At 42.2% G+C, this 253,804-nt stretch overlaps 4 protein-coding genes across 7 annotated transcripts; 3 read left to right on the plus strand and 1 right to left on the minus strand.

The window, feature by feature from the left end:
- Positions 1 to 13,878: 13,878 nt before the first annotated feature.
- Positions 13,879 to 132,894, plus strand: KIFAP3 (kinesin associated protein 3; the record flags this gene model as incomplete). 4 transcript variants are annotated; one of them, XM_080699010.1, is made up of 20 exons in its annotated part: positions 13,879 to 13,958; positions 26,600 to 26,731; positions 29,181 to 29,335; positions 32,198 to 32,253; positions 32,724 to 32,865; positions 37,814 to 37,913; positions 39,419 to 39,552; positions 41,009 to 41,098; positions 47,184 to 47,362; positions 51,003 to 51,165; positions 67,326 to 67,426; positions 74,588 to 74,696; positions 75,846 to 75,958; positions 76,586 to 76,751; positions 77,466 to 77,591; positions 81,186 to 81,284; positions 84,716 to 84,801; positions 100,987 to 101,176; positions 107,315 to 107,414; positions 132,786 to 132,894. In XM_080699010.1, 20 exons carry the CDS (start codon positions 13,879 to 13,881, stop codon positions 132,892 to 132,894), a joined length of 2,430 nt encoding a protein of 809 aa, XP_080555136.1. The 4 variants fall into 4 exon arrangements, with proteins under 4 accessions (XP_080555136.1, XP_080555137.1, XP_080555138.1 ...); XM_080699011.1 differs by lacking the exon at positions 13,879 to 13,958 and adding an exon at positions 19,014 to 19,045; XM_080699012.1 differs by lacking the exons at positions 13,879 to 13,958; positions 132,786 to 132,894 and adding exons at positions 19,014 to 19,045; positions 128,702 to 128,747.
- A 22,848-nt stretch (positions 132,895 to 155,742) lies between these two features.
- On the plus strand, positions 155,743 to 178,041 carry SCYL3 (SCY1 like pseudokinase 3; the record flags this gene model as incomplete). The annotated part of the gene is made up of 13 exons (XM_080698789.1): positions 155,743 to 155,863; positions 158,469 to 158,682; positions 160,642 to 160,827; positions 162,471 to 162,584; positions 163,729 to 163,785; positions 165,473 to 165,575; positions 166,703 to 166,814; positions 169,378 to 169,455; positions 170,936 to 171,075; positions 172,339 to 172,523; positions 174,351 to 174,522; positions 177,003 to 177,601; positions 177,985 to 178,041. The coding sequence occupies exons 2-13, from the start codon at positions 158,518 to 158,520 to the stop codon at positions 178,039 to 178,041; spliced, it is 1,968 nt and encodes a 655-aa protein (XP_080554915.1). The 5' UTR covers positions 155,743 to 155,863; positions 158,469 to 158,517.
- Positions 178,042 to 178,130: 89 nt separating this feature from the next.
- On the minus strand, positions 178,131 to 213,893 carry FIRRM (FIGNL1 interacting regulator of recombination and mitosis; the record flags this gene model as incomplete). The annotated part of the gene is made up of 25 exons (XM_080698790.1): positions 178,131 to 178,274; positions 178,654 to 178,887; positions 179,994 to 180,116; positions 181,177 to 181,257; positions 181,837 to 181,941; positions 183,091 to 183,204; positions 185,029 to 185,124; positions 186,182 to 186,304; positions 188,645 to 188,830; positions 191,630 to 191,719; positions 193,118 to 193,169; positions 193,819 to 193,901; positions 194,395 to 194,581; positions 195,306 to 195,435; positions 195,699 to 195,847; positions 197,273 to 197,337; positions 199,728 to 199,808; positions 202,515 to 202,653; positions 204,031 to 204,115; positions 205,508 to 205,670; positions 206,392 to 206,532; positions 206,966 to 207,070; positions 208,907 to 208,995; positions 210,071 to 210,104; positions 213,774 to 213,893. 25 exons carry the CDS (start codon positions 213,891 to 213,893, stop codon positions 178,131 to 178,133), a joined length of 2,919 nt encoding a protein of 972 aa, XP_080554916.1.
- Positions 213,894 to 215,513: 1,620 nt separating this feature from the next.
- Positions 215,514 to 216,644, plus strand: METTL18 (methyltransferase 18, RPL3 N3(tau)-histidine; the record flags this gene model as incomplete). Its single annotated transcript, XM_080698251.1, has 1 exon — positions 215,514 to 216,644. One exon carries the CDS (start codon positions 215,514 to 215,516, stop codon positions 216,642 to 216,644), a length of 1,131 nt encoding a protein of 376 aa, XP_080554377.1.
- Between the last annotated feature and the right edge of the window lie 37,160 nt (positions 216,645 to 253,804).

The raw sequence follows: 253,804 nt of genomic DNA on the forward strand, positions 1-253,804 counted from the left end.
AAGCCAGCCAGCAGCCCGGCTGCACTGTGGCCAGGTCACAAATCCATCAACGGCCTCTGCTAGAAAAACAACTCCTGGGTTTATGCACCAGGCTAGTACCAAGATCACTGTGCAGAGAATCCATCCCTCCTCAAAACCAGAATGAACCTTGAAACCAACTGTCATAACCCAACACCAACAAGAATAATAATTTAGAAATATTTCTGGTTTCCTACCAAGATCCAGATATTGTGCTATCAGTGAGGATCAAACTGGTCTCAATCCCTTATCCTCAAGAAGTCTAGCGAGGGCAATAGGAAACACCCAGATAAGACACACCCGTGTAAGGATGTGTCTCCACGGTGATTGTTAGGAGCAGAGGCACACAGTGCGAGGAGAGCCTTTCAAAGGTGGGTAGGGTCTACTCAAACCGCTGCTCTGAGAAACTGACCAAGTTGGGATATTGGGGCGAGCAGCAGTTACTGAGCTAGAAGCATAACCGGAGAGAAAGCAAGCTCCTCCGTACAAAGTAAGTCTGGCCACCTTTGCTGGTTTTAAAGGTAGCCGCTGGCTTAGTGGCTGGTAGGACCAGGGTGAAGGGCTCTAGAGGACACAGTCTGTGAGGCCAGTGCCTTTTAATGCGTGCTCCTCCACAGAGCCTTGCTCCAGCCCCTTGCCCGACTCTCTCAGGCTCTTTCTCCTCCCTCACCCCTTGTAGACTGTGGCTTTGCTCTTGCAGTTAATCGAGCAAAGAGTTAAGAAGAGCATTCCCACAAGAGAGAATAGCTCAGGCAGAGAGCCCAGCAGTTAGGCAAGAAGCCACCACACAGAACTTTGCAGACCACGTGCCAGCATTCTGTCCTGTGTGCGTGGATGTTTGTACCCACTGAAGCTCCCCCTCCCCCAAGTCCTTTGCTACTATTCTACTGATATCTTATAAAGTGCGAAAAGTGAATCATGTCCTAATTCTGAAGCCGTAGACAGCCATGTGGGGTGTCTTAAGCTGAGGGAGGTGGGTGGAGATGAGGCTGACATCACCAGGCTCACATTCTGCAAAGATTGTTCTATGTACAATGTGGGGAACAGATGTAGCCCATAAAATGTTGAAAAGTTTGATTTGTAAGTCACCTTTCTATCCAAAATATTATTAGAATAGAGTCTCTGTCACTTCTTATGGAAGGAGGATGTAATAACTGCTTCTCAATGCATTCAAACATTTATTGTGCGCTGACTGTGTATGGCTTTCCGGGACCAGGGCTGTATCAGTGACAAAACAAAGACCTCCTCTTGTGGGGTTCACATCGCAGACAAAACAAAAATGGAAACGATATATTAGCTTTGTTAGAATCTAAGTGCCAAAGAAAAGGGGGGGGGAAGGATAGCAGGATGGGGAAAACAACACAACATGGTGTGAAAGGCCATCGGGAGAGCCCTCCTGGAGAAGCCATGTTGGAAGCAAAAATTTTAAAGAAGCCATGATGTCCACCTTGCCAGTGTCCAGCGAGAGGCCTTCAGGAAGAGAGGCTCATGAAAAGTCCCCAGGGGATGGCCTACTTGGTACAGCTGTGGAACAGCTGGGAGGCTGGTGTGTCTGGATCAGGAAAAACACAGGTTGAGGGACGAGGAGCTGAGCCTGGAGAAGCCGTAGGGCCCGCGGCGCCCAGGTCCTTGAGGGCCCGTGCGTGGACACAAGAGGCCCTGGGACTAGGGGCAGGAGTCACTGGGAGGTTCTGAGTTGAGGAGGGACGTGATCTGGCTTCCCTCGTAACAGGGTCACCCCTGTGCTGAGAACAGACCACAGGGAGACCAGGGGAGGAGGAGGAGGAGGACGAGGACCAATTGGGATGCTCCGCAGGGATGCAGGCGGGGGGGGGGGGTGGTGACAATCCGAGGATCATCTCTAGACTTGTGAATAGCAGCAGCATTGGAGAAGCCAGCAGACCATGGAGAAAGAGTTTCAAAACTTTGAGATGAAGTTATTTTAATGTGAAAACATGAATGCTCAGCCACCCTAGCAGTTGTGAAGTAGGAGAAAATTAGTTTTTTTTTTACATGAAGAAGGCACAAAATAAAACTTCTTGCACACCATGTCAGAAAACATGGTGCACAGAAATGAGACTATACACCAAGAGGAAGATAAGAGTTTAATTTTTTATTTTTATTTTTTTTGGGGGGTATGGGTATGGAACGCAGGGGTATTTGACCTCCGAACTACACCCCCTGCCCTGTTTTTTATTCTTTATTTTGAAGCAGGGTCTCACTGAGTGGCACAGGGCCTCACTAAGTAGATGAATCTGTCCACGAACTGCGATCCTCCCATCTCAGCCTCCCAAATGCTGGGATTACAAGTGTGCGCCACCACGCCCGGCTTTAATTTTGTATTTTTTATAGTTTTGGTACTGGGGATTGAACTCAACTCCCAAGCCTTTTTAATTTTTTCTAAACAGAGCCTCACTAAGTTCCTGAAGGTCTCCTTAAATTGTTGAGGCTGATTTTAAACCTGTGATCCTCCTGTCTCAGCCTCCCTAGTTCTGGGATGAGAGGTGTGTGCAGCAACCCAGCTGAGACAAAATTCTTACAGATTTGTTTAGATGAACAAAACAACCAAGTTATGTGCTTTCGTGCACTCATAATCAACAAATACACCTCATAAGTATAATTTCTCATTAAAATTTATCTGTTTGAATGTTATTGCCTGGAAAACAAATTAGCCAGTACGACAACCGCTCATATTTGTAAATTTTACAAGTACTCTATTGTATTTCATAAGACATAGAAACAAAGTCTAATGTTTGCGTGTTTAAATTCCTTTACACAAAATAAAAATTCTAAGAACAGTTATGAACACATACCATAATAAGCAGCCATCTGTTTACATATATCCTAAATCCACGTGGGAAAGTAAATCTGATACTGTTATGAGCTTTTTCAACTCATCACTTTATCTGGGTGAGTTCTATGATATAAAACAGTATCTATTCCATGCAACTGGGAGGAACGAGAGCATATTTTCCCCTTTTATAAATTTTCTTCAGCTTTCTTTCATCATCTGTTTGGAGAACAAAAAATTTAAGGCTGAGTTGGAATTCCATTAGTCAGCACTAAAAATACAAAATAGCAGACCATTGGAAAAAAAAAAAAACAAGCTTACATTTTGGAACTTAAAAGGCAGATGTAATTGTTCTAAAATGGATTGCATGGTATATAGCATTTTGAATCTACAGGCCCCAGGAAAATCCAGAATCCAACATAGAAAAAGAAAAACAAAAAATTCTCAGGTGCTGGTGGAAAGAAACCTTCATAATGGCAGGCCTGAGCATTTCTAGAAAATGGCCAGTCCCATCGGAAAGGCTCGAGGTGTCCAGGAGAGATGCCACAGACTCTGTATCACAGAGCGTGGGAACAGAGTGACGTACCAGAGATGGATCTGTGACGGCTACACTGAAAATCAAGGCTCAAAACGGAGTTATATATTGATTCCAGAGGAAGCCATAAGGTATACAAGATAAAGCTTTCTTTCTAAAAACATGGAACGGCTATGGTTTTGTTCATATACTCATAATGTTAAAATATGGAATATAAAATTCATGATATAACATCTTGAAAAACTCAAAGAAATGGGGATAGGAGAATTGGGGAGAAAAGTACTGTGGAGGTTCCCTCAACTAACAGAAAGGTTATCGGAAGAGCAGGTTCTAAGACAAACCTGCTTGAGATATCAGATATAAAGGGGGAGATGTTGAGAGCGATTGGCTTCATAGTGTGGAGTTCTGAGGGAGTTTATAGATATGCATGCTTGAATGATCAGAATATCGGTGGAAAGTAATCCCCCAAGACTACATGAGAGTAAAAGCTTTAGATAGAGAAAAATACCCAAGGATCCTGGGCACTCCAAAATTAAGAAATCAAAATATTAATATTTTTCAGACTTGAATAAATAATTTAATAAAATGAAATTTAAATTTTAAACTAATAAGATGGAATCTTACATTTTCTTTTATTGATGAATTATCAAAATAACTTACTGCTATAATAAGACAGGGGTCACTATAATGCCTGCTATAACTGTTTTATCAGATATAGGCACTGAGAAATAGTTATCATCGTGCAGGGATGAAAGTTCATGAATGCCTTCCTCCCTTTCCTAGATGTTAACTGATATATTCTAAAGATAATATGTGAGCTGGGCATGGTGGTGCACTCCGTAATCCTAGTACTTGGGAGGCTGAGCCAGGAGGATTGCAGGTTCAAGGCCAGTCACAGCAACTGCGACCCTATTTCAAAATAAAAAAAATAAAAAAATAGAGCTGAGAGTATGGGTATTAGGTAATGTCCCTGAGTTCAATCCCCAGGACCATATAATAATAATAATAATAATAATAATAATAATAATAATAATAATAATAATAATAGATTGATACAACTTTTTGCTACTTATATTAATAAGGAAGACATTCTTTTACCTCAAAGAGCATTGGCCGACACATCTGCTATTTGGAGATATAGACAAGGACATAACAAGCTGTCACACTGTAATAAAACCTATAACCTAGACAAGAACACGGGAGGAGCAGAGGAGAAGGACTCTATTTTAAGACTCTATTTTAAGAGTCGATTACTATTTTCCCAGAAGGGGTGGCATAGAAAAATGGGTTTGTATTATTTTCTTTTTAAAATTATTTTGGGGGTACTGAGAATGGAACCCAGGGGCATTCTACCCCCATGCTACACCCCCAGACCTTTTTTATTCTTTCTTTTTTGGGGGGAGGGTTGGTGGTACTGGGGTTCCTAGAAACCCTTCCACCTCAGAGCTACACTCCCAGACCTATTTTATATTTTTATTTGGAAACAGGGTCTCTTAAGCCAGCGCGGCTGGCTTCAAACCTACGCCATCCTCCTGTCTCCACCTCCCAAGCGTGGGAATGACAAGCCTGTACCACCACGCCCGGCTTTATTCTTTATTTTGAAACAGGGTCTCACAGAGTTGCAAAGGGCCTCACTAAGTAGCTGAGGCTGGCTGTGAACCCGGATCCTCCTGTCTCAGACCTCCAAGTACTGGGATTACACGCGTGCCCCACCATGCATGGGTTGGGTTTGAATTTTAAAGAAAGAGAAGAGAAAACACCTAGAGAGAGAACAAACCATGCAGCCTGATTTACAGAATAGAAAAAAATACATGGTGTTTCAGAAAGTGATAACAAGGTGGTGGGTGTGTTAGTTTGCTTGAGTCTCTATACAGTGTCTACATGATCAAGACATCACACCGAACCCCACAAACATACACAATTACTGTTTATAAATATGAATCAATCTATTCAAGAAAACAATTAGTCTTGTAAGACTTGAAAAGAGAGCATGTGGAAGGGAAAATTGAGAATAAGGCAACGAGGAGCCCAGAGGCGCTCAGTCCTCCGCTGGCTAACTGTGCAAATCCAGGGTCAGTGTGTTAGTTGAGTTTGCAGAGCCGGGGGGGGGGGGGTCTGTACAGTGACCAGTCAGTATCCTGACCCGTAAACACTGGATGGATCAACCAATTCAGATGCCAAATTCTGATGAATATCATCAGAAAATTTCCAGTTGGACTAAAGAAAAGAACTCCGGGTTATTTTTACCCACTATTTCATGTCTGCAAATCAGATTTAACTGTACGGGAATTTCACAAAACTCCCAATGAATCTGCCTGTGGGGCCCCCACGTGTGTAGGGGAGCGCGAAGAGAAATCGCATAGTGGCCCACTTAGCATGACTTAACCAGAACCAAAATCCTAACCTCCTTCCTGCCGCTAAAAATACAGATCTTCTCTATTCAGATGACTTCTGTCTAAAATCGCACAGTAAATTCCTTCCGTCTATCCTCATGACATCTCCATGTTGATGACTATTCCAGATGTGGCTGACCATGAGCTAATAGTGTGCGAAGTGTGAGGACAATGGAGAGGAGACTGAAGGTTAAGAAACGGAGTGTAGCAACACAGGAGACAGACTTTACCTTCTGCCTAGTGCTGGCCCCGAGGATACCCTTAGCAAAGAAATGCACGGTGTGTCATGTTCTGGAAGGTAATACACACTACGCAGATACTGTGTGTCGAGAATGCTGGAAGAAAATGAACAAAAAATTGATTCTTTCTCTTGAAGAGTGACACTCAACTAGAAAAGAGAGATGGTAAAAAGATAGTTTCAAGCCGGGCGTGGTGGCACAGGCTTGTAATCCTAGCATTCCAGAGGCGAGACCGGAGGATTGTGGTTCGTGGTCAGCCTCAGCTACTTAGTGAGGCCCTCCGCAACTTAGTGAGACCCTGTTTCAAAATAAGGAATAAAAAATAGGGCTGGGGATGTGGCACAGAGGTAGATGCCCCTGGGTTCCATTCCCAGTACCAAAAAAAAAAAAAAAAAAGATATTTTCAATATAAGGTGGAGTGTGCTCTGAGAAAACTGAAAGCAGGATCTCTGAACACTTCCTTGAACTCTGTCAAGAGGCTGAGGGAACACTCCATCAAGGGGCCGGTAAGAAAGCTGAGGTAAGTGGGAAGGGTAAGCTAGCCGAGGAAAACAGCACAAGCAATGTGAGGTATAAAACAGCACCCTGCACCTAGAGAACTATGCACAGGAATTGTGACGTGCACACACACACACACACACACACACAACACCTTAAATGCAGAGGGACCTAAATCATGTAGAAATTCAAAATACTGTTAGTTGTTGACAAACTGTTTTGTTATAATGCTATTGACAGTTATGTCTACAAAGTAATTCATGTGTGTACGTATGTATGTACAGACGGACGGACGGACGGATGGACAGATGGATGGATGGATGGATGGATGGATGGATGGATGGATGGGTACTGCAGATGGAGTCCAGAAACATACTACCTCCCAACTACAGCCCAGCAGTTTTTTAATTTTTGTTCTGAAACAGGATCTCGCTAAGTTGCTGAGAGCCCCACTGCTTCCTGAGGCTGTTCTGGAACCCGTGGCCCTCCTGTCTCAGCCTCTTGGTACTGCAATTACGGGCATGTGTCACCATGCTGGCTTCTACACATTTAAGGTAGACACTTCCGAAACTGAACTCTACATTTACCTAACTAAATGTAACTAACTAATCTAATAAGTGCTTTTCTAACCTAGTTAGTAGGGAGAACCCAGAAAAAGCAGCAAGTGGAGAGGTCAAATGGCAAAATTATTTTTGATTTCAAGAATCAGTATCAGTATAATCAGTATCTATCTGGGAAAGCTAATGTTATTATAGATCAAATTGTACTACAGAGCATCACCCTATTAAGAGACATTTAGAAGTAACGTTATAGGTTATAGGTTACTGTATTCAATAATTCCACAGGTAGTTGTAGCTCGGGGGGGGGGTCTAGGGATGGAACCCAGGGGCATTTGACCTCCGAGCTACATCCCCTACATCCCCTGCACTGCTTTTTATTCTTTATTTTGAAACCGGGTCTCCTGAGTTGCAGAGGGCCTCACTAAGTAGCTGAGGCTGTCCGCGAACCGCGATCCTCCAGGTCTCAGCCTCCCGAATGCTGGGATTACAAGCATGAGCCACCACGCCCGGCTTAGTTGTAGCTTTTTAAAGGAGTTTTCTTAGTTAAATGCAAAGCCTAAATTTATGGATAAATAAATACCACCTAAAATGGGAAGGAAAAAAATTAGACAAAAAGGATCAAACCACTGACTTCAGTGGGGAAAGAAAAGGAGATTTTTGAAAAGGAATAAAACAAATTGAACTTAAGTCAGTATGTATTTACTGAACACTCGTGGTACGTTAGGCACTGTTTCCAGAACTAGAAAAACAAAGTTAACTATCCAAATGGAGAGTCTAGCCAGGGAGGGAGTTATCTAAACAACGCGAGCTGTTTTTCAGGTGACTGCCGAGGAAGTTGCTTATGATTTCTAAGAAGTAACTTTGGGAAGAGCAGTCCCTTCCTGGTCCCCAAGGCCACCGAGTTGTGAAAGGAAGCACAAAACATAGTGCACAAACAACTATCTAAACTTGCAAAGCCAAAATGACTGACACAATAGGTCAGAGTCAGGAGGGAGTTTCTATCTGCTATAGCTCTTGAAAAGTAACTTAGCCGCATGAATTCAGGTATGTTGGTAGATGCTGAGAGGTAACAAGATAGTGTTGTTTTGATATTTGTTGTTGTCTTTCGTCTTACAGGAATCACAACATGACCAGGTTGAGTTTGGGGGGGGAGCCCTTAGTTTGTTGGGGAAAGTAGAGATCAAAATTATTGCGCTTTTGGAAACTTAGGCCAAATTATAGCATATGTGGTTATGATAATTTACCAAATCATGCCACTTTCATAGGTTGAAACAATAAATGTACTAAGTTTAGTTATTATATTCAGATATCAGCTTACTTAACTTTGACTTTCTGGCCCTGTAACTTTTCATTCTGAGCACATATTTAAAACAGACATGGTTTTGAGTCATACTTTATTAATGGGCTATGTTTCAAGTGGGTTTCCTCATGTGAGTAATGCTACTTTGTGCTTAATTCATGCAAAAGCTACTTAAAGCCCCTTGAACCTCAAGTGTACAGCTATGTCTTGGTATCACTCTCACGTGTGGCAAGAGAGGCAGAGCCACAGCATCTTATTTTTCTTTTCTCTTTCCTCCCACAAAGGAAGCCAACTGTGCTTCTTTAACACAAAGCGACAATGTTTGATACAGGTTTTTTTTTAATTACTTAACAGAATCAAACATGAGCATTAATAGGAAGCACATGCGCTGTTCCAAATAGCCTAGAAATGAAGCAAAGCAAGGCTCCCCCACGGGGGGCCAGGCTTCCTGGCCTGGCTGTGCACCTGTGAAATCAGAGAACAAGGGCGAGCGTAGGTGTGTGACCACTCCTGACCACGTGTGCTCGTCTGAGCATGTTGTGCAAGGCCGGCTCTGGCTGCAGCTCCCAGCAGCCTCAGGAATCAAGCCTGTACACGGAGCGAGACACACTCCAGGGTATTAACACTCCGCCATTTCCGAGAGCCCCCGTTCACACCCGCTCCAGAGAAAACACCAGGAAAGAGGGAGCCCCGAGCTGCTGAGAAACACGCGAAGCAACAAGGCAAAGCAGTTCCAAGTCTCATAAACATGGAACATGCTTCGAGAACAACCGTGTGTTTGTTCAGAAAGCGCCCACAGAGCAAGAGGGTAAATAAAACTCAGTACCTGTTAGATTTATAGGCAAATAACCATTATCTACTCTGTGTAGAGGAGTGAAGGCTAATTTTATACAGACCGCAAGAAGTCCAAAAGCACAAACTTAGCCTGCACCGTAAAAGCAGGAAGTTCAAAAGAAAAATAAGGAAATGGCTTATGGTGTTATCACCAACCTGGGGAATCCAAGAGAGTCTGAACTGGAACCAGATCCCATAAAGGGCCTGGCTTGAAAGGTCTTAGGTCTTGGGTGGTGGCCTTATTTCCTAGGCAGAGCACTGCTCCCCAAGATCTAAGTACTAATTGGTCTTCTATAGATTGCAGCAACTTAGTAAGTCAGAGTCTTTACAGTTCAGAGCTCACTGAATAAATTCCCGTAGAGCCTTCATGGCATATAATCAGTTTTTGAATCAGTTGGTTTCAGTCAGGTATTAGCAGCAGCCACGCACGCTACTAATGGAGCTTGGACTTCTAGGAACTTGAGCCTCAAAGCATTCAGCTAACTCGTGGTTCTAAGTTGCTTTGCAAAAGCCGAGCATCTGACTTTGGCTACGTTTAAAATATCTTTGCATTCAGTGGATTTTAAATTTAGGAGCGAAATCCCGGTTTTTCAGGTTCAAATTTCTTTTACTTTTTTTTTTTTTTAAAAAAGCAAACTTGGTTTCCTGGGTGGTACTGAAAAAATGAACAAGAAAGCGCATAAAGGTTTGTATAAAGTGCCCACAAATAAATTCCTTACACTAGGGCCTGGATTTACTTTGAGCAAGCCATACTTTGATGAGGCAAAAGTATCAAATACTCTGACATTTGTGGCTCTAATTTGAAAAGCATGCAACCTTAAAAACAGAATAAGCCAGGAATGGTGGCACATGCTTGTGATCCCAGGACTTGGGACCTGGGACAGGAGGACTGCAGGTTTGAGACAGCCTCAGCAACCTAGCAGCACCCTGGGTTTGACGACAACCTCTGTAATATACCGAGATTCTCAGCAACCTAACAAGACCCGCATCTCAGTTAATATGACTAATATTAAAAAGGCAAAAAGTAAGGATGCAAAGAAAAAGAGACGCTTATACACTGTTGGCAAAAACGTAAATTAGTGCAACCATTGTGGAAAAAAGTATGGAATTTCTTTAAAAACTTGAAAATGAGATCCAGCAATCCTACTGCTGGGTAGGCATCCAAAGGGAAAGAAACCAGGATGTCAAAGACGTATCTGCACTCTCGTGTCTATTTACAACAACCAAGATCTGGAATCAACTGGGACGTTCCTCCACAGCTAAAGGGATTTTGAAATTGTGGCATGTATACACAGTGGGATCTATAGAAATGAATTAAAACGTGTCATTTGCACCAACGTGGACTGAACTAGAGGACAATGTGTTAAGTGAAATTAAACAGGCACAGAAAGGAAGTCTACATGTTCTCATTCGTGGAGGCTAGAACTTTTGACCACATACCAATAGAAAGCAGACTACAGATCACTAGATGACAGGAAAAGCAGGGAGAAAGAGTGGGCACCAAAAGACAAGAGAAGGGAGTACTTCTACTCTTCCAAAGCACAGCAGGGGAGTATAGTCTAAAACAATTAACTATGCATTTCAAATAACTAGAGAAGGAGGATGTCAATGTTTGCAGCACATAGAACTGGCAATATCTAAAGAGATGAAAATGTCAGTCGCCTGATCGGCCTTACACGTTGTATAGATGTATTAGGTTATGATACCACATTAGCTTTCTTTCTTTCTTTTTCTTTTTCTTTTCTTTCTTTTTTTTTTTTTTTTTTTTTTTTGCATTGGCCTGACCAAAACACAACTTAGAGAAGGAAAGGCTTACTTGGCTCAGTTTCAGAGGCCCAGTCCACTGATGACTGACTCCAAGACAACCACAATGTCAGAGAGGGGCAGGGCGTGGTAGAAGAAAGCTGCTCAGAGAGAGGGAGAGAGACAGAGACAGACGGACAGAGACAGAGAGAAAGGCAGAGAGAGAGCGCCCCAGAGGTAGACATAGTCCCCAGGGCCATGCTCTCAGTGCCGTTCCTCCTCCAGGCACACCTTACCTGCCTAGCTACCACCCAGCCAGGTGCACATTCGATCCATAACCAACAGCAGACTTCCCCACCGGTGAGGTTAGAGCCCTGATTCAGTTATCTCCTGCTGAACATTCCTGCATTTCTAACACATGAGGATTTCTAGAGGCGCTCCATGTCTGAGCCACAACAAATACTGTACCCCATCAATAAATACAAATATATTAAATAAAAGTTTTAAAAGAGAGCCAGCTGTGGTGGCACAAGACTTAATCCTAATATTTGGGAGACCAAGACAGGAGGATCACAGGTTCAAGACCAGCATGTAGCAATTTAGTGAAACAGTGTTTCAGAAGACAAAATATAAGAGGCTGGAGATGTAGCTCAGAGATAGAATGGCCCTGGGTTCAATATACCCAATATCACAAAATAAATAAATTTTAAATTAAAAATAAATTTAAATATAACCTAGCATATGAATTATGCGAAATATACTTTATTTTATAAATAATATAGTACATTAAATATACTAGTGTATGAATAAATGCAAAATAATATATTAAAATAGAAATCAAAAGAATAAAAATTAACTGATAAAGAAATAAAGAGATGAAAATTTTAATAGAATGATAGTGAAAATAGATTAAAAATTGGGTTGTTTCCAATATGTAGTATTTCTGTGCTATAGTGCTATCTACACACAAGGAAGGAAGGAAGGGAGAGAGGAAGGAAAGAAAGAAAGATGGATTAAGAAAAGAAAGGGAGAGGGAGGTAGGAAAGGATTGGAGGAGAAAGAAGAAACAAGTAGGAAAGAGAAGGGAAAGGAAAATAAAAGTTAAAAATTCTTTTTGTGTGTGTGTGGTACTGGGGGTGGAACCCAGAGGCTTTCTACCTCCGGGCTATACGCCCAGACCTATTTTCTATTTTATTTGGAAACAGGGTCTCACTAAGTAGCTGAGGCTGGCTTCGAACCCGTGCGATCCTCCTGTCTCAGCCTCCCAAGTGCGGGGATTACAAGCGTGCGCCACCACGCCCGGCAAAAGTTAAAAATTCTGAAGTCAAACTTAAACTTACGACTTAATCTTGGCTCCACGCTTAAACTGGAATTATGTCACTCACTGGAAACATCATATTTTCGAACTAACGAGCACGGGTTTATTTGAAATCTACATGAAATGTATTCACCCAATTTCAAAGTTACCGTTGGCAACTGGCAGTTGCCAGAACCAGCCTGGAGTGACTGGCAGCTCTGGATCTGTTCCTGTGACCAGCGGCCACACCACAAGGCCTCGGTGCCGCACGTGCTACCTAAGGGGTGATGCGGGAGCATCCTCGGGCCGAACGCTTTCAAGCGACTTGCAAGGTGCGTGCCGACTGTGGTGCTGTGTTGCCGGGCTCTAAACATCTAATTGTGCTACGAGGCTGCAGAGGGCGTAGATGGAGGCGAATATGGCCTCGCTTTCATTCACCGCATCCCGCCCATGTCCTCTGACGACTCCTACTCTCACTGTGGTTTTGGCTGCTCCTTCAGCTCTGAGTTGTGCCTGGAGCAGTGATACGTGCGCAGCAACTGTGCATTGAGTCAAAGTGGGATTCACTTAATATCTCCACCTCACACGGAGTTTGTCATTGTGAGAGGTTACAGAATCAGAGTAACACACTGAAAGGAGATGGTGCGTCTTCCTTCCCAGGAACAAAAGTAACAGGTGAGAACAGCTCCAGGAAGAAAGAAAAGGTAGGCTTGGAATGTAGGTATGAGGAAAATATGGCCGAGACACCAAGTGTTTGTTCCCTGATGGGGTATTCTTAGTCTGTTAAGCCTTCACACTGAGATCTCTATCTTCCTCTTCTTATCACTCAGCCTCAGCGGAGCGCACTGCACAGGTGTCAGATGTCTACGGGCGCTATAGTCGCCTTCTTGTTGCTATAGACACGTAACAGCTCCACCCTCACAGTGCAGCTCTCTAAATTCAGCTTGCTTGCTTGTGTAGCTCTACTGGGTTTAGATGTAATTCTTCGCAGTAGGGACTGTGTTCATTTTTAAACACCTAAGTCTAAAGCAAGGTCTGCTGAGGGATTCTGCCTCACTGGACAGCGTCGGGTCCTCTTCCTCCGGGTGTAGCCTCGAATCTTCTCCTTCCTCACCAGGTCCTGCACACTTCTCCACAGGAACATCAATGGAAGCTTAATAGCTGCTGTGCTCTCTTACAAGCAATTTACACTTGAATGGATGTCTAAATCCACGTGTACACATTACATACAGGTGTGTGTTACCTAAACACACAACCCACGGCTGCTATTACAGCATTCACTCATTAACTGAATGTCTGGAAGGGTCGAGTTGGCACCACATCACTCAACTGTTTCTCAAAGTATTATTCAGCCTGTAGGGAATCGGAAAGAGGGGAACGCCCGGGGACTCACTGCTCACTACCCCAGGCCCACCCGCCCTGGCCTGACCCTGTGTAGGGAATCGGGAGGAGGGGAACGCCCGGGGACTCACTGCTCACTACCCCAGGCCCACCCGCCCTGGCCTGACCCTCAGCACCCACTGATGTCACAGTTGTCTGCTGACGTCACACTGGTCAACAGAGGTTCCTACTATCAAGGGGAGGATGTATCTTAAAGGGCCCTTTTAACTGAAATCTCCTTTGCATTAGGATGTGCTCCGTGAGCTCGGATTAACTTGGAGAGCAGGAAGATGACTGCGTTACTAGCCAGTGCCTATGGGTTCTTTGGACCACAGTGGCCATTTGATGATGTCCCGAAGGCAGTCACAAGGTAAGAAAGAATGTTCTAGAGCCTTTTGGAGCAAACCAGGATTCAAATTTAAATGTAGCATTTAAACTCAGACTATTTTAAAAATGTAATTCTTACATCTCTGTTTTCGATTTGCCATGTGGATAAAACAGAAAAACTAATACTGTTAAAAGTAATCATTTTCAAAATATGCCTTTTCATATATTAAAATTCTTCTATGGGTCCCCATGCCTGCAGAAAATATCTAAATATCATCAGACTCTCCCAAGCAGATTCTCCACGGTCATGACTCTGTGGGGTTTTCCCAATGTATTTTCCTTGGCCCCCTTTCACTCAGACCTAATTCTCTGTCTCACACGCCTCAGCTACTTAGGAACACAGTGGGTCTCCATGCATTCATGTCTTTACGTATACCACTGCCTTTCCCCAGAATATCTCTGCGTGCGCTGTTAAATCCCTACTTATTCTTTAAGAGTCTTCTTCTGAGCCTCTTCCCTCAAACGAGCAGATTCCTCAACATGCGAGGCCACGTCTGCTGAGGACCTGACGACTGGTTTCTGTGCTCCTTGAAGGCAGTAACTATATTTCCTTTGGCACTAGCTGCCGCTTATGAATGACTACTATGCCCAAGCACTGTGGTTGGAAATTCATGGTTTTATAGCTCCTCAATTATTCTTGTTGATGAAACAGAAACAAAATAATGCCCCAAAGGCAGAGTGTATGCAGTAGAAAAATAGAAAAGGCCCTTTCTATGCCTGGAGCTTAGAGCACTAAGAGAAGAGTTTTGCTTAATGGAAGAAACATATAGCTCCAAAGCCTTCCAGAAACCATCCTTTGGATGCGAGTGGATCGTTGGGAATATTGTATTTAAGTGGGCTCTGTCATGGGTGGTTTTACCATCTTTGTGCTCTTCTTTGCTGTTACAAAGCTGCGAGGCAGTATTACCTTTCTCTGCTATCATCTGCACCAGGCACTGCGCCCAGGCCTTGCACAGGCTTGGCAAGCGCTCCCTCACAGAGCCACATCTCCAGCCTTTCTGATCCTTTTATTTTGAGGCAGAGTCTTGCTAAGCTTCCCAGGTGGGGTTCAAACTTACTGTTCCCTTGCTTTGAACCCCCATGTAGCTGGGATTACAGGCATGCAGGGGTAGCACAGTATTTAAACATACAAACTTAAGGATGAAGTTGAAATATCAGCCTCTGGCATTTTTATGTAACTTTAAAGTCTGTAAGTCCCTTTCATTTCTACACTGTGATGAAGGAGAGCCATTTCTCTGGACTACTCTTGCTACGTAACTATAAAATTTTTAGATGCTACATAAAAAACAAATATTTTAAAATCTCTTAAAAGAGAAGAAAAAAAGACCATCTAGCAGTTTTAGAACATAAGGAATGACAGAGTAGTAAGTGCCTTGTTTTTTGTTTATTTATTTATTTATTTATTTGCGGTACTGGGGATGGAACCCAGGGGCATTGTACCTCTGAGCTACACCCCCAGCCCTGTTTTTTTATTATTTTTATTTTTAATTAGGGTCTCACTGAGTTGCAAAGGGTCTCACTGAGTAGCGGAGGCTGTCCTTAAACCTCAATCCTCCTGTCTCAGCCTCCCAAATGCTGGAATTACAAGTGTGCGCCACCATACCTGGCTTGTTTGTTTTATTTTTTAAAATATATTCCATGCTAGGTGCTAGAGAGACCAGGGGCCCAGAAAAATGAAGAGGAGCAGACTTCCCAAAAGACCTTGCAAAACCTTCTCCCTGTAGTCAGAGAACAAGGAGAGGAGCAAACTAACAAGATAAAACATTGAAACAATAACTTCATATTTCATCAAACACCACAGAAAGAGCTCTAATCTCCCTCCCATCTCTGCCAGAAAAAGTCCAGTGGAGAGCCCAGGTTTCTATTACCCTTCCCAGCAGAACTTTCACAGCTGTATGGTGCTAATAAAACCTACCACCATGGTGTTAGAGGAGACCAGGCCAGTAGCCAAAAGAGAGCACACCACTCCCCAGGGCTGTCAGAAGACTGGGAAGCAAGCTCAGCATCCCACAAGGCTAGATGGCACTCTCCTTTCCCACCTGCTAGAGCAGATTTAAATAAGACCCAGCATCTCATAATGTAACATCTCCCATTCAAAAAGTACGCATCATAACAAGAACCAGGAAAATCTCAACTTGAAACAATCAACAGATGTTAACACAAAGATGATACAGATGCTGGAATTATCTGACAAATACTTAAAGCTGCCGTCATGAAAATGCTTCCCTAAGACAAGATGAACATGCTTGAAGCAAATGAGAAACTAGCATCTCAGCAAAGGAAGAGAAGGGAGAAAGAAGCAAAGGGGGATGTTTACACCTGAAAAATACAGCATAAACTCAGTGGCGAGCTCAGGAGCAGAATGAGGAGTCCGATGAAAAATGAGTGAATTTGAAGACAACAACAGAAGTTACGCATTATGAACACACACAGAGAATATAATGGGGAAATATGAACGGGAACTCAAGTGTCTGTGGGTTTGCAGTGAATGGTCTAATACTGATGTCATCAGGAGAGAAGAGAGGGTGAGACCGATGCATGTTAAAGGGAATAGTAGCAAATTACATTCCCCAAATTTAGCAAAAGACATAAACTTACGATTCAAGAAGCCGATGGAATTCCAAACATGATGGGCTCACGGAAATCCACGATACCAGAGTCAAAAATTCAGAAAACCAAATCAAAGAAAAAACAAAACTTGAAAGTGACAAGAAAAGAAATGGCATTTGTGTCGAGGTGAAAATCAATTCAAAGGACAGTTTCTCATCAGAACTTCTGGAAGGCCAAAGCGGAGCGACGCTTTTTATAAGAGCAGAAAGAAAATAAATGCCAACTTGGAGTTCTGTACCTGGTAAGTTAATCCTTCTAGAATGAAGAGGAAATCAGTAAGTATTCAGATGAAGCAAACCTCAGAGAACCTGTCACTAGCAGCCCTGCACACAAAGAATGCCTGCAGGAAGTTCTCCATCCAGAAGAAAATAAAGAAAGAAAGAAACTTGGAACATTAAGAAGAAAAAAAAAACATGTCAAGCAGAAATTTGGGTAAATATGACCCATGTTCCTGCTCTTGAGTTTTTTAAATTGTCCCATGATTAAAGCCAAATGTATCACTGTCCAGTGTGGTTCTAAATGTATATAGAGAAATATTTAAAATAATTACATCAAACATGGGAGAGAGAGTAAAGACTTAAAGAGAGATAATATTTCTATACTTTACTCAGTTTTTTACTTCAGGAGAATGTAGATAGCAGTTGATTTTTGTGGTGACAGAATAATTGTGGATTATGATTGAGGAGGTGGTTACGGGAATTTACACACATGATAAAATGACAAATAACCATCACACCGGTATCAGTTCATTTGTGTACAATTTTTGCAACTTCCTGTGAATTTAAAAAGTTTTAAGACATGATCTGAAGAATGAACTGAGTTATAATTCAAAGAGCATTTTTCTGTCTTCTCTATTGTCTTCTATTGGTCTATATCCTTGTACCAAGCCATACTGGTTTGACTTCAAAGTTATGGTTGATCTTTTAATCATGATGGACTTAAAATTTTTCTTAAAAATTGTGTAACATATTCAAGATCAGCTGGATGTGATGGCACACACTTGTAATCCCAGTACTTGGAAGGGTGAGTGAGACAGGAAGATTGCAGGTTTGTAGACAGCCTCAACTACTTAGTGAGGCTCTGTGTAACTTAGACAAAATAGTTGCAAAAGAAAGAATAAAAATATGGCTGTGGGTGTAGCTCTGGTTACCCCTGGGCTCAATCCCTAGTACAGCAGAAAAAATCAAGGTCCTTTGTCTTTTTATAGAAAATACAGGCTCAGCTTTTCAATTACTAAAAAAAATAAGTCACTGGTATCGCATAGCATACACTGGAGGAAACTGACACGCTAACAGTGCCGACTCACCAATGTACACACACAACACACTTCTCTATTTCTCTAGTCCAACTTTAATTTCTCTTAGTAAAGTTTCACTTTTTTTTTTTTCCTGAACAGTTCTTGAACAATTTCTGGTAGCTTTTCCCCTATTAATTGCCTTCCGGTGATATTATAAGTGCTTTTATAGTTATCAAGTAATCTAGAGGTGAAACCTTGCCACATTTTAAATTGTTTTAAAATGAATCAATGAGGCTTAGATGCAACCGTTTATCGGTATTTGCAAAACAGTAGCTCCCTTTTCTCTATTACTAGCAACATTTTCTGTATAGAAGAGATTCCCCCTGTCAAAAGGAGGCAAATTATAGTCCCAAGTACTGGAACTGCAGGCGCGCGGCATCCCCGCTTTCTTTTAAGGATTTTTGGTGGATTGCAATTGTTCATAATAGTGAGGTTTACCGATTTCCAGCTTGGTGCAGCTAACATCTATTGTGTAGTTGAATCTGACTGTCTCCACAAGTGAGAGCTTCTTAGGGCCATCACTGGAGTGCCCTTCCCACAGTGCTCGACATGAAAAACCTCGCCTTACAGATTATTATTAGCCAAACTCTTGATTTATAACGAGGATTGGTTAATTAAAAGGTAAATGGGTTTCCCTTCTCTCCTCTCAAGCCTAGGAACTGAAATTTCAATTCTGCAGCCTGAAACAGCCCTTTCTATTCCCATCCTCCAGGGGGCAGTGTCTCGAGAGTCGCCCGCACCTAAACCCTCCCATGCTTCTGTGGGTGCGTCAGATCAGTCGCAGGGTCCGGCGCCGCAGACTGCGCCTGCGCACATCAGCGCGTCCCGGCGGGCGCATGCGCCTTGAGCAGGGTCGGCCCGGCGGGCGCATGCGCCTTGAGCAGGGTCGGCCCGGCAGGCGCATGCGTCTTGAGGAGGGCCAGCCGCGGAGGCTCGGGGCGGGTCTGGGCTGCGCAGTGTGTCTTGCCCGGGAGCTGTGGGAGGAGCTGGCGGCCTCACCGTGGTAACCGCAGCGCCGCCGCCCCGCCTTGCAGGCCTTGGGACTGTCATCGCCTAGGGGAGTGCGGGCACTGCGGCCCCGGAATACCCCGCGGCCTCTGCGACCCCAGCCTCCCGCGCTCCGCCGCCGCCATGCAGGGGGACGACGCCAGATACCTCAAAAGGTGACGGCCGCAGATCGCAGGTGCCCCCGGGTCGGCTGGGAGATGCCACCGGCCTGGCCGGCTCGGGAAAGGGGCGGCAGGCAGGGGAGATGTCTTGGAAAGAGGAGAGAAGGGTGATGGGAAAAAGAGCAGGGGTCCCTGCGGGTGCGAGGTCCCGAGCCCCTCCCCTGCTAGGCCCGCACCTCCACCTCGGGATGGTTTCTTGCACCACTATGTTTTGCTCCATGACATCATTCCAGGGGGAGATGAGGCCAGGTTAAGGCCATCTTCCTGGTTATCCTCCCACTCTCGAATTTTCCTTAATAATACACTCTAGGGGGGCTGGGAATGAAGTCTTCCAGCGCCCCAGCTCTCTGTCCTGTTTGCAGGAATTCCCAGCTAAGGGGTTTTAAAATGATGGAAAGAAAGGGGTGGCTTTTACATTATGGGAAGCCCCTTGAGATGTTGCCTTCCAGTCTGTTTCTGCTTCCTTTGACCAATCTACTCCCATACGATATAATTTTGTAGGACTTTCTTAATTATCAAGAAGTTGGCACGAAGCAGGCTATAATTTATTTGTAGTTATCTATTAATCCTTAAAGAAAATTGAAGCTTATTGGGATTCTTTGATTTCTTGTCAAAGATAATATCATCCTTGATGGAAAAAAAAATCAATCACTGGATCAAGAGTTAGCAGTGATTCAAGGGGGGGGGAACCCTTCATTTGTATTCTCCATTTTTAGTTAAATCTCTGTTACTGACTCATTAAATATCTTGCAGGGGCCACATGTATTCTTTTGGACACAATTTCCTCATCTGAAATGGGACACATATTTACCCTCTGAGAGATAGGACAAAATATGAAAATACTTTTAGGATAAAACATGCATATTAGGTAGTGATATTATTACAGATCATAATTTTATTTAGTACATTTTTCCTGGCTAGGCAAGGTTTTGATCATCACAGAAAGATCTTCAAAGATAATCCAAGCATTAGTGGACTCTTAAAAGGAATTCAAACAATTATAAAAAGTAACAAACTATACTACCTTTGCAAGACAAAGGGATATATTAATTTTATTAGATATAAATATATCTGAAACTACCAAGCTTTGCCACTTAAGATTTTTGAAAAGGAATCATAACAAATATATGGTTGGTATTTATGATCTTTGAGATTCTTGGTTAAATTTTTTCTTACATACGAATCTCATGATCATGTGTGGGTAGGGAGGAGAAGAGAGAAAACAGAGGTATGAGGAAGGAAACAGATCAAATAATATTACATGCATACGTGAGCATGTCACCATGAATTTCACTATCATGTATAATTATAATGCTCTAATAAAAACTTAATTTTCTGTGACAAAAGAAAATAAATTCTCTCTCAACTTTAAATAGAAGATTGCTTTGAAGTCCTGCTATTACCGTTTGCTGAATTTCATGTAACATAGTTGTGTCACAAGTAGTTTTTCTTAGGATTTATTGTACTAGTCTGGGCCCTTAAAATACTGATTTGTAATTCTCAACCTTTGTTCACTTTTTAAGCCATATATCTAGTATACAAAAAATGAAACTGAACCAGTTGCTAAAGTTTGAAATAGAATATGGTCAGAATATGGGAAGGTTGGAAAGTACACTTATCATTTTGTCTAATTTTGAAAAACTTTTTAAAAGTTTTGCCTGCCTTCAGATTAAAGGTGTACAATTGACACATTCATACAGGCCTGATAGAAAATGTTTTTGAATGTGGCAGGACTTTCTATTCTAATGTTAGTTCTTCCATAATGATTATATATATATATATATATATATATATATATCCATATATTAACTTTGTATTTGTTTTAACAAGAACTCAATATGTTTGTGATCTAATGAAGTCACTCCAGTTTTAACTTATTTCAGTGGTTTTATTGAAGCTGCTATCACAGTAATTTTTAGTCTCTTTATGTATACACATGCAGTTTTTATATATGTTTCACGCATAGTAGATTGAAGAAGCAGAATTTAGGAGTTCGTCTTGTTCAGCTACCAGTTAGTGTTTTGATTTGATAGCACTGAATAAATGCCAGATATGTAGTGTGTGCCCAGCACTGTTCTGGTCGCTGGTGAAACGGTTCAACACAGTTCATGTGACATATAGACAAGTAACAGGCAGTTACGTACAATGACTTTTCGTTTGCTTCCTCTTAGACTCTTTTAGAGCACCTGCCTTTTCATCTCGCTCTGCTCCCCGCATCCCGACAACCCGTATTTTAGCCTCACAGAGTAACTTCTTTTGGATCCTCACGTGTTTCAGTGTTTGGTTCCTATGCTCCCTTCCCTTTCTTTGGAACTTGCCTTGTTCTTTACCCAGCCGACTCCTCTTTCTGTTTTAGCTTAATGTCACTTTTCCCAGTAAGCTTTCCTGCGTCTCTTCCCACCCTACAGTCCAGGTGCCACATACCTATCAGGGTCTCAGGGTCCATCGTGCCTTGTTTCACCTTGGCACTGCTCCGGTACTGTTTTCTTCTGGTTAGGTACCATACCCCTTATTTCCCGTTGTATCTCCCACACTGAGCTTAGTGCCTGGAGCATCCCTTATGAAGCCAGAATGAGACTACAAAAAATACTGGGCAAATCATCTAGGACTCCTGAGCTGTCTGTAGTGAAGAGTCGGGGCTTTACTGCAAGCACATGAGGGGACCATTGAGAAATTTTGAGTGAGTGACACCCAATCACTCCCGGGATCCCACTGTGTAGAAGTAACTCAGATACAGGTGATGAAACAGATTCGGTGAATGGGGCGTACTTTTTCAACTGCCTTCATGACAGTTCTATTTTAGCAAGTACAAAGTTTAAACAGCATTATCAGAAGTAATATACTTATTTATCATATTTGTAAGTGATATCTGAAATACATATATGGCTTTGCATCACCTTTATTCACAGCATAATCATGAACCTGCATTGTAGCATGTATTTTTATAGCTGAATTTTTTTATATACTGGGGATTGAACTCAGGGGCATTCTACCTCTGAGTTACACCTCCAGCCCTTTTTTATTTTTTGTTTTGAAACAGGGTCTCACTGTGTTGTTGAGAGTCTGAATAAGTTGCTAAGGATGGTCTTGAACCTGTGTTCCTTCTGTCTCAGCCTCCCAAATACAGGGATGCTCCACCATGCCTGGCTCTGAACAATATTTTATTGCATGGGTATAGCACGTTTTATTTATCCATCTGTTGTACATTTGAGTTGTTTCTATCCATTGACTGTTAGGAATAAAGTTGCCCTGAACATTACCATTTTTCAAAATATCTGTTTTCAATGTTTTGGGATATACCTAGGCATGGAATTGCTGGGTAACTCTCTGTTCAACTTCTTGAGGAACCACAACTGTGTTTCCCACGGGCTGCATCTTTTTACGTCTCCATCAGCAATGTGTGGGAATTCCAGTTTTTCCACATTTTAACCAACACCAGTTATATTCTCTTTTGTTATTTTGGCTTATTTTATTTGTCTTATAATTATGGTCATTTGAGCTGGTATCTAGTGGCATCTTCTTTTGATTTTAATTTCCCCATTTACTAATGACATTGAGCTTCCTTTCATGAGCTTCTTAGCCATTTGCTTTTCTTGAGGAAAAAATTCCTTTTCTTTTTATGTATTCTGTATACTCTACCTTTATCAGGTACTTGATTTACAGATATTTTGTTTGACCCCCTGGGTTGTCTTTTCATTATCTTGATTTTTTTTTCTTCAGTACTAGGGACTGAAACCAGGAACATTCTACCTCCAAGCTACATCTCCAGCCCTATTATCATTTATTTTGAAACAGGGTCTCAATTGCAGAAGGCCTCAATAAATAGCTGAGGCTTGCTGTGAACCTACAGTCCTCTTATCTCAGCCTTCCAAGCACCAGAATCACAAGTGTGTGTCACCAAACCCAGCTGTTGGTATTCTTTCTTATCAGAAGATTTTTAATTTTGATGAAGTCCAATTTATTTCTTGTTAATCTTGCCTTTGATATCATTATTTCAGAAACTATTGCAAGTCCAAGTTCATGAAGGCTTATTTCATGTTTTCTTCTATAAATTTTATTTTTATCCATTTTGAGTTAATCATATATAGAGTTAATTGTTATATATAGAAATCCAGCTTTATTCTTTTACATGTGGATATCCAGTTTCCTAGCACCATTAAAAGTGATTGTTCTTTCTCTCCACCAACAGTTGAGTGTCCTTGTTGAAAATTAATTGATTATAGATACAGGGGTTAAAACTGGACTCTCAGTTCTGTTCTCCTGAGCTGAATGCATATCCTTGTGCTAGTACCCGCAGACTTTTCTTTTGTTTCTTGTGATAGTTCTCTTATTTAAAATCTCTTTTGTCTAACATTTGTGTAGCTGCTCCAGCTTTCTCTTGAATACTGTGTGCAGCATGTATTATTTCCATCCTTGTACTTTGAACCTACTCATGTCTTTGGGTCTGAAGCGAGTCTCTTGTAGACAGCATATACATGGGTTATTCCTTAATTCTTAATTATCAACTGTGCCAGTCATTGAATTTTTTTTTTTTTTTTTTGGAGGTACTGGGGATGGAACCCAGGGGTATTTGACCTCTGAGCTACACACCCAGCCCTATATTTTATTCTTTATTTTGAAACAGGGTCTCATTGAATTGCAAAGGTCCTCACTAAGTAGCTGAGGCTGTCCATGAACACAATCCTACTTTCTCAGCCTCTCAAATGTTGGGATGACAAGCCTGTGCCACCACACCTGGCTCAGTCATTGACTTTGAATTGAGAGTTTAATTCATTTAAATTTAAAGTGATTACTGATAAGTCATCTGCCATTTTGCTATTTTTTTATTTTTGAAACAGGATCCATCTCAGAGATGTAGCCTCTGGGTTCATTCCCTAGTAGCACTAAGTAAATAAATACATAAATACAGGGATGGTAGCTCAGAGGTAGAATGCCTCTGGATTCCACTCCCAATATCCCCTTCCCCAAAAAAGATTTTGTCTTATAATGTGTTAATTTCTCTGTCATTCTTAAAGTTATATATCTGGATTTAAAATTCCTGTTTGACAGATTTTTCATTCTGCATATAAATATGCCATCCTACTGCCTTCTGACCTCCATAGTTTTTGGTGAGGTGTTCGCTGTTGATCATACCAAAGCCTGCCTTCTTTGTGCTGAAGGACCACTTAGAGTCTGCACTTATCCTCATGTCTCTCTTCCTCTAACATGATAGTTCCCTCCTTTGTCATCAGCGGTTCAGTACTGGGATGGCTTTCTATCTCATCAGGAAGCAAATGACCTCTGCCTCATCGTTTAGATACTTTCTGTAGAGCGGTATCATGTGATTTTGGCTCTCGTCAGTTCTTTTAGTTCCTGTAGCTTTTTTTTTTTTTTTGGTGGTACTGGGGGTGGGACCCAGAGGCTTTCTTCCTCTGGGCTATACTCCCAGACCTATTTTATATTTTATTTGGAAACAGGGTCTCACTAAGTTGCTAAGCGCCTCACTAAGTAGCTGAGGCTGGCTTTGAACCTGCGCGATCCTCCTGTCTCAGCCTCCCAAGCGCGGGGATGACAAGCGTGCACCACCACGCCCGGCTCCTGTAGCTTCTGACTGCCATCTTGAACCTCCCTTCAGCTCTTTTAGAACCTGGGCAGTCTGGTTTAATATACGCCTCTATCTGTTTCTGACTGCCGTCTTGAACCTGCCTTCAGCTACCTTTTAGAACCTGGCAGTCTGGTTTAATATACGCCTCTGTTTCCTAATTCCTTGGTTTTGGTTTCTAACTGCTTTCACCCTTCGGAGCTTCTGTACGCCATACTGTCACTTCAGTTCTCACCTACCTGGACTTTGCTCCATGTACTACTGTCCCCGTGGTCCCGGTTTATTTGGCTTCAGTTTCCTCCTGTCGACCATGATTTCAAAATATTAAGTAAAAAGTCCCAGAAGTAAACACTCCGTGAATTTTGAGTTGTGCTGCCATGAGTGTGATGGCATTTCAAGCTGCCACGCGGCTGGGAGGACTCATCCCTGTGTCCTGCGTATCCAGTTTCCTGTGTCCCGCCTGCTAGTCACTCAGGAGGGTTATCAGATCAGCTTCCTAGGCGCTGCGCTCCAACCTTTATTTTACTTAATAACGCACAATGTGAGACTCTGGCAATTCGGATATGCCTTGGAGAAAATGCTTCCTTTAAGTGAAAAAGCGAATCTTCTCAGCAGGGGAAGACAAATATATGCTGATATTGCTAATAGCTATGGTGAGAACAAATCTATTCATGAAATTGTGAAAAAAAAGTGCTAGTTTTGCTGTTGCACCTCAAACTGCAAAGTTACCACCAAAGTCCATGCTAAGTGCTTAGTTAAATGGAAAAGGCATTAAATTACATAGGACTCGGTACCCTCGGTGTGTCATGCATTCTCTGGGAGTCAGGGGCACATCCCCTTCAGAGAACAGGGTACTTTCTGTATTTAATTTCTAATCCTGTGTCAAGACTTGATGGTTAATCATAATCCGAATATTGACCTTAGATCCTTCCCCTAGCTTCCATAAAGAATTCTGGCGAACGGATTATTTTTAAAAATTACATTGATAATGTGCATAGTCAAAACAGTATTCCTAAATGAAAGGAAAGCTTCAAGTTTCTTTTTGATGGAATTAAAAGAACTAAAGGCATTGTTGTATTTCTATTCTTTCTTACTAGGCTAAAAGACCACACTAGCCAGGTGTGACTTGCTGTGACTAGGAGTAGGAAATGTTGCTTGTTTCTGTTGTTGCACCTCCAGCCCTTTATGTTCATTCTTTTGAAACATGGTCTCACCAAATTGCTAGTCCTTGCTAAGTTGGTGAGGCTGGCCTTGAACCTGTAATCCTCCTCCATCAACCTTCAGGTACCAGGGTTACAGGAGTGTTCCCTGCAGTTTTGTTTTTTTTAACTAACACATATTAACTTTACAAGTCAGTGTACTAACTTGGCATTTATATACATGAACATATCTAGCCTCGATCCTGTCCACTTTTCTTTTTGCCCTCTCTTGCTCTCTCCTGTCTCCCCTCCTCATCCCCTTTCCTAATATAATTGAGGAGTAACTTTATTTAGATACTAATGCTATAATTTATATAATTATGGTAGATGATACATAATACATACTATATTATAATTTATATAATGTCTTCATGTCACTGTAATCCATTTAATAGATTAATTATTGAGTGGGTTGATTTTTTTAAAATATACATATAAACTACCTTTGGTGTTGAAGACTTGCATTAAATGGGGTCATTTTCTCTAAAGCCATAGTGTATAATTCACTTGCTTTTGGGCATGATTCTTTGGTTAAATATATTTTTCCAAGGTAGGACTATTGATACAGATATTTTCTACTGGCCCAGGAATTACATGTATGATACATAGTTGACAAATAAGAGTTATTTCTTATCTTAGGTCCACAGTAAATTTTGATTCAAAGGTATACATCAATCTAGTCGACATGTTTTAGAACTGGAAACTTAAAAGGAATGGATGTTTTATAAGTTTTTAATCCTGCTACCTTGTTTTTATTCTGTATTATAGGAAAGTTAAAGGAGGGAATATCGATGTACACCCATCAGAAAAAGCACTCATTGTTCAGTATGAAGTGGAAGCCACCATTCTTGGAGAAATGGGGGATCCTATGTTGGGCGAACGAAAGGAATGTCAAAAAATGTATGTTTTCTTCATTTGTGTGTGTGAAAGCAGTGAACCTTGTACAGACTATACAGCCCTTGCATTTCAGTCTTCCTAGAGGACAAGTGCCTAGAACATTCTTCCAGATGTACTTCATCTGAGTGAAAGAGGATGATATTAAATTATAAATACAGAGTATATTTATGCCAGAGAAAATAAGGTTTTCATTAACTACCAACTTGTAAAACCAATCATAAAAGATGTGTTCAGTGGGACTTTTTAGTTTAATCTCAGATACTTAGATTTTAAGGGATCCTGTGTTCTTCTTTTTTCCCTGGAATTGCAGGAAGTAGCATGACTTTCAGAAATTTCCATATGGGACACAGACCTTGAATTCTTCCCTTGAAAACTTAGTCCTCTGAACACGTCCGTATAAGATGAGACTTAGCTGACTCGAGGGTCGGTCCTGGGTCTCCCCGTATCCTTCATGCTTTCCTTGGACCTAAGCCCGCAGCAGCCTTCAAAGAGAAGCTGCCTAGTATCTCGTTGAGATCTCTAATAGATCTTTTCTTTGGATACAAGGCAGTCTAAATTACATTAATAATTATTAAGGGCAAGGGAATCCTCTAGAAAATACGGTGAATTGAAGAGAAATGCGTACGCGCACACAGTGTACTTCCAGCTCACACTTTTCCTGTGCTCTCCCACGTATTTCCCTTCCCGTCTGTGTTTCTGTGATTGCTTTATAGTTCAAGAACACATGAGAGTGCCTTGAGATCTCATTACTGAAATTCAAAGAAAAGCTAACGTCTTCTTTACATTTGGGGTCTCGTGTATCCACACTCCAGGGTTCCCCTATGGCACTGGAGATTGAACCTGGGCACACTCTGCCTTTGAGCTATCCCCCCAGTCCTTTTTATTTTTTGAAACAAGTTCTCACTAAATGACCATGCACTGACCTCAAACCTCCGATCCTCCTGCCTCAGCCCCCAAGTGGTGGGATTGGACTGTGTCCCTGCTTCTGGCTAGTTCTTAGTGTTAAGGTCGCAGTCACAGCCTCATCCAAGTAGAATTCAGGGAGAAGTCAACCAGGGCAGGTATATATTGGAGCTCTGCTTTCTGTTTAATTTTTCTGTAAACCTAAAACTGCTCTATAACGTTGAATAAAAATTTCAAAAATGTATGTTTATAGAGTTTCTATTGTGTCTCTTCTCAGAGTTAGTGAAACAGGATTTTTCATTTCTTTGTTAAAATTAATCATAAAAGATAGAGTTTTTCTCTAAATGGACCCCCCTTTCTATCTCTGTCTTTTGACATGTAGCCAAGACTATTCAAAAATATAATCAGCAATTTATAAAACTTAAAAGGTAGGGACTTTAAAAACCTCAATTATATTAAAGAAAAATTAAGATAAAGGACAGGTTCTTGCTAGGTTATCGCAAACATTAGGTGCCACTCTACAAATTTAAACAAAGGAAATTTATTCAAGGCTCCTCGGTGACTTGGAGACTCCCTGGAGAACAGGCGTTGGGGATGCCATGTGAGAGCTGGGGATCACAGCTAAGGCGCTGGGCTGGACCGCTTTCAGGAGAGAGCGTCCACAGCCAAGTGGTGGTTTTACATGCTAAGTTTATTCTGCTCCCTCTAAGAGCTCAATGTCTCCTTCCTCCAAAACCTTAGCCATCTTCACTAAATTATTGCATATACCAGGTGCTTGCCTGGTTTCCCTTGAGGGTGAGCCTTGCATGGGAGTGTCTGCAGAGCAGTCTGATGGCACCCATTTGGCTCTGTATCCTGAACCTACGTGTGTATCTTCATAGCTCCCCCTCTTGCCATGACTCCATGAAGGAGGCAATAAAGACCAGACCATTTTTTCCTGTTAGGCTCCCAGTGAATCCTCCGGGCTACATTTCAAAGGGAGGTTCTGGCTATTTAGTATTTTTGATGTACTAATCCAAGTATAAAATGTATTTATTTGTTCCACAGAATTCCTCATACAGTTTTAAAAATGCATCTTAGTTTTTTTCTTCTTCTTCCTTTTAAGTAATCACCACCAGAGCAACTGAATCTGAAAAAACATTGTGTCTTGTCCCTGAATGAAAAACAAGACAAGACAAAACAAAAGCCAGCTGTGGGCAAGGCCAAGGGAGTGAATCACTGTGGCAGCACGGCTCTTATATCCAATAATGATTAAAGACCTTCCATATTTTACATCAGAAATGCTGCTTTTAAATGGGGCTCTGATTTGGCTGCCCTGCCTATAGAGTCAGAAAAAGATTTATGTTAATTTTTATCTTATTTGTCCATTTTAGAGAAAATTATTGTCTTGTATTTTCTAAGCCTAATCGTATCCATTGCTTTGTTTTACTAAGATTCTATGGCCAGGAATATATAGACTCTATAATCTACAAATTATTTTCAAGTAGCAATTCTGAACCTACCATATACTTGTACAACATCTGAGTTGGAAGTTTGGATGTACTTGCAGCATTCGTCTCAAGAGTCTCAATGCCAACACAGATATAACTTCTCTGGCACGGAAAGTGGTTGAAGAATGTAAACTTATCCATCCCTCAAAACTCAACGAAGTAGAACAGCTGTTATACTATCTACAGAACCGCCGTGACTCATTGTCAGGAAAAGGTAAGTAAAAGAATTCTTGATTTTTTTTTTTTTAATGCAAAGCCAAAGTTGCTTGACTAGAATTTGTACTTTGGATATTGGGGGTGTTGGGTAAGGTCTTTTCACCAGTGCTATGAACAGCTAAGGGAATGATAGAATAAACAAACATACTAGATTCCTTCATGCCAGGTTTTAGGCTTCCATTGAAACTGTCTTGATTCTCTTTCATCGTTTGTGTGTTCATGTACACTGAAAAAAAGAAAACTCATATTGATTATAGAGTAATAAAAGGGAATTTAGGACAGAGAACCTATTTCTCTACCCCCACTAGACTTACATTTTTAAAATTCTTATTGATATTAAATTTGTAATTTGGATGGATTATTTGAGTATTTAAGTGCTAAAGATTATATATACACACATATATATATATATGTATACATTTACATATTTACATACGTGTATGTGTGTGTGTATGTGTGTGTATAGTGTTCTTTAGGATATATATATATATATAGTATTTAGGATACATAGTGTTCTTTAGAATATCCTAAAGATACAAATTTTATGAATCTTCCTTAGGAAAGAAAAAAAAAACCTTTCATTCCTCCACCTCTCCATTGCGGCCGTTCTCCTGTCCTCAGTTCCCTCTTAGAAGAACCATGCCATTAAGGCATTAGAGCTAAGGCAATGACGAATTACAGAGAACGTTTCAGATGCGCAGCCAACAGAAACACAGATCACCGAATGCTCAGTTCTCCCATTTCACAGTACTGACTAAGCTTACTTATCTTAAAACATTGTTGAGTTTTAACTATGTGCTCTTAAAATAACATTGGTGCCCAAATTTTGACTTTACTAAGTAGAAAAGTAAAGCTTTTGTTTGGAATTTTTACCGATTAGTCTACTTTCTTCACCCACAGCAAACTAAATGCCTGTGCGTAAGTGCACTCAGACGCGTTAGACCAGAATGTAGCACGCTGCGCACTCAGCGTCACCGGTGGGATGAATCCGTTGCCGGATATTTCACTTAGAAGCGAAACCTAGGCATTTTGAACTTGACTGTTTCTAATAGCAAAGCTAGCACGCAGTGTATGTTTCTTCATTAGTAATAAGTACTATCGAGGTAGGGAAATATCATTAAAAATTATTAAGTAAATATTATCTAAAAGAATATTCTTGTGAAGATGTCTATAAATGAGAAATAGCATCTTCAAATAAATTTAAAAGGAGCTAAGTGTATAATGTGGTTTTAAGATCCATGTGTACTTGTAGGTTTTAAAATATAGTTCAAATTGGTCTTTCCTAATGCCAAATTAATTTTGAAGGCATTTATAATAAAATACTTTCAAGCTAGTGAAAATTGTATCACTGAGTTTTCAGCACAAATCAGTATCCTTTACTCCCCTCCTACAAATTAAAGAAATGACAGAATTTTTCTTTTTTCTTTTTTTTTTTTTGGTGGTACTGGGGTTCCTGGAAACCCTTCTACCTCCGGGCTACACTCCCAGACCTATTTTATACATTTTATTTATTTGGAAACAAGGTCTCTTAAGCCCGCATGGCTGGCTTCGAACCTGCGCCATCCTCCTGTCTCCACCTCCCAAGCGCGGGGATTACAAGCGTGCACCACCACGCCCGGCCAGAATTTTTGTTATCATAAGTGGAAACAATAAATTCAAGTCAATATATTTTCTCTTTATGAATTAATAATTGAAGAGACATGAAATATTTTACTGTATTAAATGTAATGTTTTAAATTATTTGATTTTTTTCTTCTTTAAATTGGTATGTAATATTTTTAAGAGACATGAAATGCTATATTAAATGTAATGTTTTAATTATTTAACTTTTTCTTCTTTAAATTGGTATTCAATATTTTAAAGCCAGAAGCTTTGCCCTAAAAGTGACTGAAATAAATCAGTAATACTTATCATGCTAATCATTACCTTAAGTGATTGTTTTTCTTTTCTAATTAAAACCACTACCATAATAAAATATCTATTTAAGGCAAAATATACCAATTGAGTTTATATGACCTTATCTAGAATGCCTACTTTTCTCTGAAAATAAGGGCTCATTGTATTACATATAAATATACTTATTTGATATTTACACAGTTTGCTCTTTTTCTGGTTTATTTTAATGTAACATACATTGCTTTAGGCTTTTGTTAAGTTGCTAAGGGTCTCACTAAGTTGCGGGGGCTGACCTTGTACCTGGGATCATCTTGTCTCCGCCTCCCAAGTCCTGGGATGCAGACGTGTGCCACCATGAGCAGCTTCTGAAGTACTTGTGGTAGGTTTTTTTTGTTTTTGTTTTCAGAAAGTAAAATTATACATTCAGTTGGATAGTTCAGCATAATAAAGGCTTAAAGTTGTTTTCAGCACCATTGGATGCCTGTTCATGTGGGAGTTAACTATTATTTACCCCGGATTTCTTAATCTTTTCTTTTGTCAATATTTTTGTTTTATTTTACTCAGGTGTTTTTTTTTTTTTTTTATTACCCAGTGGCTTTTTTTGCCTTATTGGTTTATCTATTCCCACCTAAATTTGAATTAACAAGGGAAAAAAGAATACTTATCTTGCTTGTTTACAAGTCTAGCTGTATACCCAAAAAGTTAACCAAGGAGGAAGTTAAAATTGCTGCCCAACGTAACGTGGACATTAGTCATAGATCTGATCAGTTCATACATTCCTTGATATCATCACAAAAACAGATGGATAGGTTGTAGGTGAGCATTTTTATAGTTTGAAAAAGACAGATTTCATCATTTAATATTCCTCGTTTAATTAGAATTAAATTCAACTGCTGAAAATAAAATTTACCCCCAAGCCATGAAAACCTAAATCTCCGTATTAAAAAAAAAAATCTTTTTACAGAAAAAAAAGAAAAATCAAGCAAGCCTAAAGATCCACCTCCTTTTGAAGGAATGGAGGTAAGACTATGAGTTCTGGCCTAATAAAGGACTTACTATAAGATATTTTCTTTTACCATCAATAATGCATACAATCACATTAATTAGATGTGGAATTTTAAGGAATGAACTTAAAGGGATCTGAAAAAGTAGAAACTTGCATTATTGGTTGTGCCTCTTAGAAATAATTCTTACACTGTTAAAATAAGTGATAAAATATTTGAATATTTGCAAAGTTTTGAAACATTTAATCTCTTATAATAGATAAAATTAGTTTGTACTCCTAGACAAATTTTTGGGTTTATATACATTCCGTTGTGTCATGATTTATACTTTCGTTTTGGAATCTTAGTATCCAAAGGCTTAAAATACCTATCTACAAAAAGATGGATAATGTGAGTTCTTTGTTCATTGTTATAAGAAGTAGGGTCATTCTCTTGTGAGTCTGCTGAGCGCCACTGTTGAGAACTTCCTGCCCTCCTTTGTTCCAGGTTGATGAAGTGGCCAACATTAACGACATGGATGAGTACATCGAGTTGTTATATGAAGATATTCCTGACAAGGTCAGGGGTTCTGCTTTGATCCTGCAGCTTGCTCGAAATCCTGATAACTTGGAGGAGCTACTACTGAATGGTAATTTGTGTCTGTAAATAGCAAAAATGGGAAAATGTTTATAAAACATTACTACTTGAAGCTTGTATTCATATATTGAGTATTAGGTATATGTACACACACACAGAGCACAATTTCCAAGTCAGTATCTGTGTTCCGAATTCTAAATCTTTTGATGTTAACCTATTGTCTGTTTCTCTCTCTCTTTTACATGGCTTATCTTTTTCTGTCCTTTTACTTTACCATATTTATATCTTCAATCTCGAAGTATTTTCTGTCCTTTTACTTTACCATATTTATATCTTCAATCCCGAAGTATTTCTCTTGTATATAGAATAAGGTTGGGTCATGTTTTTCTTCTATTTTAATCCACTGGATTGTTAACTATTTAAGAGTAATATAATAAATCATAGGTGGAATTCACATCTAGCATTATATATTTGTTTTCTGTATGACCTTAACTCTTTCATTCTTCTCTTCCTCCATTTTTTCCATCTTTTGTGTTGGCTTTTTTCTACTTTACCATTTTAATTCTCTTGTCCTGTAACTGTGTGTACCTGAAATATTTTCTTTCTGATTGCCCTGGGATTACAGTTAACAGTTTTAAATAATTTTGTTCAAATTAATACCAGCTTTATTTAAACAGAGCATAAAAATTTGCTCCAATATACCTGTTTTCCTTCTAATTCCTTTGTACCATTATAGTCATACAAATAACATATATGTGTATGTTTGTATATATAAGTCAAGTTTATGAGTACAGTTAGATAATTGTTGCTATATGTTTTTTATGTCAGAAGAATACAATCTGAAATATATTGTCTTTTATATTTACCTCTATAGTTACTTTTACTGGTATACTATATTTCTTTATGTGGATTTAAGTTGCTGCGTAGTATTACTTGATTTCAACCTGATGGACTCCTTTTAGTATTTCTGGTAGGGAAGGTCAGCTAGTTATTTTGTTAATTTTGTTTACCTGGTAGTAACTTAATATTTCTGAAGGATAGTTTTGCTGGGTGTAGAATTCTTGAATGACAGGAATGCTTTAGCACTTTGAATGTGTTATCCTGCTGCCTTTGTTTCTCCTTGACCTCTAATGTGAAGTCAGCGTCGATCTTATTGAGGCTCCTGTGTACCTGGTAATTTGCTGCTTTCAGCATTCTCTCTGCCTTCATTTTTACCAGCTTGCCTATGATGTGTTGAATTAAGCATTTTTTATCTTTTAATCTATCTTACTTGGACTTTATCGAGCTTCTTGGAGGTGCAGATTAGTATTTTTCAACAAACAAAAAGATTTGGGTAATTTTTTTTTTTCTCGGTGGTACTGGGGTTCCTGGAAACCCTTCTACCTCCGAGCTATACTCCCAGACCTATTTTATATTTTTATTTGGAAACAGGGTCTCTTAAGCCAATGAGGCTGGCTTCGAACCAGTGCCATCCTCCTGTCTTTACCTCCCAAGCGCGGGGATTCCAAGCGTGTACCACCACACCCGGCCTGGCCATCTTTTATTAAATATTCAGTCTGACATTTTCCCTGCCTCTCTGCCTCCTACTATGTACGTTACTGTGCTTGGTGATGCTCCACAGGGCTTTGGAGTTCTGTCTATTATTTTATCCTTTTCTTTCTCCCTCAAACTGAATCATCCAAATTGACCTTTCATTAATTGATTCTTTTTCTTGTTTGTATTTACTGTTGACCTCTAGTGGATTTTTTATTCAGTTTTATTACTTCTCAACTACAGAATTTCTGTTTGGCTTCATTTTGTAATTTATATTTGATTAAACACTACTCTCCTGCCTGTCCATACTTTTTTTTAATGCTTACACATGGTTTCCTTTGTGTTTAGTAACTGACTTAAAATCTGCCTCGTGAGTCCAGCAGCCATGCCTCCTCAAGGACAGTCACTCCTCTTGGCGACTGTGCTTCCTTAGTCTGGGCCACATTGTTCTTTCTTTGCTTCATTGTTGTTGACATGCACCTTGTGACAGCACTGGAAATCAGATTCCCACTACCTCCAAAGCTTGTTTTTGATGTTTACTGAACTTTGTGTATTAATTCTGTAAAATCGTATCTTTCTCTTGTGGGGCCATTGAAGTCCTCTGAGTTAGCTTAGTGGTTAGCTAATGATTGGGAGGTTTCCTTGACTATGTGGCAGCTAAGTTTCTGAGTGCTAAGGGGCTCTCTGTGTGTGTTGGAGACACATCTTTAGTTCTTAAGCAAGTAGTCTATAAGACTTTGCCTTCCTGCTTCTACCTGGCCTCCAGTGCAGCCAGAGATGAGAGATTAGGGCCTCCTCAGGGCTTTTCCTAACATGTGTGCCCCACTACATCTGTGCATGGCCTTCTGGACTCTCAGGAGTGTGTTGAAGTTCTTTAAAGCCCCTGTGAAGATCTAATTTCCCATTTTTTTTTCTTTTTTAAGTTTTTTGGTAAGCCTTTTGTTAATCCTGGTTTTATTTCATTAATTAATTAATTTGTGTGTGTGTGTGTGTGTGTGTGTGTGTGTGTGTGTGTGTGTGTGTGTTTTGCCAGGGATGGAACCCAGGGGCATTCTACCTCAGAGCTGCATTCCTAGCCCTACTTTTTATTCTTTATTTTGAAATAGGGTCTCACTAAGTTGCGGAGGGCCTCACTAAGTAGCTGAGCTGTCTGCGAACCTGTGATCCTCCTGTCTCAGCCTCCCAAGTACTGGAATTACAAGTCTGCACCACCACACCTGGCTTAATTCTGGTTTTAGAAAACAAAACAAACTGGTTAGACTGCCTCAGGCAGTTGTGATGTTACCACCAGGAGTTTTTGACGAGAGTAAGCTCTGAGTCAAGAGGAAGACAGATGGTGAGAAAGGGGCTTTCTGGCCAGTGTCCAGAGAGGTCATCAGTGGCAGTGCTCTGGCATGGGGCTTTTGGGGCCTAAGGCCCTTTTGCCCCTTAACTTTTGTTGAATTGCTGGTTTTCCCAGATACCGTCATAGTTGTGATGCTATTGGTTTTTGAGGGTCTCACAGAGCTGCACAGAAGGGCTGGGGCCAGGGGATGTTGCTTCACCACCCAGCTCATTCTGACCAGGATTCAGCCATTTTTTCTTGAATAAGCACTCTGAATTGTTGAAAGCTTTTATTTAATTCCCGGAGTTTTGAAAAGTTAATTTTGACCCCTTGTCTAGGTTTCCTGTTTGCTTATAGAGAAGTGGACTTTTAGAGGTTCTTTGCCATTCTAGAAGGGTTTGCTCATAGAACTTAATTTTGTAAAAAGTGGGGGCTAAAGATATAAATTTACTTTCCTCCATGTTCAATATCCACTTATTCCACCCCAATTAGTGAATACCTTTACCTTCCTAAATATTTGAAATTCCTTTTTTTTTTTTTTTTTACTATATGCCTGCCTGTTTTATTGAATACATACTTCTTAAAATCTTATTCTTGAAAAGTTCTTAGTTGTGAGGTTCTGTTCCCGTCTTCCCGTGGGTCTGTTTCGGTCCTCTCTCCCTCTCTCTGTCTCTCTCTCTTCTCTCTCTCTCTCTCTCTCTCTCTCTCTCTCTCTCTCTCTCTCTCTCTCTGTCTCTGTCTCTCCCTCTCTCTCCCTTTCTCTGTCTCTGTCTCTGTCTCTGTCTCTCTGTCTCTGTCTCTCTCTCTCTGTCTCTCTCTCTGTCTCTCTCTCTGTCTCTCTCTCTGTCTCTCTCTCTCTGTCTCTCTCCCTCTCCCTCTCCCTGTCTCTGTCTCTGTCTCTCTGATCCCTTGGTATAGTTGATGAGTTCCATTCCAGTATAATGCTATTTGTTGTTGTTCTTTTGTATTTTTATTGTTTTGTTTTAGAATATTAAGAAAAATACTCCATTTGCTTTTCCTTGCCTTTAAAATTCGCTTTGTGGTTTTTACATGTTTTACATATCATGTTGAAATAATTTTATCATATTCTTTGGAAAATTATAATAAAATTTTGATTGTAATTGCATTCAATTTGGAGCTAAAGTTTTCATTTGTATTTATTCTGATGTTTTATAAACTTTATACTTTTGGCTTTTCTTGATAACCTATGTATAATTCCTTAGTGGTCAAAGGCTGTTGTGAATTATGGGATTAAACAAGTTAATTCTTATTTTATAATCTGAATATCCAGAAGGCTGAAGAAATTTTATTATTTAAAATTATTTCTTTTAAATAATAAATAAGTAATATTTATTATTTAAAATAATATATATTGATAATCAGTTCATGAAGTATAATATATCCTGAATATTTATTAAAGATTTTGGTTATGATTTCTATATTTTAATGTACAGATATTTTAATTTAGTAATTTTCAGAATTAATAAGCCAGGGAACAACTCTAATTTAAAACCATATCATTACTGTATGTTAATCAATTCATTAATTGTACCTTCCTCTAGATAAAAATCTAGCAGAGATGCTGATTAGCCTGCCCAGGGCGAAGTGTTGGAAAGATGCTTTGTTTTATTTATGTCTATCAGCATATGGTATTGTAATACTGGATTTGTGTTCCTGTGTATACATTTTATTTCGTTAATTTACTTTAATAGAGCTAGTGTTAGTCTGTCAAGCTGCTTCTTTTTTTTCTAGATTTATTCCAGGTTTTTTCCTTATATATTAGATCAAATGGTTAAAAAAAAAGAAACTTCTCAGTGCTAGGGAGTAAGATTCTGAGTAGAAATGGAAATTGATAAATGAATGGCCTTTTTAATATTTTATTGTCACCCATAATACATGTATATGTTACTTTATCTAAATCATATTTTGTTTACAATATAAACCTGAAGCTCCTCATGACATTTTTAAGTAAAAGGTATATTTTAGTTTTAAAGACAGCTTTCTGTATTGGAAAGACGCATCCTCCTTTCTTGTCCCAGTTCTATCTTAGCTTTGTTACTTATTAATTAATAGACATTTAAAACCAATCGCCCTTTATTCCAGAGGCAAGGCGAGTGATTGCTTGTGCATGTCTCCTTTTCAGAAACCGCTCTTGGTGCATTAGCCAGAGTCCTGCGAGAAGACTGGAAGCAGAGCGTTGAGTTAGCTACGAACATAATCTACATATTTTTTTGCTTTTCTAGGTAAGTGTGAGAGTTTTGAAACGCAGGCTGGTCTGCTTGTGCTGCGGGTATCCGCAGGCAGGTCCCTGCTCTGTGCCTGTCTCTGGGCTGGCCATTGTTCTGCCTCCGAGCGCTGTCCCTTCCCCTGCGCTGCCCCCAGGACTGCGCACGCCAGACCTCGGTAAATGGTGGTCTCTGGAAGCAGACGGTCTTGATTTGAATCCATGCTCTGCTATTTACTCACTGAAGGCTCTTGATTGCTTTATCTGCGCCTCCGTTTCCTCATGTATAAAACTTGGATAGCAGTAGCAAAACTTTCTTTAGTTAGTTTTTAGGACTAAATGATTAGGAATACTTAGAATAAAGTGTGTGACAGAGTAAGTTTACTCAGTAAATGTTAGATATGTACATGTGTGTGCAAATCAAGTATGTACATGTTATATTCCACATTTATTATTTATACAATTTAAAAATTTTAATGTTATTTTAATCAATTTTAACTTATTTATGAGATATAGTGTGACAGTTTAATACATGTATATAATGTGTAATGATCAAATCAGGGTAATTAACACTTCTGTCTCCTTAAAAGTTTATCCTTTTTTTGTTTTTGGAACCTTTGAATTCCTCTCTTCTAGACTTTGTAAAATACAGTGTAAGTTGTCAACGCATAGGTAGCCTGATGTTTTGGAGACCATTAGACTGTGTCCCCCGTGTACCTGTACTTTGGTACCTCTTATCCGGCCTTCCTCCCCCTCTCGTCAGCCCTTCCTCACCCAGCAACCACTGCTCTGCTCTTGGCTGCCATGAAATGAACCTCTCGAGTCTCCCCGTAGTGAGAGAGGTGATACGGTATTGCTCTCTGTGCTGGGCATATTTCACTTACCAAAATATCCTCCTGTTTCATCCACATTGGCACAAATTACAGGATTTTATTTTATGTTAAGGTTGAATGATATTCTTTTTATACACACTTATCCTTAAAAAAAGATGTTTGAGACATTATAAAAAGTTTCTAGCAAATTCCTAGGGAATTGTTTGCCACTTTCTAAAATTATGCTAACATTAGCAAATAAATATAAATAGCTAGATGAATTAATTGTCTAGGAAACATGTAAAACCTGATTAGTAAAACTTTTTTTTACTCATTTGTTCTCTGCTTACACAATAAATAAAATATATGTTTGATTGTTGCATTATTAGTTTGTATTAGGCAGTAGTCTGAAAATTTATTCTGAGAATATCTAAATAGCTAATATTATTTTGCTTAATTATAAACATTTATTTTCTAACATTTATTTCTTCTTTAAAACAGTTATATTGAAAGTAAGGGTACTATATTAAAATATATTTAAAATAGCCTTAAGTTTCAACTCCTCCTAGTATTTTATAGATATATTCATTTATTGAAACATGTATGTCAAATTTATTTTCCACATGGTTTGTGCCAGATTTTGCAAAAAATAAGTTTACTATATTAACAAAATATATTCCCTTAAATGTATATTAAAACCTCTTGTTTAAAGCTTTTCTCAATTTCATGGGCTTATCACTCACTACAAAATTGGAGCTTTGTGCATGAATATTATTGATCATGAATTGAAAAGACACGAGCTTTGGCAAGAAGAACTTTCCAAGAAGAAGAAAGCAGATATCCTTTGTGGTGCCTGTGGCCCTCCGGGGTCTGCTGCTGTAAGCCGGGGTGGACGGGATGGTTCTGTTCCTCTTTTACAATCTCACTAAGTGCACTCCTTGGAAACCATATAGGCTTGAGGTAGGATGAAGATTCAGAATATCACAATAAATAGAGTTTGGCATAAACTTTACATTTCACTCCAACTTTGACCAAGAGGTGGTGTGGAGAAGCCCGTGATGGTGCTGGGGCACTGAACGTAGGTGAGTCTTTAAGTGCCTGTGCCACTGCATCCACTCTGGGCCTGTGGCGCCGGGCTGGCTGCCTGCTTCTACCTATGTACTTCTGTCTGAGTACACTGAATGACTTGGATGGAATGGGAGTACCTTTTGATGGATTTAGCTTAAAGTTGTATTTACTGTTATACTTTGCAGGTAAGTGCACAAATACTATTCTTAAAAGTTACAGACTTGAAAGGCTTACATAAAGTCTATGAAAGGAATTTTAAAAATTATGTTTTGGCCTATGTTACCATATAAGAATATTTATTGCAGTTTCTCTAAAAAATGGTTAAGTAGTTTCTTCTTTAACAATGTTTTGCTTATTGGCTTAGCCCATTCTGTGGTTTGAAATTCTATTTATTATAAGATGTTCTTAGTGAACCAAAGTCCAATTTCAAATAGTTTCTACTCCTTGGTTTAACTCTCATATGCCGAAATAATAAAAAATAAGAATATTTTCTTGGGTAGTGTAATTCTCTTCTTATTTCAAGAGATTTATTATATTTCCTTTATAATTTAATTATTGTAGATCGAAGGCCCAGACTTATTTACATCTGTCCTAACATGACATATTTTAAAGACCAACAAGACATGCTGATAACCCAATCTTAATGCCTTTCAACCCAATTTTTATTGATATCATTTTAAAAATGAAAGTAACCTGTTGTGCAGAGCATCATACATTTTTTTAAAGCTCTCTTTTGTGGAAAAAGTTGTCCTTATTCTTTGGACTATTTTCAATTTGGCATCTGTAATCTGAAGAGAATGCTAAAGGGTTTAGGTTTAATCTTCACCTTTTGAATCTTTTCTGGCTATGTACTGAAGTGGAATCTAGTTTCTTAGTAGCTGAATCACTTGCTATGACTGAGTAATCTTTGCATGGACTCGCTTAATAATGTGCTGGAATTTACAGTCTTGGCACACTACCTCAGATCTGTGTGCACAGCTTCTAGGGCTTGAAGCATTTGGTGAAGTTCAGAGATTTCACCCAGGGACTCCAAGACAAAGCTTGAATCTTTGTCTGATATGTCCTATTATAGCACAATTATTATACAGAGAACAGTTTCGTTAAATAATGGGCTAGAAAAATAACTGGATGAAGTTGCATATAGGATGCAGTGATGCTGTGCTTAGTTTTCAGTAGGTTTTCTTTGCTTCAGTTACTGTATATGATCCTTAACTTATGTTTCCACTTGATGAAGACCTTGAAAACCAAACCTTGAGAAAGGATTATGAAAAAACTTTGAAAAAATACCAAGGGCTTGTGGTGAAACAGGAGCAACTCTTACGAGGTATGGGTTCCTAAGCATGACCAGAGCAGCGGTGTGCTTGCTCTAGATGTGTGTGTTCTGTTCCATTGCCATCATACTAGCAAGCTAACTCCAGAATAATGGAAAATTTTATAATTTTAACGTTCTTCAAGATCTGTCCTTAGTATGAGTAATAAAGCTTTAAATTTCACTCTACTATTTTCCTGATGTTAGCCCCTAAATGTATTTTAAGCCAGCGTATGACCTTTTCAGTGAGAATCTGTATCTTTCAAACTCTTATTTGTTTCTGAAAAGTAAACTATTTTATTACTTTCCTAGGATATTGGTGCATAAACTTTCAAAATATTTCTTGATTAATAGCAAATAATTCCTTGTTTCTAAGCTTTATTCAAAGATGTTAAGACTTCAATAGCATGCTTTTGCAGTCATTGATAAAGTGCAAAATCTTAAAATAACTAGTAGGAATGACATGGGTCTTTTAAGTATTCAGTTTCCGGTTTATACTTTATATTTTTAGTGTAGTTAACTTGAGTAATTTAGTACATGGAAATATTTTCTAACTTTCAAAATATTTTTATCCCCTTAAAAGCACTTTTGTGTGTGGTACTGGGGATGGAACCCAGGGGCTTTCTATCTCTGGGATATACTCCTAGACCTGTGTTTTGTATTTATTTGGAAACAGGGTCTCACTAAGTTTCTGAGAGCCTCACTAAGTAGCTGAGGCTGGCTTTGGACCTGAATGATCCTCCTGTTTCAGCCTCCCAAGTATTGGGATTACAAACCTCCGCCACCACGCCAGCACTTTTAACTATACTGAATTAAAAAAAAAAATTGAAGTTGAGTAATTTATCTCAGCCTGTGGAAGAAAATAGCAATTTTAAAAGTTAATTTTAAAATAGTTTAAAATAGCTATTATTTATGCCAGCATATAATCCCCCAAACACCAGATCTCAAAAAACCAATTGTTTCATGTCAGAGTTTCAAAACATTAAGTTGATTTTTATTTATTTATTTATTTATTTGTTTGTTTGTTTGTTTGTTTGTTTGTTGGCGGTACTAGGGATTGAACTCAGGGACATTCTACCTCCGAGCTATACCCCCAGCCTGGTTTTTTATTTTTTATTTTGAAACAGTCTTGCTAAGTTGCAAAGGGCCTCACTAAGTAGCAGAGGCTGGCTGCGAACCTACGATCCTCCTGTCTTAGCCTCCCAAGTACTGGAATTACAAGTACGCGCCACCACACCCTGCTTTTAAGTTGATTTTTTAACAGGTAAAACTTTAAGCTCTGTTCCCAACCAAATATTTTATTTATGCAGTTATTATATGCTTTCTTAGACAGTTTTATTAAGGTATAGTTGATGATAAACATAGTGCTAATGTGTATGGTTTGGTGTTACTTTAGTCCACCTTTGCTAGAGCTTTATGTAGATTGGACCATGTAGTATCTACTCCTTATCTGTCTTCTTTTGGTGAGTGTAAAGATTCATCGATGTCATTGCACTTTTCAGCATTTATTCCTTTTTATTATTTAATACAGAATGGTATTTCTGTGCATTGACTTGATAGTCATGTGGAATGCTTCCTAGTTTGGCCAATTGCAGTACTGCTGTGATCATTCCTCTATACGTCTTTGTGTAAACAGACAACCTTGTTTTCTCTTTGTTCAATGCTAGTGTTAGCATAGCTGGATCCTATGACAGGTGTATGTTTAACGTTTTAAGAAACTCCCTAATGGTTGTTTTTAGTAGCCATATGACGCTATGTTCTTACCATTGGCGTATGAGAGTTCTAGGCATTTTACATTGCCAAGGATTGGTGTGCTCAATCTGATTAATTCTAACTGATCTAAAATATATTCAGTGAGAAAAAATTAAAAATAAATTAAGTATTTGCATCGATGTTTTCGTATAGTTTTTGACTTGAATTTCCTTGCTAATTATGTTGAGCATCTCTTCATGTGCCAATCTGCTGTAACTTTGTTGAAATGCCTTTTCATATTTCTTGCTTACTTTTAATTGGATTGTTTTATATATATATTCTTTATTTATTTTGGTTACAGGCCTTTATCATATGTAATTTAAAAATTTTCTCTCAGTCTATAGCTTATCTTTTTACTCTTCTAACAACATATTTTAGAGCACAATATTTTTAATTTTTAATAACTACAAATGTATTTAGTGTTTTGTGGATTATGGTTTGGGTACTGTATCTAGGAAATCCTTTCTTAAGCAAAGGTTACAATGATTTTCTCTTGTGTTTCATTCTAGAAGTTTTATAGTTGCAGGGTTTGCAGTTAGGTCTGTAATGCATTTTGAGTTAATTTTGTATTTGATATGAGGAATGGATGACAGTTTTTTATTTTTGCATATGAATGTATAGCTATTTAAAAAAAACTATTTGTTTGAAAGACTATCCTTTGTCTACTGAATTGATTTGTGTCTGTGCCCAAATCATGTGTCCATGTATGTACATGCTTCCTTTTGATCATGTGTCCATGTGTGTACACGCTTCCTTTTGATCATGTGTCCATGTGTGTACACGCTTCCTTTTGATCATGTGTCCATGTGCGTACACGCTTCCTTTTGATCATGTGTCCATGTGCGTACACGCTTCCTTTTGATCATGTGTCCATGTGCGTACACGCTTCCTTTTGATCATGTGTCCATGTGCGTACACGCTTCCTTTTGATCATGTGTCCATGTGCGTACACGCTTCCTTTTGATCATGTGTCCATGTGCGTACACGCTTCCTTTTGATCATGTGTCCATGTGCGTACACGCTTCCTTTTGATCATGTGTCCATGTGCGTACACGCTTCCTTTTGATCATGTGTCCATGTGCGTACACGCTTCCTTTTGATCATGTGTCCATGTGCGTACACGCTTCCTTTTGATCATGTGTCCATGTGCGTACACGCTTCCTTTTGATCATGTGTCCATGTGCGTACACGCTTCCTTTTGATCATGTGTCCATGTGCGTACGCGCTTCCTTTTGATCATGTGTCCATGTGCGTACGCGCTTCCTTTTGATCATGTGTCCATGTGCGTACGCGCTTCCTTTTGATCATGTGTCCATGTGCGTACGCGCTTCCTTTTGATCATGTGTCCATGTGCGTACGCGCTTCCTTTTGATCATGTGTCCATGTGCGTACGCGCTTCCTTTTGATCATGTGTCCATGTGCGTACGCGCTTCCTTTTGATCATGTGTCCATGTGCGTACGCGCTTCCTTTTGATCATGTGTCCATGTGCGTACGCGCTTCCTTTTGATCATGTGTCCATGTGCGTACACGCTTCCTTTTGATCATGTGTCCATGTGCGTACACGCTTCCTTTTGATCATGTGTCCATGTGCGTACACGCTTCCTTTTGATCATGTGTCCATGTGCGTACACGCTTCCTTTTGATCATGTGTCCATGTGCGTACACGCTTCCTTTTGATCATGTGTCCATGTGCGTACACGCTTCCTTTTGATCATGTGTCCATGTGCGTACACGCTTCCTTTTGATCATGTGTCCATGTGCGTACACGCTTCCTTTTGATCATGTGTCCATGTGCGTACACGCTTCCTTTTGATCATGTGTCCATGTGCGTACACGCTTCCTTTTGATCATGTGTCCATGTGCGTACACGCTTCCTTTTGATCATGTGTCCATGTGCGTACACGCTTCCTTTTGATCATGTGTCCATGTGCGTACACGCTTCCTTTTGATCATGTGTCCATGTGCGTACACGCTTCCTTTTGATCATGTGTCCATGTGCGTACACGCTTCCTTTTGATCATGTGTCCATGTGTGTACACGCTTCCTTTTGCACGCCGTCCTATTCTCTCCATCGCTTCTGTTCATTGCCAGTAGCATAGTGTTTTATTATAATAAACTTTCACAGGTTATCTTAATATTAATTTTTCTACTCTAGAATAGTTTTTACTCTTTTGTTTCTGTATGAATTTTAGAATCAACTTGTCAGAGAAACTGACAGGTTTTTTATTAAAATTGCATTAAATTTATAGATCAATTGGGGGGAATTACTTTTTATAATATTTAATCTTGTGATTCTCCCAAAAGATGTACTTCTTTATTTACTTAGGTCTTTTGATTTCTGATGGTAATGCCATACTGTCAGTCTACAGATCTCATCCCTTGTCAGACTTAGCCCCAAGCATTCCATATTTCTTGTATTATAAGCATTCTTTTTAAGTAACTTGAATTTCTGATTGCAGTTTAGTAATATGTAAAATGCTATTCGTTTCATCTAGTATGGTTTCGTTGATTTTCTTCTCATGTTTTTCTATTTTAATGATTTCTCTTTTGACCTTTACTATTTCCTTTGACTTAGAGTTTAATTTGCTTCTTGTTTTAAGGCAGAAGCAGAGGTCTTTCACTAAGACGTCTCATCTGTAACACAGATATTCTGTGCTCTGAGTCTAAGCACCACTTTGACATCCCACGGGTTTTGATGTCTTCTTTTGGTTTGCATTCAATTCAGAGTTCTTTCCAGTTTTCCTTTTTATTTTTAATTTTTTGCCCATAGGCTATTTAAAAGGGAGTTACTTCACTTCCAATGAATTGAGTTTTTTCCAGAGGTCTTTGTGATACTGATATTTAACTTAATTCCGTTGTCATTCTAGAAAATGCTTTCTGTGGCTTGAATTCTTCTGAATTTATGCAGACTTCTTTAGTGGTCTGGAATATGGTCTCACCTAGTGAAATTGCAAATGATTGCACATTTTCTTCTGTTGAGTGGGATTTTCCATAAATGTCAGTGAGAGAAAGTTTACTGATAGTCATGTTCAAGCTTCTGTATTATATCCTAATGTTTTTTCTGTACTTTTGTATCATTGAGAAACTAATACTGAATTAACATTATAATTATAGATCTATCCAATTTTATCATTATTTTATTAGTTTTTTTTTTTTTGGTTTGTTTTTGGTTTTGTTTTGCGGTACTGGAGATGGAACCCAAGGGGCATTCTCCAAGCTACACCCCCAGCACTATTTTTTATTCCTTTTTTTTTTTTTTCTTTTTTGTGGTACTGGGGATGGAACCCAGGGGCCTTCTACCTCCAGTCTACACTCCCAGAGATAGTTTGGAAACAGGAGCTCTTAAGCCAGCTAAGGCTGACTTCAAACCTGCACGATCCTCCTGTCTCAGCCTCCCAAGTGCTGGGATTACAAGCATGTGCCACCATGCTTGGCTGTTTTTTTATTCTTTATTTTGAAACAGGGTCTCACTGAGTTGCAAAAGGCCTCACTAAGTAGCTGAGGCTGTCCACAAACCATGATCCTCCTGTCTCAGCCTCCCAAATGCTGGGATCACAAGTGTGCACCCCCACGCCCAGCATTTTATCAGTTTTTGCTCCATAGATTTTGAATCTTTGTTCTTGGGAACATAGAGACATAGAATTATAATGCACTTCATGAGTTATCTTAATTATCTTTATGAAGTGTTCTTCATCGTTCTTGGTAATATCTGGGGTCTGAACCTCCACTTTTCTTGTTTTACTAGAGCTCCCTGGCATTATTTTGGCTAGCATCAGTATAGAAATGAGTGGTCCATCAAATCACTTAAACTTGTCCTTATATTAAGAGTGTTTCTCACAAACAGCATGGAGTTGAGTCTTGAGCTGTGTGTGTACACGTCTGCGTGTGCATGCGTGTGGCTTTCCCATTCCTTTCCCCTACATTGTCTATTTTCTTTTGGATTAAAGAGTTTGTAAAATTTCATTTTATCTCTGTGATGGATCAGCTATAATTCTGTTTGTTTGTCTGTTTGTTTGTCCTCCGTCGTGCAGCATGTGTTGGTTATTTCTAGTGTTTTTAATAGACATTGTTGCATTATAGTCTTACATCATAATGTAGCTCCTAGTGATAGTGACATATGTAGACACTTGTTTTATTGGTTGCTTTAAGGTTTATATTATATGCTTTTAATCACAATGTCTATCTTGAAGTAGGCATTTTTAACTCATACATATCAAGTCAATAAATATCTTTTTATGAACCAATTACTAACCAGTTAAATTTTTCAAAACGATGTATTGCCTCCGTTGTCTTGAGGGCTGATTAGGTATGCCAGTCAGTTACCTGCCGTCTCCTTTGCTTTCCTAGTTGCTCTCTATTTGCTTCTGAACCTTGCTGAGGACACGCGAACAGAGCTGAAGATGCGGAACAAGAACATCGTGCACATGCTGGTGAAGGCTCTTGACCGGGACAACTTTGAGCTGCTCATTCTAGTCGTGTCATTCTTAAAGAAACTCAGCATTTTTATGGAGAATAAAAATGATATGGTAACTTACAAAACTCCTTTTTTAAAAATAGTATGTTTAGTCACTTTTGAGCTAGAATATTTTGATTAAGCATTTTATTTCCCTACTAAGGTAATTCTGAAGTTCTGAATGAAGGTTTTACAATAGCAATAACTCACTGAAATGGCTTATTAAGAAATATGCTTCAGCCGGGCGTGGTGGCCACGCTTGTAAGGCAGAGACAGGAGGATCGCACAGGTTCGAAGCCAGCCTTGCTGGCTTACGAGACCCTGTTTCCAAATAAAAATATAAAATGGGTCTGGGAGTGAGCCCGGAGGTAGTAGGGTTTCCAGGAACCCCAGTACCACCAAAAAAAAAAAAAAAAAGAAAAGAAATATGCTCCAGCCAGGCATGGTGGTGCACACTTGTAATCCCAGCGTTTGGGAGGCTGAGATAGGAGGATTTGGATTTACAGCCAGTCTTAGCTATTTAATGAAGTCCTCTGCAACTCAGTGAGACCCTGTCTCAAAATACAGTATAAAAAAATAGGGCTGGAGGTGTAGCTTGGAGGTAGAATACGCCTGAGTTCCATCCCCAGTACTGCAAAAAAAACCCTCAAAATTATTATGAAATTATTTTCTAGTGAGATCACAGAGTTGGAAGATAAAATATAAGTCATCTCATCAAACATTTTTATTGGGGAGGAAAATCTAAGGTTCAGAGTAGTTATTTATCCAAAGTTATGAGAAGTATTTGATAATAAGATTTTCACTACAGATGGCATGCATTTCATTTTTATTATGAAAAAATACATTCTATTTGGACATCAGGATTATTAGAATTTGACTTGACAATATAATAATTTACTGAATCTAGTCTTCTGATTTTGCAGATGAAGTATCAGGAAATCAGAGACATTAAATATATTACTTAAGGAAAAATTCTCTAGACACTCAGCTTCATCCCCTTTCTTTGTATGTTGAGCAAAAATTTAAGGCTTTATTTCTTTGTTTCTTTAAAGATATCTTAAATAAGATTAAAAATAGGCAATTTTTAAATGTTGGCTCACTGAAATGCTGAAAAATGTAGTTAACGCCAGAAATCAACTTGCTGGATTGTTGTTGGACTGTCACTATATGAAGTATACTACAAAATATTGTAAGTTCCGCGTTTTAGAAATACAGCTAGAGGGCACTGCATGTTGAGGCAAGCACTGACTTCAGCTCAAGGTTAAGTGTTTATCACCCAACACCTGACTGTGTGCGACTCTGTGCCACCTGATGAAGTCATGGCCCAAGCTTCACACTCCAAAGTGCAATGGAGACACTAATGACAAACTCCCCAGGTTACTTTATTTGTAACTTTTTCTATAACACATCGTATATACATACACTATTGCTTTTTCAAAGAAAAATATTACCTATTTAGGAAAAGCTGAAGTCTGTGAGAATTTTATTTTTTAAGAAAGTGGGAGAGCCAGGCATGGTGGCGCACGCTTGTAATTCTAGTGCCTGGGGGGCTGAGACAGGAGGGTCGCACAGGTTCCAAGCCAGCCTCAGCTACTTAGTGAGGCTCTCAGCAACTTAGGGAGACCCTGTTTCCAAATAAAGTATAAAATAGGTCTGGGACTATAGCCCAGAGGTAGAAAGCCCCTGGGTTCCACCCCTAGTACCCCCCCCCCAAAAAAAGTGGGAGGATGGGTGATCTATTTGTGAGGTTGTATTATTTATTTAATTTTTATTACTCTTTATGTGAACTAATACATATCTTGCTTTGTAGAAATGTGTTTCCGTTTAGTTTACTTAAATCTTTTAATTAGTGTCTTAAATGGGATCATTCTATTTCTTAGTGTTGATGTGGTTATGAGCATCAGTTGGCTGTATCCGTGTGGCCCTGTTCTAAACTCCATCTTCTGTTCTACTAATGTGTCTTCTGTCACTGATGCGTCTTTCTCTTGATTACTGGAGGTTTATTCTTGAAGTCATTACAAAGCCTTCGGTGTTGTTCTTTTTCAGAATTACGGTGGCTATTCTGTATTCTTTTCCTACCCATTACATTTTAGAACAGGCTTTGCTTTGGTTTTGGAAGTCTTTGGTAAATGGTTTTTACTCTAATGAGGAGCTCTAGAGAATAACTACAGTGAGACCGTGCAGTATGTATAGAAGTCTAACGGAAAAGGCACATGTTTGTCAGTTTAGCAGTTTCTTAAAAAATTGTGTTCATTCCTTGGCATGATGGGAAAGGATTAAGCAAGGCGAGGGCTCAGTTATCAATGTAATCTTTATGAGGCCAATGAAAGGTCACAGTAACTATGAAAGGGACAGTGTAAATACATGTCTTAGATCGTCAGTAAAAGAAAAACTAAAACTAGTCTATTTATAAATCTTTTGTTAGGATCCCAAAATATGAACTTAGGTAGGATTTCTCTCTTTTTTTAGACTTTTTTGCAGCAAAAAGACATGAGATGGGTTTTACAAAGTTTGATTACTACCTTCAAAAATCTGAATTTAGAGCTTTCATTACCAAGTGAACAATTGCTAATGCCCTCTGTAACTTCTCACTGTAACACAAGGTCTCTCCATGCAGTTGTATAATACATAGTAGGGGTCAGCAGACATTTTTAAATGGCCGGATGATCACTAGCTTAGGCTTTGTGCGTGATATGACCTCTGTCCTGGCTACTCGGCTCCACTCTACAGTGTGAGGGGAGCCGTGGGCAGTCTGTAAATTAATGAAGATGACTTTTTCAATACAGCTTTCTTGTGGGAGTGGAAATATGAATTTCATGTAATTTTCATGTGTCATGAAATAATCTTTGATTTCTTTTTTAACGATTTAAACATGTAACAGGCTGGGGGCATGTAGCTCAAGGATAAAGAGCAAAGAAGGGGCCTGAGACTTCTGTTCTGAAGCCAGGCCAGCTGGCCTTGGCTGGTGTCAAGGAACTTGGACTTCAGAAGTGTCCCATGCCCAAGTCCAGCCATGTCACCCCTTGGGCTTAAAATCATCAGGCGCACTCTGTCACTTTTAGAATGATAAACTCCTTAGCAGAGCATTAGCAGCCTCTCTGATCTACGTTCTCTTTATATTTCCCGTTCCCCAGCATGTACTCTATACTGCGTTCACACCAAAGGATTTCCAGTTCCTCAAACCAGCTCTCATTTCTAAATGCCTGTCCACTGGCTTTTTCTTCAGCCTGTATTTCTCTTGCCCCTCTTGACCAGAGAACAAATACTTGCTTATTTTTAAGATGCCTTTTGTAGTTCCAAGCCATCTTTTTTTCTAGGTAGGTTAGTAGCTCCTTTGTACAATGAATTTTTCTCACATTGTACTTTGGTTATTTGTTCTAGTTGCCCAGTACTTCTAGACTGAGGAACCCTTGGCAGCCAGGATGAGCTCTTGTTTGAGCTGGCAGAGGGCCCAGGGCACAGCAGGCGGAGTGTCCTGAGGACCCACTGTCATTTCCCTTGCAGTTAATGCGGTCAGATGAGGGGAGGAAGGGATAGCGTGGGAGCGTATATTCTCTCCTCAGAAGCGGGATTCCATGAAAGTTCATAGCTTGAAATGGGAACACATAAAATAGATAGATATTGGAGTAAAGACAAAGAAAATAATTATTTTTAATACTTTTGTCTTATTTTGTGATATAACCTCACTGTATTTTATTATTTTATATTCATAGGTGGAAATGGATATTGTTGAAAAACTGGTAAAAATGATACCTTGTGAGCATGAGGATCTGCTGAATATCACCCTCCGGCTTTTACTAAACCTGTCCTTTGACACAGGCTTGAGGAATAAGATGGTACAAGTTGGACTGCTTCCAAAGCTCACCGCACTCCTCGGTATGCTATGTAACTCCCTGGAAGACCATTCTCTTTGTAGGTCAAGATAGTCATCCAACCTTTGCTTCTCTTCCAAGGCCCTTGGTAAGGTTGTACTTCCTGTCCATTTAAATTTACACGTGGCATCAGACCTGGTGGCACATGCCTGTGATTCCAGTACTTGAGAGGCTGAGGCAGAAGGATTACAGGTGCAACTTAACAATATCCTCAGCAACTTATTGAAAAGTTGTTTCAAAATAAAAACTTAAAAAGAGAGTTTGGAGTGTAGCTCAAAGTAGAATGCCCCTGGGTTCAGTCACCAGTACCAAAATAAATAATTAATAAATAAATAACAAGGGCAAGAGACGTAGCACAGAGGTTTAATTCCCCTTGCATTCATTGATCAGTAAAACACACACACACACACACAAACGAAAGAAAGAGAAGGAAGGAAAAGGAGAAAGGAAATGTATCTGGAAGTGGCTCTTTTTTATATCAGGGTTATGAAGAGGGCTGTCATTTTGTGCAGAGTACCCTCTGTGTCAGGTTGCTTTAACAGAGCGCCGTGGGCTGGGCGGCTCATAGAAGCAGGCCTGTTTCTTACCATCTGGAGACTGGGAAGGCCAAAGAGCAGGCAGCAGAACACCTGGCTTGGCAACTGCCCGCTTCCTGGCTCCTGGAAAACTGTTTTGCTGTGTTCTCACGTAGCAGAAGGGGCAAGGGAGCTTTCTGGTGTCCCTTTGTTCTTTTTAATTGATAGTAAATATCGTACATATTTATGGTAATGTTCCTTGCGTGTATACAGTGTGTAATGTTCAAATCAGAGCAATCATATCTATCCCACCCACAGTTATTACTCTATCGTCAACTCTGAAGAGATGAACTCTTTTGAGTCGCACACGTGAGTGAGATCTTGTAGGACTTTTCTTTCTGAACCTGGCTTATTTCACTTAAGAATCTCCAGTTCCATCCACGTACCCACAAATGGCAGGATTTTGATCTTTTCTCTTGCTGAATAAAATTCTCTTGTGTGGACATAACGTGTTTTCTTTATCCATTATCACTTGATGGACACTCGGCGGTATCCATGTCTTAGCTATTGCAGATAGTGCTATAATAAATATGGGAATGCACAGGGCATGTCAACACACTGACTTTTTCCTGTGAATATATACCCAGTAGTGGCTTGCTGTATTATAGAGTTTTCATGTTTTGAAATACTTCTGTACTGTTTTCTATAAAGGCTGTACTAATTTACTATTGGTACCAAAAGTGTGTAAGCACTCTCTTGTCTCCACACTCTTGCCAGCACTTGTTCTGTGCCCTTTTGATACAACCACCATTCTGATTGGAATGAGATGCTATCTTATTATGGTTTCTCTTACACTCACCTGGTGACTAGTGACGCTGAGTAGTCTTACTATATTTGTCTTTGTGCATCTCTGTTTTGGAGAAATAGCTATTTAGGTCTGTTGCCCACTTCTAAATTGAGTCATTTGGGGTTTTGCTATTGAGATTTTATTTTTAATTCCTTAAAAGAATGTGCTTGATGATAGCGCCTTACCAGATGCACAGTTCGTTAAGCACTCCTCCGTGCCATAGATTGTCTCTTCTTGGCCGTGCAGCAGCTCTTTCGTTTGACTTAATCCCACTTGCCTCTCTTTTTGCTTTGTTCCCTGTGTCTTATCCAGAATGCCCTTTTCCATTCCAGTGTCCTGCAGCACTTCCCCGGTGGCCTCTAGGTTAAGGTCACAGGTCTTACCCTGGCCGCTCGTCCATTTTGAGTTGCCTCTTTAATGTGAGAGGCAGCATCCAGGTTCATTCTTCTGTAGGTTGCGCCACTGATTGAAGGGACTGTCCATTCCCAGTGTGTGTTCTTAGAACTGTACTGAAAATCAGTGTGCTGCAGATACGTGGGCTTACTTCTAGGCCCGGCTCTGTTCCATCGGTCTGTGTGTCTGCTTGTCTCTGTGCCAAGCTGTTTGCATCACTACGGTTTTGTGGGGTATTTTGAGGTCGGTCGTCTCATGCTTCCTGGTTTTTTGGTTTTTTTTTTTCTGTTAAGAATCATTTTGACTGACCAGTTTTCGTGGTTCTACATGTGATACCACATACCTGTTCACACATATTCTATAGTTTTCAGTGTCTACTAACTAACTCACTTTAAATTCGCAAAGATGTCTATATTAATTCTTATAGAAGAGGTCTGGTGGAGATGTATTCCCTCAGCTTTTGTTCGTTGGGTAGTATTTTTCCTCCATCATTTCTTTCTTTTTTATTGCTATTTAATAATTCCTTTAAAAAATTTGTATTGGTGCATTGTAGTCATACATCTTAATGGGGTACAAGATGGTGGAGACATACATGCACACATCACCCTGTTAGCCCTCACCCAGTTCCTGCCCCATTCCCTCCCTCCCGCCTCCTCATGTTTTAGATAATTTCCCTCTTCCCTTCTCCCAACCCCTCAGTTAGATGGCCTTATTTACTCATCTGTAGACTCTCCTTCTTTGTCTAGAGTTCCTCCTATGACCCACTTTCTCCCTAGCTTCTGTGCCTCAGGGAGAGCATCTGATTTTTTTATTTTTTGTGACTGACTAATCTCACTTAGCATAATGTCCTCCAGTTCCATCCATTTCCCTGAGCCCGTTGTCACTGCTGTGAGCGCTCCACTAGGTGGCAGCGTTCATCCAGGCCTGCCCTGAGTCCCCCTTGGTGAGCTTCAGGCTTCTGCCCAGGGCAACCCTACGCCGAAATGTGTCCCGGATTTGAAGTTGGTGAGTTCAGGATGGCCTGGGAGTGTGCAGAGAGGATAGTTCAACCCGCAAGCCTCTGCCGGGGCCTGGGTGAGCCCATCTTCATTTATGCCCGCTGGCCTCTGCGGAGGCCAGGAGGACTCTGCCTGGCCCTGGGGTCCCCATGGAGGGACCGGCGAGGGCCTAAGCACCACTCGCCTGCCCGTCCTCTTCCTCCAGGCATGACTGTGTCCTGCTGCCTGAGTGTGGAGACGAGGTGGAGAGAGAGGCTCGTGCCATGCCCACAGGACGGGGCTGCCCAGGCGCCGGCAGCCTGCTGAGAGCAGTGCAGCGCTGAGTCAGGACGTGGGCCCAGGCCCACACGGCTGTGGTCTGTATGCTGCGTGGTACCTGTGCCTGAGCCCTCGGCACCCCGTCACGGTACGGCTGGATCCAGTTCCCTTCCCTGGGGCCTTGCTCTTTACGTGGTACAGGACCAGTCCCGAGGCTCTGTCCGCCGGCACTGCCCAGGCAGTTGTTGGGACCCCTGGTGTTGAATTCACGAGCTTGGAACCGAGTCCCAAGGCGGAGTCCTGTGCTTACATCCCTATTGGGTGCCCAGCAAATGGAGCCTTCCCGTGCTGTGCTGTGCTGTGCTGTGCAAGACTGGCCACCAGGCCAGCAGTCTAGACGCTGCACCCCGGGCCAGCGCTGGCCCGAGGCAAGGGCCATGGGGCTTGGCCCAGTCGGGTTCACTGTGGCGGGCCTGCCTCAGTTCCCACAGCCAACGCCTGGACTTGCCCCCCTCAGGCAGGAGGTGTCCTCCATGCTGTGTGGCTGCACCAGGAGGCTGTGGTCCAGCGGCTCCAGCCTGCCTGCCTGCCTTGGGCGTCTTTTCTTACCCTTTCCACGTGGCCGCCGCAGCGCTTGGGGAGGCAGCTCTGTGACTGAATAGCTGCTCAAATCGGTGCTTCTGTGGGGAGGCCGCCGGGGTCTCGCAGCCTCCACCCGGCTCTGCTCTGGGGCTGTCCTCCCCCAATCCCATTCCCACGCACATCACGTCCAGCAGTAAGTCTCAGTGTCTGAACTGGGGGAATAGAAGGTCTTTTAAGATTACTTATTTTACAAAATGGTTTTTAAATTAATTTCCTGAACAGAGTTTAACATTCTGTTGAGAAACAGTGTATTATAGTGATTAAAGCCTTGTGTTTTGGAACTAGAGAGACTGTGTTAAGTGCTATATATGTGGATATTATTTTTATTCAAGTGTTTTGCAACTTGGAAGATAATTTATGATTCAAAACTATAAATATTATACTGTGCTCAAGGATTTTTTTCTTGCTAAATGGCCTCAGAACACTCCGTATTTTAAATTTTTATGCAGTTTTTCTGCTTCCCACACGCCACCCCGCCCCTTCCTGGCTGTCACTTCTCATTTTTTTACACCAGCAACCCTTGGTAGCAACAGTTTCTCTTTTCTGCAGTGATCTATTTCTAATCTCTTGTGGTCTCAGAGACCAACAACTGAACTTACTTGAATTGTATATTTTTAAAAAATGAATTCCAAATGAATGCCCTTAGGGTTCTCTTCCTTGTAATGTTCTTGAATTTTCTTAATAGAACTTGTAATATTTCTTTTTACTGTGAAGAAATCTATTTTGCTGGTTGTCACTCTTTGCTGTGTTCAAAGAAATTGTATTTAGTGTATAATTGATTTTCCAGTATAATACTGGTTAATGTGCATGTTACATGTGTAGAAAATTAAATCAACAAACAATAAATGAAACTTCTTCATTGAATATTTCAGTAATACATTTAATATGTCTGATGTTTGGCCATTATACTTATACAAAAGGCATAGTACATTTCTCTAGAGCAATGACTATTAAACATTTTAATCCCAATCCATAGTAAGAAATAATTTACATTGCAGCCCAACATTTACATGTATATGATATATATGTATTTATATATGTGTATAGCATTATACATTATATATTGTTTATGATATATTTATGATATTATATATATATATTTTGTTGTTGTTGTTGTTGTTTAGCCAGGCATGCATGGTGGCACATGCCTCTAATCCCAGTTTCTGGAAGACAGACGTGAGGGTTGCAAGTGTGAGACCAGTTTCAGCAACTTAATGACACCCTAAGCAACGAGACCCTGTCCCAGAAATAAAATAAGGCCGGGGTGTAGTTGATGGGTAGAACGCTCCTGCGGTCAGTCACCAGCGCCACACACACAAAGAGTAATTAAGCAAAGTTGTTGACAAAACAGCACTCCGCTGTTCTCTGTGCAGAGCGTGCCTTGTCTGCTCTTTCCCTTTTCGTGCTGAGTACGTCCTCATTAATTTTATGTCCTCGGATGGGTTCCGTGTCCAGCTACACAGCTTAGAACTAGAGGAAGTGATCAGACTTCTTTGCTTTCAAACCTTCAGAAATATTCTTCTTGGGACTTTAAGTTTTATTTTATTTTTTAATTGATGTTTAATGTGCTGGACAGTACATAATGTATTTTAGGGTTTTTTAATTTCTTGGCAAATGCCTAGAGTGAATCCATGAAATTGATAGTAAGAAAAACAGAAAAAATTCTCTATAAATAAAATACTTAAAACATTTGGAGTATATTTTCTGTTTTTTTCTTGACTGCAGTTATGGGGAAAGAATTAAAGAGCACGAGTGACCAGTTTGCTTTTTCAAGTTGACATAGGACTGTGGTTTAAAGAATTACCTCTTCTGTACCTAGAAATTACTTATTTTTAAGAGATGCAAAAATGTGAAAGAACTTTTTAATGTGTTGGGGTTTTTTGCTGCTTCAACTAGAAATGCTGTCGGTTTTAAGCACTTTTTAAAATTATTATTTGGGCACCTTATAATTGAAGACTTTTTATAGTCAATAGTAGATGATTTTAACTAGAGTGCAATGAATTGTGAATCTTGGGGCTCTAATAAATTCGTGCAATATGACGTTTATCCCCTTTGGTTCCCTGATCAAATTGATATTAATTTTTGAATATTATTTTTTAAATTTGCATGGAGAATAAACTGAAAATATATATAATTTTAAATGTTTGATAATTTGAGTAATTATTAACGGCAGAGAATTGTGCTGCAGCTCATCATTTTATAAGGAATTGATAGAAAAATTTAAATAATGATTTCTAATATTCCCTATCTTCATTTTTCCTGAAATTGTTCAGTTTAGGTATTAGTTTTTATCTTTTCCTAAGCATAAAGAAGGCATTATTTCTTGAGTGGATTTGTATTTTTAATTGGTTCAAAGAAATTTTATATTTAAATATTCCTTTATTTCTCTTTTCTTAACTATTGCTAAGTTATCTTAGCAATATTATCTTATCAATTATTATCTTACTTTTGGATATGTTATTTTCCTGGAATTTCATAAGGCTCCTGAGTTTATCTTGTTCAATATCAGTTATAAATCTTTGCAGTTTTATTAGCCCTGTCTTCTGACATATTGTTTCTCTGTGTGATAACTTTATGTTACCATCTGGGAGATGTATCATAGGCAGTGCTTTCAGCAAATGTGATTATATTCAGACCGAGTAAAGTCAGACTTAGAAAACTTGGCTTTACTTATCTAAATTTTAAACATGGTCTATTCGGGTTTCTTATGGTATTGAGTTAACTCTTCTAAAGTGTTTAAAGTTTTGGGGGCTCATCTAAAAATGTGATTATCAAAAAGATTCCCTTGTCAAAAATCCTTAAGCCGTTTGACTTTTATGTGTCTCAAGAACGCTTCCTTATGCCACGCTCTACTAGGCTGGGAGAGGGCAAGGAAACCCCCCGTCGTAGCATAGCGTGCTTCTCTACATTGTGACTGATAGGACTGCGAGTGTTTCAGATGTAACTTGAAAAGCCAGATCTCCTTAGACTTTTGTCTGATGCCCAGGCAAGTGTTTTGTGTCACCTCTCGGTGCTCTGGCTCGGGTGCTTCGCGCGGTAAAGATGGCTGGGCATTTAGATGCTCTTCTGAAGGGCCTGGCTCTTCAGGACTCAGGTCAAGGCAGAGGCAGTGTTTGACCGAGGGCGTACTCGGTGGTAAGGCCTTCAGAATGGTGACGGACCCTCCCTGCCTCCCTCGGGTGATCTGTTTACACTGGCTTTTATAAAAATCTTGTGAGTGATCTTGGCGTACATTTTAGACTGAATAATGTTCTGAGTTCACATCAACTTTATGATCTCTGCACCGCCCACCTACCACCACCACTACCACCCAGGCACTGGTCCATGACAATAAGGAAAATAAGGAGTTGAATCTGTTCATCCTCTTTTCTATTCCAGTGCCTCGGGCCGTGCCAGGTGCCTTGTGGGTTCTCTGTTTTGGTGGTGGTTGGAAGGGTGGATTTAGGAAGGAGACAGACAGCTGAAGAGCCAGCCCGGAGCACCCCTCCACCCTTTTTTAGCTGAGTGACACTGGACAGATCCTTGATCTCTACTGAGCCCTATATTCAGAAAATAAGAGAATAAAATAGGGCCTTTCTATAAGATTATCAGGATGAGAATCAGGTGAAGGAATTAATACATATATATGTTGTAACTAGAAACCCCCACAAATGTTAGTCACAATAACTTGGGAGAACAGGAGGGAAAGACCAGGGGAAGGGGGGACTGGTGGTTACAGAATGAGGACCAGGGACACAGAATAGTTTGTCACAGTTCTGAGTATTTCCAGCCTGGGTATAGAGGGTTGTTTTAAGCATTGAAATAGCACCTTAATTTCACTTGTGCAGCTTCCTTGAGTGAATTTTGCAGTTTGGGACAGAACTCTGCTACTGAAGTGGCATCAGCGTGGCCAGCCGACCAAGGCTTCGCCTAAAGCTGCCCCTGGTTACCGGTCTGTAATGAGCAGGTGCAGAAACACAGCATTTAGACACCTAGAGATGTTTCGCCAAATGAGATCAAGTCTCCTGAATTAAGTGGTCACAATTTGGGACCTTTATTTTGTACATCCTTTGCTTAATTTCATTTTTACTTACTTTACTAAAATATTGGCACTTAAAAATTGGGAGGGGAAAAAAACCCTGGCCTCCACCACAAGTATTGAGAAGCATTGTCCACGTAGGTAAAAGGAGAGGCTTAACCCTAGCCAGCTGTCTTAAAGGATTGAAGAGCCCATGTTGAATCCAGTATCATAAACTACACTTCCTTAAAATAGCCCCTTAGCTCATTTATAAGCAGAGATGAATGTTTTCTTATAAATCCAGGAGTCAGTATTGTTACAATAATACACTAATTACTAAGTACTTAAATGTTGATTCCAGCCGGGCGTGGTGGCGCAGGCTGTAATCCCTGCACTTGGGCAGCAGAGACAGGAGGATCACGTAGGTTCGAAGCCAGCCGCGCTGGCTTAAGAGACCCTGTTTCAAAAAAAAAAAAAAGTATAAAACTAGGTCTGGGAGTGTAGCCCGGACGTAGAAGGGCTAACAGGAACCCCAGTACCACCAAAAAAAAAAAAAAAAATCTTGATTCCAAGTCCCATTTATATAAACTTTGATTTTTCTAAGTTTAAGCGTTCTAATTTGCATGGCTGGTTTGTAGTATAGAAAATAACATTGTTAAAAAAAAAATGTGATTCCTAGATTCAGTAGCCTGTTTCACAGTTTCGTACGAATCATTTCAAAAGGGTATGCATTTTTTGTAGTAGTTATGTTAATGCATATTGTCTTTGTTGGAAGACAAATTAGAGTTTCTAAGATGTTCCAAAATGATGCAAATGTGTCTCTATTTTGTGAGTAGACCCAGAATTGGTTTTGAGAGCAAGAGTGTCACCTGATTTATTTCTGTCTAGATTACATTCAGGTAGTCTTTGCTTCAGAGCATTTTACAGGGCTGTAGACTGATTTCATCAGCATGTAGGGAATCAGTCCAGGTCAGGAGTTAAGTGATAAATGTTGAATTTTTTTTCCGGTTTAGACAAGTCTGATTTCCTTTATTGTTAGAGATTACCAGTACAGATACTGTTGGGCTCTAAACTTTGATCACATAGAAATTAAGGGTTATTTCCTGTGACCATTCTGTCATTCTTCCTTAAAAGAAAGTTAACAAAGTTGAATTCTGAACACCTTTGGAACTTTCTACCAAAAGTGGTAGGTTCACTTTTTCATTTTATGCTAATAAAACCTAATTTTTAATTCTCCAACAGCATCATAAAATGAAGATATAAAACTCATCTTTACTTCCTGAAAGAGCAATATTTTGCAAAAAGTATTTTCAGATTTAGTTATTAAAAACTGGAATGGTCAGAGTAATGTTTTCCAAGTAGAAGGTGTTTTCCATCTTAAAAGAAAAAACCAAAGTTACTTTTATGATGGCTTCTTTAAGGAACTCTAAAGTTGATTTTTAAAGAATAACTTGTTTAGGCCTGGTTATTACCAAACTGTTATGGAATTTCACACATCTGTTTCAGAACGCAGCTCCTCATAGACTACTGCGCTGTTTCTCAGTTTTAATAGGCCTCATTTATCCTATAAATAAACCTACATTTTCTTACCTGATCAAGTGGGCAAACAATAGGGTCAGATGTGGCAAACACTTTAACAGAAAGCACATGTTCCGCAGCCAGGGTGAGGCCGAGTCCTGTCAGCATTGCTTGAAGTTATTCGTGGTAGTAAAATTTATGCTTCCTCCTGGTTTCCCAATTAAATCAAGAAGCCTTTTTTCTTAAGATTCTTCTGTCACCAGCTGGTTCCAGTAGTGTGTGTGTGAATAGTGCCTGGGGTGTCTCCATTTGTGGATGGTAAGATTTAGTCAGCGCACGCTGAGCCAGCGGTGTGGGCCTCCAAGCCAGAAAACAGTCACTGTTAGGGGTTTATTTGGGTCCTTATCATTTGTACCACAAGTGCTTTCACTACAAATAGGTTGTAACATTGCTGAATATTATAAAGAATTCTATGAAGAAGGTAATAAAATACTGAAGACATGTTAAAAATAAGCTATGTAGCTCTATGAGCAGTTGAAAACTAAGCTCCATAGCTAAATATACAATGAAAAGTTTTATACAATGAAAAGAATGAAAATCCATCAGGAGTGTTGGCCATTAGAGCGCTCATTTAATGAATGGTATTGTTGTATAGAACTGTTTGGCTTAGTGAGAAATTTATAGTTTATTTCTCATTGTGTTAAATAATTGGGCACAAAAATCATCACAAAACTATTTGTTATATATTTACTTAACATTGTGATGTATAGATGCTTTCTTCTTTTCCTATTTAACTCTTGGTTAAAAAAAAATGTTGGTTTTTGTCTATTTGTCCCAAATCTTTGTGAGATTTGCCATTGACACTTTTTAATAAAACAGAAGACCATCTAGTCTTAAAAATTGAATTGTCCAAATTCCAGTTTAAACTAAAGCTACCTAAGTGTAAAGAGTATGCATCTTCATTTCTGCTCTTTTCCATTACATGGAAACATGTATCAAAGAACACATAACATTTGGCATATTTTAGTGTATTTTAACATAGACAATATTTTTATCAATAATTATTTCAGTTATCTGTTTTTATTGTTGCTGTTGTTTTGGTACTGGGAATGGAACCCAGGGGCTTTCTACCTCAGAGCTATATCCGCAGCTCTTATTTTATTTTTTGTTTGGAAACAGAGTCTCACCTAGGTTGCTTAAAGTCTTACTATGTTTCTGAGACTGTCCTTGGACCTGTGATCCTCCTCTCAGCCTCCCAAGTACTGGGATTACAGGTGTGTCCCATCGCGCCCAGCATGTAATTATCTTTTCAGTGGTGGCTTTAGCTTGTGGCGTTTTTATTATACTGTATTCATAGGGCTTTAAGGGCTCTAATGCTGTAGTAAACGTAAAGACATGAGTGATTTTTGAAGCATATGTATTCATACAGGCTCTCAGGGCAGTATGTCACCCTGGTTCTGCCCTATTCTGTTATAGGTATGTTCACATTGTCTTATCTCTGTGTGAAGCCTCTGTGACTTCAAAGAGTGTGCTCTGGTTTGAACAGAACACGGGGTGCAGAAGGGAATGCGAATCTGGCTAACAGCGTGGCCAGAACTTGTGTTCTCACCTGGTTTCCACAGAGTGCTGGGCTGGGTCTGCCTCAGAAGCGGAAATTTGCCTTTGAGTTCTGGTGATCAAAACTCATTTCTGTTTGACTGAACTATGAATGGAAAATCCCAAGTGTCTTACAAGATTAGTAGCTGAACGGTGCTTTTACTAATCACTTCAGAGATGAAAAAACTGAAGACATTTTAAAATACAAACCCATCAGCATGTGTTTTGCCCTTTAATTGGCAGAAAATCCATCATGAGCAGCCAAAGACCTGACTTTTTTTTCCCTTTCCTTCAGCTGCTCCAGCTGAACTACAGCTGTAAATTTCCCTAAAAAGAAAAAATAGGGGGCAGCGTTTCTTATAAACTCTTGAATGTACTTTATAAGTGTAATAATTCCCACAGAATCAGTGGCTGGAGTTAATGGCCACTCTGTTAAGGCTTCAGCAGCCCTGGGCCTGGGAATGGCCAAGAGGGGAGGGGATGGCTGCACCCATGCTAAGATAATTCAGTAACACTTTCAAATAATGATCCAGCTAATTAGCGGCGAATTCCGTGGAAATCCTATCGAAGTCCTTGTGACCTCTGCATTTAATAGCCAGTGAGTTCATCATGATTCATGTTTATTACCATAAATACCAAAGGAATCATAATAGCCAGGCCATTTTTTCCACTCTGCCCTTATTACTTGAACAGATTTGACTAATCCACCCCCAGTCATTAAGAACCTAGATCTCAGAACACTCAGTTGAATTTCCCTGCTCTGCTCAAGACTGAGCCTTTGGTGCCCTGCCAGCACACTGCTTGCGGCCTCCTGTTTTTCCTGGGGAGGCCATTAGGGAATAATTGGTGTCTCGAAGCTTAAAGGAGCCTTTTTGAAATGGCTGCCATTTGTAGGATTGGCTTCGTAGCCAGTTAGCTAGAGTTTATGGCTTCAAGTCATGAGGTCTTACAAGAAAATTATACCCTCCAACCCCCATTTCTCGTAGGAATTCATTTAGGGTATGTAATTTTTTTTTCTTGAGGTTTAGTTTTTTAAGAACTCAGATATCCTTTCCTTTCAGTAAATGAAGAAGACTATTTATTAGTTTATAATACAGGATAAGCTCTTAATTTTACTTGGGCCATTTAATCTCCCTAATGGCTGTTTATTGCCGTGTGATCTGCAGATTAGCCCTTAAGTAATAATCATAAATACTGGCTGCCAAAGGCTCTTCCTTGCTGTGCTCGGCGGGTTTGCAGACATCTTCCTGCCTCCAGATTCATTTAGTCCTGGGTTGTTCGTCCTTGTTCCGTCGCCGTCGCTGGCTGCCGTCATCACAGAGTGCACTTTAGCAAGCAGCTAATCATTTACGTGCTAGTTCATGGTATTGGATAAGATTCCTGTGGTTGTATGCTGGAGGCTTCATTCATATTTTCCAGTGCCTTAGAGGGGAAAGGTCTTATGTGATTTGTAACCGTAGGATATGAACTAGAATCATCAAGGTAACAAATCAGTAACAGAAATTTTAAGACATTTTGATAATTTTTGAAATGAAAGGGATAGTTGCAATTGGTATCTTTTTTATTTCCTACATAAGTACAAAGGGGGGAGCTAATTTTATGGGTATTTTTAAATGAGTTGTTTGAATTGCAAGAGAGCTTCTACCCACACAGAGTCGGGTCAATGGGCCTCGAGAAGGAGTGCAGCCCTCAGATCTGTTGTCACCTTTCCTCAAGAAAAAGATGTGTTTGGTGATGCCCTAGTTGGACCCCTGTTTCTTATGTTCGTTTGGGCTCTCCAGACATGAGAAAGCACCCGTGTCTGGCACGGTTTGCCAAGCACTGCTGTTCACGGGTAAAGGCAGCAGGTGTCTGTGAGCTTTGTCCTCGCTGTCCTCGGGCCTCCCTGTGTCCTTCCAGCTAGTGGTAGCCCGACAGGTGGGGTGTGGCCTCCACGCCCTCGGCCACTCTAGGAGCCAGGTGAAGCTCCGTGACGAGGAGGAGGCTTGGAAGCGGGGAAGAGTCATCATGTGGGTGCGGAGGGCAGGGTCTCCTTCTCAAGTTTGGTTCCATCAAGGCCTGTATGAAAAGGAGAGAAGGGTCAGCGTGGGCCGCCAGGATAGGGTCCGACTCGCTGAGCCCATATTTTAGGAATAGCAGCTTTCCAAGAAAATGACGGGGTAGAGAGGCCAGTGGCCAGTCACAGGCCCGGAGTTTACAAACTCTGAACCTGTCCAGCTCACCTCAGGGAAAGCACGGCTGCCGCGCAGACCTGCTTTACTTCTAACTACGGCTCTAGTCTAGAAAACCGCAAAGCAACACACATATTAGGAACCCATAATAGTACCGCTCTGTTGGTAAGACAGGAGAATATTCCTGTTGACGTAATAATGGTAACGGGACGTGTTGGATTGGCCCAGTTGTGTTGGGCTCTGTGCTCATTGCTTCACTAGGGTTCTCTTCCCTTACGCCTTGCCTAGCAGCCTGTAGAGCTTGGTGTAGTTGGTTTCCCATTTTTACGGGTGAAGAAACAGGCGCAGATTTTCAGTAGCACCTCCACGCGGCAGAGCTGGGCGTGTGCCCACATAGCCTTCCTCCAGAGCAGCCCACGCCACCACCAACAACTCCACCCCTGGAACACGTTCCCCAAGAAAGCCCTGGTCCCCTGCCTCTTGTTCCCTCCCCTGCCAGTCTCTTCACCTTCTCCCCAAGAGTCCCGAACCAGCAAGTCCTACAAGTCTCTCCAGGGCATCTCCTTCCTGTCCTGTGCCCTGAGAAGTGCTGGCAGCACACGCCAGCCTGGCCTCACGGGCCCCTCTCGCTCTGTCTCCTGGACACTTGAGAAAGCATGCATGAGCTTTGTGGTCAGACCGAGGTTCGAATCCCCGGTTCACCATGGTGTTGTCTGGAAAGAGTCAGAACCGTAGTGAATTTCACTGGCTCACCTGCCTCTTCACAGGTTGGCAGGGCTAACTTGGAAAGTGTGCCGAACGGAACGTGCAGTGGGTATAATGCCGTTGTTTAACTCTTTCTCTTCTCTCAGAGGGTTTTGATGCTGGACAGACTGCCCACAGCCAGTGTCCCTAGAGCTTCTGTTTCTTTCAACGCTTTAGCTTTCAGCAGACTTTTGGGTAGGCTGATCACTTTCGGGAGAGATTATGGTAAAGTGGGGACATGATTACTGTTTTGTTTTTTCAACAAAGAATTATGGTTAGAGAAGAATTAGGAAGGTAGGGAGAGGAAAGAGACAGCACCAAGTATAGAATTAGGACTGCTGCCGAATGGGTCCTCCTCTCTTTTGCAATTAGACATGTATTTTTGCTATTTAAAAGTGATAGAAATTATTCTTATATCTGAGAATTGTTTCTTACATGTTTTTATCCACTTACTAGAAATGATAACTTTAGGACTCATCTCCATGGTTTTTATTCTAACACATACCTTTTGTCCTGAGTTGACTCTTGGAAGCTATATATATATATATATATCATTAACTCTAGGACTGCCCTTGTTATCCTTTTAATGGATTATGTAACTCACAATGATTAGTCTTCATTTCCTCACACTTTACATGAATCTTGCACTACTTATGGACATCAATTTTTAGAATTTTTTATTGACACAGCAATAGACTCTCCTGGAATACAGCAGCTTCTTATCTCATTTCTATTTCCACATTGAATTTGAATGTTTGAAGATTTACTTTGATGTCAAATAATCTTTTATGTTGGTTATTTTATTTCTTGGTTTCTTTTACCATTTGTATGACTTGGAACCTTACTTTTTAGTGAATCCCTTACATAAGGAAATTTCTTTTTATTATATTTTTTTAATTAAGTAGGACTGCAACTTCCCCAGAGATAAATGAAAGTGGTGACAGAGACTAGCCTTTAAAAGATGAGGGTTTGTGTGAAGACTCCATTCAGAAATATTTCATGTGCTGGGCATGGTGGCGCACGCTTGTAATCCCCGCGCTTGGGAGGCTGAGGAGGATCCCACGTGTTCTAACCCAGCCTCAGCTACTGAGTGAGGCTCTCAGCAACTTAGTGACACCCTGTTTCCAAATAAAATATAAAATAGGTCTGGGAGTGTAGCCCGGAGGTAGAAAGCCTCTGGGTTCCACCCCCAGTACAAAAAAAAAAAAAAATTTCATGTTATTTCAGTTCCTACAAAAGAAAAACATGATGAAGAAGCTAAATCCTGTGTAGTATTTGACCAAAACCTAAGCCTCCCTTCTTGAAGAATAAATTTGGATTTTCAGTTTTCACTTGCACATCATGAAAATCTGTGTGGACATGTTTTTCTGTGGCAAATGTGCTTTATAATACCAATAAATATAAATGAATGCTTTCAACAATGTAAAACGTGATTGATTAAAATATGACACTAAAATCTGCTAATCTTACATTCAGACCACTCTGGTCTCAAGAGCAAGCTGTTGGGGTAGGTAACAAGTACTTGTCTCTAGTTTTACTTGGAGGAATGTCACAATTTTTGCATTATACTCTCCTTCAAATAAAATTCTTACCCCAAACAATTGGGATAAACATATTTTCTATACCCATTGGCTTACTAGTCTTCACCTTAAGATTTTAGAGCATTTCACTTTCTCATATTATGTCTTAACCTTAAATTTAGGAAAGCATGCTACCATTGAGCTACAAATCTAACTGAGAATAATCTTACCTCAAGTTCTGGGACATTCCTTAGACTCTACTACTTCAGTTATACTTTTCGTGTTTTGCAGTCATACATTTTATTTTTATGTTAAGCATACTGTTATGCTTTCATCATTTGGGTGACTTTTCTACTTTCTTATGGAGAGCAACGATAAGCACTTCGTTGCTCACTATTTCGTATACAGTCCCAGTGTCACAGAGTTCTGTTAATCACACATTTTGATAAAGCAGAGAGGGTGGTGAGGCCAGTGACCCGTCCACTCTGTGATGGCTACAGAAAAAGATCGATGTGTAGGATTGTGGTGTTTTTGTGTGTTTTATTTTTCAAAAAAATATATCTTCTAAAATAGACATTCTGTCTTGAAAATTAGTAATGTTTTACAGATAACATGAGTGCTCTAAATTTTAGATTTGAACTAGGAAGCTCAAAATATTTTTCAGTTTAAGATTATATAAGAATTTCATTTAGAGAGCGAGGCATAGTGGAGCACATTTATAATCCCAGATACTTAGGAGTTTGAGGCAAAAGGACTGATTTCAAGGCCAGCCTGAGCAATTTAGCAAGACCCTGCCTCAAAATAAAACGGGCTGAGACTATAGCTCAGTGATAGGTACAGGTTGAGTCCCCAGTACTGAAAAAAAAAATTTAGTTCATTAATTTGATTATGTATAATACGTGTTTGTATATGTGTGTATACACACATGTATATCTTACTATATCCATGATTCTTTTTATTCTCAGGCAACGAAAACTACAAACAAATAGCAATGTGTGTGCTTTATCATATAAGCATGGATGACCGCTTTAAATCAATGTTTGCGTACACTGACTGTATACCACAGGTAAGTGGTTTAAGTGTTTTAAAAATATTTAAGAAATATATATATATCCTTAGTCTCATCTCTTGATTTGTTAGAGCATTTTTTCTTAAAAATTCTATTTATAATATAAATTTGTCATAGAAAATTCACAAAGTACCAAAGTGAGGCTAGAGATGTAGCTAGCTACTAGAGCTCTTGCCTGACATGCACAAGGCCCTGGGCTCAAGTTCCAGCACTGCAAAAACGAAAAGGAAAGAAGAGAAAAGAAAGCACAGAACTGTATACAAAAGAAAATCACTTTCTGATATCCCAAGCCTAGGGATAACTATTTAACATTTTGATGTACTTTCTTCTACATATTGAAAAAAATAATAAAATATTGGTATTATATGTGGCATATGTAATTTTTATATATTGCTTTATTTAATAGGTCATACATAAAGTCTGCTATTGAACAATTTTCAAAAATTATTTCTAAGTTGTATAATATTCTTTTTCATGACCACAATTTCAATGTTGCTAAATTATAATTTCGGATTTTTCCAATTTGTCACATAAAACTTATGTAAGCAAATGAAAATAACATGAAATAAACATCATGCTCATAAATGCTTATCCTCATCTCTTAAATTTTTGTTAAGCCCCTAAAACAGAATAGCTAAGTTCAAATGTGTAATACTTACGTCTTTGACGCGTTTTGACCCGGTTACCTTCAGGAAGGCTTAGTGTCTATTTCCAGGTGGCACTTCACTTTAAGAACGGTGGTCATTGTTGTTATCTACAGTGTGGTGTTTCAGTACTTCAGTTTATTTGCATTTCCATGAACATTGGTGACATGGAACATTTTCGTCTGCTTATTATTTATATTGTGTTACATCATTCATTCGGCTTTTTTGTTGGCATGTTAATATTTTATTATTGACAAAATCAATGTGTGTAATAACTATTTTAACTCTGTCATATTATGAATTTTCCCAAGCTTACCACTTGCTTTTTAATTTTTTTATATGGTAAGTTTTAAATGCTTTGCAATTAAATTCTCTGATAGGAAAATACTTCATTAAAATTCTTTTGTTTTTATAGTACTTTTCTCAAGAAAAGTTCTCCTGTGATTCAGTTGCTTGACATAATTTCATACGTTACGTCTGTTAGGCTTGAATGCAGTTAGAAATTCCATATATATGTGAGAATACTCTTAGGATATTTACATTCATGGGCTCACTAGTGTGTTGTTAACCATCAGTAAGCCAGGCTCCACTAACCTGAACCTGTGATTACTGCAGCACTGTTTGGGCTTCTTTTTAATACCACCTTTCCTAAAATAAAAAAAGCAAAATTGCAAGATATCTAATATACGATAAAGATAACACTTTAGAGCAATCCTTCCTGGCTGAGTGCAGTAACACATACACACCTGTAATCCCTTCTGCTTAGGAGAATCAAGCGAGATGATAAGTATCAAGTCAGCAGGCAATTTAGTGACACCCTGTCTCAAAATAAAACTAAAGGGTTGATGGTATAACTCAAAAGAGGAGCATTCCTGTGTTCAGTCCCCACTACTACAAAACGAAAAGGGGAAAAAAAGAAGGAAAAAAGCACCTTAAAAATAACATAACTAAGTCATAATCAGTAATGTAATTGGTCCTAGTACTCCTACTGGACAAGTTCTTGTTATCCTGATATGAATTGCTTAATTTCTTTAAAGTAATTTTCAAAATAAAAATAGAACATAATTTTTTTATATATATACTGGGGATGGAACCCAGGGGCATTCTACCTCCAAGCTACACCCCCAGCCCTATTTTATTCATTTTTATTTTTATTTTTATTTTTTTATTATTTTTGTGGTACTGGGGATGGAACCCAGGGGCATTCTACCTCTGAGCTACAACCCCAGCCCTACTTTTTTATTCTTTATTTTGAAACAGGGTCTCACTGAATTGCAAAGGGCCTCACTAAATAACTGAGGCTATCCTCAAACCATGATCCTCCTGTCTCAGCCTCCCAGATGCTGGGATTACAAGAGTTATTTTGAAACAGGTTTTTACTAAGTTGCAGAGGGCTTAAGTACCTGAGGCTGGCTTTGAACCTGCTATCCTCCTGTCTCAGCCTCCCATATACTGGGATTACGAGCATGCATCACCATACCAGCTCTAATTTCTCTTTTCTTAAATTCTAATTGACCAACTTTCTATTCATTCCAAATTAGACAGTATTAAAATTGGATTTACTATTACATGCAGTTAAAATACTGATGAACTCTCAAAGATAATTTCTTAGATTTTTATGTCAGAGGATAAATGAATTAATGATAGTTTATAGGAAATAGGTCTCCTTCAAAGAATACACAGCACATCTTATCTACTGTGGCGGTCGTCCTGTAGAGATAATGCATGCAGACTGTAGCCAGTGCTAAGAGTAATCGAACCCTTTGTCACACGAGTTTTCAATAAAAAAGTAGCCATGTCAAAGGGAGATTACAGGTGATTTACTCCAGTCTCGCTCCACATGTTGTGAAGGTTTCTGCTTTGCAATTTCAAAGGGTGTTCCTTTTCCCATCTTATTTAGTGTCAGAACTTCATTGACCACAGGATATGAATTGGAAAGCAGCCAAAAAAGACTAATATTCTTGCAGAGATTGACTGTTTTATTCATATTTAGATTTTAAAGCGAATAATGTCAAATAAAAGAGAAATAAATGCAAACCAGGAAGGGGTAGAAAATGTATTACATTGAATTTTGAATTAGGAGTTATCTACTCTTTTAGAATGTATAATCTCAAATATAAACTACAAAACTTTATTTTAATGAATGAATCTAAATAAGAGCCTGTTTACTTTTTAGACATCGTTCTTACTGCAGTCTGAAACTCCGTGTACAGAGTTCTCCCACACCTTCTCAGGAATGATATTAGGACATTTATGATCTGTATTTGAAAGTGTTTTAACGTCAGCTCTTCTGGAACTTGTGAGCTTATGTTGTAAACAGCCTGAAGTTTTTTATATGCAACAGTATTTTGAGGGAACCAAATGATCCTCTAGAATGTACTTTTCCTCTAGTGCCATCTGGCTGTAACTTGTTTTTCACAGTTACTCGTTTTATTATATTTAGGGGAAAATTGACATGGTTTAGTTGCTATAACCCCTGTGCCAAGTTAATTGCAAAGTAAAAGAGTAATAGAAAGTGGGTCCGAAAGTAAGTGCAATTTCCAGATTTCTTTCCGGAATGAAAACAATGCTCTTTTCAGAGGTGATGTTTATAATGATAGGAAGGCTTTAAACCTACTTGTGACAGAAGCTTTTTAATCTGCTTAATAAAGAAAGTCATATGAAAATTGGAGTGTCTAGCCGGGTGTGGTGGCACACCCTATCATCCCAGTACTTGGGAAGCTGAGTCAGGAGGCTCACAGGTTAGAGCCAGCCTGGAAAATTTAGCAAGACCCGGTTTCAAAATAAAAATACGAATTGAACTGAGGGTGTAGCTCAGAGGTAAAAGGGTGTAGCTCAGAGGTAAAATGCCCCGGGATTCAACTGTGAGGACCCCCCTTTAAAATTTTGAATATCTCTGTTAATATAATATTTTGTTCTTTTTGAATTATGCATATTAATTTTTATTTAGTAAAGATCTTCAAGTATTACGTATGAATTTTTCCAAGAGAAACGTAAAATATCTTTGAAAGTAGAAAAGCACTGGTTTGGTTTATACTCATTTAAATGATCAAAAAGAATGTAGACTATGGTTATATTTTCAGTTATAATTATATACACATATGTATAAAGGGTTTTTTAAAAAAACATACGAAAATAAGATGCTATAGTAAAATGTCTTTCTCACCATTTCCGACCCACTTATAGTCCAATTTAAATCCTGCATTTCTTATATGTGTTTTACAGGATAGCCTGTAATTAGATTAAAGTTCACTTTTTTAAAATAATTTCACATCTAGAGTAGGTGATTATACATAAAACATGCCTCATAATCTCTCCAATACTGTTCCACTTTGCTTTCTTTGTTCTTTATTGCCTCGAATTGTCCCTCGTATTCTAATTTTCTTCCTGCATTTGTCACTATTCTGCAAGTTTTGGGGGCCAGGGCAAGTCTCTCTTTATGCAGGATCTTAATGGTCTCAGTGGGTAGATTGTTTCAGGTAAGCATACTTGGGATAACCAGGAGTTAATGGTTGTATTCTAATAATAGTTAAAAGTGCACATTAACAGTTCATTGTTATTTAGAGCTCTGAGATGTACGTTTTGTTTAAATAGGTGCAAATGCCATCCAGATGCTTATAAAAGTATTTATTGGTAATAGAGTGGCCAATCAAAGTACATGGCTGGGTAGTGATGTCACGGTGTTATTTAATATTTTACCCCAGAACAGCATGCAGGAGTCTGCGTAGTGGCCCACATGTTTTCCACCCCGGCTGTCCCGTTTGGCCCCCCTTTGATCTACATGCTTCTTTTTAGCTGAACGCTGGTAAACGTCCTTGCTGACAGCCCCCTTTGCTCTTGCCTGCCATTATCTGCTGAAGTTCAGAAACCAGAGCATCACTTCAAACAGGAGAGTTAGGGAGTAGCCAGTCAGAGGAGATTCCTGAGGCAAGCAAAGCCCGGCGTAATCATTCAAAGATGTCGTGCCGGGTGGGGCGGCAGAGGTGTGTGTGCGCACACAGAGCCGTGGGGGTTGGCCTCTGGTCACTGGTAAATAAGTGAAGTCAGGTGCCAGAGAGTCTAGACGCAGTGATTTCAGTCGTGGGCCTTTGGTATCTGATACTCAACGTGGGACTTGTCTGATTGAACACTACTGCCTCTTCATTGCAGAGGCTGAGCCCTTTTAGTGCTTTCCTGTTAAATTAGGAAAAGATGACAGCAGACATAGTTAAAACAGAACAAATCTAGTTTTAATATTTCCTAGTTGTCAGCAATTACACTTAACTTTTGAAGTACCAGGGACAGCAATCAAATTTAAGACAATATTGGCAGTGTTGCTCTTGGAGTTTAAACTACTTTTAAATCCAAATGCTTTAATTGTAATTGAAGTGTTTCATATTGTGAAAAACTAATTTTACGCTATGATACATCCCATTCACAGTCACCATTCATTAATTTTTGAAAATACATGCGATTTAACATGGAAATTTACTTTTTAAAATCATCTTTATCTTCTAAATCACCTGTGACGCCATTTTCAAAAGCACTTGCCATGCTACAAAAGCTAATTCAAAGTAAATTATTTGTTAGAAATATGTATTTACATAACTATTTGCCTTCATAAAACATTGCTTCAGTGTAACAGATTTTCATTATTAAAAATATATCAATATTAATTATTGGAAAAAATCTATGATACTTTTGAAATACAGTTTGAAAACCATACTAATTACATGAAGTACAGGATTAAGACCCACATTTTTACTAGTTTACTATTTAATTTTTGGCAATTTTTTGTAATTTAATTTTTATTAGCTGATAATAAAACCTATTAAATACATATCTAGTAAATTATTTTATTTTTGCTATGGAATCTTATTAAGTGCTAATGGCTGTTTACACAGAGATCCCGTTGGTGCCAGCATTTGTGGTAAAGGGCGCGGCCCAGTCAGTCCTATAGTGTGTACAGTTTTCAGCATGTAGATCAGCACGTTGCGTTAGAGTCTACTTAGCAATTTGGTATTGTGTTTTGAATTGTGGTTTCCAGTTGTTTATTCTTGGCACATAAAAGTACGGTTGCTTTATCTTGTTGACTATGTATACTTTCTGAAACTTGAGGTTATCTAGAACTAATAGAGACAGTAACCAAAGCAATACTAAACAGAATGTGGTCTAAAATATTTATTCACATACTATATAAGAAACTATCCCTAATTCATAGACATGTTGTTGTTAAAAGGTATTACCCTACAATAAAACATGGCGATTTTTAGGTTATAAATCTTAGAAATAACTTCCATATGTTGTTCTTTACGTAATACACACTAAGTTAATTTTCTGGTTTGCCAATAATAGAAGTCCAGCTCCTGCAGACCCAAGTGTAAAAGTTTGTTCTTTCTCCTTTGCTGTTGCCGCTGCCTCTCCTGCTGACAGATGTAGATTACTGCTCGCGGACATAGGAGCCTGCCCTTTCTCACTGTTTGTCCACCGCTTCTCAGACTCTCCTTCCCTTTCTCTTACGACTAGAATGCTTTTCTCACTTTGCAGTCCGTGTCCATGCTATTGAATGTAGCCTGCAGCTTTATTTTCAATGTTATATGACACTCCTAACATCCAGACACTTCTTCTGACTCCTGCCTACATTCATAGCTTCCTGCTGAGTTATTTTGCACTGACTGTCTTACCCAGCTCAACTCCACGAATCTAAACCAGAAGCACTGGTTTTCCTTAAGCGTTCCTCCTGCTCGGGTCTCCCTTGTTGGTAGCTTAGCACGACGCCATGTTGCCGCCCGAGTGCCGGGCCTGGGAGGCCTGTGGACTCCGGCCCTTCGCGCCAGCATGGGCTCTTGAGTCGCATTTTCTTCCCTCCTCTCTGCCTGTCACTCTCCTGGGCCTCTCGACCCGACCCTGGCAGCCGTCCTCTCTCCTGGACTCTTTCCAGCCTCCTAGCTCATTTCCCACATTTCCGTGCCCTGATCAGTCTATTTTTTTACACGGGCCAGATCTTTTTAGACACGAATCTTACCCTGGCACTTTCCTACTTAGATTCCTTCAATAGCTTCTGGTTATTCTCGGGACGAAGCCCAGTCCCTAACATGCCCTGCAGCCCCCATGGCCGGCTCTGACCTCCGTGGTTCTCAGCAGTTTCTCCCCAGCCTCGCTTTCTCTCTTTCAGTTCTTTGAAAGTTGTATTCTTCCCCGAACTGGGACCTTTGATCAACTGTTTTCTTCATTTGGAAGGCTCACCTTTCAGACAGTATGGTTAATTCTTTAAGTGCAAAGGTTCTGTCTGATATTTCTCTTGTATTCTTCTCCTGACCTTTAACTTTTATTTTAATGCTAAGCATCTAGTAGTCCATTACGTGTTTCATTCATTCAGTTATTAAACTGAATATTAACAGCACAAGTTCACCAGGTTTTTTGAAGTGTAGATTATATTACTTCCTGTATTCCTTTAAGGTAACACATTATAAGATATTGCTTCTCTGTTTCGTTTTTGCTTTTGGATTAATATCTGCCTTGTGCTTCCTGCTAGTTAATGAAGATGCTCTTTGAGTGTTCAGATGAACGAATTGACTTGGAGCTCATTTCCTTCTGCATTAACCTTGCTGCTAACAAGAGGAATGTGCAGCTGATCTGTGAAGGTCAGTGCCTCCAGCTCCGTGTGTGACCGCTCGAGCGTACGGTCACTGGCGTGTCGATGGAAGGGAGATGATAAGGAACTAAAAAGTGCTGTGGATACATAACCCTATTTTAAAATAAGTTTTTCCTTTACAGCTATTCTTAAGGGCCACATAGAATATTCATATGTCATGAGTGAAGACATTTACCCTTCAGTAACATTTTATAAACCAAAGCCAGTTAGAATTTATTGAAATCTAATTTTTAAATATTTTCTAGATGAAATGAAACTTTTATTTGCAAAACAGGCAATTGCAAGTATATTGTTATTTCTAATAATATTTTGATAAAAGGCTTCTCATACATTATGATGTTTTAGAGAATATGTAAGTTTTTTCTTACCTGAAAAGTAGTACATACTCATTATAAAAAGTACAAATAGGAAAAATCAAATCTCTACTCTTGCCATCTAGAGATAAACAGTCAGATGTTGATATAATCCTTATGTATATTTTTAAATAAAAATGTGATTCTTCTCTGTCCTGTAAATAATCTGTTAAAATTGATCCCTCGAGGACCAGTCCATAGGATTAAAGCCCTTGTGAAGCAGCTCTTAGCAGTGTCATTAACGGGCTCTGCTGCCTGACTGCTCCACTCCTTGGGCATCGTTGCCGCCCTTCCTCTCGGATATAAGCAGCACTGTAGTAATTATCCTTTCTTTTGTATCTTTATGCATTTCCAGTTTTATATTCTTAGGATAAATTTCTACAAGTACAACTTTTTCTGGGTCAAAACTATATTTTTTATTGTATAGTGCATTCTGGGCATAAAAGAACATATACTTTGTGAATCTATATGGAGTTCTAGATCAGGATAAACTAACCAATACTTACAGAGAAGAAACAAAAAAAAGTGGAAGGATAAAAAGGAAAAATGATTGCATTTAGGGAGTAGGGTTGACTTGAAAGTGGCACAGAAGAGCCTGTCTGGAGAGTGGAGATGTTCTACATGTTGATAGAGTGTGTGGGGGTTTTACAGAGGTACAGTTTTCTAAATTAATCAAATTGTATTAAGGTTGATGTGTTTCACTGGATGAAATTGTGTTTAACAAGAAATCATTAAATTATTTTAAGCTCAATTTTTATTGGGGAATTTTCTGTTTTCTATTCCAGGCAATGGGTTGAAGCTGCTCATGAAAAGGGCCCTGAAGTTCAAGGACCCGTTGCTGATGAAGATGATTAGAAATGTTTCCCAGCATGATGGGCCAACTAAAAATTTATTTATTGTAAGTATACTTTAGGGCTTTCTGTCTGTTAAAATAGACTGTGAATTATAGTTTCAAACTGTCATATTTGGAAAGGTAACTCCTACTGAATTCTCATCAAATATTTATTCATGACCCAAATTGCCTCTTCTATTATAAACTTAATAAGTTGAGCTCTTAGAAATCTCAGTGTATACTTTAATGTTGTTTCATTTTGTTTTATTTATCTCTACCTCAGTCCCTCCATCAATACTGCGATCTTGCTTTAAACTAGCTCACCATAGGCTCTCGGAGCAATTTAGCTCGATATTACAACGAGAAAATCACATTTCATATTTACTTCTATTTATTTATTATTATTATTTTTTTTTTGGTGGTACTGGGATTCTTGGAAACCCCACTCCCACGGGCTACACTCCCAGACCTATTTTTTAAGTTTTTTATGTGGAAACAGGGTCTCTTAAGCCAGCGCGGCTGGCTCCGAACCAGCGCGATCCTCCTGTCTCCGCCTCCCAAGCACGGGGATTACAAGCGTGCGCCACCACGCCCGGCCCTACTTCTATTTACTCTATTTTTTGTGGGTTAAATTAGATTGGTTTTTCTCATAAATAATAGTTTAAGTTTATATTAAAATTCTGTTTTATTCAGGATTATGTTGGGGATCTTGCAGCCCAGATCTCTAATGATGAAGAGGAGGAGTTTGTGATTGAATGTCTAGGAACTCTTGCAAATTTAACCATTCCAGACTTAGACTGGGAATTGGTTCTTAAGGAATACAAGTTGGTTCCGTATCTCAAGGATAAACTGAAACCAGGTCTGTGCTAAGTATTTCACTTGTGCAGAGTCACAGGTTACTTCTTTCTTTGTGGGGAGGCTGCTAGAGCTGTATTTTGTAACTATTACACTAGGCGACACATTCTTGGCAGAGCTATGTTCTTGTGTAAGGGGGGTCCTGGATCTCCTCATACATAGTATGTGTATCCCCTTTTCTTTCCACTAATAGTATATTTCACAGTATTAACCTTAAAGACAGGTGTTCTTCCAGTAAGAATGTTGCATCTGAGTTGAATTGTGCATACCTTCAAAAATAAAGCAAAGTGGAAGGAAGAAACATAGTATATTTCCTTAATATTATCTCCTCCTTCCCTGCCTTGCCTTCCTTATTTTGTAGTTTTTTCTAGCCTGTCTTTATATAATTAATCAAATGCCTCTATATGTGCATCACACACAAGCAGGCGCCTGCACACAGAGTCCTTTGAAGCAGTCACCTGCGTCTTTTATTTTCTGTCTGTATTATTATTGAGTTGTATTTCAAAGACATATTATCATCCCCATTTTGGTCCCCTACCACGAAGTATCATTGATAAACATGGAAAATTTTAAAAAGGGCACATTTTTAAGCTTGTCAAAGATTTGTAGTAAACAACTGAAACAGCTTTTGGTATGTTTTCTGTGCACTGAAGTTTTGGTGCCATAATGAACTTGGGCCAGGACACTGAATGAAATTTTCCATGGTTTCACTTTCTAGGTGCTGCAGAAGATGACCTCGTCTTGGAAGTGGTTATAATGATTGGAACCGTGTCTATGGATGACTCCTGTGCTGCATTGCTAGCCAAGTCTGGGGTGATCCCTGCACTCATTGAGTTGCTCAATGGTAATTATCTAATTTATGTACATGATAATGTCCAAACAGTTCATTAAATTTTTAAATATAAGATGTAGAGTTCCTAACACTACATAGTATTTACCTTGTTCACATGTACCATAAAACCTGAAACTATATGTTAAGAAAAATTAATTGTGCTGCTAACTGGGATCGAAGAGAGTAATACCATAGTGTCTTAGGTTGCACAGTTAAACGTGGTGCGGTACAGCGGTGAGTCCAGCTTTGCAGACGCTGCCTTCCTCTCGCCACACTGAACAACTCAAGTTCCTCCCATCATCTCTTCTCTCCGTCTAACTTTGAGTTGGCTTGAGGTAGATCTTTTCTCTCTTTTAAATCTTGCTTTGCACATCTTGATACCTAGTAGGAAAGTTCATTTGGAAGCTGGTACTAAGCCCCAAATTCCCTGTGGATCCAGAGATACTGTTCTTTGCTGACCAACACATGTGTCATGTTTCTGTAGAACACCTGAAATGTAACTGACAAAACTGAGAACTGGGATTTTTGTGTGTCTATGTGGTACTGAGGATTGAAGCCCCTGAGGCATTCTGCCTCCAACCTGCACCCCCACCCTTATTTTGAAACAGGATCTCACTAAGTTGTGGAGGGCTTCACAAGTTTCTGAGGCTGGCCACGAACCGGTGGCTCTCCTGTCTTAGCCTCCTGAGTACTGGGATTAAAAGCGTGTGTCACCATGCTCTACTAGAACCTGAAGTTTTAATTCAAATTAATTAGCTACAGTAGTTTATGACTACAGTGTTGGACAATGTAGGCCTGGAGTCTTCTCCTTACATTTACATTGCTCTTAAGGCATTAGGGCTCCTTGTTCTCCATATTACATAGAAAATATCTGAATCTAATATTTTATCCCATTAGGGCCAAGTTCTCTAGCATCTTATACATTATAAATGGCTTCTACTGCCAGATGTAGTATGTACTGTCATTCCAGACAGGAGGATCACAGGTTCAAGGACAGCCTCAGCAACCCAGTGAGACCCAGTTTCAAAACAAACACTAAAAAGCTGGGGGTGTAACTTGGAGGTAGAATGCCCCTGGGTCCAATTCCCAGAATTACATGTGCACACACACACCAAAAAAAGGCAAGCTAACACTATAAAAATTGAAATGTTCATATGAAACATTTAAAGAAAGTTTCAGTCTTTTTTATACCAGGTAAAAATATATGTATTTACAATAGTAGAATTTTTTAAAGTATAACATGCATAAAACTACACAAATTATATGTATATAGCTCATATAGCTCAATGCATTTTCAGTGTGAGCACACCCATATCCTAGTTTATTTTTTTCCCTGAGGCTCTTTTTTTTTTCATCTTTTTGGAACTGGGGATTGAACGGAGAGCACCACATCTGCAGAGCAAGTGCTTTGCCACTGAGCTGTGCATCCAGCCCTGAGCACACCCACATCACACGCCTCACACTAGAGCTCTAGGAATATCTCTTCTCCACTGAGCTGTGCATCCAGCCCTGAGCACACCCACATCACACGCCTCACACTAGAGCTGTAGGAATATCTCCTCTTTTTTACCAGCTCCTCCTTAGAGAAGCTCTGTCTTTCTATCACTGATAGATTCCACTTTATGTAAGTGGAATCTGGCATGTTTTGTCGTTCCACACATTTGTGAGATCCATTTATAATTGTATATAGAAGATTGTTCATTTTAATTACTAGAAATAATTTAAGGAGGGACTTGGTATCCTGGAGGTGAAGATGAAGGCTCTGTAATTGACAGTGTGAGGAGGAAGGTTTTGTAAAGAGCTGTAGAGAGTTGCAGCAAAATGACCAGTCTTATAGAATTCTTGGTCCCGCTGTATTTAGTTAAGACCCAAAAGGTTTGTAAAGTAGCCAATAGAGCCAGCCGGGAGTATTTGATTATATTTTGATGTTACCTGATGTGAGATTATCACAGGCAGAGACTAAATGATATTCTCTTTCTAAGAAATAAATGATTTTTTAATATTTAAAAAAGACCTTTTAAGTGAGGAAACACTGTATATAGCAAGAAAGTAATTCCAAGTAGCTCTAGGAAGTTAGTGAGATCATTTGGGATAGATTGGACTTTAAGGGCCTACTCTACACAGCTAGTTAGAAACGATGTTAACTGAGAAATCTCTTTCTAGCATGTCACTGAACTGTTGCCAAGAGTTGATAGCACACTACACAGTTAACAAATCAGATTTCACGACCGGTACCCAAAATTAGTGTTCCATAAGTAATGTTTTGTAATGACCTATTAATCATTACGCATAAGCTATTAAGTTATTGTGTGTGTGTGTGTGTGTGTGTGTGTGTGTGTATTGATGGTACTGGGGTTCCTAGAAATCTCTGGACTACACTCCCAGACCCATTTTTATATTTTTATTTGGAAACAAGGTCTCTTAAGTCAGTGTGGCTGGCTTCGAACCTGTGTGATCCTCCTGTCTCTGCCTCCCAAGCACGGGGATTACAAGTGTGCGCCACCACGTCCAACTTTCTTTGTATATTTTTAACATTTATCAACTTGTTTATAATCATGTAGTATTCTTTTATAAGTGATTATAATGAGATTGAAAACAAAATACATATTTTATGTCAATATGTAAATTTAATTTTTTTGTACATTATTCAACAAAAGGAAATGTCTTTTTGTAGTAATCATTTTCTTCCACAAATTTAGAATTTAGAAGGTAGGATCTTAAGGATTATTTTTCTCATGTGAAGTTAACATTGTGAAGATAAAATGCAGCCAGTATTATTTTACAAATTAGAATTTCTTGAAGAATTTTTATGGTAAACATAAAGAAAAATTGGTGGTAATTATTATTTCACAGTAGGAGCATAGACGTTAGTCATTTTTTCACTGAACCAGCTTTCTTGTATTTACAAAAGACAGTGGCGATTAGAAAAATGCTGTTTCTGCTTTCTTAAACCTATCTTCTTCCTTAGTTCCCCTTAGATAGATACTATCTGATCCTTCGAGATGAACTGTGTTACGTAGTGTGATTTGTTAAAATTTTTAAACTCTTATATTAATTGGTTTATCACTGGTTTATGAGTGCATTGCAGTTGCATATTATAGTGAGGTTCAGTGTGATGCCGCGAGTGTGCACGCCACGCTTGCTGCACCCCTGCACCCACCGTGCTATAGTCTTCCTTCCCTGTACGTGTCAGGAAGTGAGTGTGATACCTTTAGATGCCGCCAACGCCTTATGTGAACTGTTTCCTTCCTCGGCCCTCTTTCAAGTAGTGTGATGACCTCAGAGGTGATGCAGCGTTTTGTTTCAGAAGCTTACGTTTTTCTTTGTATTTTAGTTATTTGACCATTTAGTTTGACTATAACCAAATTTCTTAAAGCTTCTGAAAATATATTGAAGTTTCCTCATTGATCAGTCATGTAATATAGAAGAAACACCTAAGACATAGATGCTATATTTCTCCCATGTATTATAAGTAATCGAAGCTTCATTGCTCTTTTTTATCTCATTATCACTGAGTTTTTCTCGTTTTCTATAGTTCCTCACAAGGTTTTCAGTTTGAAATATAAGTATATTATTATTTAATGTGAACTTTATTTTGCTTTTTAGCTCAACAAGAAGATGATGAATTTGTATGTCAGATAATCTATGTCTTCTACCAGATGGTTTTCCACCAAGCCACGAGAGATGTCATAATCAAGGAAACACGTATCCTTCCAGTGTTCACAATAGACTGTGACGTATTCAGAAATATACATCTTCTGTGTTTTTTCTTGCAAACATTGGAATACTGTAGAAAACATCACCCTTTTAAGTAAATTTAGAAGACAAGTTACTTTCCATGGAACTCTTCCCTAGATCAGAACAGGTTGAACATAATTCATCCAAAATTCTGAAATCTGAAGTGCTACAAAATCTGAATGACACCACAAGGAGAAAATTTCATGTCACGCACCAGGTCGCAGTCAATGTACAGGTGCATGAGGACTGTTATGTAGTTACCTTCCTTCAGGCTGTGCATGTAACATGTATGACACACAAATGCATTTCATGTTTAAACTTGGGCCCCAATCCCAGATGGGATGTATAAGCAGATACTTGAAAATCCAAAGAAATCTTAACTACTTTTGGTTCCTAGCATTCTGGATAAGAATACTCAACCTGTATTGGGTTTTGGTTCCTAAGAAATGTAAATGTATATCAGAACTGCCTTCTCTATTAACATAAATATCACAGGTTCCAAGGACTCTAATGGGTTCTCTTCTGGATACTTTATTTACTTAAAATTAGTAAAGCAAAAATTTAATATGCCCAGTGATCAAAGCTAAACCAGTAATGAGGTACTTAATCAAATTGAAAAGGCAGAAGATATAAAAAAAAATGAACTTCTAAAGTAGAATGTGGAAAATTGATAGGAAAGTTCCCAATGGCGATTGACCACTGTCATAATGAAATCGCTAGCAGAAAGTCCAACTTTGAGTATTTCCATTGAAGTTAATTGATTTTTAAGAGGTTATTCTGACCTAACAGAATGGGTATTGTTTATATAATAATTGAATAGGAATTTATTGAACACCTGCTATATTCTCATGGTGAACAAGATAGACAAAATCCCAGCACTGCTGGAACTTACGTGCCAGTGGAGAAGAAAAGCAGTCAACACCATAGTTTTTATAATTTTATTTTTAAAATGAGTTTCAAAGTGTGCACAGGAATTTTGCATCTTTTTCTACATTTAATTTAATTAATTTATTTATTTATTATTGGTACTGGGGTTCCTGGAGACCCTTCTACCTCCAGACTATACTCCCAGACCCATTTTATATGTATATATTTTTTTTATTTTGGAAACAGGGTCTCTTAAGCCAGCAAGTCTGGCTTTGAACCAGCACAATCCTCCTGTCTCCGCCTCCCAAGCGCGGGGGATTACAAGCGTGAGCCACCATGCCCAGCTTTTTCTACATTTTAATTACATTGTTTTTATTCCTCAAAAAAAGTAAGTAACTGCTGCATAAAAGACCCAGGTTAAGTCCTGTCTTTGCCACTTGCTGTTCATTAAACCATTCATAAGAAATTGTTGACATTATAATATTCAGTGTTACAAAAAGTGGGATTTATTTGTGTATATGTGTCACGGTTTCTTAGCAGAAACGGGTAGCCTCTGTTTTCTCATAGTTTCAGCCAAGGCCCACTGAGGGTCTTGGCGACCCCAGCTTTCTCTTTCTCTCCTGCTTCTTTTAGAATCATCGAGGTTTCTTAACTGCTTTGCTTTGCCTCCCTCTCCCCCTTCCCCCTACTCCTGCCCTCGGTGTATTTGAATGTTCCACTCCTCTTCTTGGGAAGAGAAGCTCATTTCAACACTTAAGCATGTCTGTGAGTCCAACGTCTCCAGCTCCGCCTCTGTGTTTCTTGCTACCTCTGATGATAAATCTGCCTCGTTCTTGTAGCATTTTTATCACACCTCCAAATTAATCTTTATTTTAATAACTACTTTTTTTAAATACTACTTAATCGAAGTTTATAGCACATCAATCAATTTTAACTTACCTTTTTTGATTTCCATTCCTGTCTTGGTTTTATTTCACACCAAAGAATGTTTATGCTTAGTGAAAATTATCTATGAATGATTAAATATGGCCATCTGAAAACAACTAGCTTGTCCTCGTGTGTGTGTGTGTGTGTGTGTGTGTGTGTGTGTGTGTGTGTAGTACTGGGGATGAAACCCAGGGGCATTCTACCTCTGAGCTACAACCCCAGCCCTATATTTTAGTCTTTTTTTTTTTTTATTTTTTGAAACAGGATCTCACTGAGTTGTGAAGGGCCTCACTAAGTAGCTGAGACTGTCTGAAAACCGCGATCCTCCAGTCTCAGCCTCCCAAATGCTGGGATCTCACGCATGTGCCACCACGCCTGGCTAAGTGTGTATGTTTTTACTGGGGATTGAACCCAAGGGCATTCTACCCCTGGGCTACACCCCTAGCCCAAAGTTATTTTTTATTTTGAAACAGGATATCACCAAGTTGCCAAGGCTGGCCTGGAATGGGTGATCCTCTTGTCTCTAGTTTGTCCTATTTAATAATAATTTCACAAAATACAGAATTCTAGGTTGACAGTTATTTCCCTCAGCAATTTAAAGGCATAGATTCTCCACGTCTTTGGCCGGCATTGCTACCAAGGAGAGTCTGTAGTCAGTCTATTACCGTCTTCTCCAATGTCTGATAATTTAATTTCCTTTTCCCTTAGACATTGTGTGGTCTTTTTACTGGGACACCAGAGGAATGTTCTTTCATTTAGTATTGAGCTGTTTTGCTAAATTCTGACTTGGCTTGTTGTCCTTGCTTGATTTTTTCTAAGTACAAATGTATTTTTCTATAAGTCATTTAAAATCTTTTTTTATTTTCAGGAAAGTTTTTATGAATTACAGTTTATTTTTTAGTTTGTTTTAGTATCTTGTTTTTCTCCTTTGGGACTCCTATTACACTGTCTCTTTGTTGCCTACCTTTAATATCTGTGGTTTTCTAATCTCATCTTTTTAAAAATTTTATAAATCTTTTTTTCTTTCTATTTCTCTTAGGGTTTTATCCATTATATTTACTGTTGTGTTGTTATTATTATTTAGTTTTTAAATTTTCTCTGGATTTTATGTTGTTTGTTCATGTATATTTTATTACTTTGTAAGTTCTTTTATGTCTTATACAGTGCTAGTTTCCAGCTTTCTCTTACATGTTGCTCTGTGTCACGTATGTCTTTTCTGTAGTGGTGATATGTGGAGCGGACTGAATTCTTGCCTGTGGTTCACCTGTGTGAAGTGTCTCCCTGCTGCTCTGTGGCGGGCAGGGCCGGGCCGGCCACAGAGCCTGTATCGCTCTGCAGCTCGAGAGCTCCCTCTTCAGTTGTTTTCATGTTTTTCTTGCCCACGTTTATCTCCATTTTTTTCTCTTTTTTATGTCCTGGCTGTCCTTACTTTATTAACAAGTGAAATATAAAATGATCTTGGTAATCTTGTATCAATAATTTTATGTTAAAATTTAAATTACACCTTAGTTTAGCATTTAAATTTAGAGAAGCATGGAATCGTCTAAGTGGGTGGAGGGTCCCAGTCTCTGGTGCAGTTTCTGTCTTTAACCAGTTTTTCTCAGAGGCTCCCGCATATCTCATAGACCTGATGCATGACAAGAACAACGAGATCCGAAAAGTCTGTGACAACACGCTAGATATCATAGCGGTAAGTAATGACCCTTCCCACAAAACGACAGTAGATTTCATTTTAGGTGGAAAAAGACATTGTACATCTCTTTGAACTGTGCCTTCAGTGTTAACACAACTCTTTTGGCAAGGTTAGGAAGCTCTTGGATACTAAATTTCCTTTTCAACATTAGGTCCTTTGGCTTATTTGAAGAAGTTTTGTATGTACTCAAGAGTGTCAGTCTGCCCAGCATCCCTTCTTGGAATCATATGTTTTTCAGAGAAGTTATTATATAGGATAAGGAAGTTTGTTAGTTTCTATTAAAACTCGTAACTTTAAACCGGGCATGGTGGCACAGGCCTGTAATCCCAGTACTTGGGAGGCTGAGACAGGAGGATCAGAGATTGGAAGACAACCTCAGCAAGTAGTGAGACTCTCATCAACCTATTGAGACCCTATTTCTAAATAAGAAGTAAAATTCAGCTGGGCCCTTTGCAAACCATGATCCTCCTGTCGTAGTGAGGCCCTTCGCAATTCAGTGAGACCCTGTTTTAAAATAAAGAATAAAGAATCAGGCTGAGGGTGTCACTCAGAGGTAGAATGCCCCTGGGTTCCATCCCCAGTACAGCTAAATAAATAAATAAATCCAGCTGGGATGTAGCTCAAAGGTAGACTGCCTCTGAGTTCAATCCCCAGTGCCACATACACACACGAGCGGGCGCGCGTGCGCGCGCGCGCGCACACACACATACACACACACAAACCCTCATAACTTTATTGTCATTCATTTTTTTAAAAAACAAATTTTGGGTTAATTTTTTTTAGTTATTTTATAACTTTATACAGATACTTGTACATTGGTTTGGAATAATGGAAAATACAAAAATCCTAAAATACACATGACATAGAGGGACATAATCGGAGGGATGGGCATATCTAGGATCTTTTGCTGACACCACAGACTTTAATCAGAGTGTGCAGCCCAGTAGCCGGGGGCCCTGAGCCAGGGACGCGCTAGATTCTGCGTGATTTTGAATATTTTTATCGATAGCGTATATAGCTTCACACGGTTTGTTTGCTTCATTCTTTGAACTGGATTTTGGCTCACCCTATTAAAATTCTCTTGTTAGTTTCTTTGGTAGTTTTAAAAGTCTAACTTAAAGTTTAACTTAAGCTTTTTAAACAGATCTGAAAAACATTTTAAAAATCAGTGAACTTCTTTGGAAACACACGAAGCTATCATTTCTTCTAGCGATTTCATTATGAAAGTGGTCAGTTGCCATCAGGAACTTTCCTGTCAGTTTCTCACACCTGTATTTCAGAAATCCATTGCATTTGGTGTTTTCAGTTTGACTCTTAACGCCTGGTTACTGGCGTGGCTTTGGATGGGTACAGTGACATGTGAGCGCTGTCATTGCGTCAGCATGAAGACACTTCGTGCTCGATCGGTGTTTTCCTCAGGTTTCTCACGGTGTAGGTTTCTGGTCACAGGATTTGTTAATGCAGTGCGTTTACTGCGCCTAGAGAACCTCACCGGTGTCCTAAGTACACAGGCTTCCAGGGTGGGTGATACCGCCTCCCAGGGGTTGGAGCAAACATCAGTGCATAGAAGACCACAAATTTGCCACTGCACTTTCTGGTTGTCCACTTCAGGTAGATTGGGGCAGGAGGAGCACTGAGCCGTTATTTTTCTGAAAAGGGGGAGGTAAGCCGTGTACATTTAAAGAATAGGACAAGAAGAGAATTGTCGGTCTGTTGCATGTTGCTGTTAGCATACTTTTCTTTCCTTGGAGGAAATGTAGATGGATGATAATGTGCCGTGTTGGTCCCCTCCTCCTTGAAGGCACCGTATGTGAGCCAGTCAGCATTCATGAAGGGACGTCATGTCTGATACTGTCGTGAGGACCTGAAGCAGGGACCAGCACACGAAGCTGACTTGTAGACACGGCTCCCTTGGTGCTGTCTGACCACTTTTAAGTTACGTACAAAAGGTCAGAACAGGCGAATCATTTCGTTCACCCAGTCTCTCAGTGGATCTCTACAGTGGACTTACACCGTATTTGATAAGATGCTATGCAATAATGGGTCACTTCACACTAGAAAACCTCGGCCTGAGAAACTCTTAAAAGCCAGACTTCCTAAACAGTATTCAGAGGTGCCACGTGGATGATCCGTGTAATCTGGACCCTGCCACGCTGCCCAGCTGCACTGTAGGTGTAGCTGGAGTTTCTCAGGTGTAGAGTCCAGGAGAGGTAGTAGAAGGTACCCGGCACGGGAAACATCCACATTCTACTGAAGAAAAGTAATGGCACTTCACCTTTCTGCTAGCATGTCCTGTAAGGTGTAAGACTGGCTGGGTTTCAGCTAGAGAGCAGAGAATCTTAGGAGATCTCAACATGTCTCTCCCTCTTTAATTTGGGTAGGGGTTCTGGTCTTAAACTTTGCCTCTACAGAGTATCAACTTGATCCGATAGACTCTTACATCTAGAATACAGCCATTTGATTCTCTTCCTGCTGAGTAAGTGCAGGCAACTCAATTTACAGCATTGTCTCTAATGCTGCCGAGACTTAGAGACATACCCTAAGGTGAGAGGAAATGGAGATGGTGCACAGTGGGTAATCAGAGTGTTCATGTAAGCTAGACCCAGACTCAGACCCAGCTGAGGACTTTCTTTCCTTGGTACAACTGAAATAATATATGTCATTTTCCTGTCATTTTAATATTCTAAATATCATGAGAAGATAATTCATTCACTATTTGGAATTTAACTGTGGAAAGTTATTTGAATATATTTGGCCAGACATATTGCAATTATTTATTTATAGTTTATGTTTGAAGTTATTCTGCAAAATGACCAAATTTGGCACTTTCAAGCTTCATGCCAGGGCAGTTGACTGAATAGGACAGCTCACTGAAGTCTTGATTAGGACCTTTAAGTAGGAAGTAGGGAGCTGACTCTTCTAGTGTGGCATTGCCTTACTTGTTAAAGGACCCGCATCCTGAATTTACAATGACTTCTTGGATTTGGACTCAACTTCAAGTTAATCTCAGAGCAAAGGTGTGCTCTTGCTGAGTGCCCTTCTTTGGAAGAAGTCTGCAGAGTGAGACCCCGGTGCGTTGTACACAAGGCGCTCTGTCTCACGAGGGGAGTAGCTGCCAGGCTTTGGTTCTTTTCACCAGGCTCTGTTACTGATCACGACTGATGGTGCTAATTGTTTGTCCTCAATCTCTTTCCAAAAGTAAAATGAGATTTATTTAATGTGAAGCAAGAAAAAAAATTGATTAGACACAACAAAGATGGTGAAATAATGTAGGAAAAACTATAAAGGGAGAATGTGCACTCTCTATCCAGGTAGCTCCATTGGTGGTTAAATAACACACTTGAAATGGTTTGGTTGAAACATGAAACATGCTTAGGACAAGACAGAATGACCTCTTAAGACTCCTTTCTCTGGCTAGATTTTAATATCGTAATATTCTCTGTATGACTGTATTGTGTAATAAATGACCTAAGATATTTAGAGAGAATGAGAGTGTTGGTAGCTCAGTGCCATGTCTCTTTAAGGACACAAGCCTCTTTGCCACGCAGGACAGTCTGGAATGGCGCTAGAAAAGCTGGGTGGTGTGTGCCAAGTAGTAGTCTTTGTGACCTTGCCCATGGACGGCTGCCCGTGGACCAGGTCGCTTACAGCTCGGGCAGCAGGCAGTGGGGGTGCAGAGAACAGAGGAGTGACACCGAGGCTGAGGGAATCACAGGGCGGCTGGCCTCTCTGCCTCTTCTCTGCCAAGCCTTGCCAGTCGTGGAGGGAAGGAAGAACAGGATCTGCGCTTCTGATGTAGCGAGATTCTGAAATTCACTTAGATTGTGAGTCTTTAGTATTTCTTCAACCTTGTATTATTTGAGAACTTCAAAAATTCCTCCCATGTAGGAAAACAAAAATCCCTTCCCTGCTATTTCTGGGTTGTCAAGCATTTAATGTATGTTTATGAAGCTCAGAAACTGAGGTAGACACTTTTGTGTGTGTGGTACTGGGGATGAAACCCAGGGGCAGTCTACCTTCGAGCAACACCCCCAGCTCTATTTTTTATTCTTTATTTTGAAACAGGGTCTCACTAAGTTGTAAAGGGCCTCACTGAATAGCTGAGGCTGGCTGCGAACCCACATCCTCCTGTCTCAGCCTCCCAAATGCTGGGATTACAAGCGTGTGCCACCACGCCCAGCTAGGTAGACACTTAATAACTCGAAATTCAACAGTGCAGAGCCCCTCAAGTATGAAAGTTCATGGTCTAGACTTGAGGGAAGACCAGGGCTCCCGTCCAAGCACACACACCAGTCCTCCAGGCTCAGCAGCACCCACGCCCTCCACAGATGCTCTGGCTGGCAGCACACCAAGCTAGAATGCTCCTGAGGAAGGCGTGTAACTAGGTCCTCTAGCAAAAAATTGGTGTCTCTTGTCCAGACAGCAACAGTGGGATTTGATACTAAAGCAGGTTTGTGTCACAATTTTTTTGAGGATAATTAGCATTTCTATATCTTTATCATTTCTTTTTTTAAATTTTTTATTGGTGCACTGTATTCATACATCATAGTGGGATACAAACTTTTGTAGACATACATGCACACATCGCCCAGTCAGCCCCCACCCGATCCCCACCCCATTCCCTCCCCATCCCTCCTTCCCATGCTTGGCTTAGTGGTTGACATCTAGTATTATAGCAATTTATCCAAAATTAAAAATGATAATCTCACATAACAGTTTTATTTGTCTGATACCAAACTTTTGATCACTTAAAGATAACATTTCAATATTTCTTTTTGCTTTCTTTCTTACCAGAGAATATTTTATCTTTTTTTTTTTTAGGTGAAACTATCATATATTTATATATTTATTTTTCAGAAAAAAATCTATCCTAATATGGAATATGGACTCTAGATACCCAAAATGATCTCGAAAAAGAACAAAGAAGATATATATTTTCTGATTTCAAACCATATAAAGCTACAATAATTGAAACAGTGTAGTACTGTTCTAAAGGCAGATATATAAACCATTGGAGTTAAATAAAAGCCTAGAGCTAAATTCTTCCATATATGTCAAGTTATTTTTGACAAGGTTTCCACGAACATTTGGTGGGGGAAATAATAGTCTTTTAACTAAATATTGTTAAAAAATAATAATTACATGGAAAAGAATAAAATTGGACCCTTACCTAATCCCATATACAAATATTAACTCAAAATAGATAAAAGACCTAAATATAAATCTTAAGACTATAAACTTTTAGAAGAAAATCTGGGTCATAAAACCTCATGACATTGAAATTGGCAGTGATTTCTTGGATATGATTTCAATGGCACAGGCAACAGAAGAGTATACAAACTCCCTAAAAAATAAAAAAAATTGTATATCCAAAGACAATGTAAACAAAGTTAAAAGTTACTGATTGAATGGGATAAAATATTTCTAAATGCTGTATCTGAAGGTATATTAATATTCCAACTAGAAATCCTAAAAATTAATAATAAAAGCAAACAATACAATTTAGAGATAGGTAAAAGACTAACATAAGTAATTAATCTCCACAGATAACTAATCTTAGTTGTCTGTTGGATGGAAAATCTTGTTTCTCTGGTTCTGGTGTGTGTTACCTATTTCTTCTTTGTAGTTAATCTCTTTGAGTATTTTCTCTAGCGCTGGTTTTGAAGACATAAATTCCTTCAGTTTCTGTTTGTCATGGACGCTTCTTATTTCTCCATCTAATTTGATAGAAAGTTTTGCTAGGTAGGAAATTTTTGGCTGGAAGTTGTTTTCGTTCAGAGTTTGGAATATGTTACTCCAAGCCCTTCTGGCTCTCATGACTTGGGAAGTCTGGAGTGATTCTAATTGGTTTGCCTCTGAATGTTACTTGGCCCTTTGTTTTTGTTGCCTTTAAGATTCTCTGCTTGGCTTCCACATTGGTCATTTTGACAATTATGTGGCGTGGGGATCCTCTTCTCCAATCCTGTCTAAAGGGAGTTCTATAAGTTTCTTGGACCTGTGTATCTGTGTTTGGAAATTTTTCTGCTTTTACTTCCTTGAAGAGATTGTTGATCCCTTTGGTTTCACCTTCTTTTCCCTCCTCTATTCCAATTATTTTTAGGTTAGCTCTCTTAAAATGGGCCCATATTTCTTCAATATCAGATTCCTGCTGTCGGATATTTTTTTCTAGATTAGAAACTATGCGTTCATTTTTGGAATGATCATCTTCTAAGAGTGAGATTCTATTCTCCATGTGGTCTAGTCGGTTGTTTGTACTTTGAATTGAGGCCTTTACTTCATTAATTGCATCCTTTATCTCTTTTTGGCTCTCTCTGAATTCTTTTCGAAACACCTCTATTATTTCTACAGTTATTTTCCTGATTTGATCTTCTAGAAATCTCTGAGTTTCTGTTTTATCAGGTTCTGATGTTGTGGGGTTGTGGGCATTCATTGCTCCATTGTAATTCCTCTTTCCCATGATTTCGGAAGTTTGTGCCTTCTCTGGGTTCTTCCCTTGGGTCACTATGACTTCACTTACGGTGCTCTGGATCTCGAGTCTGTGGTATCTCAGACCGCACTACTCCTTTACTGGGTTGTATCACAGAGTTTCAGACCCAGAGAGTCGATAGAGGCTGCTTTAGACTATGGGGGGGGGTGCCAGGTTGGGTGTTCTCCTATGGTGTGATATCTCTGCCACCGCCATTCCCCCATGGGTCAAGTCCCTGGGAGTGCAGTACTGGGACTTCTCCTCTGGGGCCCGCAATTTGACTCACTTTTGTTGAGTACACAGATGGAGCTGTAGTTGACTTGGTGAATTCACTGCTGCTGCCGCCAGTGTCAATATGGTGCCGCTGCCACGCCCTCGGCCGTGAGGCTGGCGTATTTCTTCTCTGGTTTTGAGCTTCACTCTGAGTCCCTGCAGCGTGTGCTGAGCTCAGCCACTGGGAGCTTTAGATGCTCCCTGTGCCAAAAAATCCCGCCCGGCTGTTCCGCAGCAGCTCACCTCGGCTCGCTGTAGCCATCCAGTGAACTCACCGCTGCCGCCGGCAGTAAGGCGCTGCTGCCGCATCCTCAGGCGTGAGGATGTTTCCTCTGTGGCTCTGAGCTCTGTTCTGAGTCCCCCTCCTCTCTGGAGCCTGGTGATTTTTTTGTTTCTCTGGTGATGGTGTTTTCTGGCTATGAAAGGCGCTGATTTTGTGGTAATGGAGATTGGTTGTTAGTGGTGCTCTTAAGCCCCGCTTTTCTTGGTCGCCATCTTCCCGGAAGTCACAATTTTTGAATGATAGTTTTTCCTCTTTTAGTAACTAATTATGATTATTGCAGACTGTATTTTTATTATCTCAAATTAATATCTAACTCTAGTATTTTGAACTTGGAAATATGAAGTGATGTCTTCATTTACAGACAAAATTTAATAAATATTAAATGTTTATATTAATTAAAGTGAAACAAATGAATGTAGGTTTGATGTGGCCTCTGTTTCATTATTAGAGTCCCTACAATGAGTTTCAGGAAAGCCTGTGTCAGATGGAAAAACTGGGTTTGTTCATAATCTTGCCAAATAAGGGGAACACTCTAACAAAATGTCTCACAGCCCCTCAAAAAGAAATTACAGGTTGTATAGAGTGAGGATTAAAACTTGCAGTGCCAGGCATTGGTGGTGCATGCCTGTAATCCTAGAACTTTGGAGCTGAGACAGAGATGCAGGTTCAGGACTAGCCTCAACAACCCAGTGAGACCCTTTTCAAAATAAAAAATAAAAAGGGCTCGGAATGTAGCTCAGAGGTAGAATGCCCCTTGATTCAACCCCCAGTAGCTACGCGCGCACACACACACACACACACACACACACACACACACACACTTATTAAAAAAAAAAAAAAAGGTGAGGCTTTGAGAAGCCAGGGAGTAGGGAGGAGCAGGGTCAGAAGAGGAGATGAGGACTTCCGGGAAGATGGCGACCGAGAAAAGCGGGACTTAAGAGCCCCGCTAACAACAAATCTCCATTACCACAAAATCAGCGCCTTTCATAGCCAGAAAACACCATCACCAGTGAAACAAAAAATCACCAGGCTCCAGAGAGAAAGCAGACTGAGAACAGAGCCACAGAGGAGATACACTGGCCTCACGCCCGAGGACGCGGCAGACGCGGCAGCAGCGCCATACTGCCAGCGGCACCGGCGAATTCACGGGACGGCTACAGCAAGCCAAGGTGAGCCACTGCGGAACAGCCAGGCGGGATTTCTCCGCGTAGAGAGCATCTAAAGCTCCCAGTGGCCGAGCTCAGCACACGCTGCAGGGATTCAGAGTGGAAATCAAAACCAAGAAGAAAAACACCAGCCCCACAGCCGAGGGCATAGCAGCGGTGCCATATTGCCACCGGCGGCAGCAGCACCAAATTCAGCGAAGCCAGTACAGATACATCTGCGTACTCAAGAACAGTGAGTCAAATTGCGGGCCACAGAGGAGAAATCCCAGTACTGTACTCCCTGGTACTTGACCCAGTGGGGGAGGGGCGGTGGCAGAGATATCACACCATAGGAGAACGTGCAACCTGGCACCCCCCGCAGTCTAAAGCAGCCTCTATCGACTCTCTGGGTCGTAGACTCTGTGATAAAACCCAGTAAAGAGTAGTGGGGTCTGAGATACTACAGACTCGAGATCCAGAACACCTTAAGTGAAGTCATAGTGACCCAAGGGAAGAACCCAGAGAAGGCACAAACTTCCGAAATCATGGGAAAGAGGAATAATACTGGAGCAATAAATGCCCACAACCCCACAACATCAGAACCCGATAAAACTGAAAATCAGAGATTTCTAGAAGATCAAATCAGGAAAATAACTGTAGAAATAATAGAGGTGTTTCGAAAAGAACTCAGAGAGAGCCAAAAAGAGATAAAGGATGCAATTAATGAAGTAAAGGCCTCGATTCAAAGCACAAACAACCGATTAGAACACGTGGAGAACAGAATCTCGCTCTTAGAAGATGAGCAATCCAAAAATGAACACATAGTTTCTAATCTAGAAAAAAATATCCGACAGCAGGAATCTGATATTGAAGAAATATGGGCCCATTTTAAGAGAGCTAACCTAAAAATAATTGGAATAGAGGAGGAAAAAGAAAGTGAAACCAAAGGGATCAACAATCTCTTCAAGGAAGTAATAGCAGAAAATTTTCCAGACATAGAGCAAGAGGTCGATACACAGGTCCAGGAAACTTATAGAACTCCCTTTAGACAGGATCGGAGAAGATGATCCCCACGCCACATAATTGTCAAAATGACCAATGTGGAAGCCAAGCAGAGAATCTTAAAGGCAACAAAAACAAAGGGCCAAGTGACATTCAGAAGCAAACCAATTAGAATCACTCCAGACTTCCCAAACCAAGTTATGAGAGCCAGAAGGGCTTGGAGTAACATATTCCAAACTCTGAAAGAAAACAACTTCCAGCCAAAAATTTCCTACCCAGCAAAACTTTCTATCAAATTAGATGGAGAAATAAGAAGCTTCCATGACAAACAGAAACTGAAGGAATTTATGTCTTCAAAACCAGCGCTAGAGAAAATACTCAAAGAGATTAACTACAAAGAAGAAATAGGTAACACACATCAGAACTAGAGAAACAAGATTTTCCATCCAACAGACAACTAAGATTGGTTATCTGTGGAGATTCATTATGTTAGTCTTTTACCTATCTCTAAAGGGTATTGTTTGCCTTTATTGATGTTAATTTTTAGGATTTCTAGTTGGAATATTAATATACCTTCAGATATAGCAATTGGAAATATTTTATCCCATTCTATTAGTAACTGTTAACTCTGTTTACATTGTCTTTGGATATACAATATTTTTTTTATTTTTTAGGGAGTTTGTATACTACTCTGTTGCCTGTGCCATTGAAATCATAACCAAGAAATCACTGCCAATTTCAATGTTGTGAGGTTTTATGACCCAGATTTTCTCCTAAAAGTTTATAGTCTTAAGATTTATATTTAGGTCTTTTATCTATTTTGAGTTAATATTTGTATATGGGATTAGGTAAGGGTCCAATTTTATTCTTTTCCATGTAATTATTATTTTTTAACAATATTTAGTTAAAAGATTAATATTTTCACCACCAAATGTTCGTGGAAACCTTGTCAAAAATAACTTGACAATATAGGGAAGAATTTAGCTCTAGGCTTTTATTTAACTCCAATGGTTTATATATCTGCCTTTAGAATAGTAGTACACTGTTTCAATTATTGTAGCTTTATATGGTTTGAAATCAGAAAATATATATCTTCTAGCTTTGTTCTTTTTCAAGATCGTTTTGGGTACCTAGAGTCCATATTCCATATTAGGATAGATTTTTTTCTGAAAAATAAATATATAAATATATGATAGTTTCACCTAAAAAAATAGAAAAAAAATATTCTCTGGTAAGAAAGAAAGTATAAAGAAATATTGAAATGTTATCTTTAAGTCATCAAAAGCTTGGTATCAGACAAATGAAACTGTTATGTGAGATTATCTTTTTTAATTTTAGATAAATTGCCATAATACTAGATGTCAACTACTAAGCCAAGCATGGGAGGGAGGGATAGGGAGAGAATGGGGTGGGGATTGGGTGGGGGCTGACTGGGAAAAGTGTGCATGTATGTCTACAAAAGTATGTATCCTACTATGATGTATGAATACAGTGCACCAATAAAAAAAAAAAAAAAGAGGAGATGATGGCGTCACTTTCAGTTGTTCGGCAAGGGTGGGTATGGAGAAAGAGCAGGGACCCCAGTGACATGTTAGCAGAAACTTATAAAATCTTCTCTTTCTATAACGGACAGAGCTAGTTCTTGGATTTTCTGTAGGATTGGTAAGTTTTAATGTCTCTAAGTCTTCTTTTTTCTTATTCTATATAGTCAAATTAGACTTAATGACATATAAGTTTGGTTAGCCCTGGTTTGTAGTTCATTCTTATAGTGTATAAACAAAAAGGCAGAAATTTAGGATATTTTTCCAGCTTGTTAGAATTTAAATACACACAAAAATTTATATATACATGAACGTGTGTGTGTATTCCTTGCATGTTTCTTAGGCATGTTACCTTTTTTTTTTTTCTCTAATTGGCAACAGTTGGACTTAAAAGAGCCCAAGAAGAGTATGAAAGGGGAAACTTGTGATTTCTTACTTAAGCTTCACCCCTTCTCTCTCCACTCTGTGGTCTGACCTGGAGTATCTAGTGATGTTGCACAGGTCGGCCTTTTCGGTGCTGTAGACAGAGGTCATTTGAGGAGATAATTGTACTTAGAGGTCTGGTTAGGAAATGCCATAGTCCAGACTAAAGGTCAACATTTGGACAGTTCTGTTGAAAAATAGAGTGTGCATAGAAGTCAACCACATGATTATGTGTGTGTTTAATTATGTATGTATCTATGTGTATGTATCATTGGCAGAATACTTTCCAAGATATAAAAGCATCTTTTTAACAGCTACTGCCTTAATCTTAATGAGCAACTAAATTACTCTAGACCTGCTTTAATTTAGTATGAAGAATTATATTAAACAAACCATATTACAGTCTCAATTAGGGGGCTGCCACATTAAAGGAGAAAGGAAAATCTGTTTTTCATCAGTTATGTTGGAACACAAAGCAGATCTGTGTAGCTCTATGTTATATTATAGTGTTAATCAGATACAAGGTGTGACGGAAGGCATGACAAAGGGTTTTCCTGATAGTGAACAGACGCTGGTAATAGGCTGCTTCAGGCTTCGCAATGTTTCAGTGGTTAAATAGTAAACAAAATGATGTAGGACTTCAAAAAGGATGGCACATTCCATGTAAAATCAAAGCAGAAGGCTTCCATGACACTGTAGAATTTATGGAAACTGGTGCTTAAGATCATAATGTCAGGAGCTGAGAAGAGAGGAAAAGAAAAGCAAAGCATGTTCTCCTTTAAGTATAGGAGAAACTCAAGCCTCAGCGCCAGGACAGGGAGATACAATCCTTGTGGGAAAAAGGTATTTCAAAAGTGAAGAAAAAGCGACTGTATCCCTGGACTGTTTCCACAAAGGTTGCTGGGTTTTGGTGACATATGTTAGTTGTCACTGAACTGAGACAGACCTAGCTTCCCCTGCTTATTTCCTGATAGAGTGCTGAGAATGGGCCTCAAGAGGAGAGTAGAGATGTTGGAGGGGGTGGAGGGAATTGGTGTTACTTAATATGTATTGAATTTATTAAGCTGGATTTTCATTCCGAGTTGCTTTTCAACTTTTTAAAAGAAAAGTTATTTGAGATAGTTACTTCAGCGGCTTTATGAAGTAATGGTATTAATCATAGTTTTTCATTCATAGCATGTTAGAGCTTAAGCTTACTAGGTTTTTATTTTAGAAGTGAAGACTCTGAGGCCAACAGAAGCCAGCGTTCCTTAGGAAGTTGCATACTTGAGTTAGTAGCAGAGGTAGCCCTGGAAGCCAGCTCTCCCAAACCCTGAGTCCACGCACTTTGTGATATGCCCCACCACGTCATTACTGTCTGTAAATTCAGACTTTGACACACAAAGAAACTATGATTTTTCCATGGCTACCAAACTGCATTCTTGGGGATTCCCAGGATGTGTATGAAAGATAGGCTAAGGATTCCAGAGTGATGGCCCACTGGACTGTGATAAGGTTTTTCCTTGGTTTTCAGTGAAATTGACAAGGGAAAAAATTAAGAAAGGAAAATGTTGTTTGTTTATAGGAGCAAAGGAGATGTTGAATTAACATGTTTCATCTTGGGAAACTGTATGTTTAAGTTTCTCTCTTCATATTAGTCTTAAAATGATCTTTTATAAACAATACTAGGTGGCAGTTGATCTTTTTAATATCAGTCCCCAAGACATAATTTTTTACTTTTCCTAAAATTTAAAACTTATGGGACCACTCTTAACCTACCAAGTTTTGAAATGGCTAAGTAAAAATGCAACAGCCATGAGCTAAAACTTTGATTTTTTTTAAAGAAATCTGACAAACCTTTTCAGGAACATAAAAGTCAGTGGTCAGCAGCATACAGCAAACAGCGCTGTCTCATGTTATTTTAACACTTGCTAAGAAACAAACACCTATCAATGAGGAAGAAAACCACGTTACTAAGCACATTTCATTCCAACATGCTTTACTTGGTAAACATCGGAGGTAAACTTATAGGCACAGGCACAGTATCTTAATAATGTTGCGTGCTTTGATTCTAAATTTAAAAATACTTATATTTTTAAAGTTAGCCATTAATATTGGAATTTAGGAGGTCATTAATAACTTATGGGATATATATCAGTATTTATGATGATGGTACCTAGGTAAAGGGATTGTGGATATTTTTCTGTAATTTTTAAACTTCAGTGCAAATATTACTTTTATAATTATGAAAATCTAAATATTATTTTCAAAAAGTTATCTTGCAACTCTTCAAGACTTTAAAAAGACCTTTCAAGGCCTTGGTACTACTTGATCAAGGGTTTTTGCCATTTCCAATCTATGATCTATCACAAAGAACCGTATATACTAGTAAATGTCAAGACCACATCATAGGAAAACTGCCCGTCCTTGTGGTGTGCTCATTGTAGCGGGATTCTGTAAATACTGCTGGACCTTTTGCAAGATATAATTTTCAGTATTCTTAAGTGACGACTTGGCGTGATACAGAATCACGTTGTCTCATATTTCCTCAGGGAGAGTCTTCTTTTGCTTTTCTTCAGAGTTGAGAAAACAACTCTAGTGTTTTTATTGTGATCCTCTAAGCAGTAATAAATATATTAATCATTATGTAGGCCATAGAAATTAAACCTATTGTTTTATAGTATAAAATACTTAAAATTATTGTTATAGAGGAAAATGATAATACAACCTACATTATTGCTACTATACCTTTTGGCTTTTTTTTTTTTTTTTTTTTTGCAGTACTGGAGATGGAACCCAGGGGCATTCTACCTCTGAGCTACACCCCCATCCCCACTTTTTATTTTTTATTTTGAAACAGAGTCTCATTGAGTTGCAGAGGGCCTCACTAAATAGCGGAGGCTGTCTGTGAACTGCGATCCTCCTGTCTCAGCCTCCCGAATGCTGGGATTACAAGCGTGTGCCGCTACACCTGGAACCTTTTGGCTTTGTATTGTTAAAAGATGCACTGGTTTTGTAGAATAATTCACTCTGAAACAGATAAAGGAAAGAAGGCAAAATTTTTAAAGAAATGCATAAAAGGAGGCTTGTATTTGGTGCTAATTCTGAGATAACTTGCTGCCATAGAAAATCAGTTTTACCAATAGATTGTCAAAGGTTGGCTATGGATGCTATGAATGTTCTTGGTTTGTATGTTTGGACTTTGCCAGATAATCTTATTTAAAAACAATTAAGCTTATATGTATGTTTGTTAATAAGAATATTGCTAGCCAGGCATGGTGGCACACGCCTGTAATCCCAGTATTTGGAGGGCTGACATGGAGTATCGCAGGTTTGAAACCAGTCTTGGCAACTTAGCAAGGCTCTCAACAATTTAGTGACACCCTGTTTCAAAATAAAAAAATAAAAAGATAGGGCTGAGGTGTATCTTGGAAATAGAATGTCCCTGAATTAAATTCCCAGCACCACAAAATAGAATAGATAATAAAAAATAAGAAGAATATTGCCATGAGCTTTCAGTATAATAAAACTAAAGTTACTAGAAGTACTTTTATTAGAACAGTTTGTATGTAATCATTGGATGATTGTATAAATTGCCATTACATCTATTCACTGTGACCGCATCAATAATGCCAACAAGGTGTGGCACTTGGATGCATTGTTTATGTTGAATGGTCACTATTTACAGTAGTCTGTGTAATCAAATAACCTAATTATCCACTAACTGATAAGGGGACAAGGAAGATGTGGTACAAATACAACACAATATTATTTAGCCATAAAAGGAATGAACATGACATGGTGGCACAAGCCTAGAATCCCTGTACTTGAGAGGCTGAGACAGGAGAATTGCAGGTTAAAAGCCAGTTTCAAAAACTTAGAACCCCCTTCAAAGTCAAAAGGGATGGGGGTGTTGCTTGGAGGTAGAACCACTTTTGGGTTCAGTCCCCAGTACTAAAAAAAAGACTGGACGACTGTCATTTGTGGTAACATGCATAGTACTAGAGGTAATCGTGTTAAGTAAAAAAAGTCAGCACAGAAGGACAGATACTACCTGATCGCACTCTGGAGGGCTGGGAAAGGTATGATCAATCTCACTAACATACTTAAATAGGAGTGAGTTCTTGTGTGACTTTAATGATAAGTTACTTCATATTTCAAAATGTGGAAGAAAGGAGTTTCGATGTTTTCACTGTGGAGAAATGATGTGTTTGAGGAGATAAATACGTGTGACCTAATTTGCAATTTATATAATATATACATGTATCAAAATATCTTATGGAATTCCTTAGGTGTGTGCCATTTTTATGTTTTTATATATCAGTTAAAAATAAGGTAAAAAGTAGCCAGAGTAACCTGTGGACAGGTGGAGAGCTGATGTTCTGCTGCAGCTCATGGTAGCTGGCCCGTTTGTCCTGCACCCATCACCAAGAACTTTGTGACAAGTGTTATAGAAACACATACGCTCAGCAGGCCCTCTTCTGGCTCCTCAGGAGTCATGGTCAAAGCAAGAGGCAGGCACTTAAAGAAATAATTATAACTGAAGAGGGTAGTGTCATTACCCTGTGGCTGAACAAAATTAAGTTCAACAAAGCAGCTTACTTTTTGTAGTAAACCATTTTAGCAGTTAATTCCGGTGATTTAATAGTGCTTTTTTTTCTCCCTACTGTTATTTAAACTAAAAAAATATATCAAAAGAGATCATGCTAACTACCTTTCATTAGTGCCACAAATAATTATAGCCTCAATAATTCATTGGCAGCTGAAGTCTGATTATTTATTTAAGTTATGGAAATATTTAGTTAATATTTAAAGGCGAATTGGGGAAGCGTAAACAGTTCCAGTGTTTGCCATTGCCATTGGTGATCAATAATATAGAGGTTTCTTTAATGTATGTTTAATTACTTCTACTGGCTGTTATATAAAATAATTCTGACCAGTTTTTTTTAATGTTCCCCTGGCCCACATGCAGGTTCTCAAATTCCTTGTGAGGCAAAGCTATTGCTCTCGAGCACGGTGAGCTCCATCCTCTGTATTTACGTCACCGTAGCTGACTGCTTGTTTTGATAGGAATATGATGAAGAGTGGGCCAAGAAGATCCAGAGCGAGAAGTTCCGCTGGCATAACTCGCAGTGGCTGGAGATGGTGGAGAGCCGGCAGGTGGACGACAGCGAGCAGCACGTGTACGGCGATGACCGGATCGAGCCCTACATCCACGAAGGGGACATCCTCGAGAGGCCTGACCTCTTCTACAGCTCAGGTGAGATGCTCGCCGAAGCAGGCGTCGGCGCTTGCCTTTGTGTCCACCTTGGGCATCCTCGCACTTTGTAAGGGCTTCTCTCAGTATGCAATTGGTCTTCTGCTGACAATTGTAAGTGTGGCATCTGTACACACCACGCAAACGTTATTCATAATTATTTTCCCGTTAGTCTTTAGTATCTATTTTATGAAAACAAAAGTATAACCAAGAAAGGTGCTCTTAGAGGATTCTAGAATGCCTCACCTACACTGACGTCTTCCATCTTTTTAACTTAACTGTTAAAAGTGAAATACTCATCTTTTTCTATTCTGCATTTATTAAGTAAGTAACTTAATGACTTATATTTTGGTTTTCTATGTAATCTTAGCAGTTTAATTACGTTATGGCTTTGCTCTAGTTTCAAAAACCAGTAGGAGACTGTTAGAAAGATTCAGATACTTTATAGCAATAGTTTTTTCCTTCTGAATTCTGCTAATGTTTTCAAGGTAAAATTTAACATTTATATGAACCTATAATATATTTCAACTTCATTAATTGTAATATACTGCCTTTTTTATGGATGAGTCTAGCACAATAATTGACAAATATTTGCATATTCTGGTTTTTAATGATTTGCACTGTGACCCGCTAACATTAAATGGTTTAGTTAAGAGGAGGAAGGAAAGGGTTCTAGTGAAGACCTGTGGGAGGTGGAGAATGAAAAGCATTAGGTCTGGAGGGACAGCTCAGTGGTACAGCACTTGCCCAGCATGTGTGAGAACCCGGATTTGACCCAGACACTGAAAAAAAAAGTGTTAAAATGATTATACTTGAATTGAGCCGGGCATGGTGGCACGCGTTTGGAATCCCAGCATTCTGGAGGCTGAGACAGGAGGATCCGGGTTCGCAGCCAGCCTCAGCTACTTAATGAGGCCCTTTGCAACTCAGTGAGACCCTGTTTCAAAATAAAGAATAAAAAATAGGGCTGGGGGTGGAGCTCAGAGGTAGAATGCCCCTGGGTCCCATCACCAGTACCACAGATAATAATAATAATAATAATACCTGAATCAATGCCTCATCTTTCATTTTTTATATTCTGAATTCTTAACATGTGTTTATTAAGTGTCCTCAATATTTTTTCAAGTACTTTACCTTCATTATCTCATTTTATCAGAACAGTTTGTGTATTATCAATGAATGGTTAGTTGTATAAATTACCATCATATATAATCACTAATAATTAGCATCACCTTTAATAATACTATTCACATATTATTCATATGGTTTCATAATTGTATATTAAACAGATTTCTCATAGATAATATATATTATTTTGTATTTGATATAGATACACAAATCTGGTAGAATGTATGCTTTACTTTGAAAACTCAATCAGTCTCTTCCTAACTGAACTTTAACAGTAGTTAAAAATGCTGCTGTGTGCTTCAAACCAGATGGAGTAGATCATTAGTTTCAAGCAACCAGAATTTCTTAGTTCAGTAATGGCAAGCAGCTGTTCCTTACATAGCCAGTATTCATGAAGTGAATTGATGTAAAATATGTATGATATAATTTTTTGTTTGTAGAAATCAGAATATTTTTAGAATCAAATTTCTTGCTTTGAAGATTGGTAGCTGCTGCCTACCAGGGCGAATAAGTTACCACTTTCTAAATTCGAATAAAACTATGAACCAATTCAGTAAAATTATACCACATTCCAAAACTTTATTCATTCAAACGACCCTCTTAAAATCAAAATTATAGATATTTTTCTTTGATATAGTTCATAACTAAAATTATAATTTATGTATTTGTGAAAAAACTAAATTTATGTATATTTTATGTAGCAGTATTTTCATCAACAGTAACTGATGAAAAATCAGTAAATTTCAGTGTTTCTGTGGGGTAAAATATTATCATTATTACTCTCATAGATTTTTAATGCTTATACCCTGGTAATATGATGGCCGTTTGACGGGAATTTCATGCTGTAAATTTAGAGAGAGAGTTCTCACAGCAAGCTGGCTCGCTTTTGGTTTATATATTGTTTTGCCGAGCTCATTCTCTCTTTAGTCCATGGACGGCGCGGACTTCCTGGTGCGGCTCATGGATAGGATCGGTCCGCTCTCTCCTGCTGTGCGCGGTCACGTCTCAGGAGCGTCGGGCCGGCTGGTAGCACCACACGTCCATTTGAGTGCTGGGACCACTGTGCCAAGCCCCCGGTCTCCACAGCACACTGGGCCGCGCCTGCAAGAGCAGCCTGAGTGCCCCGCTCTGCCGAGGCTGGGGAGTGGCCGCGATCCCCGGGTCTGGGCTTGTATTTCAAACCAAACAGCATTTGCTACTTTCTAGTCAGCTTTATTGCCCTCCATATTTTCAAGCTATTAAATATCTGTCAAGATAGTTTTTTCCCTAGCTTTTTTAAAAAACAAATCATAGAGCCGGGCGTGGTGGCGCACGCTTATAATCCCTGCGCTTGGGAGGCTGAGACAGGAGGATCGCGCAGGTTCGAAGCCAGCCTCAGCTACTGAGTGAGGCTCTCAGCAACTTAGTGAGACCCTGTTTCCAAATAAAGTATAAACTAGGTCTGGGAGTGTAGCCCGGAGGTAGAAAGCCCCTGGATTCCACCCCAGTAGCACCAAAAAACCCCCCCCAAAAAACCATAATTAGTATCTCCTTTAGAGGTTAAACATTATTGTGATTATATTCATTGATTAATTTATTTTGCTTCATGAAAATAAAGCTATTTGCTTTGGTACTTGTTACCCCTAGAGGAAGTATATTATAATTTAAAAGCTGTATTGCTAGTACACAGTTTTTGTTTTGTTTTGTTGTTTTACTGGAATAGAACTCAGTGCCGTATACCTCCAAGCTACACCCCCAACCCTACCTACTTATTTATTTATTCATTCATTCATTCTTGAAACTGGGTCTTGCTAAGTTGCTGAACCTGGCCTCAAACCTGTGATCCTCCTGTCTCAGCCTCCCAAGTGCTGGGACCGTAAGTGTGCACCACCATGCCCTGCCCTGCTACACGTTTCTAAATGACCTTTGGGCAATTTTTGTTGTTCTATATCAATTGTGGGAAGCCTTATTCTTAGTTTGTGAATACATTCCTAGAATATGAAGCTTACAATAGTTTGTTTCTGTCTCAAGAGCATTGTAAAATCCATAGTTCTTATTTCCCTATGTGTTTCTATTACCATTTGAGTTATTTTTCTTATTTTCTGCATTATTGGCATCTGTTTTCTCCCTCACCATCACAATTTTATTTCTAACTAGTTTAAAACATCACATTTCCATCTGACTTTAAGAAAGTCCAGTTCATTGCAGTCACGACACACGAGAAGACAGTGCGTCTCCCGAGTCCCTGCTTGGACCATATTGCGCGCGCGCTGCGTCTTAACTGCTTCCAGAGACGCGCTTAGCCAGCCCGTTCTGACCCCACTGTCCAGCGGAGGCTCCGCTTGCTGTAACTGTCTTCTCTGTCCTCACTGGAGTCTCGGGCGGCCGTGTGATGCCATGAGCAGCCTGCCGTGTGTGCTGTCCAGCCTCCACCCCCTGCTGCGTCTGCTCTGTTAGCTGCTGGTTCTCCAGGCTTCGAGATCCTTCGGCTCCTTGTTACTGTCATTGACAACAAGGACTAAGGAGGACACTCCTGGGCTTATCCGTGGGTTGAAATCAAGAAGGCCTGGTGCTTTTTGGTACTTCCTGCAAAGAAATGCTTTTGGTTGTAGAATCTGAGAATTAGATATTTCAAAGAAGTTGGGTGCCTGAGATGGGATGATAATGGAGCTTTTATACCTCATTCTGGTGGAGACAGATCACTCATGTGTGAGGCACCTCAGAAGGTGTGCCTGCAGTGCCCTGGGGTTCTCACAGTCAGCGTCCAGTGTGCTGTTCTTACTTACATTAAGTCAGGCGTGTTGTCCTACAAGCCAGGTTTCTGGCCTGACCTCTCCAGGTGAGCTCCGGGGAGACGGGCGCGCAGCTCCCCCGCGCTCACCTTTGCTGCTCTGTGCTCCTCCCAGGGTCGTGGCGACTGGGAATCGGAGGTGAGGCTTGCAGGGCGCGGCCAGCTTTTACTTCAGTTTCTGCCTAACCTGGCTCACTTAAGTAGGTCATATTTCATAAAAATGAACCTTTTATATAGTGTATGTATCATTTCATTTGGTGGCATTTATATCTAAAATACCATATTTCTGAGTGTTAAGATCTTTTTTCTACTGGCACAATGAACATCTTTGTATTCAAAGTGTGGTGTGCATTTTAATTTCACATTTTACTTAGCTTTGATCCACTGAAATCATCGTGTTTATTAAACCCTGGCCCTTAATTATTTGGTTTTAATTGACTTTGTTGATTTTTTTTGTCTTAACCTTGTTAATTTTAGCCATATTTTCACACAATCTCAGATACACATAAAATTTATTTAAAGTTTGTATCTGCTTTTCTCCCAATCTGTGGCATCTTAAAAGTTCCCATAATTTCATTTCTGTAGCTTTCCAGTGTTTAGTTAACTGGTCTTTTGATTTATAGAATCCTTAACTTTGAGTGGACATAAAATCTGAACAAAATATTTTGATACTTTTAGTGGAAATACAGGTATTTTAAATGTAGTAAAGTAAAAAGACAGGTACCAAAGGTATCCATTAACAATTCAAGAATTAAATAACAACCTAAGTCATTAGTATATAATGCACAATTTAATATGATACACAAGTTTAACTGATACACAAAGTAATATGTGTATCAAATTAGTAGTGCAGGAGTCTCAGGGAAATATGAATTGCCACACATACTCATTTGCCACCTCTGTTACTTAGTTTCACAACCCCCTCTATTTTTAATACCTTTTTCCGCCAGACAGAGTTCATCCTTTAAGTCCCCTCTCTCTTTACTACTCCAGTCCGTGGTAGCTCTGCCCTCTCTGCTCCCAGTGGGATTTTCTAGCCTCTGTAAAACAGTGGTTCCTACATAGCTCTGACTGGGCGCCTGAATCCACTCCTGTTACATAGTATTTATTAATAAACTACATTATTTTCTTGTGCCTTGAGCTACAATTTTTAAAAGCAGATTATATATGTCATTTTGTATATTTCCCACAGGATCTAGCACAGTATTATTGTGCGTGTGTTACTCAAAGTCATCACTTGTTGACTGAATAATTTGCCTACTCTACGCCAAATGTATAAAGTGTGTTGGGTGTGACCTACACACATCTGTGTCTGTCTCCACAGCCCAGCATTTTCAGAAAAGGAAACGTCCTCACAAGCCCTCCAGAGTATGTGCTCCATGAGTAGGACAGCCCGGTAGCTACTGTGGAAACCTTGCTTCCTCATACCCTTTTTATTCTTATTTACAATTACAAAAATTAGGTTGTCTAGATCCTTAGATTGAAGCAAATGAGATCGTATCATAGCTAGAAACTCAGAAAAATAATAACAACGTCTTAAATTCAGAAAAAGAAGTACTTTCTAAGCAGAAGAACTCAAGAAAGCTTAGTAATGAAGAGCCAGTTAGCACAGGTAGCCAAATATATCTACTGTCCTTCGGGTATGATTGCACAGTAGTATTGGTAGTATTGATCAGGTGATCAAGAAGTGTTTAAATCTTCTACTGTATGCCCTTTTCAGAACAGAGAATATAAAGTATGAAGATGTCTTACACACGCATGTGTTCTTTTAACATGTGGCGTTTAAATTATCCAGCAGAGCCTATTTAGGAACCCATTTATTTGATAGACCTGATTCCCTAATCCTGCGGCACAGGTGAGCTTCGTGTACCACAGTGTGCCTTTGGCCAGCACCATGCTGCGCGGGCTCCTTTGCCTGTGCTCACAGAACTTCCTGGCCTGACGGTCCCTACTGCCCCTCCTCACTTTGCCTGCCTTCTCCACGGCGCTCAAGCCCCTTGAAGGCCCCGACTGTCTGGTCCACCTCCGTCCTCGTAAGCACGGAGTTGTTGTTACGTTGTGGGCAAAACACCTGCGTGCACATGGTCGCCTGTGGACGCTCCTAGAGAGAGCTGCTGTCATGCTAGTGTTCTTCTTTCCACATTAAATACACAGATTGTTTTCTCACTGTGTTGCTTGACAGGGTAGTTTCTTCTTTATTCCCTATAAATACGTTTACCAACTGCCATTTTCCTTCTCTCTAGATGGATTAATTGCTTCTGAAGGAGCCATAAGTCCAGATTTCTTCAACGATTATCACCTTCAAAATGGAGATGTGGTTGGGCAGCATGCGTTTGCTGGCAGGTAAACAGGCCTCCCAGACATCTCATGTTTGGGGCTTCCTTTGCTTCTGAAAAACTGAAATTCTTTTCTTTACTTATTTCTCTATTTCTTTTTGGTAAGAGGAAGGAAATTCTCAATTTTTTTAAAGAATATGTTTAATTTTAAATTAATCACAAAGCTTGCATTTTTTTCTTTCTTGTGGTACTAGGGATGGAACTCATTGGCCTTCTGCCTCAGGGCTACACCCCTAACCCCATTTTATTTTTTATTTACAAACAGGGTCTCTCTAGGTTGCTGAAAGATCACTAAGTTGCTGCAGCTGGCCTCTAACCTGCGATCCCCCGTCTCAGCATCCCAAGTACTAGGGTTACAGGCACACGTCTCTTTAAAAAAATGAAGCCAAGTGGTGGCGGATGCTTGTAATCCCAGCATTCGGGAGGTGAGATTGGAGGATCGCGGTTTGCGGACAGCCTCAGCTACTTAGTAAGGCCCTCTGCAATTTAGTGAGACCTTGCTTCAAAATAAAGAATAAAAAATAGGGCAGGTGGTGGAGCTCGGAGGTCAAATGCCTCTGAGTTCCATCCCCAAACCCGCACACACACACACAAAAATGAAATCACTCACAGTGGTACATGCTGTAATCCCAGTACTTGGGAGGCTCAAATAAGAGGTGTAAGGGCCCAAGGCCAGCTCACAGTAGCTTATAGCGATTCTGTTTCAGAATAAAAAATAAACCTGGCCGGGGGTAGCTCAGAGGTAGAACACTCCTGGGCTCAGTCCCTCATACCACCCATGCACAACAATAGAAGCCAGAGGTATAGGGAGAAAATATGCTTTGTCGCTTTGGAAAATAGAGAAACAGACAACCCTTCCTCCAGGTTAACAAGCACAGTGTTTCCCACATTCTTTCAGAGCCAGCAAGACAGGAGCTCGGGAGGGGCACACTTTACCAGCCTCCAGACACACTATTCAGAGTGGGTGCTCTGACTACATCGAAGGTTTTTCTATAGTAGAGCGCATTCAAGTATTTAAGGAAAAACCCTGACAATCCTGCATTGCTCTGCAATCCCAGTGCGGGTCCCTGTAAGGATCACAGAGTCTACTTCCTTACTAATGCTGTGTAGGCTCTTAATCATTCTGAAAAAGTGTAAGCAACACGCCTTCTCATACCATTCCTAGAGGCGTAGTGTCTTAAGGCAGGCCGACTGCTGAAATCTTGCACTACGCTAGTCCAGTGAATAGGTATAATCGTATTTTCCCTGAAATCTATTTTAATTTTTATTTAAATTATTGATTGAATTTCTACTTCTAAAATTCCATTTTCATTAGCATACTCTTTTTATTCAACATATATACAGTTGTAACCAATACGTTTGACTTTAAATGATCACTTATAAGAAGCTATTTTAGTCATTATAGTTATAATTACCATAACCATTATCATCTACTATACATAATCTGTCTTACAGATATTCATCTTTCTATTTTAACCTACACGGCAATACTTTAAAGCAAGAATTATATCTGTTTTTAATAGGTAAAGAAATGAAGGCTGTAAATTTTTAAATTTAAGTCACCATCTTACCTGTAGACCTAAAAGCCCAAAAAGATTCGAACTTGGGTCAGTAAGTTACCAAAACTCATGTTCTTTCCAATATAGCATGCTTCTAATTTGAAGGCAACGAATCATGGAATAGTGACTTTTAAGTTTGGTTGACCACCATGACATCAGTAGAAGTCCCTTTCAGGGCTGGGATGGAGCTCAGTGGCAGAATGTCTGCTTCACATGCCAAGATACTGAGCTCAGTCCCCAGCACTGCAGAAAAGAAAAGGAAAAAAGAAAAATATGAATACCTTCCATATTGTATTGGTGCAACATATTTGTTTGTATACATTTATATACCTGTATCCATATATGCATAACAAAAAATTCTCAAAACTTATTTTTACCACCTGTAATGTGTAATAATAATGAAGATTTCATAAAATGGTGTCAGACAGATTCCATTTCATTTGTTAAATGGATATTGCAACCTACTAAGTAGATTTCACAACTTACTGATGATCATTGTCACAAGCGTAAAAGTCTGGTGGCAGTGTTACCTGAAGCACAGAATTTAGAATCTTCTAGTAGACTGTGAATAAATAACATGAGGAAGAGTTTCACCAATATGTAAGTTGTCATAGTTAAGAAGTTCTTTGCCTTGGGAAGTGAAAGCTCATCCTGGTTGGATGCTGGGAAGCACGTGGCTTGTGATTCTGCGCTTCTGGCTGCGCTGGCACAGCCGTTAACTGGAGGCTCCGTGTGGTCATCTAAGCGCCTCATCGTGTGGCAGCTCACGCGATGTGTGTGCTGAAGCATGGCGGAGAAAGGAAAATGATTTGGGTATATAAGCCTGATGGTTAAAATCAAAGAATTTTTCTTATGGCATTTATAATATTAGTTATTCTGCATTATAATTATTAAGTATTTTTCATATATGTTTCATTATGAGGAGAACGTTATTTTTGTTTCTGCTGAAGATACTGCCAATCTAAAAGCAGACTGCTACTAATTGTTCATTACTTACTCGAAGACTTATTTTCATTTTTATAGAATTATATGACTTTAAGGAAACTAAACATTTTCATTAAAACTGAGTATACAAAATAACAGTCTTATGAGCCCAATTCAGAAAAATCTCTCACTTCTGGTTTTCAAAATAGTCATTTTATAAGATAATAAAAATGTCTTTAGAGGTATATTTAGTGACTAAGTGCTGCAGCAAGGCCAGAGACTTCAGGACTCTTTTGCTCAGTTAATATTTTTTAATTACTTTGGGAAAATCCTTTTAGAGCCTTCAATTGGTTTTCAAGGGTAAAAATATTTAAATTGCTTCTTTTAGCTTCATAAAAGACTCATCACAGTACTGTTGACAAAAGATTAGTTAATAAAACTTACTATACACTTCAAGCCAAATGAGTAATATACCTACTATAATTATTTTGATTTGAGAACTATTTGTCCTTTAAAAAGAACTTCCTCTGTGAAAGTTAAGTCTTTCATCTCATGTCTTTTATAATTCTTCAGGCTTTAAATCATATAATGATATCACTTGTTCTTTTTTATTTCCACAAGAAGTAATTTACAATGAATTGCCTCAGTTATTTTGGGGGTGGTAGGTAATAGATCAAATGAGAAGCAGTTCTGAATCGTGTCGGCAGAGATACATAGTATACAGCATAGCCAGTGGTTCATGGCTGTTCTTTTTCACATTCTGTTTTATTGACCTATTCTGGAATCATTTACTTCTTTTATTAAATCATTTTGGGTTAGTTGTGATTCTCCTTTTAATAGGACTTCTGTGCTCTTCTTTGATACTTAAAACCCATGAATCTTAAGTCTGACATATTTTTTAATCAACAAAGATTTAAGTATTTAAAATTGGTGTATAATTATTCACGTATTTTGTATGATAATTTTGCTGCGTAATGTCCCAGATGTGAAATTTTAAGCTCGTGGATACCTTTCAGCTTCTGATATTCAATAGTAGAATAATTGAAAATTCATTATGTTGTGTAATCTAACGAAAAACATCATCGTTGAAGTTTTTATTTTAACTGATTTTAAATAGGACTGTTTTCAAGAAACGTTAAACAGAAGTTGAAGTCTCATCACCACTGTGAAGGTGAGGCCTAAGTAGACGTGATCAAAGCGCAGAGTTGAGCCAGCTCTAGGAGAGTGATGTCTGCTTGGATTTTAAGTATCGACGAAGCTGGTTCTTTAACACAGTGTAAAAGAGGAGATGCTATTTACATCAGGAAACTGGTGCCTATGAATTGTAAATTCTTTCTCTGTTTCTTTATCATGTGTTTCTGATAAATGAGCACAGCCAAGTTGTCTGGAAGGAGAAGAATACGACATGCGCGTGTGAGTGGGCTGTGTCCTTGCCACTGTTGTGATGACTTGGCCGACGTGGCCGTGGGCGAGACGCGGGTGCCGGCGCCTCCTCGCCAGCCCTCGGGGCGCGTGGCCTCTGTGTGTTTTGAACATTTCAGTTTGAGTGGATTCATGTAAAGTAGCTGATCTCAAGTTCCTGTAAGGAAAGGAGTAAGTTGTTCATTCGTATGACATAAGTTGTGTTGTTGTTGTTGTTTCTTTTAATTGTTCAAAGAATTTTTTTTACTTTTTCCTAACTTGACAACTTTTAGTCAAAAAAAAAAAAAAAGCATTAAAATCTGAGAAACTGTGCCAGACTTAGAGAAGAGCTTAACCAGCTCAGATTGGTGTTTTCCTTAGAATCCAGTCAAGGGCCTTCTGCGTCTGTGCGCCTGTGCAGCTTAATTAGAAACAGTGAAAACTGCTAAACTCATCTATCTCGTCCTACCAGAGGCTGGATGTTTGGTAAAATAGATACTGGCAGTTGGACAGCGAATCCCAGGCTTTTGACATGCATCACGATTGGTTTGAACCTCGTGGCGCCAGGACTTCCCGACACTGGAGCTAATGCAAAATGCATTAGGGCTCCAGGCACCCGCTGTGGCCGTGCCAGTCCCAGAGCGGCAGATGTAAGTCTTCCCTCCCCGGCTCAGGACTGGTGCTGGAAAGTGAAGTGGGGCTGGCTATTGAAGCTAATTAAAAATAATAGGACCAAGACCAGCTTTTTTTCCTGTTATATACCATGTATCCATACCATATTTTTGGACCGTTTTTTTATTATAACTCTTACTTTTCAAGACTAACAAGAACCTCATGTTAAGAGTATTTTTAAACTGCTTCCAGCTTTTACAAATCAGTTTTTGTTGCAGTAAAAATGGCCCATTTTCCTTTTATAGGAATCCAATTTTCATAAACTGAAAAAAAATGCAGAGTCTGCTTAGGTTTCCTTGGGGCTTTGAAAAATATTTTTCCGAGAGCCTGGCATTCTTTGTGGTTGGCAGAGTGATGTCACTGACTGACCATCGCACTAGGTCACGATGAGCGAGGTGTGTGCGCCTTCCGAGCCATCGGATCCCCGCGTCCGCTCCCGTGGGGGATCGCCTCTTCTTCCTCAGTGCTAACATTAGTGAATCAGACCTATTCTAGATCAGATACATGCCTTCCATCCTCATCTCTTATCTTTCAAATGTTAAATTGCAGGTAGAATGTGGAGTTGTACTTAAAAATCATATTGAATAGAACACATTCTTTAAAATGTAAGGAATGCCCTTCTGTTTAAATTTTTCAGCGTATGATTTTTCCCCCGGGGTCTAGGATTCTACATGTAAAAATTGGATTGCCTTTTCCACTATAGGGCCACCTTAATTGTACTCAGCTACGTAGCGTTCTCACTTGAGGAAAATAACCGCTGAATAGCATTTCTCCATGTGAAGGGTATTGTGTAGTGCTTATAGATCTACATTCTTACTATAAGAGCTGTATATTAGATGTTAGTTTGTCCACACCACAACCTGTACGTTTGTCCAGCAAAGAGACTCTTACATTGAGATGAGAATACAATGCCTGTGAAACCTCTTCTTTGATACGCCTTTTACCCATTTTAACTGACGCCCAAGCGTTTTCACATGTCTGATGATTTGTCAGTGACCTTCACTACTGTAGCAGCGCAATAGATAGTATATGGAAAGTAAAAAGAAAGACCATGAGAGTCTCTGAGAGACTCTCCTACAGGCAGTGAGCTGGCTACGTGTTCAGCTTGCTGGACACCAGACAATTGCAAATACTTGGGAACATTTAAAAAGATAGCCATTAGCTAAAACACTGCCTTATTCAGCATTACATTTTTATGAGAGATGATCGTTTTTATCTTTATTATAAATGTCTTTTTCTATTACATTTTTCTCAGCTAAGAACTTGCTTCACAGAATCTATTTTAAAAACTCCTGGGCATGGTGGCCCACTCCTGAAATCCCAGTACTTGGGAGCCTGAAACAGGAAGATGACAGGTTTGAGTCAGACTCAGCAACTAATTGAGGCTCTCAGCAATTTAGAGAGACCCTGTTTCAGAATGAAGAATACAATATGGTTGGGGTGTGGCTCAGAGGTAGACTGCCCTTGACTTCAGTCCCCAGTATCACATTCACAAAAGAAACAACGCCTAACTTTCATAATTTTTCCAGTAATGGCAGTTACAGAATAAAGCACCCAGGTACAGTTTTTTGCCAGTCAGTTGTCAAGATTTTTTAATACTAACACCCACACATTAGAGCAAAGAGGTACTCTTTTATAGCTCTTATGGGAATTTAAGTTAATAAAACTTTTGTGGATGACAGGTGGTAATACAAAACAATAACAGCTTAAATTTAACAGGTTAAATGTTCTACTTATCTTAGTAACTTCATTTCTGATATTTTATGTTTATGAACTAACCAAAGATAAAAATAAAATAAATTAGCTTTTACATATAAAAAACATATGTAACAGGTATCGTGACCTGTAGAATAGACATTTTTCCAACACCTACTTTTGTGCCACAGTTGAACTCTATATGAAAGTCAAATGGTACATTAACAATAGGTCTTCACCTTACAGAAATTTTTCACTTTTTAAAGGATTAACCACAAAGATCTTTTGTTTCTTTCTTACTGAAAAATACTTTATGTCATTCATGTATGGTGTTTCGGCAGTGCATAACTCACAGCTGGATACACCACTGCCACATCTGCAATTCCAATAATTCAGAGTAGACATGAATAGGAAGAATATTTAGTTATTCCATTTATTTTCATTTGCATGTGTTAAAACATGATAACAGACTTTTTATTCAATCTTTTTGGGGGTTAATCTGTAAACATATGTTTTAAGACAAGCCCATTAAACAGTATATACTAAAATAAAATTTGAGTGCCTTGTATATTTAAGGCACTGTTAAACATTTTATTTACCCTTTGTTCTTGACTTGTACATTTGCATAAGTTTCTAATACTTGTTCTTAGTTGGATCTACTTCAGGATATTTGCAAGAGTTGCTTCTCAGCTTAACTAGAATTATTTTAAGCCAAGATTAAAACACATATAATAGAACTTTATAGCAACAGCAGGTTGAGTAACAAGACAATATCCTGCTTACTTTAAAAAATTTGTTCTGTTTTAGGCAGAGTATATGATTTGACCTAAAAATATTCAGATCTATGCACATTTTTATTATAAAGTATAGTCACTTATGCAACTGACATTATTTAACATATGTAAAGATATATTTCCAGCCCAGTAATGAGTCCTGTCTGTGCCTAAGTATAACCAATAGAAATAATTTTAAAGTCTTTCTACCTTCATCAGTACTAGAAAAGTAGAAATGTTTAGTTAAAATATCTCAATGAATAAAACAATTCATGATAAATAATGCTGTGTGGTAGAGGAAACTACATGTAAAGTAATGAAGTGATTGTTTTACGTTTAAACTTGTCAGATTGTGAAGACAGGAGAAAAGGACTAGCAGTAGCTGTGTCACAGCACAGTTCTGATGAGAAGGTACAACCCGTGCAAATAAAAGTTTATATAGTATGAGACTCTTATTCTAACATAATCCTTAACACAAAATCGCATTTTTTCCAAATATTTTCATAACAGTTTTGCCAGTTTTTTATTTAAGAATGTAGAATATCTCCGGAGCCAGTAAAAATTGCAAAGAATAAAATGTTTGTCTTTTAAAAATCCAAATATACGAAGACTAATAGCTCACGTTTACCTAAGGTTGATACCGTCATGAGCCACAGAAGCTGATCAACAGCGTATGTGGCAGATAGCACAGAGCAGTGCTGTCCTCGAGCTCACAGCACGGAAGGGACGGCCCAAGACCAGGCAGCTAATAGCGACGCTGTGTAGACTGGCAAGGCCAACACTCTTTGTATTACAGATGGCGGCAGACACATTAGCTCATCGGTGGCCTGTGCTTTAGAAAGCTTCGACTGAGTGCTACTAAAGTTCAAGTGCGATTTGTAGCTTTTGTTAGGCCACACAACGAATTGTGTAACTACTTTATTTTAATACGTTTGACACTGTTTACTGCAAACTGGTACTTCAGGCTTGCTTCAAGCTGCCAAGAGTTTATTAACACATTAGATAATTAGTTCACTACCTTCAAAATCTCTTGTTAATTCACTGAATTTTCTACAGATTAAATCCAGTTGTATAAAAAGTAATAAAATGAGTGGGATTATCTGAGTCTTGAAGGGAAAATGCCTCGTGTAAATCATGTATTCAGCCAACTCATGTAAGTTTCTGCCCACAAGATGCTATTGTTTTATGCCTATAAGTGAATCCTCATGGGCTTATTATATATCAGTCTTATTTGTCTTATTTGTTTAGACTTTTTATAGAGACAGCTTCTTTCTAGCACTGAAAAGGCAAAGAAACTCTGGCCTGCTGCTTGAACACTAATGATTTGCATTTCCCAAGGAGAATTGAATTAGGTTTTATTAGTAAATTGGGCCTATAACCTTTAAGGCCAGGTTTTATTAGATTATCACACATCAGCATTAGCAAACTGTAAACTTTACTGAAATATAGAAATACGAGCCAAATATTAAAGCTTAGAATCCTGGAAATTTGGGAAGATGGTTTACCCCAGAGAAATTATAGTCCTGAGTTGGAAAAATATTTTCAGTTATTTACGTGCCTTTAGGAATTTAGAAGCAAGAAAAGAAGTTGGCGACAGAGCGGCCCTCACAGCTCAGTTCACTTCCTCTGTGGTGATCTGAGCGACGCTTCCGGCACACTCCTTAGTCATTTACAGGGAGCCCAGGATACTCCCAAGGAAAACCAAATTTATTGTCACTGTATTAGGACTCTCATTTAGAGGAAGAAATTAAGCATAACTGAGTCTGTAAAGTAATTTGAATATGACTGGATCCTATAAAAATGTTAGCACATCAATTATCGTGTAGCTTCCTGGTAGAAGAAATGACATGAAAGTTAATCCCATCATGACTAGGATATTAATTATATCACCACCATTTCAGAGTAGTTGTCTAGTGTTGAAGTTTATACATTTTCTACATGTAGCAATTTTCGCTAGTCATACATATATAAAAATTAGTTGTAAATTTAAAAGGGAAGAAAATAAAAACTCTTTTAAGATGGCTGCTGATTATGCTGTATTTGGCACAGAAAATGCTCTTTAAAAAAAAGATTGGCGAATAGAACACAGGTTACCTTTCTACTGGCTTGGTGATAAGCTCTAATACCTGCCAAAAAAAGAGAAAGAAGGAGAGAACTCTAGGGTGGCTCTTTTATTTCCCAGAAGTCTGCTCTCAGTGGTACTACCCTTACTCTTTTCTGTTATATTGCTTACTTAACTTAAAGTGGATGTATTTTATTCTGTGTTCTGATGTGATTTAAGTATGAACAATTACTAAAATTTTCTTAAATTAGAAATATTAAGCTAGGTATTTTCTTAAATGTTTTTTAAAAACAGCTGAAACTTAAAGCCTGTAGGTTTTTAAATGTAGTATTAGTTCCCGTAGCCTTCATATTGCCCATAGTGATTCCAGATGTGCTGTTACAAATAGCTCACTCCTCAGATATGAGCCATATGTGCTGTGTAAACTGGTTTGCACTTATTTTGAATAGGAACTGTACAGATTGCAGATGAATTATTAAAGCAAAATTATATTACTAAATAAATCTAAGTGTGAAACATGTCGTAGTACATGAGAATGGACTGTGCAGATGAAGACCCACCTGTGTAGCAAGTTTAGTGATTACCTTCTTCATTTCAGCTACAAGAAAAGAGAGTTTCTGTTGTTGTTGTGTTTGGGAGGGGGTCTAATAAAACTTCTTATAGAAGTATCTAAGACAAAAACAAGGAAATATAATGTTCTAAACTCAGCCAGTCCAAACCACTTGAGCTGCTCTGACAGCTCATAAAACTGAGAGTAGTTTTTAACGGGCTCTGTTTTACATTGCCAAAGTGAATTTTCCTTGCAGGAAGTAGCCAGAGGGTTTATTTAGTTTCCAGTCCGCAGCTTTGATCTTTCCGTACTGTCACATCTCGAGTTACATAGCCCTTTCTCACTGCAGTAAATCTGCAGCAGTTAATGAGAATAAAATTTCCTCCTCCTTGCTGATCGCATGCTGTTAAATGCCAAACCACAGCCAACTGCGTATTTGCAGACTTTGAGCTAGATGTATAAAAACAGTGCAATCAGTTTAATCTTGTTGTCTTTGTAATTCATTTTATTGGACTCTCTTCCTCTTCAAGTGACCTACTTTATCAAGTCAAGTGGTTGCAAGGCTAAAGCTGGAATAGAGATTTGGAATGTTTGCTAGGCAAGAGCAGACTGCTAGCGAAGGGGAAGGTGTTATGGAATGAGGCAGGAGAATGGGTGCACCCACGTGCAGGCCACCATTAAGACCCACTCGAAGGCTTTTAACAACTCCTCTGTCCTCTCAAATACAATAACCCAGTTTGTTATTTATTTGCTTGTATGTTACTTTCAGTATAAATTTGGTCTTAATGAGTTCACTTAATGAGGCAGAACACTATTTTTCACTTTGGGTTATAGAGAAGATACCATAGTATTTTCAAGGACTTGAGAAAACTTCTTTCCATACTGTAAGAGCTATTTTTAGAGTAAATGTCTACTGAACTGTCTTATCAAGTAGACCCCTATACATTGAAGAAAGATTATTGTATTGATTGTATTGATTTAATAAATAATAGAATTTCAAAATCACATTTAATAAGCTGACTTTTATACATTAATATATACAGTTGCATAGTGAAGGATCAAAAAAATCTCATATTTATGTTATTGTGTTTATTTTTGTTACAAATAAACCTCCCAATCAAGTATTAATTACTCAATTCTAGGAATATGTAGGAAAAAAATTTTTTTTCTTTTTGGTGGTCCTGGGGTTCCTGGAAACCCTTCTACCTCCAGGCTACACTCCCAGACACCTAATTTTTTTATATTTTTTATTTGGAAACAGGGTCTCTTACGCCAGAGAGGGTGGCTTCAAACCTGAGCGATCCTCCTGTCTCCACCTCCCAAGCACGGGGATTACAAGCATGCACCACCACGCCTGGCCAAAAAAAAAAAAAAATTTCATGTAGACCTTTTCTTTTCTACTGCCTTATTTTATGGTTGTTCAGTTGGTATTTGACAGCTTCTTATCTCTGTCAAGAAATTTATCCGCAGAAGACCATTTTGGGTGATGACCAAGATAAATGTATTTTATTATGTGTTTATATGGATCATATTTGCATATATAAACATGAAACTATTATTAAGTAATAAAAAAGAAGTCAGTTTCTGGCTTCTCACTATTGAAGTTCCAGGTACTGGTACAGTCATTTGATTTCACAGAAGAAATCATTTCCTTTCTCATAAAAATCAAAACGTGGGAGTAAGTCAACACAGTAATACCCATTTGCTGATTTTAATAATTATCATAAAAGCAATATCTAAAATTATATTGAAAATGCAGGAGAATATTTCTAAGTTGGGGACAGTAAAGTCAGCTCTTCTAATAAAATAGAGAACCCAGTTTTGGGAACATGCCAACTCTTGGTTACCCCAATAGGAAGGGAGGGTAAGAAGAAGGCATGGCTTGGAAATTTTTAGAGAGGGGGGGTGCACACTCATGTCCTTGGCCTTTTAGAAGGATCTAGGTAGAATGTGGAAAACTCTAGCCTGTATGTTTGGAATTGTTTCAATTAAGCTTATTCATGTCTACCTAAACTGTAACATCATAGTTTGCATGTGAAAAAAGGAAGGTTAAGACAGACCCTTCACCCGTGCCTTGCACGCTGTTCTATACTTTCTTGTGGTGGTGGTGTTTTCTGCAACTTTCAATCTTTCCAAATTCTGGACTTGAAAGGCACAGAAAATTTCTATATAAACAGTAATTATTTTGGATCATTGTGCTTCTTTTAAAGAACATAGACCTTAAATAAGTGAAACAACTCAAACAGGTTCATGTTTCTGGAACACAAACCGTTCAGTACGATTTTAGAATGAATTGCTGGAGAGGCTCAGAAACAGTGCAGCCACCAACCGGCCCTGCCTTTGAAATGTTATCCCCTGAATACTTTCAAATCTGTATACAATCTGAGGTCTGTTCATTAGCAGTGATGATGGCATTTCTTGAAATGTATTTAGTGAGTGCCACTCGGTATGCTAATTGCTGTTTATTACATCTAATTTGACCTTCACGACAGCTTAAGAAAACAGGAAGACAGAGGCTGACAGAGGGAAGCAGTTTGCCCAGGAGCATCTCCTAGCACCCTACTCATGACTTCTCATTTTGACCCAAATGAGAAAAAAGGAGGAAGTGTCCTTTTTCCAAAGTCTAGTCAGGCAGAGTTGGCTCTGGACTCTATCCCTCCTGCCTCCTCAAGGCCTCCATTCACACCCCCCCACACACTGTGGCCCTCCTGCGCACGCACATGCCTGGGCCTGTCCAAGGGCAAGCTCTCTTGGCCCCACAGCCTGGTGCGGGGCTCCGCTGCTCTCCAGGCCCGTCATGTCCCCGGGGTTCTCACACGGCCAGGTCCGGTGGGCCAGCCTCACCCTGAACGCTCAGCTGTGCTCATCGCCGTGGTCCAAGCCCTGCTTTTTGAAACTTGGTTTTTTACCTCTCAAAACACACCTTTTTCCTCACAAGCCTTTCATTCTTTCTGGGTGTTCTTTGCCCCCCTCCCCCGTTCCTTCTCGTGTCTGCCTCTAAGCAGCCATTGTTTCAGGACTTCGGCAGTGTTCTCTAGCCAGACCCTATTGGGGGCGCCCTCTTTTATCCGGATCCCACGGCCTTAAATACCGTTGTCAGCTTAGATTTTTTTTAATGGCGCCATTCTTACCCTTTGCTGTCTGACATGTCCAATTGACTGCTTCATAAAGTTAGCACATTGTTGACTTGCCACATACCAACAGGCTCTTCCCTTAACCTCGCTATCTCAGGAAGTGCCACCAGCATCCACCAGTGGCTCAAGCCGCAGACTGGGAGTCCTTGGTCCTTCCCTTTCCTAACCCTCGCTCTCCCTCTGGAAGGCCAGCCATCTGCAAGGCCTGTGTTCTCATGTCTAGGCCGTTCTTCAGAGACGGCCATTTCTTTTCCACGCCTGGTGGCCCAGTCCAGGCCACCCCCACCATCCGAGGCCTGAGCTCCTCAGGAGCCTCCCAGCTCACTAGCTGCCGCTGCAGTTGCCTCCCTGGAACCCCTTTTGTCGCTGTGCTTTTGTGTTTCCACAGTAGCCATTGTGGTCTTTTGAAGTGTGAATCAGGTCAGGTCTCCCACCCGCCTGGCCTGCGGGCAGCTCCTGCCAGCTCCTGCCTCCTCACCAGGTCCTCTGGCGGCCCGCATTGCCTGACCCTGCCTGCTTCACACTTCAAAAATACACTCGGTGAATATAAATGAGATGGGACCCATGGAAAGAGAACTTCCTTGTTCTTTTATCCTCAGAGGGGTTGTATCATTTGCATTAGTCCCAGAATCCGCAAGGTTTTGATTGAGTAATGTTATTTATACAAGCAATCTAGTCTCGCTGTGATAGAAGGAAGGGTACGCTTGGCCATGGCGTTGCTCTAGAGCGCTGCCGATGAGCGTGCCTACACCTGGGCCTCAGCCTCCATGGCTCGTCTCAGTGTCCTGCACAGGCAGAGAGAAAGCATGTGTAAGAAGCAGGCCTGGAGTGACAAGAGCATCTTTTGACTGGTCCATATGGCAGAAGCCAGCATTTCCTACGCCACACCAAATATATGAGTGTACAGTTATTCTAAGAAACTTGAAATATAATCTCAAGGCATAGAAATGTTAAAAATGATGACCATATTATAAAGAAAGCCCCAGATATAGACTGTGACAAGTTGTGTCTATAGAGATGGAAATCTCGTCAAAGGCTAGTTGTGAGGTCACTTCCCCACTAACTTTAAGAAAATTAGGGGGGTTAATAAGTTCATTTCAAGTTAGCTTTGCTTAATTTAGTAAACTTAATTGTTGTTAGTCCTTAAATTCAGGAGGAAATTCTCATGAATGTACATCAGTGATAAAAAAAATAGTATGTTTTGTTTATGCTCTTTGAAAATAACCTTGAGATATGGTAGTAGGGTGTAAGTCAGAAAAACAGCTGTTAGAAACATTCCCTTCCACATTCTAACGTACCCTGAATTTGCATGTGCTGTCATACGTATGACCACAAGGTGCTTCGCCCTGTTTTTTTTTTTTTTACAGTAATGGCCACTGAACTCAGAGACATTTTACTAGTCTACCCTCTGGTCTTAACCTTGTTCTTTTTAAATATATTCTTCAAGGACCAAGAAGGTTACTGAGATAAATGTATAAACTTATTGCTTCTTGTAGTGCTAAATGTAATGCTGATACAGAGTGTCCTTAGATCCTGACAACTCTAGAGCACACCAGATAGCTGAGACATCCGTCGGACCTGTATGTAATACTAGTACTGAACTATAGTGGCTGGAAAATAGCCAGAGGACCCTTCCAACACTGATCTTTAATGGCAAGGAAAATCTTTTTTATATTTGCAACTATAAGTGTGTTTAGAATCAAATTTTCAAACGTTCCTGGTTAGCTTCCTTAAGCCCTTTCTTTAATGCACTTATAGTTTCTGTTATTCATGTTTTTGCCTTTACTTTTGGAAAAATATTACTTACTTTGATTTGGCTACCAAAAATATATCTACCTGTCAACTATTACTTGATTTTATTAGCCAAATATAATGTGTGTGTGTGTGTGTGTGTGTGTGTATGTTACTAGGCATGGAACCCTCTACACACTGCTACATCTCCAGCCTCTTTTTTAATTTTAATTTTTTTTATTTTGAGTCAGAGTCTCACTAAATTGTCCAGATTGGGCTTTACTTTGCAACCCCCCTGCCTCAGCTCCCTGAGTATCTAGGATTACAGGCATGTGCCACCATGCCTGGCTACATTAAACACATTACATTGGGTAAGATTTTAGAGATTTTTAAAAGACAAACATTTGTCTTCCTCTTCTGTAATACAGTAAAGGAAATTGAAAAATTTCAAAAGTACACCAAAAGTATTCCCAAACTATATTATTTATTTAAGGGGTTTGGAAACATGACTTTTAGCAAAAACTCAACCTTAATTTATCACTTCAGGAGACTGATGTCATGTCAGTAGGGCTGCACGTGTGTGAGAAGGCCTTGTTACCTCGTTGATTTTGTTGATGTGTCAGATTTTGTCTACGTCATAAGGAAAGGTGGGAAGCTGATCCTGTCCGTTCCGCGTAGTGCCCAGATGACTTATATCCAGTGTCTTGAACCTGCTCCTGTCCATAGTGCATTATGACCGCGATTCTGGTTGGTGCTTCAGGTACAGTAACTAAGGGTCATCACTCACCCTTGGCCCGTTCGTCCAGCTGAAGAGTGGTCAGGCTTGAGGTGTCCGACCTTCCGGCTCGCAGAGCTCTCCTGGCTCGTGCTGGTGTCGTCCAACGTCCGTGGCCCCTGCCCCCCAGCAAGGGCGCGCCTCTGCTCAGCGTCAGACCGGCTCCTCTCTGCCGTGTGCCGTCTCCCTCCCCGAGCAGCGAGCTGACGGGGAGTTGAGCTGTCATTCTTGGAAGGTCATAGATCACACTTGCAGCCTGAGTAATCCAAGAAGTTTTAAGTATCATAGCGTTTAGTTTAAAGTGAAATTTGCTCTGACAGGGCTGGCAGACCAATAGGAAAAAGAAATATTTGTGCTTGGAAAAGTGCATGTGTAGAGACCAAGAGTATAACTGATGGCTGGAAGTGATTTCAGTCTAAAAAAACAAATCATTAAGAGAGTGCATAGGGGTAAAATACACAGTTCATATTTTAAAGAGTCTCAAAATGAACCAGCAACTAAGGTTAGCATTACATCGTAATTAGTTGTGGTGTTCAGGCTTTAACTCCCTCAGTACCAGACAGCACGGCTCAGCCATCAACTGAGGAAACATTACTGCGTCCACGAGAGTGTCTGCTGCAAGCCCCCAGCGCAGTCTTTGTGCCTTAAAAACCAGGGCATGATGACAGATCACATAAATCTTGAGCCAGTAACAGACAAGCGGTTATGTGAAAGAGGTGCTGATGCTCGGTCCATTGGCCCCGAGGTTACTTACGCACCCAGCACACACTCTGCCCTGGGCGTGTGGGGTGAGGACCTGCTTGTATTGTAGACCGCCACTTTCAAGGAGGCCGGTACTGACTTGAAGAAATGTAGATCGAAAGTGCTTAGAGGGTGCCGCTCACGGGAAGATTGCTAGAAAGAGCCCGAGACTGTTAGGATTGAAGTGAATGCTGTCCTCAGCTTGGTCATCACATCGACAGCTTCCACTAGGCACCTCTTGTGTTCCTGTTAATGGCTACAAATAAGAAAAAAAATACTTTTCAGTAGCTCTACTTATTTCTTTCAGTTCATTGTTCTCTTCAAGAACGCCAATTTGAGTCATAAGAATATAAGGTTTTTAAGTTTTTTCCTTGAATATACAGGCCAGATTGGTAATTATAAAATGAAAGAGACTTCCAGCAAGATGGCAGCTGAGTTGGGATGTCCTCTCCTGGATGGACCTCGAGATGGTGGGCACAATGTAACCAGCTGTAACACATGACCCCAGTGCACAAGAAAGGCAAGGGATGCCCCAGGTCCCCACAACTAATGCCCACAGGAGTATCAAAGGATGTAAAGGTTGCCTGGGATGGTGGCACACGCTTGTAATCCCAGCATTCAGGAGGCTGAGACCAGAGGATCGCAGTTCGCGGACAGTCTCAGCTACTTAGAGGCCCTCTGCAACTCAGACCCTGTTTCAAAATAAAGAATAAAAAATAAGGAGGGGGATGTCACTCAGAGGTCGAATGCCCCTGGGTTTTATCCCCAGACCCGAAAAAAAAAAAAAAAAGTGTATAAAGGTTGCCGGGCGTGGTAGTACACGCTTATAATCCCTGCACTTGGGAGACTGAGACAGGAGGATCACACAGGTTCGAAGCCAACCTCAGCTACGGAGTGAGGCTCTCAGCAACTTAGTGAGACCCTGTTTCCAAATAAAATAGGTCTGGAAGTATAGCCCGGAGGTAGAAAAGCCCCTGGGTTCCACCCCTAGTACCACATACACACAAAAAAAAAGTGTGTAAAGGTTCTATGGTACTAAAGGAGGATGGAACTGAACCCCCTATATAAAACACAGAATGTGTGTGTATATGCGCGCGCGTGCGTGCGTGCGTGCGTGTGTCTGTGTGTGTGTGTGTGTGTGTGTGTGTGTGTGTGTGTGTGTGTGTGTTACTGGGGATTGAACCCAGGAGCATTCTACCTCTGAGCACCCCCAGCCCTGTTTTTTTTGTTTTTTTGGTGTTTTTTTGGAAACAGGGTCTCACTAAGTTGCTGAAAACCTCACTAAGTAGCTGAGGCTGGCCACAAACCTGCAATTCTCCTGTCTCAGTCTTCCAAGTACTGGGATTACAGTGTGCGCCACTACTCCCAGCAAACCTGGAACTTCTGAGAGCAGCCTTTTTTCGTATCAGTTGAAATGAAGACGATGATTTTAATTCATCAACCCAGAGAAGTGTCCAGACTTGTGTAATTCACCAAAGCCTACATGGGGGAGGAGAGTCACCCACACCCAAGAGGGGGAGACCACAGCTCATTCTGTCACATGGGGAAACGCAGAACTTACTCTGCACCTCTCACTCAGGGAGCCCAAGCCAAGAAATTACCAGATTATTTCATGACAGTGGAACCGCCAGGTCCTAACAAATACTGGACCTCTGCAGAAATATCCCACGGCTCAAGGGCCAACAGAAAACAAACAAAATCCCATAGTTGAACACATAAGAAAAAATCACAAAGAACATAAAAGAGCATCATGAAGGGAAATCGTCAGACATAATGAGCATAAGGACAAGACTGTGAAATGTCATGAAAGCGTAATAGAAAACCTAATGGAATGAGGAGATGGTATAAAAATGCCAGCCAGGACACCCCGCTCCACACACTAATCAGTCGACAGACTCGAGGTGCATTCACAGGTGAGGTATATACGAAGGGTAAACAGATTAGGAGTCAGTGGAACGGAATTCCTCTACCATTTGGAATAAGTTAGTGGCTGTTGTACACGTGCTCCCTCCCTCATTAGTACAGATTAGTTTTTATCTGACGCATCAGCACAGTAACTCAACTGAAAGGATCTGTCCCTGCACTGCTGTTTCTTCTCTTCAGAACTGACAGGCGTCCTTTAAAAAATTTCTTCTAATAAGTTCCAGATGAGGACTTTAAATACAGCCTCCTCCTGCTCGTATATTTTGCCCTTGATTTTTGAAAAACTATTCCCCTTTGATTTCTCTAAAAAGATGATTCTTTACCTTTAGTTTTATCGAAATGAAAGAAAACTTTGTAATTAAGCATATAACAGATAAAGAATAAAAGACAACTAAATGGAAAATGACAGCTAACCTTGATATATATTGGTGAAACTCATTGAAGAACTGCTGAAGCACTTAATTTTATTTCTTAGCAGTACCTTGGTTAAAGTCCAAAGCAGAAGTAATACATAATACCTTTGAGCAAACTAGTGTGTGTGTGTGTGTGTGTGTGTGTGTGTGTGTGTGTGTAACTATTATAGATAAATTCATAAAAACAAGATGCTCTTAGTGTAAGTTCAGTGAGAACCTGGAAGCTGTGCTAGAAAACAGTGCACGTGTGTTATATTTTTTCAGTGTCCAAGGCCATTGTCACTTTTTAAATCATCGTCTTTCCTCTAACCTGGCTTCCTTGACTCTCACGTTCACAAAGGTGTTTTCCATATAACCTGTAGGTATTCCTGTGTAGCTCTCACTAAATTATTTCACATTTATAAAAAGAAGGCACTGGCGGTCTGAGAATGCAGTAGAACCCACTTTGCATTAATGTTAAATGCACAGAATAAGACAGTGCGGATTCGGGGCCTATGCACCGTAACTTACCAAGACCCTATTTCAAAATAAATTTTAAAATAGGGCTGCGGGAGGGGGGTAGGGCTGCACTTCATAGGTAGAGCGCTCATAGGTTCAATTCCCAGCGTCATAAAAATAAATAATAAATTGAACAAGCGTGCAGCGAGGTTTATATTTGATGAGCTTTGCTTTAAAATGTTGTAACTTTAAAACTGTAGTACTGCTAGGTAGTCAGTGGTAAGACAAGCTCGCCATCTAGTGTTTGTTCTGCAGATTACAAGCATTCAGCTCATGCATTTCTTTACAAATGTCAAGTATTCTTTTGTAGTTATCATCTCATTCAACCTACACGTCTCTGGTCTCTGCTTAATACAAGAGTTCCAAAGCAAAGGTCGTCTTCCTTCAACAGAGTGAGCTTCCTCTGGCCTCATCTACGTGAAATCTTCAGTCTCCTAGTTACCTGATGAAACGTTCTCCTACGCTAAAGAACAAAAATGATCTCGTTCCAGTTGACTGTAACCTTGAATTTGTCACCAAGTTGAAATTATTCCCCTTCACTCCCATTTCCCAACTAATAAAATTATAACGAAAAACCAATTTCAAAAGCAAACCCAGCCCCTTGGCTGTGAGACGGTGCAGCGCTCTGGCTCGCTCTGCGTGGTGTCAGGGCTCTCCTCTCCGGGGTGCGCCCCGCCACCTCTCCTGCCCCCGAGCCTTCCTGGAGCAGAGGTGGCCAGCAGCACTCGGAGGGAGGCGGTGGCTCACTGCGCCGGGCTCATCTCTGTCCACCTAACTTCCCACATGCTGGTCTTGCACCCAGGAATGCTCCACCGGGATGCCCTGCCTGTCCTCGAAGCCCTACCCACGCGTGGGTTCCGATGACTTTTTAATGTCTCCCTCGCGTCAGATTTAGTGCTAGATGCTGGGGGTATGAACAAGGCAGTCTAGTTCCTCACAGGTTCACATTCTACAGGAGAGGAGAGTAATAAAACGCTGGCCGGAAAACAGAACGACAGGTGCGTTAAAACTGGACTCTGCTTCCTGTGAGGACGTTGAGCCTCCAAGATTCTTCTCCAGTAGTTTGTAAATAGCCCTGACATGCAGTGTAGACAATACTTGGCCTTCCTCTGTCTATACTAGGGTAGTACAGCACTGTCTTGTTATCTGAGTATTTGTTCCATGGTCACTGCCTTCAAAGTTTACATGCAGGGAACATGACTTATTCTTGCCTTACTAGTACTGTATCTGGTTTTTTTTTTTACATTGGCTTCAAACTCTAATAAACTTAACATATTGTGGGATTTAAATAAGTGTTTGTGCTCTTTAGATGGATGTACAAAGAATCACAATTGCATAGACCTAAATTTCCCATGAAAAATCTCAAGCTGAAATTATTCTAATGATTAATTTATAAGTACTTAAAATATAAACAGACTGATATTTATTCTATGATCAATATGTCAAAGTAATTAATAAAATTAATGAAGTATTCCAGAAGATTAATTTCATATAGTCCTATAAACTCCTAGAAAATTTTCTCCTATAGAACCTAGTTCATGTTAAGTCCTTAAACTTAACAACCCTCAAATAATACCAGCTTTTAATATTGCCTCATTAGTCAGGTGAGTAGTTAATAGGAATTGCCATTTCCATTTATAAAAATATTGTAGTAAATAATTTTATTTTTGGAAGAATAGATTCCCTAAAGATAGGTCTCAACTAAAAGATGGAATTCAACATGGTAGTTATAAGTGAAATTTTCATATGTGTATGTAAGTACCCATAATTACACGCATGCCCACACTCAACCCCACCCCACTTTATAATGATGCTTTCCAATATTTAATATCAAATAGTTTTAGCCTATATTAATAAAGGGTCAGAGATTGTATATATAAAGGGTCTCATTATATTCTCTACTGGTTTCAGACCACATCGTAAATATTATGTTAATTTGGCCCTTTCATTTTAAGGTAAACACTAGAAAATCAAAGTGATTTTAGAGTGCAGAGGAGGCGGTACAGACTGAGGCTTCCCTGAGGGCTGTGTGCATGAGGGTGTGAGCCCTGGGGGGCTCCAGAGGGTGAGTCTAAGACCCCCTGCACTGGACTCCACACCAGTAAAACTCTGACATCTGATGTGCCGAGCATGGAGCGAACTGCCTTGACGGGCGGTGAGCACTGGGCCCGAGCGTCCCGCTGGAGCCGGAGCCTGCCCAGGTGCTGTGAGGGGAAGTGTAGACAGGACTGCTTCTAAAATGTTTCTAAGGCAAAGATCCTACGAGCCTATGAAAACAAGAATTTGGCTTGAATTTGTTATCTCATGAGATATTTTTGGTAGTACCCACTAATGAATTTATTATTTGCTCTGTGTTTATATTGCTAACTTAGGAATTTAAAAGAAAAAGGCCTGTGTTGCTTTCATCTAATTTTAATAAAATTGATGCTTTTCGCTTGTGCAGCACTTTCCATCCAAGGATTTCAAAGTGCTTTACAAATGTGCACTAGTTAAGCCTCCCACACAGCCAGAGGTAGGTGGCCGGGGTGCTGAGCCCGCCGAGGCCTGGCCGGCGCCCTTCCCTGTCACGCGCTGCATGTGGCCGGCACCTGCCATTCCCAGAGTCCCGCTGCCCGCTCTGGTCATCTCAAGCTTAGAATTCTACTGAGTGTTTGTAAGAATTTGTTTCAGGTTATATAAATGTTATACAAATTCAGTCTTCTGCTTGCTGTGTGTCAGTTACATCTTTTAAGTTTATAAAACAAGCTCTAGATGTGGTTTATGTTTGCTGTAAGATTTTAACTTTTCACTACAAAGAGTGTTTAATTTTTCTTTCTAGGTATCCAAAAACCATTGTTCTTGGAACATAACACAATATCAGATTGACTCATTGACTTTGCTGTTCCTAACTACCTTTTCATAACCAACAATAACCAGTTATTTTGGACTAGAATTAGTTATTTTCAAGAAAAGACACTGTGTTTGGGTAATTCAGAGGTCCAGAATATATTATCTAAACATTAAGGATGCAAGTTAAATAGTATCAAATACTTAGTCCTTTAAATAAGTAGTAATTGTGTATGATAACAGATGGACATATAACCCTTTATCCTGGGTTAGCAGCAGGAGAGTACACTAAGGAGGCGCAGTGCAGGGCGGGGTCAGGTCCCAGGGTGATGCCAGCTGTAGGCAGAAAGGCCGCACCGCAGGAACAGCGCGGCAGTCACCTGGCGGCTTTGGTTCTCAGAGTCTTTCTGGATCAGGAAAGCATTTTTGGCTTTAATGATGCCCTTTTCCGTTCACGGTTTCTGTCTCTCCCAAGAACCCGCAAAACACTTTTGCCCTTTTTTAAAAAGGAAACTCACTGTTGAACTGTCTTGGATTTGGACCAGACTCCGCATCAGCAAGGTGCACCCCGACCCCCAGGGAGGGCAGAATAAGTGTCTACATGTTCCTTACGGAGGACCCGTCTTCATGTCTTAGTATTCTGGGAAGCCAGCTTCTCGCTACCTTAGAAAGACTCAAATAAGAGGAATTAGAGAAGCAAGTGTTGTTTCAGAGTGAATTTAATTGAAAAGATATTAACTCGCAGATAGAGTTGATCTTTCAGAATACTGAAAGACCTGTGGCCTCTGTTAGAGAACCTTCCAAACTGATCATCATGTTCTAAATATTCCTTTAACAGCAAGTTCATCTGTGACACATGATGAGTAATTCTAAAACACTTGTTTTAGAGTCGGTTTCAGATTTTCTCCCTGGAAATTTTTCCCCAAGAAGCTCAGAAAATTAAACAAAATCCTCTTTACTGTGCTACACACAGTGTAGCTACACACGGTGCAGACACCCTTGGGTGACTGCATCAATGGGATTCGCCACAGTAGCCTAAAGACCTTAGGTTTGAAGAAGCAGAAACAGGCTCAGTGCTCACGGGTCAGTCTTGATTTCACTGATTAGGAAGTACAGGTTTTTGTCAAGAGTATAATTTAGCTGGGTGTGGTGGCGCACACTTGTGATCCCAGTACTTGGGAGGCTGAGACAGAAGGATCGCATGTTTGAGGACAGCCTCAGCAAGTAGTAAGACTCTGATCAATCTCACAAGACCTTGTTTATTTTCAGTAAAAATAAAGTAAAGCAGGCGGAGGGGTATAGCTCAGAGGTGGAATGCCCCTGGGTTCAATCTCCAGTACCCTACACGCATTTTTAATTTATTTATTTTTTTTTTTGGTGGTACTGGGGTTCCTGGAAGTCCTTCTACCTCTGGGCTACACTCCCAGACCTATTTTATATTTTTGAAACAGGGTCTCTTACGCCAGCGCGCCTGGCTTTGAACCTGCGCGATCCTCCTGTCTCCGCCTCCCAAGCGTGGGGATTACAAGCGTGCGCCACCACACCCGGCAGCATTTTTAAAAATACTAATTTATAATAAAAAGGGCAGCCACTGTGAAGATCAGGTAAGACCTAAGTTTATTCTCAACCCTTTTGGCAAAACATGAGTTTGCCTATTAATCATAGAAATAAAAAGAAGAGGTGTAGCAATTTGAATATAGAATGGCCTCAGTCTGTAAGATTCGAAGTCCCCTTCAGTGAGGATGGGCCTGCCAAGGGCAGATTCTCCTCAAGCTGACACAGGTCCCCTTATCACCAAGGAATGCAGGGCTGCCCCAACACAGCCAAGAAGGCCTCATTCTGTGCCAGAGCATTGCATTGCATTGCATTGCTCAGGGCTCCTCTGCGAGGCGTTGTGTTTTGAAGCCACCTTTACCTGTCTCTTCACTGATGCACCTCTCGCTTCTATGGAGCCAGACAGCACCTAGAGTAGGAAGTGAGGACTCAGGTTGAGTTTGACCCACGTCTCTGGCTTCGGCCTCAGAGGGGGTGCTAAAACACGTGAGGTGTAGCTGAAGGCGGGTAGTAAGAAGATAGAGAGGATGGGGTCCACAGGCTATACAGCAACCTTTATATAATTAAGATCTTTTTAGATACATGAGCATTTGGCTAGCCTTAGAGTTTCAGGATAAAAGTTCTTGACAGCCAACTTTTCCTCTGATTTTAAACTGACACCAGTGTATCCTGTTCATGAACAGGAGTTCACTGGCTTCACTAATTTCTGAAACATCTTGTAGGCCACCTCTAGAATATTTCCCTTCATCTCAGAAGTAGAAGAGGTGCTCTTATTTTCACCATCACAAAACAAAATTCAGAGTTAAAAATTTCAAACAACATTGAGAAACAGTTTCTGATAATCTAAAAAGTTGGATTTGTTCAGGATCACTCAGTACCAAAAGAACCTGACATTTATTTCAAAAATTCTGTGCACCCAGGAGGTAGATTCGCATGAATTCTGTGTCCTTAAGCATTTGAAGGCTTTTTGTTTACTCTTTAGTTCTATCCTGGTACACCCATGAATTACTTAAAACCCTGACAGCTAACAGTTGTCCAAGTTTCAACTAAAGTGTTTCAACTTACTTTCACTTTGAACCTGAGAGGGAGTTAGTGCCAATATGAATACATTTTAATCATACTGATATTTTGCTGGTGAAAAGTATCTTTCCATCAAGTACAAGTGCATATAATTTTAAATCATAAGTATATTTTTCAGAGCTTGCATTTCCACACTATAAATGGTTGCCTTTGAAAGCAATCCCACTGGCATCCCTGCATGCGCTACGCATGAAGCATGCTGTCGCCGCTGTATTTGCCTGGCAGAATAACATTTTGTCCTGTTTCTAAGTGTCGAGTAATTCCATGGTTCTTAAAAAGTGCTTTGGAGAACATACTTTCTTATAGATAACTTGTAGACTAGAGAATATTTTTAATGATCTTAAGGTATGTCTGTGCATCAGGCTGTCTTTACAGCTCTGAATGCTATCGTTGGGCTCCTGATTTCTATAGAACAAGTTGACCCAGAATTTCTCATTGTCTTACTGTAATGCAAAAGAAAGATATGCTATGTGGCAAATTTTTGCATTAAGAAATCGAAGTATCTGCAAATGTAATCTGAGTAATGGTCAGGTTGTGTAAAATTATCGTCTCATTCTTTTAGGCTCTTGATGTGATGAGGCTCTAGGTGAGAGTTTACTGCAAAACTCAAGTTACCTGTCCCTACTAATAGACGAGCTCTATATATGTGAGAAGGAAATCTTATAATAAATAGTAAACTGTCTTTACTACAATCTAATTTTATCATTCTCTAGCAGTGTATTCATGACAAAAGCAAGCACGCAAAAATCTTTTCATATTCTGTCATAAGAGCCATTTTTGGATAATTTATTAAAAAAACTCGTTTGATCTCTGATTCTTCTACTTTGTTTTCAATAGTACCTGATGGCAGAGATTTCTGATGTTTTTAACATCTTTAGGAGTAAATATTTTATACACATTTTAATGACATTAAAATTACATTAACTTGAAGAAAAATGGTTGATAATATCACTATAACTCTCCATGACCGCTAGAGAGAGAGTCTTGGAGATTAAGACTCTGGCTCTTACTGGCTTGAATTGTGGGTGTTTGGTGAACATCACGGCGCCTCTCCTTTTCTCTTTCAGCCTCGGGATGGACGGCTTCGGCCAGCCGGTGGGCGTTCTCGGTCGTCCTGCCACTGCTTACGGGTTCCGCCCTGACGAGCCCTACTACTACAGCTATGGGCCTCGGTAGTCCTCCCTCCGTGGGTGCTCTGGCCTAGGGCAATCTGTGTGTGTTTTGCTCTTGACCTAATAATGCATGTTGATACTCTTGTGGGTCTGTGTTTCTTCTTCCTCTGTGTTGCTAGCGATAGATGAGACCCAGCCCCGTCCTCTGTCAGTACAGTTGACGCTAACGCTGCTCATGCACCCAGCCATGAGACCCCGGTGACGGTGAAAAGCTACTAGACTGGAAAACAAATACTGCATTATGTACATTAAGTGACTAATTCCTATTAAAAAGAAGCGTACAGATGAATGGCCACGTCACGTGTTTGCATTCATTGCATTCGCTGCGACTTACATACTTATCCACGCTCTGTGGATTTTTCACTCTTCTTTTGCAAATTCAGAAATTGTGATCCTCTGACTTGGGCATGGACTGGTTTGCAATTACTTTATTGATGAAGGTAAGTTAATCTCATCTCTTAATGAGATTAATAAGGAATAATTGCTTCAGTGCTTGTGCACTTCAGGTTACTAAAGGTTTACATTGGGCAATTTTAGAAATGCCATTTATAATGTATGTCTAATATCCTGGCCTTACCATATTTTGACTGAAAACTAAGGTCACACTTAACTGTACTGACTTGCTGAAAATTTTGAGGGAGATGAATTAAAATTTTCATAGGAATTTTGGAAAGATAAAATATCTTCAAAGAATCAGCCATGTGTATGTGTGTGTGCGTGTGTGTGTGTGCATGTGTGTGCGTGTGCGTGTGTGTGCGTGTGTGCGTGCATGCATGTGTGTGTGCATGTGTGCGTGCATGCATGCGTTTGTGTGTGTGTGTACTGCTGGGGATAGAACCCAGGACCTTGCAGGTGCTGGCACAAGCTCTGTCACTGCATAACACCCCTACCCCTACCCTCAGGGTTTGAACATTAAGTGGCAGAAGAGAGTGGAGTGTGATCCACGGAAGTGTTTATTTTTGTTTGTAGGATAGATAACTCAAAAGTACTACAGTTGGCACCTGCCCGTCCTCCCTGCCCCGTACCATCCGGGTGAGCCATGGGCCGCTGTGACACTGACCTGTCCCCACCAGGTCCCACCAAGCCAAGGCTTCAGCCCAGGACCAACCAGCAGCAGGACAGCCGCTCGCCCATGGCCAGGAAGCCGACAGGATGTGGCCTCACAGCTCTGGCGCCAGCCCCACTGCCTCCCCCCGCCCCTTAGTCTGTCACAGGGATGCCACCTGCCACCCCAGGCCCACGGCATCCAGAGCAGAAGGGACAGCGGCACCTGCCGACTCCCTCACACTGGAGAGGAGCATCCCTCAGCCCAGAGGGCAGCAGGAGGGTCCCGAATTTGACCAGAGGCAAATCCCACCCACAGAAAGCCAGCTGCTACCCTCCCTCCTGTGTAGCCATCAGTGGAACCAATCACTCTGCCCTCAAGGCCGCAGCACTTTAAAGAACTCCTGCATCTGGGAGCTCAGCCCGTTACATCCAAAGAAACAGTCACGAGAAGCCCTTGAAAGTCAGGTGGCAGAGAGGACTTGGGAGGCTGAGACGGGAGGATCGTGAGTTTGAGGACAGCCTCAACAAGTAGGGCTGGAGGTAGAATGCTCCTGTGTTCAATCCCCAGCACCACAAGAAGGGAGGGAGGGAGGGAGGGAGGGAGGGAGGGAGGGAGGGAGGGAAAGCGATGTGGCAAGAGGTGGAGCTGCTGCAAGGAGGAAGTCAGAAGTGATGGTTTAGAGATGGCAGATGAGTACGAAACTTGGGGTCAGAACTGAAGGGAGAGGAGGAAGCCAGGCCGTGGCTCAGCGCTGAGGCTCCCCACTCAGACAGACAGGAGCCCTTGAAAGTCAGGTGGCAGAACCAGGCGTGGGAGAGAGGACTTGGGGGCCGAGACGGGAGGATCGTGAGTCTGAGCCACAGTTCCTGACATGAGCCAGTGCAAGCTCCCTAAGGCCCTGGGTTTAAGATCTGCAAGACACAGGAGGGGCCTGGATCCATATAAAACGCGCAGACAGTAAGATGCCAGACACTCTAAAAATGGAAAACAAGAAATTTACCCATCTAGCCTGGGCTTTGAGAAAGAAAAGAAACCCCCACTACTCCATGTTTGTACTTTTTTTTTTTTTTTTTTTTTTTTTTGGTGCTGGTGCAGGGGAGTGAGCCCAGGGACATTTCCAAGCTACACCTCCAGCCCTTTTTATTTATTATTTTGAAACAGGGTCTCCCTGAGTTGTTGAGGTTGGCCCTAAACCTGTGCTTTCTCTTGTCCCAGCCCCCGTAATCACAGCTGTGCATCACCATGCCTCACTAAAAACCCTATTTCCAAATAAGGTTACATTTTGAGGTAGTAGGGTTAAAACGTTACTATCTCCTGGGGGACAAAGTTCAACATGAAACTATTCATGTGAGTCATGTAGAAATATATTACTTGGGCTTCCAGGAAAATACATGCTGTTGGCATCTTATGATTCAAAAAGTTCAAAACCTGTGATAAAGAGAAAATCTTAAAAATAGAGGTTTTCTGATAGAGGACTAACATCTAGAATACACAAAGCACTTAAAAGCCTTAAACTAAAAAAACAAATAACCAGTCAATAAGTGGGCAATTGAACTAAAGAGACACTTCATAGAAGAAGAAATACAAATGGCCAATAAATACCTAAAAAAATATTGAACATCACTAGCCATCAGGGAGATGCCAATCAAAACTACACTGAGATTCCATCTAACCCCATCCAGAGTGGCAGTCATCAAGAATACAAACAACAGTCAGTGGTGGTGCGGATGTGGGGAAATAGGAACTCTTCTACGCTGTTGGTGGGTTTGCAAGTCAGTATAGCCACTGTGGAGATCGGTGTGGAGATTTCTAGAAAACTGGGAATGGATCCACCGTATGATCCAGCTCTGCAACTCCTGGGATCCTTCCAAGAGACTGGCATCAGAATAGTATAGTAAGGCATATCTGTGCTTGTAGCAACACAATTCACAAAGCCAAATTAAGAAACTAATGGAACCTAGGTGTCCATTAACAGAGGGATGGATTACACCACGATGGGACAGACTGTACACAGTGGGGTTCTACTCAGCAATAAAGAGCAAAATTATGCCATTTATAGGAAAGTGGATGGACCCGGAGAACATTGTGTTAAATGAGACCAGCCAGTCACAGGAGGTGAAGGGCCATATGTCTGCTCTCCTGCGCAGATGCTAGGAAGTAACTGGGACACAGAGCCACTCAGATAGTGGAGGAGAGCCTCCAGTGCAGCGAGGAGGGGCCTGGGGAGGTGAGAGGAACTGCTGAAGGGAGCGCCTCTGCTGATGCTGGGTACGTGTGTGAATTTCCCGTGCCTGTCGCAGTGTGGTGTGTGGTGAAGGAAGAGTGAGGAGGGCGCCGGGGAGGAGCTCAACGAGTGCCGTGTGCGTGTACGTCTCTGTCACTGAACTACATTAGGATGTGAGGCTCCGATGCACCAATAAAATTATAAAAAAAAGATTTTAAAAAGCAAAGAGATTTTTAAAAAATAAAGCACCATACACAGAAGAAAGGATGTGAACAAGAAGGCGGCGCAGCATCTTTAAGGCACTGGAGCACCAGCAGCCGCCTGCAGCCCACACCCGTGTGATGGGCCACTTGATGTGTCATCGTGATGGCGTGGACAGCGTCGTTCCTGGCTGTGTCCATGAGGGTGTTCCCGGAAGAAGTGAGCACTTGAGTCAGTAGAGTGGGCAAAGGAGGCCCACCGTCACCGTGTGGATGGCGCTGAGGGCCAGCCTGAAGAGCACTGAGCCAAGGAAGAGACTTCTCGACTCCCCACTCTTCTAGAGCTCAGATATCAGAGCTACTGCTGAGTGGATTACACCACCGGCCCCTTCTCTCCCCCTGGTCTCTGGCCTTTGACCTCAAACCGGAGTTACACGACTACCTCCTCTGGCCCTTGGGCCTTTGAACTCAGACTGAACTCTGTCACCAGCCTTCCTAATCTTCCAGTCTGCAGACGGCACACTGAACTGAAAAATGGGACTTCTTGGCCTCCATAATACCGTGAACCAAGCAATTCCCCTAAGAAATATAGATCTCATATATCATCTATCTTTCCTGATGGTTCTGTTTCTCTGGAGAACCCTAATACACCCAGGAAAAACATCTTTAAAAATGAAGGTTAAATACATTTTTAGAACATAGAAAAGATGAGAGAAATCCCTAGCAGATCCGTGGTACATAATTGTCAAATGAAGTGTCCTAGGCCGAAGAAAACTGACACCAGATGAAATATGGATCCAGGAGGAGAAGGAGGAGGAAGAGGGGGAGGAGGAGGAGGAAAGACAGGCGTGATTCACGCTTATAATCCTAGTACTTGGGAGGCTGAGATAGGAGGATCGCAGGTTGGAAGCCAGCCTCAGCAAGTAGCAAGACTCATCAACCTAGGGAGATCCTGTTTCTAAATAAAATAGGGCCAGGGGTGTAGCTCAGAGGTAGAATGCCCCTGGGCTCAATCCCCAGCACCACAATAGAGGAGGAGGAGGAGAGGGAAGAATGGTAGTTATATCAGCAGATACTTTCTTTCTTCCTGTCTTAAAGCTCCTCCCATGAATCCCTTCTTAAAGCACAGAGAGAAAAGTGGGAAGGCGGGAGGGGAAAGAAAGTAAAACAGAGAAGGACGAAGTGTAAGAAAAGAGCCAAATGGCCATGTGGCTGGTGACCGTCCTCCAGACCAAATCCTAATTCTCAGAGCTCAGCAGACTTTTTTTTTTTAAGAAAATGAATTTCTTCTCAAAAGAGAAAATAAATGCACCAGAATGCAGAGTTCCACCCTAGCTGAGATTTGAGGTAACTGTCTCTCTGATCTAATAGTAGAAATAAAATGATACTTTCTCAAATCCCATCAAATCCATTCACCATGCAGTGGTCCCCAGCGTTGGCTTATATGCGAGTCACCAGAGGGCTACCCAGGCTGCACCCCAGTGTGTGTGACCCAGTGGGCCTGAGATGAGCCCCCCACACCTGTATTTCTAACAGGTTGCCAGGTGATGGGCCAAGGGCCACACTTTGAGAACCAGTGCAGTGATCCATGGCACCGGATATATTTTTTCTGCTAATCTGCACTCCACAGAATCATCTCAGAGGCGTTTCCAAGCGTGCTGGTGACCAGACCCAACTCACATTAAAGCGCTCATGTTCAGCCAGAGTCAAGAATTACTAGTTTATAGGCAACTAGCTGGTAGGTATATCCTTGGTACCTGAAAGCATTATTGACATAAAAGTAAACAGCAGAAAGCCAGCTTGAGACTTAGAAGCACACAATATGTAGTACACACAAGACCAGCTGTCCCAGAAGTTACACCCAATGATTGCTGAGTGGCACAGCTTGCCAAAAACATTGTCATTATTCCTACTACAATTAATGGGTAACACCACAATGTAGCCAAGATTGTCACAAAAGGGCAAATATAACTTTTGATCATTATATTAATGTCTTCTTTTTTTTTTTTTTTTTTTGCAGTACTGGGGATAGAACCCAGGGGCATTCTACCTCCAAGCTACACCTCCAGCCCCATTTCATTTTTTATTTTGAAACAGGGTCTCACTAAGTTGCTGAGACTGGCCATGAACCTGTGATCCTCCCGTCTCAGCCTCTCAAGTACTGAGATTACAGGGCTGTGCCACCGTGCCTGGCTTAGCGTTTTATTTATTTGTTTTTTTAGTTTGCTCATTCTCAGCAGATGTGAGGCATCTAGTTCCTCGGATAACCATTTGCGCCTTGGCTTCTGCACTCCCCACACACACACACACACACATACACATACTTATGTTTCTTTCGGGCAGTGCTTTCTCTAGCAATCCAACCACTAGTCCTGCTAAGTGGTCCTTCAGTGGGGGGATGGATCAGCAGACCAAGCGTGCTAACCACAGGTTATGACGGTGCTGCTGCTGAAGCAGGGCATCTCCTCTTACAGGGTTTTGTCCAGCAGAGTTTGACTAATGAAGTCCAAGGACTAAATGAAGGGTATAGAAATATGGAAGTTTATTTTAAGTCAGGGAAAGAGAGAAGACAAAACAGCCCCTACCCCGCATGGGGAGCAGGGTGTCCTTGAAAGAGAGGCACTCTGGAAGCTCTTGGAAAGTGGCTTTCAACCTTCCTGAGGTCCCCATCTCTCTTTTATCTTTTCATTTCTTTTTTCTTTCTTTCTTTTTTATTTTATTTTATTTTTGCGAAACTGGGAATGGAACCCAGGAGCATTCTACATTTGAGCTACACCCCCAACCCTATTTATTTTATTTATTTATTTGTTTATTTGTTTATTTATTTTGCAGTACTGGGGATGGAAACCAGGGGCTTTCTACCTCCAAGCTACACCCCAGTCATGTTTTTTATTCTTTTATTTTGAAACAGGGTCTCACTGAGTTGGCAAAGGGCCTCACTACTTACCTGAGGCTGGCCTTGAACCATGATCCTCCTGTCTCAGCCTCCCAAATACTGGGATTACACCTGGCCCCCATTTGTTCTTTTATGATTGGTCAGAACTGGGTCTGGGCTGGTGGGCCAGGTCTCCTGGAGCCCACCGGCCTCTCAGCCCCCCACCTCACAGAAGGCGACAGAGAGGCCCCTCCTGTTCCCAGGTCCTCTGCCTCACCTGACCACAAGCTGCCCTTTTGTCCCCACTCGAAATCCTGCGAGCTGTTTCCTTTTAGCAGTGGCCTCCTCTTGAGCCTGGGCGATGGCTCGCCCTCAGGGCTTGTGTTTGCTCTGCCACGTCCTTGAGAGAGTAAGAGTTCAGCTGTTTCCTTCAAGCACCACGGTTATGTCATACGGGTCAATATCTGGCCATCACTGTGCAAAGTTTAATCTGATCGAATGGGCATCCCACCTCCAAGCTTTACCCCACGCCCTGGTTTTTTCTTTGTTTTGAAATAAGGTCTTGCAAGGTTGCCGAGAGTCTTACTAAGTTGTAGAAGCTTTGTTGCTATGGCTGTAGGTACCAGACCCAGGAGACTTCCCAGCTATTCAAGCTCTAACTAGATAGAAAACAGTTGTCTTTCTTGGGGTATACATTAGTCTGTGTCCTCTGGAATTCCGTGCATCAGAATCCCACTGCCCCTTCCCTAGTCCCACCCCAATGCTAAGGTCCAAACCCCACATTGAGTCGTACCTCTGAAGGGCTCCCTGGGATTGGTGAGGTCGGCTGTTCTACTGGGTCTTGTATCAGCCAGAGTCATCCGGAAAAGAATTGCCACGATGAGGTGAAGTTTATTTTAAGATGAGCTCTCACACAGTTGTGGGGCCTGCCGAAGAAATCTCAAAAAGCTGTTTCTGCCAGGCGCAATAGCCCACACCTGTAGTCCTAGTACTTGGGAGGCTGAGACAAGAGGAGCCCAGGTTGGAGGACAGCCTCAGCAATGTAGTGAGACTCAGCAACATAGCAAGACCTTGTTTCCAAACACAAAATGAAAAGGGCTGAGGATGTAGTTTAAAGGTAGAATGGGTTTAATCCCCAGTACCATGAATAAACAAAAACAAAAAAGCTATTTCCTGTGTGTCTTGAAGAGACAGAAATTGCTGTAGTTCCACTGGGCTTGCAGTTGGGAAAGGAATAGGAAACCGTTCCAAGAAACCAAAATGGGCTCAGAGTAAGGAAAAGCGGTGTTTCAGATTTGCTAAGGATGGCGAGTGCCACCGGCGTTTCATAGCTCCCCTCTCTGAACACAAGTGCCCTCCTGGTTACCTTGTGTCCTTCCTGGTTACCTTGTCTCTGTCTCATCAGGGTATAGCAACAGAGGCAGGAGTTGGCAGGTAACTTCTGGTTTACACGTTTCTGGATCAAGAGGAGTGTGGAAGAGAACCTGGAGACCCTCAAGGGGCCCCTCACGGCATCCCAGCACGGCCTGGATGCTGAGACCCTGCATGTTGAGCCAGAGTGCAATTCCATAATAGCACAAGACTTTGGGAAGAGAGAGTGAATGTAATGTAATTTTCCTGTGGTCAGAAAGCAAACAATCCTGGTGATACAGAATTGATTGGAAACAATGGTTAGTGGTATTCTTCATCTCCCCAAGAGATGAACTCTGTATCTGCCCACTTTTTTTTTTTTCTATCTGTGAAACTGGGGATTGAATCCAGGGGCATTCTACCTCTGAGCTACACCTTGGCCTCTTCATTTAGGTATGTATGTATGTATGTATGTATGTATGTATGTATTTACTTATTTACTTACTTACGAAAGCAGTGAACTATTGTTTCGAGGCTTGGCATGTTGGCCTTATTGGGGTGAGTCTTCAACTCAGGAACTCCAGATGGAAGGGGTCCTTGGCTAACATGTTGGAAAAGAATTTCAGCACATGCTAGTCAGAGACATGGACAGAGGTTTATTTGGGAGGAAAGGGGGAAAATACACATTTAAGAGAGAACACAGGCCACCTCAAGATGAGAAAGTCCATCTTACAAAATTGAATGGCCCTTGACATATTAATTGCAGCACGGGGGAGGTGGGACTGTACAATTATTAAAACAATTTATGTGGGCCGGGCGTGGTGGTGTACGCTTGTAATCCCCACGCTTGGGAGGCAGAGACAGGAGGGAGGATGGCGCAGGTCCGAAGCCAGCCGCGCTGGCTTAGGAGACCCTGTTTCCAAAAATAAAATAGGTCTGGTAGTGTAGCCCGGAGATAGACGGGCTTCCAGGAACCCCAGTACCACCAAAAAAAAAAAAAAAAAAAAAAAAACTATGTTTATATTCCTGATAATTCCAAAAATTTGTCTTCTAAATTGCAAGACCTTCTCTCCCAAATTAATTTCTGACTCAAGTTTCAATGACTTACTCACCTCCTGGTTTTCTGGAACATTGATGGAAAAAGGTCCTCATTTTCTTAGCTGGTATACTTTGCATAGGAATACTTCTCTGCTTTTTTATTTACTGTTGTTGTGGGCTAATATCTCACATGCCCTTGCCTTCTCTACTCGGATATCAAAAAGCAATGATTTTACAACCAGCAAACCCTGACTTTCCTATGTCTCCTCAGATCAGTTAAAAAGAGACTTCCTATCCCTGGCCAGGCAGGGATAACAACCCCTCATAAGCTCGAAGCAGCTATGGAAGACAGATCTTCAGCCCTCAGCACCTCTTAAGATTAAGTCATTGAAGTCGCAGGGAGAGGGGAGGTGATGTAGGATAGAAGAAATAAGTAGGTAGAAAGGAGAGACGGGGAGGAAAAGAAAATATGACTTTAGTATAAGAACCTAGAACTCAAGTGCTTCAGCATCTACTCCCCAGACCAGTTCTCTTCCCCAGGCCCGATTCTCCCAAATTCCTGGGAAATCTGTAGATCCTAGAGTTAGCTAAAAGAAACTATAATTACTCTGTGCATTGATAATAAGATAAGTTCAATATTTTGAGAAACCTTTAATTTAGGATACTTTCCAGCTTATCTGTCAATGAGATAATGAGGACCCTAACCAGCCTGAGGACCCTAAGGTAGGACCAGACAACCAGAGCATCAGGAAGCACCTCAGGACTACCAAACTGAGATCATCCACCCTGAAGCTGACCAGACTACAAGACTGCTTTGGGAACTACCAGACAGACCATCCTCACGTACCTCCTTAGCCCGCCCCTCACAAAGTCCCCTATAAGAAAGCTCTGAACTCCCCAGTATTTCTTCCTCATCTTGAGGTGGCCCACATTCTCTCTTGAATGTGTATTTCTTTCTGTTTCCCCAAATAAGCCACTGTCCATGTCTCTAACTGGCACATACTGAAATTCATTTCCATCATGTAAGCCAAGGACCCTGCAGATCCTGAGTTCTCGAAGACTCACCCCATCAGGCCCATGTGGCAGACTGTGTTTTCAAAAGATGACTCCATGATATGTCCCACCCCACAGCTCTGCTTATGATGTGGCATTGCTGCTCCTCCCCTCGAGTGGTGGAGTCTCATCCATTCCCTTGATCCCAAGTGGACTTTTGGGACTATCTCAACCAATGGACTTGGGCAAAGTGATGCTACACTGTCTCCTAGGCCAAGTCATAAAAGCACTTTCACTTCTGCCTGGATTTCTGAGAATGCCTATTCCTGGAACAAGGCACCATGCTGCAGGAAATCCAAGCCCCAAGCAGAGGCCCCAGAAGACAGCCCCTGCTGAGGACTTAGAAAATACAGCATCAAAGCTAGTGGTAAGCAAGCCTTTGAATAACTCCAGTCCTGGCCCGCAGGTTACCCTGCTTGATGCCACATGAGCCAAGATGAGCTGCCCTGCCAAGCCGTGTTCAAACTGCAGGTTTGGGTAGGGTATTTTTTTACTTATTTGTGTATTGATTTATCAGTGCCTTGTAATCAAGCAACAGTGAGAGTCATAGTGATGCACTCATGTACACAAAGCACCAGTTGTCCTGTTTCTCCTCGTACCTCCTGTTATGGTTTAGATGTACAATGTTCCCTGATGAGTTCATGGATTAATGTTCAGAGCTGATATATTTAAGTCTTGAGGGCTGTGAGAGCACCATTAGATGAGTGGATTTACTGGTAACCTGAGCAGGTGAGGTGTGGGTGGAGAAGGTTGGTCTTTGTGCTGTGGCCTTAGGGACTTTGCTTGTCTTTGAATCCTCTGGCTTGCTGGCTCTCTGCTTCAACCCCCCATGATGTGAGAGCAGAGCCCTCACTCTCTACCTCTCTCTGCTCTGGCCTCCATGATGTGAGAGCAGAGTCCTCGCCCTCTCCCTCTGCGCTGGCCTCCATGATGTGAGAGCAGAGCCCTCGCTCCCTCCCTCTCTCTGCTCTGGCCTCCATGATGTGAGAGCAGAGCCCTCGCCCTCTCCCTCTCTCTGCTCTGACCTCCATGATGTGAGAGCAGAGCCCTCGCCCTCTTCCTCTCTCTGCTCTGGCCTCCATGATGTGAGAGCAGAGCCCTCTTCCTCTCTCTGCTCTGGCCTCCATGATGTGAGAGCAGAGCCCTCGCCCTCTCCCTCTCTCTGCTCTGGCCTCCATGACGTGAGAGCAGAGCCCTCGCCCTCTCCCTCTCTGTGCTCTGACCTCCATGATGTGAGAGCAGAGCCCTCGCCCTCTCCCTCTCTCTGCTCTGGCCTCCATGATGTGAGAGCAGAGCCCTCGCCCTCTCCCTCTCTCTGCTCTGACCTCCATGATGTGAGAGCAGAGTCCTCGCCCTCTCCCTCTCTCTGCTCTGGCCTCCATGATGTGAGAGCAGAGCCCTCGCTCCCTCCCTCTCTCTGCTCTGGCCTCCATGATGTGAGAGCAGAGCCCTCGCCCTCTCCCTCTCTCTGCTCTGGCCTCCATGATGTGAGAGCAGAGCCCTCGCCCTCTCCCTCTCTCTGCTCTGGCCTCCATGATGTGAGAGCAGAGTCCTCGCCCTCTCCCTCTCTCTGCTCTGGCCTCCATGATGTGAGAGCAGAGCCCTCGCCCTCTCCCTCTCTCTGCTCTGGCCTCCATGATGTGAGAGCAGAGCCCTCGCCCTCTCCCTCTCTCTGCTCTGGCCTCCATGATGTGAGAGCAGAGCCCTCTTCCTCTCTCTGCTCTGGCCTCCATGATGTGAGAGCAGAGCCCTCGCCCTCTCCCTCTCTCTGCTCTGGCCTCCATGATGTGAGAGCAGAGCCCTCTTCCTCTCTCTGCTCTGGCCTCCATGGTGTGAGAGCAGAGCCTTGCTCGCTCATGCTCTCTTTGTTTCCTGCTGCCAAGCCTGGAGCTCCACAGACCCAGAAGTCATATGGACTGAGCCCTGAATCTCAAAAGAAAAACAAAACTGTGAGCAAATAAAGCCTCCTTCCTCCTAGTTGTGTGGTCAGTTATTCTTTTTTCCCCCCTTTTTTCTCCATATAAGAGAAAACACATAGCCCTTGACTTTATGAGTCTGTCTGGCCTCGCTTAGCATGCTATTCTTCTGTCCATTTTCCTGAACATGCATAATTTTGTTCTTACTTAAGGCTGAATAAAACTCCACTGTGTATGTATATCACGTTTTTTATCTGTTCATCTGTTGATTGATACCTAGGTTGGTTCCATAACTTGGCTATTATAAATCATGCTGCTATAAACATAGGTATGCATGTATCACTATAATATTTTTACTTTATTTGGAAAATACTGAGGAGTTTTAAATCTAGGTCATGTGGTGGTTCCACTCCTAGTCTTTTGAGGAATCTCCATACTGATGTCCATAATAGTTGTACCAATTTACAGTATGTATTAGTGTTCTCTTTTCTCCACATCCCAGCATTCCGATATATATATATATATATATATATATATATATATAGAGAGAGAGAGAGAGAGAGAGATACATAGATAGATGATAGGTAGATAGATGATAGATATAGATATAGATATACTTAATTTATTTGTATTTGGTAGTGGGTACTAAACCTAGGACATTTTACCTCTGAGCTATACCCCCAACGCGATTTTATTTTTAGTGAAATAGGGTTTCGCTAGGTTGCTGAGGCTTGAACTTGTGATCTACCTGTCTTAGTCTCCCAAGTATTGGGATTACAGGCATTTTACTAGCAGCTTTTACTATTAACCTGTATTCTCGATGGTTGCCATTTTATTAGCATATACTAGCATTTATTATTATCTGTATTCTGGATGGTTACTATTCTAACTTGTATGAGATGAAATCTCTGGGTAATTTTGATTTCCTTTTGCTGATTGCTGAGGATGCTGAGCATATCCCAAATGTAGATGAAGCTATATCCTTATCTCTCACTCTGTACAAAAGCCAACTCAAAGTAAATCAAAGATCAGGCATTAGACCAGAAACTTTACAACTGCTAGAAGAGAAAACAGGGTCAACTCTCCAGCCTATAACAGCAGACGCTAACTTTCTCAGTAGACCCCAAAAGCTCATGTAAGAAAATAAAAAATAAGGATGTCACAGTACTTATTACCTGAAAGATATCTACAGGCCTCTAGATATGTCCCTTTCTGATATTAGTCATCCATTGCTGTGTAACAAGTCATCATAAATTTGGTTGACTGAAAAATAATAGTCATTTATTTTGTTCACAAATCCACAATTTGAACATTTTTTCATATATTTCTTGGCCATTTGTATTTATTCTTTTGATAAATGTCTATTTTGTGTTACTGGGGATTGAACTCAGGGGCATTTTACCTCCAATCTACAGCCCCAGACCGATTTTATTTTTTTGTTTTAAAATAGGATCTCCCAGCCGGGCGTGGTGGCGCACGTTTGTAATCCCTGCGCTTGGGAGGCTGAGACAGGAGGATCGCACAGGTTCAAAGCCAGCCTCAGCTATTTAGTGAGGCTCTCTTAGCAACTTAGTGAGACCCTGTTTCCAAATAAAGTATAAAATAGCCCGGGGGTAGAAAGCCACTGGGTTCCACCCCTAATACCACCAAAAAATAAAAAAATAGGATCTCCCTACATTTCTGAGGCTAGTTTCAAACCTGTGATCTTTCTGTCTTTGCCTCCCAAGTCCTGAGATTATAGGTGTGCCACCACCATGCCTGGCTGCTTTGGTTTTAATTGTTTTCTCTAGTTGTTAATATAATCATATTGTTACATAATTCCTAACCTTTGTTAACCTTTTTTTTTTTTTTTTGTGGTACTGGGGTTCCTGGAAGCCCTTCTACCTCCGGGCTACACTCCCAGACCTATTTTTACATTTTTATTTGGAAACAGGGTCTCCTAAGCCAGCGTGCGTGGTTGGCTTCAAACCTGCGTGATCCTCCTGTCTCTGCCTCCCAAGCACGGGTATTACAAGCATGCGCCACCACGCCCGGCTGTCAACCTAATTTTTAAAAAGAGATGAAAGGTTCTCCAAAGAACATCAGTATTTTCTTGGGAATCGCAGAATATTGCAGAACAACAGAGCATTACAATGGTAATGTACATCATAGTAAACTGAAGGCAAATTCAAAGAAACCAGGGCCAAAGGGAAAATTTAAAGGCTAAAGTGAGGAGGGTCACATCAGATATTTAGGAACAATAATTCTCAGCTACAAGGACTAATGACAGGAGTGGCACTTGCCCAAGGGGGACACAGCTGCGGGGCAGATATCCTTGTAGAAGTGGGTTTTGAACAAGGTTTCAGTGGCCTCCATGCAGCAGCCCCATGATTCTGGCAGAGCTCGTGACAGTTACAATGAGACACTCTTGCGGAGGACCCATCCTTCCAACCTCTCAGTTTTATTTACTTTTGCTACTGTGTTAGGGTTGACATGAAGACTCCATCATGATTCTAACAATGTTCGCAATTTCTGCTGTTGTAACTCCTTGCCCAGGTGCTTTGTTTGGGGCTCCTCTGACGTGAATGCTCTCCCAGCTGATTTCATGAGCTTGTTCTTACTTTCCTACTTCTAGGAGAAGATAAGAAAGGCCAATGAACCTTTCCTCTCACCCATCTCTCTGGTTAAAAACAGAGAAGTAGTGTGTGGAGCTGTTCCTGTGTTCTTGTGGCACTATCATTCAGTCTCTTCACCCTGGACTGATAAATTCATCCAGGGACTCTGTGTTCCACACAGTGGGAGGTAAATCTGGGGAAAAGAAGTAAAGGAAAAGCAGGGCATGGTGGCACACACCTGTCAACCCTGTACTCAGGAGGCTAAAACAGGAAGATTGCAGCCAGCATCAACAACTTAGTGAGACCTTGCTTCAGAACAAAAAAATTAAATATGGATAAAGCATTGGAAGATGGTGACCCAGAAAAAATGGAAGCAGCACATATCTGTCTTGCTGACAATTTTTCTCTATCACAGTGAAAACAGTGTTCTGACAAAATAAAGAAACCAGCATAAATTTGATCAAAGCACTGACAATTGAAAGGTGGAAGAAAAAAAATCTAGAGAGCAGAAAAGTACCCCACTCGCCTCCATCAGCTGTGGCCATGGGTGCCATAGTGGCACCATCATGCCTCACCACACCAAGACTTCCAGAGACCTCAAGCAAAAAAAAAAAAAAAAAAAAAAAAAAAACAATTTGAAATGAAGTGGCTATAGCTCATTAGAATTTTAAGTGGTTGGCCCCTCCTGCGCAGACCCCAGCTATAACTTGCAGCACAGGCAGCCAAGCTCACTGTGCCCTCCAGAGATCCAGAGTGGCGCTTAACAACATGTAAGTAAAACAGCTGTCCCCACGAGAGACTGCCCAGCATGGCTGTAGGGACTCACGCAGCCAGCAATAGACTCACAAGGTCTGAGACTTTATAGTACACTATGTTGCAGGTGAGGGTCTTTATGGTACACTATGTTGCAGGAGTATGCTCTCAGACACAGCAGAAGTGCAGATGAGCAGACAGCCCCAGGCCTAATTGGGCAAAAGGGCTCAGAGTACCCAGGGCTCAGAACCCTAGTAGGACCTCCAGAGATCACCTGAGACTATCCAGTCATGGTTACTAGGGAGAAGTCAGACCACTTCAGCCCTAGCTGTGGAGAACAGGGACTCCTATGTATACATTGGGTCTAGTCCCAGCAGCACCCACTGCCTACACAGGCAGGGAAAATATTGGGCTCAGCATCAGTGGAAAGCGAGAAGGCCTGAACATAACACTATTTTCAGCACCATTGATGCCAGCTGTCTGCATATAAAAAAAGGTCGATATACAGGTACAGGAAAGTTATAGAATACCCTTTAGACAAGATCAGAGAAAAGGTTCACCATAATACATAATAGTCAAACTGAACAATGTAGAAGCCAAGGAAGTAATCTTAAAGGCAACAAGTGACATTCAGAGGCAAACCAATTAGATCACTCCAGACTTCCCAAACCAAGTCAGGAAAGCCAGGAGGGCCTGGAGTAACATATTACAAACTCTGAAAAAAAAACAACTTGCAGCCAAATATTTCCTACCCAGAAAAATTATCTCTCAAATTTGACAGAGAAAAATCTTCTATGACAAACAGAAACTGAAAGGACTTATGTCTTCCAAATCAGCACTTGAGAAGATACAGAAATTAACTACAAATAAGTAATAAATGTCAGAATCAGAGAAATAATTTTCATTAAGCAAACAACTAAGCAAAGAAGAACAAATACTACCTCAAACAGAAATTAAAACTCAAAATGTTAGGAATTAAAAATCATCTCTCAATAATCATGAACATAAATGGCCTCAACTTCCCAATAAAAAGACATAAGGTGGCAAAATAGATTAAAAACTAGAATTAATCTATTTGCTGCTTGCAAGAAACACACTTTACAAGTAACAATAGTAACAAACTAAAGATGAAGGGCTGGAGAAAGATAATCCATGCCAATGGAACTCGAAGACAAGCAGGAATAGCAACTATGATATCCGACAAGTTAGACTACTACAAACCCAGATTATTAAAAAAGACAAAGCAAAGCCAGGCGTGGTGGCGCACGCTTGTAATCCCAACATTCGGGAGGCTGAGACCGGAGGATTGTGGTTCGCAGACAGCCTCAGCTACTTAGTGAGGCCCTCTGCAACTCAGGGAGACCGTTTCAAAATAAAGAATTTTTAAAAATGGGCAGGGGGTGTATCTCGGAGGTCAAATGCCTCTGGGTTACATCTCCAGACCTGCAAAAAAAAAAAAAAAAAAAAAAAAAAGGACAAAGCAGGTCATTTTATACTGGTAAAAGGAACAATCCAGCAAGAGTAAATAATGAGAGTCAACATTTATGTCCCAAACATAGGTACAGCTACTTTCATAAAACAAACTTTTTGTGACATTAAGTCACACATAGATGCCAATAATACTGGAAGACTTCAACATTCCTTTCATACTATTAGACTGATATTCTAGACAAAAGGTCAGTAAAGATTCCTCAGACCTAAAGAATACCAGAAACCAAATGAACTTATTAGACACATAAAAAATATTCTACCCAACTAAAGCAGAGTTCACAGTTTTCTCAGATGCTCATGGAACCCTCTCCAAAATAGATCACATCCTGGGCCACAAAGTGAGCACTAGCAAATTTAAAAAATATGACATACTCTCCTGCAGCTTTTAGACCACAATAGAATTAAAGTAGAAATCAAATATAAGAAGACCCAGAATAACCATATAAACATGTGGAGACAACACCACACTGTTGAACGAGGAATGGGTCATAGAAGAAGTAAGGGCTGAAATTAATAAATTCCTAGAAACAAGCAAAAATAGAGATACAACATACTTAAACCTCTGTGACACCTTGAAGCAGTATTTAGAGAAAAATTAATAGCGCTGAGTACCCACCTAAGAACAACAGAAAATCACCTAATGACACACACCTCAACGCCCTGGAAAAACAGAAACAGCCTAACCCCAAAGCCAGCAGAAGACAAGAAATAATTAAAATCAGAGCAGAAATCAATTAAGTAGAGAACAAAAAATTTACAGAAAATCAACAAAATGAAAAGCTGATTTCTCAAAAAAAAATATCAAAGTAGATAAACCACTAGCCAACCTAATCAAAATTTGAAAGAGAAAATCAATCCAAATTATGAAAATAAAAGATGAAAAAGGAGCTATTACCAGCAACCTTGTAGAAACACAGAGGATCATCAGAAACTATGTTGAAAAACTACACTCCAACAAAATAGAAAACCTGGAAGAAATTGACAAATTTCTAGATAAATACAACTTTCCTAAACTGAGTAAAGATGTAGAAAATTTAAACCAACCAATAGCAATAAAAGAGATTGAAGCAGCAATATAGAGTCTACTGTCAAACAAAAGCCCAGGATCAGATGGTTTAAACTCACAGCTAAGCCGGGCGTGGTGGCGCACGCTTGTAATCCCTGTGCTTGGGAGGCTGAGACAGGAGGATCGCACGGGTTCAAAGCCAGCCTCAGCTACTGAGGCTCTCAGCAACTTAGTGAGACCCTGTTTCCAAATAAAATATGAAAAAGGTCTGGGAGTATAGCCCGGAGATAGAAAGCCTCTGGATTCCACCCCCAGTACCACCAAATAAATAAATAAATAAATAATAAACTCACAGCTAAGAAAACAAATAGCCCAATCAAAATATGGGTAAGTGAACTAAATAGACACTTAATAAAAGAAGAAATTCAAGTGGCCAATAAATGTATGAAAAAATGTTCAACATCGTTAGCAATCAGGGAGACGCAAATAAAGACTACCCTGAGATTCCACCTAATTCCAACCAGGATGGCAATCACTAAAAACACAACAACAAATGTTGGCAAAGATGCGGAGAAGTGGGGACTCTAATACATTGTTGGTAGGACTGCAAATTTAGTGCAACCACTTTGGAAAACAGCATGGAGTATTCTCAGAAGAATGGGAATGATTCTGCCATATGATCCAGCAATACCATTTCTGGATATCTACACAAAAGAAACCAAACTACCAAACTAATGGATGCTTATTTATGTTCATAACCACACAATTCACAGTTGCCAAACTGTGGAACCAACTAAGATGTCCATCAACAGAATGGATTACAAAACTATGGGATGTGTACACAATGGAATTCTACTCAGCCATTTACATTTGTGTCATTTACAGGGAGGGAAATAGATGGAACTGGAGAACATTATGCTAAGTGAGATTAATCAGTCGCAAAAAGTAAAAAGTCAGATGTTCTCCCTAATATGCAGAAGCTAGGGAGAAAAAGGGTCATAGGAGGAACTCTTGATGTGGAAGGAGAAATCATATATGAGCAAATAAGGTGATCTGAGGGGAGTGGGGGTAAGAAGGAAATCATCTAATGTACATGATATACATTCATAAACATATCCAAGCCAATCACTAAGCCAAACGTAAGAAGGAGGGAGGGGGAGAAAATGGAGTGGAAATTGGGGAAGGGCTAAATGAGGGATGTGTGCATGTGCCTCCACCATCTTGTACTCTATTAAGATACATGACTACATGCACCAGTAAAAAAAATTAAAAAATAGAGGTGTTACTTGGAAGTAGAATGCCCCTGAGTACAATCCTTAGTATCAGGGAACAACAACAAGAAAAAAATCAAAGGAAAGAGTTGAAAAGATCAGGTAAGAGAACAGCTGTTATTAAGAAAAGAGGAAAATAATTCCAAGAAACTTTAGTGCCAACATGGAGGGTAAAAGCTTATATGAGAAGTACTGAAGTCTTTGGGATTTGTTTACTTGTGTCTGTGTTTGTTGACAATTACTAGGTTCATGACTTACAGGTTAATATACCGGTTATTGTTACAGTTATTTCTTGTGTCAGGTGAATAAAAATTATTATTCTTTTGTGTGTGGTGCTGGACATTGAACACAGGGCTAGTCTACCTCTGAAACACACCCCAGCCCTATTTTATTTTTTATTCGGGAACAGGGTCTCACTAAGTGGTTGACAGCCTCACTAACTAGCTGAGGCTGGCTTCAAACCTGTGACCCTTCTGTCTCAGCCTCCCAAGTACTGGGATTACAGGTGTGCAGCACCACATCCAGCTGGTGAATAAAAATTATAATCTTAACCTCTGCCCCTGTAAGTGTAGTAACAAGCATACCAACATGCCACACTCAGCAGACATTTAATCCATACATGGAAACAAAGTCATAGTAATCTCTTTTTACCTATTTCAAAGTCTCAGGAATCTTAGATTTAATTTAATTTAGTAATTTGCTCATCTATTATGTTCTTGTTTTTGAGAACTCTCCAGGGACAGTATGAAATACATCAAGCAAATCCCACTCCATCTGTCTTTTGGGGGAGTAACACTGGGATTGAACCAGGGGTATTCTACCTCTGAGATACATCCCCAGGCCTATTTTATTTTAGTTTTTTAGCTTGAAGCAGGATGTCACTGAGTTGCTGACGGCCTTGCTAAGTTGCTGAGGCTGGCTTCAGACCTGAAGTCCTCCTGTCTCGGCCTCCTGAGCACTGAGATCGCAGGTGCGTGGCACGTGCCTGGCTCTCCACTCATCCGTTCGTCTCCCATCTCCTCTTCCATCGTGTGTCCGTCTGTCGTCTCACGGTCCTCAGGCCGCTGCTGTTATTCTACAAACATGGTTGCCTTGGTCAGGAAGGCAGAAGCCTCCCTCCCTAGTGCAGTCCCCATCTTCCCAGAAGATCTTCCAGGCCTCTGCCATGGCTCCCTGGCCAGACCTCATGACCACCGGGCTGCAAGGGAGGCTCAGAAAGGATGGTTTAGAGCCGGGCATAGTGGTGCACACTTGTAATCTCAGCATTCGGGAGGCTGAAACAGGAGGATGGAGGTTCAAGGACAGCCTTAGCTACTTAGTGAGGCCCTTTGCAACTCAGTGAGAGCCTGTTTCAAAATAAAGAATTAAAAAATAGGGCTGAGAATGTAGTTTGGAGGTAGAATGCCCCTGTGCTCCTTCCCCAGGATAGTTTGGGTAAAAGCAAAAAGGAGAGGTGGGGTGGGGGTGGATGTGGAGGCTATTGAACCTACAGTCTGTGTGTTGTGTTTCTTTCCTAACCTCGTCTTGAGGTCTTTCTCTGGGAGTAGTGGTTGTGGTGGTGGAGGCCCACTGTGGCTCACACTGTGCCTTGCAGGGGTACTTCTTAGTTCAGCTGGACAGCCCTAGTGATTTCTGAAAACACAGCATACTCTCCCCTGTGGTTGGGCTGGTTGACGCTACGGCCCAGGAGCTGCTAACATCCTAGTTATTAGGAGTGCATCCACGAGGGTAGCCAGCCAGCATGACGCCAGAAGGCCCAAAATCCCAGAGATGGAGCCACAGATACTTCAGCCCCCTCAATCTCAGGTGACACCAGATGTTTGGCAATTATTATGTTGTCAGAAACGGATTTATAGGCTGAACACCTATAATCCCAGTACTTGGGAGACAGGAGGATCCCAGATTCGAGGCCAGGTTCTGCAGCTTAGTGACACTATCTCAAAATTAAAAGGGCTGGGGGTGTAGCTCTGTGGTAGAAACTCCTTGGGCTTAATCCCTGGAAACCCCCCAAAATAATTTTTTAACCGGAAAAATAAGCTTATCATTTATCATGATGAATATTAGAAAGATGGCTCAAAATATTTAAGTCAGGTGAATTGGTTAAGATAGTTGAGAGATTGCTCTCTGTTCTTGGGTAACCAGGTGTCAACATTTAAGGAGATGACCTGTGGAGATGACCCTGAGGCCTCTTCCCTAGTGACCTGGCTTTGCCACTGAAGTGCAGGAGTTCTGGTTTGCATATGCTGGCTAGAAGGCAAAAGGTTCTAGAAGGCACTGTGCTATCATTTCTAAGCCTTCTAGCATAAGGTGCTGTTCAGATGACCTAGGATGGCACTCTACAAGACTGTAGCCTCTAGCCACACGTGACAAAATTAAAATGCAGCTAGATCAAGTCGCCGAAAAGCTTTTCAGATTCTGTAGGCAGTGCCAGCAACCTGTGAATAAAATAGCTCATTGGTGATTGTTACGTGAGGCTGGGGTGTAGCTCAGCGGTACTGGGCTGGCCGAGCACCATCACTGCCCTGGGTTTAACCTCAAGCACCACAGAATAATAATAGTAATAATTGTTTAGTTTGAATATATCTTTAAATGACGATCTTTTGGCTGTATTTGAGTTAAAACATAAAATTAAAATTAACTTTATTTTTTTAGTGTATGTGTCTGTGTGTGTGTGTGTGTGTGTGTGTGTGTGTATCTGAGTTGGTACTGAAGACTTAACCCAGAGGCATTCTACCTCTGAGCTACAACCTCAGCGCTAATTTTTTTTTTTTTTTTGAAACGAGTCTAAATTGCTGAGGGCCTTGCTAAGTTGCTGAGGCTGGCTTTGAACCTGTGATTCTCGTCTCAGCCTCTCAAGTCCTGGGATTACAGGCATGTGCTACCATGTCTTGCTTTTTTTTTTTTTTTTCCCCCCAATCTGGTTTTTTGGGGTTTTTTTTTTTTTTTTTTTGGTGGTACTGGGGTGGAACCCAGAGGTTTTCTACTTCCAGGCTATACTCCCAGGCCTATTTTATATTTTATTTGGAAACAGGGTCTCACTAAGTTGCTGAGAGCCTCACTAAGTAGCTGAGGCTGACTTCGAACCTGCGTGATCCTCCTGTCTCAGCCTCCCAAGCGCGGGGATGACAAGCGTGCGCCACCACGCCCGGCTCATGTGTTTTTAATAACTACTAGAAATTTAAAATTTTTATTTGTAGTTCAACTTCTATTTCTATAGGACAAGGGTGATTTATGACAGTTCAGATTCATCCAGCTTCTAGAACGGGCTAACCATGCCCTCTCTCTCTTCGTAAATAGCTAATACATTTCTGAATAAGGTCCAAAATTAGATATTTATTTTCCTTTAATCCGAAGAAACTGCGCGTCCTTATCCATTGTTGTCTTTCTGGCCACTGTTAACGACCAGGAAGGTTGTAAATGTGCCTGACCAAATAACTCAGGTCAGCTGTCAACCCCGAGGTGGTAGAAGCATCAATCGGTGAACACGATGGCTGTGGGTCATGAAGGAGGTTAGGAGCGAAAACCCTGTTTAAGACCATTCTCAGAACAACCTGCCAAGCAGATAGTACGGCTATTAGAAGTAGGTACTCAACAGTCCCTGCTTTACTTCGGGTTGTAGGGTGACCTGGGGATCTCTGGCCCCAAACCTTAAGCCGAAGCCCCAGGCCCGGCTCGCAGCGTCCTCCCGTCTCCGCCCGCCCTGCCCTCCACTGCTCTTGGTACAGGCCGCCGGCGGCCATCTTGGATAAGGGCGGAAGCAAAATTTAAAACCGCACTAATCCCTCAAGCTTAAAACCAAGACGATCTGGGCATGGGGTTCAATGTGTGAGAAGGTAACGCCTCTGCGGGCCATCCGGGCCGCTGGAGTGCGTGGCGGGGCCGGCGCCGCCCTTCCGCCCACACCTAAGATGGCGCCCGCCCCAGCGCCCCCGGCGCGGCCGCTCTAGCTCGCTTCCGGGGTCGTCGGCTTCCGCGGCGGCGGCGGCGGGGCGCAGGCCGGCTTCCGGTCCGTTTCCGGGCGGTCTCGGGTGTCGGAGGCCCCGACCCGGGGAGGTTGTGGCGCAGCGGGCGCAGCCTCGGCGGGCGGCCGGCGTCCACGGGGCGACGAGGGGTCGGCAGCCACGACCTGGGCCTGGCCCGGGGGCCCCGCGCGGGTGAGCGGAGCCGGGAGGGAGGCCGCGGGGAGGGAGGCCGCGGGGAGGGAGGCCGCGGGGAGGAGGCCGGCGGGGAGGAGGCCGCCGGGAGGGAGGCCCGAGCAGGTCCGGGAGGGACCTAGCGCAGGCTTGTCTCGTGTATTTAAAGAGCATTCTCCGAAGGTCGTCTTCGCGGCGCTCGGGCCCGCCCGCGCCGTGACCGCCCGAGGCCGCCCCGGAGTCCCCGGGCCCGGGAGGCCTGGGCGCCCAGGGCTCAGCCCGCCCGGGAGCGCGAAGCCGCCGTGGGCCCGCGCCAGCCGGCCTGGGCGCCGAGCCGGGCGGGATCCCGTCTCGCAGTTGCTGGGGACGGCGCGGAGAGAGGCCTCCCCGGGAACGCGCGGCCCAGAGGCCCAGGTCGGGCTCCCCGGATCCACAGGTGGCCGCCAGCAGAGGACGGAGGAGATCAAAACCTGTCCCCGCCTCGGGATTGATCTGGGCGGCCCACCTCGCAGCTACACCCGCAGCCCTTTTACTCTTCATCTGAAATGAATGATAAGTTGTACGGTAGTAGACTATCCTTTCCCTCCCTTCTTGTGTCTTAATTTTAACATAACAAGCAGTATTTTGCATTTTTCTCCTCGAGAAAATTTTCAGAAATCGTTTTTTCAGAAAAATATCCAGAATTTAGGAATCTAGTAGTGTTACTTACCTCGCCTACATCTCAAAAGGTTTCATTTTAGCTGGATTTGCATTTTAAGATGGTTTGTATCAGCAGGGATCCGTGCCTCTTTACCTGTAGTTGGGTGAAGAATTAGAATTGCTGCCGTGGGGCATTCACTCACTCTTCTTTCTGTATTGTGTGTTGTGGAAAAGCTCTGTTTGTAGCTAAGAGAGAAGGCAGTCAGTCAAATTTCAGATAAATACTTTTCAAAGTAACACTTCCGCAACTCCTCCTCCATTTCGACTGGTTTTCCGGGCAGAAGTGAAGCAGAATTAGAAACTGCACGGACCCCTGAAGCTGCCCAGAGGAGGGAGAGAAGGAAGAAGCCGGTCATCCTGTGTCCTGGGGTGGAGGCGGCATGTGCCCCTGTCCTGTGCCTGAGCTCTCTCCCTCTTGCCTTGGTTCTCCTCCTGCCCACCGACCTCCTCTGTGCCTGCCAAGTCCCTGCCCTGGCCCAGTGGCCTAGCCCCTTCTCGTGCAGCCATGCTGCTGAAGGACTGGATGTCTCTTGGTTCGGATTCCTGGACTCCTGCAGGCCTAGAGGTGGCTTATAACTACGGATTGACGCCTGTTGGCCCACAGTTGGCATCGGACCCACCAAGTGCGCTCAAGGAGGCGGAAGGGGACCAGATCCGAGTGCCAAGCGTGACCAGCATTCCCCAGCAGGAGGGGCAGGCTGAGCAACCCCACTGTATCTCCAGAGTGGGGTCCCAGGGTCTCTTTCCTCCATTATCCTACATAAACCATTTTTATTCGTAATCCCATGAAAGCTGAATGTTTCCTATAGCCTGGGTACTTTATTAATGCTGTTATTTTACTTCTCTGTCATCAAGAAGAGTAAATTGCTAGCTAGCAACTCGAAGTATAATCGATGTAGAAAAAACTGAAGATAAAATACATGATTTAAAAAGTTGTGAGGTTTATAGCAAGGCGTGGTGGGCACGCTTGTCATCCCCGCGCTTGGGAGCGGAGACAGGAGGATCGCGCAGGTGCGAAGCCAGCCGCGCTGGCGTAAGAGACCCTGTTTCAAAAATATAAAATAGGTCTGGGAGTGTAGCCCGGAGGTAGAAGGGCTTCCAGGAACCCCAGTACCACACACACAAAAAAGTTTTGACGTTTATAATCATCCCTTACTATTATAATAATCAAAATAATATAGCCTCCAAATCTCCTCATATACCTCTATAATCTCTCCTGGGGCCCCTGCAACTCTGCCCCTCTCTAGGCAAACACTCACCTATTTCCTCTCAGAGGAGTCTCCTCTAGAATTGTGTGTGTCTTTTAGCATTTGTGATTATAGTTGTACAGTTTCCCCTATTTTACATAGCATACCTTTGAAGAACAGAGAGGTTGCACCTTTTATTAGGCTTGCTGTCATTGTATTTCTTCAGCTAGTTACCTGGTTTCCCTCTGTGATTCTGCTCTGTTGTCCTTTTAGTTGGTTTTTGAGCTTTCCACTTGTTACTGTGCATCATTATTAGAAGTCTCCGATCTGTATTGTTTTCCTTTCTCATTTTATTTTAGACATACAGAAGCTTTTTGTTTTTGAATCCTTAGGCTTCGGCACACTTTCCCCTGTGAGGCAGGGTTGTAAGTAGGTGAGAAGGTAGGAATTGCCTCGTTGTGGTTTTGATTGCCTTTCTGAGAACTGAGAGTTGGTGTGGTGAGGCTTGGGGAGGTGGAGCAACCTCAGATGGCTGGCTGCTCGGTACAGCGCGTTTTCTCCAAAGTCCCCAGTTGTTAATTAACAAGCATTGCTGGTGACTTGCTGAGTGTTTACCATTTTTAGAGTTGTGAGGGCTGCAGAACTAGGTTTGAGTGGCGGTGTGTGGACACCTTGGGTGTCTCTTGTTCATGTTACAGGTAGAGAGTTCATGTTTGGAACTGTTTTCTGTTTTCTTTTAGATCTGTTTGGCTTTGAGAAGGCCTGTGGTCCTGCCGCACTGAATAAGGGATGGGATCAGAGAACAGCGCTTTAAAGAGCTACACGCTGCAGGAGCCGCCGTTTACCTTGCCCTCTGGACTTGCTGTGTTTCCCGCTGTACTGCAAGATGGCAAATTGGCTTCAGTCTTTGTGTATAAGAGAGAAAATGAAGACAAGGTTAATAAAGCTGCCAAGGTACCATAATAGGTGATGACTTCATAGCTAGTACTTTTTTCTGTTTTGCTATCTATTTTAAAAAGTGAAATTAATAAAGATCAAAGGAGGTGCGACCATAGGAATAGTATTTATTATTTGGGTCTTATAAAAACATAGTACTTCTTATCTTAGGGATGTATTTCCAACAGATAGCACAGCTGTAACCAAAAGGCTTCATAAAACTCATTGCAGTGGGTTTTATTATAATCTGAGATGGAATTAGTCTAGCTTAGCAGAAGTGCTCTAAGTATCTACATTTTAATTAGTGTGTTGATGATGGGTTTGTAAATAAAATAGTTAAGGAACTTGTCTATAGTTTTCTTTTCCTGAGCTTTGACTTGGTGTGTGGATTGGGTGCCCCAAAAAGAACACTGACCCTGGGCTCTGGCTCTCGCTGGGTGACTTTGGACAGGCTGTCACCTCCGGAGGTACCAGCTTCCTCCTCGGGAGAAAGGTTCCTCTAGCTTACATTGTGCATGGCTGCTCCTGGCTCGGTGTCCAGCGCCTTGGCAGGCTGTGTAACACTGCCAGGGACCCGAGTTGTTAGGACAAAGAGTGATTCTAGGGCTGGGGTATGGCTCAGTGGTACAGCGCTTGTCTAGCATGTATCATTAAATAATACCACCTCAGGACGCATTTTCTTGTATGTTTGTATTTTCTGGTGCTATGGATTGAACTCGGCCTCATACATGCTAGGGACTTGCTCTACCACTGAGCCCAGGATGCATTTTCTTATAACATTTTGTGGTTTTAAAAAAAAAGTAGCTGGTTATTTTGCATTTGGGTAAAACCACATTTTTGTCTCACCCTGCCTAAGTATTGTTAAACTTTTTAATATGATTTGACAGAAGATCCAGTGCCTTATTATATAGTTGGTTCATGTCTATCACAGCTTTTTAAAAGTAATTTAGAGCCAGGCGTGGTGGCGCACGCTCATATCCCAGCATTTGGGAGGCTGAGACAGGAGGATCGTAGTTCATGGACAGCCTCAGCTACTTAATGAGGCCCTTTGCATTTTAGTGAGACCCTGTTTGAAAATAAAGGATAAAAAAATAGGCCGGGCGTGGTGGCACACACTTGTAGTCCCTGTGCTTGAGAGGCTGAGACAGGAGGATCGCACAGGTTCAAAGCCAGCCTCAGCTACTTAGGCTCTTAGCAACTTAGACCCTGTTTCCAAATAAAATAGGTCTGAGAGTATAGCCTGGAGGTAGAAAGCCCCTGGGTCCTGGGTTCCACCCCCAGTACCACCAAAAAAAAAAACCCCAAAAAATATAGGGCTGGAGGTATAGCTCAGAGGTAGAATGCTTCTGGATTTCATCCCCACTAACTGCCAAAGAAAAGTAACTTAGCGTGATTGTAGGCAGTGAGGAACTAGACAGTATTATTTTTGCAGGAAGGAGCTGCACGTCCTCCCCAGCTCTCTCCCCTTTTGTACGTCCTCCTCGTACTCGGGGTAGCCTACATTTTTCTGATTTTTCTGGCCATAAAGATGACAAGATTCTCACCGCGGGTTTAGCACCTTTGCTTCGCCACCTTGCCCGAGGCCTGCCTTTGGTGTGTGTTGCGGGAAGAGGGAGAGTCCCTGAGACCAGGATGCTGCCCCCCCCCCCCAAGTCTCCTTCAAGTTCCACTCCGTCCATCGCCTCCCCGCCTTGGTTTACTCTTCAGAGGCCCAGGCAGCTGTCAGGCACTCTTCAGAATTCCTAGCAGTGTTGTGGGGAAGTCTGGCTCCTAGGGCCTGGACGTCTCCGTAGAGCTATTTAAACATTGGTAAGCTGAGTAAAAGCAGAACACATTCTAGGTCGTCCTTGGCTTGCTAGAAGTTTGGGGAAGGGAGGCGCTCAGAGGCCCCGGCTGCCGTCGCCAGCTGTCTGGGAGCCTCGTCCGCCTGTGTGGCTGTGCGGTTGTGCGCATCCTCACTGCCGTTCCTGTCCACAGCACCTGAAGACGCTGCGCCACCCCTGCTTGCTCAGGTTTCTGTCTTGCACTGTGGAAGCGGACGGCATTCACCTCGTCACCGAGCGCGTGCGGCCTCTGCAGGTGGCCTTGGAGGCGCTGTCTCCTGCGGAGGTCTGCTCTGGCATCTACGACATACTGCTGGCTCTCGTCTTCCTTCATGACAGAGTAAGTAGCCGGCAGCTGCCCGCACCGCCGGCTTCCCAGGGTCGGTGCAGACTCGGTGCAGACTCGGGGTGAGAGGAGACGGCAGCGCCTGGGCGGGACGGGAGGGGCTGCAGGCGGGCCTGTGGGCTGGCCAACTCATCCTCTCCCTGGACAGACATTTTTACAATTACATAGAAGTTTACCATAGTCTACCTCTAGTTTTGGATACATCATTACCATAAAATAGCTACAGCTGGTATATATGTGTTTTTTAATACTAGGGATTGAACCCAGCTTCAGAATTATGGTAGATCCCAAGCAACGTTTTACTTTTTATTTTAAAACAGGGTCTCACTAAGTTGTGGAGGGCCTTGCTAAATTGCTGAGGCAGGTCTGGAACCTGCAGTCCTCCAGTCTTAGCCTTCCAAGTACCGGGATTACAGGTGCGCACCACCTTGCACAGCCAGCTGGTATTTATTTTAAAAAAAGTTTAGCACTAGTGTTGTTGTATTTGTTTGGGGGAGTTTTGTTCCATATTATACTTTAAAGAAAGAGTGTTTCTCAGGAAGAGACAGAGTTTGTCCAGTCCTAACATTTGGGTGGGTGGGGCCTGTTGCCCGTGATACCCACGTACCCAGCGTGCTCGGCGCTCTGATCGTCACTGTTATTACAGGGTGGTAGTTCTTTCGTTTACTTCTGCTCTATTTATCAACGGTATTTTTGAGCCACTATTTCTTAATGGTGTTTGCATTCTTAGATTATAAAACATTAGTCACAGGTTAGAAGCACTTATTTGAGACAGCTAAATGTATTAAGCTTTTTTTCTGTTTATGGCAGCCTGGTTCTCCAAATATCATGTGGGATGTATAGTTTCTTAAAAGCATGTTTACAGGTTCACACAGTAGCAGGAATCGCCCGTGCTTGTCTGGGGAGGGCTGTCTTGTTTGCTGCAGGAGAGAGTGTAGGCCACTCTCACCCTTGACTAAGTCTTCTCTGCAGAGGCGGCCGGGGTGGTGTGCAGTCACTGCCCCCGAGGTGTCTTTGTGCACACAAAGCACAAATCTGTATACTTAGTTGTTTTTATTTTTCCTCAAGTGGAAACATACTATACATGCTATTCTGAACCTTCCTTTAACATATAATATATATTGGCGTGTTCTGTGGAAAGATACGTATGTGTTTGATGTGGGCAGAGTGCTCTTTCGTCTACTGGGATAATTTCTGGTTTGGAAAAAAAACACTTTATACTCCAGTCCTACCTCTTTTTCCACCTTCTATTTGACTGTATTATTTTCTAGTTTAAAAAGGACTTTTCTGTGGTCTGTGGGAGTTCTGGTGGTCCTTATCATTCTATTTTCCTCTTCTTTGGGCAGAATTTTTATTAGTGCCTACTGACAAGCTCTAGAATCATGATAGAACGTAGGTGAGAAGGAAATTAGAGCAGAAATGAATCAAAGAACCTGTGGGGCCAGGATGTTATCTCTAAAGGCATCAACACAAATGGTAGAGGCATAAAGAGTTGGGAACGTTTCAGGCTCCTCCATGTCTTGACTGCCGGGTTCCATGATCATGCCATGGGCGGGAAGAAGCGTCATCCTCTCTTGGGTGGCTAGTAGTTCTTTGAAGGCCGAGTGGCAGTCCTCTTCCTGTTCTTTGTCTTCCAGGGACGCCTCACACACAACAATGTCTGCTTGTCCTCTGTGTTTGTGAGTGAAGACGGGCACTGGAAGCTAGGAGGAATGGAGACTGTTTGCACAGCTCCTCAGGCCACGCCAGAGGTAAGCTCGGTGCGGCGCTCCCTCGGGCATTGGGTCTGGAGCCCTGGACGCCTGTTTCCAGGCCTGCCGCCCTCGGCCTTCTTCCTCTGTGTGGCAAGCTGGCGCTGCAGTGCGTCTCTCCACCTCACTGCCTGAAAGTGCAACTCATCTAGGACCCAGCCTACGTCTCCTCCTTCCAGCATTCTCTACCGTACACAACCATTCGGACTGTGGCACATTGCCAGAGCTCTGGGTGTGCGTCCTAGGTTATGGGCGCCTGGGTGGGTGGGGAGGGAGCGCTGGTCTCCATTTGAGTTCCTAGCGCCCTAAACAGAAGCTCTGCAGAAATACCCCCCCAAGCAGGTGAACGAATGTGCTTCTGTGGAGGGTGGTTTTGTCTGCGGAGCTCAGCACCCTCAGCTTTTATATCTCACGTGGGAGCAGGACTTAGTAAGAGTCACTTGATTTAGTAAGATTAATGACAGATTTGTTCAGTGCCGAACAGCCTTCTTTCTTTGTTTGTTTTTTGAAGTGGCATCTCACTGTGTTGCCAGGCTGGTTGTGAACTCATAGACTCAAGTGATCTCCCGCCTCAGCCTCTCCAGTAGCTGGGCCCGCAGGTGTGCATTGCTGCACCCAGCCCAAAGCCCTTTAGTTATCATCTGTGCAGGAGGAAGAGAAGGATGTGCTGATTTCCACGAAGGGAAAACAGGCTGCTCATGCTCAGGACGCCTGTAACTTGGCTCAGAGGAGAGGGAAGGGAGTGGCTTGCTTAGTGAGCCAGAGTCTCGTGTGTGGCACAAGCCCCCATCTTTCGTTAGGGTGGTTTCCTGCGCGTGACGCTGGGGCTCGAGCCCTGGGGCATTCCACCTCTGAACTCCACCCCCAGGCCCATTTTATTTTTATTTAGAAATGGATTCGCTGGGCTGGTACAAGTCTCCCTACTTGCTGAGGCTGTCCTCGAACCTGCGGTTCTCCTGTCTCGGCCTCTCAAGTACTGGTGTGCACCACCATGTCTGGCCTAGGAAGATTTTTAATCAGTGGCGCTGATGTAAAGGTTTCTTCGCTGTTACTGTGTTCATCGTTTACTGCTTTTAACTTGGTGTAAGAGAGTGGGTCCTTGAATATGTGTCTGACTGACTTTCTCTAATTTGTTTCTCTCTAGTTTCTGAGGAGTATTCAGTCAGTACGAGACCCGGCCTCTATCCCTCCGGAAGAGATGGTAAGATGACTTCCTCTGGATGTAATGAAGGCTCCTTTGTCCCAAGTGTGAAACTTGTAAAACCTTCCCCTGCCCGCTCCTTGCTTTAGTAAACTGAAGATGCCTCTTAGTCTCTTTGGCCTCGAGATCTTCTGAGATTCGTCTTGTTAGGTGGCAGGAAGCCAGCTTACGTTTTTGTTGTGTACAGACCTGTGCTGTAGTCTAAAGACACCCGGAGTGGAGGTGCCCCCATTTCATGGCACACCATGGCTCGCTGGGGTCACGGTCATGGAGAGGCAGCATCCCTGCCCTTCCCTTTGCGTGCTCGTGGCCATGGCTCAGGACCCCAGGGTGCAGGGGCAGCGACTGGCAATGTCATGGTGCTGGAAAAGAAAAGAGTTGCTATTTACCAGTAAGTTTAAAAGCAAATCCCCCCCTGTAAGTTTGTTCTTATAACCCTACAAACAATCCCCAAAGACATAATTGGTGTGTGTCACAGGACTACACATCCACCTGTGGACTCTAGTGAAGACTGGAAATAAGCCAGGCTTATCCAGGCACGTTCATAGTGTGTTTATTATAAGTATATACGAGTATTTTCCAAACTGATGATTAGCTTGGAAAATTAGTTTGATGATGGCTTAGGGAGTCATTAACATTTAAAATTAAAAAGTGAGATGAAAGAGAAAATATCATTGGGTATCATAGATTGTAAGGCTACCTGTGTGTATTTATACATACATACATATACTGGGTTATGAAAGAAGAAATGTTTTCTTTGGATTGCAATAAAAAATGTTATTGAAAGGTACAGACCTGTATTAATTCTGACCTTTTAATCTATTTGATCCTATTTGATATTTTACAACTCTCATAAATTCCATCCACTAAATATTGTTTAATTTTAGAAACTTCATCTTATTTCTTATTGCTTATGAGTGCATCTCAGTTATACAGACCGATGGTTTCCTCTAGCACAGCTGCGTCTGCCTGCCGGCTGTGGAGAAAACCCCTTGCTTTTTCGTGGGAGTGTGCAGTGCCTGGGCAGCTCCCGCGTGCCTGCGTGCGTGTGTGTGCACGTGTGCGTGTGCGCGCTGCGCTCCAGGAGCCATCAGGGACGAGGGTGGCTGGCTGTATGCCGAGTGTCCCCTGGCTGCCACGCACCAGGGCCGGGGAGTGACTTTGCCCTCCCGCATGGCACTTGGTGCCCCCGGCGCCACCCACCAGCGTCCAGCCAGACCGAGCCTCAGCGCGGCGGCGGGGGCAGTGGCAGCTCCTCCTCTGCTCACTCACCCCATTTACCTCCCGCCCGTACCCCAGCTGTGCTTATCTCCTTACTTTAGGAGGGATGGCGCTGAGTCTAACTGGAAGCCTCATGCGGTCAAAATGCCTGATCTGAGCCTATAAGAAGCCCCAGAAGAAAAAGGCTTTTACTCACTTTACCCTCTGTCTCTGCCAGCCTTTGTGCCATGACTGAAACGGTGGCTCCTCCTACAGTCTCTTGTCCAGGGGGTTTCCGTGAGCGAAGCCCAAGGAATAGGGGAGGGTTTAGAAATATGAAAGTTTAAGTCAGGGAAAGATAGAAGACAAGAACCTCTCCCCTCCGTGGATGGGAGGGGTCCCCAGTGCACACGCAGGGGAAATGCTTGAGAGGTCAGAAGTGGCTTGTGAGGCGGAGTCTGGTTCTAACAGTCTCTGCCGCTCTCAGTCTCCAGAATTCACGACTCTTCCGGAGGCGCACGGACACGCCCGGGACGTCTATTCGTTTGGGATGCTGGTGGAGAGTGTGCTCGCGGTCTTACATGACCAGGGTGAGTTGGAGGCACAGGGCTGCACCACCAGCTAGTAGGAGAATAAGCCATGCTGATCGTGTGCAGTTCCCAAGGCTGCAGTCTGGTCATAGCCTGGGCTGATGCTTCCACGACAACGGAATGCGCCTAGGCAGATAAAGAGCGGCGGGGAGAGGCCGGGGCCATCCTTTGAGCAGGGAAAGAGTTTTCAGGAGGAAGCCCTTAGAACTGTGGCAGTCGGTATCATATTTTGATTATCTTATTAATTGGTGGTAGTACTTATGGCCCAGAGACTCTTTCTTATTGAGCCAGCCAGTAAGTAAATAAATGCCTTAATGATCAAGATATAATAGTGTACATAATAGACTGACTCCAAAACTTCTGTAAAAATAACTCCTCAGCCAAGCTTAGCATTTCTTTATTCTTTCAGTCTTTTTGTTTTTCTCTTGCTGTAATTTACTCAATTTTGTGCCTTGTTATTTCATTGCCTCTTAGAGTCCAAGTTGATACCATTTTTTTTCCTGAGTAGTGTTCCCCCAGTTGCAGCCCAAGCCACTGTCCTGAGGCCAGGCCTTTAATTCCCCACCTGGCGCTCATGGAGGCTCATGTCAGGCAGGGCTCTCGCCGGCCCGCGACACCCTGCTGAAACGTTGGGCAGTGCCAGTGTCTCGGCCTCTGCCAGGCACATGTGGTACTCATGTTACAAGCACGTGCGGCCCTCATCTCTGAGCCGTCCCAGCCTTACTACTGCAGAGCGATCCCCAGGCCCAAGGGCCGTTGTTTTTAATGAAGTACCTGCTCCCCTGTGCACCCCAGGGTGGTGGCGCTCACACCCCTGTGAGAACTGAACTGGCATCCACATCCTGGATTCCTGGGTGAGGACCCTGGCTGAGAACGGCCCTGAAGCCTGCACTTGGGAACACTCAGGAAGCGAGGGCGTGGAGGGGCGCCGTGGCGGGCTGGTGCGGGGGGACGTTCTCCGCCGGCCAGGGCGCTGGTGTGCAGCAAGTAGGAAGCTGTTCAGCACAGCCAGGGCTCTGTTTGTTTGGGCTTTTACAGGTTGGTTTTTGCCCTCGCCAGTCTCCAGCTGTAGAGGTCCTGGAACGAGGGAGAAGGCATTGGAAACTAACTGTAGCTCTGGATTTCAGTTTCAGCAGACCTTCTCTCCAGCTTCCAACAGACCTTGCACTCAGCTTTGCTGAACCCCATTCCAAAATGTCGGCCAGCGCTCTGCACCTTACTGTCTCATGACTTCTTCAGGTGAGGGGTCTGGTGTGACGTGCTGGCCGCCTGCCATCACTGCCTGTGCGCCTGGACATTGGGATGTGGGACAAGTGTGTGGATGACCAGACGGGCCAGTCCCCGCCCTGTTCATTATTAGGAGATTGCATCTGTCAGGAAAAGATGGAGTGGGAAATTGGGTCGCCCTCGGGTTCCCAGCTCAGATAGGAAGGTTTTGAAATCCTTGCTTGTCCTGAGACTTGGGCTTAGAAATTAGATCCAGATTCGTTAGGGCTTTTGTCTGGGAAGAAGCAGCCTGTGTCCCTTGGCTTACGGACATAAGTTCATTGAAAATATTGGTACGCTCCACCTCGGCTTTCCATGGCTGTTACATTTCTGATAAGAGTTGATTATTTTGAATTCTTTTTTTTTTTTTTTTTTTCTCTTTTTGGTGGTACTGGGGTTCCTGGAAGCCCTTCTACCTCCGGGCTACACTCCCAGACCTATTTTTACATTTTTATTTGGAAACAGGGTCTCCTAAGCCAGAGCGCTTGGCTGGCTTCAAACCTGCGCGATCCTCCTGTCTCTGCCTCCCAAGTGCGGGGATTACAAGCGTGCGCCACCACGCCCGGCTTTGAATTCCTTTTATTGAGAGGGAGTACATTTATTTTTTTTCTTCAGACAGAAGTTTTTTGTTTGTTTGTTTTTAATAATGTGATGGAAGAGGAAAGAAGTCAATTTAGGAAGGGCACGGTGTACCTCAATACTTTCCTGGATTCGTAGGTGTCTTGAACCTCTCTCTCTCTGGGGTTCATTTTAATTGTGTGTTCTTTATTTTTTACCTCCATGACTGCAGACCCTTATACAGGTTAGTCCCATATTCCTGACTTTATTAGCAAAGCTAAAGCTAACTTATATTTAGCTTTGAAACTAAGTATTTTTCTGTGTTTGCACATAGAGATCCTGTGAGAAAGTGTGGTGAAAGGAAGTTAGTATCCCAGGAGGGGACAGGTTATCTCTGGAATAGTGCCGGGGTGGTAGGTGTCAAATAAGTCATAGTTGTAGTTATTGGGATTATATTTGTCATGTTTTAGAGAAACTATTCAAAACCTTTCCCATTATGAGATTTAGGGTCATTTATTTTAATTAACAAATACAAATTGTATATATTTGCTTTTTCATAAGAGTCTTTAGCCTGTGTTCTTTTAGATGATTCTTAGAATATTTTCTCTTGATATGGTCTCTGTGAAGAATAACTCTTCACAGTAAGTAGTCTCTCATCGCCGTGTATAGGACGAGTTCCTTACTCACACCTGCGTGTGGAGTAGAGAGAAGGAACCCCGGGCCTCGCAGTGCGCAGCTACCCGAGGAGGACCCCGGCGGGTCGGGCGAGCCAGCAGGGCAGCCGCAGGGGCTTGGGGCTGGGCCTGCGTTTTCTGCCTGAGTGGCTCGCCTCTCGCCTCTCCAGAGAGCTCCTTCTGGCAGCAAGAAGTGTCCTCTCACATCTCTTGCATATTCAGTACATACAAGACACAGAATGTTTTTAATCAATTCTGTGTCAGTAGAGGGCTGTTAGTAAGTAAAGTTTTGGCAAGGCAGAGGCTGTGCATGGACCAGCTGCCAGCTGTGCTCACTGGGCCTCCTGCACGGGCACCCAGGCATCCAGGGCTGAGGTCCCATGTAGGATCTGCATGTGGGCAGTCCACAGCGGTCTCTGGATGTCCCTTGGGAAACAGACCCTGCCCAGGTGAAGGATTGATTGAATAGCTTCAGCAGGAGAGTGAGAAGACTCCTGTGTTTCATGTAGAGATCCCGCCTTTCCCAGCCCTCTCCAGTGAGTCTTGGGGAGCACAGGGAGAAGGAGATAGGCAAGCTACATTTTGCCTCCGACTTGTACTCCTGGACCTGTATTTTATTTGGAAACAAGATCTCACTAAGTTGGTGCGGCTTTCCTTGAACCAGGCTATCCTCCAGTCTTGGAGTCCCTCCAATCCTCCTACCTCAGCCTCTCAAGTACTGGGATTACGGGCATGTGCCACCGTGCCCAGCCTCAATTTTTGTAATGGTTTCTCCCAGCATATTTTACTTAATAGCATCCTGTTACATCCAGATATTTAGAGGATTATGGTGATTCTTAAGACCTTAAAGTATGTTAATGTCAGTCAATATTCTCTTCACAGATGTCTTATATTCTTAAGGCAGTAGATTCCCATTGGTTTGGTCCAAAGTATTTGTCTCATAAGCTACTTAGGATCTTTTCAGTGCTATCAAGAATGTTTCTTTTTTTTTAAAAAAAAAAAAAAGAATTTTCTTTGTTGAAAATTATAATGGTGTGAGCTGGGTGCAGTGGTGAATGCCTGTAATGCCAGCACTTGGGAAGCTGAGATAGGAAGATTGCAGGTTGAGGCCATCCTCAAAAACCATGTTTCAGAATCAAAAGTAAACTAGAGCTGGGGGTATAGCTCGCAGGTACATGCTTCTGGATTCAACTCCCAGTATCAAGACAAAGCAAAAAGCATGCAGTGACGTAGTCTCTGGTTGTGGCTTCAGTATTTTACATGTTTCCTCTAATGTATTATTATTCTTTCTTTTTGGCATCTAGAAATGATTTTTTAGAAGTTGTAAATTTCTTGAAAAGCTTAACATTGAAGAGCGAAGAGGAAAAAACGGAATTCTTCAAGTAAGTTCAGAAGGCTAAGCCCTGGAGTGCGGTGGCGGGGCTCCTGTCCTGCCTCAGTGTCCCACAGGCAGCCTGTTGAGGGCGGCGGCAGGCTTCTTTAGAACAGTGTCAGAAGCCTCCGCATGCCAGGCTTCTCCTGGCACTGCCACAGAGAGCTCAGCTCCCAGGAGCATGGGAACAGTGATCAAGCTTGGGGTGGGGCTCCTGAGACAGGGAAGATGGAGAGGGGCAACATGAGTGAGCCCCCCAGGAAAGGAGGTGTGCCCTGTGGGAGGGCGGAGTCCAAGACAGGCAGGTGGGAGGCGGCCCTGGTGTGTGGCAGGTGGGGGCCGACTTTGCAGATATTGGAGTTGAGGATTGAAGCCCAAGGAGTGGGTCTCCCCTTAGACAGTCGTTCTGACCTCCATGGAGGACAGACAGAAGGAAATCACACAGCTATGGGAGCCCGGGCAGCAGACGAGGGTGAAGGACAAGCTAACACTGAGCTAAGGAGGTCCAAGAGGCGGAGCTGGAGCTGGACGTGGTGGTGCGCAGGTTTGAGCTAGCCTCAGCAGCATATTGAGGTGGTGTTAAGAACAAAAAGGGGTGAGGGTGGAGCTTGGGGGTAGAACATCCCTGGATCAATCCCTAGTAGCCGAAAAAAAAGAGAAAGTGCAGGTAGGAGGAGAGCAAGTGGCCTGGGTGGAGCCTCTGAAACCCGTGGGAAGATCACAGGCTGCTGTGGGGAGGAACCGAGCTCCCCAGGCCCTCAGGTCCTTGCTTTCTGTGTGACCGCAGCATGGACCTCTGTCGTGTAGGTGTGGGGCTTTGAAGGAGATGGCACCTGACATGCCCTGTTCCTAACAAAGCAGGAGGCAGGGTTATCTGTTGAGGGTGGTTTTATAATGGAATATTATTTTTTTGTGCTACTAGGATTGAACCCAGGGGCATTCTACCTCTGAGCTCCACCTAGCCCTATTTCTTATTCTATTCTTATTATTTTGAAACAAGGTCTCACTGAGTTGCAAAAGGGCCTCACTAAATAGCTGAGGCTGTCCAAGAACCGTGATCCTCCTGTCTCAGCCTCCCAAGTACTGGGGTTACAAGCTCGTGCCCCCCCCCCCAAGCCCTGTATATTATTACTATTATTACCTAATACCTATTTTTTTTCTTCAGTAGAATGCATGTTGTTTTAATTCACTGAGGTTAGAAAACAAAGCTTGCATCTTGTTTAGTGTAGCAACTTAAGATATGTGCAAAGCCCACCTCTTAATTTTGAGAAAGCGCCTTTCATCTAGAAGTCCTGTGGCATACTAGGGCCCTGGAGACGCCTCCTCGCTTGTCTTGCAGGTGTGCCGGCTGGCTGGCCATGCCTTTGCTTAGGCGTCTGGGGACTGACTTGCTGACCAGAGGCATCGGGTGGGAGCGGGGAGGGCGGGAGCCTCTAGGAGGAACCGCGGCTGTCACGGTCAGTCTCCCACACTTCCCTTTCTGCCCTCAGGTTTCTGCTGGACAGGGTCAGCTGTTTGTCAGAAGAACTAATAGCCTCAAGGTTGGTGCCTCTTCTGCTAAATCAGTTGGTGTTTGCAGAACCAGTAGCTGTTAAGAGTTTTCTTCCTCATCTGCTGGGCCCCAAAAAAGGTGAATTCTTTTTCAAAGTGTTACTGGTGATTACGGAGCGTGTTGCCCGTTTTCGAGCAGGTGGCTCACTGTGGTGCGGCTCATGTGTGGCTCTAAGAGCAGGGGACAGGCACTGGTCTCTGGTAGGATCACTTCAGCGCAAGCCTGGATTCCAGAGCCGCAGGGTAAACATGGTGCATCTTCCCAGAGGTCACCTGGGCTGTCACAGGCAGCCACGTGTGTCAGAGGGAAGCGTGTGCCGTTCTAGGGTGAGGCGTGCATCTCCAAGACAGGTCCACTCCCCGTGCCTTGACTTTACAGGAGTCACCATCTGTTCTTGTTTTTGGTGAAAGGTTGAAAGTCACCGCAGTGGTCTCACTTCTTGGGCTTCATGTTCCCTCTGAATGTGAAGTGAAATGATTACTTTGAAACTTCATAACTTTGTTGTACTGTAGATGACATATCAAGTGAGAACATGAGTGAATATAAAAATATAAGAATATACTGTAGAATTGTGAGTTGGGTGGGATTCCGCTTTTAGAATGTTTTCTTACAAGTTTTAACTCAGCAGATCAATGTTAGGGTAACTTGTTTTATAGTTTAGAATTTCAGTGTATCTCTGATTTGTTCTTTTTTTTTTTTTTAATTCCTCCCTGTGACACTAAGACTTGAACCCAGGGACATTGTTCCTCCAAGCTACACCCCTAGCCATATTTTTATTTTGAAACAGGGTCTCATTAGGTTGATGAGTCTTACTGTTTGTTGAGGCTGTACTTGAACCTACGATCCTCTCTCAGCCTCCCAAGTACTGGGATTACAAGCGTGCGCCACCATGCCTGGCTTGATCATTGCTTTGAACCTTGAGTTTTTCTTTATAGTTTTTCCATTCTGTTACGTAGTGAATCTTGGACACTCTTGGCTTTTTAGAGATTGACCTGTTCTCCTGATTTGCTGGCTGGGACAGTGTGAGTCATGGGCCCCCAAACAATTCTTCTGCGTACCATTGATATCAGCGGGAAGAGGTCTGGACAGAAAGGCGACCCAGTGTCCCAGTCCTTCTGTAGCACTCCTCTGGTTTTGCTAAAGCAGTATGTCACTCAGAATCTGAGCCTAAGTGTGATCTCCAGCGTTTCAAAAACACTTCCACAAGGAAGAGTGTGCTTGAGACAGTAAGCCATGAGCGACTCTGGATCCACAGAACTCGGGCGTAAGGATTTAGAGGAGGCCGTGCGCGGTGCTCTCTCGCTGAACTGAGTCTGACTCCCTTCACCTCTGATTCTGTAGAAAGCGCGCAGGGAGAAGCGCCCGGCCTGCTGCCGCCCGCCCTGTTCCGCTCGCGGGTGATCCCGGTGCTGCTGCAGCTGTTTGAGGTGCACGAGGAGCACGTGAGGCTGGTGCTGCTGTCGCACATGGAGGCCTACGTGGAGCACTTCACTCGGGACCAGCTGAAGAAAGTCATCTTGCCGCAGGTAGGAGCCAGTCGGCAGCGGTCAACCTGAGCCTCCAGAGGCGGGGGACAGGCAAAGGGCGCTGCTGACTTGGGGCTCAAAGAAGAGGGCTTGGAGTAATGCCTTAGAAAGCCTTGAGGTAGCAGTGCAGGTTACATCTACTGGAATATCGAGGGTTAAAGTTAAAATTGTATTTCCATTCACAGGCAAATCAGCGAATGTATTTAGTCTTAACCTGGGAGAGACTATAGTTGTTTGCTGATTCTTTGGGGAAAAATGAACAAGAATCATTTGTGAAGTGCTTTGTGAACAGAAACTATGATTGTTCATAGTTAAATTATTGCAAGTCTGGGCATGGTGGTACACAACCATAATCCCAGTATGCTGAGATAGGGGATCGCAGGTTTGAGGCCAGTCTCAGCAACTTACAGTCTCAGCAACCCAGCAAGAACCTGTTTCAAAAACAAACAAACAAAAAAAAAGTAGCTCTGAGGAAGAAAACCCTGGTTCAGTCTCGAGTACAAAAAAAACATGGCATCAGAATCAGAGGAGCCGAATGTGTAGCTCCTCCTATCAGTGGTTCAGCCTGACTGTTGCCCACCCAGTGGCTCCAGGATTACATTAGTTTCTTGTGGCTGCCATAACATGATCACCAACCACCTGGCCTGAACAGAAAATCGCCCTCCGATTCTGAAGCGTGCTCTGAAGGCACTAGCGGAGGGTCTTGGCCTCTCGCAAGCTCTGCGTGTTTGGCACAGAGCAGCTCGGCCCCCATCTGTTGGGCCACGTGGCCACTGTCTGCGCCTGTCAGGAAGGTTATAGAAGGAAGAAGGGACAGGACGCAGCAGAGGGCGAATAGCGACAATGAAGCGTATTTGGCTTGGGCGATGGTTTATGATTTCCATATCCAGGAGATAGAATCCTAAGGAAATGATGTCTTGGTCTACTTGGCTGATACCATCTGATTAAGATCCCTGCTGGAAACCTATTGTATATAATACAGATGAGAGAGTTGGTTAAGAATTAGCAGAGCTGGGACTAGAACCTGCGCTCCTGACCCCACTTGCTGCCTGGTTGTTGACAGGCTTTGCAGGCCCTCTCCTTGCTTACGTAGAGCAGAGCCTCCTGGCATCTGCGTGTGGTTGTCTTGTGAAGGTGCTTTTGGTTGCAAGTAACTGAAATCCACAGTAAAGCAGCTGGCTCAGGAAGGGGATCTGACAGACGCCACGGCCCTCAGGCCTCCAGCCGCCCTGGCCCTCCTCGCTTCTCGTTCTTTGGCCTGCTTCACCTTTGACTGTCAAGACCAGCTTTCATCTTTTTGGTGTGCATATGGCCAAATGTCATCCCATAACCCCCAAGTTGACTGCCCTCATTTTAAGCAATCCACAGGGATAACCAGTTTCTCCAAATTCCAGCTTCTAACACTGAACACGATAGGCTGATGGGGCAGGTCTAGCTGCATCACGTGCGGCGGTTCCCAGGGTCTAGCCTCTGGGTTCATAGAGCTGGGTCCTGGGCGAGCACCCCCTATCCACGCCCTCACACTGGGGCAGCAAGCTGAGCACGCATGTGGAGAACCGACATTTACATTTTTTGTGTGCAATTCAGTGGAGTAATTTTGTCAGTTTCCATTGTGTTTTTTTTATTGTACTATTTAAGAAAATGTCCGTCCAGGGTGGATTGGGGGGAAAGATAAAGGCCCTTTACTAAAAAGACAGCTTGAGAGCCAGTGACCTCAACTGGAGTAAATTGCCACTCATCCCAGAAGGAAGTGCTCATTGCAGCCCAGCTGCCTGCCCACGGGGAGGGAGGGCGCTGTGGTCTCGCTCACTCCCTCCTTCCCTTTAGGTGCTGCTGGGCCTGCGTGATTCCAGCGCTGCCATCGTGGCAGTCACGCTGCGTAGTCTAGCGGTGCTGGTCTCTCTGCTTGGACCAGAAGTGGTTGTGGGAGGAGAAAGGACCAAGATCTTCAAACGCACGGCCCCCAGCTTCGCTAAAAGCCCCGGCCTTTCCTCGGAAGGTAAGCGTGATTCGGAGCTCGAGCTTGGGTTCTAACATTAGATAGATGTGCAGCAAAGCAGGAGGTTTGTGTTCAGTTAAATGATGCAAGGAAGTAAAAGTTAGTTTTCCTTTTCCAGCTCCTTGGGGTGTGTGTGTGAAAGGCAGGCCTTTTTAGTGAGAATCCTTTGTTTCTCTTAAGGCCACAAAAGGACATACAGATGTATGTTTGCATATGTTTATATAGGATTTTTTATTTTGTGGTACTGGGGTTTGAACCCAGCGGCATTCTACCTCTGATCTACATGCTAGACCTATTTTATTATTTTGAAACAGGATCTCACTACTTGCTGAGGCTATCCTCAAACCTGTAATCCTCTTGTCTTAGTCTCCCAAGTACTGGGATCAGAGGCTTGTCACTACAACCAGCTAGGAGGTGTGTGTGTGTGTGTGTGGTTTCTCCCAAGCGTGGGGATTACAAGCATGCACTACCACGCCTGGCGTGTGTGCTCTTAATGAGAAAATGCCATGCACAAATTTACAGCATGTTTTTGTGCAGTAGTGTATCAGGATTTGTCTCTAGGTCACTGCATAGAAGTGTAGTTCATTCTTTGATAGCTAGCTGCCTAATATGTCATTGAATGCAATTCAGTCGGCATACTTTATTTATGGGTAGAGCATTCATTTCTGTTTGTGTGTGTGATATTGAGGATGGAGCACAGGGCTTTTTTTTTTTTTAATCTCTGAGCTATGCCCCCAGCCCAGTTTTATTATTTTGAAACAGGGTCCTAGTTGCTGAGGCTGGCCTTGAACCTGTGATCCGCCTGCCTAGGCCTCCCAAGTACTCGGCATGTACCACCATACCCAGCTATTTCTGGATTTTTTTGTGTGTGTATGGCATTGAGGATGGAACCTAGGGACATTCTACCCCGAGCTACACCCCCAGCTCTATTTTCTATTGTGAAACACGGCTTCACTGAGTTACAAAGGGCCGAGGTAGCTGAGGCTGTCCTCAAACTGTGATCCTCCTGTCTCAGCCTCCCAAGTGCTAGGATTACAAGGGTGTAGTACCATGCCTGGCTTTAATTTTGGATTTTTAATCACTGTAAATAGTGCTACAGTAAAATACCCTTTTATGTATATCTTTGGGTTTCACTACAATAGAATAAAGTCTCAGAAGTGGAAACTCCCTTGTTTGGAGTTAAATATTCATTGGCATAGAATTTACTTTAACTTTTTTTGGTACTGGAGATTGAACCCAGGGGCGTTTTACCTCTGAGCTACACCCCCAGTCCTATTTTTTTTTATTCTTTATTTTGAAAGAGGGTCTCACTATGTTATGGAGGTCCTCACTAAGTAGCTGAGGCTGGCTGCAAATACAGGGATTACAATTGTGTGCCACCATGCCCAGCCATTTTTAAAAATGTATAGTTTTGTTGTATTAAGTACATTCATATTCTTAGACTTCTATTCCTAAAAGGAAATTAGAATCACTTACAGCTTTTAATTTTTAAAGACTGTAACTTTTTAACTGGAGACGTTTTCCTGGAGATGGTGGCTGTGTAAGCTCGAATTCCTTCTGACACATCGCCCCGTGTGGCGTGGACAAAGCCTGGCAGGTGTTCTGTATCTGTGTTAAGTCCCACTCCCTTCACTGTCGTGCCCCAGCACGTGGTAGGTCACCGGGCAAGTTACTGCCGGGAGTCCTGTCCCCTTAGCCTCTCTCGGGCGGGCGCGGCCAGCCTTGGAGAGCTCCTCCTCCAGCGTGTACCCCAGATGCTGCTTTTCTGGCAGTATGCCGGTCAGCAGCAAGAAGCGCAGACAGGCAGCGATACTGAACGTAGAGTTTCCATTTGTTGGATATTTTCCTAAGGTAAAGTGTAAATTCTGAAAACTTGGGGCACTTTGAGACCCACGGCTCTTGTCAGCTCTGGTCTCACCCCGTCTCCCCAAGCTGTGCCATGCACCTGCCGTCTTCATAACTGGCAGGAAGGGCCGGTTGACATTACTTGAATTCTTTTTTGCACCAACCTCTTTCAAGTTGTACTCAGGATGATAACGTAAAGAGGCCTGTTGTGAGAAATAGTCTTATGGTTGAGTCTAGGAGAGCGGTAAGAGTTGAAACCGCACAAGATTTCTTGGCTGTTCAACTACATAAAGAGAAATCTGTTTAAAAAGAGAATAAATTTGGTTAGGCAAACTTATTTGAGCACTTTTTTTCAAGGTTGTATATAATTAACATCTTGAGGCCAACATTGGCTGGCTTAGAGCTTTTGTCTATAGTAGGTTCTGCCAGTGAGGAGTTTGTCTGGATAGTTAGTAAGGCGGCACGCTTTCCCCGAGTTCGTGTCCTAAGCATGTGTCATATGTGGGTAACTCAGCAGCATCCCTGACGCTCTGTTAGCCTCTTCTGTGAGCTTAGTTTGCATGGGTCTCCTCTAAATGTGTTGCTTCTTCTTACCCAGTGTTTTATGAAAATCATTCTTGTACCTATCTTCACAGGTGATCAGTTTCCTCAGGCTGTTAAATTTCCCATAAATGGGATTTCAGGTGTGAAAAACACTCCAGGGGACAGTGAGAGCCTCCCATCAGACTCCAGATCTGAGGAGTGGCCAGACTGGAGTGAGCCCGAGGAGCCCGGCCATGCCGCTGGGCCTGGGTGCAGCAGCCTGAGCGCAGAGGCGGAGCCCAGAGGTGGAGGCGCCGTCATCGGGAGTCCCGGAGCTGACAGCCTGGTCATAGAGGCGCAGTCTCGGGAGAGCCCACTCTCTGAAGAGCCTCAGCCTTTGCCACCAAGCCCCCCGCAGAAGACCTGCCTTGTCCAGGGCGGGCACGGCCCCCCCCACGCTGAGCCACGAGAACGGCCCCCAAAGGGTCCCTCGGCACTCGGCTTGGGGGAAGAGTTTACCATTCACGTGAAGAAGAAGCCTATGCACGACCCTGAGCTGGACTGGTTTGCGGACATGGTCCCAGAGATTAAGCCTTCCGCGGCTTTCCTCATCTTACCTGATCTGAGGACAGAAGCAGTGGCCCCCAGCAAGGACGAGATCTCCCCGCTGACGCCATTTTCCTCGAAATTTGCCGCAGCAGAAATGGCAGAGGTGAGGACTTGTTTTGGATTAAGTAGTGCCATCGGTGCCAGGTGTAGGAACCGACACGTTTTCCCAGTGAGGGAACGCTGCTGTGCTGAGTGGCTTAGTGACAGAGCCAGGCACAGAGCCGCTGGCTCCTAGGAGCAGGCATGTCCTTCCCAGGAGGAAGTGCTTGGCGAGGTTTCTAGATGGCCCGTTTGTCACATGATGGACAAGACTAAGCCAAGATGATTTAGCGGCCATGTGGTCTTGAAGGTACTGTTTAAGGCTAGAGTCAAAGCAAGCCTCCTTTCTTTGAGCTCGCAGTCACAGCTACTTTAGGTGGCCCACCAGCGCGAGGCAGTGCCTTCTGTGGGTCCTGGCTTCTCATACTTGCATGTGGCTTATTGCAGGGGGAAGCTGAAGGCTGGGGAGAAGGGGAGCTGAACTGGGAAGAGAACAGCTGGTGACGACAGGTGTGAACTCAAGGAAGAAGGATTCCTTTAAAAGAGAATACCTCAGAAGCAGGCTGCGCAGACCAGGAAGCCCGGGCGCAGCCTCATCTCCCATCCAGGCACTCTGTGCCAAATGAAGCGACTCCAGCGGCGGGCGCGGCTGGAAGAGCCTGCGTGCACTTGCCCGAGGCCGGTCCGTGAGGAGTGAGGCGAGGAAAGGTTGGATCTACTGCTTTTTCCAGGACAATCTTGGAAGTAAAGAAAAAATAAGAACTCAAGCTGGGTAGCTTAATTTTGTGCCATTTAAGAGTGAGGAGAGTAAGCTCTATTATGAAAAAAATTTTAGCTATAAATTATAATGACTTCAAATTGCTAGTTTCCTTAGGCAGCTTATTCCTTTGTTTACAGGTCCGTTGTGGATTGGCAGTTACTGTTTCACATTAACTACATTGCACCAAAGTTCTTAATGAGAAATACCCCCACAATCCTGTTCTTTAAATGTCAAATAAAGACTATTTTCACTAGATTCAACTTTACAAAAGCTGTTTTATGTGTTAGAAAACGCACAAACATAATTACATCCGTGTCTTTATATACAGAATGTCCTGGCAGGGGACAGTGTCAAACCCCGTGCTGCGCAGTGACAGCCAGGCCTAGTCCGCAGGCTTGCCCCTGGCGCAGCCGTGGCTTCATTGCCTCAATCCGGGCTTGCAGCGCCTCCACTTCAGCCAGAAGCCACGCAGGGGCTGGAGCCCTTTGGAGTAAGCACTCGGCTGCCCCCAAGGCCTTCGCTGCCGCCCGCAGGGCCGCTCTGCACTCCTCTTCTGGGGGGTCCTCCTGGCGCGCTCTTTTTGCCTGTGGCTGGGAAGGGAACAGGAGACAAGTCGTGCCATGTGCCAATGCTGAACAGTGAACCACCTCTAGCTAGGGGTCGTGGGGCTGGCAGGCCCGTTCCACCCTGGCCCAGTCACCTAGACTACCGCGTGAAAGCGCTTTGGGTTTGTCCCATCTGGTCTGTATGTTGCGAGACACAAGAGCTGCTGTCTCAAAGGCCCCGGTGAGAAGCGCTGCCTTGTCCAGTGAGAACTCTAAAACCTGTGCTAGAAAAAAGCCCCACATGGGAACTTTTTAAAATACTAAGCTTGTAGCTGGGTGTGGTGGCGCACACTTGTAATCCCAGCATTCGGGAGGCTGAGACCAGAGGGCAGAGGATTGCGGCCAGCCTCAACTACTTAGGCCCTCTGCAACTCAGTGAGACCCTATTTCAAAATAAAGAATAAAAAGTTGGGCAGGGGGTGTAGCTCGGAGGTCAAATGCCTCTGGGTTCCATCCCCAGACCCGCAAAAAAAAAAAAAAAAAGCTTGTAACTCATAAGCACTGTAGTCTAGTCTTCTGCTTAAGGAGCCAGTTAAGAAGACAGACTTTCAAGCAGTGTGCAGGGTATGTTTATCTAAGGAATGTCACAATTCCTACGTTTTTGTAGCTTTTCTGAATAAACTTCCAGTACTGAAGTAGCATTTTGAATATTCTTAGTAGTGTCACATTTCTGCTTTTTAAAGGTAAATGTGATTTTCAGACACTGCAAAAAAAAAAAAAATGTTAGGCTGGTCTGATAAATGAGGCAAGGGATGAACTGAAGGTCTCAGCAGTGAGGTAACTGCTGTCGTGCGGGTCGGAGCCTGCTCCTAGGGCGGCGTCCACAGAGCAGCTCTCCCCAGAGCTCACAAGTTACACTAGAGCCTCTCCAGGACACGGAGTGTTTTCACACAGCCCTTCCATTCTGTATGTTGGTGACCTCTCAGGAGGATTACAGGTGACGTTTTAAAAAGCAACTATCATAAGCAGGAAGAATTTACGTGTGTGTGACTTCAAATTGAACATGAGGGAAGCACTGAACCAAACCAACTTGCTCTACCAGCCGGCAGCCAGGCAGCCGTGCGCGTGGCCGAGCTGGAGAGTGTCCGTACCTGCAAGGACGGGCTCGGCTGAGCTGCCTCTGTCGCTGCCTCGGCAGCCCGGCCCCAGAAGACACCCTTCTCCCGTTTCACGCGTTCCACTCTGGCAGCGTCCGTTTCCTCTACAGACCCGCTCTATCAGAGACCATGAAAAACCAGCACGTTAGCACTCCCTGCTCAGTATCAAATGGTGTGATGGCCGGAAGCCCGAAGACCGAGCAAGCTGTGAGCGTCTGCGCCGCATCGCAGGCTCTGGAACCGTGGTTGAGCCCTGCAAACTTCCTTTTCCTGTGCCCGGATAAAACCCCTAGTGCTCCTCTTCCTCCTTCCCAGAAAAAGGACAGCGGCCTCACCTTTACTGAAGAGCCTAAGACACTGGCTGAAGGAAAGCCAGTCTACAGTCCAGCTTCGATGTAATATAAGGTACGTGTCAAATATGTAATGTGCATGTAAAATGTACACCACACGTGTTTACATGTGTTATGTTAAACATTTCCAAGCTTAATAATGAGCATACTATAAAAAGTACTTTTAACAGTTCTGATAGAATTTAAACTGTCCCGTAACATCCTAATGCTAGCACCGCGTAGGTTTTCCAAAGTACATGCAAACATGGGATCCCTACGGTTCAAAATTCTAAATGTACAACTAAAAAAAACACCTGTAAAGATAATGGCATAATCTTGGGAAAACAGATCTTGACTTCAAAAGTGTGCTAAATTGTATCTAAGATACCATAAGGAGTTCCTCGGCCGTAACTGGCACCACCCTGAGGCACCTCAGCGGCCCCTCACGGTGCCGTCACCACTGCGGCCCATCCCAACCACAAGCAGGATGACGCTTCGCTCTGAGACCGCTCTCACTGCCTCACCAGGTCGGGTCCTCCCCAAGTTACAATGAGATCCTCTGGGGAGGGGCCCAAGTCTTGAATACAAAATTCATTATGTTTCATAGACACCTTACACAGTACAGCCCAAAGGTAATTTTATACAACATTTTAAATAATTTTGTACATGAAACAGTTTCATGTTATGTAATTTTCCACTTGTACTCAGAAGAAGAGGACTCAGCTTACCTGTCAGCAGTGCTCTGAGCACTATCAGAAGCTAAGTCTGTCACAGTCACTCAATTTCAAAAACGAAAATTAAAAAAGATAAAAAGACAAAAGAATAAAACGAGCTATATTAATAAATACCTTCTCCAGAAATGACACGACTTTGTTCCTAGTTTCCTCAGAGCCAAGACACCGTGGAACTATCTCTTCATGATCTGTTCCCTATTAAGATGAGCAAGACCAATTTTAATAAGATTAAACAACTTGCAAAGACAAATAATATGAGTTTTAAATATTTTAAAATAAAATAACGCTGTAGGATATGCAAAGACAGGCTGACGGCTGTTTCTGATGCCTTGGGATAATACAGTGTTAGCTTCTGCCCAAGTTAAAGGCTGGAAATTTTAATGACTTCTGCTCAGTCGCTCTGGACTCGCCAGGTCCAGAGGCCTGACCGCACAGCCGTGGACAGGCGTCAAGAGAAACCCAGTGCAGGGTTGCCTTCTCTAGAGAACCACACTGACTGGTTCCAGTTCATCACCTCACCCCACAGCATCAACACTCAGCCAGAACTCCTGGAAGACAGTGCCTTAGTAGACATGCTTATCAGAGCCTAAGGAAAGCCACTCCACTGTCTAGGACTCATTAGAGACCCTGTAAAAGGATGGTCAGCAGTATCGCCTCAGCAGACTGTTCAGCCGAGACACAGAAGCGGCTCAGTCAGTATTTTTGGATGTTTGGGATTATATTAAGTGTTAAAAGTGTATTGGCGGTCACTGTGATAAATAGGTCTTTCCCTACCTCAGCAAACTGCGTAAAGGCCTCCAGGGTATGTTGTTCTAACAGCCAGTTCCTGTCGGCTAGCAGCGTGGCAAGAATTCTGGACAGGCTTGGTAGGATTTTGTCCTACAAAGAGACCCAACCTTATTAAATGCAGATCTCAGCAGAGTAACTTCTCTATCCCGTCCTGGTGAATACAAGCACAACGCCCATCGGGCCACTCCACTCCTTTGCTCAGATCCCCTGACAGCTTCCCGTCTCCCTCCCAGTGAAAGGTGAAGCTCCGGGTGGGCCGCTGCCCGGTGCTGCATCTGGGGGCTCAGGAGGCCCCCCTCCAGGGCCCACTTACCTGCCGCTCTACCTAGGACTCCTGGCTGCACGCCTGCTTTGCGCCGTAACCCCAGACAAAACCTCTGGTTTGTTCTGCTCATAATACCCCACAAAGCTACTTACTGTGAGATTGGGGATTTATAAGTTTAATTACGGCACAGCAAGAGTTCATTTACTTTTCTTGAACAAATGAATCGATTTCACCTCCTATCTATTAAATGTCTCCCATGTGTTCATGAATTCCCCAAACTTCTCCAGACCCTGGCCTCGCTCAGGGGACGTAGAAGACGCCACAGATAAAAGCGAGGCATTTGCTCGCAGAGTTCTGGTCTGCGCCTCTGTGTACGTGAAGCTTAGGACTGAACTTCCTTCGTGGCAAACGCCAGCTCACATACAAACTTCTGTGGGACTTTTGCCAAGAGAACTGAAAAGCAGCAGCCAACGTGTATATTCACCATGAAGCATAACATTACGTGATGGAAACAGCTGCTATGGTGTCATTTACTTGTGAACAAATAAAAGAATCCTTTAGAAATTAATCAAGTTTTTGGTTTCAAAGACTATCATGTACTGAGATAATCTCTGTTATGCTTTGCAATATTTTGCAAAATTCTGTCTTAAAAAACCAAACAGGTTCCTTTTCATGAATATAAAACAAAAAAAAAACCATTATAAGTTGCCAAGTTTCTAATTATAAGCTGTTCCTAGAAGCATAAATGCCTCCAGAAGCTGCTGGAGGCCAACTGGATCAAGAATCTCGTGTCTTAGTTCACAGCTAACTTGGTCGAAAATTAAAAGCCTAAAAATGCCCACCATTAAATTCAGCAAAGAAGTAGGATACAAAATCAACAGGCAGAAACCAATAGCTTTTCTATACACCAATAATGATCCTGCTGAAAAAGATTTTTTTCAGAGTAGAGGAAAAACAGTTAAGCAAGTTATTACCTGGATAGCTGGAGGTATAAAGAGTTTTCCTAAAGAAGACAGAAAATCTATCATTGCCAAACGGACGTGGTCAGGAGGCTCTAATGCAAGCAGCGAGGTCTGTAGTGTTAGTACCTAAAGATGAAAACGAAGAACAGGTGTAAGTGCGACCAGAACTGAAAAGAGTCAACAACCAGCGAGATGTGGACAGGCACGTGATGAAGGGAGACCGACCAGGACACCAGACACTCCAAGAACTGGACCAGCACACGCAGGACCAGAGAAGCTCCGACTCCTGCCTCCAACACCAGGAAAAAACTCATGTGCTCGTGAGTAATGCTATACGACAAACCTTTAAAATTAATGTGTATTCTAAGTTCTATTTTGCAGATTCATTATTTAATGCCAGGACTGGCAGACTTTTTGTGTAAATTAGAGTCAAATAGTAAATATTTTACACCTTGTAGGCAATATAATCTCAGTTGTTTATTCTTAGCTTTTTTCCTTAAAATTTGTGTTTTGTTTTGCAGTGGGTGGGGATTGAACCCAGAACCTAGACAAGCACACTCACCAGCGAGCTACATACTCAGCCCCTTTTTTTCTGTCCTTTAAGCAAATCTTTAAAGATGTAAAAATCACCCTTTGCTCTTGAGGTGCAAAACAGGACAGTGAAATTTAGCCAGGAGGCCATACGATACTTTTTATTACAACAACCATGAGGTAAAATCTATAAATGAAACAATACCTATATGAACAATTATACTGCAATTTTAGAACTTTAATAGAACTTTTAGATTTAGCAAATTCAGATTATAAGATTCAACATGAGTCAATTTTAGTGTATTATTTTAATTCAGTAATCCAAGTTATCCATATAGTAACTAAGAAATATACCTAGTTAGTAAATAAGCTAGTGTGTGTGTGTGTGTGTGCCATTAACAAGACTGCTAGAAGCCAGGCATGATGGCACATACTTATAATCCCAGTACTTAGACAGATAGGAGGATCGCAGGTTCGCAGCCAGCCTCAGTAACTTGTGAGACCCTCTGGTACTTAATGAGACCCTGTTTCAAAATAAAGAATACAAAAGTCCGACTAAGAGTGGATCGCAGAGGTAGACTGCCCCCGGGTTCTACCCTCGGTACCACAAGGAACAAAGCAAACTACTACTAGAAACAAAGCTATTACTAGTTCTTTCTGCCCCACCCCACCACATACAGTAACAAGATGCCGCCGTCCATCATTTTTCTAAATTGGAAGGGTTCGTTTCTCCTAACAGTTTTTATTTCCTACCTGACCCTGAGCTAAAGGTAGCTCTTGGTTTGGGGGATCAGTTCTGTCCCATGTGGATTCATTCCCAAGCCTCTCCACCACTTCAGGTAGGGGGAAGGGCACCCCACTTTCTGCCTGTTGACTCAGAACCTCCACCGAGGAGCGTAACTGAAGCTCCGCAGTATCTCCAGGAGCCCTAGTGCTGCATGTCCAGTGAGACAGGATTCAGCAGCACTCTCCTTTCAAAGTAACTCCTCCTTCAATGAAGCAATGCATCCTTGAGTCCATGTTGGTAAAGTCCAACAATCCCACAGCTGTTGACAGTGCCTCTCAAGTGTCATGGATGTTTGAACAGGAGCTGCAGCTGCAGCCTGGGGATGTGTCTAGGCAGTTAAAGCAACCCCCAAGTTTTGACGGCTCAGCAGTAACAACATTCATCCTCCACTACAAGAACAGAAAGAGGCTGATTAGCAGCTCAGTATCCTAACCATACTCTACTAGAAGGAAGGAGTGAGGAGACAGGTTTAAGACAAGTCAATCCGCCAGGTCCAGTCCAACAAGAAAGAAAGAAAGCGGTTACACGCAAATTGAGCAATAAATTATTAAAACGGACTTTCTATAAAGTTAAATACTATCAGTTTAACAAACTTCTTAGCAAACAAGTATCAGCTTGGGCACTATTCTTACCTGAGTTGTCAGCTGAGGATCTAGAGCTTGAATGAAGAATCCCAAGAGTGGAAGTAAAAGACGGAACGTATGCTGAACACAGGGTTGGCCTCTTACCTTAAATAAGAAACATGATTTTGGTAAACTTTAATCACATGAGAATAGCTATAATTAGCAAGTTTTCATTAAGCATTTGTTCTGCCTCAGACAATATGCTAAGTGCTTTATGTTTTTGACCTCATTTACACCTTACAACACTCTGAGGGAGATGTTACCACCTTCACTTTACTAATAAGAACAGAATAAATAATGTGTTCAGGTCACATGACTAGGAAAAAGAAGAGCCAGGATTCAGAATCAACTCAAAACAGGATCAATTTTAATCTTTTTGTCTGCCCATGCAAAGCTGATATGTCCCCAAGTCTGAAAATTCCATTTCTCCACGATTATTTTGATACCGTTACTGTGAGCTATTTCCATCCCCAGCAAAGGAGGCTGATGAATATTTATTGAAGGATGTGTGTGCACCAGGGGAAGGCACGTGCTGAGGTCGGAACGCTGCAGGGCAATCCGATCATAAACAAACATTAATGACAAGACATGCCCTGCAAATTATTCCTGTTATTTCCCACAACGATGGATGCTGCCTTCCACTTGTACCCACGGCAAAAGATCACATATTTATTTCCACTTAGCCAAAGAAAACAAAGTCATATTTAAGCCAAGAAATTTAGGCTTACGACCATGTGTGGGGTGCATACTCTGACTTAGCCTGGTCACTGACTCTGGACTCTGCAGGGAAAGCAGATACAAAGCATTCCTTCACTCCCCTCTCCCACCTCCAAAGCCACTCACTCTCTTTGGGGCCATTGCCCCAAAGAGAAAAGGGGCTGACTGACCCCAGGGAACAGGGAAAGAAATTCTTAAACTGGACATGAAATTCTTGAAATTTTGTGTCCAAGAAGACACAAAAACAGAGGGATTGTCCATGCCCCATTCCTAGATTCCAGTACTATAACTCTGAAACCACTGGCAGAGACTGCAAGCAGGTGCTTTAAGTTGTAATCACAAGTAGCACCTAAAGAAATCAGATAACTTCACAGGGCATTTTTCAATACTATTCTCTTCTTTCAATACTTTTGTTTTCAGGGAAATTATCATTTGCTTTCCTTACCTGTTTAGTGTTTAAAAAGGCCCAAAGCTGACTCCCAACCTCCATAATAGCAGATTGTTGTCCAATATCCAAGATTTCACCAGCAGAATTACATACAGTAAGCAGAGCAGACAGAGCTGTGTTCTGGGGGAAAAGGAAAGAAGGAAAGAACCGAAGTTAAGAAGCCATTTTCTAGGACCAGGGGCCAAGTTACCTAGAAGTCACATGACTTACTTAGGACTCTTCACAAAAATTCATGGAAAATATTCCTAAGAGCCAAAGTAATCTTTCCATCCACTTCTTTAATACAAACATTTTATTAAAACCTTTTCCTAATACATAGAAACATTTGCTTCATTTTTCTAAGTGAAATTTTTCCCCTTTGGCTAAAAAATTAAATACAAATAGCACTGTTTTTCTTTTTTCCTTTTTTTTTTTTTTTTGTGCAGTACCAGGAATTGAACCCATGTGCATTCTACCTCTGAGCTACACACCCAGCCCTATTTTTTTTTTTTTTTTTTTTTTTGTGGTACTGGGGTTCCTGGAAACCCTTCTACCTCCGGGCTACACTCCCAGACCTATTTTTGTTTTTTTAATATTTTTATTTGGAAACAGAGTCTCTTAAGCCAGCGCGGCTGGCTTTGAACCTGTGTGATCCTCCTGTCTCCGCCTCCCAAGCACGGGGATTACAAGCATGCGTCACCATGCCTGGTCCCAGCACTATTTTTTTTTTTTTTTATTCTTTATTTTGAAGCAAGGTCTTACTAATTTGCAGAGGGCCTCACTAAGTGAGGCTGGCCATGAACCTGAGATCCTCCTGTTTCAGCCTCCCAAGTCCTGGGATTGCAAGCATGTGCCACCACGCCCACCAATAGCACTGTATTTTAATGAATAGGCTTGATACAAATGACCAGTACGGTCAACCTAATTTACAACATTATTGTACGGAGCTGGGCACTGAAGTGTACGCCTATAATCCCAGTACTTGGGAGTACTGAGATAGGAAGGCTGCAGATCTGTGGCCAGTCTCATGTAGCCCAGAGGCAGAATGTTCCTGGGTTCAGTTCCCAGTACCCAAACCAATCACAATAAAATAAAATATTCCTCAGTGAAAATCTCTACTTTTCACATTACACACCCTCAAATCTTTATAGGTTACTCGATTTTTATTGTTCCTCTTAGACTGAGGCTCCTTAGCACTCTGTATTAAGCAGCAATTAAATGCCTAGGAAGCATACTACCTAGAGTTTTGAGACAAAAAGTATCTTTTCTGCGTTTATGGTGAGTTCTATGTATAAATATTTAACTTTCTTTCTGGCCAGGAATGGAGTAATGTTTGGGATCTGTGTGTGTAGGAACAGTAACAACGACTCCAACAATCACACTCAAGCTTACCTAATTACTAGAGAGCTTCTTAAGATTCACTTATTTCCTTTAAAAAAATGAAAATGTTCAGCTGGGCATGGTGGTGCATGCTCGTAATCCCAGCATTTGGGAGGCTGAGAAAGGAGGATTGCGATTCGTGGCCAGCCTCAGCTACTACTTAGTGAGGCCCTTTGCAACTCAGTGAGACCCTGTTTCAAAATAAAGAATAAATAATAGGCCTGGGGTGTAGATCGGGAGGTGGAAAGCCCCTGGGTTCCCCCGGTACTGAAAAAAAAAAAAGTTCAGCAATTTACTGGATGCAATTTTGGTCATACTTTAAGGGATTACTCAATTTAAGAAGACTGGTGATTTTACCCACTATAAAACAAAAGATCCTTTGTCTTTGTTACAGAAAATAGTGCCTACCTGGTGATGGACCTAGCTGGGTATCTAGAAATTAGTGCATATTAAATGCAAATCTCAACAAATTTAACCCACTAAGTAGGTATTTGTTTTTCCGAAATAAAAGAACATGAACTTCCTTTGCATATGTTGATTTACACTACTGTTATAATTACCTGCCATTACACGAGAGCACAGAACGCTCACTCAACAGGAAACACGTGCCCGAAAACCCTGAACTCCGAATGCCCTGCCTGCGCGATTTTTCTCCACTTTTCACTGATATTTCTTTTTTAATGTGCATCAATTTCTGCCTTCTCCCCAATACACTGCCCAGGCCTGGCCCAGGAGCACACTAAGGAGATCAAAGGAGACCTGCTGGAAGGGCTCCCGGGGGAGTGGGTCCGCGTGCACGCCCAGCCGGCGTGCTTTCTCTCAGAGCCTGTTTGCACTTCTTGTAGAACAGTGAGCCCTGTAACTCCAGCATTCTTCAGGGTCCTTCTGAGTGGAGAGACCAAGGCGCAGAGTAGGGCTGCAGAAGACGGAGCTGGTATTTTGTGAGACCAGCAACAGGGCTCCCACCTTGGAAAACGCCCTCGCCTCAGCAAGTCTTTTCAGTACAAACTGGAAAATCGTGCTAGGTTCTCAGAAGAGCAGGGAGTGTGTTATTACCAACCCACCCTACGGCCGAATATCATACCCATCAAACGACCTTACCAGAGACCCGAATCCTCCCAAGGTGTGGCTGCCACCCAGCCACCTCCGGCACCGCGCCACACCAGCCAGGGAGACGTCGTGGGCCGTCTGCTTCCTAAGCTCAGCAGACAGTGCCTGGAAGGAGATGTGCTGCCACACAGGCAGATTCTCTTCTTCTTTTGGAGAAAATTTTTGGATGAACTCCACCTGACATATAAAAGAAGACCAACATTACACATCTGGACAGGTGGAAAGACACATAAGAACTATACACGAGCCTTGAAACTTTATATCCAAAATAGCTTTTTTTTTGTTGGTACTGGGGACTGAACCCAGAGCATTTTCCCTCTGAACTATATCCCCAGCCCTATTTTTAATTCTTTATTTTGAAGCAGGGTCTAAGTTGCAGAGACTCAAAGATAGCTGGGGCTGGCTACAAAGCAGCGATCCTCGTCTCAGCCTCCCAAGTGCTGGATCACAAGCACCGTCACCACGCCCAGCTCAGAAAAGCTTCTCAATTAATCGCATGGCAAAATCACTGCGTACCAGACCAAAGGAAGTTAAACTTTACCAATGTCATTATTTTTGTTGTTGCTACATTTGTTTTGAAAGTGAAAACATGTTTTTAAAAGGGAGTAATAAATGCACTAAGAAATATTAAGTATCTATTTGTTAGTCTCCTCAGACCTCTTATCTTGCTCCTGCCCATTCAGTCTACTATTTTCCTTGCACAGTTAAGTCAAAAGTAGTACCACAAATATGCCTTCAACAGGATCGACTCAGCAAACCTCCCTAGCTCCCTATGACCTCGTCTGACTACAGCAGAGAACTAGCTGGCTCTACTTTTTGATCATAGACTAACTCCACAAAGGAATCCACAAACCAAAGGGTGGGGTGTGCAACGCACCCTACCACCGCAATGACGATCCAGTGCTCACTGGGTTAACACGGAGCAGTGCTGGCTTGTCAAAACGCAGTGCTCACTGGGTTAACACGGAGCAGTGCTGGCTTGTCAAAACGCAGTTGCGACAGACTAGGGGAAGCGGGAAACAAAAGTCCTAGAACAGCCGAACTGTTAACACTGCAAAACGTTTAAGTAGTTTTTGGTGGAAAACACCGAAAACAAGGGTGGACTCAACTACTACAATATAATCCAACTAAGAAGTAGATTACTCTCTTTTTTTAAAGAAGTTAAATAATTCAATTTATAGCTAAAATCCAGTTGACACATGAAAAAAAATTCCTACATCCAAAACTTTTTGAAAAGCCTCCTAAAAACCCTAAAGCAAAATATTTAATTCGATGTAGAAACTTTTTTTTGTCATATTTTGTGAGCTTTATTTCTTTTGCAGAAAATATTTATCTGTCAAAAGCAGCAAGAGGTGGGTGTGGTGGCACACATTTGTAATCCCCACGCTTGGGAGGTGGAGACGGGAGGATCCCGCAGGTTCGAAGCCAGCCCCTCTGGCCTAAGAGACCCTGTTTAAGAAAAAAAAAAAGTATAAAATAGGTCTGGAAGTGTAGCCCGGAGGTAGAAGGGTTTCCAGGAACCCCAGTACCACCAAAAAAAAAAAAAAAAAAAAAAAAAAAGGAGATTATGTAGCTGGCTGCTGGGCCTGGGGCTAGCGCCTGATGAGCTGAGGGTCCACTCTGGCGAGCAGCGCCATGCCGCAGCCAGACCTCAGCAGGGAAGTGGAGAGGTCTGGGCTGACAGCAAGCACAACCTCACACTGCACTTCTCCAGAACGGGCCCCAGCGAGGGAGCGACCCCAGTTCCCTTCCCAAAATATAAGCTGAATATAGCAATGCCCTGGGCAACACACAGGGCAGGTGTTGCCGAAATCTGAGCACAGAATGAGTTCAAGATTCTAGTCTGAGGAGGAAACCCTTGGCTTGAACACCATTTTAAAGATTTAAAACTGCTTGGGTTGTCAATAGTTCATTAGAGTAAAATACAAAGGAGTATTATGGAGAATTAGAACTTCCCTTCTTAAAACAGAAGACAGAAATACACCTGTGGGTTCAAAATGCAAGTATAGTAGTTTTTACTTTACATAAAAATGGCAGCCTATTAATTTCCTTAAGATATATTAAACTTTCCCCTCAACTAGGTAACTTCCTTGTAATTTTTAATAAAATAGAAGTACCGATGGTTACAAAAAGACAGTAATTACTCCCTATATGGAAGCAAAACACATTCTTAATGTGCATGTACATTGGCATTTCCCTAAAATTTTCACACTTTTTAACCATTCTAAGATCAATTGCTTTCATCTATGCTAATGCCGCGTCACTGATATTAATTCAGGATTCACACCAAGGCCTGCAGGGCTTCAAGGCCAGCTCCTTCACCCAGCGACTGGTTCCCAAGCTTCAATCCATGGCAGAATCCCACAGCAGCTTAGCAACCACCAAGGTACTGAGGCGTACCTTGGTGTACCTTTACACCCGCACTCCACGCACAGGCCGAGCCCAGGAGCCGGTATTTTCTAAGATTCTTGTGGACCTGCCCTGGACCACACAGCTCCTCCCCCGTGAGGCAGAGCTTGTCTTCCTCACCGTACAACACCTGGCTCACATCAGACCTGAGTTTCCTCCTCAGTGTCCCCCTCACTACTATGAAGAAGCACAGAACACCACACACACGATGGTCTAGCTCTTTTTCAAAGCAGATCAGAAGGCTGGAGATTAGAGAACGATGTCACTGTATTTTCCAAATATATGGCAAACAGGGGGGAGGATAATCTCAGTACTTGGGAGACTGAGACAGGAGGGTGGCAGGTCTGAGGCCAGCCTCAGAACTTAGGGAGACCATGTCTCAAAGTAAAGGAAATAAATAAAAGGGGCCGGGGGCATCGCTCACTGGACTGCGCTCAATCCCAGTAGCACCCACACAGATTCTGCTCAGATCACGCCACCATGTAACTTTAGCATAACTGAGGGGAAAGGGCTTTGATGGGCCTAAATCCAGTTCTTGGCCGCTGCTGGAAGACAGTGACAACATGCCTGATGGAGCGGGGCCATGAAGAAGAAGAGCCTCCTCAGGAGGACTGACGAGTGGGTGAGCTGCTGGCACTCTCCAGGGCAAGATTTTACCTGGGGAAAGGCAGGAGAGGGAAGAGTCACTGATAGGAAATCAGAGACACTGAAAAGGGATTATGTCAAAATTAATATTTTAAATAATGGTTCTGTGTGGTAAATTATAGATAGCTTTAATTAATTTGAAGATTTTAATTTTTTCCTTCAAGAAAACTAGGTTACTTTTATAATAAAAAATGTTATATTATATATAAAACACCACTTGACAACTTCAATTTCTAATTACCATTTTGATGATAATAACTTTGTATGTTAATCCTCCTACTCAAAAGGCAATTCATGGAACTCTTCAAGATCTAAACACAATAGTGCAGAGGTAGAGAGAACTCTATAAGGTGATGCTTCATTAAAATATTTTATAAGCTCAATTGTATCAATTCCTCTGATATGGAACCAGGTTTATTTTACTTAAAAGACAGCTGAAGGGCCGGGCATGGTGGTGCACGCTTGTAATCCCAGCCTTTGGGAGGCTGAAACAGGATGATCACGGTTCACAGACCGCCTCAGCTACTTAGGCCCTTTACAACTCAGTGAGACCCTGTTTCACAAAATAATGAATAAAAATAGGGCTGGGGGTGTAATTCAGAGGTAGAATGCCTCTGGGTTCCTCAGAACAAACGAACGAACAAAAGAAAGAAAGAAAGGCAGGCACCTAAGATAAAAAGCATCTAATGTATGACATTAACAAAAAAGTTCTTTATCTGTTTTGTGCAAGCTATGTTAGTGATCTAATACAGTAAGTGATGGTCCAGACTACAGACGCTAGCTGTTCCAGTTACTGCATACGTCACTGGATTTAGGCTACAAAGTCCTTAGAAGGTAAGTCAACAGGTGTATGACAGAGGAGCGCTAAGGCCGCACGCACAGTGGGCAGGTCACAACGTCTGCAGTGAAGGCCAGGGGCAAGAATCAGCAGCGAAGCACAGTCACCTCACACGCGGCAGCCACACCTCAGAGCTCAAAAGTGAAAACGCCAGTGTTGAAAAGATTAAAAGAAACTTGTAAGTCATTTTCTCTTCATGTCCAGTAAGAAATGGTGGCTACTTTTCCCAAAGGCACTGATACTGTCAAACTTCGTCCCCCAAATCATCCTGACTGAAGGAGATATGACAAATCAGGAGCTAAAGTCATATTAAAGAGAGAACGATGCAAACTCTTGGCCATAACATTACAACCAACTCTTTGGTGTTCTAGTTTGCATTCAATTTTTAATCTAGTCTCAGTCTTTCCCTCCTAGAACAATTAGTGGAACTCACATCAGCATTAATGCAAAGAAACTGCCCAAACAAGTAGATACCATACTATTTCTCTTTCTTTATCACATTCTTTAAAATTATCATTCTCCAAAGAAAATGTACTGAAAGTGGGTGTTTGACAGCCTGTCCTTCTACTCACCAGATGGGCCACTACGGCGACATGGTGTGCACAGAGTTCTGCAGTCCCATAGCTGCGATATAAAAAGAAGGCAAAGGGTTTCTATACTTATCCAGAGCAGCACACAAGCAGACTTCCACAGAGTACTCTCATGAGGACATGCGAACTACTGCTGCATTTGGGCATCACCCACTCAAATGCGCTGGACCACCCTTCCAGGCTTAGGATACTTAAATATTTACCTGCACACAACGAGGTCTCTTGGGGGTGGGAACCAAGTCTAAACATAAAACTCACTTACGCTTCATGCACACCTAGCCTAAAGATAATTTTATACAACATTTTTAAGAATATTGTAACTGAAACAAACTTTCATGGATGGATTTTCTACCTGCAGCTTAATGTCAGTGCTCAAAAAGTTCAGATGTTGGACATTTCAGATTCAGGTTTTCATATTAGAGATGCCCAATTTGTATTTCTATGGCCAAGGAATATAAAAATACACAAAACTACTTAATAAGAACTCATCTGTTGCTGTATACCAAACAAAGGAAAGAGAACACCTGTTTCCTAATTGAGAGCGGGGACATGAAATCAAACCAGGTGGAGGCACTATTTGAAGGACTATCTTAACATAATTCTGTAAGCTTACAATTATAAAACCATTACTGCCAGTCAGTACTAAAAACCAATCCAAACATCAAAACAGTAAGCACACCTACCGAGCAAGGAAGCACCAGGCATCCATAGCTAACAAGGAGGTGATCACATTAGCACCAAGCACAGCGTTCAAGAGCTCGGTGTCCTGGTCAAACAGAAAAGTTTGTTACTAAAAAGTTACCACCAATGTTACAGTTCCCAAGATAAAAGACAAAAGCACTATGGGAATCAAACTAGCAGATGCTTAACTGGAAAGCTCCACTCCTAGTTATCTGGAAGAACATTCTCAGTAAATGTTGAGCATCACTGTGTTGGGCTATAGAGAATCAAAATTGGTTCTAAATGTGGTAGTTCAATCATCAAGAGCCACAAAGATTCTTTAGCCCATAATCTTTAAAGCAACATCAATAAAATATATACTATATACACGTATAGTTTTCTTTCTACCTTTAACTATTTATATATGATACTTATTATGTGCTGGATACCCACTGTATCATACTGACCCTTATTTACATCCTAGAAACTCTCCCTAGAATTTTCTTAACCTCTTTTCTAATCCAATTCCATATTACACCTAAGATGAACAGAACAAGCAGTTTACTCCTGTGGAAACAGGGGCGACCCTCCCCGCTTACCAGCTCGGGGAACAGGGAGGGGTGGAAGGATGCGATGAAGGCGCACAGGTGAACGCACACGTGCTGATACAAGGTGACGGCCGCCTCGGCCTGCCCTGCGCGCTTTACTCCCTGCAAATGAACAGGCAGAGAGAGTTCACCACAACACTGCTCAAAGCTGTAGAAAATGGCTTTGAATAGAGACATCCTGCAGGGAAATTAAGAACATTGAACCCGACATTAATAACACTTACTGGTTAGCAGATAAAATAGTAACACATCAAATGGAGGGTTATTTTAGCAAAGTAAAATGTTTCCAGGGATATAATCAATAACAGTTGCTAGTATAAGTGAATATGTATACATAAAAATTAAATGTATTCACTAGTAGAATTCCTCAGGGCATGTTTTTCGCAGTTTACCAATTATTAATGATAATCCGAAGTTGCACAAAGTCTGTTTCTCAAAGAACTTATAAAACAGTTAAATGGGCTCGAGGAAGGAGTGGGAACTTAGAACACAGCCATAACCCAGGGGGTGGGCACCGGAATCTGGCCACAGTGCTGGTGAGGGTGGGAGACGGTGCACGGCCCAGGAGACCCGCGCAGGGTCTCGGGAGCTCAGGGCTGGAGGCCACTACTCGCACCTAGTCTATCACATGGCTCCGGAGCTCAGGGCTGGAGGCCACTACTCGCGTTACTTCATCACAGTCAGGGTTTACAATGCTGGAACCAGCAATAAACACTGAACACAATGAAGAATTTTAGCATCTGTTATAGATGTATGTATTTTGTATCTACTTTTATAAAGTAGCTTTTCTACAAGGTAACTTTAATACAAGTTCTAACTTATAAGAAACTTAATCTTAAGACCCTTCCCCAAACAAGGATATGCTGAAGCACCAGCAGGACTGGACACGGACGAGCCGCTACCTGGTCGTGGTGTCTGAGACTCGGCCTTCTGTGCACCACAGGGTCTGCACATCCTCGGGCTGAGCGGGCAGCTTATCCATGACAAACACCAGGAGCAGGCACTGGGGGAACTGCAGCTCGCAGGGCAGGTCTTTCCAGCAACAAATTAAATCATGCAATGTGTTACAATGACTTGGCAAAAAGTATCCTAAGTGTTTTCAGTAGAAATTGTGTTATTCAAAGAAATTAGAGGCATGATTTTTTAAATATGGGAAATATGTTTTAAAAAGGAAGTGGGAGAAATTTTAAATAAAAAATTTAATCTTAAGTAACAATTACAGAAGGGAAGATACAGCCTCTAGCATGTCACAGTTAGTAGGGATGACTTAACATCAGACCTGTTCTGAAGCTTACCTAGGTTACTGTCCAAAACTGTCTGTGCGAAGGCTGGGAGCGCAAGCAGCTGGCCCAGGAGCGGGTCCAGGGTCACCAGGAACGCACCAGCCACCTCCTCCTGCTGTGCTTTGGAGATCCTGGCCGCATACAGGCTCGGAGGGAACTTGCTGGAAACAATGCCCCCATTAGCAGCCATCTTCCAACTTTAGATAGAGCTAGGTACTAAAGTCCAACTTTCTAGTAGTGGAAATACAAATTTTATATCTATTTTTATAAAGTAGCAAAATACTGAATTGATACCAGAATTGTATGAATACTTCTGAACTAAATAATAGTTATAAACCCATCTATTAAAAGTTGTTTTAAAATAGGTAGGATGATAAACTATGAATTAATGCTAGTTCTCAAAAGCAAGACCTTTATAAGAAATAAACTGTGTACCAACACAGAAACACTTGAGCTGGGAAAACTTTTGTGGAAATGTTCCTGGGGTTTAAACTAAACTTCAGCCGGAATCTGTGAGATCAGCTAGGACCCAGTACTTTCTGCCATGTGACCTGGCTGTGGTGAGCAGGGCGAAGCAGAGCCCGCCCAGGGGGGCCAATGCGCACTGAGCACAGACGCCTGCGGCCCGGGGAGAGCTGGGAAGGCGCCGGCCGTGTGGAGTGTGGTCTGCAATTACGGCCGGCGCCACTTCCACCCACTCACCCGACCTTCCTGAGCCTCAGCTTCTTCATGTGTGACATGGGCAGATATTGTGCAGAATAAATTATATGTAAGGTGAAAGACATGTATGCAAAATATATTTAAAATTCCAAAGACACATATAAATATGTGATAAAACCCCATAAATTAAATGTCGCTCTATGTGCTTATCCTATATAAAAATAAGAAAAAGAAATTTGAAAAACATTTAGCCATTATGTCTTGAGACACACGTCTTTTTTTTTCTTGTGGTACTGGGGTGGAACCCAGGGGCTTTTCTACCTTTGGGCTAAACTCCAGACCTACTGTATACTTTATTTGGAAACAGGGTCTCACTAAGTTGCTGAGAGCCTAAGTAGCTGAGGCTGGCTTCGAACCTGCGCGATCCTCCTGTCTCAGCCTCCCAAGCGCACGCCACCACGCCCGGCTTCCGTGTATTTTTTTTATATCGTTCCCTCTTCTCTTCTGAGACTACACATGTATCTGGTTATTTTATGCCATCCCAATCATGTTCAGCCCTTTGCTCTCTGTGTTCAGTTTAAATAATTTCTACTTTATGCCCATAAAATCAACTCTAATTTCAATTAAATAAGTTTTTAAAAAACAAAAAATATGCCAACATAAGATATAATATGCAGATTTTTTGCCTTTGGTATTCGTTACACCAATTCTTCGTCACTCATGTGTCACTAGTAAAGAATACCAACTCACATGGAATCTACCATTCAAAAGATTCCATCTTCAATTACTTTAAGGAAGCAGACAAGAATTCACTGAAACATGAAGAAAATTACTTTGATGTTTTACTTTACAATGATATATACTTGGGCTTTGCATGGAACAAATAACATTATTGCATTTTAACAATCATAAAACATTCTTTTTACCTGTATACCTGAAGATAGAGCTGGTGCAATGTGCAGCAAGAATCGGAGAGGAAAGGAAGAAATTCCTTAAAAAAAAAAAAGAAAACATTCATTCTTTATATTTAACGACTCAGTAATACAGAAATACAAAGGCATGTGAAATAAAACCCTGGATGTGCCACAATTTAAAAAAAAAAAAAGAAAGAAAAAAATCCCACAGGAGACTGAAGAGGAGGACGAGGCCAAGAACTTGTACTTTATGGTCACAGCTGCTCTCACTGACTGGCAGCCATTACCCATCGAGTGCCTGGCCTGGGACCATCGTGTACCAAGGGCCTTTACACAGGTTACCTTCAGTCTGCTCGAAAACCTTATGCATTGTCATGCGCACGTCACAGACTAGAGAGCTGAAGTTCAGATACCAATACCTTTATCACCAATGAGAAACCAGGAAGAGTCAAGTGAAGGTGAGGTTCCTCCACCCATTACAGCTAGATCTTGTCTTAGCTTATACTGAATGATCAGATATAAGGAAAAAAATAGAGTGATTTTTTTTTTTTTTGCAGGTCTGGGGATGGAACCCAGAAGCATTTGACCTCTAAGCTACACCCCCTGCCCAATTTTTTATTCTTTATTTTGAAGCAGGGTCTCATTGAGTTGCAGAGGGCCTCACTAAGTAGCTGAGGCTGTCCGCGAACCACGATCCTCCGGTCTCAGCCTCCCAAATGCTGGGATTAAACGTGTGCCACCACGCCTGGCTAGTGATTAATTTTTAAAAATTTAAAAATTTCCTTGATAGAAAAGAATTGAGTTTTAAGCCGGGCATGGTGCCGCATGCTTATAATCCAGCTTTTGGAAGGCTGAGAAAGGAGGTTCACAGTTTACACACAGCCTCAGCTACTTAGTGAGGCCCTTTGCAACTCAGTGAGACCCTGTTTCAAAATAAATAAAAAAAACAGGGCTGGGGATGTAGCTCGGAGGTAGAATGTCCCTGGGTTCCATCCCCAGTACTTAAAAAAAAAAAAAAAAAAAAGACAAAAAGAAAGAAAGAAAGAACAAAAGAAAGAAAGAAAGAAAGAAAGAAAGAAAGAAAGAAAGAAAGAAAGAAAGAAAGAAAGAAAGAAAAGCCGGGCGTGATGACACACGCTTGTAATCCCCACGCTTGGGAGGCAAAGACAGGATCGCGCAGGTTTGAAGCCAGTCATGCTGGCTTAAGAGACCCTGTTTCCAAATTAAAAAAAAAAAAAAAAAAATTATATATATATCTGGGAGTGTAGCCCGGAGGTAGAAAACCCCAGTACCACCAAAAAAAAAAAAAAAAAAAAAAGACAAAAGAATTGATTTGCCAAAATGGCACAATAGGAATGACTTTACCATCTACACACCAAGCAAATACTAGACGGGCACCACCCAGCACGTCCTCTCAACGCCTCCCTGCCCCTGGAAGGGAGCCCAGGGTAAGGAGCAGAGATCTCTGAGCAGATCTCTACCCAGAGGGCTGGACTCAGCCAAGTGGAACAGCCCTGCTGGGGACAATGCGCCAGGCACGGAGCGCAGGCTGTAATCAACAGTCACTGGAAATCTGATCTCTCCTCAAAACGGAAGAAGGCAGGATCAAAAACATACTCCACATGGACTGCAGTCCTTGAAGAATCATTAACAAGCATCACCAGCAGGGTTTCTTCCACTGGTGCCCTTTCTCCACATAATATGCCTAGACATGGCTCTATTCATATTACTTCAAACATCACCGCCATTTTGATGACCCCCAAATATGCATATCTCCTTAAAATTATGACAGCTTCCAAGGTGTGAGCATTTAAACTTTAACAACCTAATTTAGTACAGTAGAAGTAATTTGCAAATAGTATTTAAAGGCAGATTGAATAATCTTCTGGAAGTTGATTTATGCTTACAAAAATATTTTATATTACCGGGCATGGTGGTGCACGCTTGTAACTTCCGCGCTTAGGAGGCGGAGACAGGAGGATTGCGCTGGTTTGAAGCCAGCCTCACTGTTTCCAAATAAAAATATAAAATAGGTCTGGGAGTATAGCCTGGAGGTAGAAGGGTTTCCAGGAACCCCAGTACCACCAAAAAAAAAAAAAAAAAAAAGAAAGAAATATTTTATATTTTTTCAGAGAAAATAAAAAGAATAATGACAGCCAGGTAAGGCGGAGTATATTTATACTCCCAGCTACTCAGAAGGCTGAAGCAGGAGGATTAAAAGGGCTAGAGATGTAGCTCAGTGGCAGGGTGCTCCTGAGTTCCATCCCCAGCAATACAGAAAACAAACACACAAAATGTAATAATAGATTTTCAATTTTTAACAACTGACAATTTAAGCTATTAAAACCCTCGAGTATACTTGATAAAATGACATCATAAGATTGGTTTTGGTAGGAATGGTAAAAACAGGACAATATATAATTTAGTGTAGATCTTATATTTATGTATCATTAAAAAGAGCCCTTACTTTAGTGTAGTGCAAGAGGGAGTTGGCAAAGAAACGGCACAATTTGAGTGTTTTCTGAAATACTCTGTGGTCAGCATTATCCTGTTCCAAAGAAAAAATAAGAAAGCATTATAATAAAAATAATACAAAATAATGCAAAAGTAGCTCAACTGTGAGACAATATTCTCTTAAAAATCTCTTAATAAATACAGAGTATAAAAATTTCCCAAGAAAACATAACTATTTTTGTATTGTTATTAGGAGCAGTAAACAAATATCAAATAACAGAGGAATTTAGAAAAGTTAAATTCTACATTTCTGAAAAGTAAATGAACTATATATAATACTAAGAAAGGCGATCCTTCTTGGTTGACTTAAAAGCGCAAGAAATTTAATCTACTGTTCTTTGCTGTGTGGGGATCAAGTTAACAGTCAAAAAAGGCCACTGATAACTGAGAAAAGAAAATACAATCAACTAAAACTGCAAAAAAAAAATAATAATCTGAATTACTTATCTTTGGGGAGAAGGAAGAACTGAAGGCATTTTGTATTAAGACAAACATCCCTGAGTTGAGGAGGAAGTAGGGTAACAAGCACTTTCTTTTACCATTAGTGGTTGCTAAAATACTATATTCTCTTCATTTGTATTAAGAGTGAAAGTGCTAAAATTCCCTGATTGAGTCGGGCGTGGTGGTGCAGGCTTCTAATCCCAGTTTCTAAGAGGCTGAGACAGGAGGATCACAGTTCATGGACAGCCTCAGCTACTTAATGAGGCCCTTTGCAACTCAGTGAAACCCTGTTTCAAAATAAAGAATAAAAAGTAGGGCTGGGGGTGGAGCTTGGTAGAATGCCCCTGGGTTCCTTCCCCAGTACTAAGGAAAACAAAATTCCCTGACCGAGTAGCAATCCCATTTCTGGAATTCCATCTCACAAAAACACTAGCACTAGTATGCAGTGCAGAGCTCGTCACACTCTGGAGACAAATGAACCGTGCTGGGAATGGCTAAGTATATCCATAGCAGATTCCTAAACTCCAGTGCCAAACAGCTCTTAAAAAGAAAAGGGCAGGTATGCCGTCAGGGACACAGTAGCACTAAGATAAAGAGCTTTAAATTAGAGCCACAAAAGTAAACCAAATAGAAAGTTATCTTAATTTTGAGAATTCTCATCTTAACATTAATGATTAACTGACCTTGGTTAACTGCCCATGCTTGATTCTTTTCAAACAATATAGTACAATCTTAATTAAACCAAATCAGAGTAAATATGACCCTTCATTTTGCAAACCAAAGGCCGTTTTCCTCAGCAGATACAGGGTAGATGAAAATTCAACTTTCAATAATGATGCACCTCTCCTGGTGCACAGTAAGGGTTCTGGAAGCACTTTACTACTGAGCGACTGAGTGGTGAAACAGCATAATCATCATCAGTCTGTTTGCTTTAGATGTTTCTCTTTCATTGGGGAAATTGTGCAAGCTTTGGTTGAAGCCCTAATGTTTACGTCATTACTAAATACCATACTGCTATTTAAAGTTAGAGCTCTTATTCGATATTTTAAAAAGTGAATAACATTTACACTGACAGTCCCACCTGGCTTTCTCAACTGTTTAAACAGTTTGATCCCAACGCCAACAAAGAGGTGAAGAACATAAGCTAAGGAGACCACTTCTCAGTGCGTTAAGGCGAGCGCTCAGTCTTCATTTCTTTAAACAAAACAAAGCACTGATAATATCTACAAGTGGCCGACAGTAGGTCTAGGGTGGGTAACGGGCAAGGGGGCTGGCCCTGTTCCCTCCTCTACGCGAGGCCCAGCAGGAAGGCCGCACTCTGGCAGAGCTGCCCCCACCACACCAGGCGTCTGGGTCCTGGCCTTCCCAGCCTAGGTTTCCATTACTTATGAAGTACCAAGTGTAAGCTAGTCTGAGACTAAGACACAAAGTAAAAACTGCCTGGGAAGCACTGTAGGTTTGAAAGTATCAGTAAAGAGCAGCAGAGGGCACTGCTGCTCCACATTCCCAGCTAAGAACGCAGCAATTACAGGTCCCGGCAGCGCTGTCCAGGCAACGGCAGGGAGCAGAGATGCCACACCTCCCCAATGAGTAAACCAAGAATGTGCATGGGCAGTTAGGAGGATCTCCAGTCTCCTATACAAGCAGTTTGTGTAAGATAAATTTAATATGCTTTCTGTACAAATAGCCATGCTGGCAAGACAGCCCCCAAGCCCTCTTTTCTGTAGCTACTCTACGCTGTCCTGATGCCCTCAGCTTTCCATCTCACCCCATTCAGGAATCTCCATGTAACTGTACTTTCCAATACTAGCTAAGGCAAAAGAGGTGTGCAGGATTACAGTGAGGAAGGAGCAACCTCCTGCCCCGACACAGGACCCTCCTTTGGGCAGGGTGAGGGGAACAAGAAGAAAATGCAAAAAGAAAACTAGAAAAGAGAGAAGAGAAGAAGAAAGAGGGCAGCCTCTTCCCCAGGCTGCTCCTCCCGCCCCTACACGACTGCCAATCTCTTTTCCAAGCTCTCGCTTCCCCGGCAGGGCTGCCCTCCAGCTCAGCCCTGCTCGGGGATATGCCACCAGTGTGGGGCTTGGATGAACCTCCAGTCCTTACGGCTCTAGAGGCCACGGCGGCAGCTGGTCACGCGATGTTCTGGGTGAAAAGTAATGGCTATAAGGAATCCTACAGATGGATTGGTGGAAGGACAGACGGAAGGAAATTAAAATCCCCTATTAAAGGTCTACATATTTACATGAGACATGGGAACTAACCAAAGAAACAAGGGCCACTGTTAAAGTGCCGTTACCTGTGCATCTGACCCCGTCATCTGCTCAGCTAACTGTAAACAAGAATGGAAGGAGAAAAGAATGTCTTCACACAAGCTGGTAATTATATCTCTGTGTTTCAATTGGCTTTTTATAATGGACTGGTGTTTGAGACTCTGCCTAAATGAATACAGAGAAAAGAATAAAATCACCATGAGTAACACATCAAGTAACTTAGGGCAATAATGTCTACTTTATTCGGTGTTTTTAAAACAGCACACCACACACCGCATCGTGTATATCAGAATGGCAAAATGAATACGTGCTAACTTTACATCTGAAGCGGCCATGTTTAAATAAGCTGTCAATGTTTATTTCTCTATGCAAAATATTAATTGAACTCTTACTATGTGTAAAGCACTCTGCTAGGCCTTGGGATAAAAAAATCAAACGCAGTCTCTACCCTGTGTGTATGAAGTTTGTGGTCTAGCATGAGAGTGTTGAATAATTGTAAGAATAATTATGATTGTGCTGAGAAGGAAAACTCTGAAGTGTTACAACAAAGACTATCAAATAATGCTCTCATAAAGATAAAGCACTTAAGTGGAAAACAGAAAGATAAGCAGGAGTTGGCAAGGTGGGGAGTCGGGGCAGCAGCGTCTAGGCAGAAGGAAAGCACAGTGCAGGCTCTGGGCCAGGAGAAACGGGGCGGGGCGGCAGGAGGTGACCCTGAGGGAGGCAGGCCAAGGATCAGGGTGCTTCTCTACAAAGGCGGGGTAGATTGCAAGCAGCAGCAGAGCGATGTGACCTGATTGAGAACATCTCAACGCTGGGTGGAAATGAACTGGAACAGGGCAAGAGCTGAAGACACACAACGCGGCTGTGTTGCTGACAACGCTGCGGAGGTGGCCAACTCACTGAGCGCTCACCAGGGCGCGTGCAGTTCTAAGCATCTCAGTGATGAACTCAACAGTCCTACAGCTCAGCAGCCTTAACTGCTAGAGCAAATTAAGATTCGAGAAGTGGACCAAGTTGCCAGGGGCTTCAGAGAGGACTGGAGGACATGCCGTGTGCTCCAGGTACACTCCTCAGGACTACATTAGTGCCTGTTGGCAATTCAATGCACCAGAGACTGACCTTTCTTACTTACTGCACGCACACTATAGTTTCTTAGTCATTTTTACATCTCAATCATGTCTTCTACCACCCCTAAGAATCTGATAAATGTTATGGGTACTCTCCCTAGGAACCCTTCAAAACTCTCTCCAGTTTCAGAAAGTTAAAATTATTTTGTAAATGGAATTAAGTTTGAAAAACTCAACTGTCTATAATGAAGGGATTACAGTCGATTCAAATTATACTTACTAATTCATCTAAGCTTAGAAATAGCATTCTTAATAGTTGGTTAACCAATAGGAGAGGCAAAGAGTTAAGATGTCGACTTGCCCATTATTTTAGAAGTACCAGTTAACTAGGTAGAACTTTTTATCTCTTTTTAGTATTCATGAATAATTAAGACTTACAATACAGAAAATGTTATAAAAAGTAAAGATTTACTTAATTATAAACTTCCAAGTATTGGCATGAAATGCTTGGTCCATACTGGAAATAACAGAGCAGATATCCAGTAGTGAATGAATAACTACAAAGAAAGAAAACAGAACTTATAAGATATTAAAATACCACACAGGATGAGATTTTTCCCATATTTCAAAGTATTGACTGAATATTTCAACATTTGATTAAATTAAAATAGGCAATGTAATTTCAAAATAAGTGTGTCAAAATAATTTTGAAAAGTGCCACATTTTTAATGGGAAATTAACTTTTGACGTTTATACCTATCCTATGAGCTAATAAAACAAACTGTTCAGTAAAGAGCTGAGCCCTGGTATAATCAAAATGTTCTACAGATACAATTCTAATCCAAAACTACAAATTAAGGCCTAACATGGAAGAATTAGAGCTAACTGCACAGCATCCATGCAAGATTGACCTGCCTGTTGTAGATGACTTATAAAAGCCCACACCTGCCCGTCCTCCCACACGGCTCTGGGCACGGTCCCATGACTGGGATTGGCAAAGGGGACACCAAAGGGGAGGCAAGTGGAAATCTGAGAAGTACGTGCACCCTGGAACTTGCCCTCTGGCTGCTCCTGAAGCCTGAGGTTGTCCAAAGGCAACCGAGCCTCATTAACCAGCGACAGGATGCGCCACACAAGACTTTCCCTGCACTTTCTGCCTGTTTTCAGCCAGATGTGCGTGAAGCTGCTGGCTGCAGATGCAGGAGTGAGCCTGTTGCCCTATGTGGGGCTGAGAAGATGGTCTCAGCCGATCCCAGCCTGGTCCTTAGACTCACAGGGTTATACAAAAATAAGATAGTGCTTGTTTTACACCAAGGGCTTGGGGGTAGTTTGCTACAGAGCAAAAGGTACCTGGTTTACTGCACAAAACCAAGCTACTCTCTTTATACCAAAGTTATGAAATGTAACCTTTGCCCTTTGTATTAGGGTATTGTTTTTAAACCCTAGGCCATAATCTATTAGTATGTGATGAAACTAATGAAGTTACAATCAGCAATTCTTTAAAAATGAAAGAGGATAGAGTATATCACATGTAAAATGGATTCTAGTTCATTCTAATAAAGAAATGTCTGCAGTGTGCATATACACGTTCATAGACATCCACACGCGCTTCTATATATGTTCTGGGATATTCTGTATACAGGTACAACAAAAAAAAAAATGAGGGTATAAAAAATCAGAGTAGCTTAGCATTTTTTGTTAAATAACTGTGGGGGAAATTACCTTTATAAACTTTAAATGTGCAAATCTAAGTTAAGATACCAAAAATAAATTTTAAAATTTTTAAATTGAAATAACTGAAAATTTATCCAATAAAAATTAAGTGACTTTTTGTGCAGAATAAGTAAAATTTAACATCATTAAAAACAATGTTGGGCCCAATAACTTAACTGAACTATGAACTCCATCCACTTTAGATCACACAGGAAATGCTAAGTGTTTTCACCTACCTGTTACCATATCCAAAATATCCTTCTCATCTCCTGCAGGGTCCATGCACACCATGTCCAGCAGCTCCAGCAGCTGCTTCTGCAGGGAGTGGGCCTCCTTGAAAAGGGCCTGCAGCAGGTCTGAGACCAGGTGCAGACGCCCAGAATACACAGACTCGCTGTCCTGTCGCCATGTACGGAGGAGGGAAAAAGGAGAATGAGAACAGCTCAAAGGCAGCATTTAACCACAGCACTGCAGATCAGAGATGTAACATTCAGTAACGACCTATCAAACAATGTCTAGTGGACGTCCACTTTCCATAAAGTTCTTGGCTGTAAGCAAGCATGCATAAAAGGATTCTGATCTCCACAATCTTGCAACTACAGAACTATACGGAGGTATCATGTCAAGTGCATGACATCTTAGCACTCTACCAAACCCCAGTATTAACTAACGAGCAATTTTCATTTGCCCAACAAAGAGCAATATCAAAAGCGCCTGTACCTTACAAATTCTAGGCCAGCTTCTGTGCCTTAGTGTTGCTCCAGGAATGTAGGGATGGACTAAATTAGAGGCATTCTGGTATAAAGGGAGGTGAATTGAGGTGAGGCGCCGCTCACCCACCAATGCTATACAACAGAACGGCTTGGATTCCTGAGACCCAACACAACGCCTCATCATTTCTTTCATAATAAAGAAGAAATGCATAAAACAAAAACCCTCAGAAGGCCACTTTTTATGACTTCCTTATACCCACTTATTTTGAAACATTTATATACATCTTTCTGTCCTGTGGAGAAGTCTTCCCCAGCAACACCAGGGACAGGTAGAACCTGATGTACAAATGCTCTTTTACTCAGCCCATCAATTCTAGGACTTAAAGTGTAACAGACCCACTGCTCACCTTACAGTGTACAAATGTGCTCTTGATCACATGGAGAACAGAGGAGGGGAGGCTGTGAATGCTTTCTAGAACGATGGACTCCTGAGCGGCACAGACATGCTGGACACATCCTGCAAGAGCGCCCAAGACCTGCACCATCGTCTAGAAATGAGAACAAAGCTTCACTCCAGGTGTACCTTCTGAGCACTGAAACGGTATCAGACAGTATGCTGCATGCTAGGACTCAACAGTGAACAAAGCACACACTGCCCATCGTCCACCACAGAAACTACTGGCCAGCCCTGGCAGCTAGCCCACGCTTCAAAGCACATGGCAGGCATTTTACCATCGCCTTAGGACCACAGGTGAGAGATGGCATCTTGACTTGTCGTCATGTGAGAATGCAGATACTGACTCTGCACACAATCATATAAAAAATTCAGAATTCATTTTCCTGTTCATATTGTTGTCAGTCCACAAGTTTAATTTCAGTATTAGGCCATTATATAAAGAAGGCATGGTTAATCAATCAGCATAAAAACACTCACTTCATTTTCCCTCCCGTTCCCCTCCCCTTCTAATACATCTGACTTACTTGTAAAATATCCCTAAGAGTAGTCTGGATTTCTAAATTTTGGCTTGACAGTCCTCTGGCTTGAGTAGTTAATTCATACAGCATGTCATCAAATAATTTTACAGTCTGAAGAAAATCAGGTTATAAATAAATTAGCAGAAATCACTAGAAAGGAAAAAACATATCTTTAAAGAAAAAAACCCAAAATAGGATTTGATTTTGCATCAATAACATCCACGCGGTATTGTCCAGCTTAACAATTGTTCCTAAGTAGAAAACACATATAAAGTGTTTCTACAATATAATCCCTAAAACAAACAGAAAAGTCCCAGACAGAAGTGATTTACTTTCCATTTCTGTGGTTTGGATTCATGTAATAATACCAATTTAAAAATCTAAAAAAAGCACTGAAGTCGGGCATGGTGTCGCACGCTTGTAGTCCCAGCATTCGGGAGGCTGAGACCGGAGGATCGCGGTTCGTGGACACCCTCAGCTACTCAGTGAGGCCCTCTGCGACTCAGTGAGACTCTGTTTCAAAATAAAGAATAAAAAGTAGGGCTGGGGTGTAGCTCGGAGGTCAAATGCCCCTGGGTTCCATCCCCAGACCTGCCAAAAAATAAAAAATAAAAGCACTGAAAATTCATCTAGAAATGCAAAAAATTAAGTAAATTCATTGCACAATAAAAAATGACTATTTTGACAATCAACATTCACAGGGGCATTTAGAAGACTATTTTGTGGTAGTGATAATAAATTTGTACAGAATCACCCATTCATTATGCACTTGTGTTCTAGCTATTCGCCTGTTTGACCAATTCAAGACACCCTTCCTGGGGTTCAGTATGTGGCCTCACACTACTAAGCCCTGTGCCTGTAAATGCCATTTAAATGGACTGAACACGGCAGTAACAGCCCAGCCAACACAAGGTGGCTGAAGAGGGCGCTGTTTCCCACAGGCAGACTAGCACCACATCCCCACCTTCTCCGTCAAACAGTGGGACCTCTTTCTGATGGTCAAGAGCAAATTCTAAGAAATCGTTCAGAGAGAGAATGATCAAGTGACTATGTGTAAAAGGAATTCTGATGATTACTTGCTTAAAAGATCCATTCCAAGAAATGAGAGGCATCATAATGACTGTTTCATTTTGGCACCAGGGTACCGTTAGTTCCCTCCACATCAAAATACACATGGTGCCTCTTTTCACAGCCCTTTAGTCTGCCACAGAACTACTGATGCTGGAACAACTGGCTAGCTCTGCATCCCAGCCCACACTTCAGAGAAAAGGCAGACTACCGACATCTAAAGAGGAATAATGGAGTCTGTGGGTTGAGTGCTTTTTCTTAGTTACTTGATTTTACAAATATTTCAGGTTTTCTTCTAAGACTAATTTTTGGCTTCCATTTTTCCAAACATTGAAATTATTAATAAATACTAGAGAAAATAAAGCAAAGGGATGTAGCTTGCTTCCATCATCCCTCCAAATTTTTTCAATGACAGCTTTAAAATTCAGGAGTATTAAGCCAGGCGTGGTGGCCCACACTTGTAATCCCTGTGCTTGGGAGGCTGAGACAGGAGAATCGGGCAGGCTCGAAGCCAGCCTCAACTGGCTTAAGAGACCCTATTTCCAAATAAAATAGAAAATAGGCCTGGGAGTGTAGCCCCTGGGTTCCATCCCCAAAAAAGAAATCGACTATTAAAAGTTACCTACAGTAACTTAAGTTCAAACAACGAAGGCTCTACCAATTAGTACACTATCTAAAGTACAATCGTTTTGATCACCTAATGTTCACACCAACACCTTCCCATATGCTCTCATAAGCTCAATATTTTCCTATTTATTTGTACTCCTGGTATGTTTGATATGTTAGAAAAATAAAGCCAAAATTAAGAATAAGTTACCTAAAACTAAAGCTAGACTTTAACAAGCCTTCAACGTGCAGATTAAGGTAACAGTACTATACCTTTGGTAACACTTGTGAAAAGAAAGTCTGTTCCAAAGTCAGGTGGCTCATATGAGGTAAAAACATTTCTATAATGATTTTCAGAATTTCTAGAAGGCAAAATAGTATTTTGCAAAACCATTAAATCATGTCAGTCATTACCCTTTAACAAATGAGACGTTAAGTACTGCCAATGTAAAACTCTGTACAGTTCATAATGCTATATTCTACATAAAGAAATTAGTATTTAATAGCAAAGTTATCTATAATAGCGAAAAAGAAAATAAAACCCTACATATCCAGTGATTAAAGACCACGTAAGTGGATGTGGAAACATCTACTGAAAAGAATCTGCTATCATTAAAATTATATTTAAAAAATAAAGGTTCACAATATTTTAAGATTATATATCCAAAATAGCAAAATCTCAACTCTAATATATATAAATGTGTACAAAAAAACAGGCTGAAAAGAACGTACATAAATGAGATGAGACCATCTCAGCAGAATTTAACCATTCCAGATTAGTGATGCCTTAATACCTTTTCTGATTTTCTTCAAGTCTCAGTGTTCTACAATGAATACAACTTACATTTATACTCATGATAAAAAAATCATTGCCACTTTAAAATTTTATAGACCCAATAGACACTATGAGTTCCAAATAAAAATGACTATTCCACAATCACCTGAACTCTAAACAGTAAGTGAGCAGCCTTCGCTCCGCCTCCTCTTCTGACTGAACAGTGAATCCCGTCAAGATTGTGAAGACAGGTGAAAATGAGAAAGCCAACCTTCTAAAAGTGGCAAATTTGTAATCACCCAGACAACCAGCTTTTGTAACCCAGAAAACACTTTCCATGTGACACTGTTAGAGCAAAGCTTACTAAGTGGACTACAAATTATGTTTCACAAAGGTCTAATCACAGTGTAACACCTAACACTGAAAAATCAGAAATCATTTACACGTACATCAGCAGAAACCTCTGGCAGCTCTCCAAAACTGGAATTTAAGACACTAAGCACTGAAATTTGAAGGATTTCTTTTTAATTTTTATCTTAAGTAACCAAAGGTTACAGAGGCTATTCCATAGAAAGTGGTTAAAGTTGAAGGCCAGACCCAGTAACACGTGGAGCTCAGACCTAATGACGTGTAAATCAAACAGTGAGAACCATCTTACTTACGGATATGCTCCCTCCAACTCTCAGCATGTTGATACCTAGAGTGAAACAGCTAAGGAAGAGACGCACATCACAGGGAGAGGCTCTTCATCACTGAGAATAAGCTCACAGAGACCCTTCTTGATATCAGCAATGACCCACAGGAATCAAGTTAGACGCAGCCACTGGCTCACTCTTACCTTCAACACTCAACACTCATTATGACAACCCATGGATTTAACGCAGGAAAAGACCCCTCTCCCCTCCACAGCTCTGTCTATTTGTAGCTGCCTTCAGTTTTTCTTGTTACCTGCACACCTATCTTGCCAACCTTATTCAGACTGAAATTCTCCTGCATGGCAGGAGCTTACTTATGTTCAATGCAAAGGCAGTAGTAACCACATTATAAGCTATGCTTGTACACCACTGAAGATCACTAGAAACTTTTGCTGTAAAAACAACATATCAGTAAGGAATATGTCGGCAAGAAAAATGAATACCCATAAGCCTCTCACACTAATAAGAATTGATCTCTTTTCTGAAATCCTAGTTTGCATGTATTTTTAAAAACAGCAATCAAAATGAGATATAAATTCCATAAAGTAGAATTTACCTTATGGAAAAACTTTAGTAAAGTGCAAAAAGATTTTTGCTATTCCACAATTAGTCTCAAGTTATGATTATATAAATATGCAGGCAAGGGCTAGAAAATGTGTAAAATGCGTATTGTAAAATATAAAAATAATCGTTTGGCAATGGGATTGTGGGTTTATTGCATTTTTCTGTCATTTGTTGCAACAGTGAAGAAAAATACTACTGTACACTAAAAAAAATATCTGAGACAGCCATTTTTCAAATACAAAATATTTTTAGTGCTTTACTAAACACATATGTGGCAGACAGTTCTCAGTGCTAAGGATAAAGCAGTGAATAAAATCAAGTTCCTGCCTTCATCCTTTAGTGTACTAAGGAAGTGTGTGAGCGTGCTCGTGTTTGTGTATGCGTGCATGCGTGTGCGCACGCGTGCAGGTGTGTGTGTGTGGTGTGGGAGCAAAGGAGATACTTCCTGTTAATGACAAAGCGCTCTCTAAAAACGGAACAGGACAATGTGCAGTGGATCAGACCGGGTTTGGGGGAACTACCTAATACTGGGGGCTCTGAAAAGGCCCCTCAAAGGAAGTAATACTTGAGCCAAGAACTGAGAAAAGAAATGTGCAAGGACCTTGGAGAACAAACTAGACTGGGCACAAAGCTTCTGATGGAGGTAAACTTGTGGGATTTGTGGCCATAGTGTAGAGCTAGGTATGAGAAGAATGAGACTCAGGTCACAGGGAGCCTTGAAGGCAAATTTGGATTTTATTCCTAATTCAATAAGAAGCCCCAGGGAAAGGGTTACAGAGGGAAATGAGAAGATCATTGTTCATCATGCTGAACTTTTTTGTTAACGAATGGATTTAAATTTGGGAGTGGTGGTACAAGTTTGTAATCCCAGTACTTGGGAGGCTGAGACAGGAAGATCACAGGTTCACAGCCAGCCTCGGCAACTTAATGAGACCTTTAATTAAAAATTAAAATTAAAAATTGAAATAAAAAGCCGGGTGTGGTGGCGCACGCTTGTAATCCTCGCGCTTGGGAGGTGGAGACAGGAGGATCTTGCAGGTTCGAAGTCAGCGTGCTGGCTTAAGAGACCCTGTTTCCAAAAATAAAAAAGTATGAAATAGGCCTGGGAGTGTAGCCCGAAGACAGAAGGGCTTCCAGGAACCCCAGTGCCACACACACACACAAAAAGCCTGGTATGGTGGCTCAAGTTTGTAATTCCAGTACTTGAGAGGCTAAGACAGGAGGATCGCAGGTTCGAGACGAGCCTCAGCACCTTGTGAAGGCTTCCACAACTTAGTTAGACCCTATTTCGAAATAAAGAATAAAATAGGGCTGGGGATATGCCCCCGACCCCGTTGGATTCCCAGCATAACAAGAAAATAAAAAAAGGGCTGGAGGTGTAGCTCAGTCCTGGGTTGAATCTTTAGTGCTACACACACACACACACACACACAGATTACAGAAAACTATTAGCAATAGTCCAAGTGGTAGGGTTGGGAATCAGGGTGGCAGCAATGGGGATGGAGATAAGTGGACTGATTCAAGATATAGTTTGTAGTGTAGAGCAATAAATTTGCTGATTAAGTACGCAAGACACAGAGCATTCAAGATTTTGGTGTGGAAATCATTTTACAACCATTTTCTTAGATGAAGAAAACTGGGTAAGAGCTTTGAGTTCTTTTGAATATGTTATTTGAGATGCAAGAATAAGAACACTGGTATTCAATTTAGTAAATCCCCCTATCAGCTCTGGGGAGGAAGAGGAACCTCATTCCTTATCTTGGTCCTTCAAACCACGCCTGACACTCCTTAAACCACAGTAGTTTTTGTTGTTTTGTTTTTGTTTTTCTCTAAGCTACATCCACAAACCTTTTTATTTTTTACTTTGAAACAGGGACTAAGTTGCTGGGACGTGTTTTGCACCTGAAATCCTCCAATCTCAGTTTCTCAAGTACTGGGATTACAAGCCTGTGCCGCCACACCCGGCTAGTCAACGTTTTTGAGGTTTAGTTTCCAAGTCAAAAATCTCTCAAGGACAACAATTCAGTATATACACATTACTAAAAAAGGGAGGGGTTGGCCGGGCGTGGTGGCGCACGCTTGTAATCCCCGCGCTTGGGAGGCAGAGACAGGAGGATCGCGCAGGTTCGAAGCCAGCCGCACGTGCTGGCTTAGGAGATCCTGTTTCCAAATAAAAATGTAAAAATAGGTCTGGGAGTGTAGCCCAGAGATAGAAGGGCTTCCAGGAACCCCAGTACCACCAAAAAAAAAAAAAAAAAGGGAGGGGTCTTGGTACGGTCTGAGGTTTTGCGAATGCCTAAGTGAACGCCATTTTGTGTTATATATAGGCAATACTTATATTGGGCTTTAGTTGTAAAAAAAAAAAAAGGGGGGGCCCTGTTGAGACTGGTATGACGGCCATGTTTTTTCTTTTGAGCGTAATTTTATGTTGGAGGTGAGCGCAATAGGTGTTAAAGAAAAATTAAGGATAGGACTCCAACCACATTTACTAGCACAGAGTCATGGGACCAACAAAGAATTGTCTGCACCTGGCGACAATGGCGTGAAGCAACTCAAATGCTGCAAATCAACACCAACAGCCGAAGCGACTCTCGAGCCAGCAGGCAAGAAGAGGTACGACAGGAGCGAGGCCGGCTGACACTTACTGAGCATCTAACGATCTGGCTCTTACTAGAACTATGCCCTGTCATTCTCACAATACTGGGAAAGCCCATACTCATAAACCCATGCTACAGATCTCCCGCTGGACTTCACCCAGCTATCGAGAGCCAGAGCTCGGGTCTGACTCCCTGCCTCTCCCACCGCCCCACGCGAAGTATTTACACTTGACAGCAAGCAGAGAGTGCAGGGATTCAGGAAGGGACGGCAGGACGGCGCAAAGGTCACGCCCACCGCCAAAACCTTGGGGCACCGCAGGTCCGCCTTCGATCTCGGCACCGCGGTTCCCCCGCCCTCCGTTCTCTCTAATTAGTGGGGGTCGCCCACTTATCAACAAAGGAAGGGCCAGGTTTCGGCTGCGGCCACACTCGGGGCCCCGCCGAGGATATGGAGGACCGAGGAGAAACCTCCGCGACCCACCCTCGGCCCTCGCCAGGGGCAAGAGCACCAAGGATATGAGGAGCCGGGGCAGGACGGATGGCAGCTCCCGGCGGCACACCTCCCGGGGCCAGCCGCTCAGTTCCTCCAGCGGGACCGCGCTGGCCGGCACGGCGCGCTCCTGAGACATCCTGGCGAAGACTGCAACTTCAAACCGGTCCCGCCAGGGCCCGCACCGGAAGTTCCCGCCCTCCCGGCAGGCCTCGCGAGCTTTCCGCCGGCGCCGCGACCATAGAGAGGACGCCAGTGCATTCCTAGAGAGGCCAGAGGCTGGTCCAAAACGGGTCCCATCTGGCCGCCCGGAGGACTCGACTCACTGGTGCGAGCTGGACGGCGCCGCGAGACAGCGCCGGGACGCGTTTCTCAGCCAGATGCTTCCTGGGGCCCCAGACTGCGAGCATCCCCGGGTTAAGGTCGGGTGCTTCGGAGGTCAGGGCCGCGAGTCCCCAGGTTTGTACCCTTAGGTGGCACAGGAGATCCAGAAAGGATTCTCAGTAAAGTTGGTTGCACTTTCTACTGTCCTCCAGGTGAGAACCCCGTGTGTGTGTGTGTGTGTGTGTGTGTGTGTGTGTGTGTGTGTGCTTGCTCTACAACCAAACCAGTACTTTTTTTTTTTTTTGGTACTGGGGACTGAACCCAGGAACATTCTGCCTCCAAACTACACCCCACCCTTTAAAACAAGAGTTCTCTCAGTGGCTGAGGCTGGCCTCGAACCCTCGATCCCGAACCTCTGAACCTCCTCCTTTCTCAGCCTCCCAGATAATGGGATGACAGGTGTGTGCCACCACTCCCAGTCCAAAGCAGGCTTTATTAATTATTCCAGTCTAATGCACATAGGGCTGCTGGTCTGGACTTAATATTTGTAGTCAAGCCATCCAGATGAATTTTCACACACCGGCTAGACCTGTGCGTGTTCTTTTGTTTCGTTTTGTTTTTCTTTCTTTGCGGCACTGGGGATGGAACTCAGGGCATTGTACCTCTGAGCTACACCCCCTGCCCTATTTTTTAGTCTTTATTTTGAAACAGGGTCTCACTAAATTGCTAAGGGCCTCGCTAAGTAGCCGTGGCTGTCGGCGAACCGCTTCCCTCCGGCCTCAGCTGGGATTACAAACGTGCACCGCCACACCCAGCTACCTGTTCATGTTTTTAAATTGTGTTCACCTACCAGAAAACGATCATGAGCTCTTGACTTTTGAGGCTGCAGCAGAGTGAAGAAATTCTGGTTTGGCCACCAGAGAAGTGAAAGACACCGATATCTGTGCTGTCTGCAAAGCTTGCACTTTATGCTTGTCTTGGTGGTGGGCGCTGCTACTGCTGTTCCTTTGTTTGTTTTTACAGTTTATTTTCTTCCCCACCTTTTGAACCCTTAATTAAGGTGTGTGTCTTCCCAAATCTTTTCTCTCCTTCCACAGCTATTTTAGGAAAGGCAGCTGTATGGGGTGAGGTAGAGGGGTTGCTGTTTAATATTTTATTTTAGTGAATTGTGATATTTTGCTTTCATCATTGTTTTCTCTTTTTATTTCCTTATTCGTTTTTTTTTTTTTTACCAGAGCTAAATTGAAAGAGGAGCAAAACCTTCTAAAAAAATCACTGGAAACACCTCAATATTTTCAGTGGTGTATAAGCAGCGAAGGAGAAATTGACCCCAACAGGGTTGAATAATTGAGACAGGTTTCTGTGTTTCATCAAACTGTCCAGAAGTTGAAGACTCCTCCTTTGAATTTAAGGATAGTGTGCACTTAATAAGAGGATGAGTTTTCAGTTTAATTTCACTATAGAAGACCAGCTGGAAAATGAGTCGACACCTCTTGGGGATGGAGCTTTGACTCTGGATCCCTCAAAATCATCCTCAGTCTCAGAAAGTCCGAAAGGAATACAGAAGGACAGAAAATGTTCTCCAGAGCAGTCAGTGGGGCCTCGGGATCATTGGTGGGACCCCAGGTCAGTGGGAAATGCAGCTCCTTCCCGGGACCCTGACAGCCCGCCCAGTGCATCTAGCAGCTCAGGTGACTTGGAGCCACACGAGAAGCTGCCCTGCTTGAGTCTTGCCAAGGAGCATGCTCTGCCTAAAGACCCAAAGAAAGTGTTAGAAAACAAAGTCCTAGAAATGTTACCAGGTCTCCAGCACATTAACATATCAGGAGTGAAAACCACCTTGCTGGAAGAGAACTTCCCTGGAGAAAACATCATTTCCAAAAGCTTTTCTTCACATTCCGATCTGATTGCAGGAGTTTATGAAGGAGGCTTAAAAATCTGGGAATGCACCTTTGACCTTCTGGAGTATTTTACGGAGGCCCGCGTGAAATTTGCTGGGAAGAGAGTGTTGGACCTTGGCTGTGGGTCTGGCTTGCTGGGTATAGCTGCGCTCAAGGGAGGGGCCAAAGAAATTCATTTTCAGGATTATAACAGTTTGGTGATTGAGGAAGTGACCTTACCTAATGTAGTGGCTAACTCCACTTTAAAAGAAGAAGGAGAAGGAGAAGAAGATGATGATGATGTAAATGAACCACATGTGAAAAGATGCAGAAAATCAGAAGTAGCCCAAGAATTGCTTAGATGCCGGTTCTTTTCTGGGGAGTGGTCTGAGTTCTGTAAGCTTGTACTGAGCAGCGAAAAGCTCTTCGTAAAATATGATCTCATTCTTACCTCTGAAACCATTTACAATCCAGATTATTACAGTACTTTATACCAGACATTCCTTCGACTGTTGAGTAAAAATGGACGGGTGCTACTGGCCAGCAAAGCACATTATTTTGGTGTCGGGGGAGGGGTGCATCTCTTTCAGAAGTTTGTAGAAGAAAGGGATGTATTTGAGACTAGAACACTTAAAATAATTGATGAAGGGCTAAAACGATTCCTAATTGAAATGACTTTTAAGTAGCCCACTTCACATACATCGAATGTCCTTGGAAAAATAAACAGAATAACCCAAAGGTTTTCAATGTTCAGTGTCAGTTTTTTGTTTGTTTGTTTGTTTGTTTCAAAATTATAGTGTCTGTTTATAGGCCAACTATGTTAGCAACCTTGTATTTGCTAGGTAGGTGAGGCTGAGAGAGCACCCTTGAACGTTGGTAAGCTCTCCAGGGTAGTCATGTTGTTGGAAAGTTCTCTGTCTTCCATTTTTATTCTATTTGACCTTCCTGCCACCTTTGGCCTTACATAAAGTTGTTCCCAGGAAATCCTGCCATTTCTTATCTCAAGTATGTGAATTCCCAGTCCTTTTTAGCTCATTGTTCAAATGAAGTGCCTGGTTATTAAGTGACCTCACATTATAAAATATTACAAGTCTAAATATTAGCATGAAGGCCTTATGTAACTAGGAAAAAAAGATTTTCTTTCTATATCTACAGTGCTGAGCAATTGAATCCACATTGAAATGAGGAGGAGAATCTGATACAGCATAAAAGTGATAGACTTGATGCCTGTAACCCCAGTACTTGGGAGGCTGAGACAGAAGGATCTCGGGTTGGCAGCCAGTCCCAGCAACTTAGACCCTCAGCAACCTAAATGAGACTTTGTTTCAAAATAAAAAACAAAATAGGGCTAAGAGTATAGCTCAGAGATAGAATGCCCGGGTTCAATCCTCAGTAGTGCACACACACAATAAGAGCTTAAGAGTAAAGTTAATTCCTTGGAGCCAAATAAAAGACCCTTTGGTCTTGAGAGGAGGAAAAAGAATAGGAAAGGAGAATTGTACATTAAGGAAGAATAAACTTCTTAGCGGCTGTTAAATAACAGGAAATAGAGAGGGAAGCATTTTACTCCTTTTGTTGATTCTAGTGCAAAGACTCACATCACCTCTGAAATTCAGATCTGCCATGCTATCTATAAAAATTGGTAGTGTGTTTTGTCTTTCTAGAAAATACCTTAAATATTGCCACATTTTGGGCATAATTGAGTGTGATTTTCACTGGAGATCTGTCAACTGGGCACTTTGTGTAGCATACTACTTAAGACTTAGGACCTTCTGAGAGATGTCTGTCCCTGTTTAGTAATGATCATGATGGGTAACAGTTTTCAGTATTTTTTCTAGGCTGAACAGGTGAGCTTAGCCCATTCTAACATTTACTAGTCATACAGCCCTGGGTTAGTTCTAATGACTGTCCTCATTTTATAGATCAGTTGAGACTCTCCCAGTCACATGCCTGACTTTGAACTACACTCTTGTGGGAAACTGTTCTAAATCTTAAAAAGTGTTGGTTTAGAGGATTGATTAGCTTCTTGCTCGCTTTGGCTGAGGCTGCCTTTTTGAGGGAACTGAAGGCAGCGACCTCAATGTGCCCCTGCTGTCTAAGCTACTTCTCTGCTCTGTAATTGGGGTCGCTTTACTGAAGGACAGGCCGCCCTAAGAAGAAAACTGGAGACCTGGATCTCTGACACTGCAAAACTTCCAGACAAAAACTCACCTTCTAAACCATCCTAACATGATGTCCTGCTTCTATAGCTAGAGACAAACATGAATCAGAGGCCCTGATCATAACCTTGTAGACAGAAAATAAAAGGAAGAGCTGAGCTGCACTTGGGAGTTGGCTCTCTTGCCTTCTCTCAGCCCTTGAGGCTGAACAAATCCTCAAGAGTATTTTTTATCCTGAGCACTGGGACAGAGCCTAGCAGAATCTCAGCTCAGGTCTTTAAAATCTTTACACATTTCACCATTTAGTTGTGTTGACCCCACCAAGACCTGTTTTCATCACAGATATTTCAGCAATTTAGTGAGACCCTCAGCAACCTAAATGAGACTTTGTTTTAAAATAAAAAACAAAATAGGGCTAAGAGTATAGCTCAGAGGTAGAATGCCCGGGTTCAATCCTCAGTAGTGCACACACACACAAAGAGCTTAAGAGTAAAGTTAATTCCTTGGAGCCAAGTAAAAGACCCTTGGGTCTTGAGAGGAGGAAAAAGAATAGGAAAGGAGAATTGTAAGTTAAGGGAAGAATACACTTCTTAGCAGCTGTTAAATAACAGGAACTGTTAAGTAACATCCTTTTATTGTTCTGAAAGGCGAGTCGTAAAGAAGCTTGCATTATTAAAGACTATATACATATGTGTCTAGCGTATATGTAGTTATGCTTTTTCCTAACTGTAAGGAGAAGGCCATCTGAAGCCACTTTGCATGTCCTTGGTCAGTCCACTACGTGGTGACATGCCGTAGCAGATGGTTATACTTGGAGGACCCTCACTGAACACGGCACAGTGGCCACTCCAGCCCCGTTACCTGGCTCGGGGACGTACAGGCCCTGCCAGTTGGACTGGCTGATGGAGGGAGGGGTACGGAGCACTGAAGAGTGTCATCTGCTATAGTGCTCGGCACTGATGTTTTTGAGACAAATGGGTAGCTCTTCTCCAAGATGAGTTAAACCCTCAGCGAGAGGCACCTATGAAACCTAGGAAGAAAGTATCAAAACAAACTCAGTCCTGGAAACTAGATTATTCTGAGCCTTGAAGATTATTCTGAAGGAGCCAGGCATGGTAGAGCACGCCTGTAATTCCAGTCCTTGGGAAACTAAGACGGGAGGATCACAGGTTTGTTTATGGCCAGTTTCAGTGACTTAGCAAGACCCTGTTTCAAAAGTATAATATAAAAAGGGCTGAGGGTGCTGGGCGTGGTGGCGCAAGCTTGTAATCCCTGCGCTTAGGAGGCGGAGACAGGAGGATCACGCTGGTTCGGAGCCAGGCTCGCTGCCTTAAGAGACCCTGTTTCCAAATAAAAAATATAAAATAGGTCTGGGAGTGTAGCCCGGAGATAGAGGGCTTCCAGGAACCCTAGTACCGCCAAAGAAAAGGGGGGGGGGGGCGCTGAGGGTGTAGCTCAAAGGTATCATACCACTGGGTTCAACCCTCCTCTTTTTAATAAAAAGATAATTCTGGAGGTAATGGATATTCCAAAGGGACACACCTCACCAATGCAGCTGGCAGAAAAAAGATTTGGGACATGAATTATGGCTGCAAATCCAGAAGATGGGTGCATAGTAAGCTTTCTCGTGCAAGCAGTTTAACTTAAACATTTAAGAAGACATGTATGTTAAGATGATGGTTTGGGAGTCCTTGAGTCAACCTTGAGCTAAATTCAGTGTCACAACAAATCCTATTAGTGTGTATAACCAAAATGTGTGAATAAAAAATAGTAAAAAACCCTAAAATATTTCACTCTCCCTGTCTGTAACATAGAGCTTGAAATGAGTGGACGTTGAGTATCGTGGATCTTGTTTTGTGCTTCCTATGTGTAAATGAAAATTACTATTCCCAAACATTCTTTTAATATGCAGTCACCCTGTTTTCCCCAATCAGATGGAAGGTCCTGCTAGTTTTGGTTAAAATTAAGGATTATTGGCATCTTGAAAATAATTATAATAATAACGTACAGCTTGGCAACTTAAGTATTACTAAAGGAATTAGGCCTCACAAAACAGTGGTCAGCCAATCTGTGATCCACAAAAATATACCCAAGGGATGCTGAAACTATTCTTTTCCATGCTATTTACTGATGAGGGGTGTGTGTGTGTGTGTGTGTGTGTGTGTGTGTGTGTGTGTGTATGCGTGTGTGTATTGGGAATGGAACCCAAGAACATTCTGCCTCTGAGCTACACCCAGTCTTATTTTTTATTTATTTATTTTGAAACAGGGTCTTGCTAAGTTGCTGAGGATCTAATTTGATGGCCCCAAGCAAATTAGACCCTTTCCTCCTGTCCCAGCCTCCTAAGCACTGAAATCAGGCTTGTGCCCCGGTATCCAGCTGACAGTGCGTATCTTAAACCTTCACGGTAGGATCAGATGGACATGAAACCTGCATGCTTTGCTATGCTGCCCTTCTACATCTGAGTTATATCCCAGCTCTATTTTGGTTTTTGCTTTTTTTTTTTTTTTGGTGGTACTGGGGATAGAACCTTTCTCCGGGCAACACTCCCAGACTATATATCTATATATATATACATATATATATATATATATATATATATATATATATATATATATTTTTAAAATTTGGAAACAGGGTTTCTTAAACCAGCGTGCTGGCTTTGAACCTGCGCGCTCCTCCTGTCTCCGCCTCCCAAGCACGGGGATTACAGCGTGGGCACCACGCCCAGCATGGTTTTGCTCTTTTTTTTGGGGGGGGCGGGTTGGTCTCGGTAGGTTGCTGAGCACCTTGCCATGTTGCTGAGGCTATCCTCAAACCTGTGATTCTCCTGTCTCAGACTCCCAACTACTGAGATTATAGGCATGCACCACCATCCCCGGCTTCCTGTGGTTCCTTTATGCAAAGAAAAAGATGCTCCTTCTGGTAGATTCAGCCCCCTGCTGGGGGCACCAGGGGGCAGTAGTCAGTCAGTCAAGGGCTGTGTTCTGTCTGTTCCCCTCTGATCTCTTCTTAGCAGCCCTGTGGCTTAGTCCTACAAAATCCACAGTTTTCCAAATGATAAGACATAGGAAAATGGGCAATGAACTGATCCACACCAAGAGAGTACCAAGAGCACGTCTTGTACCCACGGGCGCAGGAAGGGCTGTAGGAGATGCTCTTCTGTAAGAGATCTCACCTATTCTAGGCTAAATAGCCTCTAGCAAATCTCTATAATTCAATTTGCTACCATTGCTCCCCCCTCCCCCTTTGTGTTTTAAGAATGTTTCAGGGCACATGTTTTCCCAGAGTCCTTTTCTTCCCCAAGCTTCCCACAGTTTGAGCTCTGTTTCCTGTTTGCTTCTCCTGGATCTTTGCAGTGAGAAGCCAAAAGATTGTCTTACCATGGAAAATACCTCTGAGGATCATTTTCTAGGAAGGGTGGCACAGACGTTTCTAGCATGCTGCCTTCCAGTTCCTTTGTCAGGAAATGCATTCCAGCTTTATTTATTTATTTAGTAGTTATGGTGATTGAATTCAGGGGCATTCTACCTCTAAGCTACACCCCAAGCCTTTTGTATTTTGCATCAGGGTCTCACTAAGTTGCTGAGGCTAGCATCAAACTTGCGATACTTCTTGCTAGCGGGTTATCAATTTCCCAAAGTGGGATGAAGATTTTATTCTATAACCTCCCCCCCAAATACTTCAGAAAGTCTTTCAGCTTGTCTGCTAACATAGTTCAACATGAAGAGAGATAACCTAATTTAGAGTCAAGATAATTACAGCTTCTTATGCCACTGGTAATTTTTGTTTATTATCATCTATCACTATCATATAGACATTTTACTCAATTGCTTACAAATAAATTATGAAACCAAATGTTGGAAGCTGAGTGTAAATTATTTTACCCATAAGTGACCTAAAGAAGTTCCTGAATGGGCCCACCATTTGATTCTACATAAACATGCTCATGGCATTTTCTGTTTCTCTGGAATATGTTAACAATAGGAAGAATTGAGTCCCTCCCAGAAGCTACCTGCCAAGTACTGGTCACTTTGTGTTTACTTTTCTCCCATATTTGCAGATCAAACAGAATTATACCCAATTCTGAAGCCCATACACATTCACAGTCCAACAAGAATTCACTGAGTACTTACTGTGTGTAGCGAAGACACTTTCTGCTTGAAATAATTTCAGTTCAAGAAATGTATTTCTTAGCGAGGTGTGACGGTGGGTGCTTCTGACCCCAGTACTTGGGAGGCTGAGACCGGAGGATTGCAGGTTGTAGGACAGCCTCAACAACTTAACAAAACTCTCAGCAACCTAGCAAGATCCTGTTTCAAACCAAGTCATCCCTGTTATCATCATCATCACCATTAAAAGGGCTGGGGGTGCAGGTCAGAGGTAGAATGTCCCTGCATTTAATCCCTAGTAACACATACAAAAAGAAAAAGAAATATATTTCTTGTAGAAAGAACTTGTTCTTCTGCCGTCCAGTAACTCAACATCAACACTCTTCCAGGGACCCACCACTGCTCCTGGACTTTGAGTAAAGGCAGAGTGGTGAACAGACAAGTTCCCAAGTGTATTTGTGTCCTCTGTACCCTTTTACTGTGACTTGTACATTTCCTTTGTTAATCAAAGATTCCATCAAATTTAATTTATGAAGGGTCAGAGATTAGCTGAGAGGAAACAGAACAATAGATAACTGACAGCTTTGGACCCCCCCCCAGAAGAGAAGAGATGCTTAGAAGACCAACACCAAACAAACAAAATGGGACAGGAGGGAGAGGAAAGAGATGAAGGATGATAGGGAGGCAAACATAGGGTCACGTTAATTAAAACTCAGAGCAGAAGGAAGTGCTGGGACAGGTAAGATGGGGGAGCTTGAGGAAGAAACCCAGACGATCAGGGAATCAAGAGGTTTCCTGGAATTCACTTTTAAACAAGTGACTGGGTAGATGCTGTTTATGCACAGGGGGAGAGAGACAATCAAGGGTCAGGGCTGTCAAGAGCCTGGGAGAATCGCTTGATGAAGTCCTGAAGACCTTGCTGTGGTCCTTGTACATTGGGTGCCATACCATCATCTTGTATCCTGGAGTAACCTACATCCAGTGTGCCAAGTCAGCCCCATGTTTGAGGCCTGCTACAGCAATATAGCCAGGCCCTCAGCAAGTTAGTAAGAGCCTGTTTCAAAATAAAAATAAAATGAAAAGGAGTGGGGATATAGCTTGGAGGTAAAATATCCCTGGGTTCAATCCCAGTGCCAAAAATAAAATAATTTCATAAATAAATATCAACTTCCAATCACTTTTCTCAGTCTATGGAGATAATCTGTATCAATGGGGCTGGATCTAGTGTTAAGCACAGGTCATTCTCCATGCCTTCCACAGATATGAAACCTTTGTCTCTCCCTGCCTCTGCAGGTGGCGTATGCCTCTGAAACCAAACTCAGTGGAAGAGTCTCCGTTCTCCACAACTAAGACTGGGCTGGTCTGACTTCTCCATGTTCACCAGGATTGGATGGTCTGTGGTGATCCTAGAGATCCTATTAGTTGGGTCTAGTGTTAAGTGTAGGTATCCCCCCACACTTTCTACTGATCAGAGCCTGAGTCTGTCTGACCCTCTGCTATGTTCAACAACAAACTCTATCTCCACCTTCTCTGGGTTGAACCACAAAGTCTCAAACCCAGGGTGTTTATCGTCGCTGTGTGAGTCCCTGGGGGCGCCATGCTGGTCTTTCTCCTGCAGGGACCATGGCTTCACTTATGGTTTTGGTGCACGCTGGTCTGGATCTCTGGAGGGTGTGGTGAGCTTGGCCGCCACTGCTGCAAGTTGTAGTGGTGTTTGCACAGGAGGAACTGATGACTTACAGTTCTGATGATCTGCAGCTGCTCACTTCAGGTCCTTGGCTGTTTTCCTGATCATTCCTGGATTCAGATGCAGTGAGTCAAGATGCTGCTGCCACAGGGCCGTTGGCTACCAGATGGGCTGGTTTCTTTTCTGGTGTTAAGCTCCGCTCTGGATCCCTGGAGGGTGTGGTGAGCTCGGCCGCCACTGCTGGAAGTTGTAGCCGGTGTTTGCACAGGAAGAAATGATGGCTCACAACCCCGATGGACTTCAACTGCTCGCTTCAAGTCCTTGGTTTTCCTTTTCATCTCTGGAGCTGTGAGGCAAGATGGTGCTGCCAGAAGTCAGGCGGATTTCTTTTCTGCTCTCTGATATCCCTTCTATCTATCATTTTTATTCCTCTACTGATAGTATTTTCTGGCTTTGTAGAATGCTATTTTTGAGGCAATGGAAATCAGGTGTCAGCAGGACTGGAATGTGCTGCTTCCCTCGGTCACCATCTTCCTACAAGTCCAGCTTTAGTTTTAATTTTTTTTCTGAGAAAAAATTTTAGAGAGAATTTTCAGCTTTTAAAAAAACCTACCTATACCCCAGGTTCAAGAAAAATGCTGCCCTTCTTATCTGTTAAGCACGTGATAAACCTCTGAGCATAAATGCTTGGATTTCACTGATCATATATGGATCAGTCTATGAAGTATGTCTGTTTCCTGTAAGGAAGTGCCTCTGATATGTCTGAAGTGGAATTTAGGCTCTGGCAGCAGGGCTGCAGGCATATTTCAACCCAGATTAAAGAAGGGCTGATATAAGTGTACAAGAAAGCTGGTGGCCTTTGAGCAAAGAGTGCGGCTCTTTCTCAATCACTAAGCACGTCTCATGACCAGCAGCTCAGAGCAAATATAAAAATCCATGACAGATGGTGGGGTGCCCAGACAGACACCAGAAGGAAGTCACCAGACCCAAGCAGTAGCTCTGGTGACTGTGAGCTTACTGTCCTCAAAGGACAGAGAATTCTCACAGTTTCTCCAATCACTTGTTGGGTGACATTTGTTCTTTTGACCCCACCAAGCTGAGTTTCATAGGTAATATTGTACATTAAGGTTTCATATCAATCTGGGCAATTAGTCTTATTTAAAGCCTCCATTATTAAATCATGTTTCCACATTTGACAAAAGCAAAATTTTCTGTTGTTGCCACTGCCAATATTTAGTTATTTGTCTCCTTTTCTCTCTCTTTTTCTAGTCAGGCAATGCCCCAGTTCATGCTGCCTATTGTTAATCCTCGAAAAGCCCACCAGTTGGTAATAGTTCTTGTACCCCTCACTTCCCTGATTAAAATCCTAGCACTGGGCGTGGTGGTGCACACATGGAATCCCAGTACGTGGGAGGCTATGACAGGACGATCCCAGGTTCAAAACCAGCCTCAATAACACAGTGAGATCTTCAGCAATTTAGTGATATCCTGTTTCAAAATAAAACAATGAACTAGGTCTCGGTTGTATCCTGGAGGTAGCATGCCCCTGGGTTTGATTCCCAGTAGAAATTATATATATCTATATATCTGCTTCCAATTTTGCTCAAATTATAATCTCCAAAGTGAGTATACTAGATAACTTGTATTCATTTTTAAATTTAAAACATAAGAAATAAATAAATTAATTAATTCTTGAAAATAAATGAATGAAAACAAATTCTTGAAAAATATAATAATAAAAATAAAAATAGATTAATTCTTGATTTATCTCCCATGCCTAACCACACCACAAGGTTAGGACAATAACCTAACAGTCCAGCATAACTCTCTGTCTTTCTGACATTGTCAGAGGACCACATCTGTAGGAAAGAGGGCTCATGATGTCTTCATAAAGAAGTCATAAAAATGGGGTCGTTTCCAGGGGGGATTTCAAGAAGGACTTGCACTGGAATTTTGGTCACTCTGAAATTGCCTGTCCTAGCAGACTGCTGCAGAAGGTCTAAATGCTGGAGGAAAAGGTCAGTGTTGTAGCTCACAGATCCTCACCCCCATATCTTCAATGACTGTGTATCATCTCAAAGATAAAGTTCAAATCCCTTTGTCTGAATCTAAGACTTTCCTGAATTTATCCCAAATTACCATTTCCATCCTGTTTCAAGAACACTGTTAAACTATTCCTCCTAAAGCAATCTTTCTATTTCATTTATCAAAGGTTACGTACCCTATTATGACCACATAAGCTTCCCTTTTCTGTTTTTTTTTAACATTTCTACACCTCATTTAATATCTACTTTAAGCCCTACATTCATGAATCCTACTCTAACCTTTTAATCCACAGTGAGGGCTCTTTTCTCTAAACTTCTAAAAAATATGTCTGCACAAATCTACTACTTAAATAAAGAGGCTTACATTAGTATGACCACACAATTTATCATATAAACAAAACACTTTTGAGAGCAAAATAAAGCCATTTTAATAATTTTCCAGGACAACAGTGTAAATCAGGACCATTTTGAACAAATTGGGATAGGTGGTTCCTAGATCTAATGTTTATTATCCAGCTAGATCTTCAAAGTCAGAACCATGTATCTTAAACTCTTCTATGAACTGAAAATTTATCTAAATATGAGTTTAATAAATATGGACAATGGATGGTTTAATATATATATATATATATATATATATATATATATATATATACATTCTTAACATTCACATGCAAAAAAAAAAAAAATCAAGCTTGAAAAAAACCCATTGTCCTCTGATACAAGAAAGAAGACATTCAGCTGAGGTTGGCCAAGTAAGATGAGTACCATTGAATCTGCCCAAGTAGGAGAGAGTGCAATGTGGATAGCTTGTGTTGGTGGAGTAATTGGAATCAAAACCTAAACGGGTTGTGTTCAAAAGAAATTGAGAGGAGGGTCCCTGGGAGCAGGAATCTCATGCAACTAGCCTGATTATCCAAGACTCATATGGAACTGCTGGGCTTATCTAGAAGTACAGCTAGGTGGCGCATGCATGGAGGAATTGGAAAGTGTGTGGTTTAGCATGGATAAGGCACAGGGAATCTGTGGACACTCTCTGAGTATGGCTTCTGTCTTTTCAGAAGGAGACAAGCTCATCACTTAAGAATGAAGGCAGGAAGCCAGGTGTGGTGACACACTCATGAAATCCCACTTCTTGGGAGGCTGAGACTGGTGGATCTCAGGTTCATGACCAGCCTCAGCAACTTTTCAAGGTCCTCTGCGACTTAGTGAAACTGTGTTCCAAAACAAAACAAAACAAAACAAAACAAAACAAAACATCAAATGGGGATGGGGGTGTAACAGAGGTAGAATGCCCCTAGATTCAATCATCAATACCAAAATAAATAAATCGGTGTCTGAGGAGTAGGAATGGTGTGGAGCTGTCTTCTAGGAGAGTGGGCTGATAAGTGGACCTTGGGAAATGTGGTATTTCAATCAGCATTCTCACCCCTGTGACCCAAGACGCCTCATGACAACAACTTAGAGGAAGGAGAATTGTTTGCTCGCAGGTCTGAAATTTCAGGGGTTCAGTCCGTGTTAGGCCAGGGGAAGTCTGCGGAGCTCAGCGCAGTGTCAGGAAGCAGAGAGAGAAGAGTAAAGCCCTTGACTGATCTTGGCTCTTACATCACAGAGGCCAAAAGCAAGAGTGAGAACTCCTGAGGGAGTTCCTGGACACATGTGCTGTCCCCAAGGCCACATCGCGGAGACCTCCCTCCAGCCACGCCACTTGCCTCGGTTACCACCCAATGCAACCATGACAATGGGCTTATCCACTGATTGAATTAGAACCCTTGTGACTTAGTTATAGCAACTCTGGACATTAATATGTGAGCTCTTCAGAAGGCCTTCTACATCCCCTACAAACCCTAACATGTGGTGGGATTGACAGGCAGCAAGGAAGGGGCCTGCTTGAAGTTAATAGGAATTTGAAGGGAGACTGAGGAACACAAATTTGTAGTACTTTTTTCAACTATGACTGGCTGCATAGGGGAAGACCTAGGGTAGGCAGAGCATGGGATTTAAATAGGGTTGAGATTTAGCCAAGAGATGTTAGCGGCCCCCAAATCAGCAAATTGTCTGTAGGATGACAATGGGAAATATTTATACCTGGCTTGTGTCCCCTCCCCAGAGCCAGTGAGCAGTGCCGGAGCCCACAGTGCCAGAGCCCGCAGCACATTGCAGGGAAACAGGTAAAACCCTATGTCTGTGTGCTGCTTGAGGTGGTGAAGGATCAGTGTAAAACACACGCAGGCCAACACCGATGGTGCTAAACGTGAGCTAGCCAAGAGGGCCCCACGTGAGAAGCCCCTCTACTCAGATTTCCATGCCTGTCCTTCCTCTCTTCTCGCATTTGCTGACTTGGCTCAAGATGAAACAGTAGCTCGGATTGTGCTGGGGGGATTTTTTTATATCCCAATTCAATGTCTTGTGTTTCCTGTATTTGTGGATTGCTGCTTCCTCAGTTTTGATTGCTGATGAGAATAGACATAATATCTTGTCTCTGGGGCTCGGAATATTTCCACGCATGGATTAACCCATCAGTCACACATACTAAACTCCAGCTGATAGAAGAGTGTAAGACACGTCCTGATTTTGAAGGTCTTAAAATCTTATTAAGTGCTAAATCCTCCTCACCTAAATGGCAAGTGATAGAAACCTTTTTTTAGGAGTTCAGAGAAGAAACCAGCATCTCAAGTTTTCGGACACACTTCACAGAGCTGGGTCTTGAGATGTAGCAGCTGCTAAATTGGGAAGAGAAAACAAAGTGGTCCTGGAAAAACTATTGATGGAAAGGAGATTTAATAAGGAAAGGTTGACAGCTTCAGTAGGGAGGAGGCTTTCCCTCTGCCTGGTAGGGGCACCGTGCTAGGGAGTAGATGTTCAAGCCAAATCATAGGGCCTAAAGAGCTGACTAAGGGACTTTGCCTGAATCCTTGAGACGGCTGGACGCCATTTAAGGTTTTTAGCAAAAGAGTCATGGTGTGGAACACGAGGCCTGGGCCAATCTAGCAGAATGTCGATAGGGCAGGATATATTTTGTAGAAGGGCTGGAAATAAATAATATATATATAATGTTTGTTAAATGACTGTACTAAAATTTATGATCTTTATCCATATTTCTTAACCATCTGTTTTCAATTTTTTATTACTAAAAACAGCATCACAAAGAGAATTCTCATGCATAAATCTTGGGGCATAGTCCTAATTATGCTGGCAAACAGGTCAGCATGTAGAAATACTTTTATTTAAAAATTTGATCTATAGTGCTCAAATTATCATCTAAAAAATCTACACCAACTACATGCCCCAAATTGGCATATAAAATTTTTTACCCCAGAAATAATCCTGGGCCAGTATTCCTACCTATTTTTGCTTATTTCTGGAAAAAGGGAGCTATTTCTTAATCAGTGTATATTTCTTTGAGTGTGAGGTTGATGAAGTTGAATAATTTAGAACTTTTTATTTTGAATTTCTTTTCCAGCAGTTTCTTTTCCTGTTGGTTGCAGTTACTGTTTTTTTCTGTTTTATAAAGGCTCTTTTTATATACACATAGGCATCTCTACATATCTGTGATAAGTGCTGCACACATTTTTTTTTTAGTTTTTCATTTGCTTTTAACTTTGTGGAAATTCTTGATACAAATTAATTTTAGCTGGGTGTGAGAGCACATTCCCATAATCTCCATGCTTGGGAGGCGGACACAGGAGAATTGCAGGTTTGAAGCCAGCCTCAGAAATTTAGGGAGACCCTGTTTCAAAATAAAAAGGCTAGGAGTATAGCTCAGAGGTAGAATAACCCCAGGTTTAATCTCTACCAAATAAAAAAATTAAAATTTAAAATAAGAAATGCTAGTGTATAGCTTGAAGGTAGAATGCTCTTGGATTCAATCCTCAGTACCAAAAATAATTTTTAAAATCAGTTTTTAAAAAATTTCTCAGCTAGGTATGGTGGTACATGCTTGTAATCCCCGTACTTAGGAGGCTGAGACAGGAGAATTGCAGGTTTGAGGCCAGCCTTAGCAATTTAGCAAGACTCTAAGCAAACTAGCAAGGTCCTGTTTCAAAAATAAAAATAACCCAGGCGCGGTGGCGCATGCTGGTAATCCCCGCGCTTGGGAGGTGGAGACAGGAGGATTGCGCTGATTCGGATTAAGCCTTGCTGTCTTAAGAGACCATGTTTCATGTTTCCAAATTAAAAAAAAAAAAAAAATATATATATATATATATATATGTATGTATGTATGTATGTATATAATAAGTCTGGGAGTGTAGCCCGGACATAGAAGGACTTCCAGGAAACCCAGTACCACCAAAAAATAAATAATAAAATCAAAATCAAAATAAAAGCTGGGTGTGGTGGTGCATGCTTGTAATCCCAGCATTCGGAAAGCTGAGACCAGAGGATTATGGTTCGTGAACAGCCTCAGCTGTCCTCCGCAACTCAGTGAGACCCTGTTTCAAAATAAAGAATAAAAAATAGGGCTGGGGATATAGCTCAGAGGTAGAATGCTCCTGGGTTCCATCTCTAGTACTGCATAAATAAATAAATAAATAAATAAATAAATAAATAAATAAATATAAAAAGGGGGTTAGAGGTGTAGCCCAGACGTAGAATGTTCCTGTGTTCAATCAACACACACACACACACACACACAGGCTGGAGTATAGAATGCCCTTGGATTCAACCTCCAGTACCACACTCACACAGATTCATTTTATTATTAACGGTACAGTAATTTGATGAGAATCAGAACACCTAGAATATTAAATATTCTAATCTAGTAATATGGTATGTTTCCATATTTATCTAAATCTTTTCTTAAGGTTCCTACTTGGGTTTTTTAGTCTCCTCTCAGAGCACACAAATTTCTTAGGTGTATTCCCATGTATCTTTTTTTCTTTCTAAAGTGTGAAAGCAAATGGAATTTTCCCACTATATTTTTAAACTGCTAGTTCTTGGTAAGCAGGACGACTATTCTGGACATTTCCCTTTCATGGTAAGCGTGTGTTCCCTTGGCATCATGACTCTTTTCTTTCCTGGAATACCCCAGATCTCACCCAGGGAAAGTAACACCAGCGAGCAGAAACAGCTTTGGGGGGAAACAAGATTATCAGTTCAGGACCTTAGGAAGTCGGAGACCTCGCTCCCTCTTAACTAACTGGGCCTAGCAGCCATTAGATCATAAAATTGACCTCATGGGTTTGTGGTGAGCATTAAATGAAATAAGACGGGGTGAACACTTAGTCAGATCCAGTCTCTAGCTAGATGTGTATAATAGGTGCTCAGTAAGTGTTGAGTGCCTACCATCAGCAGAGCGCCGAAGTCCCCTGAAAGTCAACTGTGAGCGTCTTCCCCTTTTGCCTTTTAAGAGACCTGAACACAGTATCCGGTGAAGGATTACAAAGCAAAATTTGACCCTAAGTCTGGTGTCCTAAATAAATAAACGCAAAAGTAACAGCAGGAGAATTACTGTGATGGAGGTGGCTGTGCAGATGGACAAGGGACCCAGAATCTCCCAGTCACGGCCCTTGGCTTCTGAAATGAAGCAAAGACTCTGCAGTTGGCCCAACGGTACTTTGCCCTCAGGTTCCTTTTTAAATGGAATTAGTTGGGCGTAGTGCTGCACAGCTGTAATCCCAGTACTTGGGAGGCTGAGACAGGAGGAGCGCAGGTTCAAGGCCAATATCAATGACTTAGTGAGACCTCATCTCAAAACAAAAAATCAAACAGGGCTCGGGGTACAGCTCGGAGGTAGAACGCCCCTGAATTCAGACCCCAGTACCCAAAGAAAATGTATCCCATTCAGATACAAAACGTTTTATGTAAATTCATTTCTGAAATTATTGGGTTTTGTATGGAGAGGAGTTACAGGCGCCACAATACCCCGGTACCTATGGAAGGAGGAAACACAAGGCATGGAAGAGAAGCGCTCTGAAGGTGAGTTTCCTGTGCCTGACACGCTCCCTGATAATTACTCTGGAAAAGAGAAAACATCTGCCAATTACCAAATATCATTTTTTGGTTTGGGTGTTTCCTGTTAGTCAGGTCCCACTGTGGCTTATAAACAGGGCCATTGTGAGACTGGGTAGCATGATCCCTGGAACGCTTGTGGCCTTGATGGCCGCAGGAAGCAAGGGCCAGCCAGGGAGGCGCAGGAGCCTGGCACGAGGAGAAAGGGCAGGCGCCTTCTGTCTTACCCTGTGAGTCACTCACGACTGTGGTTTGATTGCTGTGGGAAGGGTCTTCTTAGAACAAATTGTGTTGAGACTCGTCACCCCATGGTCTAAACTAGTCAGGTATCATAGTGACTTTCTTGCCATTGACAGGGTTTTGCAAACAAAGAAGCCCAAGGGCCCGGGTGGAACTCAGACGTTCCCAACAGAGCCACTACTTTTCCATCCTGAGGAGGAAGCGATCTTGCAGGATTACTAGTCACAATCAGTGAGACACCAAAGCTCTTCCATTAGATGCCAAGATAGACGATTGCATTAAAAAATATATTTTTTTTGGTGGTACTGGGGGTGGAATCCAGAGGCTTTCTACCTCTGGACTACACTCCCAGACCTTTTTTTAAAATATTTTATTTGGAAACAGGGTCTCACTAAGTTGCTGAGAGCCTCATTAAGTAGCTGAGGCTGGCTTCGAACCTGTGAGATCCTCCTGTCTCAGCCTCCCAAGCACGGGGATTACAAGCGTGCGTCACCACGCCCGGCTTGCATTTTAAAATTCTAAGCAAAGATTATACCCAGTGTTCGGGGGACTCTTCTAGGAGTTTATTTTCACGTTTCACCAACATCCAAGTTAGAACAAAAATCCAGTATCGTTTCAGCTACCGGTCTTCCACCTGTCCACCTGTCCATCAGCCAGGCATTAGGAATTGAGCTCATGCTTAAGAGAATAGCTACGTGCTACGTAATGGTCACATAAGACACTCACTGGTTTCAAACTATTTACATTTCCCATAGAAAGAGTTAGGATCCCATGCCTCTATGTCCTCCCACAGAACAATGCCTCTAAAGAATTGTCCATCTACATGTGGCCTCCTTATTTTTCATTATCTACTTGACCAATTTTAACTGGGCTCTATCTCACCCTGCAATGTGCTCATTCAAAAAGCCCTTTGAGCTGGGCATGGAGGCCACACCTGTAATCCTATACTTGGTAGGCGGAGACAGCAGGATTTCAGATGCAAGGCCAGCCTCAGCAATTTAGTGTGATCCTCAGCAACTTAGCAAGATCCTGTTTCAAAATAAAAAATAAAAAGAGCTGGGGGTATAGCTTGGAAGTAGAACGCCCCTGGGTTCAATCCCCAAAAGCCATCAAAAAAGGCCCTCCATAGTTCCAAATTCAGTGGTTGGTTTTCTGTGCTGATATTATCTAGCGGACTGGCAGTTAACGATGGCCTCTTTGGACGGGCTCTCCCCTGCCTTCGAGGACGTGCACCCTCCCGCCCCTTCTCGGCGGCCCAGCCTCAGTGTCCGCTGCCGGTTTCCCTTTTCCCTGCCAGCCCTCGCGGTGCACGCAGAGTGCAAGGCCTTCGCTGCTGCTTGGCGCTTACCTACACTGAGGGTCTCATATATTCCTCTGGCCTTAAGTTCCATGATGCAAATGACTCTCAAATTAACCTCTTTGTCTCTTTGCGTTCTACTGAACTCTAGTCATGGACAAACACCTGCTAGAGATCTCCATCTGGATGTCTAATGGACTTCTCAAAATTCATTTGGCAAAACCCAGATTGTAAATGTGTGTGTGTGTGTGTGTGTGTGTGTGTGTGTGTGTGTGTGTGTGTGTGTGAGGATCGAACTCAGAAGGCTACACTCCCAGCCTTATTTTTATTTTTAAATAAGTTGCAGAGTTCCCGCTCAGTGGCTGAGGCTGGCCCGAAACCTGTGATTCCCCATCTTCGGCACCACCATACCTCTCTCCAAGCCTGGAATTCTCATTCTTCTCCTCTGCTTTCTTTATCTCAATGGGTAGCACCAACTCATTCAGTTGCTTGGGCACAAGCATAGGAATCAGTACTAATTTCTTCTTCTCCTTACTCTCAGACATGAGCCATAAACCAATCCTACTAGTTCTAGCTCCAAAATATATCTTCAAAACGTGCCACTTTGATTTATTTCTACCCCTGACACCCAAAGCCAAGTTACATTACCTCTTTCAGGCCTTCTGAAATAGTGATTTCCCTCCTGCCTCTCACAATTCTCAAGAATTATCTCCTAACAATATGAAGAAATCTCCATCCCTAGCTTAAAACCTCCAATGGTTTTCAAATGCTCTTGGCATAAAAGCAAATTTTTATATCGTAACCTATAAGGGACTATATTTTCTGGGTATAATTCCAATCTTAGCACAAACTACTACTTTTCCCCTCCTATGGGGAAAAGGTCACTCTACTGCTGGCACACTGACCCTTTTCTCCTTGAACAGGCCAACTCTGAGCTTGCTAAAGGTTCTGTCCCAGCTGGGTGTGGTGGTACACACCTGTAATCCTAGTACTTGGGAGGCCGAGACAGGAGCATATAAGGTTTGCGGCCAGCCTCAGCAACTCAGTGAGGCCTTCAATAATTTAGTGAGACCTTCAATAACTTAGTGAGACCCTCAATAACTTACTGAGACCCTGTTTCAAGATTTAAAAAAATAAAAGAGGGCTGGAGATGTAGCTTGGAGGTAGAATGCCCCTGGGTTCAATCCCCAGCACCAAAGACAATCAATCAGTCAATGTTCTGTCCCCACATCTTTGCATAAATGGTCTCTTGACCAATATCTGTTGAATGAACAAATAAATGAAAGGCCCTTCAGCAGCTCCGAGGCAGGTCATGGAGCTTGTAAGACAGCCCCTTACAAGGATACGACTTTCTTCTCCGGTGTTATTTTTCTCTCCCCAGCTCTCCTCTGAGTTCTCCTTGGCCCTGACCTTGGGCTCTCACCATGGACCACTTCTGGGCTTTTGCATACCCTGCTCTCTTTGGTTGGATGTCCTTCCCTCCTCTGCATCCTTCTCTGCCTGGCTGAGCTGCAGTGAAGTTGTAAGTCCCAGCTTGGACCCATGCTCTCTGCACAGCTGGCTTGGTGGTCTCTCCAAACTGCTTCCTATTCAGACCAGAAAGCTGGGAGCCCTCGTGTAGGAAGCTCAGAGGTCTCCCCATCTGCTCGGAAGGGCATGCTTCCACAGATATCGATACAAGAAATTTGCTGGTGGTTCTGACTGAGACAATGAGTGCTGTGACAATTCTGGATGAAGCCTTGTTTTAAGTCATCTGTCACCATAGTAACAAAAAATAGTCGTAGTGACTAATATCATCATAAAATTGAAAACAGATCTAACAAGATGTTTCCTCAGCAGAATGACAGCCTGGATTCCACCCTTTGCCCTCAGCTTTCCACTGGGTGTTTTCTGAGGATGGACCGTGTTCGGGAATTGGTCTCTAATTACCAAGTTTCATGAGCGTGTTTCAAAGTCGAGGTGGGATGTCTGGCTAAACTGGAAAATGTCCTTGAACTGGAGAATGGAAGTCCCTCGTGAGGAGAAGGCCTTCCTTTCCTGACGGAAGACAACTGAGGAGGAAGACAACTGAGGAGAAAATGTCATCGTATTCACAATTTACTCTGATCATAGGCGTCTCCTTCCTGACTTCTTCACTAGAGTAAGTTCTCCTTGCTCTGTGCACTAATGCTCTCCTGTCACAGCACTTACTATGTCATAATTATCTTTCTACCTGTAGGTTAGCAAAAAAAAATCAAATATGACTGTAGTCTACTTACAAGCAATAAGAAATAAGCTTTGTATAGCTTGGCACTTAATAAATATTTGTTGAATGAGTGGGTGATTGGAGAAACCTCAGAGCAAACAAATGCTGGTCAAATATCACAAGATCATATATGAAGAAACATGAATCACAGAAGAATGTTCTGAAATTCAAAATAGGTAAAATCACCGAGTGTGGTGGTATATGACTGTGATCCCATTACTTGGGAGGCCGAGATAGGAGGATTTCTAGTTCAGGGCCACTCTCAGCTAAAGAAGTAGGTAAAAATTGCTGGAATAGTCAGGAGAGGCTTTGTGGAAGGTGGACAGGAATGGGTGTCCACAGCTGGGTACCCATGATAGATGGAGGATGCTAATCCAGAGACAGTGGCAGAGAAGTCTCACTTGAGACCCCCGGGCAGTGAGCCAGCATGCATTGCAGTGGAACTAGTGCTGCAGCATTAGGTCAAAGTCCGATGGGGAAATTCTGATGCCAGGCTTAGGAGGTAGAATCTTTTCCTATAGGCAATGGGGAAATGTTGCTGGGCTTGGGACTGCACATCTGTAACCCCAATACTTGGGAGGCTGAGACAAGAGGATCACAGGTTTCAGGATGGCCTCAGCAACTCAGTAGTGAGACCTTCAGCAACTGGGTGAGACCCTATTTCAAAAATAAAGAATAAGAAATAGGGCTGGGGGTGTCACTCAGAGGTTGAATGCCCCTGGGTTCTAGCCACAGTATCACACAGACTAAAAAGAAGTTGCTTGTTGAAAGAATTTGCTAATACCCTGTCCCTGGAGGCTGTGGAGTGTGACTGTTTGGCACAGTTCTGAGTGAGGAAGCCAACCCGGCTCCCCAACAATAGGGCATGTGTTCAGGAAATTTCCCATTGAAGCTCATTTCCAACTGGCTTTGTATAGTCAGTGCTCTGGGACGTCGAAGTCCCTGGAAATCAGGGCCATTGACACTGTTATTTCCTCCATTATGGTCTAAGTCCCATTAGGTTGCTGTGACCGTTGGTGACAGCCTTGAAGGAGAAAGCTGGCCAGAGTCAGCCTCAGACACAGGGGGAGGAGGCCGGGCTCCTAGCACTTGACTTGTAGCTGGGGGACCTTGCCTGCAGCCCCATCTTCTCTTTCCAGCTTCTCAGGGTTAGACGTTGACTTTCCTGCTGACATGGAATGACCAGCGTAAAGCCGGAGGAGTGGTGTGAAGGTTTTTAGAGAGCTAGCTCATCTGCGAAGCTTGCCCAGCAGTGGCCCAGATATTTGCAAAATTATCCGGGAAGGACAGCTTCTTTCTCTCTACTAGTTTCGTCTGACTGGCTTTCCATTACTGGTCACCAGTCACCACGAATCTAGCAGCTCCCAATATGAAACCCATTACTTTACAGTTCCATAGGTCAGAAGTCTGACTCAGGTCTCCTTGGCTGAGATCAAGGTGCCACGGGGCTGCGCTCCTTCCTGGAGGCTGTAGGGAGGGACCCGTCACCGAGCTCTATTATTGGCAGAATTGAGCCGTCACAGTGAGAGACTGCTTTATTGCTTGCTGTCAGCTGGTCTCTTCCCCGCATTCTGAGACTACCCACCATCCCTGTCTTGTGGCTCCTTCCTTCATCTTGAAGCTGGCTCCAGTGAGGAGAGTCGTCCTCACGCCTCAATCTCTCCCCTTTTATATTCTGTCTCATTTCTCTCCAATCCAGTCAGGAGAGGGTTTCTGCTACGTAGACACATTTTTATTGATGCATCGCAATGACATATCGTGGTGAGGTTCCATATGTTAAAACACACGTACACGCAGATTTTTCTGTATTCCCCTCCACATTCTTCCCTCTTTCCTCTTCCTCACTCCCACCGGAGTCAATGAGATCTGTGGAAATACTTTCACATATTTCCGTAGTATTGGCTGGACCGCTTCTTTTCCCAGCCCTCCCTCATCCCTCTTTGACTCTCACGCCTAGCTCAGCTACTCTACAGATCTGTGTTTGTACTAAAGTACCTCAGGCTCTCATTTTCTCCCTAGGTTCCATAAACGAGACAAAACATACAACCCTTGACCTTCTGATTACTTAGCATATTATTCTCCACTTCTGCCTATTTTCTTGCAGGTGACTTAACTCAGTTCCTAACCCAGGGGCATTTTACTTGTGAGCTACAGCCCCAGCCCTATTTTTTTAAATTGAAAAATCACAGGCATTAGAGTTTGGGTATCTCTAGGGTTCTATTTTCTGCAGCTACCTGTGAAAAGAAATGAGGGTTAATTTTGATTCAATGAATATCTGTCCAATGTCTATTACATACTATTTTGTGAGGCTTTGGACATTCTCTCCTATCTCACCTGTGAGCTGAGAGCTGATGAGGTACACACAGAAGAGATTTACTGACTGTTTTCCTGAATCACACCTTGTCCAGGGAGAGGAAGCGGGAAGGGACGCGGCACCAGAGATCCACTTCAGTTTTCACAGGTCAGGGGTCAAGTGTGAAAGGAGAAATGTGCCAGTGCTCCTGTGGGTGTTATTTTTAAAATCACAAAGAACCAATTCAGGTCAGAATTCATAAGGGCTTTTGATGTGTGCTGGGTTTTGTTCTACCAAAGCTTAACAATTTAGTTTAGGAGACGTGGGACTTCAAGGAGTTGGAAAACAATTTAGAGTGACATTTTGTATGATTAAAGCAAAAGTCATGCTTCAGGTCACAGGGAGCTTGAGACAGTTATACCCTGTGTGAGCCAGAGAGACAGCCATGTCCCTTCCCTCCTGTCATGGTGTGACCTCGCTCTACTCTCTGTTATCTTTTTTCCTTCAAAAAAGGAAATTTACAAGTTAGATCAAATTGCTAATGTTCAAAGCCCTGATGACATCAAATGCTGGCCAGGGTGTGGAGCAACAGGAACTCCCAATCATGGCCAGTGGGGATACAAAAAGGTCTGTCCATGTGGAATAGTCGGGCAGTTCCTTATAAAACTAAACTTACCATACCATTCAGCTCCTTGATATTTACTCACAAAAATTAAAAAGTTATGCCCACACAGAAACCTAAATGCAGATGTTTATAGCAGCTTTATTCAAATTGAAAACTTGGGAGCAAGCAATAGGTGAGTGGACAGATGCACCAGGGTATGTCCAGAAATTGACTGTTATTCAGGGCGGTAAGGGAATGACATCTCGAGCCACAGAGGAAAGTTAAATACTTATCGCTAGGTGAGCGACGACAGTGTGAAAACGGTACGTCCTGTACGATTGCCACCACAAGGCCTTCTGGAAAAGCAAGACTTGGAGACAGTGCAGTGATCAGTGCTTGCCAAGGGATCCTGGGGAGGAAGACACATGGTGGGAACAGGTGGAGAACAGAAGGTATTTAAGGCCCTGGAACTACTCTGTGGGATCCTGCAGTGGTGGGTATATGTCACTGTCTACTCATCCACACCCATCAAATGCGCAGCACCCAGAGTGAGCCCTAGTGCACACTGTGGACCTTGAGTGAGGATGGTGTGTCGACGTGGATTCATCAGATGTGACCAATGCACCACTCTGGTGGAGGGAGCGGGGGAAGGGCACACGAAGGCCCAGCGCTTTCTCAACTGTGCTCAAATCTAAAACTGGTCTAGGCAACAAAGGCTACTTTTAAATGCTATTTCTACTTTTTTTGGTACTGGGATTGAACCCAGGGGCATTCTACCTCTGAGCTTTACCCCCAATCCTATTTTGTTTTTTATTTTGAAACAGGATCTCATTAAGTTGCAGAGGGCCTTGCTAAGTTGTTGAGGCTGGCTGTGAGCCTGCCATCCTCCTGTCTCAGCCCCCCAAGTACTGGGGTTATAGGATTTTACACCACACCTGGTAAATCTGTCTTTTAACAAAAAATTCAGGAACTATGAGAGTAAGTAACATGTCCCAGTGTCCAGATTCCTCTCCTCTCCTCTCTCCTCTCTCCTCCTCTCCTCTCTTCTCTCCTCTCTTCTCTTCTCTCTTCTCTTCTCTCTTCTCTCTTCTCTCTTCTCTCTTCTCCTCTCCTCTCCTCTCCTCTCCTCTCCTCTCCTCTCCTCTCCTCTCCTCTCTCCTCTCTCCTCTCCTCTCTCCTCTCTCCTCTCCTCTCCTCTCTCCTCTCTCCTCTCCTCTCCTCTCCTCTCCTCTCCTCTCCTCTCCTCTCCTCTCCTCTCCTCTCCTCTCTTCTCCTCTCCTCTTCTCTATCTTCTCTCCTCCCTTTCTCTCCTCCTCTTCCTCTTCCTCCTCCTTTTTCCCTCTTCTTCTTTTGTGGTACTGGGGATTGATCCCAGGGGCATTCCACCTCTGAGCTGCAGCCCCAGCCCTCCTGCCTTCCAGTCCTGCAGCCTTTTTTACTTTTTATTTTGCAGCAGGATCTCACTAAGTAGCTGAGAATCTTGCTAAATTGCTGAGGCTGGCCTCCTGTCTCAGCCTCCCAAGCACTAGGATTATAGGTGTGCACCACCTCACCCTTTTGTATACCAGTGAGTGGGCTAGATCCTTCAGTTGAAGATTGTCTCACTGAGGTTAGAACCTGCCCTCTTTTTACATATGAGGGAACTGCCAAAACTACAGTAAGAACTATGTAAGAACAGGATAGTTTTCATATCTCTTTTCCCTTCAAGTAGCCAAGATTAGTGTCAAATTCTTTTGCATTTTAAAATTAAAATAATGTCTTGAAAGCTGGGCGTGATGGTGCACGCTTGTAATCCCAGCATTCGGGAGGCGGAGACAGGAGGATCGCAGTTTCGCAGCCAGCCTCAGCTACTTAGTGAGGCCTCCGCAACTTAGTGAGGCCTTGTTTCAAAATAAAGAATAAAATATAGGGCTGGGGGTGTAGCTTGGAAGCAGAATGCCCCTTAGGAACCCCCCCCCCCACACACACCCGCACACACAATAATGTCTTGAAATGTTAAAGAAAAACGAAAACAGCAGAATGAACTATAATTCTAGCAGTTTAAACAACACTTTGGGAATATCTTTTTCCTTATGGGCACATATCTTCCTAGAATTTATGATTAGCAATAAGACATTTTGCATTGGGAATTTAAACTTCAGCATCGTAATCATCTTCTGTGTTCCCGTTGAGTGCTTAAGTATTTTAGTTGCTGCATGGTAAATGATTTCCCTAATGAACAGTTAGGTTGTTTCCAGTGTTTAATTGTTGTGTGCTAATAGTGTTTTGTTGCTCTTAAATTATTTCCTTGGAATAAATTCTCAAGTGTCCTATTCTGGAACAGAGAGGCTGTAAACATTTTTATGGGCCTCACCACCCAGCCACAGATAACTAGGCCAAAAAGATTCTATGAATCTACATGACACACGAGTGCCTCTAAAGTTAGACTTTTTTTTTAAGGTTGTTTTTCCTTTCAGCAAAATGATGGGTTAGAATCCCTGAAACAATCTTCAAGCTAAAGCAAACACTAACGCTGAATAAAATACCAAAATGATCAACTTACATGAATTACTGAGTTGACAAAACAAAAGGAAACTAGGATCTTCAGATTGAATCAGAGCAACTATTCTGGTGGCTGCTGAAGTGGCCTGCACCCTGGCTGGTCTGTTGGACACGCAAGGCAGACACGGACCGAGGTTCCAGCCCTCCCTGCGTGCCACCTTAGGGGAGCACCACGCTGTGGTCCCAGAGTCCCATTATAAATGGTGACGTGAAGGGTGATCACTAAGTCCAAGTGGTGTCTGCTGGAGTTCCCCATTGTAAAGGCACCTTTCTGTTTGTACCAACAACTTATCTGTAGGACAACACCTGGAGACGGTAGGATGCCTGGCTCCTTAGCCATCTCTACCTGATGCCCAGTGCCTGGACACCAGCCTGACTTGATGATCACAGCGCTGGTTTGGAAATGATTCTGCAGTTCTGCCATTTCAAGATTTACTTTTTGATATTCTTCAAATATCAAGAGCTTCTTGTTTCTTCTCCTTCTTTGGGCTTATGGATTCTTTTTTTAAAAAAATAATCCATTACTCAGTATTTTTTCTGATGCTTCAATTGTGCCCAATATGGCCAGCAAGGATTACTGTACTCTTCTGATATATTCAGGAAGTTTTAGTGTGCTTGCTTACTTCTGGCACAGCAAGAAAACCTAGGCTTACCCTGTACTCTGACACAGATGGGAACCACTGGTTCCCCCAAAGAGACCTTCTTGTAGAGGAAAATGGAATTTGGAAACCAGTTTCTGGGTAGTAGGTGTGCTCATTTCTGCTACGGAATGAAGGCCTTCAGTGGACTGTGCTGGACTTAGTTACAGTACTGCTGCGTGGGTGCCTGTTCATGTGCAAAGTCCATAGTTATTCCTTCACAGTGAGAATCTCAGTACCTGACAACATCAGTATATCTATTCCTGGATTCGGTCCTTTAATACACAAACATAGTTTTAGGAATAGTGCATCGATAGCATTACCAACAAGATCCTACAGTTTAAGGTGTGCTTTCATCTCCAGAATACGCCACGGAGTGTGCTCCGAGTCCTGCCTCCACTGGTGTCTGGACTATTCTCTTCTCTGTGTTTATGTTATTGCCTTGATAAACTGGAAGGCTCAATTATTTCTAGTTGCATTCAGTTTTCAGGGTTCCCTTTATTTCTTGTCTTTTTGACACCCTTCTTTTGATTATTTTTTTTTATAAGAAAGAGCAGATGCACACATATGTATCTTATTTCCCCTCATACTACAGGTAGCTTATGACATACTTTTTGGCCCTTTGATTAAAAAAATGTAACGATGTAACTAAGCATCACTTCACTGTACAGCTGTACCATATTCCTTCAATGGTTTTGTCTGTTTAGGTTTCCCAATATCTTGCTATTAAAAGTCACACCACATAAATGCCTTATGCACTTGTGTGTGTGTGTGTGTAGTGCTGGAGGTTGAACCCAGGAGCATTTGCCTCTGAGCCACACCCCCAGCCCTTTTTAATGGTTTTGTTTTATTTTGAAACAGAGTCTCAGGAGTTTGCTGAGAGTCTTGTATAAGATCCTCCTGTCTCAGGATCCCAGCGCGGGGCACCACACCTGGCTGACACCTCCCTTTTTGACAGTTGTCCTCAGATGACCTCTGCTCCTCCTCTTCCATCTTCCTGCCGCATAATTTTTATTTTTAGCTTTGTCAGGATTTTCTCTGGTTCTGTTAAGTCACTAGAAACCGTGTAGATTAGTTTAAACGTCCTTGGAATGTTTATATTGACATTTCAACAAAAGCTACTTATTTGGAATCAGTGTGTCCTAACACAGGAAGGGTTGCTTCATGTTCTTAAAAGACATAAACAAATAACAACAGTTCTGAAATTGATTAGCCATGAAAATTTCACATACTACCGTGTTGGAATTGGCAAAAATAGAGCCAACTTTCTTTTAGGGACCCATCAGTCAGCAAAACAAATCTCACGGCAAGTTTTTCTCACCTTGACCTTTCACATGGTTATGTGCAAAAGGGAAAATGAATGTCCTAGCTAGCACAAAATGCTGTAAAATAATAGCAGTATTATTTTAGGCAGAAAATAATAGACAACTTCTCACATTTCTGCCTCAGTAGGTGGGAGGTTGAAAGAATATTATTCTCGTAAAAAATATTTTCTGAGCTTTTATCAGCAGGACTATTTACTTTGGAGGAGAGCCAGTGCTTATAGAAATATTAGCCTCAGCAACTTAGTGAGACCATGCTCCACAATAAAAAATAGTGCTGGGGATGAAGCTCAGAGATAGAACACCACTGGGTCCAATCCTTAGTATTCAAAAAAAAAAAAAAAGGAAAAAAAGAAATAGTAATATATATGGTGGCCTCCTACCTTACAAAGACTGAATTTTTTTGTGTGTGTGGTACTGGGGTTTCTGGAAGCCCTTCTACCTCTGGGCTACACTCCCAAACCTGTTTTATATTACTTTTATTTGGAATAGGGTCTCTTAAACCAGCGTGGCTGGCTTTGAACCTGCACGATCCTCCTGTCTCCGCCTCCCAAGAGCAGGGATTACAAGCGTGCGCCACCACGCCCGGCCTCAAAGACTGAATTTAAATTCTCTGCAAACACAGAAATATTTATGCTGGTTAGAATGTCTGCTAGTTGGTAGGCCAGCTATTTTCTCTAGAGCTGTGCTGCTGGTATTTATAAATGCATAATTTATGGAGAACAGGTAAATGCCGTGCATTTACATCTAGAATGTTCCTGACAGATTGCTATTAAAGTCACAGACGACCTTGTGCATATGTATTCACAGTACTGTATGTATTGTATGCATATATCCACAATCAAGTTTACTGGGAAAACGTTGCTAGGCAGATGGGAAGCACGTTCCTACACTTTTCAGAGTCCTTCCCAGGCTGCCATGGCCCAGGCTCTTGAGGAAGGACGCTCTGTTATATGCACCTCCAGGCTTACGGGATCATCGTGGTGTTTTTCACTGAGCAACTCTGGGCGGTCGTGTTCCACGGAATAGTTCCAGAAGCCATTGCTACTGGTGCCATGAATACGAGTGGGGATTCTGACAGGTCTTGGGTCACACTCCTCGGGGATGCCCAGTGGGCTGTAACTCACTTTCCAGAAGTCAGTTCATCCTCTGGGGAGCTCTGCTGCCTTACGGCTCGTGGGCGCTCTCGAGCACCTGTTTTCAATCAGTGGGGCCCGCCACCATAGCCTAGACACTTCCCACCACCCCAACCACTAGATGAGGCATTGCTGAGAGTGACCACGCCTGTCCCAGAGCCCTGGCAGCTTCTCGGGTACCTTCTGACACCCAAGGGCCAGTCGCCTCTGAGTGGCTGAGTCTAAAGGGAGCGTTTCTAATGGCAACCGGAGGTGCTGTACTTTCATTTCTCTCTCTCTCTCCCTCTTCCCTCTCCCTCTCCCCTCTCCCCTCTCCCCTCTCCCCTCTTCTGTCTCTCTCTCTCTCTCTCTTCTCTCTCTCTCTCTCTCTCTCTCTCTCTCTCTGTGTGTGTGTGTGTGTGTGTGTGTGTGTGTGTGTGTGTGTTGTGTGTGTTGCTGGAGATTGAACTCAGGGGCATTCTACCCCTGAGCTACACCTCCAGCCTCCACCCCTTTTTGAAACAAACAAACAAACAATCAAAAAAGCCTCACTATATTGCTGAGGCTGGTCTGGAACCTACAATCCTCCTGTCTCAGTCTTCCAAGTACTGGGATTACAATCGCATGTCACCATGCCCGGCTTTTGCTTTTATCTTTAAACTAAGGCATTAGGATATAAAAACATTCCTATCCCGCAGACAGCACACTAGTTCACACATCAGGAGCCTGGGTTTCAAAGGAAGCCATAGATACCTAGTGTGAAGTCACACAGCCAGGTCGGGCGACGCTGGTTTTGGTGGTTTGCAGATGTGTGTGCCTACAAAGATGAGGTGTTTCTTCTATTTCATTCCGTTTCCCAGAAATTCAGCAAAACAGAGATCCAGATCTATTGCACAAAAAACCCAAATCATTGTACGCTGATTAGATTTTTCTGGATCTTTTTTGGGGGGTGGTTAATGACTCACTCCTGAGCACTCTGCAGATCCCCATGTCTCCCAAGCAGTTTAGAAACAGCTAGGACACCCTCATAGCTGAGAAGGGGTGTCACTTCCCAGAGTCCAACCAGGCTCTCTTAATTAAGACAAGCATTTCACTCCTTAGAGTCGTAGATAAAGACTCTCCCAGGCCGAGTACCTCTGGCCAGACTCACTGGAGGCATCGTTTTGTGAGATGAGGCGATAAAGCCAGCTTCTTGTAAAGGTATTGTTCATCTCTTCCTCTCCTCCTATCTATTAGGATCAGAGACAAGCCTTGCTGGCTTGGTGACACTGCCCTCTGTGTTCCTGTAACTTTCCCCAGGGAAGGACTTGCGGGTTTTTTAGACTCTGTTTTCTCTCCAAAATCAACATTGTTCGACAACGCAAAGGAACCTCTGAACATCAGAGGCCCAGGGAACCCACGCCCAGCAACTAGGAAGTTCTGTTTTAAACGTCCGCCCAACACCCCCTCCCACGGTCCTCTTTCTGGACCATGCACGCACGCTATTCTGCCTGACTTCTCATTTTATCTGCTTTGCATGAGCCTTAGGTTTGCAGCCTGCGGCACTGGCAGAGGTGCAAGGCTGCAGCTGACACCTGCCACCCATCTCACATCTGTGGGCTAGGTGCGCGGATGCACAGGCAGGCTGTGTTGGGGTGACTGGCGCAGGCAGGCTGCCCACTCTTTTATTTAGGTGGCCTCCCCATGAAAGAGGTTGGCTTTCTGCTTTGGTATCAGCACTGTCTAGTTTGGTACACAGTTTATAACCTCCCAGAATTAGTTGGGTAGGCTCAAGTTACTCGCGCGTGCGCACGCGCGAATGTGTGTGTGCTACTAAGCATTAAAACCAGGGATGTTCTGCCTCTGAGCCATACCTTCCATTCCTATTTTATTTATTATTTTGAAATAGGGCCTCCATAAGTTGCTGAAGCTGGCCTGCACCCCGCGATCCTTCCGTCTCAGCCTCCCAATTCCTGGGATTACAGGTGTATACTGCCATTCACTGCTAAAATTTGAAGATACATCAAAGAGTGTTTAAATTGGTGCTCTACCTCACTGGGGAAACCCACTACCTTTGCGCCTAGCACTCTCTCGGAGCTGACTTATCTGGTGTGGGAGTCTCGTCATTTTCAGCGTGGCTGTGCACCCTGAGAGAGGTGTTCCCTCTGCTCTGTGGGCTGACCACGCACCTCGGTGAGGGACTTGGGGCGACCTCATCAGCCCCGAGCTAGCTCCTCAGGCTCCACGCTGAGTTTGGTGTTAGGACATACAGGCATTGGCAGCTGTTCCCAAATGCATTTCTTTCTCTATACAGTGATAAATAAAGGTCAAAAGAATAGTGTGCGCCCTGTCTCGCGAGGACGCCTTGTATCCTGAGACCCATGGTTAGGACGCACGAACAGACGTTTATCCGTGCCTCATGTGACTTCATTTACTTCTTTAATCAACAAACACTTTTGATCATTTACCAGGCTGGATCAGAGGCTGGGGATTCCACAGGTAAAGTGAGACACCCTCTGAGAAGACATCATCATGATTTCCAAAATTATCCCCATAATTCAGCAAAACCGGGGGCAATAGTAACCAGGGGACAGAAAGTAAAGGAGTACTGTAACAAACATCTGATGCCAGTCATGACACCTTTTGTTGGGGGCTGAGCCCAGGTGCATTCTACCTTTGATCTACTATACTCCTAATCCATTTTAAATTTTTTATTTGGAAATAGGGTCTCACTAGGTTGATGAGAATCTCACTACTTGCTGAGGCTGTCCTCAAACCTGTGATCCTCCTGTCTCAGCCTCCCAAGTCCCAGACACCTTTGCACATATGTTTTCTGTGCTGCGTGCCCCCTCTTTACACAGTCTCTGCACAACTCAGAAGGTGTGTGGAGCCCAAACGGAGCAACAAAGTCACAGGTCGGTCACGGCCATGGAGGTGTGGTGGCCCAGGCCTTGGAGGCAGATGAACCTGGGTTAGGGGCTCAGTTCTGCCACTTACAGCTAAGAGATCTTAGGCATGTTAGTAAAATATAAATTTATTTATTTACTGATTTAATTTTTGAGGCACTGGGGACTGAACCTAGGGACACTCTCCCACCGAGCCACATCTCCAGCCCTTTCTGCTTTTACTTTTGTTGTTTTTTATTTTGAGACGGGGTCTCTCTAAACTGGCCAGGCTGGCCTTGAACTTGTGATCCTCCCGCTTCAGTCTCCAAGAGACTGATTTATGGGAGTGCAGCTCTGTGCTGGAAAAGTTCTTTAAACTCTTTAAGCTTCTGTGCCCTTGTAAAACAGGGATGGTAATACCTCATTCCTGACCATGTCATGATGCTCAGATGGCTGGTATATTTGCTTTTAGTACTGAGTTTGGTGAGAAGTGGACAATTAAGGACAGATGCTTGATTATTGATTATAATCATTATTCAAGAAGTAGAGCCAGCAGACGCAGCATCTGTGCACAGAATGCCAGTTCGCAAGTAAGACATGGGGTGTGGCGGGGCACTGACCACACGTGTCTGCTGTGCTCTGTAATTCCCGCTTGAAGGTCTGGGTGGCCCCTGGATTCACAGAGTGATTCCCTTCTGAGCAGAGGGAGCTAGAACCCTTGCCAATTCAGAAGACACGTCCCCAGGTGATCATTAAGGCTCACCTTTCCTCTAGTTCCTGGATTCAATCTGTGTTGGACAGATAGACCCCAAAGAGCTCAGAGGACCCCAGCCCACAGCCATGGAAAACTCTGTTCTACCAACAATCCGGATGAGGCAGAAGAGGCTTCATCCCAGCCTTGCAGAAAGAACCTCGCCAAAGAGCCCAGCTGGCCATCAGTTTGACTTTGGCAACACGGAACCCAGAGCAGAGACCACCATACCTTGGACCACCTTATTCTTCTGACCCACAGAATATGCAGTCATAAACTTATATGTTAGGGAGCCACTGAGTTGGTAGTGAATTGTGAGGGCATCGATAGAAAATGAATAGCCAACTACATCTTACAGATAATGCCACATCCAAACCCAAGCACGTGGTTCACTGGGGATCCCCCTGGAAGTGCAGGGGACTGACCATTTCCTCCCAGGATGGGCCACAGCCAGAGGGGCTGGAGCAGGTGGACTTTGTCACCAGCTCTCTTGCCCTGCTGGGGGTATGCTGGGGCATCTGCTCTATCCCCCACCGGTCCTAGTGAGACTGACCCCTGGGCACCTACAGTGGTAACCTGCATGTCAGCCAGGTTTTGTGAGTCCCTTCCTTTCCTGGTCTCACCTCCTCTGCTCCTCCAGTGTTCCTCGGCATCACCTGCCACATAAGCAACTTGCAGCCACATCCATGGCTGGAAACAGCCCACCCAGGGCCCGGGTGGGGTGATGTGCTGTAGCATACTGAGGTGTGCTGCCCTGCAGAGAGGACATGGCTCGGCAGTGGTACAGGCATGAATTGATTTTTATTTTTATTTTTGTGGTACTGAGGATTGAACCTAGGGGCCTTCTATCTCCAAGCTACACTTCCAGACCTTTTTATTTTCCTTGTTTGGAAAAATAAAACAAGACGCGATCAATGCCCCACCATACCCCATATCTTACTTGTACTTTCCCAACCTAGATCCCAACAACTGGATCCAAGTTGTGAGAATGTACCTAGGTTGCTGAGAGCCTCCCTGCATTGCCAAGGCTGGCTTCGAACCTGTGCACCTCCTGTCTTAACCTCCCAAGTACTGGGATTACAAGCATACACCACTACACCTGGCTTCTGGTATTAATTGAAACCCAAGCTCTGCAATTATAAACAAAAACAAAAACAAAATAAAGCAAGCTACATGACCTCTCTGTAAACGTAGGTTAACGTCCACTTTTCATTTTGTGAAATTGGTTACGGAGCTATGTGTGAGGTGTTCTTCCACCACAGACACTGTAGGCTGTGGTGCCTTATGGGGTGTTTTCTAGGAATGGCACATCTGGGAGACAGAAGCTACACGTTGACTTACAATATTGTATTTTCCTTGTCCACCACTTTGTCCTGGTATGTCACAGAGAGCAGGGGCTGAAGTCAAGCACCGGGGGCCCCATAGGAGATTTGAGACTTGATGCAACAAACAAACAAACAAACTGGATCCAAGTTGTGAGAATGTACCTAGATCTTTTCTCCCAAAAGCATAGCTTGACTTGGGCTCCACTTTGTAGAACCGCCATTGTCTAACCTTGTGTGTGCTTGTATTTTTGTAAAGACAGCACTTTAGGGAAATTGTGATTGCCACTCCCCACATCCGCTTCAGCCAATGGCATAAAGGCTGTGAGGCTATATTCCCACCAATAGGAGCACAGCACAGTCCTGTGCTGGAAATAAAATACGCAGCAATTTTCCATCATATTGTCCTGCGCACCTGACTTTACGGGTGTCAAGGTCCCTTTAGGCAGAGAGTAAAACTCACTTTGCTGAAATGCTTTCAAATATGTGTCTTTTCCTACAGCACCATGGAAATTTATTTTTAACAAAGTCACAGAGGCAATTTGTGCAAAATAGAAACCTCTCGAGTTAAATCACTGCGTTTAAGCATTCACCGTTAACAGGTTAATGCAATCATTTCTAAATATAAAATGCTTGTCTACTCATATAAGCTAATGAATTATAGTTTCTAGAAATTTCAGGCAGTCCTCTTAATTCGTTTTTTATGAAAACATCTATTTTTAACATCAAAGGGGGGAATAACCCTCCTTTGGGTTCCTTTTAGATCTATTTAGGATTGCTACATTTTCCTACCAACATATCAAAATCAAAGTTACATTTTAAAAAGTGACCAGACTGGAATTTTTCTGTCAAGAGGCAGTGAGCACTGAGCTAAGAATAGTCCTTTAGGAAACTTTAAACTTACCAAACAAGCTGCATAGATAGCCAAGAGAAACAAGCCCAAGGGCTTTTCTAAAATCCAGGGGTATTTTTTCTCCCGTGTTAGCAAATGTCAGCAAACAGTCTGGCCACAGTCAGGAAGAGTTCTGCTAATTAACCAGCCCACCCCTCGCTTGTTTCTTCCGCTTCGGGAATTCACCAGGGTTGGCTCATATTAGAGATATTCCCATTAGTTAAGTCCTGAAATCCCAAGACAGAAAGTGGAGTCCGCGAGATAAGGAGCTGCCAGACAGGAAGCACAAAATACATAAAAATCCTCCAGGAAGCTCCGAAAGGGGATTAGCAGAATCACAGAACCATCTTGAATTAGAAGAGAAAGGGGAAATGAAGTACTATCCATGCCCACTTGTGCTCCTTCTCCAGTAGCTGTTCTTTTCCTTTGGTTAGAAGCGATCAATTTTCCATGTGTGAGAATTCAAAATGCCAGTTCATCCTAAGCATTCCTTGTATTTGCCCAACATGGCCTCCGGCCTTCAGCTCCAGGGAAAGGGTATCGTGACCAGCAGCAGTCAAACTCTGGTCAAAATTCTGGTACCTAAGTACATCTGAGCATCAGCCATGGGCGCTACCTATGTTTCCTCTAAATAAGGTGGCCTTGGGACAAGATACCTTAAAGAATGATAGGGTTTAGCCACCCATGTAAGAACCACCCAAAATAGTCATTTAAAGTGAAAATTCCTTGACCCCACTTCAACCCACGTATTGGTTTCATCTTTCTAGAGTCTGAAAACCCCACTTGTACTCCTGGGAATGGAGAACGGAGTGAGATGGGACCCTGAGCCCCTACCCCACCCAGATGTTCTAAGTCCCAGGTGAAGGGACATGCCTCCTGGGGACCGGATAATTTTACATCACATCTGCTAGGTCTTAATGAATTGAGAGGGAACCAGACCAATTCCCATCACATACATGTCTCGACCAATCAAGGAACGTTGGTCTACGTCATGGTGGTCCACTGATACTAGTTCTCTTTCACAACTTTAGGTGTGCAAGAAATATCATGCTTGTGTTGGCGCAAATAAGATTGAATTTCTGTTAGGATTTCCTCCTTAAGCCCCTGCAAAGGTGACCTGCATGTTGGCAGAGTAGAATTTGGGGGGTGGAGTGGGGGAGGAGTACTAAGGCTTTCAAAAATCAGCACTTAGCAGTGAAACAAGCCTCCCCAGAGCTAGGAGAATGGGGATCTCCAAGAGGCAGGAGGAGGCTGCTGGCTGTGTCGCCCAGTCACTTTGACAGCAAGGTCCAGGCAACATATCAACCTTCTCACCTAGCTCTTGCCACCTGTGGCTATGGCCAGCCCTATTTTCAACCAGACTCAGCAACCTATCATCCACAGAGTGGCATTGGGGTCTTGGGGACCCCAACATCCTCTTTCTGGCTCTCTCACTCCCTCAGGGATGCCCCTCCACCATGAAGATGAGAATGTGTGGGTCCAGGCACAGAAGCAAAAGTGATCCAAGTCCTCCTTGCCCAAGCACAGGGTGTGGAGTGGAGGAGAAGGGACTTCCAGGAAAGAGTGATGGAACAGGAAGGCGCGGCGCCTTGAGGGGGCGTGCCGGGTTGGCGCAGGCTCCTTCCTTTTCTGGGTCAAATCCACGCAGCAGGAGATGCATCTCCCAGGAGGGAGATCAACAGTGAGGTCCCGTGTGGGGCCAGGTGGAAAGCTGAGCAACTCAGGAACCCTCAGCGGCATCCTTGAAGCTTTGGGGGCCAGGGAGCCTGAAGGCACCTCGAATCATCCTATTTCTTGGGGGACATTTTAAATTCCTTAGAGGGTTGGGGATAAGATTCCACACCCCAGCTATCCAGAGCTCAGCCCACTCCCTCCTGGATTCACTCTCCACCAACCTTCTCCTGCCAAATGGCGAGTGCCCCTGGGTCAGTATATCTTAAAGAATGATAAGGTTTGGTCACTCATGTCAGAATGACCTCAGAAATTCATTTGAAGTGGGAAGTGGCAGTACAAAGCAAAGAAGTGGCAGTACAAAGCAAAGAAGCTAAGAGTCCGAGTGTCCCCACTCCTACCCCTGGAGTCCCGGCCTCTCCAAAGAGAGTTTTTTAGGGTCTGTTCAGCAACCTAGGGACCAGAGGAAAGTTGTCAGGTCCCAGTACCCACCTGCCTGATTTGCAGTCCCAACCTCAGGACCCAAAAACACTCCGGGAGGATGCAGGGGAATTGTTAGGGGAGTGGATCTGGACTAACATAGCTCTGGTTGGAAGGTCTGTCTGTCTGTCTATCAATCCATCTATTGACCTGCCTACTTACCTACTATTTTTTTTTTGGTGGTACTGGGGTTCCTGGAAGCCCTTCTACCTCCTGGCCTATGCTCCCACACTTATTTTTTTAATTTTTTTGGAAACAGGGTCTCCTAAGCCAGCACGGCTAGCTTCAAACCTGCGCGATCCTCCTGTCTCCGCCTCCCAAGCGCGGGGATTACAAGCGTGCACCACCACGCCCGGCTTACCTACTATTTATCTACCCATCCATCCAATTATCGCTACTTGGCAGTCTCGTCCACTCCTTTTCTTACCCTTCATTTTGGTATTTTCTCCTTGGAGCTTTCTCAGCATAACTTGAGGACAATCCCTTTGCCCTTTGCCTTGGAGAGAATGGCTTTTGAATCAAGAGCCTCTGGGAAGTGTGGCGGGGGCTCAGCAAGCTCCCTCTCAGCAGCCTTGGGCTGTCTGGCTTGTTCCCTCTGCTCATTTCCCTTTGCTGTTCCCGACAGCCTCTCCCAGGGCTCCCCTCCAGGATGCAGCCTCCTCGGTGGAGAGCAGTGATGGTCAAGGAGGCTCAGGAAGGTGAGGCAGCACCAGAGAGCTGGGAGGAATGGAGCCTCTGCGTGCTCTAACAGCGAGAGGAATCAGGGCCTGGGCAGCAGAGGAGGGGCTGAGCTTGGAGATGAATTGCTTGGTTTCAGCGCTTAGCTCTGTGCTACTGGGGGAGATAGGTAAAATCCCTGGTTCTGCAATTCCTCACTTATAAAATAAGGATAATAAGAGTACCCATTTAGCAGGTGATTGTGAAGATTAATTTATCTTGTCGATAACTATGCAGAATGCTCAGAAGTGGTTCTGGCACGAAAAAGTCCTTGGCAGATGCTGGAGATTGTAATTGGAGGTCCAGGGTATAAATTTGTAAATGAAACAGGAACTGTGTCACCATTGGGGTTATTTTTCTATTTACCTTTGAATGAAAGAAGAGGAAGAGATAAACTATAAACTTAGTTATGAAAAATTTATAATAATAAATGCATTATCTAGGGCTGCTGATGACTAACCTCTGTAAAGTGTCTACTAGATGGTTTACTAATATGTCAGATAAGTTTGCTTTAAGATTTGGCTACCAAACTAATGCATGTGTACCTATGTTCATAGCTGCACAATTCACCATAGCCAAACTATGGAACCAGCCAAGATGTCCATCAACAGATGAATGGATTACAAAACTGTGGGATATGTACACAATGGAATTTTATTCAGCCATTAAAAAAACTCAATCATATCATTTTCAGGGAAATGGATGGAACTGGAGGACATTATGCTGAGTGAGATTAGTCAGTCACAAAAAACAAGAAATCGAATGCTTTCCCTAATATGTGAAAGCTAAGGAGAAATGGGTGATAGGAGGAACTCTAGATGAAAAAGGAAATCCTATAGAGGAGCAAATAAGACAACCTAAATGAGGGGATGGGAGGGAGGAAGAAGGAAATTCTCTAA

Source organism: Muscardinus avellanarius, assembly GCF_963383645.1.
Source record: "Muscardinus avellanarius genome assembly, chromosome: 7".
NCBI classification, from domain to species: domain Eukaryota; kingdom Metazoa; phylum Chordata; class Mammalia; order Rodentia; family Gliridae; genus Muscardinus; species Muscardinus avellanarius.